Source organism: Arvicola amphibius, chromosome 8 (genome assembly GCF_903992535.2).
Source record: "Arvicola amphibius chromosome 8, mArvAmp1.2, whole genome shotgun sequence".
Taxonomy (NCBI): domain Eukaryota; kingdom Metazoa; phylum Chordata; class Mammalia; order Rodentia; family Cricetidae; genus Arvicola; species Arvicola amphibius.
Genome location: NC_052054.1, coordinates 104,535,845 through 104,746,070, shown reverse-complemented (window position 1 = coordinate 104,746,070; position 210,226 = coordinate 104,535,845). Strand labels below are relative to the sequence as shown.

Below are 210,226 nucleotides of genomic sequence, written 5' to 3'. Positions count from 1 at the left end.
AGATAGATGCAGAATTCAAGGTCATGGCTATGCTTGGCTATAGAGTAAGTCTGAGGCCAGGCTGAGCTCATGAGACCTTATTTTAAGTCAAACAACAAAGGCAAAAGTAGGCCCTAAGTGGGTCCCCACTGATGACTTCATACCAACACTGTCACCTGCTCTCCCTTCCAGAGATTTTTTTTCTCAATTTCTCTATAACCTAAACTTCTGTTTAAAATACCCTATTAATGAACAAGATGGTCCAGCACATACAGGTGCTCACTACCAAGACAGCTGCTGATAAAATCTCTAGTTGGGTTTGTTCTGCTTGTAGATCCCTTGAAACTCTTACTAGGGCCTGGCTTTATTTAATTCATAGTACATTGTACCTTGGCATGTCAAATGTTTTTAAAAATATTATTTATTACGTATACAATATTCTGTCTGCGTGTATGCCTGAAGGCCAGAAGAGGGCACCAGACCTCATTACAGATGGTTGCTGGGAATTGAACTCAGGACCTTTGGGAGAGCAGGCAATGCTCTTAACACTGAGCCATCTCTCCAGCCCCAGGTCCTCTGGATTCTACATGTGTGCTTTGGCACATAAATGTCTATACCCACACCCACACTTTAAAAAAAATTAGGGCTGGCAAAATGGCTCAGCAGATAAAGGTGCTCGCTGCCAAACCTGATAACCTGAGTTTGATCCCCAGGCCCTACATGATATAAGGAGAGAACCAACTCCACTCCCAAAGTTCTCCTGGACATAACTGGGAAGAGGAAATTTTTTTTTTTTTTTTTTTGACAGGGTTTCCTGTGTAACTGTCTTGGCAGTCCTGGAATTCACTATGTAGACCAGGCTGGCCTCAAATCCACAGAGATCTACCTGCCTCTGCCTCCCAAGTGATGGGATTAAAGAGGTGCACCAGAACTGTTTGGCGGAAGAGAAAACCTTAATTGAGAAAAAATGCCTCCGTAGCATTGGCCTGAGCAAGCCTGTGGAGCATTTTCTTAATTTGTGATTGATGTGGGAGGGCCCAGATCATTGTGGATGGTGCCACCCACCCCTGGGCAGGTGGTTCTGAGGTGTTTAAGAAAGCAGGCTAGGCAAGCTATGCGGGAACAAGCCAGCAGGCAGCCCTCCTCCATGAAGTCTGCTTCAGCTCTTCCCTTGAGTTCCTGCCATGACTTCCCTCCACATTGCACAGTGACTGGACCCATGAGCTGAAATAAACCCTTTTGTCCCCAGGTTGGTTTTGAGGATGGCATTTTATCACAACAATAGGAACCCTAAAACAGCCAGTTTGAGGCATCCTGGGCTACATGAAACACCATCTCAAAAACCAAACCAAACCAACCAAACAGCCAAGCAAACAAACAACCAAAAAAGAAAGAAAAAGAAAAAAGAAAAAGCCAAACAGGAAACAGAAAAAAAAAAACTTCCTCAACTAACAGGCCAGAGTTAGAGCTTGAGATACAAAATGTATCTCAAGGGATACAAAATGTCCCACAAGAGTTCTTAGGACAGAAGATGACATACATTGGGCTAGGTGACCACAGAAAGCGGGGATATGACGTCTTTGTGCCCTTTTGGCCCATGCTCCATGTCCTACAGAAGCTGCTCCCTTCCTAGCTGTAACCTCTGGCTCCCAGGCTCCATCTCCAAACTCCAGGACCAAGGCCAAAACCCAACCCTTCCTTTCCTGGTCCTTCCCTGGGGCTCTGCAGTGACCGGACTGGTTTTTCTACTCTCCCTTTACAGGATTGTCCACTGTTGAGCTGGGATATTCTCTGAAGTGCAAATCTGTTCCTAGCATCTCCAGGGCTTCCAGCGTTGACCCTGCTCACTTGTTTTCTGACCTCCTCCCTTCCCTTGGAAGGCCCAGAACTGTGAACCAGGGAGCTGTCCCTGGGAGACAGCACACCTCCAGCCTCCGACAAGCTGTTTCCTCTGCTCACTTGCACTCCCTCCTCCCTCCCACTAGTGAGCTACTTCTCCTTGTTGGTTCAGCTCGGAGGATCTTCCAGAAGCCTTCTTGTTGCTCCTGGGAGGGCAAGGAACACCCTAGGATTCCTTTTTTACCTCGAGGCTTTTCTCTGTTGTAATCTTTAGGCACTTGGGCATTCTTCAGGATTCCTCGCTCTACTTCCCAACCATCCTGTTAGTACGATGACTTTCTAAAACACACATTTGTTTACTATTTATTTTGTGGTGTGTGTGTATGAGAGAGAGATAGAGAGAGAGAGAGAGAGAGAGAGAGAGAGAGAGAGAGAGAGAGAGAGAGAGAGAGAGCAGAAGACAACTCATTGGAGTCCTTTTTTTCACCATGCGGATCCCTGGGATTGAACTCAAGTGGTTGAGCTTGGTAGCAAGCACCTTGCTTTGCTGAGCCATCAAGTTGGCTGAGGACTCTGAACCTTTGGGAGGGCAAGAAGTCTGCCCTGTCTGCTGCTATAGGCCTAACAGGTAACTTGCAGACTTGTATGTAAATTTCACAAAGATATGCCAAGTTCGTTGAATAGATGGAGATACGCAAGGTGGGATCCTCATCACTGACGTCAGAGAACTTCTAATTACCTGTTGTTATAGCAAGGAAATACCCAAAGCTAATGAGCTTTTGTAAGACAAGTTCACGAGTAGGATGTTGGCATCAGTTCAATCTGTTGACGGCTCTCAAAGGAGACCATCAGCATAGCGTGATGTGGGTTAGAGGAATCATGGGGCCAGATAGGACTTCCAGAGTGAGGGGGAAGCTATTCTTGCTATTTTTAATACTATTTTTATAATAGCCCTCTCAGGAGAAAAAATTCATGGGTCCCTGGAGAAAAATCTTCAGAAGACTGTGTGCTCTGTGACCCAAGGACCTCCAATCACAGGGTCTCATGTAGCCTACGTTGGCCTTCTTATGTAGCTGAAGATGAGATTGAATTTCTAATCTTTTTTTTTTTAATTCCTTTTTTATTTTTTGGTTTTTCGAGAGGGTTTCTCTGTGTAACAGTCCTGACTATCTTGGAACTTACCTTGTAGACCAAGCTGGCCTCGAACTCACAGAGATCCGCCTGCCTCTGCCTCCCGAGTGCTGGGATTAAAGGCATGTGCCACCACTGCCCAGCAAATTTTTATCTTCTGGACTCTACCTCCTAAATGCTGGGATTACGGGCACATGATACCATATCTGGTTTATGCAGTGCTGGGGATCAGACCCAGGGCTTCTCCCCACGGACGTGTATCCTCAGCCTTTGGCTCTACAGTGTCAAAAGTTGTATGTATGTGTATGGATGCTTTGCCTTCATGTATGTATTGCATCATCTGTGTGCCCGGTGTCATTGAAGTCAGAGGAGGGTTTTGGATTGCCTGGAATTGGGAGTTATGGATGGTTGTGAGACACCACAAGGGTGCTGCAAATTAAACCAGCAGCCAGCGCTCTCAACAAGCCATCTCTTTTTAAAAAAAAAATATTTATTATTATGTATACAATGTTCTGTGCCTACAGGCCAGAAGTAGTTATTGTGAGCCACCATGCGATTGCTGGGAATTGAACTCAGGACCTCTGGAAGAACAATCAGTGCTCTTAACCGCTGAGCCATCTCTCCAGCCCCCAACAAGCCATCTCTTGAATTCATACCTGCATATTATTTTTTGGGGGTTGGTTTGTTTTGTTTTTGTTTTTTTTTAAAGTATAAAGTGTTGATATCTTTATTATGACATGGTGTGGCACTTTGTACAGTAACTCATTTTAATGTAAAAGCATTTTATGAACAACTGCAGAGAAACAGTCCACAGACAGCTTGAACACAAAAACGGGTTGTAAGTCAAATGTCCAGAGTTATTTGATAAACATACCTGCGTTTTAAAGGGCCCATAAACCTCAACACCACCTCACCAGGACCAACTATCACAAATTATATCTAACCCCAGGCAGGCCTTTGACACGTGGCCCATCCCTGAGGGGGCAGCTTTGAAAGTGAGAACAGCTGACATTGCATATTCTTTGGGGGAAAAAAAAGCAACTAAAGTGTTTAGCTCTTGCCTAGTGGTCACTATGTGATGTAATAAGATTTAGAATCAATCACTAGTGACTCAGGCCTTGGTAAACATCCATATTCTTACCTGTAAAATGGGAATGATTAACTACCAGGCAGATCTCATGCCTGGATTAGTATTTAGTACCTGAGTCACCTCTCAACTTGGTATTCTCCACTACTGCAACTCTATCATCTCCTCCTGAACTTTGGGTCTCTACATTTAGGTCCAGAGGCCTAGGAATGTTTAGTCCTGGCTGTAACTGGAGGTTTCTCTCCCACCCACCAGTTCCCGAATAACTACTCTGAGGCTTAATATTAATTACAAACGGTTTGATCTATTAGCTAAGGCTTACTATTAACTAACTCTTACAACTTAAATTAACCCATTTCTATTCTATATTTTACCATGAGGCTCATAATTTGCTACCTGACTTCTTGCTTTCCCTGGCAGCTGCTGGCATCTTCCTGATTTTACCTTCTTTTTCCCTGTTGGATTTCCTGCCTGGCTCTATTCTGCCTGGCTATTAGCCAAGTCAACTTCTTTATTAATCAATGGTAATAAGACATATTTGCAGCATACAGAAGTGCATCCCACATCATCTGGCTATTGTCCTTGTCCAAAGCGTGGGTATCCATTTACCAGATTCTCTGGTCTGTTGTTCTGGTGGTGGAAGAACACATACCCATTGTCTGTTTGCTTAGATGCCATGCTCTCTGGAGTTGACAACTCTATATCTTTGGGCCTGATCATGTGACCTGATACTGTGACTTTGTCTCCTGGATATGTACTAGGATGTGTACAGCTGTCTCCACCTGTGTACTAGGCTAGATTCCCTGCCAACCTGGCCTGACCATAGAAGAACAGTAGTTCCACAATTATCTAGTAGGTTCTGTGATGGTTGTGTGGTGCTAGGGGACCAGCTTAGGGTTCCATAATGGAGGTGGGTGCTGAAGATGGCTATCATCTATCTATCTATCTACCTATCTATCTATCTATCTATATCTATCCCATCCATCCATCCATCCATCCATCCATCCATCTGTCTAATGAGATAGAGTCATATATTACAATCCAATCTGGCCTTGAGCAATCATAGTAATCCTCCTGTCTCAGTATCCTAAGTGCTGAGATTACAAGTGTGAGCTAGCACAACAGATGACAGGACCTTATTAAGGGTCAGTTTCTCATCTTCTTTCAGAAACCAGTCAGTTTTACTGTGTGTTACCAATGCTATTGTCTCCTTTGTGCTCTTGTTTGGGATAGGGTCTCCTTGTATAGCCTAGGCTGGCCTGGAACTCATGATCTTTCCTGCTTCAGTCTCCCAAAGACTGGGGTTACCAGTGAGTAATCATCAGCTATTGTCTTTTTTAAAGATTTATTTTTATTTATTTTTTGTATTATTATTTTGAGACAGAGTTTCTCTATGGAGTCTTGGCTGTCCTGGAACTCACCATGTAAACCAGGTTGACCTCAAATGTCCAGAGATCTACCTGCCTCTGTCTCTATTTTGACTATTTTTAAATCGTGTGTCTGTTTGTTTGTGAGCATGTGTGAGTGAGGGTATCTACAGAATCCAGAAGAGGGTGTCAGATCCCTTGGAGCTGGAGATAACACATGGTTTCGAGTCTCCCAACATGGGTGATGGGAACTAAACTGAGGTCCTCTGGAAGAGCATCACTCCTCAACGATGAGCCAGCTCTCCAGGTTTGCTCTTGTCTTTTTGATGGACAATTTGATAACTTTCAACATTGAAATCTCTACCTGTGTTACTTATTTCTGCATTAACAAACCATCTGATGACTTAAAGGCTTAAAATACTAATTAACATTAATCAGCTCCCTGAATATTTGAGGGCAAGGGATTCAGAAGCAGTTTAATTGGGCGAGACTGACTCAAGGGCTCTCGTGTGGCAGCCATGTGCAGTGCCGTCATCTGAGGCTCCACCGGGGCTGCAGAATCTGTTTCTAATGTGACTCACTCCTGTGGCTTAAAGGTTGGTGCCGGCTGTTGGCAGAAGGCCTCGGTCGCCTGCCACGGAAACGTCACAGGGCATCTTGAGTGTCTTCCCAACATGGCGAAGCACTTGCTGCACCTCTGGCCTTTCCCCAAGGAAAAAGGTGCCTTTTGCTCTCAGTGTCGGTTCGTGTTGATGTGTGAGCCACCTGTGGACAGACTGCCTGGGTGCGGTCAAGGGTTTTATTGTTAGAAAGAACACAGGCTGGGGTGGATTTCAACCCAGCACAACTACTTCACGAGAGAACAGTGTAAGTCATTGCAGCCTTTAAGATGTCACTTCAGAGCCGGGCGGTGGTGGCGCACGCCTTTAATCCCAGCACTCAGGAGGCAGAGGCAGGCGGATCTCTGTGAGTTCGAGATCAGCCTGGTCTACAAGAGCTAGCTCCAGGACAGGCTCTAAAGCTGCAGAGAAACCCTGTCTCGAAAAACAAAACAAAACAAAACAACAACAAAAAAAAAAGATGTCACTTCAGAAAGCACACTGTCATTTCCCCGGTATCCTACTGGTTACAAAGGTTAGCTTTATTGAAAAGAATCAGCAGGAGTCATCTCGGAGCTAACCATTATAGAATCAGTCAGAGTTCTTAATCACCAGTAACAGAATCTGATTGAAACAGGAAAAGAATCGATTGAGAAGGCAGCGATGAGCTCCCAGAATGACTAGAACAGGGACAGAGTGGGTATCAAGCTAAGAAAATGGGCATGAGGCCAGGCAACTGGGACACAGGCCAAGAGCACACCCTGGGAACTGGCCAAGGATAGTGCCGCTGTCCTAGCTGCTCAGAACTCTGTGGTGTTGTGCTTCTTCGGGTCATTTACTCTGGCTTCAAACTCTGGGGCTGAGCTCAGTCATGTGCCGAACGAATTGGGGTTGAGGGCTAGCATCTGAATTTTTTTTTTTCTAAAGGGAAGCAGGTGCTGCTTCACACTGACATTCTTACCTCAAGCATGGGAAAGTATGCCAGGAGCAGAAGTCCCTCGAGAGTGGCAGGTATTCACTGCAGAGGCATCCCTGGGTTTTTCGTGTTTGTTTTTTGACAGGGTCTCACTGTGTAGCAAAGGCTGGCCGGGAACTCACCATCTTCCTGTCCCAGCCTTCCTGGTGCTATGTATGATAAGAGATACATGGCTGCTACCACCTTTCTTCATGACTTTGGACCTTGGAATATTTCCTGTAGGTAAAAGGTAAAAGTAGAGAAGGAAATGCATTTGAGAGAACATACACAGTAGCCTTTCTTTCTTTAAAAATGTATATGATTTTTTATTTATTCTTTGAGAGGGTCATGCATGTATACAATGTATTGATCTTATCCACTCCCCCTGTTACCCACCTCCAACTCCTCCCCAGTCAGTATTCTTTCTAACAATAAAACCCTTGACCACACTCAGGCAGTCTGTCTACTGGTGGATCACACAATCGACACATTGAAACCAAAAAGACATCTTGTTTCTTGGGAGAAAGCCAGGGGTACAGCAATAGGCCTCGTAATGGTGCAGATTCTGCTTGTCTGTTCTAGTTGGGAGACACAAAACATTGTCTCTGTCCAAGAAGACCATAAGTTTCTCAGAGCAGCAATCAGGTGGGTTTTGGAGTAGCTACTGAATCCCCAGAATGGAGTAGTGCTGAAGACACAGGAGTCCATTGTTCATATAAACAGAATTTGGTACACATGAAACTCAGGGGAGGAGTCCTGGTCTTATAGGCCCGGGATGAGAAGATGTATTCAGTTTTTTCCCTTTAGTTTTTGTAAAGATTCATGTATTTTTATTTTACGTGCATGTATGTTTATGTGAGGGTGCCAGAACCCCTAAAACCGGAGTTACAGACAGTTGTGAGCTGTCATGTGGGTGCTGGTAATTGAACCTGGGTCCTCTGGAAGAGCAGCCCATGCTTTCAGCCTCTGAGCCAACTCTCCACCCCCCATTTATGTTTAAAAGATCGTAACTCTGTAAGTAGGTATTGCTTTCATACTACAATAATTACGACTGCCATTGCTGATATTTTTATTTTTCATAATAGAGTCTTCTGTATTTCAGGCTGGTCTTGAAATTGACATGTAGCCAAGGATGACTTTTGACTTCTAATTCTCCTGCCTCCGCATCTCGAACGCTAGGATTAGAGACTTGTGCTATCATGTTTTGTTTCTGCAGCGTTGGGGATCCAATCCAGAGCTTTGTGCACGGCAGGAAATCACTCTACTAACTGAGCTACCTCTCCCACCAGCTGCTGGTATCCTTAGTAATAATGACCCGGATGTGGTACTGGGCATGGTGGCTCATGAAACTCCATGGCAGGAGGATAGCTTCAAGTTCTGACTCAGAGTCCATGGAGGAACAATGCTTACTGGCTTGTTTCTCTTAGTTTGTTCAATTTGTTTTCTTGTACACCCCAAGACCACCTTGCCCGGGTTTGGCACCATCCACAATGGGCTGGGGTTGTTTCCCTCAATCACCAATCAAGAAAAATGCCCGAAGACTAAGCCATATAGGCCGATCTTGTGGAGGCATGTTCTCGATTAAGTTTCTCGCTTCTGGAAAGTTTGGAAGGTATCCTCTGACTTCCACATGCATCATGGCAGGAACCTCCTCCCTCAGCATACACAGAAAGTAAATAAATGTAATAAAAAATACTAAAAATAACTCCTTCTTTCCAGATACTTTACCTTATGTCAAGCTGACATCACACTAGCCTGTCTTATCTTGTATGACAGAGTTTTACTGGGCAGACACAAGTACATGTCTATTCACCTCAGTAAGAGGTCCCACTACAAAATACAGATATGACTAAAGTCTAACTTGGTGAGCTAATGAGTTTTATTGGGGTTACTTACAGGAGCAGAAATTACTCCAAGATGGTTACTTAGGCCCAAAAGGGGTATTGTTGAGTTTTAAGGTAGATATTTGCCTAATTTTGAGAAATTTCCAAAAGCGGCTATTCCAGTTTGCACTTCCAGCAGTAGAATTTTCTCTTTACCCCACATTCTCTTAAACATAAGTTGTTAGCAGTATTTTTAATCTTAGTCATTTTTGCAGAGATAAGATAAAACCTCAGAGTTTTAATTTGCATTTCTCTAATGGCTTAAAGGATGTCATGTTTAAACATTTTTTAAGTGTCTTTCAGTCATTTTAAGTCCATCTGTTGAGAGTTTTCAGTTTAGGTCTGTAACATATATTTTTTTATTTTATTTTTTTATTTTTATTATTATTACCAATTTTCACCTCCTCCCCTCCTCCCATTTTCCTCCCCCTCCCCCCCTTCCCCCTTCCCCCTTCCCCTCCCTCTCCAGTTGTAACATATATTTTTATTGGATTATTTTTTGATGACTAATTTCCTGAGTTCTTCATATGTTTTTGGTGTGGGTTTATGATAAGTAAAGATCTTTTCCTATTCTGTAGGCTGATATTATGTCTTATTGTATAGAAGCTTCTCAGTTCAGGAGATCTTATTTATTAATTGTTCCTCCCTATGTTTGTGCCACTGAGGCTGTGTTCGAGAGGCCAAAGTGTCTTTCTACTTTTTCCTCTGTGAGGTTCAATGTAATTTTTATATATTGAGGCCTTTGATTCATTTAAACTTGAGTTTTGTACATGGAGATGGATGTAGAACTATTTTCATTCTTCTACATGTTGATGTCTAAGGAGGCCAGCATCATTAGTTAAAAAGCTTCCTTTTTTCATTTTCCTATCAGCTAGGCAGACTTGCAACTTAAGAGGAGGATAGCTTATAAACTTTTAAGTAGACATTCAATGGTTAAAGCCCTAGTTATAATATTCTTATGAGAGATCTTGAGCCACTAAGTAAATTTCTTAAAGGGAGCAATGAGCCAATTTCCAACAGAGAGCTTATAGAAGCTGCCAGACAGGTACTCAAGCAGGTAAAGTATAGATCAACAGGTAAAGTATACAATAATCAGCAAGTGCAGGGTATTAATTATGATTCAGCTATAACAAGTGTGTGTATGAAGTACAAAACTTATTCTACAACAGTCTTATGAAAAAAACAAAGGCTTTTTATGGCTACACCTTCCCAGTTTTGCCAGTTAAGATATTAAACTCTTAATTTAGAGCAGTAGCCTGTCTGGTACAAAAGAGCAGGATGAAATCTGGGAGGTGGTTTGATAGAAAATTGACTATGATCAATGTTTCTTATACTAAGCAATAGATTAATAATTTTAAAATAGTAATTCTTGGATAATTGTGTTTGCTCAATTCAAAGGCCAAAATAATAATCTTTTCCCAGATGATCATTGCTACAATTCACACAACTATATTTTGCTAATGTTAGAGCTAAAAATCCCTTAAAGGATGTTATACTACATTTTACAAATGGCTCTTCCAGTGGAAGAACTGCATATGTGGTTAATAATAAAAAACAATGTGGAGCGCACCAAGGCTCCTTGAAAACAGATTAAAGGATAAAAGTTGTAGACAAATTTGATGCAAACAGATCTGACATGATGGCACCAAGGTGACCTTTACTAAAGCAAGATAAAAAAAAAAAAAAAAAAAAAAAAAAGCCTTGCAATGAATTATAAAAAGACCCGACCTATATATATTTGGGGTCGAGGATGTGTTTGTACTTTTTTCACAGAAAGAAAATAAAGCTGGACCTGATTACATTGTAGCTGCAAACACCCCATAGAGGAGTTCAAGAAACAATTGGAGAGAAATCCTTGATCCAGTCTTCCCTGCCCCCACGGAGAGGAGTGCCTGATAGCAGGACCTGCTAAGACACTCTACACTGCAAGGTATCATTCTGCCTCCAGAGAGTCCGCAGGAAGAGACCCCACTGAGATAATTGCCAAGATGTGCTTCAGGTAGCTGAATTCTGCTCACCTCACCCAGGAATGCCACCCGTCCTGATGCTGAGCTGCTTCCAGGCTTGGGACGCAGACCCAGAGGCCCCGCTGTGACTACAATTTTCTGCAGTTTGAATCCTGTTTGCTTCTGAGCTGAGATGCAGACTAAACATCTGACTGTTTTAATCTTTGGGACACAGAACTCATTTTGATTAAAATATTAACACCTCTTCACTTAAGAAGGGGGCAGACTGGAGGTTTGACTGTTGCTTGGAGATTGAAACTGGTATTTAATAACAACAATGTCTGTCATTGTACTGTTACTGGAATTGACCTAATGATATTTGTAACTGCTTATAGATGCTGGAGAAAGTTTGACACACCCTGTAAAATGTTTGGGTTTAATGCATATGTTAAGAATTTTAGATTTTGATCCCTCTGTGCTGCCCTAAAAGAGGAATGTTGTTTTTATCCTGATCATACCAGGATAGTCAGAGATAGCATGGCTAAGGTCAGAGAAGGATTAGAGCATAGAAAAAAGCAAAGAGAGCAAGATGGTTCAAAAACTGGTTCTCCACCTCCCCCTGGGTCACCACCCTCTTACCTTCCCTTTTGGGACCCCTTTTAGGATGTTTATTATTGATGGCTTTTGAACCGTGGGCCCTTAATAGGCTCACTAAATTTATCACCAACAGGTGGGCTCTCTGGCATCCAAGCCCATTCAGGTCTATTTTCACCGGCTTGATCTGGCTGATCGAAGGCTAGAAAAAGCCCCTTGAGAGCGAGTCTCCTATTGGAGCCACATAAAACCCAGAGATATGTATGTCTGTCCACAACAGACATGGGCACCAGCAAAAGGGGTGCTAGGCAAAGCACTGCAGGGAGAGGACCATGCATTCCATCTCTGGGTCTCCTGAGGAACATGCCTGATTGCACAGAGCTTGATGTCCACAGGTATTGATATAAAAACCTAGACCCTCTCCTCCCCAAAAAGAAATCTGTAACTTTGAAATTTCTTCTGCCAAGTTGAAAAAAAAATTTCCTCCACCAATTAAACTTAGGAGGATCAGGCCTCTGTCGTCCCCCCCCCCCCACACACACAATGGTTAATGCCCGCTCATCTACCAAGATGACCTTTAACTCTCCTCAATCTAATACTTAAAAAAGGCAGACATGCCGGAAGCAAAGACCTGTATTTTGAGATCTGTATTTTGTTTACAGCCATCTTAAGTTCACAAGTAAGATATTCACCTTTGCAGGGCAAGTTTCAGACCTAGGAAATTAGCCTAGTGAGACCTGCCAGCCCCAGGCTAAAGAAACAATTAGCATTTCCTCTGTTAGTGAACAATCACAGACCTTCAATGTTTCCTTATCAGCTAGGGATGTCTCCAAACCTTAAATCCAGCAGACAGGACACCCTCTTCTATCCTCCTGCCCATTCCCTATATAACAGCTTCTGAGGAATAATAAAATTTGTGGCTTGATCAGAAATCCTGTCTTGCCATCGTTTTCTTGTGTCTTTTGTCCCCTCCATTCCTCTTCCTCCTCTAGGTTTATCAGGGACCCCTGTTTGTATCCTGCTAGCCGGGATAATGGCCTACCCCAGCACGGGTGACAGTTCTTGGAAGCTGGGGACCTGAAATACATTACATAGCCCGCAGGCAGCTCAACAGGTTGGAAAGTATTCTTTCTAGGGACTCAGCTGCCTAAGCCTTGTCCAGACAGCTCAGTTAGTTTCTGCTTCTTCCAGGAGGCCAGTCTGGTCTGAGAGTTCTTTGAAGTTTGTCTTGACTGAGAGCTACTCTCCCCAGTCCTTAGTGTTTACTCTTGGGAGGGAGGGGCCTAGTGAAACTGGTCAGTTTTAGGGACTTCCTGAAGTTATTTTGAGTTTCTTGTTTTGTTTTTTGTTTGTTTGTTTTTTGTTTTGTTTTGTTTTGTTTTCTTTCTGTTTTAAGGAGCTTCCCTTAACTATTTTAGCCTTGGAGAAAACTGCTACAGAACACCTAGACTACATGAAGCTATGTTTCAACCTTGCACCTTCCCACAAAAAGGGAAAAAGAAGGCCAGTGAGACCTCTTAGTGGATGAATTGCCACCAAGCCTGATGACCCAAACTTTATCCCTAGATCCTATGTGCTAGAAGGAGAGAACCAACTCCTGATCTCCACACGTGGGTTGTGGCACACACACACATACACACATACATGCACACACAAAGTAAGTGTAACACCTTTCTTTTAGAAATAAAAAAAAACAGTCTGGAAGTAGTGATGTGCACTTATAATCCTAGCACTCAGGAGATTGAGGCAGAAAGATCTTGAGTTGAAGGTCAGATTGGGCTACGGAGCTCCATGCCGGTGTAGGTTACACAGAAAGACCCTTCCTCCACCTCCTTCCTGAACAGACACACAAATAAAAAAAAGAGATGGTGTCTGTCTCATTTCCTCTTGCTTGGGATCAAATATCTTAAGGAAAACAACTTCAGGGAGATTTGTTTTCCTCATGATTCAACACACAGACCATCATGGCTGGGAAGTCAAGGCAGCAGCTTGAAGCAGCTGCTCACATCAGGAGTTGGGGATGAATGGATGTGCTTTTTAGTTCTCACTGTCCATTACACAGCCCAGGATCCTGGGCAGTGAATGGTGCTGCCCGCAGTGGGTCAGTCTTCCTATCAAGATAATCCTCTGTAGGTATCTGTAGAGGCCTATCTCCCCTGCCATTCTAGATTCTGGCAACAGTTAACACTAACAATCACAGATGGGAATGCATGACCAGAAATACAAAGAGAAGAACATTTTAATCGTGTGTGAGAACTCTGGGATAGCAGAAACACGAACCCCTAAACATGTTTGTGGCAGTTTGAATATGATTGACCCCATAATCTCATAGGGATTATGACACTCATAGCTCTTTAAGGAGGTGTGGCTTTGTTGGAGGAAGTGTGTCACTGTGGGAACAGGTTTTAAGGTTTCCTATGCTCAGAATACTTCTATGTTTCAGTTAACTTCCTGTCCCCTGCAAACCAAGATGTAGCCAGTGCAATGTTTACCTGCATGCTGCCATGTTCCCTGCCATGTTGATAATGACTTGAACCTCTGGAACTGTAAGTGAGGCACCCCAATTAAGTATTTTCTTTATAAGAGTTGCCATGGTCATGGTGTCTTTTTACAGCAATAAAAACCCTAACTAAGATAATGTTAAAAATAGAGAAAATAGATACTATTGGGCCACACCACGGAGTATTAGGTGAAATAATGCATATCTTGTCAAGATTTTTTTTATGGCTTAATTTTCTTGGGATTTTTTTTTTTTTTTTTTTTTGAGACAGGGTTTTCTGTAGCTTTGGAGCCTGTCCTAGAACTAGCTCTTGTAGACCAGGCTGGCCTCGAACTCACACAGTTCTGCCTGCCTCTCTGCCTTCTGAGTGCTGGGATTAAAGGCGTGCCTGGCTTTTCTTGGGCTTTCAAAGATTGGAAAAGAATTTTAAATGTCCAAGAAGTTTTACAGTAAAAGTATGCTTTTGTAAAATGTAAAAATGGATTTATTTCCATATTTGTCATCTCTATGGTCTCTCCTGCTGTTTCCTTAGCTCTCTGGTTTGCAATCTTTAGACAACCTTCCTTGAGTTTCCCCTTTGTTTTCTATGTCAGCCCTTTAAGAGTCCTGTATTGGTCCATTTCTGTCACTATAGCAATATACTGACGCTTGGTAACTTCTTAAAGAAAAGAGGCTCACGTCCAGCTCACATTGATCCTGCTGCCTCATCCTTCTGAGTGCAGACATTTTAGGTCTAGCTTTATTTCTCCATTTTTACAGGGGCACCAGCCATATTGGATAAGGACCCGCTCCAACTCAACTCATTTTATCTTGAGCAACCTTTGAAGACCTATCAGGGGCTGGAGAGATGGCTCAGAGGTTAAGAGCATTGCCTACTCTTCCAAAGGTCCTGAGTTCAATTCCCAGCAACCACATGGTGGCTCACAACCATCTGTAATGGGGTCTGGTGCCCTCTTCTGGCCTTCAGGCATGCAGGCAGACAGAATATTGTATACATAATAAATGTTAAAAAAAAGAAAGAATGAAATAAAAAAAGAAATAAAGAAAGAAAAGACCTGTGAGTTGATCAATAAAGTCACATTCTGAGGTACTTGGTGGTTAGGATATCAGTGTACCTTTTTGGGGAGACACAATTGAATCCATAATCATGATGTTCCAGACTCTTGCTGCTGTAAATAAATTAAGACATGATGGCTTCGGGCTTGAGAGATGGCTCAGAGGTTAAGAGCACGGATTGCTCTTCCTGAGGTCCTGAGTTCAATTCCCAGCAACCACATGGTGGTTCACAACCATCTGTAATGAGATCTAGTGCCCTCTTCTGGCAAGTAGGCAAACACACAGAACACTGTATACATAAATAAAAATCTGAAAAAAAAAAAGACATGATGGCTTCAAAGGTCCATTTTATTATGCTGATGGAGTCCATGGATCAGGAATTCAGACAAATGAAGGTGCTTGTCTCTCCTTCATGACATCTTGGGCTTAGATGCCCTGGGATGACCTGACCGGCAGGGCCAGATTCATCTAGTGGCTTTTTCCACTCTGATGTCTGGCTGTGGGCTGAGACTCCAGTTGGTGCTGTTGATGAAGAAGCCACACACATGGGCTTCTTCTTGTGGTTTAATCTCAAGGCATGTTTTAATTAGCCTTCATTGTCAGTTTGACACAGCTTGGAGTCACTCTGAGAGGATCGGCTTTCCCATTGAGGAACTGCCTAAATTAGACTGGCCTGTGGGCCCGTTGGTGGGTTTTTAATTGAGTTAGAAGGCCTGGTCTACTGTAGGCAGCAAAATTTCCTGGGTAGGCAGTTCCAGGTTGTATAGGAATCCTAGCCAAGAATGGGCCTAGGAACGGCCTAGCAAGCAACCCTTTCCATAGTTACCGTCTTGAGTTCCTGCTTAAATTCCTACCATGACTTCCTTCGATGAAAGACTATGACCTGGAAGTGTAAGCCAAACAAATCCCTGAGTTGCTTTTGGTTAGCTATTTCCATCCTCCCCACAACAGGGTATCTCTATATAGCCCTGGTTGTCCTTGAACTCAGAGACCCACCTGCCTCCAGTCCTGGGATTAAAGGTGTGCACCCTCACTACCCAGCTTGATTAATGTTTTATCACAAACAAAAATGAAACCATAGCAGATAGTCGCAAGAAGTTTGGACTTAGTGATAGCTTTGCTTCAAAAAGACTGGTTAGGCAAACAGGATGAAACTGTGTTACCCCTCAAAACCTAGCCCTGGGGAGTCTGTCATCTTATTTCTACTACCCCCTGTCCATATAGGGACTCAAAGGAAGGGAAGTTGACTCTACTTCTAGAAAGATCAGGGAAGGTTCTAGAAGAATATGTTGAATGGAAGATTTGGTCAAGGCCATTTTAGAAAAATAGAGCCCGGTGGTGGTGGCACACACCTTCAATCCCAGCACTCAGGAGGCACAGGCAGGTGGATCTCAGTGAGTTTGAGGCCAGCCTGTTCTACAAAGTGAGTTCCCTGGATTGCCAGAGCTGTTATACAGAGAAACCCTGTTTCGAAAATTAAAAAAAAGAAAGAAAAAGAAAAATACAAACTGTCATAAATGCTGAGCCCAAGTTCATTACAAATTACACCCATTTTGGATTAAACTCCTTAACTCCACCCTCATTTATCTGTAAGTGATTTTTTTAAATTACCAAATGTCTTATTTCTAAGAATGATACAGTAAAGTGGAAGCTGCTAATTTTTCCTAACTAGAACACTTATCAGTCTACTGGCTGAGAAGTGAGTCTGCTGTTGCTCTTTGGTGGACCATCAGAGAGACAGTGTGGCTAAAAGAAGAAAGGAACGTGCCCTTCCTAAGGAGTACATAACAGACAGTTTGGTTCTAAAGGTGTTTGTTGAGCATTTACCATGGGTCAGGACAATGGCAGTTGCCAAGATGCAGAGGTGAATAATGCAGGATGCACTGTGCATAAAAGCATGGAGTTTTGTCAGCTTTTATCACCAACACCATCATTATTCCCTAGATTTGGTTCTTGCTTTCTGTAAGCTTATAAGTTAAGAAGGAACATATGGCCCAGGCACTTGGAAAAAGTTTGGCACTTTCCAATGACGTCAAACAAACACCATACAACTATCCATCCCTTTCCAAGTGAGAGGAAGAAATACCATCTTTCATTGAGAGTCACACCTTTGCTCAGTAGGGTCAGCATCATCTGGAGGCTGGAAGTAATACTGCTCTCCAGTTGGTCCTTCAGACTGCTGTGCTGCTGAAAGCTATTCTCTGCTAGTCATATTTTCCCTTTCCTTTGTTCTTTCCCATTGTCCTTGGAATTACCTTTCCTGTTGCTGTGATAAGCTATCCTGACAAAGGGCCTGGAGAGATGGTTCAGAGGTCAAGAGCACTGGCTTTTCTTCCAGGTACTGAGTTCAATTCCCAGCACCCACATGGTGGTTCACAACTATCTGTAATGATATCTGGTGCCCTCTTCTGGTGTGCAGGCATATATGCACAGAGAACACTGTATACTAAATAAATAAATAAATAAATAAATAAATAAATAAATAAAAAAAAAATAGCTTCCTCAGAGATAAAGGGCTAGCCCAGCATGGTGGTGCATGCCTTTAGTTCCAGCCCTTGGGAGGCAGAAGCAGTCAGATCTGTGAGTTAGAGGCTAGCCTGGTGTACAAAATGAGTTCCAGAAAAACCCTGTCTTGAAAAACGAGAGAGAGAGAGAGAAAGAGAGAGGGGGGAGAGAGAATTTAAGAATATTTGAGAAATTTAAGAATATTTGTAAAAAAAAGAAAAAGTTGGAGGGAGGAATCAAGATAAAAGGGCCGGAGGATGTAGTTCACTGGTTGAGTAAAGCCCTGGGTTGATCCCAAACTCCAAATGAGGTAGAGGGATACGAAAAGACTAACGGCGCCAGAAAGACTGTGATGACTTGAGACGGGAGCTGTACCAAGGTTAGCCACTAGAAGTATAGTATGTGCAGCTAAACACAAGTTCCAGAAGGAGAGCGGATAATTTCCTGTCTTCTGTATTGCTGGGTTTCTTATCCATTATCTAGCAGCCTGAAAAAGGGAGCGCAGTAGCAGTATATAAAGGAGTTGTAGACCCGCATGTAGTGGGAGAGAGTCAGAACTTCAAAACCCTTCCCAGCTGTCACATTCCAACACTCCAGAACGAATTCCCACTTCTACTACAAGAGGAACTGCTTTGAATTTCAGCCTCACCATTTGCTCCATGATGGACAAACTGGCAGGAAAATCCTAGACCAAAGCTATGGAAAAGTTCTAGCCTGGAAAACCGAGAGCTCCTAAGTGGTGCAGAGATTTCTGTATTGGAAACCGGCCCTGGATTGGTTGCACCGGACAGTGGAGTCATAGGGCCTCTGGCCGAGCTCCAACTCGGGATGCCTGCTCAACTCTACGGCGGGTAGAAACCTCAGGCAAAGGCTCCAGAATGCGCATGCGCCGTCGCTGTTCCGCCCTTTCCCAGCCCTGCATCCGGGTCTCGAGAAGGGGCGTGTCCGACCAGAGGGGCTATCCTCCTAGGAAGGGAAAGCTGTCGTGGGAAGCTGGAGTGCAGGGAGGGAGCGAGGTGGGGGAAGTAGGCGGGCCGGGGGGCGGGGCGGCGCGCGGGGTCACGTGATGTGCGTGGCGACGTGTCGGCCATCTTGTGTTGTTGAGGCTGAGGATTGACTTGGGTTCTGAGAGACTCCTGTCCCGGACCGCAGGTAACCAGTGGCTCGGTGTGTCTCCCCTGCCCGCGGCCATCCCGTGCCCAGGCCCCGCTGTGGCGCTCCGAGCCTCCGTGGCCCGGCGCCCACCGTCGCGTCCCCGCCATTCCGGTCCGAAGCGGCCGCATGGACACACTTGAGGCTGCCCGGCAGCGGCTCCGGCCGGCTGGGGGCGTCAGACGTGTGGACAGGGCAGGTGCGGGGTCGGTAGGAGCCTCCTGCAGTGCGAGGGCCGCCGCGGGGCCAGGGAGCGTTCTGGCCGAGGGCAGCCCCCTGCCTTCGCCCCCGTGGCATCGTGGGGGGAAAGAAGCCGTGGCGAGGAGGCGGGAGGCGGGGTGGGCAGTGTCAGGCCGGAGGGCTCGCCTTCCGCTGCCCGCTCCTCGGGGCCGGCCGCCCGCGCAGCCTCGGGGTGCCCCGGCTAACAGCTGCTTCGAGCCGACAGCTGCTCCCGCCGGCGCTCCTGCCCGCACCTGCCCCGGGGAGGTGCGCCCTTGCCTTCTCCACCGAGCATCTGGACTGGCAAAGACTGCTTCCCCGGCCGGAGGACGGGTCTGGAGCAGGCCCCAGGCGAGGTGGAGTCATGATCTGATCCTGGGACTGAGAGGCTTGGGAAAGTAGAGCCCGGGGCAGCTCCGGGCACCCGAATGTTCACACCGGGTTGCAATGGGCAAGCAGTTTCCCACGAAGCACTCTTGAACACTTCAGTTTTGTAGCTGAAAATAGTCAAGTGAGCAGGGAAGGGAGGGCATGGAAGAAGCAGGTTGTTTGACCGCGTTTGGGAAAGCAGTAATGTTGCTTTGCAGTTATATCAGCACTGTCTCCCCTCCCCTTCCGTTTTCTTGAAAGTCAAAGCACTTTAACACACCTAGTGGCTCTATTAGGAAGGTAAGTAGTCCACCGTAAGAAATTAAGGGACTGGAGGCCCTGATGGTTTCCTACCATATCCCTTGGATTATAAGGAGTTTTAGCTCAGAGTTTTATTCAGGGACTAAAGTCTTCTGTAGTTTCTCCTGTTTTCGTAACATTGACTTTCTAGATGATAAAATTTATCATCCTTTTTGTACATTTATTTTCATCCTTCTAATTTGGCGACTGATTGGCAGAAGTTGCCCATTTGGATTAGAACACATACTTTGTCCTCACTTAATGATGTTTCCCTAGTGTAGCAGCTTTTTAATTGCTTAAACTGTGATATATACTTTATTGTCACATTAGAAGAAACTAGAAAAACATTTAGAATTGACACGTATCTGGAAAAATATCAACATTGAGGAGTTAACATAAACGAATGTTAGTGATTTGCTAAGAAGGGAAAAGACCATACCTTTTTCTGGTACTTGACAAAGACTTTAGGGTGGCTGGGGAAGAAGAGACTATATGCTATTTAATTTTTTAAAAAATTATTATTCTTTTTTGGACAAACTTCAAGTACTTACTACAGTGGTGGCTGCTGAGGACAGATTTCTGTTTCTGTGGAGCTCATTTCTAGACATCTAAATACTTAAGTAAAACTACACACAAATGCTTCCTGATTGGCTACATCCCTTAAACTTATTGAAAGTTGAAAGTTTTGTAAGCTGAAAATGGCATTTAATACAATCAGCCTACTGCCCATTTTAACTGCAAAACCTCATGTAGAATCTTGATTATTTCCCCCTCATGATTGTATGACCAAATTGTGATTTTTGTGGCTCTCTGTTCCTAGCCAGCAATGCCAGGGAGTATTGTACCATATATCGCTAACTCAGGAAGAAAACAAAATTTGAAGAAATGGTTTCCACTGAGCTCATATTGTCTTTACATCATAGTAAAGTGGAAAACCGTAAGTCAATTCTGTACAGGGATCATCTGTATAATGTAGGAGTAATTGATATTGAAAAAAATGAGATAGGGAGACAGGATAATAGTTGTGGGAAGGGTTAATTTTTAAGTTTAGTTGCCTGAGGAGACTTACAGGTAAGCTCAAATTTGAGGAAACACCTCATAGATAGAAGGCAGGTTGCTTCAGTCTAAGAGGCAAAAAGGCCAAAGACCCTGAGACAAAGACAAAACTTGGCGGCGGGACCTATTAAGGGCTTGCTGGGAGGAGCGTGAGTCTATCTAGGCTGGAGAGACTGGGGTGAGAAAGAAACTGAGAGTAGTATGTCTACATACCTCTTCTTTTTCACTTGTGACTTTGTGTGTGTATGTATGAGAGAGAGAGTCACACACAAACCCAGGTGTTCGTAAGACTCTTTCCTTTGTGACTTTGTGTCTGTCTGTGTAACCCAGGTGTGTGTGTATGTGACTCTTCTTTTCCCTTGTGACTTCGTGTGTGTGTAACCCAGGTGAGTGTGTGTGTCTCTTGTTTTCCCTTCTGACTTTGTGTGTGTGTCTGTGTAACCCAGACTGTCCTCAAACTCTCCTGTCTCAGCTTTCCAAGTGCTGAGATCTGTAGAAAATCAGATACTATAGACTTGAGCCAAGATCCCTCCCTCCCATTCATTTGGAAAACTCAGGATGTTCATATATTTTTGGGAAGTCTAATGAATTATTTTAAAAGTAAGTTTTTAGTTGTGTTTTGGTGTTAAGGCTGCCTGAAAATAACTTTTCAAAAGGCCTTTAAAAAAGGGTATCCTAGCTTCTTGATTGAAGTAGAAGCACTGCAAGCTCAGGGACTACCTGGAAACTTAGGGAGACACTAAGACTCAGAAGAACTCAGTGGTAGACCACTTGCCTAGCATGCACAATGACCAGGTTCAGTCCTCTACTGCCAAAACAAAGCAAAAAAAGAATTGGAAATTTTAGACTATTCGGAAATGTATGTAGGGAAATGAGGAATTGCCCTTGGACACTAGTGATTAAGGAATATAATCAAATGAATCAGTATATTAGCTTAAATTATCCATAATTGATACATACTAGTAAAGAGTGTCTTGTAATTCTGTATAGTTCTGCCTGATTTTAATTGGCTCAGGGACCTGCTCCCCTAATATGTATGGGTATCCCTTACATGATTTTGCTTCTGTTGAGTGTTTTCTATTTTTCCCTTTTTCCCTTTCAGACTAGTTCTCAAATTGATAAGCTTAATAGATTGGGGAAATTTGTTTTTTTCCTGAGGGCCTTTCAGTTTATTTTTATATTCATAAATGGCTGATTTAATAATCTTTCATTTTTACTTACCTGATAAATTTAGTATTTTGACTTTTGAAGCCTTTTTTTCCTTTTCTTTTCTTTTTTTTGCTGATGAATTGCTTGTATAAAAATAATTTGTAGTATACTTGCCTCAAAGTCAAGTGAAGATAGGAATTACAAGGTCAGAATAATGAATGGTGTTTTGCAGCAACAGAGGACATAGTGATGATAGTGCTGAGGTGGTGTTTTAACTAATTACATCTACATTGTGTTCCCTTGTGAATTTTTGAAATGACATTTCCAAATTATAATATCTCTGATGTCATATCAGTTTATTCGTTCTTATGACTCTGCATTTTAATACTCTACATGCATTTTCTTTTTGTTGACCTTCATAAGGGAAGGTAGTAGCAAGATAAATTTTATTCCTGGTTTTTCTAAAAGATCTATAGTTTTTGCCACTTCAAAAAAACACTATTTTTTTCAATTCTTCATTGTCCCTACTTACTAAATTTAATGTACTTTCTGTTTTATTCTATAGTTGTACCAGTCTCATAGGTTGAGCCTGTATACATTAGAGGCAGATTAAATGTCCTATTTTCTTTCAATAGTTTGAATTTTCTTAATCCTGCTTGTTCATTCTTTAATAAATCTGAACCTTCTTTTAATTTCCCCTTGACCCATGAAAATTACGTGTGTGTATGTGTATGTGTGTATATGTGTATAAATATGAGAGCATCCATACCATTGAGTGTCTGTGGAGGTCGGTGGACAACTTGTGGAAGTTCTCTTTCCACTCTGTGGGTTCCAGGAATTAAACTCAGGTTATCAGTCTTGGCAGCAGAGACTTTTACTCCCTGGTAGCCCCCTTGTTAGTGTTTTCTGGTGATGTTACAGAATTACCATTGATTTTTGAGGCCCTGAAGAACTGTATCTCTAAAATATAATTTTTTCCTTTGTAAGTTTGTATTTCTTTTGTTTAAAAATATTTGCGAACCAGATGTCTTTAATCCCATACGTGGGAGGTGGATCTCTGTGACTTCAAGGCCAGCCTGTTCTACAGAGCTAGTTCCAGGACAGCCAGGGTTGTTACACAGAGAAATCCTGTCTCAAAAACCAAAAAAACAAACAAAAAAAGTGTGAGTTTTGTTTGTGGGGGTCAGAGGACAAATTGTGGTATTGGCTCTTCCTTCCAACATACAGGACACTGAAGTTGGAACCCAGGTCTTTAGGCTTAAGGTCCATACCCGCTGAGCTGTTTTGTAGTCCAGTCCCCCCCGTCGCCAACCCCCCATTCTCCCCAAACAGGAGGTCATGTAGACCAAGCCAGCCTTGAACTGAAGTACGTAGCTGAGGATGACCTTGACCTCGAATTTCTCTGTCTCTGTCTCTGTCTCTCTGTCTCTCTCTGTCTCTCGTGTTTCAAGACAGGGTTTCTTTGTAGCTGTGGAGCCTGTCCTGGAACTTGCTCTGTAGACCAGGCTGGCCTCGAACTCACAGAGTTCAGAAGGCCTGCCTCCGCCTTCTGAGCACTGGGATTAAAGGTGTGCGCCGCCACCACCCGGCTGACCTTGTATCTCTTGATCCTCTTGCTTTCACCAGAGTGATTACTAGCCTGTGCTCTCACTCTTCCTCCCCCCATGGATTGCTGGAAATCAAACCCAGAGCCACATGCATGCCAAGCAAGTACTCTTCATTGACTTATAAATAGATATCTTCAGCCCCAGAACTTAATATTATTGACTAGATTATTATTTATTAATTTTGTCGTCTTCTCATATAAATGAGAAATACATTAATTTCATAGGAATATAAAATGATGCCATTGTTGATTTGCCTTTAATTTTGTGTGAGGTCATGAGAAAAGGGACAAAATCAAGTTTGTCACTAAACTTGGGTGGTACAGTCCAGTAATCCTAGCACTTGGGAGGAAGAGGTTAGAGGGTTAGGAGTTCAAGGTCATCCTCTACAGTGGTGAGTTGGATGCCAGCCTGGGCTATGTGAAAGATTGTCTGAAAAAGCAAGAAAACGAAACTGCTTTTAAAGTTGTTACCTCTCTATAGTAAGGAGCACAATTTATTATTATTTTTGTTTTTGTTAACTAAAGTATTTTATTAACTTGAGTTAAGGAGATACCTTGGATCTTGAGTTAAGTCTGTAGGAGAGTTCGTTGTAAAGTTAAGGAGATACCTTGGATCTTGAGTTAAGTCTGTAGGAGAGTTCGTTGTAAATCTAGCTCTACCCCCTATTCCTCCCTCTTTAAAAAATACAGTTTATGGTGCTGAAGTAATGGCTCAGCAGCTAAGAGCACTTGCTGTTCCTCAGGAGAACCTGGGGGGTCAGTCAGTACTCAAATCTAGAAGCTCACAACTGCCAACCCCCAGTGAGGTTAGGCATTCTTCTTCTGGCCTCATCAGCACCCCCCCCTGTTATAAATAGATAAATAAATAGAGTAAATAATGAATCTTAAATGAAGAAATCTAAGACTTGTTGGGTGAACTTGAGGACATTGTAACATATCTACTTTTGCAGAACTAAAAGTGGAGTGGATTTTCTCAAGTTGTTTTCTTATAGCTATTAAAATTGTCAACTTATCTTAATTAAAAAATGACTATTTTTTTTAATTTTATGTGTAAGGTGTTTGACTTTCATGTATTTCTGTATACCATGTGCATGCTTGGTGCTTGCAGAGGCCAGAAGAGGATATTGGAGATGGTTGTGAGCTGCCATGTGGATGCAGGGAATGGAACCTGGGTCCTCTGGAAAAGCAGCCAGTGCTCTTAACCACTGAGCCATCTCTCCAGCCCTTTGAGACAAGCTCTTGCTGTGTAGTCCAGGCAAGCCTCAGTGCCATGATCCTCTTGCCTCTGCCTTCTCAGTGTTGGGATTACAGGTATGTGCCACCATACCTGATCTTTTGACAGTATTCTCGTCATGTGACCTTAGCTAAGAAACCGCTTGAAGTTGTTGTGCTTCAGAGCACTTTTTATAACTACAAAGCCACTTGTGGATTATAAGGTTCTGTTTCAGCACAGCATTAAAATTAGGCCATAGTGATAGATGTCTTTTAATACCAGCACTTGGGAGGCAGAGAGAGGTAGGTGGATATCTATGAATTTGCTGGACTACGTAGTTAGACCCTGTTTCAAAAACCAGCAGGTTGTGGTTTAGCAGATGAAGACAAACTGAAGGCTTTACTTCTTGTACTTTATGGTGACAGGCAGATCTTGGGGGCTCAGATTCTTTGCACAGGAGTCACATTGTTGTGCAGCTGCTGATGTTTTCCTTTCCTTCCATCAGATGTGCTGTACAGGTCAGTACTACCGACTGTAAAGCGGTTCTGAGTGGAAACCCCAAGTTAGTCACTTCCCTTGAGTCCCCAAGTGGTCGTTGTCACTAAAACTACTTAGAACTTTTTTTTTTTTTAAAGATTTGTAGTTTTCATTGCTCTGTAGAACTTGTGAGATCCTCTAGATGGAATCTAGTTTGTGGTTGACTTTTTTTTTTAAATATTTATTTATTTATTTATTTATTTATTTATTTATTTATTTATTATGTATACAATATTCTGTCTGTGTGTATGCCTGCACGCCAGAAGAGGGCACCAGACCCCATTAGAGATGGTTGTGAGCCACCATGTGGTTGCTGGGAATCGAACTCAGGACCTTTGGAAGAGCAGGCAATGCTCTTAACCTCTGAGCCATCTCTCCAGCCCCTGTGGTTGACTTTTTGTTTTTGTTTTCTGAGATAGTCTTGCTATACTGTCTTAAGTCTTGAATCCCTGTGCTTAAGTCATCCTCTTTCTCTCAGCCTCCTTATTACTCCAGGCACATGCTACTGTGCTGGGCAAGGGGTCTGATTTACAGACATACCAGATGTTCTTAGTATTTTTAATAGGTCTGTAAAATATATTCATGAGAAAAACTTGCTTTTTAAATTTTAATGAGATTGCTAGATGATTTACATGAATACTTTTTACTATTTGCAGTGTTTAAGAAGACCTGAAAACTTTCTGAACCCTCCTGCAGTGAGACAGCAGACTTTTAAAGGGTAAGTTTGAAGAGAAGCACTAAGGTGTGGGTTTTTGCCAGTAGTTCCCTATCCCCTAAGGATGCAAGCCAGGGCCTTGTGTATGCTAGGTAAGTGTTTTACCACTGACCTTTATCCATAGCCCCAAGTGGAGTTGACTTTTATGCCATGGCACTTATGTGGAGTGGAAGTCAGAGGAAAACGTTTGGGGATTGGTTCTCTTTTTTGACCATACTATGCCTGGGGATCATTGAACTTAGGTCATCAGGCTTGGCAACAAGCCCCTTTTCTGACTGAGCTATCTTCCTAGCCCCAATTAAGTCTTTTAATAAAGCTTTATTATTTAGAACTTTTAATACAGTTCTAGATTTGGGGGTGAGAAAGCTCAGGAGAAGGGTTTAAACAGGTGGCTCTGTTTTGTGGAAAAATTTGTTATTGATTTTATGAATTTTAATTGTTAATACTTTTTATAGTATTAAGCAACTCATGAAGCTGTATATTTTGAGAGTTCAGAATTTATACATGATCTTCATCTTATTAACAAAGGTTAGTAGTACTAGAATAGTACTAGACCAACCAGGACTATGTAGTGAGACCCCCATCTACCAAAAACAAAGAAAAGAAACAAGAATAGCGAGTAGTAATAGAGACTTAGCTTTTGGGGTATGTGAGTGACATAGTATAAACCTTGGAAATGGTGTATTTCTGTACTCTAGAATTATTAGGAAATTCAGAAGTAAATTTGTTTTTAGTATGTTGTTAGGGGTCTAGCCCAGGGCATTGGGTATGCCTAAGCACATGCTTTATTACTAAGCTATAACCTTTGCTTCTTAAGTAAATTTTGTATGTGTCTGTATATGTTTATATGTGAGACAGGGTCTCTCTGTATAACGCAGGCTAGTTTTGAATTTATAGTCCCCCTTCCTCTTTCTCCTGAGTGTTGGAATTATAGGCATGCACTACCACACTTGATTTTAAACTTTATTTGGGGATAGGGTGTTATGTAACCAAGACTGGCCTCAAATTTACTTTGTAGCTTTGAACTCCCAGTTTCCTGACTCTACTTCCCAAGTGCTGTGGTTACAGATCTGTGACATTGGAAACTTTATATTCTTTGAATCCCTTCATTGCTTGATTTTTTTTTTTTTAAAGACGGAATCTAATGGTGTAACCCTGCTGGCCTTAAACTCACTATGTAGAATTGCAGACTGGCCTAGGGCTCATGATCTTGCCATTCCTCACAAATATTGGAATTAGCAGGCGTGTGCCACCATGCCCAGTTTATGGCAGCTTGATTTTTCAGTGGAACATTTTGAAGTCTTTGTTGTTGTAACTTATATATTTGTTGACTTCTAATACATATTTTTAAAATTCTGTTTGCGTTGGTGTTTTGCCATGGATGTCAGGCTGCCCGGAACTGGAGTTATAGACAGTTGTGAACTGCCATGTGGGTGTTGGGAATTATACATGGGTCCTCTGGAAAAGCAGGCAGTGCTTTTAATTGCTGAGTTGTCTCTCAAGCCTCTGACTTCTAATTTTCTTTCTTTTCATGTTTGATAGCTTTTTTTTAATATTATTAAAAATTTCCGCCTCCTCCCATTTACCTCCCCCTCCCCCCTCCACTCCCCCTCCCTCTCCTGTCCGAAGAGCAGTAAGGGTTCCCTGCCCTGAGGGAAGTCCAAGTACACCCCCCCCCCCCATCCAGGTTTAGGAAGGTGAGCATCCAATCAGGCTAGGCCTCTCCAAAGCCAGAATGTGTAGTTGGAGCCAAATCCAGTGCCATTGTCCTTGGTTTCTCAGCAGCCCTCATTGTCCGCCATGTTCGGGGAGTCCGGTTTTATCCCGTGCTTTTTCAGTCCCAGTCCTGCTGGCCTTGGTGAGCTCCGATTAGATCAGCCCCACCATCTTGGTGGGTGGGAGCACCCCTCGCAGTCCTGACTTCCTTGCTCATGTTCTCCCTCCTTCTGCTTCTCATTTGGATCTTGGGTGCTCTGTCCGGTGCACCTGTCTCTATTTCCATCTATCGCCAGATGAAGGTTTCATAATTGGTTTCTAGCCATAAATAAAGGACATCGAGCCTATAATTCGTGATCCAGGAGAGATCTTAACCTGCGTCCATCTCGGAGAGGAGAAGCATGGCGACTGCATATGGCGACTGCCTGAAGCGTCTCCTGACTTCTAATTTTCTTTTTTTTTTTTTTTTTTTTTTTTTTGGTTTTTCGAGACAGGGTTTCTCTGCAGATTTTTTAGAGCCTGTCCTGGAACTAGCTCTTGTAGACCAGGCTGGCCTCGAACTCACAGAGATCCGCCTGCCTCTGCCTCCCGAGTGCTGGGATTAAAGGCGTGCGCCACCACCGCCCGGCCTGACTTCTAATTTTCAATTAAAAAATTTTTTTTATTGCTGGACTTGGTGGTGTACACTTCTAATCCCAGCACTCGGGAGGCAGAGGCAATTTAATTTCTTGAGTTCGAGGCTAGCCTGGTCTATATAGTGAGTTCCAGGATAGCTAGAGCTACATAGTGAGACCCTGTCTTGAAAAAAAAAGTATTACACACACACACACACACACACACACACACACACACACGAACGATCACTCGCACAAATAGATTGAAACCCTTTTTACATTTAGTTTGTATACATGTGTGTGTATCACAGTGTGTACATATAGGTCAGAGGAGAGGGTAACTTTTGGCAGTTGGTTCTTATTTTTCATCATGTTGATCCTACAGTTTGAACTCAAGATTTTAAGTGTGGTAGCAGATACTTTTACCTGCTGAGTCTTCTCTTCAGTCGATATATCTAGATTTTTTTTCATGTAAAGCCTAGGGATTACTAATAAAAGTAATAATACTTTTATGTAATAGTAGTCAACAGATCTGACTTCTCACTGTACTCTTTTCCTCAGCTGAAGATGTTTTGGAGGGAGGAAGGGAATGTGTATGTGTATGTGTGCACATGTGTATGGGTACATGTTTACTTGTGTTTATGTGCATGTGGAAGCCAGAGGTTGACATTGGGTAGCTTCCTCAATTGTTTTGAGATAGGCTCTCACTAAACCTGGAGCTCACCAATTTGGCTAGACTGGCATATTACAGGTGCATCTACTACCTGACTATTTCTGTGGTTGCTGAAGATCCAGTCAGGTCTTGGTGCTTCATAGCAGGAGCTTTACTGACATTGCCATCTCTTCAGGCCAAAGTCTTTTTTAGTTATCAAGTTATAGCTGTATTTATTCTTAAGGTAGAAGAGTTGTCTCAAATGATCTGTTTTCTTTACTCAGGACATTGAGTTATGGCATACTCAGAGTTTTGTGAGTTTTTTTTTAATATTTATTTATTTATTTATTTGTTAATGTATACAACATTCCTTCCATGTATGCTTGCATGCCAGAAGAGGGCACCATGTGAGACACCATGTGGTTGCTGGGAATTAAACGCTGGACCTCTGGAAGAGTAGTCAGTGTTCTTAACCTCTGAACCATCTCTCCAGCCCCGAGTTTTATGAGTTTTACAAAGATTTCCACATGATCTTTGTAAAACTTTTGGTGGTCCCTGGGTATCTCTTTTTGGAAGACCCGGGCTCAAGGTAAGATTAAGATGACATGACCATGTTGATGGCATACTAGTTTTTCTTGGGATGATTTTTTGTTTTGTTTTTGAGACAAGGTCTGGCTGTGTACCTTTGGCTAGAATTAGCTGTGTAGACCAGAATGATCTCGAACTTACAGAGATCTGCCCTCCTCTGCCTCCCTAGGCTGGGCTTAATGGTGTATACCCCACAACTAGCTCTAGAATGCTAAATTTTTAACCTTTCATCAAAAGGAGGATAAAAAAATTTGCATATTATTCCAAAGCAGTATGGAAATGTTGGTAACAATAATGCTTTTTATTAGAGTCATCTTTAATGGCTAGCATCTTTTTTTGAGATAAAGTTTTTTTGTATTCAAGTTGTTCTGGGCTTGGAAGAAGTCTTAGGAGCTCTAGTCTCCAGCTTTTTGTCCTTAGATTGTAGAGACTGATAATTGACTGACAGAAGTATTGTCTTGAAACTTTCTAATTGGTATATCATGACATAGTTGTGAAAGAGGTAGCCAAATGCAAGAACTCTCAATATTTTCTGACTGACAATTGATGAAGCACTAGTCAAACCATGGCCGTTGTGTAAATAGATGCAAAGCTGTCCTGTAAAAGCAGTGGTCAGAGAGCCTTAATTTGTGTTTTGAAAACTGACAACTTTTTGGAAGACTTCCAAGCCACTTACACCTGTTTCTGAGTATAAGAACATGTTCCTTCTTAAAAGAGGGTTTACTATGGATGGAAAGGTGGGAGTTAGTAATGGGACAGAGTGAGGAATAGTGAGGAAAGGAGGGAAAAAAATTACTCTAAAAATCGCAAGGAGTTTGGAAAGTGTATTAGGCAGAGTTCTCTAAAAGAATAGAACTAATATATATAAAGTGGCTTTGTTAGACTGGCTCACAGGATGTGGTCTGCATAGTCCAGCAATGGTTGTCTCACTCTGAAGAGTCTGAGAATAGAATTGTTCAGTCCACGAGGCTGGATGTCTCAGCAGTCCCAGTCTGGCCCTGAAAACTGAAGGGTTCCTGGAAAGCTGCTGCTCTTGAGCACTGGAATCTGAAGAAGTTGATTCTGATCGTGTGAAGGGATGCTGCAGCTGCAGGATAGATGAACTTGCCAGCGAGAGTGAGGGCAAGCGGGAAGAAAGCAGAGTTCCCTTCTTCCATGTCCTTTTATGTGGACTGTCACCAGAAGATGCCACACACACATTTAAGGCGGGTCTTCCTGCTTCAAATAATCTGATCAAGAAAATCCCTCACAGGAGTGCCCAGCAGTTTGGGTTTTAGTTGATTCCAGATGCAGTCAAGATTAGCCATTACAGTATTGAGGGCCATATCAGTTAGATAATGAAAAGCAGAGAGATAATGTGCTTTAATTTTCTGTCACCTACCTGCAGGTTACACAGTTAATCAATTGGGACCTTATTTTCTTAGCAAAAGGTATATCCCAGGAAAATTGTGGAAATTAATCTAAAATGTAATCAGTTTCTGGCATGAAGTAGTCATTTAATGAATGATAGCTTTTATGGTCTTTTATGATTATTATTACCATGTAAATTTAAGCCTAAAATTTTATATAATTTCTAGAAGTCTAGTATTTTACTTTTTATTTATTTATTTATTTTTTTTGGGAAAGATTGTGTGTTGAAGGAGCGGCAGGCCGCTTCCCAGTTCCTGGCCACTGGCTAGTTTTACCCAAAATAATTACACGGAAACTGTATTCTTTTAAACACTGCTTGGCCCATTAGCTCTAGCCTCTTATTGGCTAACTTTTACATCTTGCTTTAACCCATATTTAGTAATCTGTGTAGCAACACAAGGTGGTGTCTTACCAGGAAGATTCTTAACCTGCGTCCATCTCGGAGAGGAGAGCTATGGCGTCTGCCTGAGGTGTCTGCCTGACTCTGCTTTCTTTATCCCACAATTCTGTTCTGTCTACTCCACCTACCTAATTTTCTGTCCTATCAAAGGGCCAAGGCAGTTTCTTTATTAACCAATGAAAGTAACACATAGACAGATGACCCTCCTCCATCAATTGTGTTTTAAATGTTTTGCCTGCATGTATTTGTTTATAACACATGTGTCTGGTGCCTGTGGAGTTCAGAAGAGAGGGTTAGATTCCCTGAAATTGAGCCATGATTTGGGTGCTGGAATCTGAACCTAAGTCTTTTGCAAGAGTAGTAAGTTCCCTTAACTACTAAGGTGTTTCTCCAGCCCAGAGTTTTATCCAGTGATTGAGCTTGTGGATGTCTTCTAGCATCTTCTTCCTGAAGATGGGGATTAGATTACAGACATGCACCAACATTTTAAATTCTATTTTAGATTTATTTCATTTTTATGTGTATGAATATTTGCCTGCATGTATGTATGTGCACATCCCTGGTACCTGAGGAATCCAGAAGAAAGTATTAGAGCCCCTAGAACTGGAGTTATATATAGATTGTTGTGAGCTGCTATGTGGGTGTTGGGAATAGAACCTGAGCTCTCTACAAGAGCAAGTACTCTTAACTGTTGAGCCATCTCTCTAGCCCCAAGCACCATTATTTGAAGTATCTTTCTGTTTTTGTTTTTGACAACTAGGTCACACTATGTATCCCAGGGCATGCTGACAATTGCCGTATAGCCCAGTCTGGCCTCAGACTCATAACTGTCCTGCTTTACTTCCCATTAGTTTACTGCTATGTCCAGTTTTAAAATTCCACCTTTATGCTGGGTGGTGGTTGAACTAACTCTCCAGCCTGAGAGTTTGATTATTAGGCCATGTTGATCTTTTATGCCCCTTGATAAGCTTTCCAAGGAATGTGTGTGTGTGCGCGCACGTACCTGCATTTGTGTGTTTTAATTTATTTTTTGAGGTTTAATTTATTTTTTGAAAATTAAGCTATGTAACTGTGACTGACCACGAACTCAGTATGTAACCCTGTCTGAGCTGAAACTTCCTATGTAGACCAAACTATCCTTGAATCTGCTGAGCTCCTCCTGCCTCTTGAATACTGAGATTACAGATGTGTATCATCATATCTGACTGTTTGTTTTACATGTATTATGTTTCTTTTATTATGTTTTCCTTTTTCTCTGAGATATATGCTAATTTTGCAGTGCTGAGGATTAAACTCAGGGTTTTATCCTGTGTCCAATGTATTTTGATCTTAAGACCTGCCTTAGTTTGATTTCTCCTGTAGTAACAGTACTCAGGTGTGTACCACAACTTATTGGCTCTTGTTTTGGCCTAGGAAGTTGAAGAGCATGGTACCAGTGTCTGCTTCAGTTTTTATTGAGGCTGCATCATCCCATGGTAGAAGGAAAGAGGGAGAGGGCAAGGGGAAGAGAGAGAGGGTTTTAAACTTGCTTTTATAATGACCCACTCTAGTGATGACTAACCACATCCCTGGTTAATGTTATTAATCTGTTCACGAGAGCAGATTAATCAGCTCTTGTGACTGTTGTGTTGGGAAAATTTCTAGTATATGAACTTTGGGGAATGTAGTCAAACTGTAGCAGGATCTGTTTACTTCCATATGTCACTGAAGAATCTCTGTTTTTCTTGTAGTGATAGTCTCTGTTCTTCTCTTTGAAAAAAATGATCCAATTCTTTTAACTGTATTTGGCTGTTAGCTTTTTTTCCCCCCAATTAAAATAATCTTCCTTGGACAAAAAAGGCATTTGAGTTGATCTCACAACTCTTGAGTAGTTGTGTCTTTCTTGGTGATACTGGTTTGCAGAAGGGGTTAGTGCTTTTCTGTTATTTCCTATTTCATCAAACAGATTTAAAACATATACATGTTTTAATGGGCAGTGGTGGCACTTGCCTTTAATCCCAGCATTCGGGAGGCAGAGGCAGGAGGATCTCTGAGTTTGAGGCCAGCCTGGTCTATAGAACGAGTTCCAGGACAGGTTCCAAAGCTACACAGAGAAACCCTGTTGCAAAAAAAAAAAACAAAACAGAACAAAAACCACCAAAAAACAAAAACATGATAGTGTTTTTTTCTGATTTTTCAAATAAGACACTGTTTTAGAAAGGGTGCTATTTCTCCATTCTTTTGTGATACATGCTCTGGTAATGAAGAATAGACTGCTAGTGTAGTTTGCTGTTACTAATGTGAATGTTGTCAGTACCCTTATTGCATGGTTAGTACAAGGGCTGACATAGAGTAAAAGGCAAATAATATTTTAAACTTTGTGTTTCTGCCTTCTGAGTGTCAGGGTTTCATGTACGCATTAGTTACTGTGTGCTAGGGATTAAACCCAGGGACTTACACAAGCTAACCATGATTACTACAGGTTACAACCTAGAGCCTTCATTGAAGGTTTTTAGGACTGAGTCGGTACAGACTGAGCTATGATCAGTTAATAATTTCTTTAAAAATATTTTCTAGCAAGCTGGGCGATGGTGGTGCATGCCTTTAATCCCAGCACTTGGAAGGCAGAGGCAGGCAGATCTATGAGTTTGAGGCCAGCATGGTCTACAAGAGCTAGTTCCAGGACAGGCTCCAAAGCTACAAAGAGACCTTGTCTTGAAAAACTGGGAAAAAAAAGTAAAAACTCTCTAGCACTGTTTAACCAAACTTGAGCTTTGATGGACTGCCCTTCAGTTATTGTTTTTTTTTTTAAATATTTATTTATTACATATACAATATTCTGTCTGTGTGTATGCCTGCAGGCCAGAAGAGGGCACCAGACTTCATTACAGATGGTTGTGAGCCACCATGTGGTTGCTGGGAATTGAACTCAGGACCTTTGGAAGAGCAGGCAATGCTCTTAACTGCTGAGCCATCTCTCCAGCCCCGCCCTTCAGTTATTGTTGACCAGTATTCTAGCTATACACAAGTATGCCCATTGAGTTTGGAGATGTGGCTAGTGTGATTGAAGAACTTTTATTTATTTACTTAATAGTAGTTGGTGGTTGAGGTTCGTATGGAACTTGATGTGTAGCTTGGGTTGCCCTGAACTTACATCAGTCTTTTTTTTTTTTTAAATCTTTATTTATTATGTACAGTGTTCTGCCCTCATGTATGCCTGCACAACAGAAGAGGACACTAGATCTCATGATAGATGGTTGTGAGCCAAAATGTGGTTGCTGGAAATTGAACTCAGGACTTCTGGAAGAGCAGGCAGTGCTCTTAATCTCTGAGCCATTTCTCTTGCCCCACTTACAGCAATCTTGCACCTGCCTCTCTAGTGCTGAGATTGTCAGGGAATATGCTAATCACACCTATTTACTTATTCATTCATTCATTTGTTTGTTCATTAATTTATTGTTTTTTTTCAATCCAGGGTTTCTCTGTGTAGCTTTTAGCCTATCCTGGAACTCGCTCTGTAGACCAGACTGGCTGCCTCTGCCTCCTGATGCTGTGATTAAAGGCATGCACCAACACCTCCTGGCCACACCCATTCATTTTTAATTGTTAAAAAAATGGCTGGAGAGGGGCTGGAGAGATGGCTCAGCGGTTAAGAGCATTGCTTGCTCTTCCAAAGGTCTTGAGTTCAATTCCCAGCAACCACATACATGGTGGCTCACAACCATCTGTAATGAGGCCTGGTGCCCTCTTCAGGCATACACACAGACAGAGTATTGCATACATAATAAACAAACAAATAAATATTTAAAAAATGGCTGGAGATGTAACTCAATAGAAGGGTCAGTCTGGCATGCACAGATCCTGGATTGCATCCTTAACACCACCAAAAAACAAACAAACAAAAATAAAACCTCCAAACCAAAAACCAAGCACGGAATACAAAAGTAGTTAACTTTTACAGTTATAGCCTTAATTTCCCTTGTCTTTATGATAGACTTCCATTTTAAGAACAGTTGTAGGCTTACAGAAAATTGAGAGAATAATATAGGGATTTCTCCCTATTATAGTTAATAAGCCAGTATTGACACATTGTTAAAATCTATCATTTATGCTTTTCCTGTTTAATTTTACCTATTTTTTTTGTTGGAAGATAAGATTTGGGATGACATATGACATTTAATATGTATTTTTATGCTTCTTTGGCTCTGATGCTTCCTTTGTTTTTGATATCCTTAATGAGTTTAGTACTGGTCAGGTGTTTCTGTAGAATGTCACTGCATTAGAGTTTGTTGGTGTTTTCTTTATGATTTCTTTGGAGTTGAGTCTTTAGGAAGATTACAGAGTTGAACATGCCATCTCTATCTTAACTATGAGAACAACTTAGGAGGTAGAAGAGGGCAGATGGATTGCTTAGCTTAGGGTTAGTCTGGTCTACAAAGTGAGTTCCAGGCTAGTTGAGATATAGTGAGACCCTGTCTCCAAACAAACAAAACAAAACAAAACAAAACTCCATGATAGTATGGTTTATCACTCTTAATGGTCATCTTGATACATTTGTCCATTGTAGTTATTTCTTCTATTTTAAATTAAACTGTAGTTACTTCGTTTTTCCTCTTCCTCTCTCTCCCCCAACACTTCCCATACCCCCACTCTCAAATTTATGGCTTCTGTCTCTTTGTTTTACACACACACACACACACAGAGTCTATATAATGTCACTTGTATTCCTTCTTGAAGAACCGATTTTTATTTATTTATTTATTTTTAAAAAATATTTATTATGTATACAATATTCTGTTTGTGTGTATGCCTGCAGGTCAGAAGAGGGCACCAGACCCCATTACAGATGGTTGTGAGCCACCATGTGGTTGCTGGGAATTGAACTCAGGACCTTTGGAAGAGTAGGCAATGCTCTTAACCTCTGAGCCATCTCTCCGGCCCGAGGAACTGATTTTTAAATTAAATTTATTTTGGGAGCACTTATTCTAAGTTAAGTTTAGTTTTTATTTTAAAAATCAGTTTTTGAAGAAGGGACTGGTGAGATAGTTTAGCAGGTAAAGGTGCTTGCTGCAAAGCCTGATGATCTGAGTTCAATCCCAGGGATCCACATGATAGAATGAGAGAACCAAGTCCTCTCTACACATGTGCCTAAGGTATGCATGTATCTACACACATATGTAATGCAAAATAAGTAATATGTAATAAAAATTAACCTTTTTGATGGTTGGGGTAAAACCTCTGACTGCTAAAGTGCTGAGTGGTGGTGTTATTTCCCGAACTCATGTTTTTTTTTAAAAACAAAAAACAAAAAACACCAGGAGTGTAATTTTTTTACACTTACTGGCCTCTAATGCTGGCCAGCTAACCTGGTAGCTTCCTTAAGCTTTAGGCTAGTAAGAAATCCCTTTTCAAAAGGTGAATTGTACCTGAGGAGCAATACCTTAGACTTTTCTGTGACCTCCACATGCCTGGTAGTACATGTATTCTCTGCCCCAAATCAAAAAAATTTTTTTTTCAGAGAAATGCTCATTTTTATTATTTTTAGTTATGTATCTTTCCTGTCTTTGTCTTTTTTTCCACTCTCTCTGTCTGTCTCTGTCTCTCTGTCTCTGTCTCTCGTGTGTGTGTGTGTGTGATTCTGATCCCCTTGTCTCCATTTTCTGAGTACTGGGATTATTCAGCTAGTCTTTCTTTCTCTTTTTCTTTGTATCTGTGTGTGTGTATGCACATGTGTCTAGAATTTGGTTAGCCTAGGCTAACCTTGAAAATACAATCCATTTGTTTCATCCTTCTGATCCCTGAGATGCTTGCATCAGACTCAGTTTTTTTTAATTTAAATATTTGAAATGTTTGAGTACTACTTAAATTATAGCAGTACTCTTTATTTTTATTATTTTATGCTTAGGAGTGTTTTGCTTGTATGTATGTCTGTGTATTACATGTGTGCCTGGATCTCTTGGAACTGGAATTATAGACATGTCAGTCACCATTTGGGTGCTAGGAATCTAACCCTAGTCTTCTGTGAGAGTAGTCAGTAGTCTTAATGGCTGAGCATATCATTTCTTTTGTTTATAGCTTATACAGAGAATTAGGTTTCAGCATGTTTTTGTGTGTATGTGTATGTGGCTGCATGTATGCTGTGGTATACCTGTGGAGGTTGTGCTCCTATCTATTTTGAGGCCAAGGTCTCTCTAGCTTTTGTGCTTCAAGTGCCAGGCTAGTCAGTCTGTGAGCTTCTGGGAATTCTTTCTGTGCTTCTATCTCACTTAAAGAACATGGGGTAGGTACTTTCATGTCCACCCTCTTTGTGGATTATGGGGATTTAAGTTTAGATACTTAAGCTAGGGAGGCAAGCACTTTATCCACTCTCTCTTTAGCCAACAGCTCTTTGTTATATATATAAATGACAGATCTGTTAGGAAAGGAATTATCCATAATTTCATTATTCAAAGTAAATAGTGGTCTGACGTTACAGCTCAGTGGTAAAGGTGCTTTCTGTCAAACTTGACTACCTGAGTTTGATTCCCAGAACCTGCGTGATGAAAGGAGAGAAGTGATTCCTGGAGGTTGTCACTCTGACACTCTGACATGAATGTAACCCCCCACCCACCAATAACCCAAAATTAAAACTCATGGACTGGGCAGGTAGCTTAACAGGTAAGGGTGATTGTCGACAAGTCTGATAATCTGAGTTCAATTCCTGGGACTGGCATGCTGCCTCCTTCCCCCAACAGGTAAAGACATGTAATTTCAAAACAAAAGTAAACATCAGTAGTTTGGGATATACACAGGTATGGTCTTTTACAATGTGTTGGATATAGTCTTTATTCTATGACTTCCCCTTAATCCTTATCATGCCTGTTTTTACTCAGTAGCTTTTGCTAAGCTGGAATCTTTACTAGGGACTGTAGTCCTTATCCTTAATACACTCAGATAATTTAGTTAGCTCTTACCAGAGAATGTTATCTGAATCCATTAGATTTTTATATTGCACCAAAGAAAATACTTTATACATTTCCTGTAGAAAACCTAACCTTAAATATTTCTGTACAAGAATGCTATTCTCTGGAAGTTGGGCCTACTGGAAAAGCGGTAAGAAACTAGAAGAACTCGGGAGAAGGATATCCTGTCCCTTCAGTTAGTAATATGTTCCTTCTGATGGGAAAAATGACTTTCACCTTTTTGCAGTTAAGATGTTCCTTTTCTCCCAAAATAGATAACTTTTTATTGGAAATCAGAAAAGGTGCAAGGTAAAAGAAAAACAAAGTTGTCCCATAAATTTTGAAGATTTGGTATTTTAAAAGTTGTTGACTCAGGTGGGCGATGGTGGATCTCTGGGAGTTCAAGGTCAGCCTGGCCTACTGAGCAACCATTTCTTAAAAACAAACAAACAAAAAAGCAAACAATAAAGAATTGTTTGCTCATCAGCAACATTTAAATTTTGAATATTTATATTTGCTTTTTTATTAGTGATTAGATGGGTTTTATTAGCTCTTTAAAAATCTATCTATCTATCTATCTATCTATCTATCTATCTATCATCTATCTATCTATCTATCGCATGAGTGCTCTATCTATACACATGCTTTATACCAAAAGAGGGCATAAGATCACACTATAGATAATTGTGGTTGTGAGGAATTGAACTTACTACCTCTAGGAGAGCAGGCAGTGCTTTTAACCACTGAACTGTCTCTATAGCCTGGGGTTTTATTAGTTTAAAATTCATATGAAACTATTTGTGACAGGACAGTACAAGCGATAGACTAATAGCAAATGCTTTAATTAGTTTTTTGTTTTTTTGAGCAAGATTTTGTTGTTACCCCAGGCTGGCCCAAAACTCATGCTCCTCCTATGTTAGTCTACTGAGCTGTAGTTACAGACATGTACTACCATGCCCAGGGGGAAATAGGTGTTGGGTATTCCCTACAGCCAGTCATTCTCCTCTGAGAACTATTGCTTATATTTCTTGTATATTCTTTCAATTTGTGTGAATGTATGTGTGTTGTTTTGAATATATGAACATACTTGCTTCTCAGAAAAACTGTTTAATGTTTTTAAGTTAAAAAGAAACTCTTAGGTTAGTCTTCTGTTTTAAAAGCTTTAGTTGTAAGATAATAGATCAGTCCTGATTCAAAAGAGTTAGGATGCCACACATATATTAGATCTGCCTGTTATTACAATGTAAGACATTTGGCAACTGTATCATTATAAACTGTCAACTTAGAACATTCAGAACAGTTCAAATCCTGGCTTATCAACATTGCAGCCCTCTATAACATATCCTTTATGCAGCAGTTGTAGGATGAGCTGCATGTATTGGTTAGTTTCTTAGCAAGGCTTCTCTCTTGCTGCGGCTACTTCATTTCCCGTTGCCATTGTTACTTTTCCTGGCCTCTCATTTACTCAATCTTGTGTTCTGCTGTTAAACTCTTGCTTCTTTTTTGAGAGCCATTGAGTTTCTTTATACACATACATACATACATACATACATACGTACATACACACACATACACACGTTTATTTGGTGTGTATGTTTTGCCTTCACGAAAGTCTATGTACTATGTACATGTCTGGTGCCCACAGGGTATTGAATCCCTTGGGACAGGAGTTACAGATGGATGTGACCCATGTGAGTGTTGGGAATCAAACCCGGGTTTTCTTTTTTTTTTAATTAATTAATTTATTTATCTATTTATTATGTATACAATACTGTGTGTATGACCGCAGGCCAGAAGAGGGCAGCAGACCCCATTACATATGGTTGTGAGCCACCATGTGGTTGCTGGGAATTGAACTCAGGACCTTTGGAATAGGAGGCAGTGCTCTTAACCTCTGAGCCATCTCTCCAGCTCCTAAACCCAGGTTTTCTAGAAGAACACTCAGTGCTCTTAACCACTGAGCCATCTCTCCAGCCCCTTTAGTAGTTTCTTGAATGTAGTGCTCCTTCATAATGCAGAACCCATTAGGGACTGGTATTTACTAGGCATTTGATAATTTTGACTTGAATACTGTTGTCATATTGTAATATAGATGTCATCTTTGTTTTAGATTTTACGAAGTTTCCATCTTTAAACTCTGTTAGCCCCCTTAAGACTTTGGATACTTGCAGATGATGAGTAGCACTGATCGTCTTAACTTTTGGAAACTGATTTGTTTATGTTGACTTAGTGGTTGTTTAGCTGTCTTTCAGGATGATCAATAATGGTTCTTAACCTTTTTTGTGTGTGTCCTGGAGATTAACTCGGGCCTACCACATATTAAGACAGGCACTCTTCACCAAGTTACACAGCCCTCTTTCTTCTAAAATCATAATGTATTTATATAATTTAAGTTCGGATTTATTATATTTTTGTGTGTGGGTGTGTTTGTGTGTGCGTGCACGCTTATGTGCCAGATTAATTTCTAGTGTTTACCCTATTGCTTCTTTCCACTATGAATCGAATATAGTTTGTTTTTATGTCTTGTCTTAATTCTTGTCTTTATGTCTGTCTGTGTGTGCAGGTGCATATTTGTGTGCCAGATATGTTTATATATGTGTACACTTATATGTAGATGCCAGAAGACAACCTCAGCTGCTGCTTCTTAGGAACCAGTTGCATATTGTTTTAAAATTTATTTGTGCCTTTGTGTGCATGTATGCAAATGTGTATATGTTTTAGCACACATGTGGGAGTTAGAGGATACCTTATAGGATTTAGTTCTTGTCTACTGTGTTGGTTCTAGGGATCAAAGTAAGGCTCTTGGGTTTGGCAGCAGTTGCCTTTACAAGCTGAGCCTAGCCCGCCCTTTCTTTTTTGTTTCTGTCTGTCTTACTCTTCCTCCCTCCCTCCCTCCTTCCCTCCCTCCCTCCCTCCCTCCTTTCTTTCAGATTTATTATGTATACAGTGTTCTGTCTGCAGTTGTGCCTGCACGCCAGAAGAGAGCATCTCAGATCCTATTATTTATGGTTGTGATTCACTGTGATTGCTGGGATTCGAACTCAGGTCGTCTAGAAGAACAGTCAATGCTCTTAACCTATGAGCCATCTCTCCAGCCCCCCACCCCCCACCCCCTTTTTAAAGACGAGTTCTCTCATAGGCCTGAGTTCATTGATTATGCTAGACTGGCTGGCCAGTGAGCCTCAGGATCCATTTGCCTCTGTCTACCCAACACTTGGATTACTAAAGTACACCATTGATTCTTGACTTTTAAAATGTGGATTTTAAGGTTTGAAATGAGGTCCTACTGCTTATAAGACTGTGCCATCTCTCTCACCCTTGTCTCTTATAAACTGATAAAGGTATAAGTGACTAGGTGGTGGTGGCACACGCCTTTAATTCCAGCCCTTTGGGAGGCAGAGGCAGAGGCCAGCTTGGTCTACAGAGTGAGTTCCAGGATGCTGGGGCTGTTACACAAAGAAACCCTGTATCGAAAAAGAAAAAAAGGTATTTAAAAAATAACAGTATAAGACTGGAAGGGAGCACCTACCTAGCATGCACAGTGCCTTTGGGGTTTTGCTGAACACTGCCTCCCTCCCACACCCCAGGACTTCATCACAAAAATGGCAGCATGGAACCTTTATTGGCAGTTATATTCAGTGTACAGTATCTACAATGTTAAACTTACTGTAAAGAATTTGAAATGGGCCGGGCAGTTGTGGCGCACGCCTTTAATCTCAGCACTCAGAGGACAGAGGCAGGCGGATCTCTGTGAGTTCGAGAAGAAGAACTTGAAATGGATTTTTCTAAAGACAGTATATTTGCTGATCTTGGTAATACGCTCCTGTGATTTCAGTACTTGAGAGATAGAGGATAATGAGTTCTGGACCAGCGTAGCCTACTTGGTGAGATCTTGTCTCAAAACAAGAAATCATTGTATTATATGCCATTTTTAAGAAGCAACTGATTTTGGGAATCTGTTTAGTATTTAAAACATAGAGTTTAAAGCACTGTTCATTCCCGACAGCAAAAACTTGAAGTTACCTGTTTTATAAACATTATATAACTTTTACAGAACTATGACTTGGAGCTCGAGAGATGACTCAGTGATTAAGAGCAGTGTTACTCTTGCAGAGTACCCAGGTTTAGTTTCCAGCATCCACATAGTGGTTTACAAACATACGTAACTCCAGTTCCAGGACATCTCACCTTCTCTTCTGCCCTCCGTAGACACCAGGAATGTCTATGGTACACATACATACATGCAGGCAAAATATTCATGCATAAAAAATAACGTAATTCTAAAACATTTTTAAAGAGCTAAAATTTTTTTGACTTTATTGTATATATGTTAGAAATTTGTCCCTTAAGCTGTACTGAATGTTTCAAAATAGAGGATATAATAGGATTTTTTTTTTTTTTTTTTTGGAGACACAGTCTTCTGTATCCCAGGGTATTCTCCAACTTAATATGTAGCTGAGGATTACCTTGACTTTTGATTTTCTGCCTCCATCTCTCCAGTGCTGGGGATTGCAGCATGTCCCATTATGCCCTGTTTATGAGACATCAAGGATAGAACCCAGGGCATATTCAATGTTAGGCATCCCTAGATTTATAGTGTAATTCTAGTATGTAGAAAATAATAGTTCCCCCTTTCCACTACATACAGATGAACATAAAAAGAGGTATGGAGGAACACTTTGTAAATTTTTAACATTTCAGGTGAGAGTAATCATTGGCTTACTGAAAATTATTGTGTTGTGGAAGTGGAGTTGTATCTCCAGGGGAGAAAGCTAGAGATGAGTTAAGTGAAAGTTGCGAGTTGCAGATGTCTAACCATATGGTCTTTCTCTACTTGTAACCTTCTAGCACAGTGTATATACTGAGACATTTGCTTAACCCCCTCCATCCAGATTTTTTTTTTTTTTGACAGAGGTTTATGTATGTTAAGCTGGCCTCCAACTCACTTTGTAGCTGAGGCTGACTTTGACCTCCTGATTCTTCTACCGCCATCTCTACGAGAAGCCACAAGACAGTGTCTAATTCTGCCAAACTGGAGTTATAAGTAGTTGTGTGTTGCTTTTTGTGGTTCCTGGGAATCAAACTTCGGTCCTCTGCAAAAGCAGTGTGTGCTTCTAAATGCTGAGCCATTCCTCTAGTTTTGCAAATTGGATTTCTAAAAATTTTAATTATTTTGAAGATAGGGTCTGGCTATATAGTACATGTAGACTAAATATCCTTCAACACATTTCTTCCTTTGCGTTTGTACTGTTCTAATTAGATATGAGTTAATAGAATGCAGACTATTGAAAGGATGTAAGAAGACTCTTTAAGAGTTAGCAATAATTGAGAGAAAATAATAGGTGAAGGATTTCAGGAGTTTCACATGATTGGCTTTTTCAGTGTGATTGACCAGCAGACTTTCAAAACAGTGGTACCTTTATCAAAGCTCCCTGCTTTGAGGTAAGCTTATTTAATTGATTTGGAATGACATACAAAGTAATACTATAGAAAAAAAAATCAAGTTTGTAATTTGGGGCAGGGTAGGTGGGTCTTTTCTCCCAAGCTCTCTTTCCCAGACTATTTAGAAAATTTGTCTTCATTTCCTCTGTGCCCTTTTTGCCATTACACACTTTTTTTTTTGTACAGCCATAAGCTTTATAAGGAACGGAAGAGCACGTTTCCCCACATTGTATTCAGTCCAGTAGAGCCCAGGTTCTGGTGCTCGTGCTCAGTCCTCAGTGGAGACGCTTCAGGCTTTGCTCAGCACATTCTCCACGGCTCTAGTTACCTCATCAGCACTCAGGTTGTTCAGAGACACATTCTTCTCTTGGCCAAAAGCTTAGCGGGCCCAGAGCTTGGGTTGCACCTCCGAACATTTGCGGATTAGAATGGGCAGGCCGGGGTGCGCCTTCTTCAGCTCCAGGTACCGTTGCTGGATGAAATCCCTCACACCCTGGCTGTCCGGCGAACGCTGGCATAAGTGGATGCGAATTTCACAGAGCCCGAGCTTGCTCCCGACCGCTTGGCCCGCAGCGGCGGCCGCCATCTTTGCTAGCAAAACCCACTACACACTTTTGAGCATAGTTCTAGCCACAGGTACTTAGTAGAGACAGCACTTGAGAAATTTATACTTAAATAAGTCATGATTATTCTTGGGAAAGTTAGGAAGGGAGATACAGAAAAGCTTGGGTCAAAATAGTACCAGATAGTACTAATCATGGAGGAAAAATTAACTGGTGTGAATAGAAGGCAATCTAGAGAGGAGCTTGGCTGAGTAGAGTTCAGAGTCAGCTTCAGATCCCAAGTTTTACAAATTCAAAGCTGTTTCCCAAAGGTCAGGAGGCTTTGTAGGGGTTTGAGTTGAAAATATTTAATTGGGTAGGGTTTGAAATGATGCCCTTGGGTGTGGTGGTACATACAGAGCAGACTGATCCCTACGAGTTTGAGTCCAGTCTGATCTACAGACTAAGATCCTCAGGGCAGCCAAGACTACACAATGAGATCCTGTTTCCCCAAATCCTCACCCCCCCCCAAAAAAAACAGAAAAAAAAAAGATGGGAAGACTATTCTCATTTTAGCACCCAGCTCTTAGTTTAGAAAAGACTATTCAGAGATAAGGCATAATTTCCATTTCAACTAATGTTTTATAAGTCAGAGGAACTATGTAAGATAGTCCTTCCAGAAGTTTATTAAACGCTCTCTATTAAATTGATTGGGAAGGAGTAATCTAGGATCTGGAACTCAGGATTGAGTAAGGTGCTCAGTGCTTAAGTTAGATTTTTCTCCTTTAATTCACAAGGAAAAGGGTCAGAGCACTCTCCTGTCGGCTGTCGAGATTAATTTACTTGCATTGTTGTTAGTGCTCTCCAGAAGTGTTGCACCAGGACATACTCTAGGGGACCGTGTTGTAATTAGTAGCTGGCTCAAGCTTTGGGCATTTGGTGTTTGTGAGGTTTTGCAGTACATATAGTGGGGATGATCAGGTGTACTAGAACAGGATTTTTCTGCTCATTCATTTGTTCCCTAGATGCTCCCTGTGTTTAGGCTCCTCTTACAGCTTAAGACTGCAGTCTGGAATTGAGTCCATACCCAACTCTAGGGTTCTGTTTTTATTGTGTTAGTAACACCTGTGGAGTGTGGTGTTTTGACAACCTGTGTGATCATATGTGATGGCCTTGTAGTAAGTTAAAGAGGAAAATAAATTGCTATGTGATTTTTTTTTTTTAGTATTTTCATAGATACCAAGTAATTTCAAATTAGAATAAATCCATTTTAGTTCAATTTGTGACTTGCTTTAGAAATTTAGATCACCTTTGCAGTAGTCAGAGGTCCCCTAAAAGTTCATTTGAAAGCATTAGGGTAGGTAGAGTTTGAAATAGTGGTTTAAAAAGAATTAAGATTAAAAAACAAATGGCACTCCTTTAATCCCAGTGCTTGGGAAGAAAAGGCAGGTAGATCTCTGAGTTTGAGGTCAGCCTAATCTACATAGTGAGTTCCAGAATAGCCAGAACTGTGTAGAGATCGGTCTGGGAGAAGGGAACCCAAAAAGTTGGACAAACAATAACAAAAAGATTTTAAAAATGCATTTATTTCATTTGTTTTAGGCAAAACATGTATGTGTGTGCGTGTACCACCATGTGGGTACTGGGAACTGAACCTGTGTCCTCTGCAAGAATATAGCAAGTGTTTTTAACCACTGAGCCATCTTTCCAGACTGTAGATGTTTTGTATTACCAAAAAAAAAATAATAATAATAATCTTAACCTGATGCAGTCTATATAGCTCAATTTGGTACCAGGTGTTTTCACATTCTTGTACAAAACATACTGAACTGATTGTGGCAGTAAGGTAACAGGGCTGACTGGTATGCAGAATACTTATTTTAACAGTTTCTTGGTCTTACCTAATTACTTAATTTGGGATGTACTGTGAGTTTAATTGGCTCCAATGCACATATTCATTGTAAAGCTTTTAACCTTATGCATTATTTAGAAGAAAACATAAGCTAGATGTGTTGATACACATTTGTAATCTCAGTACTTATGAGGCAGAGTCTGAGTCTAGCCTGGATTACATGGTCAGTCCTTGTCTCAAAAAAACAAGTAAACAAAAGAAATGATAATTTTAGGAAGTCTGGCATAGATTTTTCATATTTTGTATTTTAAAAAAGTTCTTTTAGAGAACTTGGGAGATGGCTCTGTGGTTAAAGTCTTTGCCATGCAAGCCTGAGGACTGGAGTTTGGATCCCCAGAACCTATGTAAATATCAGGTGGATGTGGCAACTTCCCTTTAATTCTAGCCTCAAAAGTCAGGGACAAGGGATCCTCAGATGAGTCTGGCTAAGGAGAATAGCAATGCTGGTGAGCTCTGGGTCCGATTGAGAGACTCTGCTATAATAAATAAGGTGGAAAAAATATCAAGAATGATTCCTAATACCAGCTAAGGGCTTCCACATGTACATGCATTCCCCACAAATGTAAACATGCAAGCTCAAGTGCATATACCACTGGAAAAATGAAAAAAAAAACTCTCTTAAGGGAGTTTTAATAGATTTTTATTACACAGTGTATCAGTTTTGTGTACCTGTTAAAAGGAAAAGAGGCTAGAGAAATCGCTCTCTCTCTTTTACCTCAGTTAGTAAAGCACTTGCCATTCAAGCATTGGGGTCCGGGTATGATCCCCTAGAATGCTCATTCAAAACCTGGGTATAGTGGCACATGCCTATAATTTGAGCACTGGGGAGGAAGAAACAGCATGCCTGTGCCTTGCTGGCTGGCTAATCTAACCAAATTGTCTTGCTAGTCTAACCAACTCTAGCTTCTAGTCTCAAAAAGTAAAGTAGAGATTGAGTGACGAATATACCTGTTAGCCATCTCTGGTCTTCACATACACACATGTAAGAACACAGTAATGTTCCACCTTTCTCTTTTTCCCAGCTGTGTAGTAGTAGCAGCATGTCACTCAAAATGTCTGAAAACAGTTCCATTTCTATGGATTAGACGAGTCTTTTTGTAATCCAGGTTGACCTTGAACTCAGATCCTCTTGCTTTAGCTTCCAAGTGTTGGGATTGCAGGTGTGCTGGGATTACAAATATTCTGGAACTGTAGGTGTGTAAATGCCTGGTTCCACTATTATCTGTTTAAAATTTAGTGATGATTTGGTGCTTGTGACAACTTTAAAAACGATATAAGCAGTTTGGACTTTAAAATTTTTTTTTGGCATATTTGTTATATACTTAAGTGTATACTGTAGTGAGTTCGAGACCAGCCTGGTCTACAAGAGCTAGTTCCAGGACAGGCTCCAAAGCCACAGAGAAACCCTGTCTCGAAAAACCAAAAAAAAAAAAAAAAAAAAAATGTATACTGTATACACTTGTATGTTCTATGTGCATGTGTGTGCATATGAATATGATTGCCAGAGGTGAATGTTTGGTGTCTTTCTTAGTTGATTTCCACTTTTTTGTTTTGAGACAGGGTTTCACTGAAGAACTTTTCACCATCCAGCAAGTCTCAGGGGTTTTCCTGTCTGTGTACTTTTATAAGGTGTCCATTTAGCAAAAGCGGTAGTAATAGGTTCCTCCCTGGGGCTTATGACCTTCTGGGCCACAGACTTCTAATCTAGTTCATAGTATTTGGCATGGATTTCTTTCTTCGGAGCAGGCCTCAAATCTTGTCAGAAAGTGCCTGGTGACCTGCATTACTTTTATGCCACTATTGTACTAGTGAGCACATTATACCTGGCAGGTTGGCATTACAGCATTCAGGCTTCACTGCTGTATTGATGCTTTTCTCCTCCTGTATATAGCATCTTCTGGCACTATGAAAATTTTAGGTCGCTTCCACTGTGATTTATGCCCTATAACCAAATGTGTTGTGACTTCAGTAATAGGGTGTTACCATCTTATTCTGGTAGGTAATCAAGAACAATGGCCATAGCCAGTGTTATTTTGAGGGTTTGGCTCCCACTGATATTTTCATTTAATAACCCATGTCTTCTGGGTTATCTATGTTCCAAACCCCTGCTCCCCCTCCCCCTTAAATTTCACTTTTTTTTTTTTTTTACAGTATTAGGGAAAAAGTAACAAATGTAAAGGTTTGTTTTATTTCTATTGGGGGAAGGAAGAGGATAGATAACTGTTATCCAGTTCTCTGCTCACCGTGTACACACATACCCACACACATACACGCCCAAAAGTCCCCCCTGAAAGCAAAACAACCACCCTCAAACTGTATCAATACTTCATATTTTGATCAAAAGAATAGATACTGGGAAGTGCAAAGTACAAAATCAAATGACTGAGAAATGCTGATCAAACAGCATTATTAATATACAAAATATTTATATTACTGTACTAGTAACAGGTGATGTTCTCCATGTCTGTAAAACTTTGGAACAACAGAGCTGATTGTTAAATCTAGTACATGCCAGCTTCTAAAACCCAGAGGATTTTAGTTAGCTTCATTTTTCGATGCTTCATCAAAATTTTCTACAAGATCAGGAACACCATCATCTTCATCAGTGTCTTCTGGTTTTGGTGCTTTACTATCCAATACTTGCCGTGGGAACTGCTCAGCTAACTTTCTAAGGCTTGTTAAGCTGTCAGCACCGAGCTGACTTAGTATTCCAGGAAGCGTTTCTGAGATTGGTTTGGCTTCTGCATGACCAGTAATTGCAAAGGTGTTAGTGGAGAGGGAAGCTTGGACTTTGGGGTTGTTGAAATGAATAACTGTTCCATTATCTTTAATCATGTTCACCTCTTCAATACCAGCTATATTGTTCACAGCCAGTTTCTTTAGAGAACTCTGAAGCTTCTTATCAGCAGTAGCTGTCCTATGCACCACCTTCTTCTTTCTGCGAGCTGTACCTTTGTCCCCTATCCGGACCTGAGCTTGAAGTTTGGCTAACTTTTCTTGATTCATGCTCTTGCTAAATCTGCAGTGGGGAGGGTCCTCCAACACCAGTACGTGGCAAGATCAAGATGGCTGCCTTAGCTGAGACAGAGAGCTAAATTTCACTTTTAAATTAGCTTACAGAATAGTGGGTTTCTTTTTGATTTATTTTTTTTTTTTGGTTTGGTTTGGGTCCGTCTCCTCAGACAGGGTTTCTCTGTAGCTTTGGAGCCTGTCTTGGAACTAGCTCTTGTAGATCAGGCTGGCATCAAACTCACAGAGATCCAGCTGCCTCTCTGCCTGGGATTAAAGGCGTATGCTACCACCGCCCCACTTCTTTTTGATTTTCCTGAGACAGGGTTTCTTGGTGTAGCTTTGGAACCTGTCTTTGACCTTGGTTTGTAGTCTGGCCTTGAACTCACAGAAATCTGCCTCCCAAGTTCTTGGATTAAAGGCATGTGTCACCACTACCTGGTGGGTTTCTATAAGTATTTTTCTTTTTTAAAAAAATATTTATTATGTATATAGTGTTCTTGGCACCAGATCTAATTATAGATGGGTGTGAGCCATCATGTGGTTTCTGGGAATTGAACTCAGGACCTCCGGAACAGCAGTCAGTACTCTTAACCTCTGAGCCATCTCTCCAGCCCTCTATAAGTATTTTTCATGCATCCTTTGTGTTGGTTACTACCTTCTGCTCCCATCTTCATCCCCATTAAACTTATTTGCTTGTTGTTACCATCTCCTCCTCCTCCTCCTCCTCTTCCTCCTCCTGCTTCCTTTTCTTTTTTCATTTTTTTTTTTTTTTGCGACTGTTTTTATATAGCCCTAGTTGTTTTAGAACTCACTATGTAGACCAGACTGGCCTAGAACTCTCAGGGATCCACCTGCCTCTGTGTCCTGAGTGCTTAGATTAAAGGTATTTACCACTGTGCCCAGTGTGCGCGCGCGCGCGCGCGTGTGTGTGTGTGTGTGTGTGCGTGTGCGTGTGCGTGTGCTTGTCTGTCTGTCTGTCTGTCTGTCTTTACGAGACTTTTTTTTTTTTTTTTACAGCAATGCAGCTGGCAAAATGAAATGAGTAAATCTAGGGAGGGATAGATTTACTCATTTCATTTTGCCACCTGCATTGCTGTAAATAATCTTTAAAAACTCTCATTCTTAGGAGATTATAAGCAGATCACACATTGTCTAGCTATTTGTTCTGATCTGGTATACTTCACTTTTTCTTGACATTGTTTGACAAAGCTGTGTTTCTATTTAACAGGTTTTTCCAAATACAAAAATCTTTTTAAAAATACGGAGAAAAATGGCAGCAGAAACCCAGACACTAAACTTTGGGCCTGAATGGTGAGTTCAGTCTTATTTGATATTGAATGACATAATCCACTAGTAAGAGTTATACAGGAACTGGGTGGTGTATAAATGTGCATATTTCTGTTTCATGTGTATAGTTTAAAAATGTGACTAGCTTATAGTATCTTATATTTGATAAAGGACAATATTCTCTAATTGAATTTTTTCTTAGGTTGGTTAGTATGGATAACGAAATTAAAACTCTATAGTTCTACCACCCTAGAAAATTATTTCTGAACCTTTGTGTATGTGTAAACAATTTTACATAACTATAATAGTAATACCTTAATATCTATTTTTCTACTATTGATATGCTTATTTAAAAATAGTTTTAATGGAAGCATTTGAAACTTTTTTATTGATGGGCTAAGCAGGTGGTCCAGAATTAATACTGGCTATTAGCAGTAGCCCATCTAGAGCTGAGTTAGCATTTGCCATAATAACAATTAATTGACCTTTGAGTCTCTTACAGATATGTTTGGACCCCGAATATGGAATTCTCATGGAATTTTGAGATCCATCACATTATAGTGTGGCTTTCCCCCCTCTTCTTTTCCCCCCAAAGTTGGTGATTGAAGATCCTCTCTTCAGTGACGTGAATAATGATAGTTAATTTTCCATTCATACTTGGAACAAACCCCTTTGGTAATGTCAAAGGCAGTATCTAAAGGAGGAATTGGATTAGCGTCAGCATTCTTTATGTTTAGGTGGTGGTTTGTAAGACTTTTGTAGGAGTTCCTTGTTTGAAGAGTCTTACGAACTTACTTGATCATATACACTTCTTTTGATATGTATTTCCTAGATATTCTTAACCTTCATGGTTAGCATTTGGAGACCGAATGAGAAAACATTTGAAGTTCTGTGAATTGACACATTGCCTATAGTTTGAGTTTATTTTGAAAATGTTGATCTAAACAATGCTGCACCTGTTTCAGTTATTTTATATTTAAAAAAGAATTTTCTTATTTCTAAATCACTGTTTCTAGAAAAATTAGAAATTATAAATAAGCAAGGAAAAGGTATAAATACCTTAATTTGATCCTTAGTACCCACTGTAAATATCTTGGTGTATCTTTCCAAGTGGTTTTATGTATCTTTATGTGTATATGTGTGTTTATTTTCACAAAATAGGATCAAACTGTGCATTCAATCTTGTAACCTTAACAAAAAAAGCCTAAACCAAACAAAACCTTTTTCAATAAACGTTTATTTTTTTGGTTCTATTAAGTAGTTTCATTGTATGGATGTACTATCATTTAATTCTCCAGATGTAGAGGTTGTTCATAGCTGTTAGTATTATAAAAAACATTTTAGCATTCTTAAGCTAAATCTTTATTCACACCATATTAGCTTCTTTAATCAGGTAGATTTAATCAGGTAGATTAAAGTTCACTTTGTAAACCATAGTGTGTGCAGCTGTTCTGGTATTACTTTTCTTTGTGCTAATACATTCTCACATGCTTTTCTTTGTAAAATCATATTAAAATCACTGAGGCACTTAAAGGGTTTTTCTTACAGCATCTTGCTAATAATATGTAGTGAAAAAGAAGCCAGAAAATTTAACCAAAACTAAAGAATTAAAAACAAAAAGAATCCAACCAAACTGGTGATATTCTTGATTTTTTTTTTTTTTTTTTTAAATCTTACATCTCTGGTTTGCACTGGAATCCTGTTGGAGTTCAAGTAAAGTTTTTGTGAATAAAGTTTCATTGGAAGACAGCCATGCTTTTTTTGTTTCCATGTTACCTTGATAGTTTTGTGCTAACTCTGGCAGGGATGAATAGTTGTATTAGAGGCTGCCTAGTTCTCAGAGCTTGTACATTTTCTCCTTAGCCCTTTGCAGAATGTTTGCTGTTCTATGACATGTGTTACTGAACGTCAAATCATTTGCAGGTATCTCTTTGCCATTGGCTCAATCTGTCAGGAGTGTCTTACTTGCCCTCCTTATTGTACCCTGAAGTATTTATAAGGTGTTTAATTTGAACTGAGTCAACTTTAGCAGATGGTAGTCATCAGTTCTGTCCTTAACCAGAAACTTCTCGTTGTTACCTAGGTTAATCCTGTATCACTTAGGAGCCTTTACTGAGGAGTGTAGAGCTAAGTAGGCACAGCCTTAATTATACCATTAGTCAAGTAGTTTATGAAGACCTTAAACAGCCAAAATAGCTCTGTACTAGAAAGTTACCTTGTTGTCATTGGAGACCTTTAGCATATTTTCTTCATGTAACATGTTCATTATAAGTCTTGTTATGAGGAACTGTGTTCAGAATAGTTGAAAATCAAGGAAGAGAGTGATTATGTTAAGTCATTTTGTAACTCTGAACCATGCAGAAACATTTAATGACTTTTTATACAGTGCTTAACAAGTGATGTATAAAATGACTTTTTCTTTTAAAAGCTTTTCATCTTAGTTTAAAAAAATATACTTGTAATTGAAAATTTTCTCCTCCCATCCTTCCCTCTAGACCTTATCTGGGGCAGTTGTGTTGATAGGAAAACATTAAAAATTGTCAGGAAAGGGTGCTGGAGAGATGGCTCAGTGGTTAAGAGCACTGCCTGCTCTTCCAAAGGTCCTGAGTTTAATTCCCAGCAACCACATGGTGGCTCACAACCATCTGTAATGAGGTCTGGTGCCCTCTTCTGGCCTGCAGACATACATACAGACAGAATATTGTATATATAATAAATAAATAAAAAAATTGTCAGGAAGGACCATACCTGTATAGCCTTACTAAACCCAACAGAATCATTAGGTTGTGGATTGTTTATTAGAATAAGGAAATGAATTACAGATTCACCAAAATAGTGTAAAAGGATATGACAGAGTTAGTGAAGAAAATAATTTCTAGGTTTAAAAAAATACTCAATTTTAAATGCCTTTCTTCAAATGTTACTACTTTAGACTTTCTGACTGTACAGTTTGTATCCTCTCCTCATACTCCCTAACTCCTTTAGTGTCTATATCAAAATGTGATGTACTAAATACTTCTTGCTCAGAATGCAGCCTCTAGCTCTCTAGACTGTGAGCTCCATTGTGAGCAGGCATTTGGTCTGGATTGTTGTATAGCTTGTTACTGCTGTAGTTCAGTGCCTGGCTCATAGGCACTCAATAAATGTCTATTAAATGAAAGAATGAATTGCTGGAAAGTAACGTTGTTTTCAATGTTTTGTTACTGTAAATTATATATGTATACTTCTGAATGATTTTGTTTCTATTCTGATCATTTTCTTTGGATTAATTCCCTTGAAGTAGAATTATTAAATCAAAAATTTTAATTTTAATTTAAGGTTTAGATGACACCGTACAGATTAACCATCAAAAAGATAGTGTTAACTTAATTCACTTCCTCTGCGTGCTTACGTTGTCTTTGACAAAACTCTTTCTATTTTTTTTTTTTTTTTTTTTGAGACAGGATTTCTCTGTAGCTCTGGCTGTCTTAGAACTCACTCAGTAGATTGGCTGGCCTCAAACTCACAGAGATCCACCTGCCTCAGCTTAAGTGCTTAAAGTACTATCTTGATAAGTTGTTTTGGTGTTAAATACTTTTGATTAAGATTAGGTCTTAATAGAATTTTTGTGTTGTTGTTGGTTCTATTAACAAGAAAATTTGGAGGAAGCTACTATGGAAAAAAACAGAAAAAGACTAAATTATCCATAGTCCTATCACGAAAAGAATCTATTGGTTTATGTCCTACTACTATTTTTTCTTTGCAAATGTATACTTCAAGACATCTAAAAAAATCAGATTTTACTTGAGAAAAATTTAAGGACTGGAAATCTACTCAGATAATTTCAGAAGACTTTATTAGAGCGAGAATATTTATAGACATCTTGCTTTCTGGGGAAGACACACAGAAGCTCTCCTAGGGTCTCCTTTGTCTTCATTTTTGTGCTCTCAAGGAAGTCTCTGGGCTTTGTTTACAGAAGAGGAGAGGGTTATCACCCCCTCCCTCCCCAGCACTTCCTCTGTTAATACAGTGAACCATTTTGAGGTATGTCTTTTTTCTCAACGTGGTTGCCTTAGGAAAGAACTAATTCCACTATTAAGGACACTGTTATTTCTCAGTGTTGGCCAATCTTTTGAGTTAGAGCACCAGTGATTAGTTAGGCACTCCATAAAGTTTGGTTGAATACTGGCATTCAGGCTTCATTGGCAAATGTGGCTAGGGGCACGAAAATGTAAGCCTGAGGCTGCTAGATGACTGTCCATACTCTGAGAAAAATACAAGTTCTGTCAAATGGAATGTGTTACTTTTTACCAGTTCTCAAAAGGGGTTAAGGGACAGTGAATGAGCTGCTTTCCAAAGGTACTTTAGAAGAGAATATTTGTTTAAAAAACAAACAAAAAACCAAAACCCAGTTGTCAAGTTCCTGCTGCAGTCTATTTCTCCCCCCACCCTCCAGGATCTTTCTGGCTATGTGCTTCTCTTTCCTGTATTTGCCAGTTAACCTTTGTTGTTTCTAGTGTATTTCTTCTTCCCAGTTCCTGATAAAGGTTCAGAAAATATTTAAATATTTCTCACTGCAGAAAGGGCATGTTTAAAGACAAGGATGCAAGAGTTTGCAGATTTAAGAAATAAATAAACTTCAAGACATTTTCCTTTAATGTGAAATGTGGGAAAGGAAGAGGTGAGCTTGGAGGCACTATTTCATGACATTTGTTAAGTTTGGCCATTGTGTACCAACAAAGAATTGCATTTGGAATGAGAATTGTGGAAGATAGAATAAGAGTAGTTATATTGTTCAAGATACTTACAAAAGTGTGTGAGAAAGAACTAGAAATGGTGTGAGAGATTTAGAATTAAGGAAGACATTATAAATGGATATAGAAGATGGGAGAAGGTGAAATGTGAGCCCTGAGTGTATATGTGAGTGTATATATATAACTATATATATGGCGTGCGTGCGTGCGTGCGTGCGTGCGTGCGTGTGTGTGTGTATGAAGACCCACCTCTATGAGGGAGGTCAGAGCATGACTATAAGAAAACCCAAAGCTTATGCAGAAGTAGTTTTTGATTCCCAGACTGTCACACAGATACGGACATTTCAAATTGCTTTTTAAGTTGGAAGTGTGGATTTTGAATGGTAGTAAGTGAAAGTTTGGAGAATACAGTGGGGTTTTGGGGAGTCCTTCTGGTCCGTCATTTCCTACGAATGGTAGTACTTGACTCTGTTGTAGCCTGGGAGATGAAGGCCATGGGATTAGAATATTTCTCTCTTTTTTTTTTTTTTGCAGTGTTTAGGTTATTGATGCACTTTGTAGAGCAATGCAGTGGTGAGGAGCCAGGTTGGTTTGTGTTTTGAATTTACAGCAAAGTAAGAAACTTCTGGAATGAGGAAGGTTGAATAGTACAGAGCTAGAAGTGAGGTGGTATACTACTAAGTAGTCACTGATATATTTATATATATATGCATATTATATATACATATATACATATATATATCGTGAGGAACACAGGAAATCAGATTTCTAGAAAAGAGAATTGTGTGGAAGAAATAGAGGTCACTGGTGGCCTTTGGAAGGGAGATTACCCACATGCGGTGCAGCTTTTCCACATACCTAGGTGAGGGGGACTTAGAATTGACTATTGAGTCAGATCATAATGGTTATTCCATCTCAATGAACTATCCCCCCCACCCCAACCCCTTGTAGACAGGGTTTCTCTGTGTAAAAGTCCTAGCTGTTCTGGAGCTAGCTCTTGTAGACCAGGCTGGCCTCAAACTCAAAGAGATCCACCTGCCTCTGCCTCCCGAGTGCTGGGATTAAAGGTGTGCACCAATACTGCCTGGCCATTCAATAAACTATCTTTTTTTTTTTTTTTTTTTTTTTTTTTGTTTTTCGAGACAGGGTTTCCATGTAGTTTCTAGAGCCTGTCCTGGAACTAGCTCTTGTAGACCAGGCTGGCCTCGAACTCAGAGATCCGCCTGCCTCTGCCTCCCGAGTGCTGGGATTAAAGGCGTGCGCCACCGCCGCCCGGCTCAATAAACTATCTTAATTGCTTTAGTCTCTTCACAAATACTGGAGAGTAAACTCTCATTGTGTTATAATAGTAGATATGGTGCCTGTAAGAGGTGTTTGCTCTCTTTGTGAAGCCATTGGAGTCTATTGGAAGGGACAGAATAGTAAATGAACTTGAAAACTTGATATGAGAGCTGTTTAAGAAATTAGGGCTATTAATTAGGCTATAAGGGAGTCTGGTAATACCAGGTGACTCAGTCACCCTGGTTTTTACATGAAATGACTTAGGTGTGCCCTCTAGTGTTAGAAACTGCTGGGAAGCATATTGACTTAGTATGACGTGGAAGATACGTAAAATAATATTTAATATTTTAAAATTAATGCCTGGCAATTAAATCGGTTGTTTAAGATAAAAATTTTGGATTTCATCATTTATAGCATAGTTACATTAGTCATAAAAATCCTAGCCTTGAGTCTTAGTTCTCTGGTGATTAGTCAGATGCGTTAGTCTCCAGGTTCACTTTCTTCCTCATTTTTTTTTTCTTCAGTGCTGGGGATGGAACCCAAGGCCTTCTGTGGGCTTATAGTCAGTGTCCTGTCACTGAGCTTCACGCCTCTTATATTTTACATTGTGTTTTTATGAAACTTAAGTTGGATCAAATGAACTAACATGTACACATTTTCCAGCTTCAGTTCTCAGAGTTAAATTGCCTACTTTTTCAGGACAGGCTCAGTTTAATTTTTTTTTCCCGAGCATTTGTGTGTGTGTGTGTGTGTGTGTGTGTGTGTGTGTGTGTGTGTGCGCACATGTTTATGTAGATGAGAGTGCACATAGAGAACAGAAGTCAACTTTGAAGTTTTTTTTCCTTTGCACTCCAGCCTTTTTTTTTTTTCTGTGTATCTTGAGCCTGTCCTGGCACTTACTCTGTACACCTTGAACTCACAGAGATCCACCTGCCTCTGCCTCCCAAGTGGGCACTTCAGCTTATTTTTTGAGACAGGTTCTCTTATTGAACCTGGAACTCTTAGGCTGAATAAACAGATTGGCCAGTAAGCTTCTCCCACTTCTAGTCTTCTGTGGAATTGCAGGCAGTTGTTACTACATCTGCCCTTTTAAAACATGGATGAGTGGGTATCTGAATTCATGCCTTTGCACTTGACTAGCAAGTTCTTTACCCACTGAGCCATTTCCCCAACAGATAAGAGCCCAACTTTTGAGATTCTAATGGGAAACAGTTTCTTGAAGGTCTTTTATCAGTGGTTGGCTTATTCCTTTGAGGAGTGTTTTTCTGTCTTTAATATGTCTTTTGGGCATTGAACCACATTCTCTGTCAAGAATTTGAAAGGAAACAAAGACCAACTCAGTAGTTGTGAGTACTCCTGGTACTTCCTTTGGAGAAACGGGTGAATCTGGGACTAATGCAAGAAGTTATATATAATAACCCTGGAACACTTAAAGACTTAATAGGGGCATGTCCAAAGAACTCATCAGGAGCCATTCGGAGAGTATCTTACTAGTCAAAGATGAGATAGTGGGAACATTGTCAAAAATAGTTTCACTGTATTTAAATACATCAGGAAGTAATTCATTACTGTTGAATATTATTTTGAAAATGAGAGACACTTTTTTTCTTTCCTGTGTAAACTGCTAACATTGAGTCACTGTTTTAAATAATATGAGATTAGTTTATCTTTGCAGAAATGCTACAAGAGAAGGTTAGTGAAGTTAGGTATCTAAACATGGATTATTAGTACATGCTAGCAGTTCAGAAAACTAAGTAGGCATTGTGTGTCTCATGATGGAATAATATACTACCACAGGGGAGGGATTGCCAAAACAATATAACACATCAGCTATACCCACTTATTGATTTAAATGATAAGATCAGCAATTTCAGACTTGAAAAAAATCTTTGTGATAATTTACATATAAAATAATAGGCCAAAAATTTCCATCCGAATAGCACCAAAGACTTAGAGGCTTGGTACAGAGAGCCAGGTTGGCCATGGATTGTTGTTTTGGGCTTGAGAGATTGGTATATTTGAGTTTGTTGTATGCTTCTTAATATTTCCTTTTATATTCAGAATTGTCTATTATGTTTTTAAAGAGGACAAGAAGATAGAAACATTGGAAAGAACCATTCTCACTATAGTTTAGTAGTGTCTATTATTTTTTCTTCAGTATTACTTCTGCATGTAAACATGTTTTTATGTTTACCAAGCATGTGCCCTTTTTTGAATAATAGGCAAATATTTATTCTACTGGTCTTCATATTAATTTTTAATGTTTAGCAGTTTTGAGGATATATTTTAGAATATCTGTTGAATTTGTTCTTTAGGTTATATCACATGAATTAAAGTAACTTAGTCTGTTTCAGTCTTTGTATCTGTTACTGCACAAAATTTTGGATAGCCCCACATTATTAACCAACCAACAGACCTATCTACAACCAATGTACTTTCCCTTATCCCAGGGTTTTTGTTGTTGGTTTTGTTTTTGTTTGTTTGTTTTTAGATAGGGTTCTCTGTTTAGTACTGACTGCCTTGTAACTTGATAGTAGATCAGCCAGGCTGGCCTTGAATTTATAGAGTTCTGCTTTGGCTTCCCAAGTGCTGGGATTAAAGGCATGTGCCATCATGACTTGGTAGTAGCTCCTTTTTTTGAATATCCCCTTCTGTTCCTGGCTCTTTCTCTTTTTATAACATTACTTTGGGCTGGGGAACAGCTCAGTTGTGAGTGTGAATATAGCCCTGGGTTTGATGCAGGTACTGCCTAAAATTGAGCCTGCTTTCAGGCCTGATGCAAATGAAGGCAGGAGGATAGGAAGTTTAAGGTCATCCTTCACTATATAGTGGTGAGCTCAAACCAGTCTGAGCTGTGTGAGACATTGTCTCAAAAATAAACAAACAAAAAATGAAACCCCAAACAATTATTATTGGTAGAACTGAGATTCAAACCTAGGAGCAAGCCTGATCCCTTGAGACATTTTTAACTTCTTATTTTAAATTTTTGCATTTAGCCTTCTCCTTTATGTTCCATACTTTATTAAATGTTTTAGCTGTTACCAAATATCCTAAGAGGTTTTAAATACTTAGCTATTTCAAAATCATTCTTGGAAGTGGCTATTGTAATTTATATTTTTACCCCTCCCTCCTCATCTCTCTTTTCAGTCTTGGATGTTAGTCAAAAAGTACAAGAACAGTTTCATACATTCATACACCTTATAATCCTTTAAAACTATTTTTAATTTTGTGTGCATGCACTTGAGCACAGGCTTTGGATCATCTGGAGCTAGTTACAGGCCCTTGTGAGCTGTGTGATGCAGGTGCTGGGAGCCAAGCTCAAGTACTCTGCATGAGCAGTGCATACTCTAACTGCTGAAACATCTTTCTTTTTAAAAAATATTTATTTATTTATTATGTATACAATATTCTGTCTGTGTATGTCTGCAGGCCAGAAGAGGGCACCAGACCCCATTACAGATGGTTGTGAGCCACCATGTGGTTGCTGGGAATTAAACTCAGGACCTTTGGAAGAGCAGATAATGCTCTTAACCTCTGAGCCATCTCTCCAGCCCCACTGAAACATCTTTCTTTCAAAAAATTTTTTTTTTCTTTCCATGAGACAGTTTTCTGTATAGCCTTGGCCGTCTTGGAACTCATTTTATAGTCCTGAGTGGTCTCGAACTCAGAAATCCACCTATTTAATCCCAGCCTTCAGAGTGCTGGGATTAAATGTTTATGTCACCATTCTCGGCTTACTTTAAAAATTAAAAAAAAAAAGTGTGTGTGTACCTGTGCATATGCAGAGATCAGAGGACAGCTTCAGAGTTATTTCTCTTCACCTTTATTTGAGTTCCAGGGATTGAATTATTGTCTGCAGACTTTTGAGCAAGTGCCCTTACCTGCTGAGCCTTCTTGCTGACCTGTGACTTAGGATCTTGTGAGCTCTATTTGAGTGTTTCTGTTGTTTCACACCCTCACCAAAACTTGCTATTAAATTTAGTAATTTTTTTGTGAGTCTAATTGTTCCTGCTTTTGTATTTTGGTAAAAAAAAAAATCTCTTCAAACTTGAAGCTTCTTAGAGACAACCGTGGCATCTTTAGGTGTTGGAATTGCTAAATTATCACTGACTGTCTAGTAAGCACTTAGTGAATTTCTCAGTGTGCTGTGATGGAGGCTTGTATTAAACTCAAAAATCTTTGCTGCGTAAGATAATAAAGTTTTTGCTCTTTTTATGAGCAGCAGTGTATCTTACGCTGTATTATATAAAAAATATGCAGTGTCAGAATATCTGTCTCTTCATTTTGTATTCTTTCTTTTTCTTATTTTAGGCTTCGTGCTCTGTCCAGTGGTGGGAGTATCACTTCCCCTCCTCTTTCTCCGGCCCTGCCAAAGTATAAATTAGCAGATTATCGTTACGGCAGAGAAGAAATGTTAGCACTTTTCCTTAAAGACTACAAGGTAAGAAAATACAAAGAGTTGAGAATTGTAGATTAGACTAGTATGGACGGCGAAACTGATCTGTGTCTAATGGACTCTTGCTTTTTTCCATCTTTCCCCTTACTTGCATCGAAACATAGAGTGGTTAATAGTGACTGAGGGATGTGCTGCCCATAGAGAAGACCCATGATGTCATTATGGGTCAGGAGGCTTGGTGGCAGCAGAACAGTCAGCACTGTTGATACCTCCTCTTCTCTCCCTTCCTCATTTCTTTCCCTTCTCTCTGTTGTACCTCTTACTTTTCTTCCCAGTCAGGGTATAGGACTGAGGGAAGACCAACTTTCCTCTTCCTGCCCTTAAATAAAAAGGTGTAGTACAGAGAACTTTTAAAATTAACACTTGCTTCACTTAAAAAAGGACCAGGATGAAACAGTGTAGGCTTTTCTTATCTGACCAGGGAAGATAATATCTTTTGTTTTTCTCAATATCCTTTATTTTTAACTTATTAATGGATGGGGAATCACAAATTTGATTTGCTAAGAACAGACACAGTTGCTTTGGAATTTCCTTAGCATCTGCTTTAAGCTAAATGTGGAGGTTTTTATTCCTCTACTCCGTTCTTTGGAATACCAGACTTAATACCAAGTCCAAAGGAAGTGGCTTCATGGATGGAGATGTGGGTGACTGGAGTATTTTGTTTTATTTATTGAGACAGGGTCTTACTATATAGCCTTGGATAGCCTAAAGGTCCCTGTGTAGACCAGGCTGACTCAGATCTGCCTACCTCTGCCTCCCTCTGCTAAGATTAAAGGTATGTACCACCATGCCTGGTTGTAACTGGAGTTTTAATGTAATAACTGCATAATTAATAGAAGTAAATTGTAATTGAATATACTTTATATTTCTATTAGTCATTGCTAGAAAATAGTGTCTTGGTTTATCTTCTTGTAGTTGGAGAAATAAAAACTTTATGGCTTGTATTTATCACATAGATACCCTTTGACCTTCTGGAGAAAGAATTCCTGCCTATCCTACAGGAGGATCCCCTGCCACCATTGGCTCTAGTACCCTTTACAGAAGAAGAACAGGTTTGTACTTATCTCTGAGCCTCAGCTCCAACCCTTGTTTTTCTTTCTATAGTTTGGATCTGGAAAATCATTGTTAAGGATATACTAAGGATAGCCACATCAGCACAGGTTAAACATTCTTACTGATATTTGGAATGTTTAGGGCTTTGAGTTGCCAAATTTTTGCTTCAGATTCTGAAACTGATGAGTATTATGCAGAGATCAGGAAATCTTCCTAGATCTTTTTTCTTTTTAATTAAAAAATTAATCTTTATATGTATATGGATGTTTGCCTTTCATGTATTCTGTGTACCACATGTGTGCCTGGACCCCAAAGAGGCCAGAAGAATACTTCAGAGTTATAAATAGTTGTATAAGTAGTTGTGAACCACCATGTGGATGCTGGGAATTGGACCCTTGTCTTCTGGAAGATCAGCCAGTGCTAATCTGTCTCTGTAGTTCTGTTTCTGGAATTTTAAGGACAATGGAAACTATCCCTTATAAAATATTCAGATTAAGGGGAGATGTCATACTCCCCAAGAAGAAAAGGGAAGATCATCTTTGTAGAAAAGCGTACTTTTTCACAGGTTATTGCTACTTGAATTCCTGCCAGTGAATTCATTTAACCACTAGAGAAAGAAATTTAAATCTTCAGCTTAGAACATTCCTGACGTCTTTCTGTCAGCACTGCTCTTGGTGGTTCCTTTTTTAAAGGTGTTGTGGTAATGTTGTAAGAAAGATTCTTGGTCTAGAAAGTGGCAGTTTTATGTAGTGACTTTAATTTTATGTAGGTGAAAGATTGAAAGTTTATAGATATTGCACTGCAGTGGAGACAAAAAGTTTTGTTGGAATTCTGTATTCCATGTTAAATGAAGAATCCCCTCAGCTTCCTCTTGTCTCTACCTCTGAGTGCTGCGATTATAGGCATTGAGCAATATGTCTGATTTCATGCATTGGTGAGGATTATATTCAGAGCTTTGTACATGATAAGCAAGTGTTCTACTAGCTAAGCTATATCTCCTGCCATTTGACTCTTTTTTAAAAAAATAACTTTGAGACAAAATCCCCATCATAAAATTGACATTTTTAAATTTTGAGACAGGGTCTCATGTAGCCTAGCCTAATGTAGCCTTAAACTCACTGCTGAAGATAACCTTGAACTTCTGATCCTGCCTCCACCTCTTAAGTGTTTTTTTGATTGTAGATGTGCATCACCACAGCAAAGTTCATCATTTTATGTGTACAAATACACATGCATGTGCAGGTACATGTGGAGGCTAGAGAACATACTCGGTTGCCATTCATTCCTCAGGTGCATTGTACCTTCTTTTGTTAACTATTAATTTTTATTATTATTTTCTAATTGTACATATGGATGAATCCTTTGCATATTGACTATTCTGACCTCCCATCTCTCTGCCACCTCGTCCACTCTGTCCCCATCTCACAAATCTTTCTTAGATGTTCGTGTTTATGATTCACTAAGATTAACCAGAGACATCTGTGTGACCGTGGGTTAAAGGACACACAACTAAAGACAGTGATTCCACCCCCCCCCCCGAACCTATTAAGAGGGAAAAGGATAGGGCCCTGTGAGCCATTCCCCCCTTTACTTGACTGATTGTTGATAGAGCCAGCCTTGTGTGGTTCCAGTGCAGTAATTATAGTTGATACACATTAATGATTAACATTACATTTTATTGAGTCTAGGGGATGGCAGTTCTTGGCCCTTCAGGCTCTTTTGTACTGGATAGACCCTCTTCCTCAGTGTCTAAGATCTCTAGGACTTTTATTTTTGAAGGCACATTGAATTTTGTTAAATATCTTTTCTACATTGATATGTGATTGCTTTTCTTAAGTTTCTTTATATGATGTATTACTTACGAGTTTGTATATGTTGAACCAACCTTAATGTATTTCCTGAATTCAGCTTCCAATATTTGGTTTTTGTTTTGCAGCATTTAAAAAAATCTACATATTTGCATATTTTAGTAATGAGTAGGAAATCAAGTGGCTTAAATGTAAAAACTTACAGGGCTTGGGAGACAGCACAGTGGGGACATTGATTTTCCAGCACTCACATAAAGTTGTATGCAATGACACATGCCTGCAATCTTAACTTTTGGAGGTATAAAGAGGATCCTGGGGACTTGCTGGCTAGCCGGTTTAGCCTAAATGTCAATCTCTGGGTTCAGTGAGAGATCTTGTCTCAAAACAATATAAATAATAAGTAAGTTGTAGGGGGAAGGAAGAAGAGCTGGCTCAGTTGATTGAGTGCTTCTACAGCAAGCTAGGATCTGAATTTAGATCCTAGCCATGCAAAAACTGGGCATGTGCATGTCTATAATCTAGTGATTCTGAGGGCAGAGATAGGAGGATCACTGGGGCTTGCTGACTGACAGCTTAGCTCCAGTTTCAGTGGGAGACTGTCTCAAGGAGTAAGTGGAAAAAGATAGAACGTGATGTCTTTTCTGGCCTCCGCACAAGTGTATCCCTGAACATACATGTATGCATGCACCATACATACACAGTACTTGTTTGCGAGTCCCCCCCCCCTCCTCCAGAGTAATAAAAAGAGAAAAGGAAATAAAACCCCCTGTGTTGACCTGGCTTCTATATGGGTGCACACACTCTACCCTCTATGTACACATTCACATGTGTACAAATACTTGTCTACTCATACAATAATGACCAGAAAGATGGCTCATCAGGTAAAAAAGCTCTTGCTTAACAAGCATGCAACCTGAGTTTGATTTCTGGAATATATGTTAAAAAAATACAGATGCAATGGCACACATCTGTAATCTCAGCTTTCCTAAGGCAGAATAAGAGGAAGAGACAGAACCATTGGGAAGCTCTCAGGCCTGCTACTCTGGAATATGAAGCACAATAATAAAACCAAGAAGGCCAAGGAGATGACTCAGTGAGTAAAGGAACCTGCTGCCAGACCTGATAGCCCAAGTTTGATCCCTGGGACCCACGTGGTAGAAGTAAGAATTGAATCTTAGAGTTGTCTTTGCCCTCTAGGTGTTGGTGATGGCATAGGTGTACCTTTCACACACACAGAGTAACTAAAAGTATAATATAATAGTAGTAGTAGTAGTAGTAGTAGTAGTAGTAGTAGTAGTAGTAGTAGTAGTAGTAACAAAATAAGAGGGAACCTGTTTTAACAAGGTGGAATGGAAGAATTGACTCCCTAAAGTTCTTTGACCTCCACACATGCACCATGGCACATGCTTTCCCTGCCCCACTAAATAAATGGATAAATAAATAGTAAAAACATAAATCTATAAGAGATGCTTAAAAATAAAAAATGTACAAAACAGTGTATCATAATAATACAATAATAGAAAACTCTTCAGTCTCTTCCCCCTCCATGTGTCCTCTTTCCCTGAAGGAAGGCAGTGATAGCAGTTTATGTAGATACATGTGTATTTTTTTTGGCTGGGTCTCTATATTACCCAGGTAGTCTCAAACTTGTGGACTCAAAGTATATTTTCTCCCTGTGTAAGGATTACATGTGGACATGACCGTGCACAGTTCTTGTATTTTTTCCCAAATAAACATGTATTTTCCTTTTTATACAATGGTACTATGCACCACACATTATTCTGCCTTTTTTACAAAAACTTTTTATTGAAATAATTCTTTGTACATTGAGAAGAAGTTTCTGTTTGAGTTTGCTCTCTGTCTATGGTGGTGAAATTGCAGGTCCTTACCATTTATATTTCTCTTACTGTTGTTGTCTCTGAATTTTTCTTTTATGTACTAATCTTTCCTTCACTGGTTTATAGTGTTTGTATGCGCTCTTCATATTTTCAAGTCTGTTGGATAGTTGACCTTGATCAATTTTTGAAAATTCTTTCTACATTTGTGATTTTAATTACAGCTTCGGGTGAGCTTAGGGCCTTCAGTGTGCTAGCCAGCCAAGCCCTTTACTATTAAGCTGTGTCGAGCCCTGTGTACTAATTTTTATATCCCTTATGTAGATTTTTTTATTGTTTGTATTGAGCTATACATTTTTTTCCACTCCACTTCCTTCCTCTCCTCTCTCATTCCACCCTTACGTAGTTTACTGGCATTATTTTGTAAATTTTCTTGTTTGGGGGGGTATTTGTACTTGTAAACATAATTTTTTTCTTACATAATAGTTTTGAGATTTCTGGAGGTGACATTGGCCAGAAAAGCTTTTAAAACATATGCTGAACTTTGAATCAAAAGAATGAGTTGGAAATATCCCATAAAATTCCTCCCTCCTCCTTTTCTCCCTCCCTTTTCTCCTTCTCTTTCTCTTTTTTTTTAGATTTATTTATTTATTATGCATACAACATTCTGCCTCTATGTATGCCTGCACGCCAGAGGAGGGCGCCAGAGCTCATTACAAATGGTTGTGAGCCACTATGTGGTTGCTAGGAATTGAACTCTGGACCTCTGGAAGAGCAGCCAGTGCTCTTAACCACTGAGCCATCTCTCCAACCCTCTTTCTCTTCTTATTTTTGAAGCAGGGTTTCTCTATGTAGCCTGTGCTGCCCTGGAACTCACTCTGTAGATGAGACTGGCCTCTAAATCAGAGATCCACCTGCCTCTGCCTCTGCCTCATGAGTGCTGGTATTAAAGGCATGCACCACCACTCCCTGCCCCATAATCAATCAATCAACCTTTCTTTCATTCTTTTCTTTCTTTCTTTCTTTCTTTCTTTCTTTCTTTCTTTCTTTCTTTCTTTCTTTCTTTCTCTTTCTGTCTGACTGTCTCTTTCTCTCTCCTTCCTCCCTCCCTCCCTACCTCTCCCTCCCTCCCTCCTTTCCTTCCTTCCTTCCTTCAGATTTTATTTTTGCAATAAAATTCACATTGCACAAAAGTCACTCTTAGCTATTTTAATGTATACAGTTCATGTATTTTAATAGTTTCACGTTATGTTTCTCCAGAATATTTTCCCCATCCAAATAAGAAACATTATATTTATTTTATTTTTTTGTATTCCCTAGACAATTTTATTTCATAAAGTAAAAGTCAATTATATGCATTTACAAAATCAGTAGAGACCAAATGGGATGATAGGATTTGATGCAATACAGTTTTTGTCTCCAGAGTAGTTTTTATTAGAATTCTCTAGTTAGACTTGGTGGATTATTATTATTTTTTTAAATTGTTTTTATTGAACTATATTTTTTTTCTCTGCTCCCCTCTCCTCCCCTTCTACCCTTTCTCATGGTCCGCATGCTTCCAATTTACTCAGGAGATCTTGTCTTTTTCTACTTCCCATGGAGATTAGATACATTTTCTCTTTGTTGTCTAGGTTCTCTGGGATTGTGAGATGTAGGCTGGTTTTTCAAAAATACAGAACGCTTTATGAATTTGGGTGTTGTCCTCGCACAGGGGCCGTGCTAATCTTCTCTGTATCATTCCAGTTTTAGTATATGTGCTGTCGAAGTGAGTGCCCATAACATTTCTTAAGAAATTAGAATGCAGTAATTGGCTGCATGAATCATTGGGAAAAATTATAAAGATTATTCAACAAATACTACTTTAAAGCTGTTGATAAACAGTGCTGAACCAGTTACTGGGAATGATTGAATGTTGACTTTTATTTGAAACACGTTTTAAATGAAATACTTCTCATTCTGTAGAACATTGCAGAGGAAAATTCCAAGCCTCTGTTACTTAAATTAGCCATTATTGGTTAATGTTTAGGTAGCTTTCAGGTTTTGCTTTTTAAAACAGTACTGCCTTTAGTAATCTATTTACTTACATTATTTTTTACATATGTAAGTAGTAGAATTTTTATGTTAAAAGGATATGAGCTTTTAAATATATGTTGAGAATTTGCCTTTTAAAAGATTAAATGTATGTACTTTAGCAGTAATATATGAAAATACATGATTTTCTGTTTTTCCACATGATTACATTTGGCTTTATACAGATGTGTTGCATGGGATCCTAGTATACAAAATGCAGCTAGCATTTTTTTCTTTTTAGAAAACATTATTTTAATTATATGTGTGTTTTGCTTACATCTGTGCATCATATGTAGGCCTTGTGCCTACAGAGGTCTGAAGAGGGCACCTGATCCCTGAAACTGGTGGTGAGCTGCCATATGGGTTCTTGCCAGGTCCTCTGCCAAGAGCAGCCTGTGCTGTTACCTCTGAGCATCTCTCTAGCCTTGACCTCTTTTTTTTTTTTTTTTTAACCTCTAAAGTATTGCAACAAATTAAGATTTGGGGCTTCATAGACTTTTAATTTTAGTAATGTCAGGAGGCACATTTAGTAGTCCACTGATTATAACAAAAGGTAAGTTAATGTGTTTCAACCATGGTTTATTAAATTTTACTGAAATAATAGCTTGTTAATGCTTTTTGAGTGAGGTATTTCCTCTTAACTTCTGGTTTCAGTTTTAGTATTAGGTTTTTGTTTTGAAGTTACCTGACTGCATGATCAAAGAAAGCTTTGTTTACATGGTTCTAAAAGTTACTTGGGCAAATCACAGCGAACAAAATTGAGAGAAAAATAAACAATGAGGAAAAATGGTACACATATTTAAAATTCAGTAATGAAAACAGAATTTTATTTAATTGCATGCTCTTTAAAGGAATATAGCATAGATGCCATTTTAATTAATTTGGAATTTAACAACACTGAAGAGTAAAGTAGAATTAAAGTTCAGAACTTTTCCACCTAACACATTTTTGTTTTGGATGGTACTGGGACTTGAACCCAAGACTTATGCATCTTAACCAAGCACTGTATCATTGGCCATTGTTCTCATTTTTTTTTTTCTTTTGGAGGTAGGATCTTATCAAGTTAATCAAGCTGATCTGCTGCTTAAAGCAACCTATGTAGGCCTCCTCCTGGGGATCCTTCTGTCCTAGCCTCCTGAGTTCTGAGATTACTGGCATGTACTACTTTACCCAGCCTAAAGTTCACATCTTACTCCCTTGCCAAAGGATCTGGTGTCTTTATTCATACCTGTGGTTCATTTTCTTGTGTGTCATACCCATATACATCTGTGCAAATGGGTGCTAGGTTCTAGGTGTACGTGATCATTTAATCTTTTGCAGTATTTTTGTTTAAACTCTATTGCAGAACTTTCTGTTAAATTTCCAGGATTTTCTATTTTATAGTTTATTTAAAGACTTAATATTTCTTGTTACCTTTTCCTAATCCTCCTTCATTTAATTTAACCAGGTGTGTCAATAGACATATTTTTAACTCCCTGTCCTCCCTCTTTCCCATGTGGATACCCACTTCCTACTCTAATTGTACTTGATTATATTCTAGAGTGGCACTGGGTACAATTGCAGGTTTGTACTTACGTGATTTGTGTTTGTACTTTTGTGTACTTATGTGTGATCACATACACACACATACCCACACATAAATTCTTTACATGATTGACAGATAAATGCATACACATCAGGAGATTGTCCTCATATAGGTTTTTACTTGACCATTTCTCGTTCATTGCTGATTTCTGTGACTCTAGCAAGTACTTGGAGTTGCTACTTTTTGAGTACAGTCAGGCTGAAAGGATTATCTTATATCATGTTTCCTTTGCTTCAGACCTTTTAATGATAGTCTTTTCCCCTCTCATAAGTTGAAGACATTTCAGTACCATTTAAAAAAATGAAATGTAGGGCTGGAGAGATGGCTCAGAGGTTAAGAGCACTGACTGCTCTTCCTGAGGTTCTGAGTTCAATTCTCAGCAACCACATAGTGGCTCACAACCATCTGTAATGAGATCTGGTGCCCTCTTCTGGCGAGTAGGCATATATGCAGACAGAACACTGTATACATAATAAATAAAAGTCTTAAAAAAATGAAATATAATCACTTTATTATCACACAGATTATGATAGCCACACAAACAGAAATTTGTTCAGTCCCAAACTCCATGGATCTCAGTAAATTTCTGTACAGTTAGATTGTAACTCTTAAAAGTGCCAATTTAACCTAGCCTCCTTTTATAAAACTTTCTCTGCTGTCTGTTTTATCTGCATATGGATAAATAGAGCACATTTACTTTGCTTTCTTATATAATATTTCCTCAACAAATCTACTTTTATGTAAGGCATTGGTGTCAACTTTGCTGATCTGAAAGGTCAATTTGAAATTGTTTCAAGACTGGCCTGGTCTATAAAGCAAATTCTAGGCCAGCTAGGACTACATAGTGAGACTCTGTTTCAAAGACAGAAAGAAAGAAATTGTTAGGTAACTAGATTTGAATGATCTTTATATGCCATGAAGTTATAATTTCCCATTGCTTATAATACTTGGATATCATTACATTTTAGGTGCAGTGGGAGGCAGGGAGAAACAATATGTAGTTTTGTGTGTTTTATCTATTTTTACTTTTATTTTTTGGCAGAGAAACTTTTCCATGTCTGTAAATAGTGCTGCTGTCCTGCGATTGACAGGACGAGGAGGAGGAGGAGGAACAGTGGTGGGGGCTCCTAGAGGTCGAAGTTCTTCAAGAGGGCGAGGTGAGCTATGTGAAAAAAATAATCATGGAAGAGGAGGAGGAGGCTGGGGAAATCATTAAATACTTTAATGCCTAATTGAAAATCAAGCTAACTGCTCTTTGATTTGACTGCAATGCTTTTGAACATTTATTTTCTGCAACATTTCTGAAATGCCTTCTCTACAGCCTCTGCTTTGGAGAGAAATATGTTTCTAGCTATATAGGTTGAAGGAGGAGGGAGGCTACACAGTCCTGGTTAACTTCCTAAGAGTAATTATTGTTCACATTCTTTATCCCTTGAGCTTTGCATTTTGGGAACTAGAGCATTCTGAAGGGTTTTGGTTGCTGGAACCACACTGAAGACCCCGTGGACCTCGCTGCAATATAGCATTTCTTTATAAGAGCCATGTGCAGATATTACATAACCAGGAGGAGTTTAGTGAGAAACACTTTGACACCTTTCAAGGGCTAGACCTTGTAGTGGGCAGAGCAAAATATAACCAGGTAGCGTCCACCGGTATGTGTAGTTTTATGAATTTATCCTTTTTCTTAGAATGTTTCTGATTTGTTGTTCTTTGTCATTCCCTATTTTGCATTCATTGGTTTTCTGTTAAAACCCTTCTTGATGTTTATAATAGGTATTCTTCCTTCAGCATGAGGATTGAATCATATATTAGTCCAAACGTATTGTAATTTTTCTCTAAGAGATGCTTTAGAAGTAGAATTGGGTGTCAGCAATGGCCAAGGCCATTGCATCCACATTATGTGTGGGCACAATTATGGATGTACCTACAATTTTTTTGAATTTTATTTCAAAAGATTTTGAACATTATATATGCCTTGTGAATAATTCATACACTTTTTAAAATGGAGAATATATTGTTTCATTTGGAATACAACTTCCGTGAAGGTTTGTGAATGACGAAGAGGCTAACTAAAATTTCATGCTTTTTTCCTAGGTACAATCTGTTTTTTTCTCTGTAGTTTGTCTTTGTCTGTAATAGTAGTTTTTTGCCTGAGTTTTTGACATTTAGGTGATGAGAATTAGGCATGTCTCTTTCACAAGTTATGCCCAAATCATCATCATCTGGGATCTGTGTATATTGGTGTATGGTGATATTTTGAGTTGGAACTGACTGATTATGGTTCTGGCCTCTCCATGGGCATTTCCCATGTTTTTGTCCTGTGGGAGGCAGTGAGAAAAAGTTTCATTCTGGCAGCTTTCCCTCCTGTGCTCTTCAGGTCAATCAAGCCAGAGAAAAATTTCCTTAATCAAGAGTACAGACCACACACATCCTCCACCTGGTCTCTGTAGGCCTTAGAAAAACCTTACATGTTAAGAAAGGAGCAGAACCTGGGTGTGGTAATGCGCGCCTGCAATCCCAGCACTTGGCGGGGGGGTGGGGGTGGTGTTATTAGGAGGGTCAGGAGTTCAAGCCCAGATTTCAGCTATGTTGAGAGTTTAAGGCTAGCCTGAGCCACATTAAATTCTTCTACAACAACAAAATCAAACTGCCCCCCTACACCCAACAAATACAGTGTGCCAAAGTAACAACAAATAGAAATAAGTGAAGAAATGAGTTTTCCTGTTTTTTTTTTTTTTTTAATGATCAGTGCTTACCTAAAACCCATATGAAGTACATATGCTGTGACACACAGGAGTAAATTAACATGGTCGTGTTGAAAGGTACAAAGTGAGTTAAATGGATGCACTCAGCTTTGTGAAAATACTTGGGATGCTATGGTCTCCGTGATCTTGTGGCTTTTTTTTTTCGATTAATTTTAATTTATGGTTAAATAATGATTATTGTTGCCCTTCTAAGCTCAAGGAAAAACTCATATACAAATCTACTGGCTTCTAGACTTCCTGTCTAGAATATCCTGTCATAGTAAAATTTAAGTGAACAAATGGTTAGTGGAAACAATGTAATGTTCTTATCTTTTTAAAAATCTTGTCTGGATGCTTAAAAAATTCATAAACTGTCAACTGCAGTATTAGAATTGTTAAAAGGAAGCCTATTTCAATCATTTAAAAAGATGATGAACGAAATTTCAGGTAAAAGGATGGTCCTTAACATTTAATTAAAGGTTGGTTACAGTATGTTTTGCTTGTTCTTGTGTGTGGGAACTACATTTTACAGATAATTTCAGTGTAACAAGTTGGAGCTCTGGAATCTGATCTCTTTCCTCTAATAGTGACTCATAAGTAAAGCTTTAGTCACATGAGCAGGGTCAGTCACTACTGCAGATATTTGTGTATGTTTCCAATAATTTTTTTTAAAAAAATCATTATCTATTTCAAGACTAAACTTTTTTTCTCCCTTCTTTCCTTTCTTTTTTGTGTTTTTGAGATAGTTTCTCTATGTAGCCTTGGCTGCCCTGGAACTCACTCTGTATACTGGGCTGTCCTTGAACTCACAGAGATCTGCCTGCCTTTGCCTTCTGGGTATTGGGATTAAAGTAAAGACGTGCACCACCAGTTGGTGAGAAAATTATTTTTAAAAAATATTTTTTTAAAAATTACATGTTTGTGTTTATGTCTATGTGTGGGAATGTGTACTCAGGTGCTCTCAGAGGCAAGAAGAGGGTGCTGGATCCCCTGTAGCTGTACTTAAACTAGGCAGTGTGGGTCCACAGTGCAGAACTCAGTTCACTCATGAGCTGTTAACTGCTGGGCCATCTTTCCAGCCCTAACAAAATTATTCTTGAAAAGGAGAAGGGATTTCTTTTTGTCATCCTAAAACCACTGTTGTGGAGGAATATTCTTGAGTTAGAATCGTTACTATTACATTATTTTAGCATTTTAAATAAATCTGTATATATTCTGAATGTGGGGCAGAGGAGAAGCTGCTTCAAGTGATAATGATGAAACTGGAAGTTAACTTGGAGATTGTTATAGTTAAACTGTGTTTTTGACTTCTACTTTATAGATGTAATGGACTAATCAAGAGAATATCCATTGTGCCTAAGATTAACTCTGTACAGTTCTGCAGTGTTTTGTAAGAGTCACAGAAGTATATTTGTTATCTGAGTCAGTTATTGATAGATGAACAAGTAGAAGAAATACATGGATGCTTGAAGTTATTTGCTTCATTGTATGCCTTATTTAGAATCTATTGTTTTAGGGCAGGGGATGTATTTTTGTGGCAGAGTGACTAGCATTTGCACTCTGCTGGATTTGGTACCCAACACTACACACAATAAAGCTCCATCATTTTCTTCTGATCATTTTGCTCTATGGGAGAAATTTTGCTAGGGACAGTTGCTAAGGTATTTTTAGTTATAAATAGACTGTAGACTCCCAGCCTGTCTCTAGTTTTCTCATCTGTGTAGGGTACAGCTGATATGTTAATTGAGAAAACTGTACAGAATGTGTACAGCTCAAAGTGCATACTGCTTGCTGCTCGCATATCTGGTACTTGGCATGTATCCTTGACTATTAACTGTGCAGCAGTGTGGGCAGATACTAATACACACGCATGCACGTGCACACACGCACGCACACACGCACGCACATTGTTCTTGAGTATGCTTTTGTCATTTAGTAGCAAAGGCTTGAATTTATATCAGTGCCTTATTCTGTAACTTCATATTGTTCTAGGATATTTTGTCAGAATTTAGCCAAACATTATTACGTTGTTTCTAGTGTTTTGAAATTGAGTTGTTCATTCTCATACACATGTGTTTTCATGCCTTATTTAACAGAATACAGGCTAATAAATGCCTCATTAGGTGATTTATTTTTATTTTTATTTTTTCAAGATAGGGTTTCTCTGTAGTTTTGGAGCCTGTCCTGGAACTAGCTCTCGTAGATCAGGCTGGCCTCAAACTAACAGAGATCCACCTGCCTCTGCCTCCCGAGTGCTGGGATTAAAGACATGCGCCACCACTGCCCAGCAGGTGATTTTATTTTCATTGATGTGTGAGTATTATAATTTATAGAAATTTAGATGGTTTAGGTTAATCACATGGCTTGGCCTCTTGATGCAGTTAAGAGACAATAATTACAAGATATATGCTGCTAATAGGATATTGTTTTACAGTAAATTTAAAATAAGTACACTTGAAAATATACTATAGATAGTGTTGTAAATCTGAAAATCAGTTATATAGCTGTTCATTGTAACAGTCACATACTATATACTACATGTTGTCAAATGCGCCATGTTTTTATATGATTGGCAGAACAGCGAATTTCTTTAGGCCGGCATTACCACAAATACTTGCGTAACATAAGTTATGTTATTACAGAGTTTTCAGCTCCATTATAATCTGCTTGAAGGTAGTTCCAGTAATTAATCTATCATTGTTTGAAACTATATGTAGTGCGTGATTGTTTACATACTTGTGAGTGCCTGTCCTTTTTTCCTCTTTCCCCTTCTCCCTTTTCTTTTCCCTTTCTGTTCTTTCCATCTTTCTCAGGGTTTTTGAGTCATTCTTGATGTAGTTCAGGCTGGCTTTTGAAATTTTGATCCTCTGCTAAGATAATAGATATGCTCCACCATACTTGACTCTGCAAAGATATTTCTACTGGGATAAATTATGATAGAGTCACAGGTAGATAGTTAACCAAATGGTCTTCATTAGAAGTGTGTTTACATTTGAATTGCAAGGCCTCTAAATCCCTACAAAACCACTTCTGTGGTTTGATTTTAGTGTTGCTATTTTCCTTACCTCAAGATTTGATTCAAGTATGTAGGATGCCTTTTATCCTTTAAGAATGCAGTTCACAATCCTAAAATTGTACAATTCACTTCCATTATTCTTCTGTGATTAGATAAAAGTATTTTATTGTGCTTGACATTTTCCACTATAGTTTCTCATTACAAATTCTCCATATCAAGATTTTTCCAGTAATTGAAAATAATCAACTAAAACATTCAATTTACAATGGTTTATTGAACTTAGATTTTCACTGTTGAGCTTTTCATTGAAGAGCTTCGTGTTGATGGTGCTTATTGTTCGGTACTGGGATTCTTTCAGAAGTATTTTGTTTGTTTTGTTTTTCAACCCATGTAGAGTCATTAGAGGCCTTGCTAAGTACTTAAATGTAGAATCTTGCTTTGTACAGGAACAGACAGAACTTCACAGAGATTAACCTTTGATTTTGAACATGTACTGGATGTTGGTTTTTGACTATTTCCTCTCCCCCTGTTTTCTTATTTTCAGGCAGAGGTAGAGGTGAATGTGGTTTCTACCAAAGAAGCTTTGATGAAGTAGAGGGTGTGTTTGGGCGAGGAGGTGGCAGGGAAATGCATAGATCACAGAGCTGGGAAGAAAGGTAACTGAAGTGTTCAGATTGTAATATAAGGATTTGTCGTTCTAAAACTCACTCCAGTGGGATTCTATAGTGTGCTTTTCTGCAATGTCAGTTACTTGGCAGGCTGAGGGAGGAGATTTTGGAGTTTACAATTTGGAGATCCTTCACAATTTAGCGAAATCCTGACTCAAAATAAAAATGGAAAAACGGGCTAGGATTATGACCCATTGGTAGCTCTCTGGGGAGATTCAGCCCTTAGTACTCCAAACAAAACAAAGCACACTGTGTTCCTTTTGTGACCGGTACAGGGTTGCATGTTCCTGTGATCCCAACACTTGGGATGCTAAGGCAGAGAAGAATCATGAGTTCCAGACCAAAATGGGCTGCATAGTGAGATCTAGAGAATTACAAAGATTAGGTAGGAAGTTTATCTCCTCTCCATCCCTCCTTTCCCAAGAAAGAACATTCTGGAAACACAGAACTCACCCATTTCCTTCTTTTTAGAGAGCTGAAGCCTCTGTACAGTTAAAGAATTTCATTCAAAAGTATTAACTATTAAAGAGCTACCGTGGTTAGAAAATTTTAGATGATCCTTATTAAAACTATAAGCATGAATAGGTAAATAAATTATTATTGTAAGCATGATTAATTGGTTTGTTATTTCATTAGCAGTCATTTTGTTGGTTGATAGGTCATTTTGTTGGTATGAAGAATGCATCTTAGGGCTTTTGACTTTGTACGAAGTCTGGCAAAATTTATGAGGGCAGTTGCACAATAAAGGCATAAAAAGGAATGTAAAGGAATAGCCATTATAGTATCTATAATATAAAAAATGGAAACTGCCCAAACAGATGATAGTGCCATTAAATATTGAAATTCACGCAATAGAATATATCATATAATTAAAGTTATGGATGAGTCCTATCTCAAAATAAGGGTAGAAGAGTTAGGGTTATATACACTGGTAACTGTCTTGTGCAGCACCCCGAGACTCTGAACTTAGTACGCTGAACCACAAAGGAAATTTAATGACATGGAAGAACATTGCCACACTAGTATATAAAATAGTCTTATCAGGTTTCTAACTGAAAGGAATAATATTCTAGTCATTAGAAGCTAATTTTTAGTAGGTGGTGTTGTGGAGTGTTTGTTTTCATCATTTTGCTTTCCTGTATTTTCTAAACATTAGGTAGCAGAACTGCTGTTAAAGGGAGTACAGGAAAGTGAGTATCATGATAGGAAATCTACGTTGCTTTCCAAGCCTTTTTTGAAATTTATGTTGTTTCTTTTAGGGGTGACAGGCGCTTTGAAAAACCAGGAAGAAAAGATGTAGGTAAGGTTCTTACTGTTTTGAAATATATCCTGGACTCCCTTGTTATTATATTCCACAAGGCCCATACAGAAAGATATAAACTTAGTGCAGATTAACTGTTCCCTGCACATATCCAGGAGATGGAGCTGTAACACTGTTGGTCTTGTAGATCGTAAGGCCTTCCTTCCATGGGTGAAACCAGGAGTGGTGAATGCAACTTTTAAGAATTCCTTGATTTGATATTTTAGGGTTGTGTGTTTTCTACAAATGACACCTTGTTGGACTGAAATGCTAAATCAGGAACTAATCTGGTTACCCCTTATTAACATAGAGAATATCTCATGGGTTAGAACAGGAAAGCTGTTGAAACTGAGGCTTTTGTGTGAGAAAGCAAAGGCTAAAACAGAATTTTCTTACTTTAATCAAGTATTGGACTATTTTTCTTTTATTGTGTATTGTATGTATAATATGTATATGTGGAGCTGAGGGGACATATATCACACCATGCACGTCAAGCTTGTGGAGTTGGTTCTGTCCTACCTTCATGTGGATTCTGGGGCTCAAACTCAATAGCACCTTTACCTGCAAGCCATCTTGCTGGCCTAACTTCATTTATTTAGTATGTTTTTTTCTTGTGAGATGTCAGCTGCCAGATGAATTACATAATAAAGATATTTATGTAAGAGCAAACTTAATAAGGAAAGATAATTCAATGTTTATGATGATTTAGTTAATTAGTAATGTTAACATGGGTTTTCTGACTTGTAAATTGATGGTCTGCATTAATATTTGGTGAAAAAAAAGTGCAAATTCACAGTATCAGTACAGACTTGAAAAATTTCAATTTCTGTATTCCTTCAAATACCAAAAATTTTCTACAGAGTATGATTGTATTTGATAGTAATTAATATTTTTCATAAGCATGTTAACTATAAAACTGTTCATAGACTGAGTTGACTGAAAATGGTTTGTAAACAAGAAAGTTAAGATGGTCAGTCTCATTTCACTGCTTCCGTGGAAAACTCCTCTAAACATTTTTGAAATTTAGTTTTAATCATTATTGTGGCATTAGGAATTCTTGGTTCTCATTAATGAAATGACATTAAATGAGTGTAGCATGATGAAGTTTAGGTTTGACTGGGTAACTTACGGTCACACTTCACCCATATAGTAGACAGACCCTTTTGTGGATGCTGCCTGGAGAGATTAGGTAGGACATTTGTTCCTATCTTTTTCTGATTCATTACTTTAAAAGCATTTTTATGTGTATGTATGTCTCTTTGTGTGTATATTGTGTGTACAGGTGCCCACAGAGGCCAGAAGAGGTTGTTGGATTCCTTGGACCTTGAGTTACGAGTCATTGTGAGCCACTCTATATTGGTGTGGGGAACTGAACTCAGGACTTTTGGAAGAACAGCAAGCAGTATTAACTGCTGAACCATCTCTTCAGGCCCTGACTCAGTATTTTTACCCTTGATTGTGGAGAAGTGATGAAGGGTAGTACAGGATTTGAAATCAGAAGGGGCATTTTTATTCTAAGCTCTCATATTCCTTATTCTCAAAGTAAAATGAGAAGAGTATTTGAAATCATTTATTCATTTAACAAACAACTGTCTTCCTAAATATGTTACAGGCCTTGTGCAGGTGCTAATAATGTTTTTTTCTAGAAGATACTTGCTGGTTAGATTTTCAGATCAGTGATCAGAGGGAAGTAGTCTATGGAGTAGGAATTTGAACTTCATAAAAAAAGGGCCAAATCTAATGAAATGGAAATTTAACAGCAGAAAATGCAATCTTAAGTAAATAAGCTATAGAATTTAAAGTATGGAGTAGCTCCTTGGCAAAACACTGAGCCTTATTTGAGATGACCTCAGCTTCATGTTAATCAGCAGTGTATAGGTCAGGGCAGTATTTACTAGATCTAAATTACTGTCAGTGAGCCAGAAGATGGAAAACTCATTGCCTTTTATTAGTTTCAATTTTTTTGTTTATGTGTATGTTTGTATGAATGCATGTGCCCTCGTGTGTGCCTATGGAGGCTAGAAGAGAACTGAGTTGCAGGCAATTTTAAGCCCCCTGATGTGGGTACTGGGAAACTGTTCTACTACAAGTTTGAGACAAACTGCTATATTGATCAATTGTTACATGTTCTATGATATCAAATTAAGATAATTCAATTATTAAAGATACCAGAATGACTTGTTCTTTTTATTTGGAAATTATGGTTACTTTTGTGAGTGTATGAATTGTACATATGAGCATGTCTGTGTCTGTACCCATAGAAATGTATGTGGAGGCTAGAGAAGGATGTTGTGATTTCCCTGTCGTTTTCTACCTTATTTACTTGAGTTAGAGTCTGTCATTGAGCCTGAAGCTGTTTTTGTTAGCCAGAAAATTCCTAGAATCTGCCTATCCTATCCTCTCGCATCCCCAATTCTGGGGTTACAGGCCAATGAAGACATCTTTTCCTTTTTTAAAAAAAACATGGATTCTAGTATTTGAACTAAGGTTCGTGTGTTTATACTGCAGGCACTCTTACCCGCGGAACCATCTCCCCAGCCTCAGCTTGTTCCTTTTAAAATTAGAAAAGGGCCATACTATATACCCACCCCAATTAACTAATTAATTAATTAATCTATTTATTTATTTATTTTGATGCCAGGGATCAAACCCCAGGGTCTTGTGAAGACTAGGCAAGTACTCTGCCACTGAGCTACAGACCTAGCATATGTGTTAGCTTTGTATATGTGAATATAAATGGGCAGAATTACAAACATCTGGATAAGAAACATGGCTTACCCCCTGTGAATACCCCTGGGAGAATAAATAGGTGGGACAAGGCCTGTAACATTAGATTTGTAAGTCCTATTCTACAGGAATTTATTGCTGCACAGGAAAGATTAGTTCCTGTGATCATCTTGTAGTTTCTGTAAGAGTGAAATGAAAATTATCATTAAAGACAAATGATCCTCATGACATCAGTAGGCTCAGTCAAGTATGATACATTATACATTTTTATGTGAAGTATCTGGAAATAGTACAGTACTCTTTGTAAGTCCACCAACATGGATACCTATCAGGTTGAATTTCAAGATACAATATGCATTTTGGTATGAAGTACTTGGAAACACAATGATTTTGATTGTTGTTACACTTTTTAAGCATAAATCTAAGTTGAAGATTTTTGGTAACGACTTCTCTCCAGTTTTTTAGAACTTCATACTTTGTTACTGGTTTCCAAGAGTAACTTTACTTGGCTGTTAAGTTGTCTTCATTGTTGAGTATATGAGTTTCCAGTGATTTCCTCTTTTCTTCAACTTATATTTTCATATTCCTGAGGGGATAATGCTCTCTGTGAAGAAAACTTAATTCTAGGAACTTTGATTCTTTGAAATAAATGAAAGAATTTTGGACAGTGCTACCAGAATCTTTCTGGTTCTTGAACAATGGTTTTTTTTAAAATTAATTTACTTGTCATATATACACTTGCCAGGAGAGGGCACCAGATCTCATTACAGATGGTTGTGAGCCACCATGTGGTTGCTGGGAATTGAACTCAGGACCTCTGGAAGAACAGCCAGTGCTCTTAACCTGAGCCATCTCTCCAGCCCCCTGAACAATGATTTTGAATTACATTTTTTTGTAAAATTATTTTTATACATCTGAGTGTTTTGCTTGCATGAATGTCTGTGTACTGTGTGTGTACACCTAGTGCCTGGGGAGGCCAGAAGAGGGTGTCAGATCCCCTGAAACTGGAGTTAAAGAGATGGTTTTAAACTGCCTTATTGGTGCTAGGAACCAATTTGGGGACCTCTAATGAGCAGCTAGTGTTCTTAACCACAGAGTCATCTTTCAATCCCTACCAACCAATCCTTTTTTTGTGGGACAGGGGTGAGGAAGTCACTTTTAATTTTCAGATGTTGATTTTGCCTGACAAGTAACTATGGAATGAGGTTTATCTGACTTAATTGGGGAACATGAAGTGTCTGTAGGAATATTTGTGTTTCAAATGTCTTAATGTATTCACTGTCTAATCAGGCAGTTTGATAAAGTTGAAATCTGTGTAAGTCATGTAGTGTTCTTTAGGAAGAAGCATTCAGGGAGTCTCAGATAAGGTTTTCTTTTCACAGGTCAGGTTATCTTGATAAGGAATTTCTGCTGTCCTCATCAGCAATCTTAAGTTGGTCTGCCTGCCATGGAAGAGTATATGCCTGTGATTTTTAAACAGCAAAGCTTCAAAATAAATAGATTCTATGTTCTTAATAGTCTTCTGCTATTATCACTCCAAAGTTGTTCTTTATTTTCTTTTCCTTTTGTTAAAGAGTAGAAAAATGTGACTTGCTGTTCTCTGTAACATTACTGTTACTTAGTATGTATTTCGAGATGATCCTGTCTGGGTCATCCACCACAGTGAAATTTAATCTTGTACTTTTCCCACTTAATCCCAAATAAGGGAAATGGAAGAGGAGGCATGTAGTTACAGATCTCTTTGAAACCTGATAGTATGATTTTTTTTTTTTTTTTATTTTGCTGGAGGACAGCTCAAGGTTTCAGTTGAAACGAAGATTGTTTAAAGAAGTATCTTAAGCATGTTATTAAAAAAGGGTTCATCTTAGTATATATAAAATAAAAACAGGCAGAGAAGGCATAATTTTCATGGAATATTAGACTTGGAAAGAAACAATAGAGATCATCCAGTCCAGCCTCCTACTGGTGAATAAACACTCATTTTGTGTTTATAGAAAAAACTATTTGATGTTGGAAACAGGAATTTGGGTTTGAAAATACTTTGTTACCTAATTTTCTGCTTTGTCTATTGGAGATTTTTTTCCTAGGTACATTATATCTTAATTAAAGTTTTGTATCTATAAAATCTTAAATTCATATTTGTATTTAGGAAGGTTGTACAACTTTTATGTCATTGAATGGGTCATGCGTATGAAGATAATGCTTTCAGATGCTGAAGTGATTAACTTTTAGATCCCTACTTGAGTATTATGCAAGTAAGAGTTTAAAATAGTAGAAACATACAGTTTTGCATCTCTTGCCAGAAATACCACCCTGTAGGTTCTGTCTGGGTCAGAGCTTTTCTTACTTGTTTTGAATATTCTACCAAAAATACATGAATATATATACACATGTGTTTGGGTATTATAGTAAAATGCTTTTGGGGTTATCTATAAATTTATATTGTTACTTTTCTTTTGTATTTTTGTTTCTAACTGTTGAAAATTTGGGCGATAATATCCTAGTTTTGTAGTTTAAAGAATCAAAGGAATGATGTTTGCTGTCTTGAAAAAATAAAAGTTGTAAAAGGCCGTTCACTAAATATTGTGAAATCAGCTTTCTACCTAGGGAGCTAGGCTTGAAAGTAGACTGGTGTTTTAGTTTACAAATGAAAATGAGAGCTAATTTTCTTAGAGTTCAGCTGTGTTAGCTTTCACTGTGCATTCTATCTTTCTTATCGATACCATGTTACATCTTTGCAGCTTTGTTCACATGAGTACTATCAGATTGAGTTGCCTTGATTTGAGCAGATTACCACTGATAGAAACTTGGTAGCATAGACTGTTTTGTTTTAAGTAATGTGTATAGTTAGCTTAGCCATTTTTTTGTGAGCATAGACATGATGTAATCAGCATTGAGGAAAAGGAAACATGAGATACAGTGAAGGAAAATAGCTGTATAATTGGCTGGATATATTTAATACATTAAGAAGTGGGATGGAATAGGTTAGTCTTACTCTGTCAGCCCTGTTTCAGAGATTTGAAAATTGTCAATGCTTTGTCCATTGATATGAATATCTAGGTCAGTCCTGTGCAGACTCTTAGAGACCACAGGAGTTGGATGTTCAGGAACAGTCTTGTCAAAATTCTCCATCTTGACTTGATACTCACCTTTGGAACCTCGAGTTATCAGAGCTGCAAAATGGTGATGTAACATGATCTCAGAGGGTAGGTAGGATGTCCTTCTTTGGCAGATTTCCCCAGTGCCTTCTTGCATTGCTGAGAGGAACACAACTAATTCAAAGTGTGGAGGGTTCTCATGCTGGAGCAGGGTACCTAGAGGACTTGCTGGTGTGATGGTATGGTAGTAGGTTAGTGGGAAGATGAAGAATGGACATTCCTCAGAACTGATGCCATCAAGGTGGAAATCCACACTGGTCTGGTAGAGTTCACCATTTCCTCTTTCCTGGTATAGTACAGCTGAGACCCGAACACTGGTCAAAGGGCTGGGCCGGGTGTTGGCCACTTGGAAGATAAGATTAGGTTTGCCATCTTTGTGAGCTACTACTGCTAAGTCAGTGAAGCGAATTGAGAAAGCTCTGTTTTTTGGCCGTGCAATCTTCGCCACAAAGGCACCTAAATTAAAAACCATTGAGATATTTTTGTTTTGTTTTGTTGTTTTAAAGAATGGAAAACTTTAAATCTCAATACCTTTTCTGAATGGGAAAAGTATGCCAAGTAGTTAACATATTTCTCACTCATGCCACTCATTCTGCTGAGTAAGGAATTTATACCATTGTTAATTTAGATAATCTTATTTAACTGAATTTTTGAGAGTATATGTAACATTTCTGTTAAGAACCAACAAAAAGCCCATGATTTCAAAACAGCTGTAAGAAAAATTTGATTTGTGTATATCTTGTAAGTTACAAAGATCAAGAACTGATAATTTTCTATATTCATGCTCTTACAAAAAAGTAATAGAAAATAAATTCAGTGTGGTAACAGTTGTACAACTTTGAGTAAAGAATAGATTCAGAGCTAAGTGATGAGAAAAGGAGAGGGCTGGAAGAAGGTAATGTATTAAAGAGTGTTTAACTTTGAAGTTGCTAGTAGGCTGTTTTTGGGGAGCTGGCTATCAAGTGATTCAATATATCTTTTAAGTGCATACTTACTGTGTACCACTCACAGCTATAGATGAGGGTTTCCTTAACCGTTCCTGTGCCTCAGAGCCTGTTGCCTGGCTGGTGAGGCATATTCAATTCTTATAATTATGTATATACATATATATGTATATCTATATAGTTTATATATGTATATAATTTATTTTATGCATTACGAGCGTTTTGCTTGAATGTTTGGTATTTGTTCACTGTATGTGTGCCTGGTGTTCGAGGAGGTAGAAGAAGGCATTGTTGTAAGCTGCTGTATGTTTTCTGGGAGCTGAGCTTAGGTCCTTTGTAAAAAGAGCTACGGGTGTTTTTAACCATTGAGCTATTTCTACAGACCCCATAATTATGTTGTAAGTGCTTAACTATTAAATTCAAACAGGGGAAGTCAAATATATTGAAGTTCAGTTAACATTTGTAGAAGTGTACAGTATTACATATGCTGTAGCAGTGCATTAACAACATCTAGCCGTGGGTTATACTGTAATTCTGAAGTATTGTAGTTAACTTGAAATACCCGATTCTGTTTATACCACACTTACCAATCTCTCCATCATCTATCCATCTATTTGTCTCTGTATAACTTAAAATGGATATCATACATACTTATGTACAACTTCATAATTGTAGGAAATGGCAGATTTAGTTAGGGGCTAAGTGCAAAAATTTAAACATTTTCCCATCTAAACACATAGGTTATCTTAAATTTATCTAAGAAAGGAGCCAATGTAAATATACTTATAGAAGTTAAGTGATTTGTTACAAAGATGTAGAGCCAATTGGTAGCACAGTGGGTCATCTTTCATGATATTCAGTGCTTATCTATTAGTCTATTAGTGTGCTTTTTTGTGTATGTTACAAAAAAAAGAACCAGCACTGTTAGAGGGAAGAGTCTTGTGTGTTACCAGACATATAGGTAAATATTTATGGCCATATTCCCATTGCATTTTGTGTATATCTGTAACTTTAAAACATGGTGCTGAATGTGTTGCTGGGGGCTTGTGTTGAGTACATATTGAGTAGATGATCTCAGAGGAGAATGTTCTACCATGAGAAAGAAAAGAAGTCAGCTTCTTCTGTCAGGTAGCATGACTGTTAAAATTTGTGTTTAATATACTTACTCACATACTTAGCAAAAATAGCTTCTGTGCGAATTACTTTTAGGTTTTTTGTTATCAATTTTGCATAGTTAGTGATAAAGTTCTTTTTTCTTACATAGTTCTAGTATTTATATATTTCTATTGTTTGTCCCTAGATTATTTTCTTTCTCTCTCGTTACCTACTTATAATAATACAAATAAATTGTTTATAGCAGACCTGCCTATAACTAACTATATACTTTATAAAAGGCTTGTAGTATTTTTTTTTTCTTTAAAAACAAAAATAATTACCTGTGATAAAAGCCTCTAGCATGAGGCCTAGGAGCATTTGTATGGCAAGTAAGGCGATTGCACTTGGACAGTCACCACTGGGGAACATGGTACCATAACCAATTGTAAGTTGCGTCTCCAGGGAGAAGGAGAATGCAGCTGTGAAACTGGTGATGTACTTCACACAGATAGTGTGGTTTTCAGGTGGGTCGTCGTGATCTATTTCCAGATCACCATTCATCTCAGCTAGAACATACCAGAGTACTGCAAAGACAAGCCAGTGGACAACAAAAGAAGCAGAAAAGACCAGCATCATCCAGCGCCAGCGCATGTCCATTAGGATTCCCCATGCATCCCGAAGATAAGCAAGACCTCTTTGAGCACCATCCAGTTGAAGTGTGCTGTGGCCATCTTTTGTGACCATCCTCCGGTATCTTTGACTTAGAAGAGGAGCGTTAACTTTACAATTACTGCTGTCCATCTCAGACTGCAGTTCTCTGAAACAAGAGTAAAGTAGTTAGTTCTTAGCTGACTTAGAGTTCATTCATATTAATGAGTTCTGAAGCTTTCTTATAGTGTTTATGTAAGAGGGTAATTACTGGTCGAACCATTTATTAATTAACTGGTTATGTATTATTTTAGAATATTTCTTACACTTTCCTTGAGTGACTGTAAAAATACCATTTGATACTTTGTTCTCTAAATATATGTTTGAATTCCAGAGGGTGAGGCATGTGATTTATGCTTTTTTTAATACTTATATTCATCTTTGCACAAAGGGAAACATTAAGTATTTATTGAGTTAACTAAATATTATTTCTAAATAAACAATTTCTTTAAAATTTGCTGATAATTATGAATAATAGTTAAACAGACTAAATTTAAATTTATAAGTATTTTATTATTTAAATAAGTACAAATCATTGAAAGTTAGGTTTAGACTGTCTATAATACTTTGTTTTCTTGCAGTTGCTGGTAATTAAATCCAGAACTCTGGACCTTGGGCTTGCTAGACAAGGACTCTATATTGATCTAGGTCCCCAGCACTCTGCATATGTTTTGATGTCAGACTTAGTACTAGGTCAAGATTTATTTATGTTCATCTTTTAGGGATTTACGGGTTCTTTTATCCATCCATCCATCCATCCATCCATCCATCCATCCATCCATCCATCCATCCATATGTGTTGTGTGGTGTATGTTTGTTGTGGGGTGGGTGATAATGTGTTCCATGGTGTTCTTTTGAAGGGCAGGAGACAATCTGGCAATCAGTTCTCTCCTTCAACCTTGTGGGTTCAAGCTCAGGTCATAGTTTTAATGACACTCACTTTACCTACTACACTGTCTCACTGGCCCCAGATACACAATTTTAATGTATTCCTTAGAATTAGCTTATTCAAAACTTTGTGAGTAAGTTTTATTTTGCCCTCATGGATATATTGATATAGTCTTTCTGTCCTGGTTGTTGGATGGATAGCTGTGGGGCACACACATTCTTGGTTCATACTAAATCATTACAAAATATGAAATTCCTGCCTGGAACTCATTGGTAAAGCACCCATCTAACATATGTAAGGCCTTTGGTTCAACTCCCCAGTATAACTTCTACACCTCAGTAAAAGACATTCCAACTTGTTCTGTCCAGATAACATCCTTTCCCCTGGTACTAGGAATGAACTCTGGGGCCTTGTGCATGCTAGGTAACCTCTTTCCTACTGAGCCCTTCTTCCAGCCTTAATAATGGTAGCTTTAAGAATAAGTAAACCAGAAGAAAAAAATTTAAACATTTAACAAGCAAAAATAAACGATAAAAATTCAGATGACAATTTTTTCCCCTATGTTGTTAATAGATATATATCTATATCAGGACTTTTTAAGTGACTCTCAGGAACAAATCAAGAAAGATGCCTGCCTCTCTTTCGCTAAAGGCACTTATTCCAGAGTAGATACCTTGAGAGTGCTGCATACCCACTTCTGTTCCTCTTGCCCTCTCCCCACTCCCCCATTTTTGTTTCCTTAGGTAGCATAAGTTGGCGAACTCTGGATTCTCTTGCCTTAGTCTTCTCAGTTCTAGAATTACAACATGTGCTATCATGCCTTGTTGCTTTCTTCCTTTTGATACTTAAGAAGGTGGAGTGAGGTTACTTGGGGTTTACTAGAATGGTCTGTCTAGGGACTCTGGGGTTTTAGAGACTTTTTCTATTACTGGGTTTGGACATTGGACAGCTTGGTATGTGTGACTTTGTCTTTTGTCCTGAGGCTATTGTAATTTTTATTGGTAAAACCTGGGCTATTCTTCCACATTTTTCTCAGTTTTGAGCTACAACTAATTGAGCACTGGATAGTTAATCAGTTTAGAGAAGAGCTCATTTCAGTTTCATGTGATAGAGTTTAAAAAACAAAACTGTTTATGTTGTATCACTTACTGCCCTATCAAGTTGTCATATCATTAAGAGTGTATTTTTTTGTTGTTTGGCAAGTGCTGACAAGTGAGCCATACCTCAGCCCATATTTAATGCTCCTTATTTTGCTAGATTCTTAAAATATTTTAGAAGACCCGTTTTCTTTCCTTTCAGAGACAACAAAACCTTTATAGATACTGTGCTAGGTGCTTCATACTGTCTACCCCTCTTTGTTTTTTTATAGGAGCCACAAAAGTATATAGAAAGGCAAGAAATTATACACATTACATGAGAGCTTTGGATTATTTGCCTAGTCTGGTTAACAACAGTTAATTTACATTTTCTTCCATAAGAAGCTGTATATTCAGCATTCATGCTATATTATATTCTATAGCTGACCTTTGATAGTTCCTAACACATTTAGCAGGTGTTCTTATTGCTCCTGTTACTGAAGTAACTAGTTTAAACCATGTCTGCTCTATACATGATTCTTAATGGTGGTAATGATTTATAATAGTAGCTGATATATATTGTTTATCCTGTGCTAGGCACCATTCCAAATTCATGGGAGGCTAAAAGGCAATGTGTTGCGTAAGGTAAATTCAGTATTAGTTGCTTTATTGTCACTGATAATGCGTCTTAACTTTTATAGTAATAACTACTGATACCATTCCCATTTTGTAATGAAAGTGAGGCACGATAAATTTTCCAAAATTACACATTTAGCAGTTACTGAGTGTTATTCTCAAGCATACCAGAATCCAGAATTATTGCTAAAAGCCAAGACATTTGACTCTGGTTAGCCTTTGTGAGCAATACTTTGTTCAAGAACCAACATAGGGGCTAGGAGTGGCAGCACATGCCTTTGCTCTCAGCACTCAGGAGGCAGAACCAAGAGAATCTCCATCCTCATCTGCATAGGCCAGCCAAGGCTACACAGTGAATAAAAAAAAAGGCAAAAAGAAAACAAACAGAAAAACAGGAGCCACTAGATATTGGTACTCCAGGAATCCTTATTGTGTATAAGAAATAGAACTTTAGTAAAGGAAGACTTCTTTTTTAAGACTTAAAAGTAAGCACAATCAGAATTACTGTAAAATACAGTAAAGTAAAGCAATCTGAAGAGGGGCATCTTATGCAGCATTGCTTTGAACATACTTTGGCAGATAAGAAGATAATTAAAAAATTATACTGTTAACATTTTTATAAAAGAAATGGTTTTGACACAAGGAGGAAGGCTACAATAGTGAAGCTGTCAGACTTAGTGTCTGTGGAAATGCCTCTTGTGGGACTGACTGGACACTGGTAATTGAGCCTTTGGAGTCATTGTCCTAATGAAGTACACTAAGGGCTCCCTGCTTTGCAGAAGCAGAGCAGATCAAGTTCACCCTTGCTTAAGTCTTGACTGCTATAGAACCCTGTAACTGGAAGGAGAGCCTTTCTATGCACACATTATGCTTCATCATTATCTTCACTTGGGTCTTTTATGGTTGCTTTTGGTTATTTCAGGTTTTGTAGCAACGTTATCTAGGCTCTCCACAATTTCATTTTTCCTCCTCTAGCAACCAAATAACATGGAAAAAGTCATGGGCAGGGAAGTCAAAAAGCCAGTATCAAAACAGTGAAGCATTTTTAGGTTTTTTTTTCCCCCCAAGAAACATTGTTGACTTTTGTTTGGATCATGTTGGGAAGTAGTTGAGAGAAGTAAAATTTTGATCCTCAGTGGATTACCTTGATGCATTCATGTAGTCAAGTTACTGCCGTGCAGTGTAAAGAATAGGGATAAGCATAGGGAGCGTGGCCTGGAGGCACTGGCTCTGTTTATACAGAGCTCTGTCATTTTGGGCAAGCTACCATGTCCCCTTGGTCAAATATCTTAAAGCAAAGAATGTGGTTAAAAGAGATTAAATAACATGTTCCCTTAAAGTCTACCTGCTAGTTTTTAAGTTTATGTCTAGTTTCTCAACTGATATTGTTTCCTATTAGATGGTTCCTGTATGATTTTATGTGTGCTTACATGGTTTAAAATTTTCATTGCTGATGGTTGATATTTATAGGATTTTCCCCCTTCTCCTTCTAATGTAAATGTCTAATTTGTAGACATATTTCCAGATGATTTTTACATTCTCACAGGCACATGGGGCATAAATATCTCCCTGTCTCCTTCCCTCCTTCCTCCCTCTTTCCCTTCTTCCCTCCCTCCTCCACCCCTCTCTTTTTGTGACTGGTTTCATAGAGCCCAGGCTGCTCTCAGCCTCAGCAAGTGTAGCCAGATGTCTTTGAACTGATGGCTACTGCTTCTATCTCCCAAGTCCTAGGATTACAGGTATGTGTTGCTGTACTTGACTATTGAGTGCATTTTGAATGCATTTGTCTTGATTTAGATTTTTATGTGAGTTTCATGAACTGATCACAACAGGAAGTAGAATAGACAAGTGGAAAATTCATGTGTGTATCTGTGTGGGTGCTGTAAAATATTTATGCATTTATAAATTGTTTGATGGAGAAAGTACTTATTTTTAGAAATGGTAGTTTGATAGGTTCATTATTGAAATAACACAGTTACTCTGTCCATTAAACTTAAGTCCTTAAACTTAGCTTAGCTTTTTCTTTTGCTGTGCTTCTAGAGGAGTGCTGTAATTCCTGTTAGACAGTTAAGATAGAGGCTGCACTTAGAAATGTTAAATGAGTACAGTGTTTGCTCATGCCTTATGCAAACACTTTAAAGGCTGTATTGAAAGTCTCATAAGCACCTTTCCTGGCCTCTATAATTAGAGCAAACAATGTGAATTTTAACCCCATTATGTAAGCTCAGAGAATAGTTCATATTTTAATTTCTTATATACAGAATCTATTTCAATAATAATTCCCTGCTTAAAAAGAAATTTTAAATTAGGACACATATCTTTTTTGGGTTAAGACAATTAAAAACATAACAGTTTATTCTTCTGGCATTTATTTCCATATGCTTATATTGAGTTTTTCTAATTCTATTTTAAACACATTATTTTCTTTTAAAGACACTGAGTTTTATCTGGTATTCTTTCCTACGTATTTATGTATTATAACAAGGAATTAGTATGTATTTACTGAAATAATTGAGAGCTAAACTTTCAGTAAGGTTTTAGCAGTATGGCTATTTGCCAGTTCTAAAATTGAAGAAAAAGAACAAACCTTAGCTATGACTGCCTGGGTAATGTCTCTGTTGTAAAACTCTATTGTAAGCAATCTTACTTTGTCCCTATGTACTGTCAGTAAGTATCCTTGCTTATTCCCTAAAAGAAAGAATAAAAATGAAGGTTACTTCATGTACTCACCAGTTCTCTTGTGGGGTCAGCTTACCAAGGTAGGTCTCAGTGAAGTTAGTAGTCTTGTTTATTTGATCAGGTGGTTTTAACCTGCAGTGTAGTTTGTAGGTTCTCTTCTTAGACTGGCGTTGCAGCTTACATTCCTGTGTTTATAATGTCTTGAGGGCTGGTTTCAGCTGAAGCTGATGTGATTGGTCACTTAGTCTGCAGGGGGGCCAATTAGCTTTGATCATGTGGAAAAGAATGCTGGTTTGTTAGGAGGTCTTTCTTTACCCAACACAAACCTTAACAGCTCTGGAGAAAGCCTCCAGAACTGAAGTGGAGAAGGGGTGCATTTTTTCCCTCTAATCAGGACCGGTTTTTAGTAAGTTTGCATAATCTTATTTAAGAGTTTATTTGAAAGTTCAAAGGGATAAAATTCCCTGCAAGATTTCCTTTCAGCCCTCTCTCCTTATATTGCCTGTTAAAGTGTGAGGTATCTCTTTCAGTAATCTTTTTTCCACCATTTCTTGAGGGGAGATTTAGTTGGGTAAGGATGTTTAGGCATAATTGATGAGTTGATTTTTTTTAACTTTCTTATCAGATCTCACCTCATCAGCATGGCTCCAATTAGTTTCCATACGAGTAGGTATAGATCATTTAATTACCTAAACAGTGCACACATCTTCCTCCTTCCTAATTGCAAGGGAACAGACTTTGGTTTTTGTTTGGTTTTCAAGTTGTGTAGTAAAAGCTTGACTAGGAATACGATTGTTTGATTCCTTGTACTTTTCTTTACAGCACCCTGGTGAAAGGAGGAAGGGGTTTTCTTGAGGCTTGCTTTAGTGATCCTTAGCAGGTTTTTTTCTTCTTTCTTTCTTTTCTTTTCTTTTTTTTTCTATTTTCTTTTTCTTTTTTTGGTATGTGTGATGAAGTAGAATGAAACAGTGTTCATGGTTCAGAAACTGTAGCTCAGTACTGAAATTGCATTTACCTGAAAAATGTCAGCAATCCAGGTTGTAACAGCCTCCACATGAGCTGAAAGTATGGCCTTGTGTAATACCTAGTGAGCAGTATTTTCTCCTCTTCTGTTAGCTGCCAATTTAAAAACTTTGATAAAATGTTATACATAAGAGGATCTGGGAAACAAAGACACTGCTTGTTTGAAGTAAAAGCTTGGAAAGGCCTGCTGGGAAAGTTATGAATGTAGACCAGTCTAATGCTACTTAGGAAGGGAAATCCGACTTTGTGGATTTCTCTCCTGCCCTTCACAATTTAAAAAATACATTAATTCCTTCTTTGTTTTATTAATGCCAGACATTTCAATACAAGTTTAGGCATAGCCCTAGTAACTTTGACCACCAGAACCAGGGAAAGTAATTAAGGTAAGATTTATTCCCTGCATTTGTTAGTAGGAACACATTGGGTCATTTTCCAGCTAGCTGATTGAGGAAAACACCTAACTGAAGCAATAGAAACACTAGAGCAAGTAGTGGGTCATTCTTCCCCCAAAAAGCAGGGCATTAGCATATCTGCCCCTATCTTGAACCAGTAGGTAAGGCAGAAAAGAATGTCATTCAATTTAGGAAACCACTCCCACCTAAAATAAAAAATTTTTTTGACTCTATAGTCTACTGTGCCTTCAACTTATGATTTCTTTGCCTCAGCCTCACAAGAACTGAGATTATAGACATGTACCACTGTGCCTGACAGACTTTTCAATAATATACTATAGTTTAGACTGTATTGACACAAAGATGATATAGTAAGTTAATCAATGTCTTTACTAGGTGTGGTGGCTCATATCTATAATGTCAGCCATTGGTCAGCTGAGGCAGTAGGATTGCTGCGAGTTTGAAGCCAGCCTCAGCTACACACTGACACCCACACATATACACACGAACGTGCACCCACACATTGACTTATATGAAGTAGTTTTCTGATTCTGAGATACTTCCAACTTGAGAGCCTGCCGTGGACAGTGACCATTGATGGCTGACTTTAGAAGTGGGCCTTTGACTTTGGGGAGCTCAGTATTTTCATGACAGTCACTCAAGTATCTAAATCATTGGAAGATGGTACTATCTGCTTGGCTGAGGTGACATTGGTAATGGCATATGAGATAATGCCACCTTCACCTTAAAAGACATAGTAGGTATGTCACAGTAAGGTAATTGGAGTAGGATCTAAAGGATCTCTTCTTTGTATGATCATAAATGTTACTGTTCCATTGATTTTTTTTTTGTTGTTGTTGTTAAGAATTGTAATGATTATGTATGGTGTCACAAACAAGTAAATTAGTCTTTATTAGATCCAAATCTTTGTCCCTAAAGGTACTGATTCCTATTTTAGCTGAAGTAGCTTAGTAAATAGTCTACAAATACACTACAGTTTTCTTTAAAATGACAAAGGATTTGTTGGAGTGCAGTATTTTGCCTACTCTCGTATCTGGTCTGTCTGACTGATTGCATGTATTCTTAACTTATGTAACTGTTAAAAATACCTACACTCCAGTTTTGCATGGTGAAAGTTGACAGGCAGCTTCTGGGTGTGCTGTCAACACACTATGAGTGTTGAGAGCTCTGGGGATGGGGACATATGCCCATTGTTTGAGGTACTTTTTCAGAGACATTCTTACATACTGCAGCTCCCCTAGTCGTCCACCCAGAAGGCGCTGAGCTTTCAGGACTGTGCTCACCAGCTGAGCAGAGATTAGGCTGCAAAAGTTTAGAGACTTCTAGAGTAGACTTTAAACTCCTATTTTCACCTCTCTGAAATTATGTTTATAAGTAACTGTTAAGAACAAGGGGAAGTAAGTGTCTATACTTGCATGGGATTCCCTTTCACTACTTAGTAGAGAAATACAAAGTTAATTGCTACAAAAATTTGCACATAAACAAGCTTCAAAAGTCTGTCCCATAATTCCGCTTTTGCTTTTGGAGTTTGGGTACTTGTAAGCTCCAAGTTTCACAGCTGTAGATTTTGTTGGCTGAATGCCTCTGTGCTCCATCTGAAGTTTTCCATAAACACCATTTTTGGCTGTGAGTCAAACATGCACACAGGTGCCCTTTTACCACTCCTTCTCCTTAGGAAGTCCACCCAGAAGACCAGGCAGAAGTCAGCACTCAGTTTTCATTTAATTTGTAGACGACTCCTATTCTGCCTTGATACGTGAAGGGAGAAACAAGTATGTACTGTCATTGGGGGATACTACTTGTACATAATATACTACATATGTATTTAACTGCTTTTATATGCCTTAAATGACTATGATAAGTGCATAAAATATTCTGTAGGCAATATTATTTTCTGACACGGCAGCTCTGTTTACTATATTGAGCAGAAAAAAATTTGAGTTTTCTTTCTTTTTCTTTCTTATATTTACCTTTTGAAGATCTTAGACAGCATTAAGATTCTGAAAGCCTTAGACCATTTTCCCTGAAAAACAAAGTATCCTTGATCACAGCATACTTCCACTGTAGGGACTCTCAGTCCCAAGCTCACCCTTGATTGTAGCTTGGGAATAGCTGCTTTATCTAGTCTCTCTTTCCAGTGACTGCCTTCCTCAGATATTCCAGGCAGTTTTTAGGTGTGTACCAGCAGACAGCAAGCATGAGGGCTGTAGGGGTGGGGGCATATTTCTATTCCCTGAGATATTTTTAAAAAGAAAATTCTGATCTGTGTCTTTCTAATTGCTCTCTAGCCAGGAACTGTACAGTTTATAGACATGCATTTACAGAGTATTATATTAGAGTTAGATTCACTTTTAAATCATCTTCTTTATAAATTGAATTTTAAAAACTTACCAGAGTTCTTAGTTCTGATATATTACAGAGAGAAGAGTGAGTTTGAGTGCTGGGAAGGGCCCATGTGGGTGGTCCTCATTGTAGCTCTAGCTACCATAGAACACTTCAATTATTAGACACAAAAAGAGCCTAAGATAGCGTCTTTTAAACTGTGAATAACTTTGATGTTTGTCATTTAAGTTTCATCAAGAATACACAAATCTACCAGGCGTGGTGGCACATGCCATTTATCCCAGCACTTGGAAGGCAGAAGCAGGCAGATTTTTGTCCTGAAAATTAATCAAAACAAAAAGAGTACACATCTATATTACTTTAAAACTAGATTATACAAGTGAATCTCTTCGTCATTTCTACTTTTTGACCAAAACTTATACAACAGATACCTACTAATTAGAAAGAATTCCAAACTATTAGAGTAGTTCTTCATTCAGTGCCATTTTTAGCTATTAGTAGCACTTGGAAATACGTTTTTTCATATTGTTTGAAGCCACAGTTATTAATTTCTAGAACAAAACTTTTCTATTGGAGAAGTTAACCAATTTTTTCCAGAAATAAATATTTTGAAATTATTTTGGTAGAAATACTGAAATAAAGGTAGTTTCTGCTTATGGATGTTGACATCTCCTAAGTTTTACCAACTGTTGTCCTTTTGGAGCTTGGCAGACTTAAATCTTAGATCTTCCTTTTCCTACTTCAATTTTACTAGAATTTCCGGCTGTTTCCAATGGGCATAGTTGTGAGTAACCCACTGAGAGTAATGTAGTAGAGATGGATGAGGAGGTTGCAGGCCTAGGTTCTATTTCTGATTCATGACTCAGCTATGTGATCTTGGGAAACCACCCACAGGTATCCTTTTCCGCACAGGAACAATAGAGATGGTGAGGTTTAACTTAATCTCCTGTGGTTATTAAGACGATCAGGTGAACTATATCAGGACATTGTATCAACTATAGTGTATCAGGTCCTTTATTTCCATGTGCATCCCTGGTCTGTGGCCTAGAGAGCAGGCACTATGTTCAAGTCTGTCTTTGTGATCCTACTTGTGTAATTGTGTCTGTGTATGGAAGAGACATCCTGTTAACTTTTACTCTAGGTTTGAGTAAAACAGTCAAATAGCAAAGTAATACCATTTCTTTGGGAAAATATATGATAGTAATCACAAAAGCTGAATATGATGTGTACCCAAGGAAACATATCTCTTTGCTCACTAAAATTTGTATATAAGAATGCTCATAAATAAATACAGTTCATAATAACAAAAAGCAAGAAACAACCTAAATGTCAGCAATTTAAGAGCAATACATTGAAACTGTTCATACGGTGAAATCTTGTATACCAGTGTAAAAGAACAAGATATTTTTCAGGAGTATATTAATATTCCATTTATATAAAGAAGTTCGGGACTGGTGATATAGCTCAGTGAGTATGGTATTTGCTGTACAAGCCTGATGACTTAAGTTTAATCTCTGGAATCCATGTAAAGATAGAGAACTAGACTCACCCAGTTCTCTGTCTTTCACGTGTGGATTTTGGTGTGTATGCACCCAACACCCCAAATAAAACTCCTTAAAATCTCCCTCCCTTCCTCCCTCCCTCCCTCCCTCCCTCCCTCCCTCCCTCTCTCCCTCCCTCCCTCCCTCCCTCCCTCCCTCCCTCCCTCTCTCCCTCTCTCCCTCCTTCCCTCCCTCCCAGTCACAGTTTAGCCTCCTCCAAATAAAGGTTTTTTTTTTTTTTTTTTTTTTGTTTTTCGAGACAGGGTTTCCCTGTAGTTTCTAGAGCCCGTCCTGGAACTAGCTCTTGTAGACCAGGCTGGCCTCGAACTCAGAGATCCGCCTGCCTCTGCCTCCCGAGTGCTGGGATTAAAGGCGTGCGCCACCACCGCCCGGCTAAAGGTTTTTTTTTTTTAAAAGTCCTAAAGGACAAAACTAAGAAATCAGGATATTGTATAGATTTGAAAAGGCTGATGGGGGAATATGTGAAGATTTTTGAGAGTTTGTTTTTTCTAAACAAACAGCTATGGTGTTAATTTTGTACAATTGTTTGATTAAAAACCCAGTGAATTGCACATTTTTTATGTGTACACCCAAGAACATTGAGCTTTAATTAAAGGTTTTTGAAGAGGAGAGTAGGAGAGAGTGAAGTCTATTTACAAGTCCTCGAGTCTTTTTCACCCTTTTCTATGGAAAATGACTATGCGTCCTGAAGGTTAGATGTGGGATTATAAGGACTGTTGTCATATAAGTTTCCTTGCTTTACCAGTAATTCATAATTGAAACCTTTCTGTTGTTCATATTCATATGTAATATTTAGTATATATGTATATTAGTGAAAAGTATATGTTTCATAGTAATAGATATTTAGTAACTCAAATTTGAATTCTGTTAACTGATTTACTAGTGTTCATATCAGACCCACTCCTCTCAAATGAGAAATGTCAGGATATAACTGACTTACTGTCCTTACTAGGCGATGAATAATCATAGAGAAATATTTGCTTTCAGAAGTGGAAAATGGGACTATAAGGCAGCAGGAGTGTAGATTCCAGTGAGAGTTTACGCAGGCTCGGCTCTCTGGTGATGGTCTATACCCAGTCACTTGAAAAGCAAAAGCAGAAGGGTTACGTGAGCCCAACTGTTGAAAGCCTGTCTACAACATAGTGAGGGGAGGGAAGAACACTCATCTTGTTTCTGTGTATGTTTGTATATATGCATTAAATTGTGGCCTAGTTATGTGCCCAGTTCACTTGCTCTTGCTCTCTCTTTCTCATGTGCTGTCTCCCATGCTTGCTCCCGTGTGCTCATGCCCTCTCACTTCCACGCTCGTCTCACTATAGTATAGCTCAGGTTGCCTTGAACTTTTTGGCAGTCTTGTTTTAGCCTTCCAGTTTAAGACTGTAACATTATTAACACTTTGGTGATTTTAATTTTTATTTAATAAAGCCTCTAATAGTTTATTCTTTTAGGAAAAGTGATAATCGGTGTTTGGTGAGTTCTGCATTTTGCCATTAGTACTATATTGCTTACTTTAATATGCTCACTATTCCCAAGGTTCCATGTGGAAAAGCAGATGATGAAAATGAGTGGCTGGATTAGTTTAGTCTTCTGTAATTAGCACTTTGTGTTCTTACAGCTCAATAGCATTTGTGACCATTCCTCATTGTTTTTATATTCAAATATATTAAGGGTTTCTTCTAAATTTCTCTTTTGTGAGGGTAGCTACATTTTTCATGAAGCCATATAGCAAACATAGTATTTTATAAAGTATATTGGCCTCTCAATCTAAGCAGGAGAGCGTGGGAGGTCCTTTAGTGCAAGGAGTGAGTGTGTCTGTACTTTTTTTTCGTTATTTATTAAGCCTCAATGTTCTCAGTCATAAAATGGGAAAAATTAACTTCCTATAAGAAGAATTGGAAATGAAAAAATCAGTTAAGTGATTATTTTGGCCTTTGCATAATAGAGATGACCCCAGAACTTAGCTGAATGACTTTTGAGTTAAGGTCTTATTTAGCCCAGCTGGATTCAGACTCCTATGTGAACTTGTGATCCACAATCTACCTCCTGATTGCTGGGACTATGGACTGACTTATGCTACCATGCCATGCATGTTTATTTCTCTGCTTCATTTATTGGCTAGGTGTCTTGGGCTCTACTGACTCATGAGAAAGCAGTAAAATTTGTCTGCCCATTCTTTAGTCATTTTAAGGTGCTTTTGGGATTGGAACCACTTTCAATCTTATGTTTCTATAAGTGAAGAGCCTCAAGGCTTTGTAGTATGAGCTTCACAGCAGGTACCATGGGGTAGCTGACTTTTTTTCAGAGAACGATTCCAAGATGCTTGAAGAGAGAGGCCTTTTAAATTTTAGAATCAGAGCTGGGCATGGTGATACCCAGCTTTAATCCCAGTACTCAAAAAGATAGAGGCAGGCCAGCTTGGTCTATATAGTAGACTTATATAGTAGACTATAGACTATATAGTAGACTTATAAGTTTATTATATAGACTATATAGTAGACTTATATAGTAGACTTCCAGACCAGCCAGGGTTACACAGTGAGACCCTGTCTCCAAAAAACCACCACCACCACCACCACCAAAAAACAACTTTAGATTCAGAAAGTGACATTATTTTAGGTATATTCTGTTTTTTGGCAGTAAGTTCAGCTCACCCTCAAGGGAAAATTACTACATGGAGACTAACAGCTAGGGATTATTAGGGGGATCCTGGAAAAGCAAATAGTGTTTTTCCTAGCAGACGATGTCTTTTCTCCCTTCTAAGAGTTTTTTATTGCATTTTAAGTCTCTCTCTCTCTCTCTCTCTCTCTCTCTCTCTCTCTCTCTCTCTCTCTCTCTCTCTCTCTCCCTCTCCCCCTCTCTCCCTCTCTCCCTCTCCCTCTCTTCCTCTCTTCCTCTCTTCCTCTCTCTCTCCCCTGTGTGTGTGTAGTGAGGTGCATGTGTGTGAAGGTCAGATGACAACTTTGGAAGTCAGTTCTCTCCTTCTACTATTTGGTTGCCAGGGGTTAAACTCAGGTTGTCATGTTTGATAGCAAGTACCATTACCCACTGAGCTGTCTAGCTACCCCGATCTAAGGTATTTTTTTATTTAGTTGGAATAATACCTGCTAACAATGAAAAACTGAATGTTAAATCTTAGTATGTATAAAATGTAATATAACTAGAAACAAGGATTTCCTCATTGAACTCCTTCTTCTTTTTAAAACTTTCATTATGAATTAATTGAAAGGATTTGTTACCAAGAGAACATGTAACTTGCAGATTGAGGGTTTCAGTTTTCTTCTAGTTCTTCATTTTCAGCTATTGTGAGATTTTGTAAGACGTTACATATCAGCATATATCAGTTTGGCTTACCTTGCCTACAGTTTTTTTTTTTTTAATCAGTAACTATGGAGACATTGTTAGATAGCATGGCTTTGAATTCTGTCCAAAAATCAATTTGTCATATTCCTCTATTGCTGAGTAAATGAGTCTTTACAATACACTGCCTTCACTTTTGAATTTCCAATCTGTTTTTTAGTAAAATTAGTTGAAATATATACGTTTTCTGATCTTGGAGACTTAAACTCATGCCAGTTGGTTATATAAGTTAAGGTGATATAATTAAAAATGTCTTTTAAAAAAGCGTATGCTGATAGGGGAAGACTGGCAAAATGTTCAATTGAATGAAAATTTTAATATTACAAAAGAGTATGTTATCCTCAGGGAATGTGTTACACATTATAAATGACTGAATGTACACATGGGCAGTGTTTGGAAGATTTTATAGGAAACTAATGGTTTCTTTTCTTAGTTCTGGGGACTAATTCTGTGGAGTTCTTATGTAGAAGGAAAATTAGTTGGATTTTCAGTGTATGTCCTTTTTTGGTAAAGGATTTATTTTATTTTATGTGTATGAGTGTTTTGATTCCATGTATGCATGTTCACCACATTCATGTCTGGTGTCAGCAGGGGCCAGAAGAGGGTTTTGTATGGGTGCTGGGAACAGAACCAGGATTCTTAGCAAGTGCTCTTAACTGTGAGCCATCGTTCTAGCTCCTCATTGTATGCCTTTTAAAATTGCACATACTATTTTTGTTTATTATTTTTAATTGCTGAATCTTTGAACATTCAGCTTTTAGAAAAGCGTAATATTTATGTATATATGCAGTTAGTTTATTAACTTTTTTTGAACATTGAAAGGAACAGATAGGGAGAAAGTTTGAAATATTACTTGTTTTTCAAAATCTTTACTGGTAAAATCCCGTATTAACTTACCATATTTTATCTTTATAGGGAGACCAAATTTTGAGGAAAGTGGACCAACATCTATGGGGAGAAAGCATGAATTTATACGGTCAGAAAGTGAAAACTGGCGAATCTTTAGAGAGGAACAAAATGGAGAAGATGAAGATGGAGGTTGGCGGTTAGCTGGATCAAGAAGGGATGGAGAGAGGTGGCGGCCTCACAGCCCTGGTAAGAGTTGTGTTGTATACCGCACAAAGGAACTGAAATGAGAGCTTGCTAAAAATGTTTGGGATTTAATGGAAAAGAAAAATAATTTGTTTCTTTCTTAAAAAGAAATCATTTATACTGTCATAGCTCAGTCTTTTTTACTACAAAAATATTTCAACAAAATAATTCCCCAACACATCTACTCAGTTGATTGAAATCACTTTTCTGTTTTCCTGGGGCAAATAGTGTAGTTTAATAGGAAGCACCTGCCTGCATTTGCAAGCATGGGGGAGGAGTTCATTCAATTTGTCTACCTCTTAATCTTTAATCTGACTGTAGCATTCTTTAAAACTTAATAGGGAATATTAAAAAAATATTTACAAATGTATAACTATATGTTTGGAATGTGTATTATCTTCATGGGTATTTTTCCTGAACAAGAAAGGATTATTCTTCCCCTTTTCTCTCCCTTGAAAATGTCATTGGGGGCCGGGCGATGGTGGCGCACGCCTTTAATCCCAGCACTCGGGAGGCAGAGGCAGGCGGATCTCTGTGAGTTCGAGACCAGCCTGGTCTACAGAGCTAGTTCCAAGCCAAAGCCACAGAGAAACCCTGTCTTGAAAAACCAAAAAAAAAAAAAAAAAAAAATGTGATTGGGGGAGAAGGAGACTTTATTTGAAGAATAAACTTTAAACTTAGGTCAGGAATAATCACAAGTTTATTCTTTTGTCCTCCTGACTTAGAAAAGAGAACAAGAGTAGTAATGATTAGTAAATTTCTAAGTTTTTTTTTTTTTTGGACTCTTAATGTTTCAAACCATTCTTGGGCATTAGCTATGCCAATAATTGAAGACACTGGTGCTTTGTGAAGCTCCTTTGCTCCAGTCCTCATGATGCTCAGATGTACTGGAGCTTGAATAGTGGGGTCACATAAACAGAATGTGTGTCAGCCCTGTGAAGCATAATAATGCCAGCTGTATGCCAGAGAAGGTTACCTAAGTAGTGGATACTATAACAATGTTAGTATTTTTCTCATTTTAAAGTCAGGTTGTTAGCCAGACCTTTCACCTAGCTGACACACAGGCATTTAGTTTGTTACCGAGTGGTATGTAGATAAAAACATAATAAAATTAACCTTTTGATAAAAGTCTAATGATTATATCAGTTCTTTACAGCTGCCCCTTGGGCAGATTTTCTGTCATGAGTGGGCATTGTTTATATCATAGGATCTGAGCAGTTCTCCTGAGTCTGTATCCTAGGCAACCACATGTCATAGTTCTGTTCAAGGCATTGCAGCATTTTGTGCTGAGCTTGCCTGTAAGGAGAGAGGGGTTGTAGACTTATGTTCCCAATAAGCATTCAGTGAAGAATGGACAGAATCTGGGCTGAAGGAGAAGAGAAATTCCAGCTGGTCAAAAACAAACAAGGTGAATGTTTTGGAAGATGAACAGTGCCTCTGAGCCCGTGTGTGTGATGCTGAGACTGTTAACAGGAGTTAGGTCAGCGGTTAGTGCTCGTCTTCTACTGCTGTCCTTTCCCAGCAGCTTAGAATCTGGTCATATCATATTCCTTCTTCTAAATCATTCCTCATTTGTTTTGTTGTCAGCCTCTCAGTCTACTTCTGCCCCACCTGTCCATGTATTTTTAAAAGATGTTTTATGGGATAAAGATAAAAGAGATCTGGAGAAAACTTTTTTTATTTTGTGAATATGTTTTACTTTTGGACCTGACATATTTGAAAATCTATTCTGATTACTTAGTTGTTTTAAGTTAATTTCCACCTCTTAGATTATAATCTTTTATTAGAGTTAGAGTAATTTTCAGTATAATATTTTAGATTGATTTATCTTCTGAAAATTTCTCACTTTATTCTAGATGTAAATCCCATATAAAGCTATGGTCAGCCTTAGTAAGTTGTCTGCCTCAGTTGCTACATTTAGTTTCATGAGTAAAATTTTACTAACTCTTGGCAAGACAACGTATGGGATGTAGTTTTATTAAAGCGGGGCTCACAGCTGGATATAGCTGAAGATAGGGCTCAGAGGACAGGGAAGCCTCCACTCTGGGAGATGAACTTAGGAAACTCAGTAAGAGGGAAACAGGAGCTGAGTGCCTAGAAGGATAGATTCCTATCGGTGTGCATACTTAGACTGTTTAGACATGATAGCACTGGACAGCCGACTCTGGAATCTAACATTTGATCATGAAGACTCCTTTTGAGTAATGGCTCTAGCCTTACATTTAAACAAAGCATATATAAAATTCTGTGCTCTCAGCAGGTAGTAAATGTTTTACCTATGGAAGTATCTGTTCTTTTTTGAACTTAAGTTCTGTATTTAACATCTGTTTTTGGCATCTTAATTTTTTCCACAGTATTTTTCCCCCTCCATTCCCATTCTACAGTATTTTTTAGATTGTTTCTTTTAGCAAATTTGGCCTCAGGAGTAAGAGCATTTCATTTTGGCATCGTTTTCTCCCTGAGAGTCAAGACTAGAAAATAAAGGTTTAAAAACCACCTTTCTTTTGGGACTTTTAGATGTGGATTGGACAAATGTAGCAAGAGCTTCCCTTTTCCTCTTAAAAAGAGTACTTTTGTTTTAAAAAAGTACCTTGACTGGGCAGGCTTTTTTTCTGTTGGAAAGTAGATTCAGTAAAAAGTATGCTGGGGTGGATTCAGGAATGCCCCTGGGGCTGTTAGACAGGGAGAAGTAAGAACAGAGGAAAGTTGAAGGGAGGAAGTACACTGCTGTGGGTAAGCGGCAGAGGATGCAGAACAGGGCAACCCTGCTCTGCCCCTGTGCTGGGAGATTGCCATATAAAATCTCGGGCATCATAACCTATTAGTGCCGAAATTTCATGAATTGTTGTTGTTGTTGTTGTTGGAGGTCAGAATTATAAGCAAGAAAGTAACACTAGTAATTAGGTACGGTGAGTTTGATATTATGAGTTGACACAGGAGCTGTTATAATTCAGAGTAATGTTTTTGTAAGAAGGGTACTGTTTTAATACCTACCAAAGAGAGGACATGAACTTTAATTCAGAAAGACAGCCAGTATTCTAAGTCTTGGCTAGGAGTGGACCATACAAGTAATTAATCAGTGCTCACTGAATGACCTAATTATTCAGAGTGCATATTTTGAATATAGTATCCTTTCAGTGTGCTTTGTTCTAAATTTATCTTTTAAATAACAAACATGCCACAAACTTTGAAGGTAAATACTGTTGTCACTTAGTGATGGTAAATGATCTGAGCTCAGTTCTCCTGATTTTTTTCTTTAGATGGCTGATCTATTAGAATTTGTTCTTAGTTGTCATTGTCTTCTTTATTTTATAACCATTATTTTCTTTTTCAAATACTGTCATAAACCTTTCCTAAGTTTTCTGTCTTTCTCAACTCAGATGGCCCTCGTTCTACAGGCTGGAGGGAACACATGGAACGTCGCCGGAGGTTTGAGTTTGATTTTCGAGATCGAGATGATGAGCGGGGTTACCGAAGAGTGCGCTCTGGCAGTGGGAGCGTAGATGACGACAGGGATAGCTTGCCGGAATGGTGTTTAGAGGACGCTGAAGAAGAAATGGGCACATTTGACTCCTCTGGAGCATTCCTCTCTCTAAAAGTAAGAAATTTGTTTTAAATGCCATGACAGGCACTGACCTTACACCAAAGCCAAATATACTGTTAACCTTTGAATTTACTTTCTTGCTACAGAAAGTGCAGAAAGAACCTATTCCTGAAGAGCAGGAAATGGACTTCAGGCCTGTGGAGGAGGGAGAAGAGCGCTCTGACTCTGACAGCAGCCATAATGAAGAGGCCAAAGAACCTGATAAGGCAAATTGGAAAGAGGGAGAAAAAACAGACAGAGCAGGAGCTGGTAAGGCCCATTTTGTCTTACTGAATTTCACTTAAACAAAAACTTCCCAGAATTCACTTACTATGGCTTTGTGTTCCAGAAGCTAATGAGGAAGCACCTCAAACATCATTATCATCGGCTAGACCAGGTACCCCTTCAGATCATCAGCCTCAAGAAGCACCACAGGTGGAGAGGAAAGATGAACCCAAAGCTGAACAAATGGAAAAACCTGACGAAGAGAGTAGGGTAGAAACTAGCCTCCCAGTTAAGGTGCCCAGCAGAGGGGATGGTATGTATTTATGAAAGTAGACCTAAAATGTGATTTTGCTGAGACCAGTGGTAACTGGTGCGACACCTTTTACTTAAGTGGGGTGGGAAGTCCTTCTGTCTATGTGTTGCTTTTATTGGTTAACGAATAAAGCTGTTTCAGCCAGAGGCCTAGTAGAATAGGGTAAGGCGGGAGTTCCAAGCAGATAGAGAAGATAGTATGCAGAGTCAGTGAGAAGTCATGTAGGTGCCAGAGGAGAAAGATGCTGAGCTGTTGGGTGGAACCTTGCCGGTAGGCCACAACCTTCATGATAAAATATAAAATAATAGGAATGGGTTAGTTTAAGAATGTAAGAACTAGCCAATAAGAAGTTAAAGCTAATAGGCTAAGCAGTATTTTAATTAATACAGTTTATGTGTGTTACTTGGGGATTCTGGGCAGCTGGGAAACGAATGAACAGCCTCTGCCAACACCACTAAACTGTTTTCAGGGGATGAGCGATTGGAGTAGGTATCATTACCAGTAAATGCAGTCAGATGTTACTTTCCTCATGTCTCCAAATCTCAGAATTTATGGAAACAGGGCTAAAATTTGTAAGAATGGAGATAAGCACCTCAGTTCCTAAGGTGATGTAGCTGTCTTGACTCCATTTGTACATTTGTTTGGGATCCTCTGTATTTGTTGGATTCCCATAGCAGATGGTTGCCTTCCATCTAGTATCATATTTCAACCTCACACAAAAATACCATTGTCCCAAGGGAACAGGAGGAGTACCTGGGTCAGTGTGGAAGTTGATCTTCACCTTTGCTAGAAAGCAAATCTTTACACATCTTTTATAGTGTTAACTATATTTATTTGAATCACTCATACATCTTAAAAACACTATTGTGTATTTCTTTGATTATTCACTTAAATATTGTATTGTAATGGCTGATATTGAAGAACTCAGTCACCATAAGAGTCTGCCCTTGGTAACATGGCCTGCTAGACTTGGATCTGTCTATCACATAACTTCCTGTAGTTTCAACATCAGCTCTTTTATCTCCCCCACATTGTGCTTACCACCCTAAAAATGTTTTTGGCCTTGATTTGTGCTGTTTTTGTTTTTGTTTTCTTTCTGTTTGTGCCTCTCTGTATAGCTGAAACTTTATTCCCTTCTTGTTAGGTTGTTGTCTTCTGTTTCTTAGAAACTAGTACTGTTATGTGGTTAAGATAACAGTGTTGTATGTATTCACCTAACAAAACAATATTCTAAAGATTGAGGTGTATTTCTGTCTCCCCACCCCCAGAATAATATATTGAAGATCTGAACCAAAAATTTGTTTTCAGGCTGGGTGGTAGTGATACATGCCTTTAATGCCAGCACTTGGGAGGCAGAGGCAGCCGGATCTAGGCCAGGCTGCTTTACAGAGTGAGTTCCAGGGTTACACAGAGAAACCCTGTCTTGAAAAACAAAAACATTTTTTTTTTCAGTCTTTTGTGACTTGAACAAATTAAGAAATACTTGTATCTGTGTATCTGTGCTATGGGACTTAGACCTCTTTTTTTTTTTTCTTAAATATTTTCTTTGAGAATTACACACACACAATGTATTTTGATCCTGTGTAAATCTCTTTCCCTCCAACCCAGTCCAGTTTTCTCTGGACCTTTCCTAACACATCTCCCTCTCTGCCACACCACAAGCTCCCACCCCCTTTTTTAAAATAACTCACTAAGACCAGATAGGTCTGCCCATGTGCACAGGTATGTGAAGCCATCCTCTGGAGCACGCACAATCTGTGAGTAGTCACATCCCTAAAGAAAAATGAGCAGCTGTTTGCTCATAACTTTTCAGCTGGGAGAACGATTTTCGTCTCTTGAGACCTGTTTGATTCATAATAGTTGTTTCTTGGTGTTTTGTGCCTAAGAGTAGATCAAAAACCTTATTCAAGAAAATCACGAAGTCTAGATATGTATATTTTGAGAATTCTTATTAGGTGTGTATTAAAGGTTATTCCAGATTTTTTTAAAATTTATTTTATTTTATTTTTTTTTTTTGGTCTGGAATTAAATGTGTGCCTATTAAGACCTAGAGGAAAAATAAGACTTTACTGTTAGCAGGCTCTTGGGATGGTTCTGGAGCTAGGTAGTCTTAAAAGACGACCTTGAAATAGAAAGTAGAATTTGGAGGTATAGATAAAATCGGATCAATTGAGAGAACATTGTAGTACCAGGACTACATTGTAGAACAATGAAAGTACAGTGAGGAAAATAAGACTGATGGTGTAATTGAGCAAGAAACAGTTTTATTTATTACATTTATTCCCTCCCACCCCCACATGAGTATGTTTACATGTTACATGCACATATGTACCGACAAGTAGAATTTAGAAACCAGCTTCTAAGAGTTACTTATCCTGTTCTACCATATAGGTTCTGGAAATTGAGCTCAGTCTGTCAAGTTTACCTAGCAGGTACCCCAAACCTCTGAGCCATTTTGCTGTTATCTCAGGTCACCCCCTCTCCCTTTAAAAATAGGTACCATGTGTGCTTAAGAAGGTTGGTAGAAAATATTGTTGGAACTTAGATTTGATAGCTTTATGTAGGGTATCCAGACACATAGGCTACTATGTGACCTGAACTTCTGCCTAGACACAATGAGGTAGGCAGTGCACTTATAAATTGAGGTAGTAGCGGATGAGATTTTAGTCAAAAATTGACAAACTTAGTTATTGATTATACATCATGGTGGGAAAGTGAGAGACAAAAACAGCTAAAGTAGCTCAGACAATTAGTTACCAGAAAACAAATAGAAGTCGAAGAGCTCATTTGAGAGGGGAATGATTAAATTCTGTTTAGAACTTTGGCTGTGAATCATGAAGAAGAATGAGAGTTGACCAGAAAAAGTTGTAAATGAGGGGACTGTAGCTGGATGGGAGTAGTTTAGAGCCAGGGGGATAGTAAGAATCTAAAGTTCTAGCTGGGTCCATTGTGGTGACACAGGCCTGTAATCCCAGCAGTTGGTAATTAGGAGGATGGAGAGATAGAGGCCATAAAATGAAGAGCACAATGACAAAACCATACAATTTGTAGGGGCAAGGAAAAGAGAGAACTGAAAACAGAAGCTTGAATAATTCTTAGTTTTAGATGTGAGAGCCTACAAGTGCAGGAAGGAGGTGGATCGTTCAATCCTCGATTTGGGATCAGTAATGTCTGTTGCTCCATATTATCTAATGATGGCAAGGGAAAATCATTGAATCTAGCAGTTTTGTGTCACTGTGTATCTTTGACAGGGTGCTTTACTGATGAGAAGGGGCACATAGAAGTTCTGTCTATCAGGTGTAGGTGGTGGTCACACAAAAGAGGCAGCATGTATAACCTGGACTTAAGAAAAAAATGGCAATGCTTGAGGGGAGCAAGCACTTGAAGAGGCTCTTTGTAATTGAACAGACAAGGTTTTAAAGGAGAAACTGCAATTTGGCCTAGTTACACCATCTTCCACATTTGTTTTAGGAGCCTCTATACTGAGAGGTTTCAACTAGCAACCTCAGCAAGGGCTAGAGAGATGGCTTAGTGATTAAAAGCACTGGCTCTTCCAGAGGACCTGGGCTCAAATCCTAGTACCCGTATGATAGCTCACAACTGTTTGTAACTCCACTTCCAGGGCATCTGACACCTCCACACAGATATAAATGCAAGTAGAACACCAATGCATATAAAATTAAAGGGAGGGTGAGAGAGAGAGAGAGAGGAGAGGAAATATTTAAACTGTAGTGGTAGCTCATTCTTTTAATTTCAGCATCCTGGAGACTTCAGGAGGTAGAGAGAGGTGGATGTCTGAGTTAAGCCCAGCCTAGTCTACAGAGTGAGTTCCAAAAAGCTCTCTTCTGTGCCCCCCCCCCAAAAAAAGAGGAAACAAAGTTAAAAAAAAAAAGCCCTACACTGGTAAGACTCTTAAAGCCTATACTATATTACCACTTGAGACAGGTATTTAAGGTTATTACAGGGGCTTTCCATACACATTTTGATGAGATGACATGTCTTTGAAAAGCTTTGAGTATCTTATTCTTTACTATTTAGAGGCCTGCTCTTTCTGAATGGAGTAGATTGACTGATATCACTAATTATTGGCTAGACGCTATAGTGACATTGCTAGAAAGAAGCTTTATGGACTTTTAAACGTCGTTCTAGGGACATATACTGCATTTTTCCATAGGAAGTAGCTTCGGGGTCGACATCTCAGTCAGGCCTATACAGTAGACTGTTCCACTTATTAATGTACAATTAACCTTGAGATGTCTCCACATTTATAAGAACATTCATTACTCTATATTCTTTCCCTTTAGAAACAGTGCCTGCCTCTCAGCAACCCTCCACAAAGCTTCCTCCAGATACAGCCTCTCCTCTCGTCATTCTTCCACCTCCTGTTCCCACTCCTGCTTCTGCCTCACGGCCAGTTGAGACAGCAGCCATTGAGGCTCCTGGTATGGGCAGTGTTTCCACAGAGCCAGATGATGAAGAGGGCCTCAAACACCTGGAACAGGTGAAATCAGGTTACTTTATCCTCTCCTCTCAAACTTCCATGTATATCCCAATACAGAAGTTTTATACACCAGGTCTTAAAGTACTGGAAAAACTGTTTGGTTATTTAATGTTTGTGTGAGTAATTGTCTTTCAGATCATTTCATGCTCTTAAGTTTCTGCTATGTAGTAGTCATGTCAGGCTATTTTTTGCTCTTCTGCGATTGCCCTTAGCTGTTTTCTTTTCTTTTCTTTTTGGACATTAATGGAATGCTAAAAATGGTGAATACAAGCAGCTGTGGATGGTCCCTGTGTGTTTTGTGTTCTTTACTTCAAGTACAGCAGGAATAATGGTTAAAAGCCTCAGGATTTTAGTTAACATTTTTATTCACATCTGTGTTTCCCGAAGATGTGTAACAACACATGAAAAATAAATGAGTTGATTTTTCTGTAGAAGAACTTCTCTTTCCTTTAGGTTGGTTGAGGTTAGAGACAGGAAATGTAGAAGGAAGGATTAGTGATGTGTTAGTGAAACTTGTAATTTATTTGGAATTGTATTAGTTGAGCCTTTTATTCTCTTAACATCTCTACACAGACATGAAGGTTTGTGGAAACAATCTAGAATGGGACAACAGCATATCTTAAACCTTTATTTGAAGCCTAGGCTTTGATCCATACCAGTTTGTATTTCAATCTAGTTGGTTTATATTGTGTCTTTGATCTATATATTTTTTTTCTAAGATGGGATTAGGTTGTTAATGGTTTTGTTCCTTGCATAATGTCTTTCATAAATCAAGTAGTTCAAAAACAGTGATCATTATTACTAGCCTTATAATATGAATTCGAGATCATTTGTTCCCTGAATCCTTTTATCTTCTGTTACTAGCAAGCCGAGAAGATGGTGGCTTATCTCCAAGACAGTGCACTAGATGATGAAAGATTGACATCAAAACTGCAGGAGCACAGAGCTAAGGGAGTGCCGATTCCACTGATGCACGAAGCAATGCAAAAGTGGTATTACAAAGACCCTCAGGGGGAAATCCAAGGTAAACAGCCCATTTTCACTTTAAGTACTGAAGTATCTATGTCACTTTCAGAACCTCCTGAGAAGGGGTGTTTGTTTAATGTTTGTTTGCATAATAGAAAACAAAGTCCACAGAGTTTCTTTGTAAATACAAAGAAGATCACATAGGAAAAGGAACACAAGTAGAGAGTGATGACCAAAATGTCAACAGTATCAGCAAGTGGTTTGTGCATTATCTGAGCTCCACACATCCCAGCTGGGTAAGAGGCAGGTAATGATTCTCTGTGCTTTGATACCTAGACCAACAGAAAATGATGGCAGCAGTTTTGGAGAACCTTGACTGATTTGCTGAAATAGACCTGCTATATATAAACAACAGAGAATTACTAAAATGACTAAGAAAAGATTGCATGTATTTTAAATAAATCCCTTAAACGATTTGAATGAGTTAGAGGAGAGAATGTTGTAAAAAGCCCATATAGATTTATTTCTGTTTTTAAAATTGTTAGAGCCTGAGTTGTTTTTGTTGGTATGCTAATGTCAGTTTTAGCACAACACTTACTGAATATATCCTTTGAGGGCTCCAGCATGTTAACATCTACTTTTAGTCCTCTTTCCCTGCCTTATTCTCTTCCATAGAAGTTACTCTGCCTGGTCTTGTATATATTTGTTCATCGTTAACATCCAAATATAATGTTAAGATACCTCAGAACAGCGCTTTGTACATATGTGCATTTTAATAAATTCATTTTATTTGGGATAATTGTAGTTTCACATGAAATTGTCCTTCATCCAGTGTTTCTCAGTGGCAGAACATCTGGGTGTTGACAGTTGAGATTCAGAATCTTTGCATTTAGCAGCATCGTTTCCCTTTCATAGCAACACATTTCGTTTCCACACTGCTTTGTTAAGATGTGGTAAGCACCAATCTGTTTTACATTTTTATATTTTATCATTTTAGAATGGTGGGGATGGCGCTATCCATTTAGTATAATCCTTGGAGATTCATGCAGGTGACTTGGAAAGTCATACTTTGTTTCCTTGTATTACTGAGTCATAGTGAATGATGTCAATTTATAGTAGTTTGTTTAGCCATTCATCTAAGGAAGGACATTTGGGTGGTTCAAATTTTTTGACTGCTATAAATAAAACTGCTGTAAACATTTATGGGCAGTATGTGAAAGTATATCATACCTTCAGTATAAGTGATCAGAAGTGCAAGTACTATGGCAGTGCATCTTTAGTTTTTTAATTCCAGAGTGACTGAAAAATTCTATATGCCCTCTATTGACATTATTGTTTCCTTATATCTGTACCAGAGTACAGATAATAAATTTTGTGGGTTTTTCTTTGTTTTAAAATCATTCTGGCAAGTGTATAATGATACTTTACTGTGGTTCAGGGTCTCCATGTGTTGCTCAGATACATCCTGTGAGCTGCTCTCTCTCAGCCTCCTGAATGTTAGCATTTTAGACATGTTCTACCACACCTGCTTCTAGACTATATGGAAATGAGTTTTAACTGTTCTCCACAGCTTCTGTACTGTTTTATGTTCTTTTTTGGTTCTTCTTGATAGGGTTTCTCTGTGTAGCTTTGGTGCCTGTCCTGAACCCACTCTGCAGACCAGGCTGCCATCTGCCTGCCTCTGCCTCCCGTGTGCTGTTTTATGTTCTAACCAAAGGTACACAGATTCTAATTTGTCTACATCCTTGCTAGCTTTTATTATTATTTTCGTAGTTACTAGGATACTCAGTTGTATGTAAGGTTTTTGTTGTTGTTTTTTTTTTTTTTTTTTTTGACAGGAGGTGTCTTGTTGTATAACCCAGGGTGTCCTCCAATTCTTAATTCTCCTGACTCAGCTTTAAGAGTTCTGGGATTTTGAATGTCCTCCCCCAGACCTGGATTGTTTTGTAGTTTTGATTGCTTTGTTGAGCATCTTTACCTGTGCTTTTGTGTCTAATAGAGATTTCCTCTTTTTCAGTCTCCTTTCTCCTCTTTGAGACAATGTCTTGTGTTACACATAGTGATTTCACACTTCTGGGCTGAAGGCCCCTGCCCCTGTCTTCCTAAGTAGCTAGAAATAATAAAGCCAATTGACAAAAATCATTCTGTTAGGCATGGTTGTGTATATCTGGGGATAGATCCTTATCTTTTATAAAGCTTATTATTCTCGCTGTTTATATATTTGCACAGTGTGTGAGGTCAGAGGACAGCTCTGTAGAGTTGGTTCTCTTGTTCCACCTTTCCATGGGTTCCTAAGATAGAACTCAGGTCACTAGGTTTATGTGGTAAGTGCATATGTTTCCTGAGCCATCTTGCTTGCCCTACTCATCTTACATATCTCTAAATTTTTTTCTTTTTATTATTTTTAATTGTGTGTGTGTGTGTGTGCGTGCGCACAGGGCTGGTTTTATATGCACATGTATGCAGTTGCCCACAGAGTCCAGAGGTGTCAATCCTCACTGCAAATCTCACTGGAGATACAGGTGTTTGTGAGCTGCCCTGTGGGTTCTGTTGCCAGAACAATAAGTGCTTTTTAACTGTGTAACCTATGTGTGTGTGGATGTATGGACATATTGGCATACATGGTATGGAAGTCAGAGACAACTTGCAGCATTGTGTCTTTTCCAGTTTTTGTTCCCAGAAATCTTACTCAGATTGTTAGGCTTAGTGGTAAGCATGTTTATCTGGCTTCCCCCCCCCCCCCCTTTAAAATCTTTTTCTTCTTGGTGCTTTTTATTTCAGTTCTTTTGGCATATATGAAGGTCAGAAAAAAATATAGAACACTTCACAAATTTGGGTGTCATCCTTGTGCAGGGGCTGTGCTAGTCATCTTGGTATCACTGCAGCTGTTTTAGTTTATGCACTGCCGAAACATGTACCCACCCTCCTTAAAAGGGTGTTCAACATTTCTGGACAAGCTGAAATAATTATATGCCACATGTAATGTGGTATAAAATACTGGCAATCCCTTCCTACCAAGCATTGAGATTAAAGACATGTACCACTATATTCAGCTTATTGGTGAATTTTCATAATTTGAATGAATCAACTTTGTATTCCAGGAATAAATTTAGTCATGGTTTATACTTAAGAGTATGTGGAATGTACATGCTCTTACGCATACAGTTTTTGCCCATGAATAATTTGGAAGTGTTTTTAGCTTTCCTGTGTTGATTTGTAGTATTGTGTTGTTGATTTATGTCTTGGTTCTATGGTGGTTAAAGAACATATATGCATGATTTTAATTAACAATTTAGAGATGATTACTAGATAAATGACTCATAGTTAAGAGCACTCATTGCTCTTCCAGAAGATACAAGCTTGACTTAAGTTCTAGGGGATCTCACACCCTCTTCTGCCTCTATGGATACCCGGCCACAGGTAGTGCACAGACATTTGTGCAAAGGAAACACCCATTCGCGTTTAAAAAAAAATTTCTTAATGCCTAGAAAACATTGGATTGGTCTATATGTTCTGTAAATTTTTATGTTTAAAGTACTCGATTAAAGAATGCTATTTTTTCTCAAGGCCAGATTTAGTCTTGTTGGGTAAATAAGTTGTAATTTGCCCTAATTCAGTTGATTATTACTTGTTTTTATATTATTTTTTTATCCCGCATTCACTAATCTCCAGCAGAACATAACAAAAATTTGAGAATGTGTTTAGCACTGAGCATTTATATTCTCTACGCCTCAGTGAAGCAAAGCCCACAAGTATTTATCTGCTCTTCTGTGTATATATCTCAGTTTTCTGATGAAGGAGTATTTGCAGAGGGTGAGACGGTTGTGCTGCTTACAGTCATTAGAGCATTGATGACACTTGAGGACGTGTAGGGGTGACGCTCGGCAGCAGAGCACCTGCTGTGAACTAGACCAAACACTGTGTATTTCAGAATTTTATTTTTGCTCTATCTAATACAAAACTATTTGTCACTTTCTGAAGTAAGCTACTATAAAAGTTTGTATGAACACGAGACTCAGGGAATATATTTATCTTTGAACCTGACCAGATTCTTACTGCCCTTGTGTTTAGGTCCCTTTAACAATCAGGAGATGGCCGAATGGTTTCAGGCGGGCTATTTTACTATGTCTTTGCTTGTGAAGAGAGCGTGTGATGAAAGCTTCCAGCCTCTTGGTGATATCATGAAAATGTGGGGAAGGGTTCCTTTCTCTCCAGGCCCAGCTCCTCCTCCTCATATGGTGAGTATCTTCCTGATGGCCTGGGATACACAATAGATTCAGGAGTACTTATTTCTCTGAATAACAACCCAGGGTTGCAGTGAAGGAGATAAAAATGGTAGTTTTCTCTTTCTCTTTTCTTTTGAGACAGGGTCTTGCTATAGGCTGGCCTGGAACTTGTTTTGCAGACCAGGTTGGCCTCAAACTTGGTGGTCCTCCTGGTCCTGCTGAGTTGCTATGATTATAGGCGTGAGCTATTATACCCAACCTAGTATTTTCATAGAAGGAAATTGAAATGGTAATGGCCACTTTTGAATGGGAGAGTTACATCCTGAACAGTAATGACCATTTCAACACTTATTGTGCATTTGTGTGCATACATTATATACACTATATTAAATCTATCTGTGGTTTCTCTAACCAGTAAAGAATGAGACTACTATCTTATCCTGACTACTAGGGATCTGGCTGCTTCCTTTCAAAACTCACTTCAGAGCTTTTATCTTTTGTGTTTCAATGTGGTTGGCCTCTGTGAATTGCTCATTATCTTTTCTTAGAATGCACATTCTTTTCCTCTCACCTCCATTTATTTATTTATTTATTTGTTTGTTTATTTACATTCTGCCTCCATGTATCTCACCTCCATTTCTGTCTTATTTTCTCGCTCATACAATTTCTTACATTTGAGGCTTATCCTAAAATAAGTGCCAATAGTGTGTTAGGAAATTTTGAGGGTCTAAACCTTTAGCTGGGAAATATTTTCTCTTGAGCCTGGCCTTTGCTAGAGGAGGTCTTTAGGTGTTTGTTTGTGTAGCCTTTATATGTCTTAAATTAGAGTGAATAGTGGCTCTCCATTGATAAAAATTATCATATTCAATTTAGTGTGAATACTGAATGTCTACAGTAACCTACCATTGATTTATTCAACTATATTGAGGGCTACTGGTCACACCTTTACGGTAGGTTTTTGAGAGGTGAAGATGAATGTGATACAGGCTTTGTCATTAAAGAATTAATGTAGGCAGGCCATCACTGGCCATCAGCTTTCTTTTCCATGATTCATATGTCATGTTTGAGGCTGTTTCTTTTCAATCCCAAGAACAATTGTAGTATATCATTACTTACTGGCTTAATTTACATGGCAAGGTTTGAGTCTTATTTTCTGTCTGGAAGCTGAGATGTGTCTTTCATGTATCGGGAGCTAAAAGTTGCTCACTTTGTTCTTGGCATGCTCTTATTCCTTGTCTGTTCCCCAACACAGTCTGTTGGGAGTCACAATCTGTACCTATTCAGATGAGGCTGTTCTTAAGCCTTTCTCTGTACCCATTCAACAGGAACCTTTGGGAAACTCTGCCTCCTTGTTAGCTGCTATCTTTGCCTCAAGTAGCACTGATTAGAGCTGACCTTCATAAGCAGTGTTCTTAAAACCTCGGTTTCACGTGAATTGTTGACTAGTACCTAACTCCTGATGTCTCTGAATTTAGGGTGCTTCCTGCCCTAACACATTGTGTATCAGGTGCTTTATTTCAAGCTATAATCCGTATGTAAGAAAGATACAACTTCATACATGATTTGCCTAGGTTTAGTCTGTTATCATAGGTTTTTATTCTTATTATTATAGATCTTATATTTTTCTTTGTCTCTTTTTAACTTTATAAAACTATAAAATTTCAGCCATCTTACTGGAATTGTCTGCCTGTATTCTCTAACTTACAGTGTATTCATAACACCTAATTTGAAGGAGTAGTTGCTCAGAGGGTTTTTTTTTCCCACATATTTTCAACATTTTAAGGATAGTTATACCTTAGTTTTATGAACTGATCATGTGCTACTGAGAATTTCCTTTCCATCCCATCAACTGTTAGGTCATTATACTCGTTTCCTTAATGTCCTAAATCTCTGATTTCTGTATAACCTTTGAAGCAAGCCACTAAGATTTGGAGTGCTGGGTAATTTCTCAGTTACAATAACAGTTCTTCATAACACTGTTCAGCATTCAGCTTGCAGTAGTCGTGGATAGTGCTGAGTAAGGACCTTATGTGGCTTATGCTGGAGAACCACCTTATTCCACTAGGTGGCAGTGTTTAGTTTTTTTAAAGACAGTAGTGTGTGTGTGTGTGTGTGTGTGTGTGTGTGTGTGTGTGTGTGTGTGTGTGTGTGTGTGTTTGAAGGGCAAAAGGTTGGAGTAGGAAGTAAAAAGTCTGGGGTTTACTGTGCTATTAGGTGTGTATACTCAGTGACACCATCTGAATGCTGTTTATTTCATGGTACTTTTTTTTCTACACTCAGGGAGAATTGGACCAGGAACGCCTGACCAGACAGCAGGAACTCACTGCCTTATACCAAATGCAGCACCTCCAGTACCAGCAGTTCTTAATACAGTAAGAGCAGTGATGCAGTAGGATGCACTGCAGCACCAAAGGAGCCTGAGATAGAATCTGCTCCCAAGTCTCACCCTTTATAGTGAGAACTCAAGGCTTCTGTGATACTTGAGTAGCCTGCTAGTGGCATGTGTCCCACTGTCCATCTGACTTTAGTCTTACCCTTTTAAGTGCTGGAAGGTTGCAGAAAATAACATCTAATTATGATTTTCAGGGTCTTTAGTTGCTGAGGAAAGAGTCAACAAACATTTTAAGAACTAAGTACTTTCTGAGGAACACAAAGAAAAAACAGAGGCGAAGGCGGGAAGAAGTAAAAATCACGCTGTTAGGAATGGTGTAGAGTGATGACCAATTCACTAAAGTCGTTATCTCTCTTTATTTTGTTGTCGTTGAGATAGAATTTAGCTGTGTAGCCCTAACTGCCCTCAAACTATGTTTTGCAGCCTTAGTCTCCTGAGCCCTGGACTCTGGGGAAAGAAATAACATTTGTGCTGGTATATGGGTTGGCACTGTTTTCTTGGTGGCCTGCTGCCTCTTTTAAGCAAAACATTATTGGACAACTGACTTAACCTGTTTATAGATTGTCTGTGGCTCCTATTAAATCATAAAGGCAGAACTGAGAAGTTGCAGCTGAAAGCCTGAAGATATTTACTGTTTGGAACTTTGAGAGTTAGTGGAAGATATTATCTAAAAATTTCCAAGCTGAAACATAAAATTTGAGACTTTGTAGAAGTGATTTTATTTTGCAGAGTTCTTCATTTGGAAATAGGTGTTCAGATTTGCTTATTGTCACAATTTGGGAAAGGATTGGTACTAATCATCTTGACATTTTGTGATATGTGGTATGCATATAATACATGTCATTTGTTTTATATGTACATATATATGTATCTCCTTCAGAAACATCATGTGTGAGTTTTCTCTAGAGTGAATTAGAAAATTTACTGTGGTTATTAGCACATGGAATTATAAAATATATTTGATTGTTATTTCTAATTGTGGTTTAGGAAGGAAATGTTGGATTTTGTCTTTCAAAATTTTATATATGGAATAGATAGGTCATATATATATATTTTTTTTCTTTTTAATTTTAAAGGCAACAGTATGCACAGGTTTTGGCTCAACAGCAGAAAGCAGCTTTATCATCTCAACAGCAACAGCAGTTGGCTGTTCTTCTCCAGCAGTTCCAAGCTCTGAAGATGAGGTTGGTGGTCATTCCATTTGTCATATTCTGTGTGTGTGTATGTGTGTGTGTGTGTGCATGTGTGCACACAAGAGAGAGAGAGAATGAGTTAAGGAGAATAAAGAAATGTTGATATGTTGATATGATGTTTGAGTTTTCAGCATCAGAACATTCCCATAAAACTTGTCTTCATGGTATATAAAAAATAGTGTGACTTGAAAATTAGTTAGCTAGAAGGGTTTACATATGTTAAAAAGCATTTACCTATAGAGTATGCAGTCTTTTGAATCATAATCTAAGAGTGATGATAACATTTGGAACCTGTAACAAAAGATCATATACCCTGGGATTTTAATTTCACTTTTACCCATGGTATCTGAAAAAGAGATTTGATCACAGGGTCATGATTTACTGAATTCCCAAATCATTAAGTCATTAATCTGTGGACAAAGCAATTATGAAGACATTCTTCATTCCTTCTACTACAGATTTTCATTCAGGGTGCTTGCCTAAGCTCCTGAAGTTGTCTCAGCAGTTGCTGTTCCAAACTTGTACTGCTTGTCTTAATCAGTCCTTCACATTTCACATGTGAACCTTAACCCATGTGGTGAAGTAAGCAGGTTAAGAGTCAGGCCTCTATTACTTACGTATGTATGTATGTATGTATGTATGTATGTATGTATGTATGTATGTATGTATGTATGACATTGTCTCTCTGTGTAGCCCTGACTGTTCTGAAACTCTTTCTGTAAGATCAGGCTAGCCTCAGACTCAAAGGTCTGCCTGCCTCTGTTTCCCAAGTGCTGGAATTAAAGACATGTGCCACCATACCTGGCTTGGTCTCTTATTTTAATGGTAAGCAAACTGTACCCTTGAGATACTGAGGGCTTGATTAACCTGATGTATAGAAGACCTTAGAGACAAGTGAGATGCAGTTCTTGGGTGTTATTGTTTCAAGACAGGGTCTCACTATATAGATCAGGCTACCTTAGAGATCTGCTTGTCTTCCAAGAACTAGGATCGAAAGCATGTACCACCACACCCAGTTTTCATCCTTTTAAAATAGGGCCTAATATTAACAAAGCAGAAGCAGATCCATCTCTGAGGCCAGTCTTGTCTATATAATAAGTTCCGGGTCATCCAGTGCTACATTGTGGGACACTGTTTCATAAAACAAAACAAGACAGCATCCCGACAACTCAGAAACCTACTAGTAATCTAGAAATCCCTCTTTATCTGATTTTTTAAGTGACAGGAACACATTGACGTTTTATTTCCCTTTTGCAGAATATCTGATCAGAACATCATTCCCTCAGTAACTAGGTCTGTGTCAGTGCCAGATACTGGCTCTATCTGGGAGCTTCAGCCAGCAGCCTCACAGCCCACAGGTAAAAATTGAGCTTTGCTTATAGTGCAACATAAGGGATTTAGAGTGTAATAGTTATTTATAGTTATTTTTAATGTCATATATGTCTATTATTACTAATTTTTTTTAAAGAAGCTTCATATGTAGTAGATCAAAGAAAGGCTTTCTAGGAAGTGTTTAGTATGTAAACTGTTTGAATTGTGTGAGTCAGTTTCTGTTTTTATTGTTCTAACTAATGTAAGTTGTTTTGTTTTGTTTGTGGTGCTACAGCAGTCTCCAGACCCTTCTGTGGCAGACAAGGGCTATGCCGCTTTTCCAAATCTCTAGCCTTGAAAAGTATTTTGTTTTTGATATCTCTGCTGGAGTGTGTGTGTGTGTGGGGGGAGGGTTGTGTGCGGAAAGTAATGATGTTCTGTCTGTTGCAACTAAAGATGTCTAACCTTGCAAGTGCTGCCGAATCTTAGCATGAGAAATACCCACTTTAAATGGACACCTTCTCTTGTTCTGTGATACTTTGTGTGTCAAGTTAGAAAACTTGGGAGTTGAGATTTTTAAAATATTTGTAATTGGTGGAGTAAGCTTGTTTTGTTGCTAAGGTATAATACACACAAAAGTGGAGAGTTTGACTGGCCAATAACGCTTAGAGGCAAGAGCAATTGGCTGGTAAATTCTTAAAAACCAGCTTTTTTAGAGTTGGTGAGCCATCAAGTGATAGTTTTATTTATTTTTATTTATTTATTTTTAATTAAAAATTTCCACCTCCTCCCATTTCTCTCCCCCGTCCCCCAAGTGATAGTTTTAGAATTGACCCTCCAGAGTAGACAGTAGAGGGCCTAGTGTCTTCCTTCTGAAACCTTCCCAAAAAGATTAAAGGAAAACTTTCCTACTGTGTATGTAATATTCTTAGTTAGTTGTTTGTGTATAGTGTGTGTCTGTGGGCAGTACACTCATGGAGGTGAGGCCAACTTGTGCCAGTTGGTTCTCTACTACCCTGTCAGCCCTAGGGGTCAAACTCTTGTTATCAGACTTGATGGCAATGGCCTTTTTCCCACTGAGTCACCTTGCCAGCCCACATTAGTCTTTTTTTAGTAGTATTCATTTATATTTAGGTTTTTGGAGCTTCTAAGTACTCAATTGGTTTTATACACATAGTATTTAATTTGCACAGATATATTGTAATAGGTATGCAGAAAAATAATGTCTGGGGTTGTAAGTTCAGTGGTAAAATACTTGTCTAGTATGTGCAACACTATTAAATCTCTAGTACCACAAAATGCAAAATAGAGAATTAGTGTCAACAGGTTTAACTAACAATAAAATAATAGACTCTGATGCCTTAATTTTGTTGTGTTTTATTTTTCTTTGAGGTAAGGTTTCAGGTAACTTTGATTTAATATGTATCCAAGGCTGACCTTGAACTTAGAATCCTCCTGAGAGCTCTACTTCCAGAGAAGAATTATATAGTATTATATTATTATAATACTATATATTATTATTATATTATATAATATATATTATATAATATATAATATTATATAATATATATAGGAATGTATTATATACATTATACGAATGTATTATAGGAATGTATCCCCATGTTTGGCTTGGAAACCCTTAAATTTGCTTCTACATCTGGCCATGTACTTTGTTTGCCAGGTGTAGAAGTAAATAAGGGGGTTCCAACTCAAGACCAAGTATAATTTGTAAGACCTGCCCAGGCTCTCTCCAAAGAGATGTAGCTCACATTACAACCATAAGATGACCAGCTGAGTAACATTTAATAATATATAGTGTGTAACCGCCTGGTTCTCTACTTGGTGTGCAATAGGAGATTGTATGGCTACTAGAAATCTCTCCTCTGTGGAATTTGGAATTGGAATTACCATGCCATTCTTGCCGTGTTCCTTTTGTAGTTTTAAAAGATGAGGACATAATCAGGTACTTATACGGAACATTACAAGGATGAAATTGGTTCTTCAGTAAATGTCTCATATTTCCTTACTTTCATTATGTGTTGAAGAGTATTTACAAGAATGTGCTGGCTCAGTTTCTTTTAAAGCAAAACAGCAAAACATGGTGGCACATACTTTTAATCTCAGCATTTGGGAGACTGAGATGGGAGGAACTCACATTCAAGGTTATTTTGGACTGTATAGCAAGACAGCCCCGCACACTCCTCCCAAAGACAGAACAGTACATGATGGAGCTCATTTCAGGTCCAGGGAACATCTCTTCATTATTACCTCTTCATCTGTGGTTGTGTGACTACACTATGCTCTTGTTTACTCAGTTTTGTCTTTGTCTTACAGTTTGGGAAGGTGGTAGTGTATGGGATCTTCCCTTGGACACCACGACACCAGGCCCTTCCCTGGAACAGCTTCAGCAACTAGAGAAGGCCAAAGCTGCAAAGGTCTGGAACTTATTCTTCACAACTGTGTACCTTCCAGCTGTAGGATGCAAGGCTTTATTTCTTTTCCTCTAGCTACTATTTTCTTTTTAGTTTATTTCTACTTAGCTGGGATAAGTACATTTGTATTCTATCTTTTTGTGCCCTCTTTTCCCGCCAAAAACTAAAGACCTCAATTAAAATTGGTTAGTATTAAGTTCCTTAATGATGATCATGATCATATGTATATTTTACTTACATTATTCTTGGTATGGTTATTCATCACGAATACTGTTAGGAAATATCTGCTACATTGTTATAGATTCTTGATCTGTGGCTTACATTCCTTGTATCCTCGGCCATGAAGCTGAAATGTTCAGCATGATCTTTAGATTCTAAAGGAACCAACAATCTTGAATTTTGGTTTAGAACTTGCCAAAACAGGATATCTATGCCAGAGCATGCTATGTTCTAATTGCTTTATTCTCTCACCCAAGAAGAGTCACACTTAATGCATCTTGTATCCCAAGGGGGTTATGGTCTCTTTATAGAACCCAGAATATGAAAAGGTCCATAATGAGAGCTGTCTCCATAAATGAGAGAGTGTAGTTCTTTACAGTTCTTGAGTTTAGTCTCTTAGAGCTCCTCAGTGCTTTTTGCTGAGGATATGTAGGTAAGAATAATGTATTTCAAGTAGTTTACCAGTTCACAGGTGGGTAGGAAATGAAGACAAGCGGCAGTTAAAGTTACAGGGTAGTCAGGGGTATATTAGAGAGCTTAGAGAAGTGGGTGATATTTTTGATAGCTAGCAGTTCATAAATTACTTTGCACTTCAAGATTTGTGGGAGTTTGTTTTGTTTGTGACATGATCTCACTATTGTAACTCTGATTGTCTTGGAAGTTACTTGGTAGACCAAGTTGGCATCAAACTTGAGGTGGTTCTACTGCCTCTGCTTTCCAAATACTGGGATGTATTTCCAAATAATGGATGTCACCATGCCTCAGCATGGGTTTTCAGATATGAAAATTAAATTGTAGTTAAAGGAAATAGTACTGGCTAGATGGATTTGAGAACATTCAGGAATCAGGAAGTTGTTAAGTAATTTCATCTGACTTGGAGCCAAGGTACAGTCTGAGGAGTAAGATGAGCAGGGCTGTCATGAGTGTCTTGGACACTTCATGATAGAATTTATTTTCATGGCAAGGAACCAGCCTCCTTTACTGATTAGGTTTTGAGTCGAAGAGACAGAATTTGGGGTGGGAGAATTGGGTGAGACTCTTAGAATATAGGTGAGAAAAGAGAAGACCTGAAGTGTAGTTGAGATTAAACCCTGCATTCATTCCTAGCAGCCATGCTGGTAGTTGCTGAAACCTTATAGTCACACTGTTAGATCCCAGTCAAAGGTGTTCTGTAGAGACAAGTAAAGAAATACCATACATACACTTGAGGACACTCCTGATGTTACTCTCATGTTGGCCACTTTGTGTCCCACATCTTAGAGATGTGGTGTAATGTCATGTTAAGGGAAGAGGTGATCAAAGTGGGAAGAACATTCATGTAGTTTAGAAGAGCAGAAAAGTGATTACTATGCCATCTTGGAGCTTAGAGATTCAGCGTTTTATCCACACATTGCAGCATAGCAGGGTGCTGCTAAGTGTGTATGGCAGCATCATCCTCTCACCTCTGAAATTACTAAAAGCTTTGCTTCAAATTACCCTATGCTTGCTGTCAAATCAATGGAAATTCTCTTTCATCATCCAGCTAGAGCAGGAGAGAAGAGAGGCAGAAATGAGGGCAAAAAGGGAAGAGGAGGAGCGAAAGAGGCAAGAAGAACTCCGTAGGCAACAGGAAGAAATTCTTCGGAGGCAGCAGGAGGAAGAAAGAAAAAGACGGGAAGAGGAGGAGCTGGCTAGAAGGAAGCAGGTATGTCTTTGGGAGCTATGCACATAAGAGAAGCTTTTGGCTCCTTGGTGAGGGCCTTTGGTGATGTGTTCCCTTCCATATCAAGAGCAGTGGGGAGAGAAGGCTATAATGGTGGGATTAGAACACACACCCACCTTCAGAAAGAACTTGTTTTCTATCAGTGTCTACTAAAGGGCTAGTGTTCAGTCTTAACTTTTCATAGTTTATTCTGAACTTGCTGTAAAAACATGAAGTATTTTGGTGCACATTACTTGTTTTAAAGTCAAATGTGCTTTCAAATTAACCCCTGTGGTAACATATAAAATTTGAAGTGTGCATGCAGTCAGTGGCATCATATATGTTCTTACTGTGGTGATGCCTCACTTCTGTCCAGTTGAAGAATAGCTCATCTTCCCAAGCTAAACATTCTTGACCTTTGAAGCAGTGATTTCCATTTCTTTTTCCCCTGCTATTTACATTCTTCATTCTGTCTCTCATGATTTTGACTACTCTGGGTACCTCATGTAGTCAAACAATGCCTGTCTCATGCAGAATTCTGTGTGTACAAGCTGGGTCACCCCTGAGTACCTCTTGTCTAGATTACTTAACTAATCTACAGTATAGATTTTCATGGGTTTTCACTTTTGAGTAATTAATTGACCTTTAACTTGCTTGGTCTGTATTTCTAGTGGAGTATTTATAGACTCTAATGGAAGACTCTCCTCTGGTGGCCTAAAACATAGCTTTTAGTCACAAGTTTGTACTTATTTGCTCTAAGGTGTTCTCTATGAAGAACAGAAGGACCCATGATAAAATAAGTACAGATTTCTTAGGATTACACCATGTTAATATAAGATAACAGTGAAGGACTAGAAACATGATTAAAGCACTGGCTGCTCTTCCAGAGGAACTGGGATTAGATGCCAAGCACCCACATAATGGCTCATAACCATCTATAACTCAAGTTCTATGTCAGTGGTTCTTAACCTTCCCAATGCTGCGACCCTTTAATACAATTTTTCATACTGTGATGGCCCCTAACCATAAATTATTTTCTTACTATTTCATAAATGTAATGTTACTACTGTTATGAATTGTAATATAAAATCTGATATATAGGATATCTGATATGTGACAGCCCCCCCCCCCCCAAAGGGATTGCAACCCATAGGTTGAGAACCACTATTCCAGAACATTAGGTATTCTGTTTTGCCCCCTAAGGCTATCAGGCACTTATGTGGTACACAAGGCAAGTGTACATTCAGGTAAAACCCCCATACACATAAAAATAAATAAATCTTTTAAAGATAAGAGGCTATTGAATTTGAGAGAGAATGAGACGTGGGGTCAGGGAAGATGATGTAAATATAGTACACATGTATGAAATTTTTTAAAGGTTCAAAAAAGAAGCCAGGCAATAGTGGCTTAAGCCTTTAAACTCAGCTTGGGAGGCAGAGGGAGCTATATCTCTGAGTGTAAGGCCAACCTGGTCTACATAGAGAAACCCTGTCTCAGGGGTGGGGTTGGGGGTGGGTTAAAAAAGATAATGCATTTAATTCTGCAGCACTCAGTGTTCCTTCCCTACATGATTCTATGTTGTACTTATTGGTGGAATTGTTATCCTTCAGAAGATGTTCTCATGACTTTTCTTCACTAGGTTTTGATGTATATGTAGATTTAGCCTCTTTATTTTTGTTTTTAGGTGATTAAAAAATGAGGGCTAAAAAGTAGACAGAGAAAGTAGCCCCTGCGTTCCAGTATTCTGTCAGGGTTAGCAGTAAACCCTAGACATGTATCCAAGCTAGGGTAGACTTCTTACTGTTTTGCAGTGTACTAATATTTTACATAGTTGGCTTTTTTCTCATTTTTCTTTTGAAGGCAGCATCTTGCCATGTAGATCAGGCTGGCCTTGGAGTTATAGAGGTCTTCCTGCCTCTGTATCTGAGTGCTGGGATTCAAATCCTGCACCACTATGTCCAGCTTCATTATGTTTTTTGTTATTGCTATTGTTGTTTGTTTGCTTTTGTTTTTATCTGCCACTCTTCTCCACCCCAACAGGGTTTCTCTGTACAGCCCTGACTGTCCTGAAACTCATTCTGTTGCCAGGCTGGCCTTGAACTCAGAGGTCTGCTTGCCTCTCCCTCCTGAGTGCTGGGATTAGAGGTATGCACCTGGCTTTTTTTTTTTTTTTTTAATCGTATATACCTGCCTTCTCAACTTATGTGGTACTTTTCACTCCAGATCCTGTTCTATACTTACAGAGACTTAGTAGCTCATTACCTGTTCCTCTTTGAATACTGGCAAACCAGAGCTTCACACACATTATATCCACCCTGCTGTTTTCTTTAGGAGGAGGCTCTGCGGCGCCAGCGGGAGCAAGAGATTGCACTAAGGCGGCAACGAGAAGAGGAGGAAAGGCAGCAGCAGGAAGAAGCACTTAGAAGGCTGGAGGAGAGGAGGAGAGAAGAAGAAGAAAGAAGGAAGCAGGAAGAACTGCTACGCAAGCAGGTGACAAGATACTTACTGTGCTGATTGGTTTTGAAGCTAGGAGTTTGTAGTGGGAAGCTGCTCCTCTGAGGTTTCTCAGCTTGCTGACAGTTACCAAGAGAAACATGAGTGTTCTGAGGCTTGTTACTTCAGTCTATATTCTTTACCTCTTCAAAAGAACACTTGTTCTCTGAGGGAAACAGAAATTGGTCTTTCTCATTTTCTTCATCTCTTTGGTAAAAGTGCAAAAGGTGTGGGGTTTTAAAAATTTATTCTTATTTTTGAGATGGGGACGGGTCTCACAGTGTAGCTTTCTGTGTTCTGGAGCTCACTACATAATCACTATGTAGATTAGATTACCTCCAGTCTCATAGAGCTCTGCCTACCTCTGCTTTCTAAGTGCTGAAATTAAAGGTATGCACCACCATTAAAAAATAAAATCCATAATAGCATGGATTTTGGGGCTTTCTATTTTCTATATGCTTTTTTTGGTGGCATGATTAAAACACTTAGGTTTTGATTTGGTAATGTTTAGGTTTTCCCCACCAATTTAAAGTTTTAGTCCTCTTAGATGTGTAATCTTTATATTCTGAAAATATATTCTTTGTTAAATAAATGTTTTTACCTGTATGCTCCTTTAGACTGTGGTTTGACTATATCCTTTGTTCTTAATAGTATCTTTGTAATGTTTTTGAGACTTTCAAAAATGAGTATACTCTGTTTACATTATTTCCACCTCTGTCTGTCCTGCTTCCAACTCCCTTCTTTTCCCTATTCTTCCTTCTTAAATTCATGACCTCTTGTTCTATAACTATTTGTATATGTATACACACACAAACACACCCTCCAGAGTCTACCTGTTGCCCATAGATACATTTGTTTAGGACTGACCACTTAGGATTGGGAAACCTATTGGGGGCTTGTCCCTGGAGAAAACTGATTTTCCCTCCCTTGAGAGCCATTGAGTGCCTATAGCTCTTCATATAGAGGTGAGACTGTTGAGATTTTTCTTTATGTTGTTATATTGACTGATGTCTTTAAGACATTATCTCACAGTAGCTGTCCTGATTTTTTTGGTGCTTATGATCCTCCGTGATGTTCCCTGAACCTTAGTTGCAGGAGTTGTGTTGTAGATAACCCTTTTGAAACTGGGCATGTCTCACAGTCAGTAATTCTCTGCTGCAAAAAGAAATTGCTTTGACAAAGGGTGAGAACTGTACTTATCTGAGTCTAAGGATACAGTTGGAATATAATGGTTTATATGCTATAATGGTTTAGGAAAATGGCAGTAGTAGGTTCTCCCAGTAATAAGGTTTGACCATTCTGGCCATAGGTTCTTCACTAGGCTTACCCTAACCAGGTATGAGGTCTTTATTATTGAGCAGCCTTAAGTCCAGTTAGACATCTGTTGGTTACTCCCAGAATGTAAGTGCCACTGTTGCACCATTGGGAGTATCATTCTCAGCTTGCCATTTTTGTGATTTACACATTTTACAGCTGGGTAGGATTGTTGATTACTTTTTTCATCTGGCAGTCTGTGTGGCACCTTCTGGTACTATGAGAGCTTAGTCATTAGGGAGGAGGCTTCTAGATTGATCTCTGTTTCTATAATCAGAGTGTGTCATGTCTTTAGCAACAGGGTCTCACCTTTAGAAGGCAGGCAAAGATAATGGTAGCAGCCTGTATTACTTTAGGGGGGGTCTCTTGTGGCCTCCTGACTAACAACTTGCAGGAAATATTTCTTGCCTGGAACTTGGTTTTTTGTTAGATTGTGTTGGATAATTCCACTGCTTGTCTGTCTGTCACCCTACCTGTTTATTATCTGTCTAATCTATTGTTTCCTTGTGGCTTTTTCAAACATGTTCTTTCCTCCCTCTCCTTCTGTATTGCCCTCCCTTCCCCTACCCTAGTTAAGTCCTTCACCTTTACGTCCCTCCCTAGTTAAGTTTTTTTTTTCTCGCTCGCTTTTCCCCTTCATATCTGTGTCCTACTATCCCCTTTTTCTAGAGTTCATTTTACCCCACTTCCCACATTGTCCTTTTCTACCTTCTGCTTCTGTGATGTAGTATGAATTTTTGGTGTATGATGTGAATGCAGGCACCATGTGTACCACAAAACAAATAATGGAGGTCAGAGGACAACTCCCTTAGGAATTAGTTCTCTTGTTCCATCATGGGTTCCAGGGATCAAGCTCAGGCTATCAACCTTAAATCACTGGTGCTGAGCCATCTTGGCTTCCTGGAGTTTTTAAACTTTTCCTTATGTTCAGAGAACATAGCCTCTAAGTTCTCCATGATGGTGTGTCTTGGTGAACATACCATGAATATTTTCAGGCTATCTACTCCTCACAATTAAGTATTGTAGTAAGGAAGTGGCGGGGGCTGCGTCCTGCCACCTGGCTGCCGGCTAGCTTTACACCCGAAATAATTACACGGAAACTATATTCTTTTAAAACACTGCCTGGCCCATAGTTTCAGCCTCTTATTGGCTAATACTCATATCTTGCTTTAACCCATATTTAGTAATTTATATAGCACCACGAGGGGTGCCTTACCAGGAGAGATCTTAACCTGCGTCCATCTCGGAGAGGAGAATCATGGCGACTCACTATGGTGAATGCCTGAAGCGTCTGCCCCACTTTACTTCCTTGTTCCCACAATTCTGTTCTGTCTACTCCACCTACCTAATTTTCTGTTCTCTTAAAGGGCCAAGGCAGTTTTCTTTATTAATTAACCAATGAAAGTAACATAGACAGATAACTCTCCTCCATCAAAGTATAATCCTGCAAAATGATATCAAGGTGATTAATACATTCGATATTTTATTTTCTTTATGTCCAGTTTTGTCACTGCTAAGAGAGGCATACTAAGATTTTATTTGTTCATCTCTCTCTTTAGTTCTGTCCTTTTGCCCTTGTGTTTTAAATTCTGTTACTAGTTGCATACAAATCTACTATTGTTCTATCCTAAGACCTTGTTTGTAAGTTTAGTAGGGAGGTTCAGCTCCCCTTAATGGAATTTGTATGAGAAGCACACTGGAACACTGAGGGTGAAAGGAGACGTGTCCTAAGATACCCAGATTAGCAAAGCAGCTCTGTTGATCAGTGGGATTACAGATGTTGAGCCAGATTGCTCTCAGGTCCTCATGCATCTCACCTAGCCCTTTTGGTTTTTGAGAAAACATATAATGAACATTGTGATTATAAAGCTTATGAATTCTTGCCGTCTTGGAAGGCTTTGTTTTGGTAGGCATTTACCTTGTTGAAGACAATTGTTGAAGCTGTCTTCTTAGTACTAGTCTTTGTAGAGCAATTGAACACTTTTCAGTTCTTCCAGCTGTTCCATTTTGGTTCAGTCCCTTAGCACTACCTCGTGCAGGTTGGGTCAGCAACTTTGAGGGCTCATCTTCTGTCATCCCTCTTGCAGATCTGCCTTCTAAATGTATATCCACACGCCATTCCAGAAATCACACTTTAACCATCTCATGTTACTTAGACTCTGTGAAATCAGATAGTATCTTTAGGAGAAAAATTGCAAATTTGCAAATACTGTTTGGTTATTTGTTTTGCAGTGCTGGGGATTAAATCTGGAGCACTGGTGTGCTAGGCAAATGCTTTCTCTGACCACTGATAGATTTGTTTCACTTTGGTGTTCTGTTTGTTACTGTTATTATTATTGTTGTATTATTAATTGGTTGGATTGGTTTTGTGTTAGTTTGTTTTTGATTCCTTAAATTTTATTTAATGCTTTTAAATTACAGACTTTGGTGCAAACATGGTATTCTACCACTGAGGGAAACCAAACCTCCAAAGTGTTGCATTCTAATATTTAAGATTTTATTTTTAGAATAATTTTAGATTTTCAGATAACTTGGGAAAATAGAAAGGACCCATATATGTTCTGCATATAGTTTCCTCTGCTATTAATATTTTACATTAGTATGGTACATTAGTTAACAGTTATAAGGCCAGTTATCAAAACTCCATTGTTTATTCAGATTGTCTGAAAGTTTTCTAAGCATCCTTTTGAGCTACAGGATTACATTCTTACTAGTCACATTACATTTAGCTGTCATGCTTCCTATGTCCTTGGCTGTGACAGTTTTTCATACTTAATTTTTTTGAAATATGTTTTAAATTAAAATAGAATTATATCACTTTTCCTCCTTCCTTTCCTCTTTCCAGCCCCTCCCAGGTACCCTCCTTTGAACCTTTTCTATGCCTCCCACATGCATAGAAGTATGTATGTACATGTATGCACAAACATTATGTATGTGTGTATATATGTAAGTATGTATAACACAACTTGCTGAATCTGGTATTGTTTATATATATATATATATATATATATATATATATATATATATATATATATATATATATATATGATTTCAAGGCTAACTACTTTGCATTGGACAACCAATGAGGAGGCTCATCCCTGGGACAGGCTAGTTCTCCTCTCCCAACAATCATTAATTGCCTATAGTTCTTTTTCTAGGGATGGGACCTCTTGAAATTTTCCCATTATCGCCCTTCTTCCCGTTTTGTTTTTGTAGGCATTTTTAGGAGAAACTGTTTCACAGCATATTTCTTAGTATTCTGCTCTTATAGTCTGCTCTTATAGCCCCATCTTCATAGATATTCTCTGAACCATAGATGCGAGAGCTGTGCTGCAACTGTGTCTATTGGATCTGGATTTACCATGGTCTATTGATCTCTGCTTTGTGTCCAGGTGTGGCTTCCTGGGATGGTCTCCATTTTCTGTAAGGCGAGGTCTCTGTGATGAGCAATGGTAGCTACACTTATCTATGGGTATAAGGAGAAGGTTTAAAATTTGTAGTAAGAAATTGTGCTGGTTTGGCAAAGTGGTGGTAGTAGATTCTTTTCTAAGGTCCATGACCTCACTAGCCCCTGGAATTGGGCTGGGATTCCAGTACTAGATATGATTTTCCCCCTGTTTGAGTGGGCATTTCTTCCATTTAGACAGCTGTTGTTTGCCACTACCACATGAGTGCCATTTAGTGCACTTTTTTGCATATTTTGCCATTCTGGTAATTGTAATGTGCTTTTGAGTATTGAACCTAGCTCAGTCTTGCTAAACATTATGCCACTATCAAACATCCACACCCTCCATCCTTTCCTTGTTTTGATGACCTTGATTTTTTTATAGTCTAAAGCTAAACACATTTTATCAATTTTGAAATTGAATTGAGTACAAACGAAATAAAATTTACAGCATAACAAACATGTCCACCTAGGACACTTGAGCCTAAAAATAAGGAATGTGTCACGAATTTGCGTGTCATCCTAGCACAGGGGCCCTGCTGATCCTCTCTGTATTGTTCCAGTTTTATATATATATCATAGTATATGTACAGTTCCTGTTTTAGCTTGCCAAAGCGAGCATGACCTTGATGATTTTAAGAAATACTTTTCAGGCTTAGAGGATATCCCTTTACTGAATTCGCTTGAAGTTTCTCATGAACAGACTGAGGTTTTAGGTGTTGGATAGAAAGATCACAGAGGCAAAGTGTTGAGTTATTTTCTTCAGTGCTGGCGATTGAACCTAGGACCTTGAGAATGCTAAGCAAATCTTCTACCACTGAGCTATAACCCCAAACCCAGAGGGGTGTTTTCATTACATTGTATCAAAGGTAATATATTAACATGGTTTATAACTGTTCAACCTTGATCACTTGACTGAAACAGTCCTGGTTCTAAATTAAAACTCTTTTAGAAGCTAAAATTGTATTAGGGAAAAAAATAGCTTGTGTATTAGTGCTTGGTGCTGTTAACCCTGCCACTTCTAAAATGGCAGCACAAACCATTCATTCATTCATTCATTCATTCATTTCCTTTTCAGGGTTAGGGGGTGAGGTTTTGAGGTAAGGTGTCTGTCACTGTGTAGCCTAGTCTGGCCTGGAATTTGACATCTATTTGACTCAGCCTCCCAAGTGTTGGGTTGCAGGTGTGTGCCACCATACCCAGCAAATGTTCATAGAAGACTTTAGGAAATGCTTCGGTCTTCAGCAGCTCACTGAATCTGTAGGTGATGAAATAAATGGCAGAGATAGTATACTTTTTTGTTTGTTTGTATTTGTTTTTTTTCAAGATAGGGTTTCTCTGTGTAATAGTCCTAGCTGCCCTAGAACTAGCTCTTATAGGCCAGGCTGGCCTTGAACTCACAGAGATCCACCTACCTGCTTCTGCCTCCCGAATGCTGGGATTAAAGGCGTGTGCCACCGAGTTAGTATACTTTAGAGTACAAACACTGAAATACCCATCTTAAATTGGTTCAAACAGTATAGCCTCCTATGTCAAGGAGATCTGACTCTAAGTCCACTGGGCATTTAGCACTAACTCAGCAATGCTGGCAGGATTCAGATCATTTGCATACTCTTCTTCTATACGAGCTCTTGGTGGGTTGATTTCTGCTTTTATGTTCTTTATCTCAGGTTATGACTTTTGGGTGTGACAGTCTTGTACAACCTCTGTCCAATAAAGGAGTGACTTTTCTCTATATTATTTTTGTTGAGAAAGGGTGTCTCATAGAATTCTCTAAGCAGATGTCTCCTTGGACTAAATCATGATTGTCTAAATGTAACTAGGAAGCTTTAAAGCAAAATGTGTCATTTTTAAGTATCTGTGGTGGCAGGCAGTGTTATTTGCAAGAAAGGTGGCTGCGTCTTTGTTAGGTAGAAACAGGTTTTATTTGTAGCAGACTTAGGGAAATGTCCTGGACGGAGGCAGGGAGAGGGTGTTAGTGTGAATGAGGAGTCTCTGAAAGAAAGGGTAGAGAGGAAAGCCGCCTCCCAGAGGTTCACAGCCAACCTTAGCTTAGGACAGTGTGTTATCTGGACAAGATAGAGCGTTGCAGGCATAGCAAACCAACTGTGCAGAGGTGAGGGCATGCTGCGCACTGAGGCGAGTGAACCAGAGGATATAGTGAGCTGAAGGAAAATGAATGCAGGTAAGGGGGAAAGCGTAGACAGGAAGGAATTAATTACGGAGAGATGTTTTGAAAAGACCCTAGGGCCTATGGGTCATAGAGTGGAATTTAGTTATTTTTGAGGAGTCACTCTGGTTCCAGGTCTGGCTGAGTCTTGTTAAAACTATTGTTCTTGCCAGGCCTTATGACTTGTGAAGAACCCTGGAAAACTTGCTAAACCTGTATGTAGTACTGAAATGACATTTCTAGGAGATTTTGTCACAGCAGGTGGTAAACTACTTTTGAGGTCAGCATTTTCACCATAGACCTGGTGACAGTTCTATAATAATCTGTTAGAGTTGGATCCTTGAGCACACTAGGCCTTTGCAACCCCTGTAAAACCTGCTTTTCACTAATGTCATCCTAAGCAGGGTTTTTGCTTTATCTTTTCTGTATAACTCATGATAGAAGCCTTTAAAAGCAATATGGATTATCCTCCCTACAATTAATTAAAAATTTTTTTTCTCTTTAATTTTTCCTTCTGGAAAGGAAGAGGAGGCTGCCAAATGGGCCCGGGAAGAGGAGGAAGCACAGCGCCGCCTGGAGGAGAACCGCCTGCGCATGGAAGAGGAAGCAGCCAGGCTTAGGCACGAGGAAGAGGAACGAAAACGAAAGGAGCTGGAGCTGCAGCGTCAGAAGGAGCTGATGCGCCAGAGGCAGCAGCAACAAGAAGCCCTTCGAAGGCTGCAGCAACAGCAGCAGCAGCAGCAGCTTGCACAGATGAAGGTATAATCCTAAACCTAAGAGGAGCCACTTATGTTAAATATTATGTTGGCTATTTGGTTCATCAGCAATGTATGTGTGTCTGTGTATGTTGTTAATTGTTTAATTGAAAGGCACACATCTGTGATAAGAATGGAACAAGCAGTGACAGAGACAACACAAGCTATTACGCCTTTTTTAAAGTGGGATTCCATGATAGTTGAAGTGCCTCCTCTTTACCATTTCAGCACTGCTGACAGAAAAATCAAAGAGAAGAAAGTGCTCAGCAGCCTGGGAGGGGCAGCAGGCATGACAACATCCTGGTTTTTGAGTGGGACCCACAACACAGCACTCAAACACAGTTGCCTTTGGGGTCTTATTAAAAATTGCTTAAAGACAGGCCAAGGATGGTGGTACAAACCTTTAATCCCAGAACTCCAGTGACAGAGACAGGCAGACCTCTTAAGTTACAGGTCATCGTGGTTTACATAGCAAATTCTAGGCCAGCTAGGGCTTGACAAGAAGTGTAAGGGGGTGGAAGATTTAAAATAACTTTTTGAAGTTGAAAATTAATACTTAGAGCCTGCTTTAAAGGGGGAGGGGTGGCATGGTGTTGTTGAGGGTGAATAGGAAGGACCAGTGGGAAAGAACTGCCTTGATACAGTTGGCCCGAATTTGTTGATTGCCCAGATCTGAAGGTCATAGGTAGAAGAAGCTGGGTATGGCAGAGCAGGGGAAAAGTATTGCTCATGGAGTCAAGTGGATGGAAAGGTTGAGAGCAGCTTGGTAGGTATGCTCTGCAAACTTCATGTTGAGTCTGGAATTAAGTTTAGTCTCCCTTGTCTTCAAGGAACTCACAGGATAAAGGTATGTAGGGGGACTTGGAATTCAGTGATGTGAGCAGAAAAGAAGAGGTGGCATTAATAAGGCAGTAGTGCTCAGTGATGTCACCTGGATCTTGTAAGACATGCAGATTATGAGTGGAACCCAGCAAGCTTGTGTTTAAATAAACTCTTCAAGGGACTGGTAAAATACAAGTCACCATCCCTCCAGGCTACTTGCTGAGATAAGTCAGCTTCAAAACAGTCTTTTTAGGGACAGAAAGGGTTTTCAAGTTGAACTGTTTGCCGAATAAGGTCTATGAGAGAAGCATTACAGTGAACAAGGCTTGAAGGTTAGACACACTCTAGAATCTCTACGGGAAATCTTGAAAGCTGGAGAAATGACTTGGTGGTTAAGAGTGCTTGCTAGCTACTTTTCCAGAAGATTCCCATTGACCACATTACATGGCTCCCAGACACCTATTAACTCTAGCTCCAGAGACTCCTATGCTTTTTTCTGGCCTCTGCTAGTGCCTGTACTCACATGCACACAACATACACACACACACATAATTTTAAAATAAATATTTAAATAATTTTTAAATTTTATGTACATTGTGAGGGTGTCGAATCCCTTGGAACAGGAGTTATAGACAGTTGCGAGCTGCCATGTGGGTGCTGGGAGTTGAACCCAGGTCCTCTAGAAGAGCTCCCAATGCTCTTAACTGCTGAACCATCTCTTCAGCCTCCTAAAATAAATCTTTAAAAAGTAAATTTAAAAGCTAGTCCTGGGCTGGAGAGATGGCTCAGCAGTTAAGAGGACTAGCTGCTCATCTAGAGGTCCTGAGTTCAATTCCCAGCAACCACATTGTGGCTCACAGCCATCCATAATGAGATCTGGTAGAACACTGTATACATAATAAATAAATCCTTTTTAAAAAAACATGTCCAGAATGAGGAATGAGATAAATATGGACAAGGCCCCTAATGTCATAGCTATATATACTCTAGCAAAGGATTAGAATTTAAAGGTATGCAGAACATGGAATAACACTCTAAGGTTTGCGGAAGAGCTAAATGGGGGATGAACTTGAAATAACAAGCTGTAGGTTAGCAGACTAACAGTCAGACAAGAGACAGATGTCCTAATTGAAGCCTGTTTAGTTGGAAAGGAGGAGTTACTGGCAATACCATTAATTATTGAGTACTTCCTTTCTTAGGTACCATACCAGCAGTTTTCATGTGTCATATCACTTCATCTTCAGAGTGTTTTTTCACAAAACTTAGATATTGGTAGCCTATATTTTACTGAAAAAGAAGAATGTTAAGAAGCTGAGTCTCCCAGGATTTATCCCTACTGTTCATTCTGACTTTTTGGAACCCATTCTCTTTGGAGGGATACCTTGCTCAGCCTAGCTAGATATATTGGGGAGGGCCTCGGTCCTGCCTCAAAGCAATGTGCTAGACTTTGTTGACTCCCCATGGGAAGCCTTACCCTCTCCGAGGAGTGGATGGGGTGGGTAGGGGAGGTAAGGTGGAGGAAGCAGGAGGGAGTGGGAATTGGATTTGGCATGTAAAATGAGAAAAGATTTTTCTAATTAATTAATTTTTAAAAAAAGAAGCCGAGTCTTTTGTTGAGCCAACCAAGAGTTGGTAGCAGAGCCATGTAAAGTTAATTCAGATATCTTTAAAATAGTTTGAAACTATAATTTAGTTAATTTATAGAAAAGAACAAAGAATTCTCTTTAGAAAACCAGACTTTGAAAATTCAGGTTTTCAGGACCACGTGTTTATATTCTATTTTGCTCATTAATGTAAAGGATTAATGTAAAGGATTAATGTAAAGTGGATTGTTGGGTTTTTGTTTGCTTGTTTTTTGCTCCAAACCAACTTAATTTTCATAACTAGGGCTAGGACTGCATTGTAGCCTGGTTGTTAGCAGCTGCTCTTCTTCATAAGACTCGGAATGAAAACTGCTTGGCCCCTTCATTCGCTGTCTAACTCAGCTTAGAAATCCTGGGCTTTAAATTCACTCACTAGGTCCTTACATCATGTCCTTTATAGTCTTTATCGATTAAAAGTCATGTTTTGGTTTTGGTTTTTCGAGACATGGTTTCTCTGTGTAACCTTGGCTGTCCTAGAACACTGTAGACCAAGTTGGTCTTGAACTCAGAGAGATCCACCTGCCTCTGCCTCCTGAGTGCTGGTGTTAAAGGTGTGTGCCACCAATGCTCAGTGGGTTAAAAAAATCTTAAACTCTATTTAGTCACTCTTTGTTACTACTTATGATTTTGATTCTGTATTACTAGTTGTGTCGATGCTCAGTGTAACAAATTTCCACCCAAATGGGAGAGCAAGCATTAATACATGTGTGTATTTTTTAGTTGTTTTAAAATAAACATAGGTTGGGAGAAATGAACAAAAGAAGCAAGCCAACTGAGAGATTATTGTGGAAAAGGAATTTTTAAGTGAATTTTGGTTTTTTGTTTGGTTGGTTTGGTTTTTCAAGACAGGTTTTCTCTGTGTTAACAGTTCTAGCTGTCCTGGAACTAGCTCTTATAGACCAGGCCGACCTTGAACTCACAGAGGTCTCCTCGGCCTCCCAAATGCTGGGATTTAAAGTGTGTGCCACCACTGCCCAGCTCAATTGAATTTTATAAAGGTGAGGAAAAATAGAGGCTCTGACCGTAAGTGCTGTCCTTCTTCCTTGTTTGCTGATGCTCTGTCATGTGTGTTGTTTTTAGCTTCCCTCTTCTTCAACATGGGGTCAGCAGTCTAACACAACACCATGTCAGTCCCAAGCCACACTGTCATTGGCTGAAATCCAGAAGTTGGAAGAAGAACGAGAACGGCAGCTTCGAGAAGAGGTAAACAGTAAAGGCAGCCTAGTTCAGTATTCCAGGCAGCTTAGTTTGCACTCTGGGCTGATGACTCCTGATGATGGGTACTGTAAGAATTACTGTGTACCTGAATTTGACTCATTGTTACTAAAACCTGCAGCTTGTGATTTGACCCTTTGGTATAAATGGATTTAATAGGAATAACATTAAAGTTGGGTGACATAATTGTTTCCTAGAACTTTTTACTCTAGCTTTTCAACTTTTATTTAATTCATGAATAAAAGTAGATAGCCTTATACCTGTATAAACAGAACTAATAAACTCAGTGGGTTGTTTTTAAAAAAGAGGTTGTGTTGGCATGGGTGGAGGGAGGTAAATATTACCAAAGTACATTATATGTATGTATGGCATTCTCAAAGAATAATGAAAACTATTACTAAAAATACATAGTTTTTTTGAGACTTGTGGGTAATTTTGCTCACCCTGTCTTAATTCTTTTATTCTGTTCTCATGTTAAGCTACACTTGACAGAAACAACTTAAGGGAACAAGGAAAGTCAAGGCAGAAGGAACATTTGCATCCACAGACAGGAGGCTGAATTGTCCTTTGTATGGCTCAGGATCCTACTTAGGGAGTGGTGCTGCCAACAGTGGGCACATCTTCTCATCTGATCCAGTGTAATCAAGATAATCTTCTACATCCCAGAGATCAGTTGTCACTTTGGTACTAGGTCATGTCAGGTTGACAGTTAACATTAACCATCACACATCCACTTGTGAATTTGTTGTTTTGAATACAGGGCACATTTTTCTGTAAAGGATATTGTGTCTTCTGACTAGCTCGAAAAACTTTTAATATGACAAAAATAATATCTACTTTTAACTCTGTATCATTATAGGGTAGGAAGGGCACAGAATAGAGAGAATTTGGAGAGGATAAATTTTTGATAGAAGGTAATTAATTCAAGGCCTGCTATTAGTTGTCTTGTTCATTAATTTATCAACACATATTTTACTCATTCATAGTCTAGGAGTACAGCCAAGTATAAAACTGATGAAATGCTCTGCTATTGTGAACTTGCCTTCTAGCTTAGGAGAGATGGGCCATAAAAATTAAGTTATGTGTGTGTGTGTGTGTATATGTGAGTGTGTGTGTGTGTGTGTGTATGGTACTTTAGAGAGTGAGAAGTGTCAAAGAAAGAGGACATGGGAGTTGAGGGGGGCTAGGGATAGAATGGTAATGTGTCCTGCAAAGGCCTTTAGACACATGAGGTAGTGTAGCCATCCTGAAGAACAGGCTTTATGTAGCTATTGCTTGAGCAGAGTAGTCAATTTGTTGGTGAATGGAAGCTGTCATGTTTGGCTCTGGATTGTACCATTCACTGAACTAGGCAGCTGCCGGCACACTGAGAGAGATGGGAGTTGTCGGTGTGTATGTGTATGTACTAGACATCATCTATAATTATATATATATATATATATATATATGGAATATGCATAAATTCTAAATAGTGGACATCATCCAGTAGGTTAAAGCATTTCTCTACCTTAAAATTTCTTTCTCACTTTAATGTAAACACAAAAGAAAGGATTAAACTTTACTTCTGGGATTACCTTTCTCCAAAAGGTTATCACAAATAGGTGTCTCAGTGCAGATTATTTGTTTTCAATGCTAGAAATTGTAATGATTTTGGTCTCTACTGAGTGAAAAGTTAATGTGAACAAGACTTAGAGTTCCTGTAGGCCCCTGTCATGCTAAGAAGGTATTCTGTTGCTCACCTACACTCCTAGTCACAGCCCCCAACCCCACTTCCAGAAGTTAGTATCTCACTCTGTGTTTATTTGATACATGTTCTTGGAATCTTTTATTCTCCCTATTCCTCACAGACCATGAGATTGCTGTTCCTTGTTTATTTGTCACACAGAGAAACCAAAGATAATGTTAGCTGTTTTGACTTTCCTGGAGCACCCTGTCTGGGACTCTATAACCCATTCATTTTGGACATGCTTAGTATTAAGCAACTCTTGATTTTTTTATTTGTTATTTGTTTGTTTGTTTATTTGTTTGTGGTTCCTGTTGATTGCCTAGATAGATTTTGATTTCTCCTCTTTCCATTGTTTTTTGTATCATTATTGGTGGGCACATTTCCTCACTTTTATCTTTTAGTTCTTCTGTTGAACTTTTAGCTTATACTATCATGTTTTAAATTTCCAAGTTTTTTGGGCTGGGTAGGTAGTATATAGCCTTTTATTTTTGTGACTGTACTACCAACTCTCTAGGGCAGTAGTTCTCAGCCTTCCTAATGCTTCCACCCTTTAATACAGTTTCTCATGTTGTGGTGACCCAAAACCATAAAATATTTTTAGCGGGCGGGTTGCTGGCGCATGCCTTTAATCCCAGCACTCAGGAGGCAGAGGCAGGCGGATCTCTGAGTTCGAGGCCAGCCTGGTCTACAAGAGCTAGTTCCAGAACAGGCTCTAGAAACTACAGGGAAACCCTGTCTCGAAAAACCAAGATAGATAGATAGATAGATAGATAGATAGATAGATAGATAGATAGATAGATAGATAGATAGATAGATGATAGATAGATAGATAAAATAAAAATTTTTCTTGGTACTTCATAACTGTAATTTTGCTGCTGTTATGGATTGTGATATAAATATCTGATATGCAGGCTATCTGATATGCAATCCCTGTCTAAAAAAAAAGTCGTTTGACCCCCCCCCCCCAGCAGTTAAGACCCACAGGTTAAGAACTGCTGTCCAAGGATATTATTTGCTTGATAGCTTTAAAAAAAAGCAAATAATTCATACCTAGAGAGATGGTCTCACACAGTTAAGAGTGATTGCTGCTCTTGCAGAGGCCCCAGGTTCAATTCCTAGCATCGACATGGAAGCTCATAACCATCTGTAATTCAGTTCCAGGGTATCCCAGTACCCTCAGGCCCTGCTGCAGTGTACAAACATGGTGTACATACATACATGTAGGAAAAATATTCACACATGTTAATTTTTTAAAAGACAGTTCCTCAAGCAGTGGTGGCTCACGCCTTTAATCTCAGCACTCAAGAGGTAGAGGCAGGCGGATCTCTTGTGAGTTTGAGGCCTGCTTGGTCTACAGAGTGAGTTCCAGGACAGTCAAGGCGGCACAGAGAAACCTTGTCTCAAAACTGGGGGGAAAAAAGTATCCTATTTTCTCTTGTTTGTTTTTATTGAATTTTATGCATTTATTTTGGTGCTTGCCTTTTATCTCAGAAGCATATGCTAAATGTCTAGCAATTTGTTAAGGCTCTCAAGTCCATCAAAGGTTTCTGCTATACATGTCACATTGGTGCTAGTGGTCATTCTCTTGCGTTTTGTGTTGTGGGGAGTGCCTCCACCTATTGGTGTTCACTCAGTATAACTACTGACTCAGTTTACAATAGAATAGTCTTTTAATCTGTGTTGGCCTTTCCAAATGGAAAACTTGTTTTCTGCTTGGGTGAGACTGTTGCTCAACTTAACAGGCAAAGGAGGCAGTTTGGGTCTTACTGCTTGTATTTGTAGCCAGCCTTTCTGAGATACCATGTAAGCACCTGCAGTCCCTGAGCTTTCTGTCTAAATGTGCCTATTTATCAGCTTTCTTCATTTAGCTTTTCAGTTGTGCTGCTCTGGTAATAATCTGCTTTCCAGCTTTATTTCTTGTAGCTAAGTAGTTGTTTTTATATGTGCAAGGAAAGATCAAAGGACATCAGGTTCTTTGTTTCCTTTTTTAGTTTTCATTTTGTTTTTTGAAGACAGAATATCTCACATCCTGCAAACTTACCAAGTAGGCTGCACTGATTGGCCAGTGACACCCAGGGTTCCGCCGATACTCTGCCTCTGCAGTACTGACATTATAGGTGGTCTGCCAGCATAATTTTCTCACAGGTTATTCAGGGACCAAGCTCAGGTTCCTCAAGCTTGCAGAGCAAGCACTTTCACCGACTTAGCTATCTTCCCTAGTCTTACTTTCTGTATTTAAAAATCTTTTCTGCCTTTGTTGTCCTTTACTGGTTTACACTTTTGAAGAAGTACATGCAGCTGAGCATATGTGAATACCTGCAGTCTGTCTTGGGAAGCTGTGGACCTCGTTGGACTCTGTATAGTGAAACCCCATCTCAAAGTCACACACAAATAAACCAACAAAAATTTATTCTTTGATTGTGGTGGGACTTTGGGAATTAAACATTTGCTTCATTTCTGTGCTTAACCAAAAAGACTTCATCATTTGTAGGAAGTAATTCTGCGGCTGGAAGAGATGGCTCAGTGGTTAAGAGCACTGCCTGCTCTTCCAAAGGTCCCGAGTTCAATTCCCAGCAACCACGAGGTGGCTCACATCTGTAATGATGTCTGCTGCCCTCTTCTGGCCTGTAGGCATACATGCAGACAGAATATCGTATACATTATAAATAAATATTTTTTTAAAAAAGTAATTCTGTGTTTGATCTCCTGGTTTCCCTCTCAGTGCTACTTGTATTTTCATCTTAATTTACCCAAAATAATTAGTCCCATTTGGTTTTGTTTAGCTGTTTGTATATTAGTATTCTGTAGTGTCCTGTTGCTTGTAACTGATGTAAAAACCAATCTTGAGTTTGCTGTCCTTATCCAACAGCAAAGGCGTCAGCAGAGGGAATTGATGAAGGCTCTCCAGCAGCAGCAACAGCAGCAGCAGCAGCAGAAACTCTCAGGTTGGGGGAATGTCAGCAAACCTGCAGGTACCACCAAGTCTCTTCTGGAGATCCAGCAGGAAGAGGCCAGGCAAATGCAGCAGCAGCAGCACAGCAGCAACAGCGCAAACAGCAGCACCAGCAAACAAACAGAGCCCGGCACAGCACAGTGGTTTCCTGTATGAGTGCAGTCCTGGGCACTGCTTTTTGCTTATCTTGTCAAGCTTTTCAAACTTTTTAAATGGTGTGACTAAATTCTTTCTTTCTTTTTTTCTCTCTCTCTCCTCTTTTTTTTAACAGCATTCCAACCTGCACACCCAGCAGTGGGAATTCTGTATGGGGCTCCATAAACACAGGTCCTCCTACCAGTGGGCGTCTGATCTAGTCAGTAGTATCTGGAGTAATGCAGACACTAAAAACTCCAACATGGGATTTTGGGATGATGCAGTCCAAAGAGGGGGGACCTAGAAATTCAACAAATAAAATAAAAACAACGCCAGTCTCAGGTAGGGCTCGTAATGATTATACCTGTGTACCTTGATTGGTGGGAGTTGAGGGCAGTGGAAGGGATGTTAGATATAGTGTTTATTTACAGTTTCATTTACAGCATGTAAGTCATAATTGTGGTCATTGCTCTCTACCCAGTGAAACACACTTGATTGTTCCTTGGGCTTATTCTACTGCTGAGCATGTAACCCCTTTCTCCTACATGATGACAGCTGATAATAATAATAACAATATTTTTATGTTAATATTTCTCCAGTGTTTTCTCTAGGTAACTAAGAAATTTTTGTTAATTTGTATTTTTCAACTATATTTATACTAGAATGGACATTCCGAAGAAGCTTCTATAATGGCCTTAAAATTGCTATTAACAAATTCTATTTCATCTTTCTTTCCTTAGTAGCTAGTGTTGTTGAATGAGCATGGGTTTGTTGTTATATTCATGAACTCAGATCCCAGCACTTCCACTTATTAGCTGTGTGACCTTGGGCAAGAGAGAACCTCTTTTGGGCCTCAGTTCCCTCATCGGTAAAATGAAGATAATAACTTTATGAGTATAGTTGTGAGGAGTAACGAAATACACGTGAAATAGTAAAGTGCCTGGCGTATAGTAAGTACTTAATAAATGGTAGTATTGTCAGATTCTTTCTGATTGAAGACCTAAAGAAAGTAAACATACTAGTTTATTGAGCTGCTTTGCCAGGCACTGTTATGCTCCAGACCTTTGTGAGATTGTCTTCATTCTTTATTATAATCCAAAGAGGTGTTGGCACCATTTTGCATATGAGGAAACTGAGGCTTAGTAAATTGAACAACTTACTTAAAAAAACATGTAGGAAGAATTTCATTATTTTTTCAAAATAGTAGTCTTACAGACTAGATTATTAGCTGAGGATAGTTACTAAGGAAGTGTCCAATCAAAATATTTGAATATTTTTTTTTGTATAGAACTAAGAATTGGCTTACTGGACAGCTATCCAGTGTTACCTCCACAGTATTTATGGTATTGTAGTATAATCACATAGTAACAGTTTCTGGGAATATAATATCGCCCTATTGTTTTGCTTTAGTAAATCTGTAGGTGTGTCTAACCGGCAGAATAAGAAAGTAGAAGAAGAAGAAAAGTTGCTGAAGCTCTTTCAGGGAGTAAATAAAGCCCAAGATGGATTTACCCAGTGGTGTGAACAGATGCTTCATGCCCTTAATACGGCAAATAACTTGGATGGTAAGAATTGGGGAGGGAATCCCAGCATGTGGATTGACAGAGCAGGACCTAAAAGAGGTTACAGGTTGGAACAGTAAGCCATGAAGTCCCCGGGGCCAAGTCCTTCCATTAAAAAAAAATTGACTCCCGTAATATTACTTATGAAAAAAGTCTTGCAAAACTATGCTTAAATAGATTATGAGCAGTTCTAAAAATTAAATGCTAGCTCAGGCTGCCTTAAGGATGTACAGGACAAAGGAAGTCGTAGTTTCCCATTACCCTTTTCATGGGAAACATTTCCCAGCTGAATTATCATGTCTAAGAGAAAGTTAAATGTCATAGTCAGGACCAAAGTCTACTAGGCCAGTAGAGTACCAAAGCCATATGACATTTTCCTTCCTGCTTTGGGAGGTTATGGAAATTATGATAGAGTACTTGCTTTGTATGGGCTGCAACTGTGCAGAAATAAAGGTTTCAGCACCATTTCAAGAAAAGCATGATTGTAACAAGCCATTGACCGAGAGCTAGCTCCTTAGATGAAAGTGAATTTCCAACAGTGACTGTTGATCATACTGTAGAAGGAATTGTCTTAGCTGATAGTCCAAGGTGATAACTGGCCTAAAGTCAGTTTAACACTGTAACACTTAACAGTCAAGAATTAACAGGCTCCCTTGCAGCATTATAACATTAGCTAAGAGTCTGAAGGCCTTCAGAGGAAACAGATTTTCATAGTAGTGATGGCTGCCATCCATTAAGTACCTACCATGTGCTAGGCACTAGCTGGGCTAACATAGTGTTATCCCAGTTATTTCTTTTTTGCAGTAAAATTTGAAGATACCTTTACAAGGTAGGTGATATTATCCCCATTTTATAAATTAGGAAACAGAGGCTCAGAATGGTTAAGTAACTCATCAGGTCACACAGCCAGCAAACTTCAGAATTGAATTTTAAAACCCATGCCTGTCTAACTCTGGTGTTTGTGCTTTTTTTTTTTTTTTTTCCTGAAACCACACAATTTGCATTTTCCACTAGGCGCTCTCTAAAACACATAATACCCTAATTAATTACAAGTTCCAGAAGATACAAGTTCCAATAACTGCCATGGTATAACTGGTGTCCATCATAGCACTTAATAAATTGAATTAAAGGATAAAAGGAATGAATTTTCCAAATTACTTTAGTCTTAGGCAAATAACTGTCAGTCATTGTAACATCTAGTTTCCACTGACATAAATTAGTGACGTTGGGCATGTGTCAATGTGTCTTTGTTTAACACTGTTTTGGGTAATTTCAGCACTGTGATGAGGCTCTTTCATCTGTATTAGTCAGGTGCAAGTATCTACCACAGAAGCTGCATAGCTTTCACTTTCCTTTTATTGCCTGTGTTGGTGTGCTGATATATTAAAACTTGGTGCTTGTTCTTTGTATATGTTTTTATTTCATTGTTACTGTCTTACATCCTCTCCCCTCTTGTATTGCAGTTCCCACATTTGTTTCTTTCTTGAAAGAAGTTGAATCTCCTTATGAAGTCCACGACTATATCAGGGCCTATTTAGGAGATACTTCTGAGGCCAAGGAGTTTGCCAAGCAGTTCCTTGAGCGCCGTGCCAAACAGAAAGCCAACCAACAGCGTCAGCAGCAACAGCAGCAGCAGCAACAGCAGCAACAGCAGCAGCAGCAGCAGGTATAAAGCGAAACAGTGTGTGCAGTACATGTGAACAGGAACGCCTGTGAATGTTGAGTAGCCAGAGGAATTAAATGGAATGTTTTATTTTTATGCATTCATTCAGTGACCAAAACTTTTCAAAATTTGTGTGGCCTTCGTCTTTTCAAAGTAAATGTCTGTAAATGTCCCAATAGCAAATAGCAGAAAGTGTATTCAGGGTACCTTAGGCTGTTTTCCTGATTCATGTATATGTTTTATTCAGACTGCAGATCTCAACATGACCCATAAATTTGATATATTTTGAAAATTTGGCATCTCCTGTGTCTTGCAATGTTACTGCATATGTGGCATGACAGGTATTTCACATGCTGTTGATGGGGGTGTGAAGATTCAGTTGCCTTCTGTTTCTCATTGCAGCTCTGTTCTATAACAGTATTCTGCAACCCTTTATTACAGTTTCTCAGGTTGTGGTGACCCCCCCAACCATAAAATTATTTTTTGTTACTACTTCACAACTGTAATTTTGCTTATGTTATGAATGGAATGTAAAATATCTGACATGTGGCTCCTGTGAAAGAGTCATTTGACATCCCCTCCAAGGGGTCGAGAGCCACTGCTCTATAGTTTGAGTGACTAGAAAACTTACAGTATAGTCGTCACCTCTATGGATTATATCCGGTTGAGTTCTCTGAGCCTCTCGTTTACAGTATCTAATCAGTACGTAATTTTGTCTTAAGATTTTGTTTAGAAGCCGGGCGGCGGTGGCGCACGCCTTTAATCCCAGCACTCGGAAGGCAGAGGCAGGCGGATCTCTGTGAGTTCGAGACCTGCCTGGTCTACAAGAGCTAGCTCCAGGACAGGCTCCAAAGCTACAGAGAAACCCTGTCTCAAAAAAGAAAAAAAAAAAAGATTTTGTTTAGAGGCATTCTTTATATGTTGATTCATTAACATTGATCCCCTCCAGTGCAGCTGTCATTGTCACTAGTACAAAACTCACCTGCACATCTTCTTCCTAAGATGTTGTACAGTTTTCCTGTGCTCAGGAGCATCTATCTGATGGCACCTAAGTGCTAGACTCAGAGGTCGTAACCGTGAAATCACTCACAAGAAGAAAAAGATGTGAAAACATTGTTCTAGATGACTAACTGGAAAAAAAAAAAAAACACCTGCCTACAGGGTGTGAACTGTAGGAATTAGGAAGGTGGATAATCCCTTGTCCCTCTTTAGCGGAAAATGTATCTCTTGGTTGCTAAAGATTCTTTTTGCCTATCTGAGCATATGTGTGTCCAGAATGACCATTTACCTAAACAAACAAACAAACAAATAAATAAATAAAGCAAACAACAATTCATTGAAATTTACAGAAGTGAGGTCTTTGAGGGTTGATAGTTTACATTTTCTGAAAGACAGGTTGGCAGGGTCCATAAAGAGGCATAAAAACACTCATATTCTACTAGAGATGATAACTATTATAGATCACTTCTGGAGATGTAGAAGATACATTGTAGCACAAAGCATTTGAGATCAAATTGTATAGAGCAGACAGATAAATTAAGAGGAAATGGCCGGTGTCTATACCACAGCATAGTAGAACAGATGTGTCAGTGCATTGCAGGAGCACATGGTGTGAAGTGGTGCAGGAAAAATGGATGGTCTCCTCTATGGGCTAAAAACAGCAAGGAAATGCCCCCATATCGTATGTGCTCACGGACCCTAGGCATGTTCTTCCACGATGCTTCCACTTCTCCCTTCATTGCTACCACCTGATCTTTGAGCTGGCTTCTAAAAGAAGTTTCTCTAATAAAGACAACAGTTAAAAAACAAAGGATTAGTGTACTATTTTGTACTCTAACCAGTTGGCAGAAATATGGGGGCAATATTTTGGTAATAAATCCCTTCTGGGATTGCCAATGTGAATAACGTGTATGACTTCAACCTTTGATGCCAGCTGGATCTCAGCTTGTCTTCTGACTTCTGTACTAGAGAACAAAGATACTTTCTGCTGTGAATCAGTCAGTTGCATGTATTGTCATAGTGTTGAGGCTTGTTGAAGTCAGATGTTGTGTATTCCTTTTCTTAATGGATGACACAGACACTGTATCTGCTAGAAAATTTAGGACAGCCATTCTGGTATAGGTGGAGGGAAAGCCGAAGTTCCAGGAGGAACTTTGTAGAGATGCCAGGCATCAAGTGGACTTTTGTAAATGAGAACTTAACAGTAGTTCAATGGCCCTCTCTCTGTTTCTATATTGCCAGTACCGGTGTAGGCTTTTTTTTTTCTTAAGATTTATTTTTTAAATAACTTTAAATTATGTGTACTTGTGTGTCAGTGAGTATGTGCACACATCAATGCATTTCAAAGCAAGCATGAGATACCACTGAGACGGGAGTTATAGGCAGTTGTAAGCTGCCTGATGTGACTGCCAGGAATCAGACTCATGTGGTTATCCTGGGTTTTTTGCTTTTCCGTATGAAGTGGAGTACTGTTCTTTTGAGGTCTGTGAAGGATTTGCTGGGCATTGCATTGAATCTGTAGATTGTTTTTGGTCAGATTTTTATTATGTTAATTCTACCTACCCAAGAGCATGGGAAATCTTTCCATTTTCTGGTGTCTTCAATTTCTTTCTTCAAAGATTTAAAGTTCTTGTCATACAGGTCTTCCACTTGTTTGGTTAGAGTTACTCTGAGATATTTTATGCTACTTGTGGCTATTGTGAAAGGTGATGTTTCTTTGATTTCTTTCTCAACCCACATACCTATGTAAAGGAGAGCTACAGATTTTTTGTAAAGTTAATCTTGTAGCCTGCTACATTACTGAAGGTGTTTATGAGTTGTAGAAGTTTCTTAGTAGAACTTTTGGGGTCGCTTATATAAATTATTATATCATCAGCAAATAGTAAGAGTTTGACTTTTCCAATTTGTATCTTCTTGATCTCCTTTTGTTGTCTTAATTGCTCTAGCTAGAACCTCAAGAACTATATTGAATAGATAATGGAGAGAGTGGACAACCTTATCTTGTTCCTGATTTTAGTGGGATCGCTTTGAGTTTCTCTCCATTTAGTTTGATGTTGGTTGTTGGCTTGCTGTATATAGCCTTTATTATGTTGTATCCCTGCTCTCTCCAAGACCTTTATCATGAAGGGAAGTTGTATTTTGTCAAAGACTTTTTTAGCATCTAATTAGATGGTTATGTGTTCTGGGGTTTTTTGTTTGTTTTTCTTCAGTTTGTTTATATGGTAGATTGCTTTGACAGATGTTGCCATCCACTGCATCTCTGGGAAGAAGCCCACTTGATCTGGCGGCGGATGATGGTTCTGATGTGGTTCTTGGATTCAATTTGCCAGTATTTTATTGAGTATTTGTGCATCAATCGTTTCATGAGTGAGATGGTCTGTAATTCTCTTTCTTAGTAATATCTTTGTGTGATTTGGTATCAGCAGGGTAATTGTAGTCCTCATAAAAAGAGGTGGCATTGTGTCCCTTCTGTTTCTGTTGTATAGAACAATTTGAGGATATTGGTATTAGTTATCTTCTGAAAATCTTGGTAGTTTTCTGTGCTAAAAACAATCTGGCTGTCCCTGGACTTTTTTTTTTTGGTTGGATGACTTTTGATGACTGTTTCCATTTCTTTCTAAGCAGTTTATAGGTCTATTTTTTTATTTGTTTAGCATCGGTCTTTATTTAATTTTTGGTAAGCTGATACTTATCCAGATAATGTCCATTTCCTTTCTTCAATTTTCCATTCCATTTTGTGGAGTATAGGTTTTCAAATAGGACCAGTGATTTTCTGGGTTTCCTCCATGTATGTTGTTATGCCCCTCTTTTATTCTTGATTTTGTAAATTTGGATATTCCTCTCTCTGCCTTTTGGTTCGTTGGATAAAGGTTTGTCTATTTGGTTGGTTTTTTTTTTTTTTTCCTCGAAAGAACCAACTCTGTCTCATTGATTCTTTGTATAGGTTTCTTTGTTTCTATTTTGTTGATTTCAACTCTCAAGTTGATTATTTCCTGCCTACTAGTCCTTCTGAGTGAGTTTGCTGCTTTTTGTCAAAGAGCTTTCAGGTGTTCTGTTAACTCACTAGTGTGGGATTTTTCCAGCTTCTTATGTAGGCATTTAGGTGCTATGAATTTTCCTCTAACACCCTGCTTTCATTGTGTTCCAATAATTTAGGTATGTTTGTGCAGCATTTTCATTGAATCTTTAGGAAGTCTTTAATTTCTTCCCCTTATTTCTTCCTTGACCCATTGATGATTCAGTGAACATTGTTTAATTCCATGTGGTTTGTGGGGCGTTCTGGTAATTTAATATTGCTGTTGGTTCTAGTTTAAAAACCATGGTGATCTGATAAGAAATATGGGGGTTATTCCATTTTTTTTTCTTTTATCTGTGGAAGTTGCTTTGTTCTATAGTGTGTTCAGTTTTTGAGAAGGTTCCATGAGGTGCCGAGAAAGGTATATTCTTTTTATGTTTTGGATGGAATGTTCTATAGATGTCCATTTGAGTTATAACATCTGTGAGTTTCCTTTATTTCTCTGATAATTTTCTGTCATGACTGACCTGTCCAGTGGTGAGAGTCGGGTGTTGAAGTCTCCCACTATTAGTGTGTGGGGGCATAATGTATGATTTAAGCTTAGGAATAGTGTTTTCTTTGACATATAAGGGTGCCCTTGTATTTGGGGGCATAGATGTTCTGTATTGAGATTTCCCATCTTGATGGATTTTTTTCCTGTGACTAATATGAAATGTCTGTCCTTCTTTGTCTCTTTTGATTCATTTTAGTTTGAAGAATATTAGGATAGCTACATCCACTTGTTTCTTAGGTCCATTTGATTGGAAAATTTTTTCTCAACCCTTTACTCTGAGGCAAAGTCTGTCTTTGAGGTTGAGGTGTGTTTCTTGTATGCAGCAGAAGGATGGATTCTGTTTTCATATCCAATCTGTGTCTTTTTATAGGTGAGTTGAGTTCATTTATATTAAGGAATAGTAATGACCAGTGATTGCTAGCTCCTGTTATTTTAGTTTTCGTTGTCAGTAATGTTATTATGTGTGGTTGTTCCCTTCTTTGGGATTTGCTGCTATGAGATCATCTATTGTCTATGTTTTTGTGGATGTAGCCAACTTCCTTGGGTTAGAGTTTTCCTTCTAGTATTTTGTGTAGGGCTGGGTTTTAGGTATTGGTTAAATCTGGTTCTGTCTTGAATATCTTGTTTTGTCCATCTATGGTGATTGAAAGTTTTGCTGAGCATAGTAGTCTGGGCTGGATTCCGTGGTCTCTTAATGTCTGCATAATGCTTGACCAGGGCCTCTGGCTTTCATTGTTTCCTTTGAGAAGTCAGATGTAATTCTGATAGGTCTGCCTTTAGATGTTACTTGGCCTTTTCCCTTTGCAGCTCTTAATACTCTTTCTTTATTCTGAACGCTTAGTGTTTTGATTATTATGTGGCAAGGGAACTTTTTTTTTTGATCCAGTCTTTTTGGTGTTCTGTAAGTTTCTTGTATCTTCATAGGCATATCTTTCTTTAGGTTGGGGAAGTTTTCTTCTATGATTTTGTTGAATATATTTTCTGTGCTTTTGAGTTGGACTTCTCCTTTTTGTATCCCTATTATTCTTAGGTTTGGTCTTTTAATGGTGTCCCATATTTCCTGGATATATTTTGTGTTAAGCTTTTATTAGTTTTATTGTTTTCCTTGACTGTTTAGTCTATTTCCTCTATTGTATCTTCAGCGCTTGAGATTTTCTCTTCCGTCTCTTGTATTCTGCTGTTAATGCTTGCATTTGTGGTTCCTGATTGTTTTCTCATAATTTCCATTTCTAATAATTCCCTCAGTTTGTTGTTTTCTTTATTGTCTCTATTTTGGTTTTCAAGTCCTTGAATAGTTTCCTTTCAATTTGTTTTGAATGCTTTTTCTTGGTTTTCTTTAAGGGATTTGTTGATTTTCTTCCAATTTTTGTTTGTCTTTCCGTTTTCCCCTCCTCCATTTCTTCTTTGAGGGAAGTTTTTCATTTCCATCTTTAGAGGAAGGAAAAGGGGCCTCAAACATTCTCCGGAAGTTATTTTATTATGTTCATTTTCCTTTCTGACTTCATCTGTACTTGGTTTTTCAAGTCTTGCTGTTGTAGGGCCACTAGTGTTTTATTGGTGTCAAATGTTGTCCTTCATTTGTGTGTTGGAATGTGTTCTTACCTTGTCTACCTACCCTTAATTTCCATCTGATTAGTGTAGTTGGGGGCTTGTTGTCTCCTGGTGATCAGGTCTCCAGGTGCCAGTGGACCCAAGGCTTAGATGGTTGCTAACTTGTGGTATAGTCAGAGGCCATGGTTCCAGTCACCCTGGAGGAACACCACTTAGTGCTCTGGGGCTTTTTCCCCGACCTGCTACCCTCAGTGGTGGAATCCCTTGTACCTGCTCCTGTGGAGGTCATTGCCTGGGTCCTATTGCAGCTAGGTCACTGGCTCAAGACTGCTCTGTGGAAGTTGCTGCCTTTGGCCTGCTCTTTGGAGGTTCCCTGACTCAGACCCTCTTTATCTACCTTTTATTAGCACTTCCCAGCGGATAAGAGAGTAAATACTTTTTGAAGTTGTTTCTCTCCTTTCCCTGGGTTCTGGGGATGAACTAAGGCCTGCAGAATGATGTGATAATTACTTTTGCCCTGTGGTCTGTCCTCACCAGGATTTTTTCTTTACAGAGCTCAGCACTTGATATGGCAAAAGCAAGCCACCCATTTCTTAGAGCAGTCCATATGCACTGTATAATTGTAGTATGCTGTTTTGTTTCACAGGACTCTGTTTGGGGCATGAACCATAGTACCACTCCATTCGGTATTTCAGACCAATCAAGCAACAACCAACCAATCCAGTTTTTGAGGCTGTGCAAAGTGGCAAGAGAAGAAGAAAAACAGAAGAATGGTTCGAGCAGGATCCTAGTTTATTAGGTAGGATAAGCTGGAGTCTTCAGCCTGGGTGAGAGGAAGGTTCGGGTGATGCTAGGCAACCAGATAAATTGCTACAGTCTTTCATGTAAGGATTCATTTTACTTATTGGCCTTAAGAGAAGTAGCCAGTAGTTCCTGGGCATGTAGATGTAGGAGGTGTGCCTCATGTGCTGGGACAAGCAAACTAATAGTTTTATGGTCCTTCAAATTTTAAAGTGTTGCTTAGCATTTCATACAAAAATAATGATAATGGACAACAGTAGTAGTTCAGAAGTTCTGCTGCTGATTCATGCTGGAAGCGGATATTTAAGAAGCAGTGCTTGTTACATCTACTTATATGGGTACTGGGTAACTGCACTGCTAGGACAACCCAATTCTCCTAGCTCGTGACTAGGGCTCAGGGCTTTCTCTACTCTTATGTGGTAGATTACCTCCCTGGCCGTAATGAGGACTGTTGTCCTCACACACAACAGCTTCCTAGAACGGCAGGCTCCTAAATTAGGTTTAAAAGACTGATAGGAATGGTATTTCATAAATAATGAATTTAAGTTGCTGTGTTTCTTAAATTGGCCTAACAACCCTCCGTAGTGATGAAATGAAATTATTTTCTATTTTTGAATATGAAGTTAATTTACTTGACTGTCATAGAGTCCTTTAGAGTGTTAATAGTCCAACATGGGTTGAAAAGTATAAAATTCTGACAGAACTAGGTGAACAGGTTTTGGTTTTTTTTTCTTTTATTTTCTTTTGGTTTTTCGAGACAGGGTTTTCTGTGTTACAGTCTTAGCTGTCCTGGAACTAGCTCTTGTAGATCAGGTTGGCCTTGAACTCACAGAGATTTGCTTGCCTTTGCCTCCTGAGTGCTGGGATTAAAGGGTTGTACACATCACCACCCCTGACTGTGAACAGTCCTCTAAATAGCTCTAAGAAGTCCTTGGGATTTAGCCTTACAGGTATGTGATGTTGCTCTATAGATGTGACCCACGTTTGATCCAGCTGTTCATGTTTGTTCTATGCAGTATGCTCTTAGGTCTTCTCCTATAGACTCCAGAAGACTTCCCTCAGGGGAAGTATGGGAGTGGGAGCTGGGTAGGTCTTAATGGTTTAATGTTCCATTGTCCTGAAGGAAGAAAAACTAGCAATGAAGGACAAAGACTGAGAAGTGCCAGAGGGGGCCTCACATGGGCAAATGAGCTTTTCATGTGAAATCACTGCCTACTTTAAGCCTCTTTCTTCTTCTGGGAATTCCTATGTTTATTCATTTTATGCATTACTTTTCAATGTGTGTATTCCTTGATAGAGACCAGGAATTTTTTTTTTTTCCATGCACATACTAGAAAAATAGGTTTTCAACTGGATTTGTAAGTAAGTACGCATTAAAAGAGCAGATTGAAAGGGAACGTTCATCCTGAAGCAGACCAACAGAGGAGCCCCAGCCTCGTTCCACTTCCAGGTGTTCTTCACTCTACTCTGATCATACTAATTTTTTTTTTTTTTTTTTTTCAAGACAGGGTTTCTCTGTGGCTTTGGAGCCTGTCCTGGAACTAGCTCTTGTAGACCAGGCTGGTCTTGAACTCACAAAGATCCACCTGCCTCTCTGCCTCCCAAATGCTGGGATTAAAGGCGTGCGCACACCACCGCCCGGCTTGATCATACTAATTTTAAGGGTTCCCAAGTGGCCAGTGTAAAACCATTTGGGGGTGATAAAATATACCCTGCAGTGTCCTCCCAGTCTTTCCTTTTCCTTTTCCATTCCTACAGAGAATGTCATAAAGAAGCAATGCAAAGGAGTGGTTCTAGACCTCGTAGAAGGTGGTCTGAGGAGGCTGCGAGTAGGCAAATGCCCCTTTCTGTTGCTTTGGCTTTTTATGGCACACAACAAGCCTGTGTGTGTTTGTGAAGTTGGGAAGGCCTGAGTTTATATTTGGAAGCTTTTAAATCAGTTAAGGTAGATCATGTCTTTAAAAAAGCCTCGCCTGGTAATCAGGACATGATAACATCAAATAATCTTTCTTCACAGGTTTCTTTCCGTCTTGATCGAAATTAGTTGATTTTAAAATTACATTTCTCTCTCCTGTTTCATGCAACTCTTTGTTTCTACCTCATTTCATTTGTTAGTGACATGAAATCAGATAAACCTGCTTCAGAATAGAGTTAATAGATCTATAGGCTATTGGTCTTTAGGTTTTTAGACTTACCAAATAAAACCTTCATCTCAAAATACAAACACTAAGCCTTTCAGATTTCCAAGGAAAAAAGCTTTGCTAGCGGGTTAGTGGGTGTACACAGTTGCTGCTTGGGACTTGGTGGATGAGTTTTTGCATCCTTGCCTCCTCCTGTATGAGCTTTGTCAGACTGCAGCTTCTCCTACAGCCTTCTTGGTTAGTAAACCATGCTTGTCTATTTTTTTTTCAAGTCTTATTTTTGAGTCTGTTAATTAAGTTATTTTATTATGTAAGGCATTTTTGTTTGTTATTGGAACATTTCAAATGTGTGCTTATTTGAAAATTTGACCACTGAAGTACAAAACTGAAGGTGTGAAAAAGCCACCCAATACCAACAACCTTGTTGGAGTGGAGGGCGTCGCCTGTTTGCTTTAGGTTTTCACACAGCAGCTGAAACAGTTGAGGATTCATCTAGGGCAGAGGAACTGGAAAGCTTTCTGGGAGTTATTCGCTCCCAAGAGGCCTGTTCGTTAAACTTTGTATCAATTTGTGATTATGGATTTTCTTGGAAAAGTTCCACCACTAGCATTAGGTCTTGTAGCATTGCAGTGTTTGTGAACCATGTCAGTGATACTTCTAGGCTGATTCCATTCCAGTGTGATCAGAGACCCCCATCCTGCATAGGTCTACTTGCTTGCCTTCCTTTCTTCTGTCTTCCCTCCAGTGCCTAGTTTAGTGTGAATCTTAAGGCATAAGAGACTTAAATTCCAGCCATCGCTTGATGTTGAGCCACTTGGCAGAACAGTCACTCATAAACTTACTTTTTCTTGTAGGGTTTTCAGTCAATGCGTCATCAGAGCGACTCAACATGGGTGAGATTGAGACTCTAGATGACTACTGAGTACCTGCCGCTGTGCCAGCCCTCCCTCCTGCCTGGTGACCATGGATTTTCCTCGTTGGACACAACATGCATCCACCATTTGCTCTCTTGTCACTCTGCAACAAATCACAGAACCAATCATCTCAGGCTTTTTTTTTTCCTAACCCCCTGTGTCCAAGATTATTTTAAGTCACTGTTGGTGAGCATCTCAGACTGTATCTGAGTGGACCAGACCTTTTGTCTTGGGGGTGGCAGTTGGGATTGCTCCCCAGCAGGGCAGATATTGGCAGCACAGCACACATTCACTGTGCATTGGTTTCATCTGCTGTCTCCTGGAAGTGTGTTGGAATCTGCCAATAGCAGGTTACTTTCTCTTGTCACTTTTTTTTTGTTGTTGTTTTTGTTCTCTCTCCCCCACCTCTCTACCCTGCCCCCAATACAGGCAAAAGGTCTTAACTGTTGCGGTCGTGAAGAGAGTTAATGGTTAATAGACATGGGCCAGGAGCAAATGCCTCCCCTGGATGGTGACTATCACTTTTGCCAGAGCCAGCAGAACTCTGCCTAGAGGTTACATGGCCATTGCTAACTTCAGGATTGCATCAGAGGCCCTAAGGGGGTGGTTTGTAGACTGGCTTGTTTGATGTTGCACACCCCTTACTTGTTCTTTCTGAATATCTTTCCAGAGAAAGGATTTATGTTTTCTTCATTAGATAGTAACTTTCCAAGCAAGCTGTGCTCTTCCCCGACATACTCCAACCTTACTGGACGAAGGAAACCCTATGGCCTGGGACAGGGACTTCTAATTTTCTTTTCATATAAAAACTGATAACCCCTCCCCCCATAAATATTTTTACTTCAAAGGACTAGGACCAGTTTATTTTGGGCCCTTCTGTGAAAATTTGTCTCGTTTAAGAGGCACCTTTACCATATGTATGAATTTATGTAATTTCAACTTGGATAGGGATAAACTTTTGGCTTCCGATAAAAGTTGGGAATTTCACCTGTTCCTCAGAGCACTATGTGTGTTTTGTCGTGGCCCCAAGGTTCTATGTAAAGATCTGGGATGGCAAGTTGTTTGCCTTTTCTAAGAAGAGAATGTACAAACCTGACCATTCTTTAAGATCTTCATCCGTGGAAACCACTATGCAGGGAGGATGCAAGTGGGATGGAGGGCATGGGCAAGAACGGAGCTAGAGATCTGCTCCTACCCATTCACGTCAAGTAGAAAACTGACTGCCTGCACCAAACGCCTGTAGAACATCACCTGGGATGGTCAGTCATACCTCGCGGGAGCTGTGGGCCTGCTGTGCCTGTGCAAAAGGTGCTTTGGTGGGCAGCCTAGGGGAAGCACCTACTCTTTCATCATCAGTGCCTGGAGAAGGCTGAGTTGCTCTGAGAGCAGTTTGGTTTTGGAGGATATATTTGGTTTCTATTTTTATGATTTTGGATCATCATTCTCCCTATCCCTTCTTGCCTCTCTCCCTCCTAAATGTGTACAATAACTATACAGAGACTGCTACAAACTTGTAAATAGTTTTTGGATCAAATAGCATAAGGAGATGGGGGACCATTAAAAAGTAAGACTCCTATTCTCCTTTGCTTTGTAAATTCAAGGGGGGGGGTGGGGAAGAGGGATAGTTAAAATGTTTACAAAACTTTAAGCTCCCTCGGAACTTTTGCCAGTGTGGAGGAAAATAAAAAAGAACTTAAATAAAATGTGCTTGTGGTCTCTCTTGTACTCACCTCTCTTGAGACTGAGCTTGGCCTGAAACTCTTGCTCTTGGTGGCATAGACCAAGGCACTGGCAATGAGAAGGCAGCTGGGGCCCTCTGCTAGGGATGGACTGCTGACTGGGTCTGTGTTTACCAGATGAATGTGGTAAGTCTTCCTTTGTGCTGGGCTGTAGACTGGAGGCTGCCTTTGAACCACAGACCCTCAGAACTTACCCAACTCTTCTAAGTCAAACTCTGCCTTTTGTTCCAGTAAGATAAAAAGAAATCTAAAACCAAATTGGGAGTCGAGTGGACATATTAGATAGAACAAAGCCATTTTAGTCATGGGACATTTCATTTGCTAACCATTGGCTTTCCAGTTAGTAGAGAATACCACTCTTCTGGAGACATTTTTCATCTTTTGATCATGCTTTTCTATACTCTCTTTGCTCACTCTGATTACAATCACCACTCAACTATCTAATATCCTTTGTTATTTCTTCAGGGGTTTTGTGCTGGGGGTTGTGCAGTAAAGGAGGTACTAGGAATGGAACTCCGGGCATGGTGTATGTTAAGCTTACATTCTACGCTCGGGCGACACATCCAGCCCCTTACTAAGTTTTAAAGTCCTTTAGAAATTTAGAGGATTGGGTGAAAACCTTTTGCATATAACAAAATCTTAACTCTCAAATTCAAAGAGGTAACACTAGTGCATATAATCTACATACATTCTTCCACTATACTTTTAATATCACCCACTAGGTGACTTGAAATGCCTCAGTTCATATAAATAGTATGTAAGAAAATAGCGGATCAAAAAGTGTATATTCATTACTGGTGTTATTTTCCCTGAATATTTTCCATCCTAGATGAGTTTAACGTGATAGTGACCCACTTCAGGCTCAGGTGCTGAGAAACAGCAGTATGTGTTCTGTATAATGGTGTGTGTGTGTGTGTGTGTGTTTAAAGCAAACCAGTTTGATAGAGAATGTCCTCAAGGTAGGTCCTTTCTGGTCACTGTTGCTCTATAGAAAAAAATGTCAACAAATTGTCTTATAACAGGTACCTCATTATGCTGGTTGAGAGTTGTAATTATCTGGTTGTGAATTAGGGAAGGGGTCATTATGTAGTCTCATGACCAAATGTCAGATGGGACCACTTGCTTTATGATGTCTTAATGAGGTAGACATTTCTGGGTTGGCTCGCAAGTAATTGTCAGTTGGTGGCAGCAGGTTAGACCTCAGCTGATAGTTGCAGAAGCTGTTAGCATTGGCTTTAGTGTGGGGGAGTGCACTTGGCAGGTGAGGGGTAGGTCTCCCTCTACTTGGGTTGCCTGCTGTGATACTGTATTTGATTCCAGGGGCAGGAGCATGGCCTCTGTCCCACCCACTTTGATGGAAAGAGTGGCAAGTCCGCATTGCCAAAGATTATATAGTCATTTTGGGAGAGACTAGCATAAAGCGAGTTTATCTGTTTCCTCAAGGACTGTTTTCATGTTATGTTGGGGTGGGAGTTTGTGCTTTAAATTTCTGGATCATGTCTTTCATTTTTTAAAACTGATGGATTTGTGTGTGCATGTGTCTGCCACTGTACGTGTGTAGAAGTCAGATACTCTGGTCCTCAAGGCTTGCAGTAGGTGCCTCAACTCAGCAGAGGTATCTTGCCATCCTCAATTTTTAGTGCAACCTTTTTATTTATGTATGGTGTGACTAACGCATTCACATAAACAACACATGCCATGTATAGACTTGTCTCTGGGCCATCTGATGGAGTCATTTTCTCAATATCATTTTATCTTTCCAAATGACTGAGGCTTGTATCAAGTTGAGAAAACTAACATGATCTACAGGCCAATCTACACTTGACAGGCTTGGGTACATAGGTACAGCATCTCAAATAAGGGGTAACCACTATTTTAGATGTCTTTAACTTGATGCAGGGAAATGTAGCATGGCTTCCAATAGGCTCCATTTTATCCTTAACCTCTTATTAACCATTTCTTCCTGACTTGTCCATATAGTGATATATTACTTTTGTGTTTAATAAAGCTTTCCTGAAGATCAGAGCACAAAGCAGTCACACTAGTTAACCACACAGGCGGTACACACCTTTAATCTCAGGACTTGGGAGACTGAGACAGAGCTCTGTGAATTCAGTGCCACCCTGGGCTACACAAGATTGAATCTGTCTAAGAGAAACAGCTCATACAAAGGTGATCCTAGCATTGAGATCACAAGGCTTTCCCAGCACTAGGGAAGTGGAAACAGGAGTTATATGGCTGGGCAGAGAGAGGAATATAAAGGGGAAGAGACAGGGACTCATTGGAGTGTGGAGGCTGAGGATTCATGGAGACAGGATCTCGCCCTTTCGGCCTGAAGATTTGGTAGAGGTAAAAGGTGTCTCGTGGTTAGCTGTTTTGCTTTTCAGATCTTCAGCTTGAACCCCAATATCTATGTCTAAGTTTTTATTATTCATGCTACATTTGGCACCCATTGTTTGGAGTTTAAATTCACGAGAGGTGCCAATGTGGTAGCCACTTCACATTGCTTACAACAACCTCTCTAGTCAGTTGCAGATAGATGCCAGTAAAATGATCTCTCTCATGGTCCTCTTGATTTTTCTACTAGCTATAATACACTTTTATGCTACTGGATTGTTACCAGTTCAGTTTCAGATTACAGCAGTTATGTTTGGGGGAAACAAGTGTCAGTACCCCTAACTTCAGTATTATTGAAGAGTCAGTTATATCTCCTTAGTTGTTCCCTAATGATATGCCATAGTAGTTTTGTAACTGATAATCTGTGCCCCTGTGAAAGACAACCTTGCAACTTGAGGTCAATAGACTCATGCTCCCTGACAATGTTTTGGTCTTCAAAGGACTGTAGTCCTGTAAGATCAAACAGCCGAGTGATGTGGTAGCCATCATATTGCATACTCCTGGTACTTGTCCAGTGATAAAGTTGCCCAATGATGAGTATTTCAAATGATACCCTATTAAAGTGGTGTATCGCCGTACTTACAGAAATAACTCCAAAGTGAGTAGCAGTTGTAGGTGGGAGGTTGGGGAGAGTGTGAAAATAAATGAGTGACTTTAGTCTGTTCAGGGAGGTATAGAGCCTATCTCAGAGGAGAACAATTATGCTCCAGCCTAGCAGAGGGTCCCTTTTCTAATCCACAGGCTAGTGATACATGGCAGCTCCATTGTACAGGTAGGATGAGGAGGTGGGGGGCGTTGGCTTCTATCGTGGAGGGCAAATGTGGGTCCAGACTCAGCTAAAGCAGTTCAGCTGCTGGAACAGCCACAGGAGGCAGTTTCCTAGTCCCAGTGGCTGTTTCGCTTCTGTCTTATCCTGGTTAGCCACATCTTCATGGATGTGACAATCTGGGACTCAGCAGCAGGTGTTACCATGGGAGAAGGTGAGTCAATAGCTCATGATACTCAGTTAATCAAAATCTTACTGATCCAGAATTCTGAGACCTAGGCCCAGACATCTCCAAGGGGTTGTCTTAAATATACTGAGGGGCCCAGTTTGGAATGTGGACACAGATCACTAGATATTGAAGATGTTAGTGTCTAGATGTGTACCTTAGCAGGGCAGGACTCTTGGGGACAGTGATGGATGTGCACTGCTATGGGACTAGTGTGGGGATGCCATCTAGGTGACTCAGTGCGGAGGCAAGTAGAGTTGGAGAAGTATCACAGTAGCAGTCTTGCTCTGAAATGGAGTCCAGGTCAGCCTCACTGAAAGATAGGACACTTGACCCATTTGCCAACCCCACAAAGCACCCAAAATCAGATGAGAACAGGAGGCCCTGGGGGTCCAAATTCAGCTTGATCAACAAGCTCTGTGGGCTCTTGCTCCTGGCCAAATGGAGTGAGACCAGAATAGACTCACAGAGGGAGCTTGGTCGGTTTTCCTTCCAGCACTCACACAGATTCGTAAGCATGTCTAATGGGCCATTAAATGCCTACAGCGTTTGAGGGCTCTTCAAACCCTAAGTCCTAAATGCTCAATAGTCCTGCAAGCCAGTTCCAAAGGCTGAAGACCTACACAGTCAAGTTTCTCAGAGTGATAGCCCCATTTCTCAGAACTGATTCACTTCTGCTGTGATGAAATGCTGTGGCAGAACCAACTTAACGGGAGAAAGGACTTTATTTTGCCCACCGTTGGAGCTCGCCATGGCCAGGAAGACAGAGCGTCTTCTCGAGGTGGCTTGTCACATTGCCTCTAGAGTCAGGAAGCAGGGAGAGTTGGCTGACAACACTCCCCCCTCTCCTTTGTGTTTATCTGGCAGGGTAGATCTTTATCCTTCATTTAACCTACTCTGGATCCCTTACAGGCATGCCCTCAGGCTTGTCTTCTGACTCTGCATCCTGTCTAGGTGACAATCATCATCAACCCTCACACATGGCTAAGTCTGTGGCATCTGTTGTCTTCTCACTTTCAATGCCTCTGGCCTAGAATGAGTTTGGCCATTCAACCAATGAATGTTGGAGCAACTATTGGTGCCCTGGCTTCTGAATTTCCCTAAGCACCCCATCAATACATGTTACTGACCCTAGTCCTAGCCACATCCTGTCCACTCAACCATCTGAGAACTCTGACACCTCCAGGTTTCTAGTAATAAAAGCAACAAACTCTTCCTGGAAAGTACTTATGCTTTTGTCGCTAGTGTACATTAATAGAGGTTTGTCCTCTACTCTGAGTCAGGCTCCGGGCTTGTCCTCTGGGAATGCTGGCATCTGGCTCGTGTGGACAGGGAGAGAATGAGTTACCAGGGCAGATCTTGAGACAGGCATCCTCTTGAGAGGGAATTTAGCAGATGAGGTGGTAGTGTAAACAAAAATAGGTTGCTACCACTGCTGGGGAGGCCTGCACACCTGGTGGGACACTCTTAGATTTGTCTGTTCTGCCCTAGTATCCCCCACTCAACTCTCAAGGTCTCAGTGGTTTAAAGGTGGTCGCCTATGAGAACTAACAAGGCTGTAATCCAATTTGACCATCCTGCAATCTGCCCAACTAGATTTTGGGCCTGATTTGCAGTCAAGGAAACTATGAGAGATAAGAGATTCTTGTATCAACTCTCTAGTTCTCTGCTTGGCGTTGAAAGTAAGTCCTGAGCTTATCACTTTCTGTGAGCATTCAGTTCATGGCATTGTGCTGATCATGCCACCATAAATACCTGCATACAATTGGCTTTTAAATTGTCTTCAGTGGGTGTAGTGGCTCATGTCTGTAATCCCAGCACTTGGATGAGGCAGGGGGATTGCCATGAGTTTGAGGCCAGCCTTGTCTATATAGCAAGATCTTGTCTCAGCTTCTCTCCTCTCCTCCCTCCCTCTCCCTCCCTCCCTCCCTCCCTTCCTCTCTCCTTCCCTCTCTCTCTCTCTCCTTCTCTCTCTCTCCCTCTCTCTCTCTCCGCTCTCTCCTCTCTCTCTCTCTCTCCTCTCTCTCTCTCTCCCCATAAACCTTATCCTCAATAGCACTTTATAATAAATGAACTATAAAGTCTACATATGATATGCCAATGCCATGTCCACCAGGATCTCACTTCCACTGGCAATGAGGTCTTCACTGCACTCGAGATCAAGGACAAGCAAATCCACTCAGAAACAGACCTCTGGGTGTCTCTTTCCTGGGACAGTCCCAGATATCTGTTTTGGTTAGAGTCTCTAGGTATCCCAAGCAGAAAAAGTTCAGCTAGAAGTATGCTATATTGACATTTAAGGTTCATTTCAGGGGAGGTGGGGCTTGAGGTATGTAGCCCAGCCCTGCTTCCTGTCCTGTCTCTGCTTCTGATCTAGATGCAAGCAGGCACATAAACTATCTGCCACCACGCCTTTCCCCATGATGGACTGTGTCCCCTCAAACTGCAAGCTAAAATAAAATACCCCTCCTGGAAACTGCTGCTTTTAGGCATTTTACCACAGCACTGAGAGGAGAAACATACCATGGCCCCTGGTGTCACAAACCAGCAGGGATCCTGGAGCCTGACATCTGCCTCCTGTGGCTGTACATACAGCCGCCACCATCACTGTTGTCACACAATATGCTGTCAGAAATCTGAAGCGGAACCATTGCTCCCACCCCTGTCTCCCACCAGTGCGATGAACTCAACAGGAAGTCATCTGGGGGTCACATTGCAAGGCACAGAAAGGGGAAAGCAAGACCTGAGAGATGGCGAGCAGATGAATAGGGGAGAAAGCCCATTAAATCCCATGCAGAAGTCCCAGTGAACCGCATCCACATGCCAAGTACCTACTAGATGAAGCATGGCACTGGCTGGGCTCTGGGAGTCACCAGGAAATAAAATCAGTTCCCAATGAAGCTGGAAATGTGGCTCAGTGTTAATGAACACTTACTGCTCTTCCAGAGGACCAGGATTCAGTTCCTGATACCTACTTGGTGGTTCACAGTAATCTGTAACTCCAGTTCCGGGGGATCTGATGCTCTACTCTGGCCTCCCTGAACATCAGGCTTGCATGGGGTGCACATACATGCAGGCAAAACACACTCGTGCACATAAAGTTTAATGAATTTTTTTACAAAAATGAGCTGGGGCTTATAGTCATGGGGAAAGAAACGGTGAGGATGGGGGAGCCAGTGTACACTTCATCTGGAAGAACTGTCCCATATATATGACAGAGGATTTTTATCTGGAAGGTACAAAAACACCCTAAAAATAATTTTTTTAAGTATTAGATACAGAAATAAATAAGCAAAAAGACAAAACAACCAAGTCCAAGCAGGCATATCTAATTTACTCATCACGGGACGTAAATAACACATAATTACCTAGTTGAGTACTAATAAAATGTCAAACCTGGGGGGCTGGCATAGTGGATAAAGTGCTTGCCACCCAGCATGAGGACCAGATTTGGATCCCCAGCACCCATATGAAAGCCAGGGTGAGCAACTGGAAACTCAAACTGTTGCAGAGAGTGCAAACCAGAGCACGTTGCCTGCATTCGGACCCAGGCGGTTCATCTTCAGACCCGTAACTAAGAGATACTGACATCCTCAAAGGAGGATGTGCAAGAACATGGAATTTGTATTCAGAAAAGCCCCAGTCAGGAAACATCCCTGATCGCTATGGATGTGCATGGTGACACACTCTTACACCAACGCTCTCTCAGCAGGGTGGGTGAACGACACTGCAGAGAAACTTCATGTATGAAGTGAATCGCTAGGGTACTGGCTGGGGAGGGGCTCGGAGAGCCCCGTTGGCATGCTGGGCATGGTTTTGGTTGAGAGGGGTAGAGTTTATACATGTCTACAAGATGCAAAAGCTCCTCAACCTGTAAACAAGATTTATGCACATAACCCCAGATACCATGTGCCAACATAAGCCTGTGCTCCCACTCAATAGCTTCCTCCCTCAGGTGGTTTGGTCACGGTGACAAACAGTTGATTGACACACCTAGTATGAATGCCTTTCCTCAGAAAATGGACACAGAAAGACGAGGAACATGAAAATTCATAAAAACTGAAGTGCTACGAAGAAATTCGAAGAGATACGATGAACGGACGCTGGCTGACTGACCAAGCCGAGACCTGAGGGGAATGAGGTGCAGACTGAGAAGTGTAGGCGCTACCTTCTGGCCAAGGAGCACGAGCGCTAAGGTCCTTGGGCAGTATCCAGTCCGGTGTCACGGAGCTGAAACACAGCAAGGGAGCAGGGGCATGGAGGGAAGCCTGGCTAGGGGAAGCCCTTAATCTGGCTTTTTGTTTGGAGATGAATGAATTAAAATAAGCAGGGCCGTGGGGGCTTAGAAGTGGGCACAGGGGAAAGAGACTTTGGGGACTTTCATGGTGAGCACACCTGAAAGGCAAGAGGACTGGAAGTCCATCTATGGATGTGGGCAGAGGCCGTGGAGGCCAGTGTGCTTGGTCATGAGTCGAGGCTCGGCAGCTGCCTGACAGAGCTTTAACAAGTTCTCCCAAGCCGGCTGAGAACTCAACGGGGAGGCGACCAAGCGGAGTCTCTCATTCAGGCTGCTGGGCCACTCAAGAGCCCTGGACACAGAGGCCCCAAGGCAGTGGTCGTGCTCAAGGTCCCTGGGTGAGGTTTCTTTCTTAGAAACCTGGATAATTCACACTTCCAGTGACCCAGAGATACATGCGGATGGGGTGTGTGTGTGTGTGTGTGTGTGTGTGTGTATGTGTATGTGTATGTGTATGTGTGTGTGTGTGTGTATGTGTGTGTGTGTGTGTGTATGTGTGTGTGTGTTAGACAGAAAAGAAAGAAGGGATGGGACAGAGACAGAGGAAAGGTAGAAGAGAGAAAAAGAGAGATAAAGAGAAATAAAAAACAATTTTCTCTGTTCCTTTCCAGGGTGGGGCTGTTTGCTGTTTCAGGACTCCAGGTCTGCTGAGCTTTCTCTCTCTTTCCCTCTCTCGCTACCTCCCTCCCCCCCCCCCCCCCCCTCCCTCTCTCTCCCTCCCTCTCTCTCTCTCTCTTTGTGTGTGTGTGTGTGTGTGTGTGTGTGTGCATGCGCGTGTGTGCTTGCATGTGTGGGGGGCGGGCACGCTGTCCCAGAGGACAGAGTTTGCATTGATGAAAACCCTTCCCAGCTCTTTGAAGCTCCTTTCCCTGCTGCCCGAGCCCAGCCGCTTAGTCCTTGGTGTCCCACACACTGCTCACTCACTGCCAGGATGGCATCTTGTCTGACCCTGCACATGGCGCTGCTGCTCATCTCTGGGGTCCTAGCCCCTGCAGTGCTCACAGGTAAGGGGCGCAGGCTCTGCTGCCACCAACTTCTCAGGGCCAGCATTTACCAGTGGGGATAGATTCTTCAGTATCTACAGGGTACAAGCCTCTCACAAGAGGCGGGATGCCCAGATGTGGTGATTCTGGGGGTGAGGGGGGTCCCCACATTGCTGACTGGTAGAAGCGGAATAAGATGATGTGTCAGGGAACTGTTAGCAGCCAGGATGGGTGACATTGACTTAGGAGGGCGACCAGGGTATCGGAGTTGAGGGCATTCCATTGTCTGGAGTTCTGGGGGGTAGTTTGTCACTAGGACAGCTGGAGGTTTCTGGATCTGGGAGGCAGGAGGGCTCATCAGACAAAGGGCAAAGGGCTAAGAGGCCAGAGCCCCGGATGCTGAGCAGAAAACCTAGCAACTTGGAATTCCTTTAAAACCTGCAAACCCTTCCATGCTGGCTTACGACCTAGGTTCTGTTCCCATAAAGGTAAATAGCTCTCAGAGTCCTTTACGGTATGGTGAGGGCACTGCACAGAGACCCAGATGGCTGAGAGAGGCTGCATTGGCGGGGCTGTACCAGGTCACCTTCAGAGCAGGGACATAGACACAGGTAGGCTTTGCTCTACATGGGAATAAATTGTCCGCAGTGGTTCAGTAGTTGGCGGACGGGCAGCCTGCCTCTGGGCTCCCCAAGTGTCTCACAACATTGCAGCCTGAACTTCAGGGGTGTTTGCGGATCTCCGAAGGAGAGCAGTCACCTCCGTTATGAAAGCAGGGCCTGGAAACTCGCAGCCACACTCCAGGAGGCGCAGGTGATGGTGGTCTGGGGGCCTTTCTCTCCTCCTTGACACCCTAGGAAGCAGCTTAAGGCCTGCTGGTCTCATACCTCTCCTGGCCCTTTCCCCACCTGCAGGGGTTAACACTGCACTGCCTCCCCCACAGGGGCATGGTAAGACCTCACCAGGTCTGATGTGCAGGACTCTCAGGGTGGCCAAGCGCCCAGTCAACAATCTGTCTTCAGAGTTTGAGCAGGGTTCCCAGCCCCTCAGCCCAAAGGGATCTCAGGGACAGCCATCTCTTCTCACCAACTAGGACACACCTAGTTTTTTTGGGGAGTGGGAGCAGTGCCCAGGGTTGTAGCCTGAGATACCCCTGATGTTGGGAGATGTGACTTACAGTGCTGGGAGGTATTTTCCATCAGCTCGGACCCAGGGCTGAGACCCATGCAGCTTCCTGCCACAGTGAGGCAGTTGCTTGGCAAAACCCTGCAGCTCGGGCCTTCCTAGTGGCTCCTGCCCAGGTTCCCGCTAACTCTTCCAGCTCAAACTTCTAGCCAGAGCCCCGGTCAGGCTGTGCTCACACAACTTTGGTAGGTGGGCTTTCTGCTCCCATAGAAGCTTTGGGAATAATCAGGACCTCACCTCCCTCTTCCTTCCATGGGTGCCCACCTCTAAGAACGGGCAGGCCCACGGCAAGCGTGAGAACGCCAATTGAGTCTTGGGGTTCTGACTGTTCTGGCAGCGGGGGAGATAGGAGCCCTAGACCCACAGGTCTGAGCAGGTAATGTACAAGGTCCACAGTCCGTCTCTCTCTCCTGGGCTGTAGTCCTGGATCAGGAAAGAGGAGATGGCGTAGTCCTGCGGTTGAGGCCCAGGCCAGCCTGCCACCCTCCCTGCCTCAGCCGGTGGCCATAGCCACTAAGGTAGAGGAGCAGGCCAGGTTGAGCGGGCAGGAGGCCAGAATGGGATGAAAAGGCTCTTCATGGCTGCACAAAGGCCGTCTGTGCGCACGGGCGCCTGGCCTCAGGGCCTGTGGTCAGACTAACCGTTGAACAAACTTATTTACCGAAAGGTAGAGCAGCTTGGGATGGCGAGGCTAGGGGACAGCCTGAGGTGTCCAAGCTTGTGGCGCTGACACCGTGCCCCCTCTGCCAGAACGGAAAGTCCAGTGGCATTGCTCACTCTTCTATGGTAGGTCTTCTTGTAGCCAAGGTGGACAGACCCTTCTCAGGAGTCTCCTGCCATGTCTCCCTTCCTCATCCTCACTTGCTGTCACTCAGCCTACTCCCTCCACATCCTGCTCCTGGGGCCCTGGACTGCTCCCCACTTCTTCTCATCATCGCCCCTCTCCTGCGGGCACACTGACCCATAGTTCCTGGCTTCCCCCGAGGACTTGGATGGAGCCAGCGTGTTGCTCTTCCTTACTATTCCAAGTCTGGGTGTGTAGGAAAACAAGATAAGGCCTGCGCTATGGCCCACAGAAGCTTCTCCTTCTTTGGTGGGTTGGGGCAAGCTCAGTCCCTGGCCAGGGAACAGGCACTGCTTAGGCAAACTTGGTCTGATTGAAACTCACAATCCTTGGGCGGCTTTCCTGGCATTGGTGGTGCATTTTGGCCAGGAGAGATGGGATAGGGAGAGGCCTGCCTGGCTGTTTGGGGTGTGTTCTGAGGAGTCTCAGGGCAGACTGGCAGTCTACATGGCCCAGACCTCAGGGCTTGCCGTAGGGCAGGCATGCTCAGGGCTTTTCTCTGTTCAGCCCTGGAGGCTAGACTGCTTGAGGCCTTTCAAGAGGGCTTTCAGGCCGTAAACACCGCCTTCTCTGACCAGGTCACTTTGCCCTCTCCACAGAGGGCTCTTCATGGTTAGGGGGGGGCTGGGCTGGGCGCCAGACCTGAACTCTATGAGAGGGAAGCAGTCTTCGGAGGCCTTTCTCATGAGACAGTACTCCTTGCCTCCAAGTTGAGTCTCAAGTTTGGCCCAGACTTGTGAGAGGTTTCAGGGTAGAATCTAGGGAGTCAGGGGTCTGCCAAAATCTTATAGTAAAAAAAATTCCAACAAGATTCCAAGTTTACAAAAAAAAAGTTGTAAAATTATTTACGGAACCCCAACACAGTCTTTACCAACATCTGTCACACTGCTCCTTGACCTAGTTACCAGGTACCAATATCTGCCACACTCCTCTTTGACCTCAAATGCAGAAGCAGTCCAAAGTTGCCGACATCATTTATCCTGAGTTGTTCAGTTAAGAACAAGGACACTCTCTTTCCCAACCAGAATGTGGCATCAAACTGGCACCGGAACCCTGGCATGGTCCTTACCAGGAGTCTCTGACAGGACATCTGACTCCTCCCTTGTCCTGGTCACAGATCCTTCTCATTCCCAGACCTTGGCGGTTTTGAGGACTTGGTTATTTTGAGGCTGACTGGAGTCAGGCTTTGGCTGTGTGTTCTGTTTGCCCCAGGTGGGCACCATGGGCAGAAACACACAAGTCCCTTGGGTCTACCCTGAGCAGTCCCTATCCTGAGCCTGTCCACGAGGGTGGGGTGGAGGGAAATCACCCAAAGATGGAACCCTGGGCTCAAAGGAGTCTCAGGGGCCTGCAGGTTGTGGCTGGGCTGGTAACAGAGGTGCTGCTTTCCTGGAGTTCTGTCAGATGACACCGCTATCACCAGCCTGCCCAGAGCTCTAGACTCTCTCCACTTAACCCACGTCTTGGCCCTTTTGTGTCAAATTAGAGATGAAATGGTCCCCATGCCACAAGCAACTAGAATTAATAGAATGAGATCCTCTGGGCCTGTGTGAGAGACCTGATTGGGGACTGAGTGTTCCTGGATCACTTGCCTTCCCAGCTGAGATCAGGGCATGGACAGGGACCAGCTGAGATGCTGGGGGACAGGCCAAGGGGAAATCTCAGAGCTTTTGACCAGCCTGGTCTTGAACTTCTGTCTGGGGGAGGAGGTGGTGCTCTTTACAGTGGTGGGTGTTAGGGGGAGGGAGGGCTGTGTCAGGTGGAAACATCCCTTGACTCCCGTAACCCTGTGTTTCCTGTCTCCTTTCTTCCCTCTGGGATCCTTTGGGTGCCCCCAAACCATGCTGACTCCCAGCAGAGGACTCTTGGTGAGAAGGCCACCCAGGGACCCATGCTCTGACTGAGACTGACTTAGTGTGAGAACCCCCTTTTGCTGGCCACCCTCTCTTCATCAGCCCTCCTTCCCGTAGGCAGCCATGTGCTTGTCTTGGGTTGAGGGAGAGGCTGTTAAATGCCCATGGTTGGTCTCCTGATCTGAGGCTGTGGCTTAGGTGGGCTTCTGCTGGTCTTTCCTTGAGTAGTGGCACCCTCAAAGGTCGTTGAAGCTCAGCTTTTGCCCCAGGTGAAAACTGAGCCCTGTCTGCCTCGAGGGACAGAGGAATCCCCATTTGCAACTGACCCTGTCTCTCTACCCCAGTCAGTTTGACCTCCTGTGAGCATTAGCTCAGTGGGTGTTCTGGGTCACACGTGGATGGTCTCTCAAACTTAGGAGTGAATTTCCCAGCCAGGTGCCCCACCCTATGGAATATAGGGACTGGTGTACCCCTAAGCATGAGATCTCAGTTGTTTTGGTGGGGAGGGTCGGCATCCTTGCCAGCAAACCACCTGAGTCCCACTACTTGTCCTTGGCTTTGCAGCAGAGGGTCCCCAGGTACCCAATCCCACCCTGTGGAACGAGCCCGTTGAATTGCCGTCAGGTGAAGGTCCTTTGGAGAGCACCAGCCACAGCCAGGAATTTGCAGCCTCAGGTCCGCCATTCCCCACCTCTGCCCCAGGACCAGAGGACAACAGCCCTCCGGCAGGGGTGGACCAGGACGGAGGTAGGGCGTGGGTCGGGCAGGGAGAGGGGGAGGGAGGAAGAACCGCATGAAGGGTCAGGCTTTGGCTGGACCTCTGAGGTGACAAGTTCCTCTGTTCTCCACAGGATCGCTTGGGCCTGGCGCCATTGCAGCCATTGTGATCGCCGCCCTTTTGGCCACCTGCGTAGTGCTGGCACTCGTGGTCGTTGCGCTGAGAAAGTTTTCTGCTTCTTGAAGCCAATAAAGAGCTGCGCAGGCCCGCCCGCGGCGACTCTGCAACCTGTGCTCTCTCCTTTGTCCCCTCCGCGTCCCCGGTGTCCCCGCGTGTGCGAGCCCGCGTGCAGGTGTAGCGGCATGTGAACGGGACGGGGGCGTGTTGCTGGGCCGCGCCGCGTGCCTGGAGCCGTGGGTGGAAAACTTCAGGCGGGGAACATGTGCACGCGTGGCCTTGAGTGTGTGTGTGTGTGTGTGTGTTCGCGCGCACGCGCGCGCGTGAGTTGTGTGTGCCGGGAGTGCACGCAGGGCGCGGGGAACTCCGGTGTCCACGCTCTAAGGACCACTCGCGGCGGGATTTAGGGCCAGCGAATTCTTAGCCCCTTGTGCTTCCGCCTGGCAAGACTGGGGGGGGGGGGGGGGGGAGCAGAGCTGGAGAGCTTGACCTAGGTTCATTCTGTTTCTTGAGACCAACTGGCAAATGGTGGAGGACTGACATTGGGTGGGGTAGTAAAGGCTTTTAACCTTGACTCAGGCAGGAGGGGCCATCTCCTAATTCAGAACCCTAATCCTTGTGTCTTTACTCCTCCTCCCAAGGCTCCGAATTTTCCCATTTCCAACCACACACTCTTCTGGGGCCTCCGGTTCATGTATGTTCTCCCTGGGGCTGTTCCTCTTTCCCCATCTGACCCAGAGGTTGGAGAGCACTCTGGGACAGAATGAGGAGGGGAGTGGAGACGAGCCAGCCTAGTAGGACCGGGTAGGAGCTGTGGCCCACTGGTCGCACCTCACCCTGGCAAGGGGTCATCTCCTCCCAGGAATGCTCAGGGGTCTGAGGTCTCAAGATCACCAAGAGCTGTGCATGATCTGTGGGAAGACACTACAAAGTCCAGCGGCTCAAACTCAAGGCCTGTTCTGGGTCTGGCATGGTGGCACAGGCCTGCAAGGCCAGTACTTTGGATGCTGAGGCGGGATGATGAATTTTAAGGCCAATCTGGGCTATATTGGGACACAGTCTCAAGAGACTAAACAAACAAAAGGCCTGTTTTGAAGTAGAGTGTTTCCTCTCTGGTGGAATCGCAGTGTGCTGGACACTTTCCTGGGACAGAATTGGAGGAGACTCTGGAACAGAAACAGGGTAAGGGTGGCTGTCAGGCCTGGGTAGGTGCAGCCACTCGGGAACCAGCTGCCACTGAAGGCACAGAGGAACATCTGAGGCCAGTGTCTGCACCAGGGAGGGAGTCCCCATTCCAGGGCTGGGGTCAGATCCCCTAATGGCCACTGCTGACTGATACCTGAGGGTCCCTGTGGCCTTGTAAGTGTGTACTTATACATAGGAGTCTCCCATTCCCTCGGAGAGCTCTTTCTTGACTCCCCCCATAAGCAGAGGCCCAAATCCATTCTCACTCTGAGACCTGATATTAGCTGGTCCCTTTGAAGTGTTTGCAGGGCCCCTCCTTGGGGAGAGGTTTCTCCTACGGGCTCCCCCCTCCCAACCCAGAACCAAATGCCTCATTGCTGTGCGCATGGGGTGATAAAGAATAGGCCTCCACCCCTTACTTTATACAGGATGCTTCTTTTAATGCAGCCAAAAAAATGATATTTGCTTTTCTCAAAACCATGACCATAAAGGATGCAGTGACCAATTCATTCTGCAAAAAAACACCTGGGCTCCTTCAGGGGCCAGGAGACACAAGCGACATCTAGCCCTTCAAGGAGCCAGAGACATGAACCCTCAGCCAAGCTCTGGGAGGCCTGCTGAGGGCAGGGCTTGGCCGTGCAAGAGAGGCTGGCAGAGGCGCAGGGAGGGGCGGGCAGCTTCAGCACTGCTCAAAAGCTCCCTTAGGCAGGGGCGGCCCTTTGCTGTGCCTGGTGGACTCTTACGGCTTCCAAAGTAGGGAAGGACACGTGCAGTTCAGGGAACTTGACAGTAGTCACCTCCTGCCTGCCTCGGGCCGGGAACCCCTGTGTGGGCCTCTCCGGAACATGCCTACCCTCTTCTAGCTCGGAGAGACTGGAGAGGTGGTGGTGTACTTAGCCATCACTGCCAGTGTGTAAGCAAGGGAGTGACCAGGACGCTAGTGCCCCCTACAGTGCAGGTAGGGACAGTGCAGGCCCAAGCCACTCCTGCTGCCTGGGAAGGCACTGACTTTTCCTCCCGAGGACCCTCTGTATCTGTTGGGGTTCTCTGCTGGGTCTGCACCCCCTGCCCACACCCCTCCTTCAGGCTAGTGCCAAAGCTGGGGTTCATTGCCTATTCCGGCTGCCCAACTTCCTGCGGTCCTTATTCTGGCTGCGCTGAGGGTCTTCCATCTTATGTACTCGGAAACATTCCTTGAGGTTCTGGGAGCGGATCTTGGGGTTCAGGATCTCCTCTGTCATGGAACTGGGAAACCAGCCTCTCTCCTGGTCATGCAGGCGCTCGCCAAAGATCCACCCTGTAAAGGAGGCAGCGGGGTCAAGGGGAGACAAGGCTGGGCTTTCCTTAGCTCGGCTTGCCCTCTGTCTGGGAAGCAAGGACTGAGCCACAGGGCAGTGGCTGGGCACCCCACCTAAGCTCGGATTGTTCCTACAATGTGCTAGGAAACACATGGAATGTGAAAAACCAGGCGTTAGGCTCTCCCACGAGTGGCAGCCTATTTCTGAGGGTTCCGAGGCTGCCCCATGCCAGGACAGGAGGAGACCTGGAAGGCCAGCCCTAACAGAGGCATCCAGGGGGCCAGTGTAGGAGACAGCTGATCACTGGACAGTGAGCGCACCCTCTCATTGGACATATTTTCTCAGAATTTCACTTGGAGGGCCAAGTGGTTGCTGGCTGGTGGGGGGGGGTTGTGGGGGTGGCCATTATAAACTTGGGGACACCCTGAGTCTCCAAGTGCCCTCACATTTTCTGTTGCCTTTTCTCTCCTAGAAGTCTTTTGCCAGGCTTGTTGCTAAACAGCCTGTCCCTACCTGGGTCAGAGGTATGCCTTCTGCTGGCCACCTTGGGAGGAGTGTGAGGCAGCAGATTATGCTGGGGAAAGGGCAGGGAGGTCCCTAGGACCCCCAGAAGGATACTGTGGAGATCACTTTGTTTCCCAATCATGGCCCAGGACAAAGGAGGGAATAGGAAGGGGTCTTTGTTCTCTTCAGGTATTTTGATGGTCTCTGTTGTAATGACATCCGGTTCTCACTCTGTGGCCAGGCCACTCATGAAATTTCAGGGATTTTTTTTTCCTGCCTCTGCCTCCCAAATGGTGGAATTACAGGTGTGTGCTCCTGGGATTTTGATCAAGAACATTTCATATACAAAAGTGGGGATTACTACATTGGTTACTTGGGGTTAAAATGGGCAGGGGCCACAGGAAAACTCTGTTTGGAGCTAATCCTGCCTGCTACCCACAGAGTGGGCAGGAACGGGGATTCATGGCCTGGTGGTCTCAGGCGACTCCAGAAGATTGTGACCAAAGAGGTTGAGGTCAGGGTTAAGCTCCCTCCGAGGGGAAGGCTGAGGCCATAGGCAAGGCTGGTGAGAGACAGAGAAACACCTGCCAGGCCTGCTGGAAAGGGAAGAAGCATGGCAGCTCACAGGATGGAAGAAAGTCTTAGGAAAGCCAAGGATGCTGGGCCCAGTGCTCAGGCAGGATGTCCTGGGTAGTGCCAGCACTAGCAAGGATGCTGGGCTCTGCCCGCCCACTTGCCAACTGTGCCATCAAGTCCTACACCCAAGCTATAGTCCTTCATCCCCTTCGAGGGGCATGGTGGACCGGGATGCACGGTCCCCTGGGAGCCTCACCGTCCTCCGTCTTCTCCAGGATGTTCAGGATGTCCGCCAGTTCCAGCGTCAGCTCATCAGGTTGCTGGGCCACATACGGGTGTACACACTGGACCTGGGGACAGTCTGCAGGATGGGAGAGTGGTATGGCGTGTCCCCCTCACAGGTTCCACCCTGCCCCACATCCAGACAAGCAAGGACGACAGGCAGTGGCCCAGGGGACAACGCTGCTAGCAGCAGGTGGCTAAGTCCAGTCTTAAGCAGGACCTGGGACAGCACATTAGTGAGAAAGGTCCCCTCTGGGAGGGAGGAGCTCACATCCTAGGGAGGCCTCATTAGACTACCAGCAATTCTGGGGAGAGGGAGGAAAGGATTAGCTCGCTATAATGGGGTTCTCAGCCTAGAAGGCAGGAAGAACCTCTTGTTCTCAGGTGTGACCCAGTGAGCAGCTTGGCTTGAGGGCAGTAACTTTCTTCACAAGCCAGGCTCATGCTCCCTTGGGTCTTCTATGAGTTTTAGACAACTGGAAAATCCAAAAGAACAATGGAGTTTGGGTCTAATATCCTGCCACCTGACTCTTAAGACTCAGGGACTTCCATTTCTTCCTTAACCACTCAATTCGAATGAAGCTGAGGCAGCCAGCATACACAGGCACTGAGCTTCCATTGGTACCAGGCAGTCAAGGAACCCTGGAGCTGAGGCCTGGTGAGTCTTAACCAAAGTTCACCGAGAGCCCCCTTTCTAAGTCAGGGACTCACCCAGCAGCCGGGACGTGAAGGACACGAACTTGGTCCTCCTGTTGGGGGCCAGTGAGGTCATCCAGCGCTTCATCTCGCTCCTACATAGGAAGGGGACAGACAGCACCCCAACTTCAGAGCCAACAAACTCCTCCCTATTGTGTGCACCCCCAGGTCAGCGACATTCTGAGCCTGTCTCCAGGACAGCTCAGTTAGCTGCATAGGGAACCCATGCACATTCCTCCCAGGCTAGGGGTTTGAAGCCCGACAGTGTGAGGAGCCGCCATCTGCAAGGTCCTCAAGGCTAGCTCTCAAAGATGGGCTACAGTGAACTCTCTCTGCTGTGGCAAAGCCGGGAGTGTTACCACCACTTCCTGTCAGTCAGTCCTGTGACCTAGAAGCCCAGGGTCTCAGCAGGGCAGGAGGCAATTCCTGGTGGGGCGTGGTTCGGGGCAGCCGAGCACAGAGGAGGGAGATGAGGCCACCTGGGCAGGTCCAAGAGAAAGCTGGGGCTCCTCGGTCCACCAAGCCGTTCCTACTGTCTTACGTATCCCCCCAAGGGCTTGGGGCTGTAAAGCAGCTGCTCTGATCACTCAGACAGGGAGAGTGAAGGACTGGAGGTCACACAGAGGGTGGACAAGAAGGGGAGGAGGGGGATAGTGGCTCACTGGCATGTCAGCCGTAAGCATCCCATTTGACAAGATGGACTCACTCTTCTGTGCACAGGCAAAGCCAGGAACGTGCAGCCATTCCCTGCCACCCACATCCCAACAAGAACAACCTGCAAAAGCCCTCTATACAGGGTCTCCATGGGAAGGGTGGGTGCTGCGTACTGAAAGACAAGCCTCCTACAGATGTGTGTGGAGGCCTGTTTTACCTGGGAAAGACTGACCTGCGAGTCACTGGGTGTGGCTTGTAGCACTGGATACTCACTGGGAGGATGCCTTCAACATGTAGGTGGCCTCCCGGTCATCTGCATTTTCCAGCAGTCGCAGGATGAACACATTAGCCAATGTTTGGCCCTGGTCCTCCAGTTCCTCTACTCGCAGCAGGCCCCTTGGGGCTGAGTCGAATACCTGGTACTTGTCTCTGGGGAGCGAGGGAGCCAGGGTGAACGGGTTGGTCTCAGGGAAACCTCTGGCTGGCTGGAAGAGCCAGCATATAGCCTTCGCCATTCTTTACCACCCCCATCCAAAGAATCCCAGGGTGCCAGTCCCCTGCTCCCTAGAAGAGCTCCCATCCTGGGGCGTGGCAAGGTAGTGGCCATTTTATTGAGCTCAGTGTTAGATACAGTGCCGGCTTTCCACATTGGCAGGAAGGAAACTGAGGTTCAGGGATGTTTCATCGTGGCCCAAAGCTGGGCAGGAGCAGAGCAGACCTTTGAAAACTTGACCCTAAAGACTGCTTCACCGCTGCCCCGCTACCCTCTCCAGTGCTCGTCAGGGGCAGGCTCACCCAGGGATCTGCCGGCAGATCACCAGCAGGTCATTGAAGAGGAAGAGGTAAATTTCTCTGAAGAGCTTCTTGGTCCGCAGGGTGCGGGAGGTCTTGGGGCCGGACATCTGCTGCAGCTCGCCCTGCTTCAGCAGCCACCGGGAGTGTGAGATGATGGGCACTGACTGGGAGGAAAGGGAGTGTCAGGTGGCATCACCCTTGCACCCTCCTAAGGGTCCTACAAACACCACAGCTGGAACAAAGCTTTGGGGTACCATGTACAAGGGCTGCATGGGTCACTGTGCTACACACCACTAGCCAGAGTCCTGGCAGCAAAACAGCAGCAGGTGCAAATTTGCTTCTGAACACATGCATTCCTCGTGTATGTTTGTGCATTTGTGCACATGTGCTGCTGTGCATGTGTGCTGTGTTTCTTTGTGTATTATGCTGTCCGTGTACTTACATCTGAGCTTCTGTGCTCATGCCTGTGCTTTGGTATGTGTCTGTGTGTGCTAGTGCATGCATGACTGTGTATGTGTGTGTCTGTATGTGCTAGTGCATGCATACCTGTGCTTTGGTGTGTCTGTGTGTGCTAGTTCTTGCATGCCTTTGTGTGTGTGTGTGAGAGAGAGAGAGAAAGAAAGAGAGAGAGAGAGAGAGAGAGAGAGAGAGAGAGAGAGAGAGAGAGAGAGAGAGAGGGCATCATCCCACTAAACTCAGCTTGCTTGATGTAGCCTAAGAGGTCAAACTCACAGAAGAAAGAATGTATTGGTGCCCATGGGCTGAAGAGGTCACATCTGTAGACAGACAGTTTTCTCAGGAACGGGAGTTGGGCACTCTGCAGTCATCCCAGTGAGTATAACCCCAAGAGGTATCAGAAGACCCTTCACATCCTCCATCTAGGCTCAGCTCCCAAACCTTGACCTCTGACCTCTGGGACCCTTTTATTTTTGCTCATGCTAGACAATTGCTATCCTCCTGAGCAACACGCACAGCTTTCCAAGGCCATCAGTAGGCACCATGTGTCAATATCCAAGTCACCAGAAACTTAGAGAAAGGAAATAACTTGCAAATCTCTTAGCACCGAGAATCCCTTGAACAGTCCCTATCTCCACACACTGACTGCTCAGGGTTGCCTCTGTGGCTAAACTGGCAGATTCACACAGGCATGGTGTGGGAAGTCCTTCTGTATATGTGTTGCTTTTATTGGTTAATGAATAAAGAAGCTGTTTCGGCCAGTGGCTTAGCAGAATAGAGTTAGGCAGGGAAAACTAAACTGAATGCTGGGATAAAGAAGGCAGAGTCAGGGAGCTACCATGGAGCCACCAGCCAGAACATTGCTGGTAGGCCACGAGCCTCATGGTAAAATATAAAATAATGAAAATGGGTTAATTCTTGATGTAAGAGCTAGCAAGCAATATGCTTAAGCTATCGGTCAAACAGTATTACAAATAATATAGTTTTGGTGTGTTTATGGCAGGACCAGTTAGGACAGAAACCTCTGCCAACGAATTGGCACACCAACAGGGCTGACTACATCCATGTAAAACCTGAGAAAGCTTGGAAAGTAATTCTACACACATACACAAAACGGAGTTTAGCCACATCCCCCACCCCTGGCTGGCTGGCAGCATGCCATAGCTTCCTTAAGAGAGGTCTTCCTGATTCAGCAGTAGCAGAAGAAAAAAACAAACAAAAACATGCAGTTTCAAAATGGTGGTTTCCTGGTTCACCAGCACAAATGGCTCTGATTCTTTAGGGAGGTCCAGCTACAGAGCATTTAAATGGGGTTTGTAAACAGAGTGCTATAACTTGCTTAGTGGCAACACAGACCTGCTGCGACCCAACCCTGGATCTGGGGCAGAGAGAATGGCTCTCAGAGGCAATGAATGGACTTTCAACATGTTAGACTGGGCAGATCCAAAAGGCTTAGTCCTAGTAATGTTGTTTGCATTTTAAGAGGTGCTCCTGGAAAGAAAAGGATTTCAGATACACAATAGGACAGATTCAGACATAAGAGACCTCTAAATGAGATACATTGTGTTTAAAAAAATGTACATAGGCTTGGAAGAGAGAGGAAAAAGAGTAGAGATAGTAAATGTAATATAAAAGAGTATAGACAGTCATAGATAAGAGGGGTAAAAATAATAAACTTGTTGAAAAAGTAATAGAGTAAGAAAAACAAGCCACATAAAGATTGAATATACACAGAGAGTATATTATATATACTACTGTGTTTCCTTTGAATTTACTGCAGAGAGATATTTGATTCTGGGGGCTGCTAAGATAAACCAACATAATGGTATCTTGATTTCAAAATTTGAGTCTAAGGATATGTTGCTTTGGAAAAGAGGTTCTTCTTTTGTTTCCACAGGGGATAGGAACCTGTTGGAATCCTTCCAGACTAATGTGGTTTGATGGACCAAGACCCCTCCAAAGGTCATTGTAAGCACCCCCCAAAATTACTTCACCCAACAAAAAGCAGAAAGCAGTTTAGAGAGAACTATGCCTATATTCACAAATATTATTTATAAACATTTCTTTACATTTAAAGTGGGGGGTATGCTATAGAGATTTGCGTTGGTATGGATCTTGTTTTATTGATACAAATTTAAAGTCAATTTTGTTATATGTATATTTCTGCTATTGATTAAGGTATTGTGTTTGTGCAGCTCATTTAAAAATGTAACATATAATTAAGAAACACAGGTTAATAGACAGTCATCTATAAGAGTCAAGCTTGTAGTTGTGTTAGTTGGGTTTTCTAGAGTTATATTTCAGATGGACAGGCATTCTTCAAACCTTTCGAAGACTACAGAATATGGCATTTAAAATGTTTTAAGAACTTAGGACTTTTCTTTTGAAAGTAGCTTATTTCTTGTTTACTTAGGTAATATTATATCCTTCTGGAGTCTTTGATGGAGTTGAAGAATAGATAGATAGTTATAGTTTTCCTTAGTTATGATAAAAGATAAAGTAGATATAAATATTGTAACTGTAATTCTTGCATGATAACTGTTTTGTTATATGTAATTTTACTATGTTAAAGTGCAAGCCTTTCTTTTTTGTTTAAACAGAAAAAGGGAAAATGATGTAGGTGTGTCTTCTATCTATCTGATGATTTCATTGGTTAATTAATAAAGAAACGGCTTGGCCTGATAGGTCAGAACATAGGTGGGTGGAGTAGACAGAACAGAATGCTGGGAAGAAGGGAAGTGAGTCAGATGCAATGAAGCTGTGACCCAAGATAGACGTAGGCTAGAATCTTCCCGGTAAGCCACCCCTCGTGGTGCTATATACATTACTAAATATGGGTTAATCAAAATGTGAGAGTTAGCCAGTAAGAGGCTGAAGCTAATGGGCCAAGCAGTATTTAAAGAATAAACAAACAAACAAAAAAGAACTTAGGACTTTTCATGACAATGAGACCCATCTTCTCCTGGCAGCACCAATCTACTTCAAGAGGAATATGGGAATCAAGGAGGCTCCTTATGGAGTTTGTTAGCCATTTGGGCAAGAAACTGCTCTTGCCTGGACTGCTTGATGTTATGCTGTATTAACTGGACTTGCAGGACCACAAAAAAAATGATTGCTGAAGCTGCTTAAAGAAGGCAAGACAGTCCTTTAGGGTTCCTGTTTCATGAAAGAGTCTTCTAGACATTCTTCAGGACACAGAAGAAAGTGACTGACAAACTGCCAATATAGGTGGAACTGTCTTTGAAATTTCCTGCTTCATGGAAGAGTCTACCGGACACCATGGGCCTGGAGGCTGAATATGGATGCCCCAACAGTACAGAACAACTTTGGGTGACTGTTTAGGCAGTGAGATGTCTCTGTTATTTCTAGAGTTTTGAAAGTTGCTTAAAATGCACTTCCTCTTTACTTAGGTAACATTATATCCTTCTGAAGTCTTTGATGGAGTTGAAAAATCGTTATAATTATACTTTTCCTTAGTTATGATAAAAGATAAAGTAGATATAAATATTTGTAACTGTAATTCTTGCATGATACCTATTTTGTTATATGTAATCTTGCTATGTTAAAGTTAAAAAACTTCCTTTTTTATTTAAACAGAAAGGGGAAATGGTGTAGGAAGTGTTGCTTTTATTGGTTAATGAATAAAGAAACTGTTTTGGCCAGTGGCTTAGCAGACTAGAGCTAGGCAGAGAAAACTAAACTGAATGCTGGGAGAAAGAAGGCAGAGTCAGGAGACACCGTGGAGACACCAAAGAAGAAAGAAGTGAGCCTCCAGCCAGAACCTTGCTGGTAGGCCACGAACCTCATGGTAAAAATATAAAATAATGGAAATGGGTTAATTCTTGATGTAAGAGCTAGCAATACACTTAAGCTATTGGCCAAACAGTATTGCAAATAATATAGTTTCTGTGTGTTTATTGTGGGACTGGGTGGGACAGAAACTTCTGCCAACACAGGCAGGCAGCTGTGCCCCACCCCCTGCCACAGCTGTCAGAGCATAAACCTGGTCAGATGGTGCGTGATGACTAGTTTCCACCATTAGGGGGGTGGTGGAGTGCAGGCTGGACCACCCATGCTTCAGAGTAGGGTGTGACCGTCATGGCTGGGCACAGGCTGACCAGATCTTGCAGACTTACCTTGATCTTAAACTCCATCTTCTTCTGGATGCTAATCATCTGTTCGGTGCGGCTCATCTTCCGGACGCCCTCGTTGCACGCCTTTACCACCTGGGACAGGGAGGACACGTTTAGGTCAGCCTGCCAAGTATTTCCAGCTACCACTGTGACCGGTACGGCCAGGAGCTGACACTAACTGATCAGCCTCATAGGTTCCAGGTCTTTCTTTGCTACAGTCTGGAACCAAGTGGGACACCCTGTGGGGTCCGGAGGATGACTAGAAAGCCAGCATCCCAGACCTAGAGGAAGTGGCCTTCCTTTTCAGCTAGACTGGAAAAGGAAAGGCTCTTCCAGGCTGATCCCTCACCCACTGGGGATGCACAGGCTCTCTACCTCCCTGGAAGGCAGCCAGGAAACAATAATGTTCCTATTCCCTAGACTTCTGGGCCTCCACCTCCAGAAACAGAGCCTTAAATGGCTCATGGGGTCTGGGGCAGAGCCTGACCTGCTGCAGGTGCCTGGTCAGTATTTGTGAATAAGTGTAGAGCCCAAAGAAGCAACTACAAGGATGTTCCTTGCAGTGTTGCTTAGAAGAGAAAATCCGTCAACTTAAATTGTCCATGAAATAGCAATGACCGAAGCACAATATATCTGTGTACCCGGGGGCTCTGAAATCATTGACATGTTCTCAACTAAAGAGCAAAGGCTGTACTTTAGACACAGCGTGTGTTTGTAAAGAGCATGGTGTCAGTGTGTATGTGCATGCTTGTGCGTGTGTGTTTGTGTGCGTGCGTGTGTGCATGCATGTGTGTGTGTTTGATGTATCTGTATGGATGTATATGTGCATGCTTGTGTGTGTGTGTGCATGCGTGTGTGATGTATCTGTATGGATATATATGTGCATGCTTGTGTGTGCATGTGTGCATGCGTGTGTGTGTGTGTGTGTTTGATGTAACTGTATGGATGCATATGTCCATGCAGGCATCTGCTCAGGAGTGCTGGCCAAAGCGTTGTTGGCAGGAAGTATGGGCAGTCAGACATCTTTGGTATCTTTATTTTGCTTACACTCATTTTCTGAAAGAACGCATATGGATCATTGATATGAGCCAAGTACCCAGGACAGCACTTGAAGGGCACCCAAGGCTAGAGAAAGCTGCTGATGCCCACACAACCCATCCCTACCAAGGAATCTTCTCCAAGGACCAGGGATGGGGTGACGCTCCTGGACAGGGCTCTGGGTCAGGGTCTACAGCAGTGTACGCTGGATCCTGGAGGATGGTTTGGCACAATGGACCGTGGCAGGCATGGGGATTACAACAGAGTTCTATGTTGGTAAAGAGTGCCAGGCAAGTGCCTCCATTGCCACCCTGGGCACATGAACAGAGAGAGCAGTGAAGGGGTATGGTGGTGTAGAGAAGGAGCTGATGAAGCCACATTGGGTGTGATTTTTTTTCCAGCCCCAGTGACTCTTCAGGATTGCAGAAGTCAATCTCAGAATAAACAGAATGCTAAGAGGACACAGTGATAGAGGATGCCACTAGGGACAGTGATCTGGAGGGGAAATGGTCCCTGGGACACACAGGAGGGAACAACTCACCATCTCTAGCTCCTTGTGGGCATCCAAGGCAGTGCCTTCGCGGTCAGACCTTTCTTCTACTCTCTTCAGTATGTTCTGAAGGCAGGGTGGAGCTTCGTTACTCCTGTCCCTTCCTACGTCCCCTCCCACTCCCTCCCTGGCAGCACAGTTTTAACAGAGGCAGCGCCCACAACCCTGCACCGGATGGACTGAGGGCACAGGACCCTCAGTCAGGCCAGGGATGGATGTCATGGTCCAGGATGATAAAGGACAGTTCAAGCCTCATAGGATGGGGTCCCCAGGGCCTGTAGATACTCTCTGGCAACACAGAGCCACCAGCCCATCAAGAGCAAATCACAGAGGCAGTGAGAAGCAGCAGGGGACCCTGGTGGATCAGGCAGGTCTAAGTTTAACACATAGATTCCCTAAAATACTAGCAGGGAGCTGGAAGGAGCAAAAGCCTGGGCAGGGGAGGCCTGCGGAGCCCAGGGCACTGTTAGGGGTCACACCTGGACCAGCAGCTTGAGTCTTGTGATCCTCTGGAAGGGCAAGATGAGGAAGGAGGAAAAGGGCAGGCCCTTGCACTTGGGGTCCAGCTCCAGCTGTGCGATCAGCTCCCGGAAAGCTGTCTTCTCCTGTCTGAAGATCCAGACACAGGGAACTGTCTCTGAGCTCAGGCCCCGGAGGTGTGAATAGGAGATGCTCCCCTTCCCCACACACAGCCTCCCAGAGACCAGACAAACCACAGGCGCATGCTGAGATCTATCTCCCCCCACCACCTTATTTCTTTTTAATGGAAAATAAACCGTTCATGTAAACGTCAAATAACAATAGTGGCTCCATATGCCAGGCCATGAAGACTTGGCAAAGCATGATTTGTGTGGGAGGGGTAAGAATCCCATTGTAGTCAAGGTTATGAATCAGACATACAATTAGATGACTTCACCCGGCAGGAAGCCGTGGCAAGGTAAACCCACGTAGTGATGCAGAGATGGAAACCGCACCAGGCACGAGGCACCTGCCAGGAGAGCCTGGGCTATTTTTTGACAGGTGGGCTTGGGCATGTGGCACAGTGCTGTTGAAGGCCTGGGAGATGACTGCCAGAGACTTACTGCAGGGCAGCAGCAGACATCAGGGCACACACGGTACCTGTTTCTAGTGGGGCCAGGGATAACTGCACTCACAGGGTAACGTGACAGAGTGACCAGCTATCTTGGGGATTCTCGGGAACTGCAAGACGCGAACCCCTATTCTGCTTGCCTTTTGACCTGGGAAGTAGCACGGACTCCCTCCACTCTCCAAATGGTTGCTGGAAAGCATCCAAATGCCTGGATACTCAGACATTTAAATGTCCACTTTAACTAACAGTGTGGCTTGGTAGAAGAGCCATCAAAATCTAGGTGCTGTTTGAACAGTGGGCACACAGCACACAGACACCTTCCTGGCACGGCAGCTACGACAGCGCCTAGAAGCCATAGGGATCTCTCTGTCACAGATGACGGCCCTAAAAACTCCCCCTTGGGGCCAGCTGAAGCACTGTTTCTCAGTGACTGCCACAGGACTGCGCTTCTCAACACAGTAGCTGCTGTCACGTGACAAGCTCAGGCAACTTGTATAGATTTGGCTGTCCTAATGAGGTCCCCAACCTTGCCTTTGTTCTCAGGACATTCCAGAGACCCCTGTGCCTGTGACCGGGACTGCAAACCTGGTCTTGCTTCCCCAGTGCCCTTACTAGAGAATCTTTTATTTCTAACATGGGTGGGTACCACAAGGGAAGCCTTTCCCCGAGGTGCAAAGCGAGCTCGTGAAATGGGAGACTGGCTCCCAGTTCCCAGGCATCACTAGGCTTCCTGCTCACTTTTGCCATTCCCCACGACTTCACACCCATGTTTCCAATGTTCTGGACCTTGGATCATATTCCTGGAGCTACACATTCTCTCCTACAAGGCTTTACTGCCTGTTCTAGACACAGGTACTGGGGACTTCAGATGACTCTTCCGGAGTACAGGTGGAGTTGCGGTTTTCTAGTGACACAGATTCACAGGGATTTGGATGCCATCACCAGCCTGGCCAAATTCTGGTGAGTTCCCAGACAAGGATGGCTGTGCCCCGGCAATACTCACAGGAGCTGCTTGTACGTCCTCTCCTGGTAGGTCTGGTTACTGACGTAGGTGATATAGACTGAGAAGTGGTCAGCTGCGTAGCGGTACACAATGTCGCACACGTCCGAGATGACGATGTTCTCCTCCATGCGGTGTTCCAGCTCCAGCAAAAACCTGCAAGAGGCAGATCCTGGGCTGAAGGCACCTGCAAATCAGCCTGCCTGGTTAAACAAACCAGCACGCTTGCTGACAAGGTGAGCAGGTCTCCACGTCCCAGAGGCGCATCTGAGCACAGTCATGAACAGGCTGTGTGTGTGTGTGTTTTTTAGGTGGATAATACCATCAGGAGCACATGGAGAGGGAGGAGGCACGAGGCTCATCATTATCTCCTACACGTGTACCAACGTGTCCTGAGGTAGCAGAGCGGCAGTCAAGCTGTGCCTCACAACGGTCCCCTGGGTACTGGGAAAGGCAGGGATCGGATGAACCTAGACTGACCTCATGCCCGCCACTAATTAAGCCAGCAGCCAACACGTGGTGTCTCTACTTCTGTATTCTGGGATTTTTCAAGTTAAAATTCGAGTTGATAAGTAAATAGCAAGCTCAGGACCTCATGGGTTGCTCTGGCCTCACCGAGCCATAGTGGCTGGATAGGATGGCCACCAGGAGGGGGAGACTACAGAGAAAAAGCAGGTGTCAGTGCAAAGGGGGCAACTGGGGGTCCCCTCGCAGACAACAAGAACATCTGGGCTTCCACATGTGACATGGAGGGACCCTCCACTGCAGGGGAGGGCTGCCTCGGCCATTTCTTGCCTCATTTGAACGGGAAAGTTGGCTGCCCAGGTTACTGGGACATTTCTAAGTGAGTCCTTTGTCGTAATTTTTTTCCTCCTCCACAGGAAACACAGATCTCACATCCTTTCCTAGATGCCTCGTGGGAGGGGAAAGGGAAGTAGCAATCTGGGCTTCATTGACATTGGCCTGCAGGGGGATTTAGGCTTTGGCACTTCAGGGTAAGCAGTTACTCCCAGATGACCTTGGACATCTGGGTTTCATGCCTAAGATTGAACTCAACATCACTCCAACTAGTGTGGGAGTCTCCTCTAACTCACAGCATCATAAGGATGCACAGGTCCCTGAGGCTGATGGGAAGAGACCAGGGGAGGGGGTACCACTGGCCAACCTGCTGGAGAAGATGGTGGGCTTTTGGGCTTACATCTGGGTGTGTGCTGACTTGTGTGTGGAGGTCAGAGGTCACTCCTCAGGAGCCATCTGCCTAGTTTTTCGGGACAATCTCTCATTGAGCCTGAAGTTCACCAATTAGGTTAGACTGGCTAGTTGATCAGCCAGACCCAGTGACTCTCCGGTCTCTACATACCCAGCACTGGAATTACAAGTGTATCCCACTACACCCATGTGGGTTCTGAGGATCAAACTTGTGCTTGCAAGACAAGTACTTTACCCAATGAGCCATTTCTTCAGCGCCTAGATTTACAACTTTATCCTATTTCTTTATGTAAAATCCAAAGCATTCAAAACACACCCTGGCATAGAGAAGAGATGGAAGGAGGTGGCCCTCCAGCGCTTACCGCTCACTGACAGCCATGACATCCAGGACATTGGAGAAGAGGATGTGAGCCTCGGACGGGTGCAGGATCTTCTTCAGCCGCTCATTCTCCATGAAGTGTGATACCAGCAGGTTCAGGCTCTTGTAGTAGGAAGCCTCGGAGGTGACTAGCTCGAACATGGCCTGTGCAGACACAGGAGAGACCTCGTGGTTACAGCTAAGATGAGCTGAGGATGCTCGTAGCTGCAGAGCTACTGAGGCCTGCGGTGGCCGATGTGTGGCAGAAGCCAACCCACGCCAGTGCAAAGGAGAGAGCCCTCCATCCTTGGGAAGCACAGTGTCATAGCCTGCCACCAGGACACCTAGTAATGACAGAGCCAGACAGTGGCAAAGATGACTCTTGCCCATGAGTGTTGGTGCAGAGATGGGAGGGACAATCAGCAGGTGGCAGGACCCCGCCTGCCCCCATTCTACAGAAAACAGACCAAGATGCCAATCAGGAAGGGTGTGATTTGGGGTAACTTTTACACTTTTTTTTAAATTATCTGAAAAAATCCTAAATAAGCCTCTATTATTTCTTTTAGCATCTGATTTTATAGTGTAATCAAGAAAAACATTTTCATTTTGAAAAAGAGAAAAAGAGGGGCTGGAGAGGTGACTCAGAGGTTAAGAGCATTGCCTGCTCTTCCAAAGGTCCTGAGTTCAATTCCCAGCAACCACATGGTGGCTCACAACCATCTGTAATGAGGTCTGGTGTCCTCTTCTGGCCTGCAGGCATACACACAGACAGAATATTGTATATATATATATATATATATAATCTACTTCACTTTTCAGGGGCACCTATCAACACTGTTATCGTCCTGCTGAAGTGATAGATTCAAAACTCCCCAGAAGCAGGTCTGACTAGCTTGCCTTTAGTGCTTGTGAACATCCTATCCTGAAACCAATGGGAGCCAGGCCCATCCTCTCTCCTAATCACTCTCCCAGGATTTGTTCAGATGCCTGAAGGGACAAGGTAGCCGGTTAAACTGTTGACCCCTGAAAAATCTCTGTTCACACCCTGTTCTCCAGGATCAGCAACTGGGTCCTGGAGTGACATGGGTCTTGGTGGCTGTGCTTGAGTTGAAAGTCTTGAGGTGAGACCATTCCGGAGTCAGGGTGGGTCCTACCCCCCAACGCTAGGTGATTAGTTTTGTTTCTGTCGCTGTGATGTAACATCCCAACAAAAGTAACTTTAAGAAAGGTGTAGTCAGCTCACGCTTCCAGGTCCATCCCATCATAGGTAGGAACCTGAAGCAGCTAGTCACCCCCACAGTCAAGAGCCGAGAGAATGAATCATGTCCGCTTACTCAGCTCACCCTCTCCTCTTTTATACAGTCTGGAACCCAAGCTCAGGCTATGGGACCATCAGCTTTTAGTCTGGATCTTCCTGTGTTGATAGGCAATAAAACAACCCCCCATAGACAGGCCAACAGGCCAACCTGATCGAGACAATCCAGATGATTCTAGATTATATCTACTGACATTTAAAACTAACCATCATTCTAGACACCTTCATGTCTAGAAAGGAAAAGGAGAAAAAGGGAGACACAGATACATGAAGGATGGGCACCTCTCTCTTTCCCCCTCCCTCCCTCTCTCCCTCCCTCCCTTCCTCCCTTCCTCCCTTTTCCCCTCCATCTCTCTCTTCTCTTCTGCTACTCCTGTCCCCAGAGGCTGTTCCCCCTTTCCCCTCCCCCCCTTTCCACTCACTTTCCCCCAATAAAAAAACCTCCCACCTGAGCTCTATCACATGACATTTGCTTTCATGTGCTGCATGTAATTTTTAAAAAATTTACAATGGTGGGGACCGGGCTGTAGCCAGAGACTGGAAGAGGAAGGCAGGCTCCTTTCTTGGAGCTCAGGAGGGAGAATGGCCCTGCTGACAGCTCTGCTTCAGTTTCTTGTGTGTGGGGGGGTGGGGGGGGGTAAATTCTATCATTTCCTGGCAGCTAATAAGCAATAGCAGTCCTCAGAGACAAGTCCATCAGACGGATGACAGACAGCAGCAATGGTCAGGGGTCCTGCAGTGCAGGTTCCAGGGAGAGAGGAGGGGTGGTGGAAGGGAGGGAGGGGCTGCTGTCTGTCCCCAGAACACATGCGCCTGGGTGTGGCTGAGGTGGGCGATGGATTTCCCACGCTGTCTCATTTATCCTCAGGGTCTTCCAGACCTTCACGGGGAGAGCACAGATGCAGAGTGGTGACCAACCCCTCAAAGTCATGTGACTTGATGATGCGACAACCCAGATTCAGTCAAAGGGTTTTCCACGTCCTGGCTCTGTTATGTCTCCTGCCAGGCTGGGTCCAGGCAAAGCAGGGTTAACTGGGTGTTTCCAGCCACCTCTCCCTGTGAAGCCCTGCCAGCCAGTAGGTTTGGTGAGGCCCTTTGAGACAGGGGATGCATTTGTAAGCTGGAGATGTTCTGCAGCAACAATAAGAGAGTCTACAGAGATATCACAGCCACACCAGACCCCAGGTCCCCGTGCTGCATTTGACTTTAGACAGTGCCAATAGGGTTAAGATGCCATGAGTTGTGGCCCTGGGACCAAATGCTGGCTGAAAATTCTTCTTTGGTTTTTATAACTGCCTGTATGCAGCTCAGATAAGAAGGTCACGTTGGACATGATGACGTTTTCTGGAAGCTTCTCTGCTACAAACGCATTAGTAACTCATCTTCCTGCTGTTAAGTTTAATTTCTCAAAAGGATGCTGTGATAACTGAGCGGCCAGGCTCCAAACTCATACGTGTAACTGACCCAACTGACTGCAGATGACCCTATCACAGACCGAGGGATCCACCACCCCCACACAGTTACACGAGAGGCACATCTATCAGATGGCATGGCTCTAAGGACACTGTCTGAGACACTGGGGACTATACTCGCAAGTGCACCCTGCTGAAGACAGCATTTGTCCCAGTGACTATGAGGAGCAGGGTCTGGGGACTTCGGGATTGGCTGTGCTGTGGTTGACACCCAGCAGGCCTTGGCCTGAGTCACTACTGATGCTGGCTGAGCCCATTCACTCACCCTTCCCCGCCTTACCCATTTATAGGTGGTTAGTCATCTGTGAATTTTCCTTGACCAGGATGTTTCTCTTTATTTAGCAGGCTACATTACTTGCTACATCAATGCAGCTGTCTTCTCCTCATCAATCTTGCCTTGACTCTCAGCCACTTAAGCTTTACATGGTTATACAGGAGAGATGAGGGGACCGGGCACGTGCGTCAGTGGTAGGGGTTTTGCCCACCATGTGGAAGGCCTTCAATTTAATCCCTAGTGCAAACAAAACCCCTAAAAAAACTTAAATGAGAGATGAGGGACCCAGGCCCTGTGTGCTCCTCACTTGGGCATCCAGCCAGTCATCTGTGCCACACACTTACTGGGCACCTGCTGCACGGGTACAGCACCAGGCTCTAGGGGTGATTATCACACCACGGATGCAGCTGCAACCCAAGGGAGCAGAGAAGGGCACACTGAGTGACGCCTCTCAGGCAACACCAGGTAGTGAGGTGAGCCTGAATGTGGGTTTAAAGAGTGTATGTGGGCCAGGCGGTGGTGGCACCTTGGGAAGGAAAGGCAGCTAAATCTCTGAGTTCAAGGCCAGCCTGGTCTACAGGACAGTCAGGGCTACACAGAGAAATCCTGTTTCCAAAAATCAACACACACACACACACACACACACACACACACACACACACACACACACACACACGAGTATATATAGATGTGGTTTGAATATGAGATTTCCACTCCACCCCCGGCTCCCATGTTGAAAGCCTGGTCCTCAGCTGCTATTTGGGAGATGGTAGAAACTTCAGGATATGGGCTTAGCTGGAAGAAGTAGGTCACCGGGGGTGGTAGCTCCTGTCCAAGACTCTTCCTGTCTCTCCTTGCTTTCTGTGATGAGGTGAGCTGTCTCCTGCCATGGGATTCAACCTGATCCCTAGCCCACGGCAAGAGAGCCAGTGGAGTATGGGCCAGAACCTCTGAAACAGATTCAAAATAAATCCCCCCTCCTTCCTCTTTGAGACAGGACCTCTCTATGTAGCACTGGCTGTTCTGGAACTTGCTCTGTAGAACAGGCTGGCTTCAAACTCAGAGACATCCTCCTGCCTCTGCTTCCCAAGTGCTGGGATTAAAGGCTTGCGCCACTATGCTGGATTCTTTACTTCGTCTCAGCTATCCCATCACATTCAAGAAAAAATGACTCTGTGTGCATGTTTGTTCACACACACATGAATGTGTATTCATGTGAATGTGTGAGAATGTGTGTATGAGTAGCTAAGAGTCTGAGTGTGTGAATGAGTATATGTATGGATGTGTTTATGAGTATGTATAGTGTGTGTGTGTGTGTGTGTGTGTGTATGGGGGGGGGAGAGACTACAAAACTTTTTAGCAGCCGTTGGGACACTTCATGAGTTAGCAACACCGTAGCTTCCTCCCTGGCAGCTGCTCTGTGGGCCTGACTGCTGGATGGTGTCCTCAGTCACCCAATTAGACTGACCTAAGTTTCATGAATCACAGCTTAGTCTCCCAGTGGTGCTCTTAGATCTCAGCTTTTCCATTTGCTACCTGCCAAGAACCACGAGAATCACAGGACGCCCTGCCTGGATTCTTTGTGCAGGCTAAGAACTGGCTCACATTTGCTGTTTCCCAGAAGGCCAGTGCAGGTGGCCCTGCCATTGGTGACGAGTGTGACATGTCTGCTTGCTGTGAGCAGCTGGGCTGCCAACAATGCATTGGCTTCGGGAGGTCAGCGATAACTGCTTCATCTTCCTAAGTGAGAATGGCAGTGTGGGCTCTGTGGGTGGCTGGAGGAGGGAGGCTCAGGAAGAAAGCATGGCTCAGGGCCCAGCGTGCCACAGAGATCGGACAGACAATCTGGGCATGACTGCCCACCACCTGGGCACTGCTTTACCTACGGGTAGAAAGGCACTCTGGCCAGAATTGGCAAGGTGGGTCTGTCCCAGGAGGTGAAGTTGGGGCTGAGGGGTAAAGGATTACAAGAAGGTCCCGTTCTTAGGGATGCCGATGCCCGACACTGGGCACGCAAGACAAGGAGCGGGGAGGATGGCGGTGAAGGAGGGTCAGGACATGGGAAGGTGGTGACTCTCCAGGTGCTAGGGTCCCTCTGAAGAGAGTCCTGGAGAGAGTGAGGGAAGGTGTGTACGGGCACGCGTGCGCACACACCACACCACACACACACACACACACACACCAGCTTTCCCTGCCAGGCTGTGAGGAGCAGCCATGTCCCGTGTCCTCTTCTGCAGCATGTTCCCCACCCCCAGCATAAATGTAGACTTTTCTTTGTCCTCCAGGGAAGGGAGACGCTGAATCAGCACCATACCCCTCAGGATACCTGTGGACGCGCTCAGAGCCAACTTGCCTCAGGGAGAGGTGGCAGGACCAGGGCCCAGAGGCCAAGGGTGGTGGTTCATGTCCTCAACTCGACAGAATCGAGAATCGCCTAGGGACAAGTCTGTGACAAAATTTCTACCTTGGGTTGATTGAAACAGGAAGAGTCATCCCGATGGGGCTAGTGTTACTCCAGGGGTGGAGGGCTGGACTGAATAAAAGGACCAGAAGCAATCTGAACCCCAGCATCTATCTTTCTCTGCTGCCTGACTGTGGACACACTGTGGCCAGCCACTTTACTTTCCTGCCCGCTTGCCGTCCCCAACACATGAAATATATATTTTCACACTGTAATCCAAATTAAACTCTTTTGTTTGTTATTTTGAGACAGAGTCCCCTCTACATAGCCCTGGCTGTCCGGGAGCTTGCTTTGTAGAATAGACTGGCCTCAAACTCACAGAGATCTGACTGCCTCTGGTTCCCAAGTGCTGGGATTAAAGATACGTGCCACCACGACCTTGATAATTCTTCTTACCTTGCTTTTATTGGGTGTTTTATCACAGCAAGACTCCCCACTAACACAGTGTGGCTGCTGGAGTCCTGCCTACGGAACTGCACGTGGCCTCGCGACTGGCTGGGCGTTAGGTGAGGTCTTTTGGGGCTGCCTTGATTAAGCGGTTTCAGAAGCAGAGGAGCTCCTGACCATCAGCACAGGGATATGAAAAAGAATCAGAGACACTTAGAGAAGGGGCAAGAAACAGGGGAGGCAGGGGGAAGAGCAGAGCCTGGAGTCTTAGACATTTGTGGTGGCTATTCTTGGTGGTCAACTTGACTACATCTGGAATCACTTAAAACCTAAATGGCTGGGCACGGTGAGGGAATTTCTCTTAATTAAAGTAGGAAGACCCACTTCTAATCTGGATCTTTGAGGTGGGAAGGGACTTTAATCCAGATCTTTGGAAGTGGGAAGATCCACCTTTAATCTGGGCCACATCTTCTGCTGGCAGCTCCATAAAGGACATGAGAGAAGGAAGTGTTTGCTCTTGGCCTGCTTGCTCTTGCTCTCACTAGCAAGTCCATTCCTTTGTGGGCATTAGAGCCTACTTCTTTGGGATTCTGGTATATACTGAAGATAAGCAGAGACGCTCAGCCTTGTGGACTGAACAGCCACTGAATTCGTGGGCCTTCCATTGGTAGGTCAATTAATAATTAATACTAATAATCCCATATGTGTGTGTGTGTGTGTGTGTGTGTGTGTTCATTCTATAAGTTCTGTTTCTCTGGTGAGCCCTGACTAATGCACTTGTCCTTCAGAGAGGGTCCTTGCTACCTCACTGTCCTCCATGCCTGCTCCTACTCTCCCTGTGAGATCTGTTTACTCTCCTTTGTCAGCAGACTCAAGGCTGGGCCCTTTCTCTGCAGCCGTTTACCTTACTTGTATTAAAATTTGGACTCTGTACTTCTCCCAGATCACGATGTCAGGTTGGTTCCTCAAACTCCCTGAATCTTGGATGCTTGAATCTCCAGGGTTCCCTCTATGGGACTTGTCAAGGCAGGAACTCAAGTGGGAATATAGAGGCAGAAGATTTCTAACGGTTCTGAGGCTGGAGGTCCAAGGTCAACATGCTGCTGCCTGGGGAGAGCCAACGGCACGCTCACATGCACGAGAAAAGAGAGGTCTGACTCATTTGGAAGACAGAATCCCACCATAGCAACAGAGCCCTCAAGGCCTAGGGCCCCCCCTTTAAAGCTCCTCTCAACACTTTACTTGGGGATTTAATTTCTAGCCCCCAACTCAGGGGACGCATTGAAGCTCTAACCATGGCTTTGCTGTTAGCCCATTTGCTTATGTCTGGAGGCAGGTGCAGGACAGGGAAAGCATGAGCCATAATGTCAGAGGCCTTGGAGTGTTCTTAAGCTTTGGGTTTCCTTAGAGGCTGTGGGAACCTTACCCACTGATGCCATCGTTCAGACCCACCATCCAGTCCCCATGTCTTCAGTAAACCATCAGGAGTTACAGGGGCTCTGAACACTGCCAAGGATCAGCCTGAGTTTCAGGTGCCAAGCACTCGGCTTCCCAGACACTCTGAGGGCCTGTGGGTACTGTCTTGGGTCAGGGCAGTGGCTCGGGTGAGCGACTGTGTCAGGACAACTCCACAGCTCCTCTCAGCAGGGCGTCACGGGAACAGAAGAGTCCCTCTACCCCTGGGATGCCCGCTTTCTGCCCGCTCTGGTCCTCAGAGCAGCCACACGGAACAGTGAGGGGTGTGGGATGACCTATACCTCACTCTGCCAGACATTCCTCATCTCTAGGGTGATTGGCCTGCAGAGCCAGGGCCTGATACCGGCACACACCACAGGCTTGGGTCTGGAAAGCCTCCTCTAGTCAAGCAGAACCTCTGGCAGGAGTAAGGTGTTATGGGGAATCCAGGCTCAAGACTGAGCCCCTGGGGCTGAAATCTTGTGAGCACGGGGCCTGCCAACAGAGCTGGACCCAGCAGTGGCACCATTGACAGCTGCCTGGGCCACAGTGCCTAACCGGGGGTGACAAGGACCTTCCCACTTAGCAGCCATGAAGTGCAAGGGCTGAGGGTCCGAGGTTCCCTGGTCCAGAACACCAAACCCAACCTTCAACAAGTGTCCTGTATCACAGAGCCACTGACGAAGTATATGCAAGAAGACCTGGCTAACAGAATAGCTCACAAAATCTTTCAGGTTACAGGACCATGAAAAGGCCTGGCTGCCAGAAGCTGGAAGGAGAAGCCATTGTCACCCCACTCGCAAGCCAAGGAGAAGCAGCGAGATAATGTGCCCACAGGGATGAGGAGCTGGGGCACTCACACGTGGCTGAGGTGGGGGAGTATCCTCCACAAACTTTTAGATCCCTCAGCTGTAACCAGGAATCCTACATAGCAGCCACGATGCCCTCGGTACTGAGATGAGCACACTGTTCTATTTCTTACGACACACGGCGCATATAACAAAGTCAAGCGCAGTTGTTCATCCCCAGGGACTGGCTATGCTATGGGACAGCTGCACAGTAAGTCCCATAAATCCGGGGTGGGGAGAAGAATCAATATGGAGAGATGTGATAAACAGCTTGCTAAGTGAGAAGAAATGAGCAACCCTGCCCCTATCCTTCTCACTTTCGTTCACTTTGAACATGTGTCTCTGGGGACACAGGAACCTGTGAGAGACAGAAGTAAGAGATATTTGATACTTTGCTTTTTTTTTTGAGACCACCTTATTTTTAGCTCATGTGTATGAGTGTGTTTGCCTGAATATTTGTCTGTGTACCACATACACTCAATGCTCATAAAGGCCAGAAGAAGACATCAGATGCTCTAGGACTGGAGTTACACATGGTTGTGAGCCATCAGGTGGGTCCCGGGGATTGAACCTGGGTCCTCTGTAAGAGTGGTCATTGTTCTTAATTTCTGAGTCATCTCTCCAGACCAGAGATAATTTTGTCATTTTTGGGCTTTATATCAGATACACGAACTACTTTGCTTTACTGGAGCGTTTTCTGCTTGCTTTCTGTAGCAAACAGACCAGAAATGTGATGTTTTAGGTGATAGCTACTGCCTACCTTAGAGCAAGGAGCCAAACTTCCCATCCCTCTCCTTTTATTTAGGACTTATTTGCAGTGTTGTTAGGGTTTTCTTCATTCAGGGATCTGATAAGATGGTATCATGACTAAGAAAACTTGCTGCTCACAACTGACTGTAACTTTAGCTCTGGCATATCTGACACCCTCTTCTGTCCTCCAAGGCATACACACACATACACACACACACACACACACACATACACACATTCACACACACACATTCACACACACACTCTCTCTCTCTCTCACATACACACACACATTCACACACACTCACACACACACCCACACACACATTCACACACACACACTCTCTCTCACACACATTCACACACTTACACATATAATTAAAAACCAAACAAGTCTTTAAAAGCTCCAAATAATTCGACTGGGGTTGGGAAATAACCTAATAATCATAATTTAAGAGTGTGTTTGTACTACTAGGAATCCAACCCAATACTTCTCATGTCCTAGGTAAGTAAATCATTGAGGTACACACAGCCAATGACTTAAGTTTTTGTTAGGAGTCTGCCATACAACAACAGGAAGTACTTTCCTTCTAAAATAGTTTCACTGTTTGCGGGGGTGGTGGTGGAAATGGCTGCTCTAAGGTATAAAAAGAGGGTGAAAACAATAAATTACAAGTCTCATTTCAGCCTCAGTAGACTCAGACTGTGGCTGACTGTAGGTTTCCCTCCCATCTCCTTCCCCAGAAGAATGAGGCCCATTCCTGTCTGGGCATGCTGGGCCTTGCTGCCAATCCCATTGCCAGCCTGTAGGCCACTCCACCTGTGTGCTTGTGTGTCTCTGTTCCCTGGAGATGCTCAAACATCACTTCCTGTTTATGTCTCCAGTTCTGTCTGGTCTGCCCCCTCGATCAAAGAAACCCCTTTGCAGAGGTAGGGTCCTGAATAGAGTTGGGACACAGGCCACCGCAGCCAAATCGACAGCCATTCCAGGCTCCTCTGGTTTCTTCATTTCTCTTCATGCCAGGTGGCTGGCATGCATTGTCAAGCAGGTTGAGGTTTTGCTGGGTGGAGAGCCCCACCCTCCCTGTCCACGCCTCCTTCCTGATCTGTAGTCTCCTTCCATTCCTTCCTGTCATCTTCTAGAAAAGCCCTCTGCCCTCTCTGTTGAGATACCCTACACATTTTTTTTTTCTTTTGAACCTCAAGGACAGTTTTATTTGAGTTTAAAGGAAAAACCCTCGGGCAATAAACTATAAGTCTCTGAAGGTGCTGGGAGAAAAGAGATGGAGATAAAAGAGGGGGGTGAGGAGCCACCCCAATTCAGCTAAGTCAGCATGAGGCTTGCCACACTGTAGATAAGACATCACATGGTGGGGAGGGGGCTTCAAAGAGAGCGTGAGAAAGCCTAGAGCACCGGAGTATACGGAGGCTCTGGACATCTGAAAGAAAGAGGCAGAGAAGCAAAAGACAGTTCTGTCTTCTGAGTCAGGGCTCAGCAGGATGGACAGACCCAGCTGAACCTCATAGCAGCTTGGAGCCACCACCTCCCAACACCTTTTACACATACCTTCCTTCTGGTCTTTTAATTTGAATCAGTTCTAATTATTTTTTTTCAAACTGCCCTGCTCTTAAACAGTGACTCAAAAATCAAGGGCTTCTGAGCAAGCTAGCAACAAAAAAAATCAATGGAGAAATCCCCCCATGGCAGCACTGGCCTCCCACCTGCAGCCTCTACTTAAAGTAGAGGGAAGCACACACCTTTGCTTTAAATCCTGATTCTTCTAGAACCAAGTCAGACTCGGGCTTACCCAAGGTTGTCACGGGGATGAAGGGGGTCATGGACACTTGACACTTACATAGCTAAGGGGCCAGGAATGCTCTGACCGCACACTGATTTGGTGGGACCCAGAGGCTGAGCCATCTCTCCAGCCCTCTACTACTTAATTCTTTGAAAACCTGTTTCTCTCTCTCTCTCTCTCTCTCTCTCTCTCTCTCTCTCTCTCTCTCTCTCTCTCTCTCTCTCTCTCTCTTAACTGAGGATAGGACTCAGGGGCCTTGCACATACTCTGGAAATCCTCCATATTGAACAGCACCCTGGCTGTTGAAAACACATTTTTAACTATCTACAGTTCAATCTTACTAAACAATTCCTTCATCTTTGAGCATTTAGGCTTCTCCCCTCACTTTCCTAATTTTTATGGGGCTAGATATCCTAATAAGCAGAGACTTGTGAACGTGCCTGACTATTTTACAATATAGAGTTCCAGATTAAGAAAGACTGGGAACCATGCAAATACATTCTTTCTTGGTCTTGGTAAAAATATTGTGCACTATGTGTGTGCCAGAAGACTGTGTTGGATCCCCTGAAATTGGAGCTACTGATGGCTGTGCATTGCCATGCAGATGCCAAGAACTGAACTCAGGTCCCCTGGAATGGGAAGCCAGTGCTCTGACCCACTGAGGCATTTTTGGTGGTATTTATGGTCCCTGGAAATAAACACCACTTCCCTTTAGGGCAGAAATAGGAGTCTCAGGTTGGGCAGATGACTCGGTGGGTAAAGGTCCTTGCTGCATAAACCTGAAGAATTGAGTGTGATCCCCGGAACCCTTGCAGAGGTGGAAGGAAAGAAGTAATGCTACAAAGCTGTCCTTTGACCTCCTTATGACTCAGTGGCATACACACACACACACACACACACATACCGAGTATGCATGTACACATGACAAATAGTAAACTTGAAAACTATGTTTTAAAAAAAGATAACATGAGTCTCCAGCAGTTCTCCTGCCTCAGCCTCTTGAGTGCTGGGATCACAGACACAAACCACCAGACTGGCTCTAAAGATTTCGAAAGAGGTGGCTTACATTCTCCTTCACTGTGCAGTCAGTCTTTGGTCTACGGTGAGGGTTTCATCATGGCTCCTCCACCCGCTGAAGCCTGCCTCTCTTCCTCCTCAGACACCCACCACCACTACCACCACACACAGACAACTAGGAAGAAACACCTAAGCAGGCCAGAAGATTTTCTAAGAAAAGAAAGAGAGGAATTCCATGAAGGAAGACAGCTGTCACAGAGGGAGAAACCGGGGGACGATGATGATCTTGAACTTGGAAATTCTCTTGATCTGCGCAGAGCAATGGCAGGAACCAGGAGAATCCTGCTATGGCTTGTGTCCCCCTAAAGCTCACATGAGGCTTGACTCTCAGTTCAGGAGGTGCTTGGGTTGCAGAGAAGATGTCCTCGTGAGTGGGTGATGCTTTCCTTTTGGGAATAGGGAAGCTACTGGGGAGTTCAGCACCTCTTGCTGTCTTTGTGCCTGATTGCATTTGGCCTCCCGCCAGGAGTGGAAGCAGCATGGGCCCCAATCAGTCAAAGCTCCTTCATTTGACCTCCTCGCTTCCAGAAGCTCAAGCTGAACACATGTCTGTTCTTTATAAACGACCCAGTCTCTGTACTAGTATGGCAACAAAAAGTAAATCCAGATACTGGCATTTTACGGATAAGCCAGTGTCGCCCAGCTAAGAAGGAACAGAGTGGAGACTAAAAACCCAGGCAGGTGGGTGCCGGCACAGGTGTGAGTTCTACCACTTCCCCTCTGCTATACTGTGGGGAAGACACTAAAAGTGTCGGAAGAATTAATATCTGGAATATATAAAAGCTGCTAATCAATCAAGAATCTTAATACAGAAGCCTGACAGAAAAGGGGGCAATAAGGCTGGGGTTCATGCAGTTCAGTGGGTGGAGTGTTTGTCTAGTATCTGTCCTGGGTTCCATCCTCAGAACCGGCTAACTATGGCACGGTAGCATATGCCTGAAATCCCAATACTCAGGAGGCAGAGGCAGGAGGGTCGAAAGCTCAAGGCTGGGGCTCGAGAGGTGGCTCAGTAGTTAAGAGCACATACAGTTCCTGCAGAAGCTGTGGTTTGGGGTCCCAACACCCATGTGGCAACTCACAATCACCCAACTACAGTCCCTTGGGACTTAAACACCTTATTCAGACACCCGAGGGCAGCAGGCACACACGAGGTGCGCAGACATACACACAAGCAAAATATGCACGTAAAATAAATATTTGCAAATAAATAAGAAAAAGACACTATTTTTAAAATGACCAAGGCCATTCTCAGATACCTAGTGAGTTGGAGGCCAACCTGGGCTACATGAAACCTAGAAGAAAGAAGAAGAAAAAAAGAAGAGGAGGAGGAGGAAAGAAAATAAGAGAAAAGAGGGCAAGAATAAGACATATTCTTCATTCAATAGATCAAAGAGCATGTGGTGGTTTGGGATTGGGGCTAGAGACATGGGTGACCATGTCTTCCACAGTTGGTAACAAGGGGAGATTCCAGTGTTTTTAGCGCAACACTTGTGACCAGCAGAGTTTCTGACTTCAGATTTTCATTTTTGGATTTGAGGATATTTGCACAAAAATAATGAGCAATGTTGGAAGCAAGACCTGGTTTAACTATGGAACTCATTTATGCTTAAGCATTTTATGTGCACAGCTTAAAAAGTAATTTAAATGGAATCTTGTGTGTGTGTGTGTGTGTGTGTGTGTGTGTGTGTCGATCCCCTGGAGCGGGAGTTTGCAAGTGGTTGGGTGATGGGAGCCAAATTCCAGTTCTTTAGGAGAGCAGTGAGTACTCTTAACCACTGAGCCATCTCTCCAGTTCCCTAAAAGTAATTTTACATAAAACATTTTCGATAGTTTTACACGTGAAATGGTTGGCTGGTGTAGAATTGTTGGCCTGTGGCATCACATCAGTACTAAAAAATTTCTGGGCTTTGAGCATTTTATTTTAGATTTAGTGTTTTTCAGACTGGGGCTGCTAAGCCTATATCTGCCTGTTGAATGCCCTGTGTTGGGAATCTGATGGAAGATGCCCCTTTCACCGCTGTGAGGTGCCCATGGTCTTGCAAGACTAAAAGGGTGTACCATACACATGACTGAGTTCTCTTGAGCCCACACTGCCCGATGCCCCCTGCACCGTGTCCACAGAGCACCCTGGCCAGCCAGTGAGCACTGCTGACCCTTGGTCATTTATGCTCCTCCATCCTCATTCAAACTTCCATCCTTATTCGACGCAGTTGTGTCTAACACTAAAAAGCAAGCAAGTGCGGATGCTGAGGGAAGGGGTTGTTGTCTTGAGACAAGGTTTCCATGAACAATCTGGAAGTGCCTTCCAGCTGGGAAAGGATCAGTGGCCTGTGCTCTCACGCCGAACAGAGCAGAGATTATTTTCATAAAAACTCAGCTGAAAGCTGAGAGGGGCCCAGTGAAGGCTCTGGTATTGTCTGCTTTTGAGAAAATAATGGAAGGGTGACTGGTGGGCTACTTACGGAATTTTAAAACATTTATAAGTGAGTGGCACCTTTATCCACCCGAAGGGCCTTCGACAGTGCTTTCTATGTCTGATAATATGGTTGGTGTGGGAAGTCCTTCTGTATATGTGTTGCTTTCATTGGTTAATGAATAAAGAGGCTGGCTTGGCCTGTGATAGGGCAGAGTAGAGCTAGGTAGGGAAAACTAAACTGAATGCTGGGAGAAAGAAGGCATAGCCGCGAGATGCCCTGTAGCTGCCAGAGGGGAAATATGTGAGTTGCCAGCTGGAACCTTGTTGGTAGGCCATGAGCCTCATGGTAAGATATAAAATAATGGAAATAGGTTAATACTAGATGTAAGAGCCAGCTAGCAATATGCTTAAGGGATTGGCCAAGCAGTGATTTAAATAATATAGTTTCTGAGTGGTTATTTGGAGTCTGAGCAGCCGGAAACAAACAAGAGGCCTCCTATCACACATGGTGGCTTGGTTTCTAATCCACTAGCGAGTTCTCCAGTGTTCATTTACCTTCAGTGCGGCCACTGTATGGTATTTATTTTTTGCTTCTGTTTTAGTTTTTGATGCAGGCTGTCATGTAGCCTAGGCTGGCTTCTAATTATCAATGTGGGTGAAGATGACTCTGAACTCCCATTCCTGCCTCTGGCCCTGGTGCACTAGAATTAGAGGCATGCGCCATACATCCAGCCCCTCTTCTTTGCCACTTGCTCCTTCCTGTGTGATATATAAAGGGCACACTTCTCTGTGTTTAGCTTCATTTATGCTGGAAAAGGTTTATACTGTCTTTCAAAGTTTTAAATATATGAATTGATCTCTAAGTCTTACTTAATGACAACCACCACCACCCAAACAAGGTCTTGATGTAGTCCCATGCTAGGTAGGATGTCAAAGTTGAATGATATTTCTACTTGATTCTGCCAGACAGGACACACCTGTGGAACTTAGATGGTCCTTCAAAAACTACTTCCTTCCCTAGTAGCGGAGCCTGAATTGAACTGGGTGACAGGGCAGGAGCTGGGCTCTGTGTTGGGCATTAGCACTTTAGGCATTGTGACATTATTGCTTTCTTCTACAAAGTTCATACTCAAGAACCACACCAGCAAGTTACAAATTTTCTCTCTCTCCCTCCCTCCCTCCCTCCCTCCCTCCCCCCCCCCCTCTCTCTCTCTCTCTCTCTCTCCCCCCCCCCCCCTTCATTGACCACCCTTTCTCCCATGGACTATCCTCTCTTCTCTACCATACTTTCCTGGTCCTTAAAAGATTAAGATCATTGCTCAACAAAAACAAACACTTGTTACATGTTTCTGTTACTGATACTTTCCCATTGATTATTGCTCACTGCTAGCAACCAACCATTGTGCTGCTCACCAGCTGCCTCTACATCCTTGATCTCTGGGAGATTGTCCAGGACCATCACACAAAGGGTCTCTTGGACCCTCACCCTTCCAGAATCCACATGGCCCCCAAATGCGAAAAGAAGAACGGCTGATTGTCACCTGCAGAGGTCAGGAGTCACTTCAAAGATACCAGTTCTGTATTACCTAGTGTTTCAATGTCACCATACAGAAAGGCAGTCACCACCCTTTCTAACAAAAATATCAATGCTTCTAACCCTCAGCACGAGCACTGAGCCAGACCAGAAAGTGGCTGGGTGGTCTGTGACCTGTGAAATGTTTCTTTTCCTATCTGTGGCAGATAGACACATTCAGCCCTGAACGGCCTTAGCAAGCCAACTGGGAACCTCAGCTCTGCAGAGGACCCCTCAGACTCCCTGTGCCTCCAGACCGGGTCTGGAAACCTTCATTACCTCTTGCAGTTTGACCTCCTCAGGCTGGAGAATGTCCAGTATGCCACTGCTCTGAATCTCAGGGAGGTCTTGCCAGAGGTTGAACCTGGAATGGGGGTTGCTGAGCAGGCAGATCTGAGGCAGAGCCCTCCTCTCAGGTGGACTGGCCAGTTCCTCCTCCTCCTCTTCCTCTTCCTCCTCTGGCGTGTCTTCCCCAGCCTGGGACTCATCTGAGTTGCTTTGTATTTCTGCATCCTGTTGCCTCCGGGTTTCGATTTCTTGGAGGGTCGATTTGTCTCTATACTCTTGGTACAGGAGCCCTGAAATCAGAGTTTCAACAAAGACAAGAACAGGAGGTCAGGCGAAGGTCCTTTCAAAGCCCCAGGCACACACAGAGGAAGGCAGCACACCCTAGGCCCCAGCAGCAGTTTTGGCCCTGCAGGAGAGACCACCCATCGCCTTCATTCCCACGGAAGAGCAGCTTATGTAGGTTTCCTCTGACAAATAAAGAAATCCCTGAGTAGACTCAAAATCGCTTTTCCCACGCACGCTGGAAAAAAAAAAGTAAGAATACAGACCTTGATGTGTTAATAAGTATGCATACAAAATTGATGGAAATGTCCCAATTATGTTTCAGTCTCCCACCAGGTTTCCTTTCTCCAGCTTTAAGCGTTTCAGTATTAAGACATGTAGTCTGTACATCCTCTGAATTGGGAGTGGCTATGAGTTTTCATGTTGAATCAGTGTCTCATCAACTGAGCCCAAAGCCAACTGCTGTCTCGGCTACTCACACTTGAGGCGTATTCCCTGACCAACCACATTTAAAAACAAATGTGACCCAAATCTCAGGGAGGATGCTAGGAGTGCTGGTGGATCAGTGTAAACTCAGCACCTCGCGGAGAAGAAATGAGATGAACATTTGGGATATTCTGGCTACAGAACAAAGTGACAGTCCCTCCACACAGGCTGGCAGGGACAAGGTGTGGGATACTGCCTGCCAAAAGGCAGGAGGAGGGGGTTTACTCCAAGAGTGTTGCAGGTCATGCTACAGAGACAGAACTCTGCCTTGAGAGCCTGCGCAGACCCCAGATAGGCATGTTGATGTATTTGCACACAAGGGAGGATAGGGCCCATGGCACTTCCCGGGACTATAAGGGCAAGGGCATCAATTAAGCGGGGGCAGGGCAGAGTCATGGCATGGTTACAAAGTAGAAGATGAGCCTCTACAGCTAGCTGGCACTGGATCATGAACAATATTAAAGTAACCAGTTTGGCAAGAGGTCTGATGGCTTTGTTGGTGGAGGCAGGGGGCAGAGGGCTAAGGTGACAGAGAGATGCAGGTCTATTTGGAGTGCCCTGGAAAAGGTAAGATCCAGTAAGGTTAAGTCAGGCCCTTGCAAAGTCCTTGCTGTAGAGGCAGCATGGACACGAGCTACTGTTCCTTCTACACATGGTTGGAATTACGTCTAAACAGCAGAAAGGGGGAAAGGAGAAGTAGATCACCGTGGAAATCCTGACAGCAGTGGGATAAATAGCATTCACTGGCAGGGGTGAGTCTGGCATAAATCCATCCTGTAAATTAAATTATTTGCTTCCGACACTTGGTGACTCTGTGACTGCACATTATGAAGCCTCTGCAACAAGGCAGGACAGCCCTGATTCCCGAGGATTAAGATCCTGTGTTTTTACCCTTCTCCTAGTCGCAGAATTCAACATGGAATTCATTGGCCAGAGGGATGCTAAGGAGCAGCAAAGTCCATGCTGAATCCCACTTAGGTTATGCTCTCCAAGGACGGTCTAATGTCACCTCAGAAACCAGCTTAATATACGCACACCATACACACATGCGTGCTGGTTTTGTGAACGCTGGGGTGCATATGTATGTGCATGTACATGTATGATGCATGCATGTAGGGGGCATGCATCATTCTTCAGGTGCTGAGCACCTTGGATTTTTTTATTCTTTTGAGACAGGGTTTCTTACTGGCCTGGACTCATCCAGTAAGTTAGGCTAGCTGGCCAGTGAACCCCAGGGGTACCCTTTAGCGGCCTCTCAGCACTGGGATTACAAACACGTGCTGGCATGCCTGCCTTTTAGTGTGTCCTGGGGGTTGAACCCAAGTCCTCACAGTTGTCTGGCTAGTGTTTTATTTCCTTCTCAGCCTTCCACGCTAACGATCATGCAGAGATTCTGACCATGTTTGCTGGGGCTACCTCCAGATGACTTAGCAGAGGGGGTGCTTAGTCACGGCTGAACACCTTTCGAAATCACCATTTCTAAGCTTCCGGAAAAGCGTCTAGCTTAGCATGTTTTAAAGGCTCAAAAAACACATGCCACAGCCAGCACACTGCGGGCAAACACTACCCCAGACTTCTTGGTGGCGCATGTACTGACAGGAGACAAAAATACCAGCACTGTGGGTAGCTGTGTTGAAAATGGTATTTCTTTCACAGTGGACGCCGCCTCTTCCTGGTCCCCTCCCACCGCTGCTTTCCACTGGAGAGGGGAGGGCTGGTCTGGACATTCTGTGCTCAGGGAAGTGGATGGGGACTGATGGAGGCTCTCACCTCCACCACCAGTGGGGTCTCAGTATCTGCATTTGCACCACTGGAGGACCGAGGTCTAAGTCCTGTTGCTCCTCTCTCCCGCTTCCCACCCCCTCCCCACCCCATTCCTATGCTGGGATCTGGAGCCCAGTGTAATAGTTTTAGGAGGAAGGGCCTTTTGGGAAGAGGGTCCCCTGGGTGGAGCTCCAGACTGGGGTGCTGCAACTGTTCCTTCTGCCACGTGGGATCTTAGAAGATCCATGAAGCAGAGAGAGCAGCCCTCACCAGACACAGTCTCCTGGCGGCCGGGATGACTGATTTGCAGCAGAACTCTGAGGGAAAGCATCTAAAGCATTATAAATTACCCCGAACTAAGATTTGGATGTAGCATTTCTCCCCAAACGCTCATGTGCTTCTGCTCCTCTGATTGGTCTCCATTCTAGCAACAGTGAAGCCTCGCTGAAGGTAATTAAGTAACACAGGCATCTCCCCTGAAAGGGTCCATCTGAGCTTTAGGTCAAGAGCTGGTCTTTCTACAATCAACTGTCTGGCCCCGGACCTCTCCAGCTTCCCGCTCATAATCTTGCCTTGCTATCATTTCCTGTGTGGGCCATGGCCCTCACCAGGGCCAAGAGAAACTGGTGCCCTAAATAACCGCTTTTCCGGATAAGGGTCCTAGCTCAGGAATTTTGTCAGAGCAACACAAAATATACCAAGACAACCAATCTAAGGTATGAATTAATAATCTAGCCAATGAGACAGAAAAAGGGAATATCTTCTAAGGGTTCCCTAAAACGCCACCTGTGGTCCTTGAATAAGAATGGTCCCCATAGGCTCATATATTTGAAAGCTTTGTTACCAGTTGGTGGACTGTTGGAAAGGATTAGGAGGTGTGGCTTTACTGGAGTAGTTGTGTCCCTATTGGAGAAGGTGTGTCACTTTCAAAAACCCACGACAGGCCCAGTATCTCAGTCTCTCTCTCTCTCTCTCTCTCTCTCTCTCTCTCTCTCTCTCTCTCTCTCTCCCCCGCCCGCCCGCCCGCCTGCCTGCCTGCAGATCAGGATGCACCTCTGAGCTATTCCTCCAGCTCCATGCCATGCTGTCCACCATGTTGATAATGGCCCTCTGAAACTTTAAGGAAGCCCCAATTAAATGCTTTCTTTTATAAGTGGCGTCTCTTCACAGCAACAGAACACTAAGACAGTCTCCACCCCTAGCAGACACATGAAGACAAACTGCCCTCCCTGCCATTACATACCTTGGCTTAAGGGTATGGTTTCTGGAGCTGTAACAGCCACCTCCTAACAAAAACCCAAATAAAGGAGGGGATGTAGACAGCACAGCTGGGTGACCGTGTAGGTGAAGGAAACAACTATTGAACTTTTCCCCTCTCGACTCATTAAACGAGATGGGCCACCTCCATGGCTGAAGACCCTTTGCTTCTGGTTATTGTTACTTCCAGCCAAACACTCAACACAAGTAATGTGCATACATTTCAGAGGGCTCCACACTTTTCTGAGGTGTACTCCAGGCTCCCGCCTTTCTGGGGTTACTGTGATTACCATTGTCTAATGCACCATTTTTCATATCTTTCATTTTTACCTTAAAGTCTTTCTCTTAAATTCTAATTTCCACATAAATAGAACAGGTTTATCTCGTACAACCCTTGTCCTCGATGTACTGTTAATGCCTTGTGGTTTGTTTTGTTTCATAGCTGTGCCTCCGGTAGGCGTCCCCTTGGGTGTTAACTGTCCCTGTCAAAGCTCAGGCTTACATGATCTGTAGGCAGAGCAGAAAGGCTTCACTCTCATCTCTTACTGAAATGGTCTGTACTGGGTTGGCCATGCTCTGTTGGGGGGAGCCCCCAGTTCTCCTGACCAAAGTACCCCACCCCACCATTCAAAATCTCTCTTCCTGGAGGGAAAGCATTTTTCCTTCAAAGCCTCCAAGCCTACTTGTAAAGGACAAGCTACTCACTTATTATTTAACACGTAATGTCTATGTGCCAAGCACCATGTTCAGTGCCAGAGACAAGGCACAAACACACTCGCATCCCCGGCACCCTCCGCCTGACTGGTAGAGAACCACAGAGATAAAACCAGGGTTGGTGTGGTTTACCCTCAGGCAGCAATCCCTCTAGCCTCCTGCTCCCTCCTCCCAGGGCCCTGGTAGGAAGCTCTGAGCACAAAAGAGTAGCAGCCTCCCTAAGAAGTCTTCCTACAGCTGGGTTTGCTCCACATCCTTCCTGGAGACCTCCCAGGGTTTGGCAATGGAAGATAATCATTACATTTCATATATACGATATATATCGAGTATAAGTATATTCAAAATATAAAATTTTTATTTAAGAGGGTAGACTGTTGATGGCTTTGACAACATCCCAGACTATTTTCAAAGCAGCTAGCATCGTTTTCTGATTAACAGGAACTATTCACAGGTGACCCTGGTGGTAACAGAACAATCAGTAGCACTGTTTTTTCAAGCACAAACGCTTCAGCTCTTGGGACGCCTCAATTCTCTAAGCACTCCCAGGGCTCCCCCATCTCTGAGGCGTAGGACCCCCAAAAGTGCTGTTCCAAAGGTCCATCCTGGGTAACCTTCTGGAAAGAGTCTCTTCATCTTCTGGGAGCTGGTGGTACCTCTGCCTCTATCATTTCCCTTCGTGCAAAGAGGGCACCGCCAGCCTGGCTCTTCCCAGAGCTCCTGAGTACAACTTCCACTCATGACCACCTTCCAGGTGCTCTCAGAACCTCCCTGATGAGGCCAAGAAAGGCTCCATCCTCTCTCTCCAGCCAGGCTACTTCATTCCCTGACTGGGGGCAGAAGCGACCAGAGACAGTGTTTTCTGCAGGAAAGGGCTGGACGAAGAGTGTTCTCCATGACACACCAGGATCAAAACCCACTGCTACAGCCCAGCGTCTCAAGCTTGTAACCCTAGCACTCAAGCTCTTGAGGCAGGGGCCCTGCACGAGGTCCAGGCTAGCCTGCGCTACTGAGTAAATTCCAGGCCAGCCAGGGCTGCCGAGTGAGACAGTCTCACAAATAAAGCACAATCCCCGGCTAAATTAACCCAGTGGTGCAGCACTAATAAAACACAGCAGCTCTGCCTAGGAAACCATTAGAACAACTCATGTCAAAAGCTGCATGCCTGCCCGGCAACCAGGGACGCCCAGAATCCCCCAGACTCTCATGGCCCAAATGAGCTGTTGCCGGCCCGGAACTCTCACCTATTTGTTCAATAAGGTTTCTCCAGGAGTCGGCGGGAATGGGATGGATCATCTGCAGGGCCTCAGTGAGCGTGGTGGGGCTGTCAGTGAGGGCCGGGCACTCCTCGGGCGTGGTTCCATTTCCAGGGGTGGAGGATGACTCGCTGTAAGAGAGGGAGGAGAACGAGGGCCGTTTATTTTTAAGCAACGACACACCTTGGCTAGATCGCAAGAGGCGACTCTCCATGGGCACAAGCGGTTGCTGGCCAGGGGTACTGCCTTGCGCGCGTCTAAGTCGAGGGGGCCACAGTGGCCGCCACGTGTCCGGGGCCGGGCGAGCCCTACAAACCCTTTTTGTCACCATACCAGGGTGCGACGGGGTGATTCACTCCCACACCATCCCGCCCAAACCTTCATGTTTTTCGAGCTCGCGGGCAGGCATCGGAAACTTGGCATACCCTGGCCGCCGGTAGCGCGGAAGACCGCCCCAACGGGTCCTGCCAGCCGGCTGCCACCCTACGCCCTTATCCGTCGCGCGCCCCCTGGTCCCACTCGGGGCTCTAATCCTCCACTCCCAGAGACTCGGAGCGCAGAGAAGGGCGCAGGGCAGGATACGCGCGCTCTGGGCGTCCAGGGAGAGGGTACAGGAGGCCGCCCCACGCAGGCACTAGGTGCTAGTAACCTGGACCCGGACGCACCGCTCTTCTTGGGGGAATGCAGGTCCGACGGGTTAGAGTTAGTGGGGGACAACAGAAGCTCGGGGGCTAGGAACCCGAATAGGCCATAGGGGTCCGTGAACATCGCCCGGGACGCGAGTGGGAGGAAGTACGCAGGGAAGGCGTGCGGGGGCCGGGATGCTACCGGTCCTCACCTGCCGGGCAGGTGTCCCGCCACCGAGTCGCGCGTGTCGCTCTCCGAGGTGGAGCTGTCGTGGTCCACGGCGCAGGCGGCGCTGAAGGCTGCAGCCAGCAGCTCCATGGGGACAGGTGACCGGACAGGCGTAGAGGCCGGTAAGGGGCCACGCGGGGGGCCCAGGACCCGGCCGGAGACAACGCGCGGGCTCCGGAGAGAGGTCGCAGCGCGCGCGGCTCGAGCCGGAGCTGCAGCCGCCGCCGCTGCCGCCACTGTCGAGCGCTCCCGCGGACGAGAACGCGCCTGGAGGCTCCCAGAGTTGCCACGGCAACGGGGGAGGCGGGCCGGGCGCGCGCGGCGGGGGCGAGGCCAGCGGCGGCGGGGTGGGGGCGCTGGGGCCTGATGCACCCGGACCAGGGGGCGGTGACTCCCCACATGGACCGGAGCCCCGCGGCGCCTACCTCCCCCGCGGCCTCTGGGTGCCGGGAGACGCGGGGACAGAGAGACTGCGAGCTGCTTCCTCCAGTCACCCACTCTTACCCTACCGGTGGGCCAGTTGCGGCAGCTCCGCCCGGGTTCCTGGAAGGCGCGGGCAAGGCGACCCTCTATCCCATCCCTAGATCTGCGCCTTGCCCACAGCGGGGACCCTTGGCAGTTCCCATTACAGCTGAGTCTCTTGGATCGCGTCTCTGTCACTTGGCCTAGAGAATGTATACCCTCTAATCCCAGTTGGAGGAGAAACAGTGGTTTCTGCTCTTGCTCTTGACCCTCACGGTGTGTGTGGAGGGCTAGAGGGGGACCCCAGTGCAGATGCCTCTCTTGAATGAATCTCTCTGCTGGAGCAATCTCTCCCAGCGACCCCAGAGGATGGCAGACCGTAATTAAAGAGAAAGACTGAAGTTCCCTGAAACCGCTAGTAGGATTTTCTGCCCCTTGGTCTTTGAGCTCTGCTCCTACTGTTAGCGCAGAGAAGTGAGAGAAGTAGGTGAGTAGCATAGCACAAGCTCAGATCCACTCAGAGGGAAGGGGAGCGTGGGCCAAGGCACGCAGCTCTTCCATCAGAAGATCCATCCCGCTGCCAGGTCTGGTGTGACGTGGGAATATCTGGAGG

General features: G+C 41.9%; 5 protein-coding genes, 2 non-coding genes and 2 pseudogenes across 11 annotated transcripts in view; 2 read left to right on the top strand and 7 right to left on the bottom strand.

The window, feature by feature from the left end:
* Positions 1-18,513: 18,513 nt before the first annotated feature.
* Gigyf2 (GRB10 interacting GYF protein 2) lies at positions 18,514-157,119 on the top strand. The gene is given in 34 exon segments (XM_038338585.1): positions 18,514-18,593; positions 25,699-25,760; positions 50,194-50,276; positions 60,578-60,707; positions 61,679-61,774; positions 70,116-70,230; positions 75,378-75,489; positions 76,761-76,801; positions 100,327-100,506; positions 103,884-104,101; positions 104,194-104,356; positions 104,436-104,624; positions 108,929-109,125; positions 109,990-110,149; positions 114,163-114,329; positions 116,598-116,689; positions 117,786-117,893; positions 119,160-119,260; positions 121,548-121,648; positions 123,387-123,548; positions 125,877-126,035; positions 133,490-133,726; positions 137,268-137,390; positions 141,998-142,160; positions 142,163-142,221; positions 142,353-142,370; positions 142,372-142,414; positions 142,417-142,558; positions 143,627-143,781; positions 145,242-145,444; positions 152,207-152,236; positions 152,238-152,285; positions 152,287-152,359; positions 155,357-157,119. Coding segments are annotated over 32 exon segments (3,894 nt in total). The 5' UTR covers positions 18,514-18,593; positions 25,699-25,760; positions 50,194-50,235; the 3' UTR covers positions 155,425-157,119.
* On the bottom strand, positions 43,789-44,085 carry LOC119820362 (annotated as a pseudogene).
* On the bottom strand, positions 48,489-49,302 carry LOC119820363 (transcription factor BTF3 homolog 4-like). 2 transcript variants are annotated; one of them, XM_038338584.1, is made up of 2 exons: positions 49,286-49,302; positions 48,489-48,960 (listed from the first exon to the last, which is right to left on the bottom strand). In XM_038338584.1, the coding sequence occupies exon 2, from the start codon at positions 48,957-48,959 to the stop codon at positions 48,489-48,491; it is 471 nt and encodes a 156-aa protein (XP_038194512.1). In that variant the 5' UTR covers position 48,960; positions 49,286-49,302. The 2 variants fall into 2 exon arrangements, with proteins under 2 accessions (XP_038194512.1, XP_038194511.1); XM_038338583.1 differs by lacking the exon at positions 49,286-49,302 and having other exon boundaries at positions 48,527-48,592; positions 48,795-48,959.
* LOC119822036 lies at positions 67,085-67,191 on the bottom strand. The gene has a single exon (XR_005286651.1). It is a non-coding gene; the product is annotated as a U6 spliceosomal RNA (small nuclear RNA).
* Kcnj13 (potassium inwardly rectifying channel subfamily J member 13) lies at positions 82,520-85,526 on the bottom strand. Of its 2 annotated transcripts, none has more exons than XM_038338581.1 (2): positions 85,067-85,526; positions 82,520-83,142 (listed from the first exon to the last, which is right to left on the bottom strand). In XM_038338581.1, exons 1-2 carry the CDS (start codon positions 85,524-85,526, stop codon positions 82,520-82,522), a joined length of 1,083 nt encoding a protein of 360 aa, XP_038194509.1. The 2 variants fall into 2 exon arrangements, with proteins under 2 accessions (XP_038194509.1, XP_038194510.1); XM_038338582.1 differs by having other exon boundaries at positions 83,082-83,142; positions 85,303-85,526.
* On the bottom strand, positions 112,900-113,009 carry LOC119822045. Its single transcript, XR_005286656.1, has one exon. It is a non-coding gene; the product is annotated as a U6 spliceosomal RNA (small nuclear RNA).
* On the bottom strand, positions 131,284-131,384 carry LOC119822127 (annotated as a pseudogene).
* An 8,653-nt stretch (positions 157,120-165,772) lies between the features above and the next one.
* On the top strand, positions 165,773-170,667 carry Snorc (secondary ossification center associated regulator of chondrocyte maturation). Of its 2 annotated transcripts, none has more exons than XM_038338308.1 (3): positions 165,773-165,845; positions 170,274-170,453; positions 170,558-170,667. In XM_038338308.1, exons 1-3 carry the CDS (start codon positions 165,773-165,775, stop codon positions 170,665-170,667), a joined length of 363 nt encoding a protein of 120 aa, XP_038194236.1. The 2 variants fall into 2 exon arrangements, with proteins under 2 accessions (XP_038194236.1, XP_038194237.1); XM_038338309.2 differs by having other exon boundaries at positions 170,271-170,453.
* Positions 170,668-172,205: 1,538 nt separating this feature from the next.
* The window catches only part of Ngef (neuronal guanine nucleotide exchange factor), a 94,258-nt gene continuing 56,237 nt past the window's right edge, over positions 172,206-210,226 (bottom strand). For both annotated transcript variants that reach the window (XM_038340089.2, XM_038340090.2), the window contains 12 exons: positions 208,285-208,427; positions 202,532-202,830; positions 186,430-186,590; positions 184,862-185,014; positions 183,248-183,377; positions 182,760-182,834; positions 181,184-181,273; positions 176,592-176,755; positions 176,070-176,225; positions 175,158-175,237; positions 174,421-174,525; positions 172,206-173,083 (listed from right to left, as the gene is read on the bottom strand). In XM_038340089.2, the coding sequence (XP_038196017.1) occupies positions 172,893-173,083; positions 174,421-174,525; positions 175,158-175,237; positions 176,070-176,225; positions 176,592-176,755; positions 181,184-181,273; positions 182,760-182,834; positions 183,248-183,377; positions 184,862-185,014; positions 186,430-186,590; positions 202,532-202,830; positions 208,285-208,427 (1,747 nt within the window). In that variant the 3' untranslated portion in view covers positions 172,206-172,892. The remainder of the gene's footprint in view (positions 173,084-174,420; positions 174,526-175,157; positions 175,238-176,069; positions 176,226-176,591; positions 176,756-181,183; positions 181,274-182,759; positions 182,835-183,247; positions 183,378-184,861; positions 185,015-186,429; positions 186,591-202,531; positions 202,831-208,284; positions 208,428-210,226) is intronic.

Bases quoted from the DNA above. Each gene is read 5' to 3' on its own strand.
- Kcnj13 (XM_038338581.1), bottom strand. From the start codon at position 85,526: ATGGACAGCAGTAATTGTAAAGTTAACGCTCCTCTTCTAAGTCAAAGA. The intron at 83,143-85,066 runs GTAATTATTTTT...TTTTTAATTTAG, and splicing joins GCTAGAGGCTTTTATCACAG to GTGCCTTTGTGGCGAAGATT.
- LOC119820363 (XM_038338584.1), bottom strand. From the start codon at position 48,959: ATGAATCAAGAAAAGTTAGCCAAACTTCAAGCTCAGGTCCGGATAGGG.
- Snorc (XM_038338309.2), top strand. From the start codon at position 165,773: ATGGCATCTTGTCTGACCCTGCACATGGCGCTGCTGCTCATCTCTGGG. The intron at 165,846-170,270 runs GTAAGGGGCGCA...TTGGCTTTGCAG, and splicing joins AGCCCCTGCAGTGCTCACAG to CAGAGGGTCCCCAGGTACCC. The intron at 170,454-170,557 runs GTAGGGCGTGGG...TGTTCTCCACAG, and splicing joins AGGGGTGGACCAGGACGGAG to GATCGCTTGGGCCTGGCGCC.